Source organism: Bubalus bubalis, chromosome 18, assembly GCF_019923935.1.
Source record: "Bubalus bubalis isolate 160015118507 breed Murrah chromosome 18, NDDB_SH_1, whole genome shotgun sequence".
In the NCBI taxonomy this organism is placed as follows: Eukaryota; Metazoa; Chordata; class Mammalia; order Artiodactyla; family Bovidae; genus Bubalus; species Bubalus bubalis.
Genome location: NC_059174.1, coordinates 52,186,000 through 52,463,054, shown reverse-complemented (window position 1 = coordinate 52,463,054; position 277,055 = coordinate 52,186,000). Strand labels below are relative to the sequence as shown.

Sequence of the window (277,055 nt, the reverse complement as noted above, 5' to 3'; positions counted from 1 at the left end):
TGGACTCACAAGGGTAACCTATTTTGTGAGGCTGATGTGGGGATTAATGAGTAATCCCTGTAAAAGGCAACCAAGCCTACTCACCACAACTACTGAGCCCGTGTGAGACAACTAGAATCCTCGCACTGCGACGAAAAATCTTGCATGACACAACAAAAACCCGATGCAGCCCAATAAATACATAAAAATGAAAAAAAAAAGTGGTGTCAGAAGGATGCTCAGAGAGAACAAAAGATTACAGAGTGAAAAGTAGGTCTTTGTCTCTCCTTGATCCCCAGATACTCTTCCAAGAAGCAGACATGATTCAGTTCAGTTCAGTTCAGTCGCTCAGTCATGTCCGACTCTTCGAGACCCCATGGACCACAGCACGCCAGGCCTCCCTGTCCATCTCCAACTCCCGGAGTTTACCCAAACTCATCTCCATTGACTTGGTGATGCCATCCAACCATCTCATCCCCTGTCGTCCCCTTCTCCTCCTGCCCTCAATCTTTCCCAGCATCAGGGTCTTTTCCGATGAGTCAGCTCTTCGCATCAGGTGGCCAAAGTATTGGAGTTTCAGCTTCAACAGCAGTCCTTCCAATGAACACTCAGGACTGATCTCCTTTAGGGTGGACTGGTTGGATCTCCTTGTAGTCCAATGGACTCTCAAGAGTCTTCTCCAACACCACAGTTCAAAAGCATCAATTCTTCTGTGCTCAGCTTTCTTCACAGTCCAACACTCACATCCATACATGACTATTGGAAAAACCATAGCCTTGACTAGACGGACCTTTGTTGGCAAAGTAATGTCTCTGCTTTTTAATATGCTGTCTAGGTTGATCATAACTTTCCTTCCAAGGAGTAAGCGTCTTTTAATTTCATGGCTGCCATCACCATCTGCAGTGATTTTGGTAGCCATGATTACCAGTTTCTAATATCCTCCTGAGCTAGTCCACAGAAATGAATTGTGTGGGACTGAGCGTGAGTGACCATTTAAGAAAAACGCAAATGAGAAAAACCTGACCCCTGGAGGGTAATGATGGCTTTGACTTTGGGTGTGGTGACTTGCTTTGGCCGATCGCAGAGGGGCACAAGTGACAGTCCTCCCAGTTCTGAGCTTAGATCTCAGGGGCTTTGAAGATTTCCTCTTGTGTCCAGGTGGAGGCATGACGTAGCCCCTGTGTGTTCCCTCTTACCACAAAACATCTCTATATTGTTAAAAGAAAAACTGAGGCATATTAACATTTTATTGCATTTATCTAAAATCGATTCAAATCGAGCAGCACTCAATCTAGCAGACAGAAAGGAGCTTCGAGGAACTAAACAAAATGGAAGACTCTTATAGGAGGAAGGGAGCAGGAACAAGAAAGTTCCTGGAGCAACAAAGCAGGCAAAAAAGCAGACTGGTTATTGTGAGGTCACTTTCCTTTAGGGACGGCAGGCACCTATCTGGGCAGATTACCTAACTGGAGCTGATCTGAATGGCTGGTTTAAGAGTCAATCTCCGGGAGAGCCACAACTGTTATTAAGTCTTGATTTTATGACATGGGTCTTAGCATTTTGAGCCTGTTGTCTCATTTTTAACATAATGATATGGAACAAAGCTTCCCAGTTGCACCCAGCCCAAATCAACCAACTCTCAGCCAGCCCTACATCCGCTTTTAAGCTCCTGCATTTTGGGGTGATTGTTTCCCTGTATTTTTGTGGTAATAGGTTATAGAATTTCCCTCACTTAGGTGGCTTCCCTCGTGATTCAAGTGGTAAAGAATCTGTCTTCAATCCAGGAGACCCTGGCTTGATCTCTGGGTCAGGAAGATCCCCTGGAGAAGGGAATAGCTACCCACTCCAGTGTTCTTGCCTGGAGAATTCCATGGACAGAGGAGCCTGGCTGACTAAAGTCCATGGGGTTAAAGTCTATGGGGTTGCATAGAGTCAGACACAACTGAGCGACTAACACTTTCACTTTAGCAATATATCTTTGGTACTATGATCTAAGGGCTTCCCTGGTGGCTCAGTGGTAGAGAATCCGCTTGCTAATGCAGGAGACCTGGGCTTGATCCCTGGGTTGGGAAGATCCCTTGGAGAAGGAAATGGCAACCCACTTAAGCATTCTTGCCTAGAGAATCCCATGGACAGAGGAGCCTGGTGGGCTAAAGTCCATGGGGTCGCAAAAGAGTCCGATACAACTTCGTGACTAAACAACTACAAACAACTATGATTTTAATGTATTTTCTCATACGTTGAAATCCTAACCTTCAAAGGTGATGGTATTAATAGGTTGGGCCTTTGGTATTAGTATGATGTGATTAGATCATGAGGGTGGAGCTCTCATGAATGGGATTAGTGCCCTTATAAGAGAGAACCCATAAAGTGCCCTTGTACCTTCTGCCTCCTGAGAATACTGCAAGAAAATCTGTAATCCCTGGCCCGTTTGCAGCCTCAGCATCCACTCTCTGTAAAATGAGGCTTCAGCATAAAGAGGTGAAGTGAGGAAGGGAGTGACTACCTTGTTCAGTCTGCTTCTGCTACTTTCCAGCTGGGTGATTTTGGGCAAGTGACTCAGACTCTCTGGCTTCACTTTCCTGCTGTGTAAAATTTTCAGGACCTACCTCATAGTGCTGTTGGAAAACTAAAACTGGTTAATATACATACAGTGATTGAAACCTGAAGTCAGACTGCTAGGGTGATGAAGTGGGCAAGGGGATGTGGGCCTGAAGACCTAGAAAGGGACTCTGGGGCTGACAATATAGTCTCACCTTGCTGAGAAGCCTGGAAATTGTCTTCACCAAACCCTGAACCCACTTTCAGCAGCCCTGTGCCAGTTGGATTCCCAGCTCTGCTCTTTCCCAGCTGTGCGACCTTGGACAAGTCAGTTAACCTCTCTGAGCCTTATTGTTGGTAAGGCTCAGAATGGCAAATGAGTTGGTAAATGTCAAGCAGTTAGCCTAGTACTTGACATGTAGGAGTGCTCCATGAGAGTTAATTGTTGTTCAGTTGCTAAGTCGTGTTCAACTCTTCGTGACCCCCACGGACTGCAGCACGCCAGGCTTCCCTGTCCTTCACTATCTCCTAGAGTTTGCTCAAACTCATGTCCATCGAGTCAGTGATGCCACCCAACCATCTCATCCTCTATAGCCCCCTTCTCCTCCTACCCTCAATCTTTCCCAGAAAGCGGAGAGGCCATTTAACCTTCACGCTAACCTCCTTCTAGCATGTCCAGTTTCCCAGAGGAAGCATAGTTCTGAGAGCAAGAGGTGTTCCTTCAGCCCTTGTAACAATTTTGTAAGCATTTGGTAGGAAAGCCCTTTCTGCCTAAGCTGGATGGAGGGGTTTCCTACTGATTGATAAGGCTATCATTTACTTGGTCAACAAACACTCATTTCTCCTGCGAGCGCTGGGGAGCCATGGCAGGTTCTGAGCAGAAGAGGTCAGCAGGGAAGTTGATGGAGGGGCCAAGACTGGGTCAGGAGACCAGCGAGGAGGCTAGGGCAGGAAGGAATGTGGAGGTCCTGAGGTATGGGACGGGGGAGGAACAAGCCTTGGAGACTGAGGGGCTCAAGGGGTGGGAGGAAGCTATACGATAAGGGTCACAGCGCTCCCCAAGGCCAACCCCAAGGCCAACTGTTTCTGAGAGACTCAAGATAAAGGAGGTAGGGCTTATGACTGCGAGGTCCTGCTGGAGAGTTTGATTGGCTCAGCCAGGTCACACGACTGCAAAGTCCTGCTGGAGGGTTTGATTGGCTCAGCACATGTCACATGACCGACCCATTGCCGCAAAGGATTCTGGGAAACTGAGTTTCTAACATTTGGGCTTCTCCAAAAGAGGTGGTGAAAGGGTGGAGAACTCCCTCAATATAGAAAGGGCTTCGGATGCTGTGTGTCCAAGAGGAATGTCAGATGTCACACAAGGGGTTATTAGGGGCCCTGGGGGCTGGGCTGTGTGTGACGTGGCTGGATCCTGTCTCTCCTTTGCTCACAACCCTCAGGGACTCCCATCGGAGCCCTAGGACCCTACAGATCTGCTCCTGGCCCCCCTCCACCTCACATTCTTCCTCCCACTCTCCCCTCCATCTGCTCCAGCCTCCTCCCTGTCTCTCTGACATGCCAAGCCACGCCCACCTCAGGGCCTTTGCACCTGCTGTCCCCCTTCCAGATACCCACATGGCTGGCTCCCTCTGGTCTCTGCATGGATGTCACCTCCCCAGAGAGGTCTGACCTGATCTCCTCCGCTGTGTCCTGTCACTTGCATCTTTTACCCTCTGTCTCTTTCCTTCAAAGCCCCATTGTACCCAACATTAAAATGTATAACAACTTGCTCACCCTCACTAAAACATTAACTCCATGAGGACAGGGGTTTGGGTTATCTTCTGCTGGGTCCCAGTAAGTGCTTAATAAATAATTGTTGACATGATACATGCATAACGATTCTAGACCAGTTCCTTTTAGGTTCTCTGGGCCTCAGTTTCCTTAACTATGAAGGAGCGCTTTGACACACTGACCTTGCTGGGACAGGACAGTGAGGGGAGCAATCAGGGACTAGGCCCCAAGGAGAAAAGTTTTCTAAACAGCCCCCCTCCCACCAGGACATCGGGAGAGGCAGAAAGGGCCCCCCTTTCCCTAGATCAGTGCTCCCTGCCTAGGAAGAAGGGAGGGGGGAGACCCAGGAGGAGGGAGGAACTCCAGAGGGAAAGGAACATTCTCTTCTTTGTTTCAATGCTGGGTGCTCCCTGGTTTCCTGCTCCCTGGACTTGCCTGATCCTTGTATCCTGCACTCTTGGTGTCTTCTAGGCCGAGGACGCCGTTCCCTCTGTGACGTCCCATTTCTGCAGGATCTCCTCCTCAGCCCTTGTGGTCCCTGATCGAACCTGGATCTGAGCGTGTCCCTGACCTGAGCCGCCGCCCAGCCCCCTTCTGCCATGGCTGGGGGTGGCCTCCCTGAGCTCTCAGCTGCCCTTGTAAGGAGGCGAGGCCAAGGGACACCCGAGACACTGGGTTATAATTAACCCAGACACGTGGCGACCTCACCCCACCAACACCTGCCCCCGCGCCCCCCCAGCCCCAGCACCTCGGGTCTCCCAGAGGAGATCGCGAGCAGTGAGCTCTAAAAATAAACTCCCTTCCCAGCAGGCTGTCCCTCCCTGTCCCCTCCACAGCAGAAATCTCCCTGGGTCACTGGGCTGGTGGACTGGAGTGGAAAGGGTGACCATCACCTTCAACCTGGCCTTGAGTGAGAACCGCCCTAGCTCGGCCCAGCCTCAGTTTCCCTCCTTTGCACTCCCGAGGAGGAAAGTGCATCCTAGTACAGGCTTCTGGGGTCAGGCCGTCTCCTGTTCCCGCCTCGGCCTTGGTCACACACTGCCTGTAGCTGGGTGACAGCAGGCAAGTCACACAGCCTCTCTGGGCCCTTTCCTCTGCAGGAAAACCAAAGACCTGACCCCCAGGGGCCATTGCAAGGTTTCCCCAGGGACAGAGCTCAGGACCTGCTGTGTGCTGGGGTCAAGGCCACTGGGGGCTCAGGGGAGGCCAGTGGCCTAGCAGAGGGCCAGGGGAGGGTGACTTCTACGTGCCTGGGACGTTTCCTGACACTGTCCCGTGGCCCCGGCGGGGCTCCAGCTGTCCCCGCCAGCCCGACTCAGCACTTGGTCGGGGGACCAGCTTGGTGGCGGGGGGGATATGGGCCCAGACCCTGGCGCAGCCCATACAAGGCCATAGGCTGGGCGCGAGGCATGCCTGGGTTCGGGGTGGGCACGATGCCTGGGCAGTGAGGTGAAGAGCTCAGCTGCCCTCCAGCCCGCTCCCAAGGGGCAGCCCCTCCCAGCCAATCACACAGCCCAGGCCCCCCCTATATAAGGCCAGGGCTGCAGGCCCTTCCTTTGGGTCAGTGTCGCCTCCGGGATACAGACAGCCCCTTCCAGCACCGCCCAGCCAGGTATTGCGCGGGGTAGGGTCCAGAGTGGGGTGTCTTTCATAGGGGCCAGAGGTCGAGCTGTCTCTAGAAGGGACCTTGCATGTTGCCCCCCACATGACCCCGCGTGCAGGCAGGTCAGTGTGTGGCAAGGTGGTTCTTGTGTCAAAGAGTCCCCTCCACCTGGGAGCCCCTGACTCCCGGCCATGCCTTGTGATCGCTGGGGCAAGCGTCCTGGGGGGAGACCCCAGGATGGAAAGGAGCCTTGACAGCGGCCAGCTGTTGCCCCCCTGCAAGGGGCTGCGGGCCAGGCCTTGTTCATGATGGTCTGTCGCTAGAACTGGGCGCCGTGAGCCGTGGGAGGTGTCTGTGTATCACCTGTCAGGGGCTTTGCCTTGGTGACCTTGCCTTCTGCACAGCGTGACCTTGTGTCTGTCTGACTTTCCGTGGCTCCTGCATGAGTCCCTGTATGCCGGTGTCCCTGAGCTGGGAGGTGTGCACGTGTGGGCCCATTTACCTGTGCGACCTGGGGGTGCATGCGGGTGTGTGCATGAGGGGCTCTGGGTAATGTCTGTTGGTGTCTCTTGGGCTCCCCCACCTTGCTTCCCTGCCCTCTCCCGGCCTGCCCCCAGAAGTGATGGAGGTGGGGACATGCTCTGAAGGGGGCTTTCTCGGCTGAAAGCCCTTGAGCCCCAAAGCCTGAATGCATGTGCTCCCGGCCACCCTGGCCCACCTGTCTCTGGCCTGCTGACGTGGTGCAAGCCGAGCCCCTGGAATGTGGGGGTGGGGTAGCAGCTGGGGGTGGGGAGAGGAGTCTGCCAGATTCTAAAAATAAATCCCCACCCTGGACATCAACTCCAAAGGCTTTCGTGGGTTCCATCCCCCTTGGCCTGATGCCTCGGCCTTCAGCTCACCCTCGTGCCCATCTCCTTCCCACCGTCCTGCCCACTTCCCATTCCTGGAGCTGGGAATGAGCATCTCGTCCCTACCACCACCACCAAAGGGTCCTCCCTCCTCCTGGGTCTTGTGAATAAAAGTAATAACAGCACAGCAGCCAGCCCTCTAGGTGTGTGTGCAGTTGCTTCAGACTCTTTGTGGCGCTATGGACTGTTAGCCCACCAGGCTCTTCTGTCCAAGGGATTCTCCAGGCAAGAATACTGGAAGGGGTTGCCATTTTCTCCTCCAGGAGATCTTCCTGATCCAAGGATTGAGATCTCATCTCTTACATCTCCTGCATTGGCAGGCAGGTTCTTTATAAGGCCCCAGCTCCATGCCAGGGCCTGTGCTCAACTGGCTTTGTGCTGGAGCTCAAAGAATCCTCCTGGCAACCCCATGGGAACAGTTCAGTTCACAGAAGACAGAGGCTCAGAAAGACTGAGCAGTTGACCTAGGGTCACACAGCCCAGAGATGGCACGGATGAGATTTGAACCCAGCTCTGTCGACCTCAGAGGCTGAGCTGTTCTTAACTGTGCCTTGCAGGACAGGTGCCAGCACACAGAGGTGGGGGCGGGCACCCAGCCCTCCCTCCCACGCTGCCCCTCCTCCCTCGACTGAGCACCCAGGAATCTTCATAGAGAGAATGTCCCTTCTCTGCTCGCACACTCATTCCCAGCAACATCCTCCATCCTCACCAGCTCCTCGTTATTCCAAACAACAATAATAACAATAGCAGTGTTCTTGCCTGGAGAATCCCAGGGACGGGGGAGCCTGGTGGCTGCCGTCTATGGGGTCACAGAGTTGGACATGACTGAAGCAACTTAGCAGCAGCAGCAGCCTCAGCAAAATAGTGATGAGTGTGTGTCAGGCACGATTTTAAGTGCTTCACATAATGAACTCATCGCATCCTTCCAACACCTCCATGAGATGAATGCTCTTCTACCTGCATTTTACAGGTGATTACTTTGAGGCACAGAGAGGTTAAGTAACTTGCCCAAGGTCACACAGCAGAGCTGGGATTCAAAGCCAGGCTGCCTGATTCTAGAACCTACACTCTTATCTATCAGTTATCATGTCTTATCACAGGCTTGAGGGGTTCTCCCCTCCATTTTTCCAGCTGGAGAAACTGAGTCTCTAGCAATGTTATTAGCCTGGGGTCACCAGCAGGATCAGGCAGAGCTAAGATCCCAACACCAGACTGATGATACATCTTGTTGAGATGCAGGGGCTCAGAGAAGAGATCCCTCTAGCTCCAAGTCACACGGCCCAGGACTCAGGACTGGCCCTCAGGCCTGCCTGACCCCAGAGCCTGGCTCTGCTCTCTTGCTGGTCCCCATGGATGTGACCTAACTTCCCCCTCCACGCCTCCCCACCAGGCCCCCCACACCACCGCCACCATGCCGTTCGGTAACACCCACAACAAGCACAAGCTGAACTTCAAGGCTGAGGAGGAATACCCAGACCTCAGCAAGCACAACAACCACATGGCCAAGGCGCTGACCCTCGAGATTTACAAGAAGCTGCGGGACAAGGAGACGCCCTCTGGCTTCACTCTGGATGATGTCATCCAGACAGGTGTGGACAACCCTGGTAAGCCTCCTGGGGAGCGTCCCAGGGACTGTGGGGCCGGTGTGGAGGGGGGTGGCCTGGAGGCTGCCTGCCAGGCCTCAGCCCCACCTCCCTGAGCCTCAGTTTTCCCATCTGTAAAGTGGGGACCATACTCATGGGGCTGCTGAATGTGGGAGGGCCTGGGACAGGGTCTGGCAGGTGGCAAACCACTCACTAAATGTGTGTGAGTATCATGTGAGACTCCCCTGAGGGAAGCTATTGCATCTTCCAGGCCTCAGTTTCCTCACCTGAAAAATGGGCACCCAGGTTGGGAAAACATACGCACGTGGAGTGGCTCCTGGCACCGAGTGGGCGCTCTGACTCTGACAGGGGGTTCCTTCTCCAGGAACACCCCACCAGGGCAGGGGGAACTGGGCAGGAGACCAGCTTCCAGCCTCAGCCTCCAACTCATGACTGAGGGAAAAGGCCCTTTCTCTTCAGGCCTCTGTTTCCCCACTTGAGAAATAAGAAGGTGTTTTGTTTTGGTTTTTGGCTACAAGGCATGCAGGATCTTAGTTCTCCAACCAGGGGTTGAACCCTGGCCCTCCGCATTGGAAGTGTTGAGTCTTAACCACTGGACCACCAGGGAAGCCCAAGAGGGTCTTTCAAGCCTCTTCTTATAGGTGGGAGTTGAGAGTCTCTAAGGTTCTGAACTTTTTTAAGGGACGATCCCTTGATTTGGGGATTCTCACGTGGTAATATTTTTAGCAATTCGCCCCCCAGACTCTCCTTTCTCCTTTGCCCTGCACTCAACGTTCTTCTCACCACCCACCCCCAGATACCCCCTCGATCTCCCCCAGTCTTCTCTCCTGATTCCTACCCACCCTCAGCCTCCTCAGTTCTGACCCGCGGTGCTCAGTGAAATCCCTTGCTTGTACACACGCATGCACACACACACCCATGTGTGCACACACAGTCTACACTGGACCCAGGAGCCCAGGTCTTCCCCGTGGGTGACAAGCACCTCTGACCTCCCTCTGACCCCCCAGGTCACCCCTTCATCATGACCGTGGGCTGTGTGGCTGGTGATGAGGAGTCCTATACGGTTTTTAAGGACCTCTTTGACCCCATCATCCAGGACCGGCACGGGGGCTTCAAACCCACTGACAAGCACAAGACTGACCTCAACCATGAGAACCTCAAGGTCGGCTGCCCCAGGGGAAGGGTGGGGTGAGGGGAGGGGGAGGAGGCGTGAGGAGACACCCAGAGAGACAGGGAGACAGAGACGGAGAGAAACACAGAGGGAGATGGGAAAAGAGATGGACAGGCAGACACAGAAGACAGCCAAGGTGGGGAGAGAGAGAGAAAGAGAGACAGAGTCAGGGAGGGAAGGGGAGAGAGGCCAGTGGGGAGGGAAGAACCAAAGGAAGCAGCTGAGAGCCCAAGAGAGCTGGGAGGGCCTGCGGGGGAGATTTGATTTTGGTGGGGAGGGGGCAGGACACACAGGATAGTCCTCCAAGCCCTGACTCCCACCTGTTCCCTAGGGTGGAGACGATCTGGACCCCAACTACGTGCTCAGCAGCCGTGTCCGCACGGGCCGCAGCATCAAGGGCTATGCACTGCCCCCCCACTGCTCCCGCGGCGAGCGCCGGGCCGTGGAGAAACTCTCCGTGGAAGGTGAGAGCCCCCACCCCAGCTCTGGACCCCCTTGTGCCCCCATTTGCCAAAACACTGCAAGAACTTGATAATCACGGGTGCTTGGTGAGTGACAGCTGGCAGTATTACCCCTGGGGGAGGTCTAAGGGATGCTGTCAAGATTTGACACCCAACTGCACCAGGGTCCTGACCTTCATCCATCTATTCATCCATCCATCTATCCACCAAGCAAACATTTACGGTTGTTCTGGCCCTGTGTGGGGAGCCGGGGTTCCCATGATGAATAAGATGGACCAAGGTCACTGCTCTCACAGAGCTGTCAGCCTGGTGGGGAGATAAGAGGAATCACTGAAACCAACAGAAGAATAAGATCATCCCCAAATGCCCTGAAGCCAAGAAACAAGGGTTGTGGCACAGAATGACTGTGAGTAGCTATGTTGGAAAGGAGTTGAGACATGATTGACAAGAAGGAGCCAACCTGGGGAAGAAATCTAGGCAGGTGAACAGCAAGTGCGAAGGTCCTGGAGTGGGAAGGATGTTGGAGGAATAGCAAGGAGACCAGTGTTGCTGGAGCTGAGTGGGTGATGGGGAGAGGGGAAGAAGTGAGGTCAGAGGGGTGTTGGGGTGGCCAGGTTGTACAGAGCTTTGTGGGCTGCTGGGAGGACTCTGGCTTTGACCCTGTGGGAAGAGGACGCCGTGGGAGAGTGGTGAGTAGAGAAGGGACAGGTTCAGACTTACATGGATCCCCCTGGTGGGGAACAGTCGGTGGGCAGAGGTGGGAGAGGCTGAGAAGGGCAACTGCAGGGGTCCAGGCGGGGCCGGGGAGTGAGGGGAGCAGTGGGATGGGGAGAAAGAATGGGTGTGTTTGGAGGTAGAAGCATTAGGGCTGGCAGGCAGTGTCATTCTGCTAAATGATTAACAATGGCTCTAAAAAAAAAAAAAAGCAGCAGCAGCCTTGATTTGCTGCCAGCAACTGCCAATTGCTCTGGTGTAAATTCTCCTACAGAGGCCCATGTTGAGCCAACCACGTGACATCATACAGGGATAGGTAATGGGAAGAGATGTGCAGTAGCATGTCATTATGTAGAATTTCCACCATACAGATACAACAGGTGACTTCAAGAACATAGAAAATAGTAAGTGTAGTCAAGTAATTAGCAAGTGATAATTCTGAGTACTTACCACCTTCACTTTAAATACTGGGTTGGCCAAAAAGTTCATTCTGAAAGATGTTATAGGAAAACTCAAATTTTTTGGCCAACACAATATAGTTTATTTATTTGTTTTTGTAATTTATTTTTAACAATATAACATAGTATGTAGTATATGATATAGAACATATTATATAGTATATTATACAAATATGTATAACATATTCTACAAGATGTGTATTATAGAAATACATTATACACCTAATACATATTTGTCATGTCTTATGAAGATATGAATATATACAAATGCATATATGTATTATATATTTATTATATACATAATATATGGAGAAGGCAATGGCACCCCACTCCAGCACCCTTGCCTGGAAAATCCCATGGACACAGGAGTTTGGTGGGCCTCAGTCCATGGGGTCGCTAAGAGTCGGACACGACTGAGCGACTTCCTTTCACTTTTCACTTTCATGCATTGGAGAAGGAAATGGCAACCCACTCTAGTGTTCTTGCCTGGAGAATCCCAGGGATAGGGGAGCCTGGTGGGCTGCCGTCTCTGGGGTCGCACAGAGTCGGACACGACTGAAGCAACTTAGTAGTAGTATATACATAATATACATGTGTGTGTGTATGTTCAACTGCTCAGTCATGTCTGACTCTTTGCAAACCCATGGACTGTAGCCCGCCAGGCTCCTCTGTCCATGAGATTTTACCAGCAAGAATACTGGAGTGGGTTGCCATTTCCTTCTCCAACACATAATACATACTGTGTATTATGAATACTTATGAATATACACAAATACTATATATACTATACTATAATATTATTATTTACTGATGGCTCCCAGATTCCTGAGACTGACTCTGTCCTACCAGCCAGCAGGATGGGCACCAGCACACTACTGCCCGCAGGTAGACTGACTGGACGTGAGAATTGGTGGCAGGCAAGGGAGAATCCACGTTTTTGGTCTTGAGCACATAGTGTGGGTGTCCCCAGGCCTGGGCAGACAGCAGAGGAGCATGTTTTTTTGGGGGGTGGGGGGCTTAGACACCTTTAGAACCTCTGCAGGGTCAAGGCCTAGGCCCCTGAGGGACAGCAGTGTGGGGTCCCCAGGGCCTCTGCACCCCACTTGTAGGGCAGGCTGTTGACCCCTCCTTCCTGTGGCCCCTCACCAGCTCTCAACAGCCTGACGGGCGAGTTCAAGGGGAAATACTACCCTCTGAAGAGCATGACAGAGCAGGAGCAGCAGCAGCTCATCGATGACCACTTCCTGTTCGACAAGCCCGTGTCCCCGCTGCTGCTGGCTTCAGGCATGGCCCGAGACTGGCCCGATGCCCGTGGCATCTGGTGAGGCCCCTTGCCCAATGCCCCCCTTCTGCCCTGCCTTCTCTAGTCGTCCCATGACGCTCCACCAGAGTCAAGACCATAACAGCAATTCTCCAGGGTGATCTTGCCCTCCACTCCTGCCTTCCCTGTGGTCTGCATGTCATATTTTAAGAAGCTTGTAACTCAGATCTGAACCAGACTCCCTAGGTTCAAATCCCAGGGCTGCCATTTACTAGCTGTGTGATCTTGGGCATGTAATTTAATGTTTCTCTGCCCCAAATCTCCACCTATAAAATGGGATCATGATAATTCATAGCTCTTGGGGTTCTTATGAGGATTAATGAATTAATTTATGCAAAGTATTGGGAAAAGTGTCTGGTATATAGTAAGTATCCATACGGGCCATTGGCATGATATTTATTGCTAATTATTGTTGTTAGCTGGGCTTTCTATTAATTTTTTAATCCCCGATTCTGATGAAAGTGAAAGTTGCTCAGTCGTGTCAGACTCTTTGTGACCCTGTGGACTGGAATTCTCCATGCCAGAATACTAGAGTGGGTAGCTTTTCCCTGCTCCAAGGGATCTTCCTAACCCAGGGACAGAACCCCAGGTCTCCCACATTGTAGGCGGATTCTTTATCAGCTGAGCCACAAGGGAAGCCCAGGAATACTGGAGTGGGTAGCCTATACCTTCTCCAGTGGATCCTCCTGACCCAGGAATCTAACCAGGGTCTCCTGCATTACAGGTGTATTCTTTACCAACTGACCTATCAGGGAAACTGTCCCTGCCTCGATTCTGATAGTCAAAGGTTTTAAAAGGTTTTGAGAACCTCGGTTTCAAACAATTTGGAGAGTATAGGTTGTAAGACTTTAAGTGTTTTCAGGTTCCACTAATGTCAGATTTTGCGATTCAATGGTTTCAAACATTTCCGGATCCTAAAGTTTTCCAGTCTAAGACTCCTTCTGCGATGTCACAATGTCATGGAAGGTTTATCAATTCTGATTCTCGGTCTATAATATTGTGCAAAGAATTAAGACCCTAAAAGCCACTGATCCCACGATTCGAGATTTCACGAGTCCTGTGATATTTAATGGAGAAGGCGATGGCACCCCACTCCAGTACTCTTGCCTGGAAAACCCCATGGACGGAGGAGCCTGGTAGGCTGCAGTCCATGGGGTCGCTAAGAGTTGGACACGACTGAGCGACTTCACTTTCCCTTTTCACTTTCATACATTGGAGAAGGAAATGGCAGCCCACTCCAGTGTTCTTGCCTGGAGAATCCCAGGGACGGGGGAGCCTGGTGGGCTGCCGTCTATGGGGTCGCACAGAGTCGGACGTGACTGAAGCGACTTAGCAGCAGCAGTGACATTTAAAAGTGTAAGCTCCTGAGACTGTGAGACGCTCAGGCCTCGTGCCCTTTAGGCCCATTGCCCCCTAGCGGTGGACGTGTGTTTGCAAGAGGGAGGGGAACGGGGGTCCCGCGGAGCTGGTTCCCTGACCTTTTGCTGCGCCCGATGCTAGGCACAATGACAACAAGAGCTTCCTGGTGTGGGTGAACGAGGAAGACCACCTCCGAGTCATCTCCATGGAGAAAGGGGGCAACATGAAGGAGGTTTTCCGCCGCTTCTGCGTGGGGCTGCAGAAGGTGGGTGCCTGCCCTTGCGTGACTCCAAGTGACCGCCCCCCAGCCGCTTGCCGGGGTCCCGCCCCTCGGAACCCGGCTCCTCCCTAAACCTAAGCTACTCCCCTCACCGGTGCTCCCGTCTCGCTTTCCAAAGCCCCGCCCTTTGGAAGGCCGGCCCCACCCCTATCCTCAAGCCCCGCGGACAAGAACCGGCCTTCAAGGCGTCCTCAAGCCCCGCCCCCTCAGAATCCAGCCATCTCTTGTGCGGTCGGGCCCCTGCCCCAAGAATCGCGTGCCTCCAGGTTTTCCAGACCCGCCTTCTCGGAGTCCTACCCCCACCGACATTCTTACCCCCTGTCCCTCGGATCCCTGCCCGGGTTGTGGGCGCATTTGGGGGCACCCGCAGCGCTGATCGCGGGTCCTCTCCCCCTACCTCAGATTGAGGAGATATTCAAGAAAGCCGGCCACCCGTTCATGTGGAACGAGCACCTGGGCTACGTGCTCACCTGCCCATCTAACCTGGGCACCGGGCTGCGTGGAGGCGTGCATGTCAAGTTGGCGCACTTGAGCAAGCACCCCAAGTTCGAGGAGATCCTCACTCGCCTGCGCCTGCAGAAGCGAGGCACAGGTACGGCCCAAGTTCCCTCCTGCGGCTTCCAGGGCTGTCCCTTAGCGGCGGCTGAAGGGGAGCGGCGGCATCCCCACGGGTTCTGGGGGTCGGCAAGGGCTGCTCCTCTGTGAGTTTCAGTTCTTCCTCTGAAAATAGGCTTCAGCACGCCTTATCTCAGAGAAGTCCATATACCATCATGGTTATATGGTTAATATACACTGTGTATGTCCCTGGGCGCCTAGGGGCCTCACTTTTCCATCTGTAAAGGGGAGGATGGTCAGGATTCGACCCCAGGCAGCCCGGCTCCTGAGCTCAACTCCGTTACCCACAGTGTTGGATGGTTGAGGGGTGAGGTACCTAAAGCCAGCCCGAGAATAGACAGACGCTCAGGAAACTACATGAATTTAACACAGTAGGCATTCACCCAGTACGTCCGCCTGCGCGGTTGGCACTGCGGCCCGCGTTCCAGGCCCCGCTCCAGCATTTCTGCTGGCTCCTTAGCCCCTGCCTCCTACTCCCGCAGGTGGTGTGGACACGGCTGCCGTGGGCTCAGTGTTCGACGTGTCCAACGCCGACCGGCTGGGCTCGTCGGAGGTAGAACAGGTGCAGCTGGTGGTGGATGGTGTGAAGCTCATGGTGGAGATGGAGAAGAAGCTGGAGAAGGGCCAGTCCATCGACGACATGATCCCCGCCCAGAAGTAGGCGCACAGCCAGCCCGCCGCCGACTGCCGGAGCCCCAGCCCAAGGGAGGACCCAGCCCACCGGAGGCCCGCCCCTTCATCCTTTGCCCCGCCCCTTCCTCCTGGAGCCCAGCCTATAAACGTTTGGTCCTCCTGGGGCTCTAGCCATCCATCTAGTTCCAGTTCCAACCAGAGTTCCAACCAATGGGCTCCAGTCTCTGGGTTCTGGCCAATGAAAAACCTCCCTTACGGTCTCCTCTTCTTTTCCCCAAGCTCCGCCCACCATCGAGAGCTCTGGCTAATAGAGCTCACCTGGAGCTGTTGCTTTTTCTCTACTCAAAGCAACAAATAAAAGCCATGGTGGCCTTAGCGTTGTGTTTGATGGTTATTAGTACTGAAGGGGGAGAAGGAGGAAAAAGCTCCAGCAGTTGGCTACTGTGTGACCTCAAGGTGGCTTGTCGTGTCTCTAGGCATGTCTTAGGGCTACACGTTTTATCCCACCTCTAAAGTGAAAGCGTTAGTCGCTCAGCCGTATCTGACTCTTTGCGACCCCATGAACTGTATAGCCCGCCAGGCTCCTCTGTCCGTGGAATTCTCCAGGCAAGAATACTGGAGTGGGTAGCCATTCCCTTCTCATTTTTTCCCATCTCTAAAATGAGGCAAGTTCAGGGTACAGCATCTAATTAAAACATTACAAGGCTCTATGGGGAATCTGCGATCCAGAGAGGTGTGGTCTAGTGTCACACACTGAGCTTGGGCCCTTCCCAACCTCTGCTGCCAATCACTCATGCTCAGATCTCAAACACAGGATCCATTCTAGGGAGAAACGGAGGTCAAACGAAATATCTGAATTTGCCCTCGGGGCCTCTGGTTTGAAACCTTGCATGCATCTCATCACTATCTACTCCATGATGCTTTTTCCTGACCCTCTTTCTGTGCAATCTGACTTCAGATCTGAATGTATATATATATGCTGCTGCTGCTGCTGCTAAGTCGCGTCAGTCGTGTCCGACTCTGTGCGACCCCATAGACGGCAGCCCACCAGGCTCCCCCGTCCCTGGGATTCTCCAGGCAAGAACACTGGAGTGGGCTGCCATTTCCTTCTCCAAAGCATGAAAGTGAAAAGTGAAAGTGAAGTCGCTCAGTCGTGTCCAACTCTTAGCGACCCCATGGACTGCAGCCCACCAGGCTCCTCCGTCCATGGGATTCTCCAGGCAAGAGTACTGGAGTGGGGTGCCATTGCCTTCTCCGTATATATATATATATATACATTCATATGTGTGTGTGTGTGTGTGTGTGTGTGTGTGTGTATACACACATACATACACAGCCCTCTATAGCTGCTACCAGTCTTTTCAATTTCCCTTGCTTTGCTCAAGCACCTGCCATGGTCTCCCACATCTCCTACATGTGCTTGTTCAAGGTCAAACAAATGCACACCATCTGCCGAAGGCTCTTCTTCCCGGTTCTTTTCTCCTGATTCCTCTATACACTTTTCCATTCCTTACACTGTGCAATTCCCACCCTAATGTCTGCCCGGGCTGTTTCCTCCTCCAAGCTGGAGCTTGGGTCACAGCATCCCTGTGAAGTCTTTGAGGACGGGCCTTTTGGACAGCTTGGTTCCATGAACGAACAGGAAGTGGTCATGGGGTTGGGAATGGGAGAAGCAGGTAATGGAAGGTAAGAAACATGTGAACACATATTGGGCGTCAGCCACGTCAACCACTTCTACTTGACCCAATAGGATGAGGCTTTCATTATCAAGCGGGTAGCAAGTGGGCTCCCAAGGAGACAAAGGTTTTAGAAGAAAATGTGAGGCAAAGTTAGGAAGACAGAGCCCGCCAGGGACCTGGAGGAGACATTTTTTCCATCCTTAAGTCACACAGGTAAAGGGCCCTTAGAGATCAAGCAATCTCTCCATTTTCCAGAAGGGAAACTGAGGTCTAGGGATGGCCCCAAGAGTTCCCAGAGAGATTATGGGAACGGAAGAGACCCCAAAGGTCAGGGTATTCAAGGTCTGGTAGACATTGGGATATCCTTTAGAATACCGCCCCCAACTGAAGCTCCCATCACTAATCTGAGCTCCATCTGCAGTGCCACATAGAGCACAGACCATGGTCCCAGCCAGCCAAGTCTGCCATCCAGGCACCTGTCAGCTACCATGTCTGTCCCTCCCATTTTGCCTCCTAAGCCTGAAGTCCACCCCTTTCCTCCCCACCTTCTGTCACCCTGCCCTTCTGACCTGATTCCCTTCCTCCCTTCACAGTACAAACCTACCTGCCCAGCTCTCTCTTACTCAACAACCTTGCTGTGGCTCCCCAGTACCCTCAGTACAAAGCCCAGGTAACTCTCCATGACCTTCAAGGCCAACCAGCCCTCCAGCCTCATCCCTCACAGTGACTCCACACTCAGTCAAGTCATATGCCATTTGCTGAAGGACTTGTAGTTTTGCTTCTCTCTGCTTAGAACTCATGCCTGCCCCCAACCCAGGCCCCTCGATTCTGCCATGCCTGGTTAGCTGCTCACCATTCTCCCTGTCCCAGGGGAGCTGTGCCTCCTCCTCCAGGAAGTCCTCCCTGGCGAGGGCAGTTTCCCCTTCTGCACTCCCCCAACCCGCCTCACGGACTCCAGAATCATCACTGAGGACACGGCTGCCTCCTCCCCTGGACTGTGAACCCTAAGAGAGCAGAGGTGGGGTTGTCTTGGCCACCACTGTGTCCCCAGCCTAGGGCTGGGAACCAAGGAAGAACTCAGGAATTGAGGTTTTTGTGACAGGGTTGGTTCCCCTGCCTCACACCTTTTTTTCTACCCTCTCAACTACAAGCACCTTTCTGCAGAGTCATGTTACGACCTAACTCATGATAGGATTTTGATTCTGCCTCAGACCCTGAATTTTTCAACACTGACCACTTTTTTTTTCTTGAGCCAGCCACTCTTAATTTTTAGCCCCCTTCAGTTCTCATTTGACTTTCCTGTCAGATGAAGAATACAACAGTTGATCCTACCATGACAACAGCCTCACAGGCAAGTGAGACAGTTTAACTAAGCTTCTTTCCTGCAAGCAACCCTCCGTGGCTCCCAGTGCCCTCAGATGAAAGCCCAGACTGCGCGCTTAGGCCCACAAGGCTCTGGTGAAGTGCACTGCCCTCCTGCACGGGACAGCCCTTTTCTGCTTACGTCTATCATGCTTCTACTTCCCTTATCGTGACACCTTGACTTTTCTTTGAGGAATCCCTTTAAGTCCAGCTCTAGGTACAGGCCACTCCAGAGTCACAGTGACTGGTTCGGGGTGATCACATGACTTATCCAGGCCAATGAGAGCCTGTCTTGGGACTTTTGCTTGAAGTTGGCAATGAGGAACTCTGCTATAGCCACTAAACTGGAAGGATAAACGCTTGGACTGCTGGTGTCACCATTGACACCAGGCACCTATTGGAGAAACTACTAGAATGAAACTTCCACTGAAAAAAGCAGAGATGAGCCAGCCTGTGGCCTGAATCCAGCTGTACCTAGTCAGGCACCCCTGGCCTATGAAATAAGCAAATACCTTTTTGCTTAAATGTAGATGGATTATTAGTCCTAATACAGCATTCCTCTTGCTAATTTTCCACCCAGCCCCCAACACAGCAGCCATACTGAAATTACCCACAGTTCTCTGAGCTATACCATGCATTCCCACTTCCAGGCTTGTCCCAGGGGATGCTCAATACGTGGCCAACTCCTACTCATCCTTCAGAGCCCAACTCCAGCATCAGTTCTTCTGGAGTGCCTTCCCCAAACTCTCTCACTTTCTCTTCTGGCCCAACCCCCTCCAAAAGCAATGGTTTCTCTAGTGTCTATCAGAACCCATGTCCCCCATAGACAGGGGCTCCCTGCATCTCCGTGTCCAGCACTGGGCCTGGATGGAGTAGGCACCGGTCAATGACTGTTTATTGAATAAATGTACTACTGGAGTAAGAAGTGGCTTAGAGTCCAGTATACCATGTGGGTAGGTATGTGAGTGGATGAACAGGGGTCCGATATAGGAACTGGGGCCTCGTGGATGAGGCCGAGTCCCTTCCTGCCCTCTTCCACAATCACCCTTGACCCCACACCCCCACTGCTCCCATTCTACAGATGAGAAAACCGAGGCTCAGAAAGGAGAAACCACTGGCCCAAAGTCACACACCTCTTCATCTCACTTGCAGGTGAGGGCAGGGAAGGAAAACCCCAGGGTCAGCGTGGGGGAGGGGGGACTCTCCTAAGTTTATTGGGCATCAGGCTGCAGGTGAGGGGGCCGACAGGAGGAGGGTGGGGGGTGTAATAACTTAAAAACCAGAGGTGAGAGCGGCAGCTCCTCCAGAGATCTCTGCAGAAGGGAGGGTGTGGGGGTATTTACAAGGATTTGTACAAAGTGCCCCGCGCCAGCCTGGGGCAGGAAGGGGAGATTCGAGCAGGAGGGGTGGGGGAGGGGAAGGAATCTGCCTCTCTGACCCCCACTCCCGGCCCCCCCCAACACCCCCAATTCTTCAGTCTTTAGGCTCAGCAACTCTTCTTGTCCCTGCCCAAGGCCTAATTCTTGAGCTGTCGGGGAATGGAAGTTTCCTCAGTTTCCTTTTCTGCCCCGCCCTGCCCCCAAAGTCTCCTCAGGTGCCCCATGGCAGGGTGAGGGGGGACCGGGTGGGCTGGGGGCTCCAGGAAGGTGCCAGCTCCCCCCTGTGAAGCCCCTTCACTCTTCTCTCCTGCTCAGCGGGCCCCGGAGAACACAGAGGGGACCACCTCTGCCCCCAAATCCATTTCAGGGAAACTGAGGTGATGACAAAGGGAGAATCCCCTCCTTGACCCCCTTTCTCTGTCGAAGTGAAGAGGGCGAGGAAGAGGAGGGGACTCGGGGCCGTGGCGGCTCAGAGCTCGAGGTCGTTGGAGATGCGGGTGACGAGGGTGCGGAAGGCCAGGGCAGTGCCCGCCACGCGGCGAAAGAGAACTCCCCGCAGGCCCGGCCGGGGCAGCTGGCAGACCTCCACTTCGAAGTGGGACAGGGGCTCGGGCCCGCCCGCACCCCCGTGCAGGCAGGCCAGCAGGAACGGCTGTGGCTGGCGGCAGCGGCAGCGGGCGGCCGCGGTGGCCTGGCGCAGAGCTGCCATCAGGGCCTCGGGCGGGCGCGAGCTGGTCAGTTTCACACTCCAGGGGAATCGGAGCAACCGGGGGGCGGTTTCCGTTTGATCCCAAGGTAGATGGCAACTGAGGCGGGAAGATATGACGGGTTAGAGATGGGAGAGAAGAGGAAGGTAACCCGCAGTTCCCAAATTGGGACAGGCTTTCCTAGACGTCTTCTCAAAACCTCTTTTACTCCAGGGGACGGTCTTTCCGCTGTACAAACAGCTGTCCACCTGGAAACGATATTTCCCAGCCTCCCCTGCAGCCAGGTGTGGTCTTGTCTCCAAATGCCTGGACGTGCGTGGAAGTGACCGTATAACTCCGTATCACCTCTTTCAAAGCAAACTGTGTGCCCTGGACTCTCTTGCCCCACCTCCTGTGAGGCTGCAGCACGCGCTAGCGTGGACTGTGAAGATGACAGGGCTCTAGGGCTGAGGATGTAGGAGCCCTGGGTACCCGAAGGATCTCACATAACAGAGTGGCCCTGCCAGCCTGGCCTGGACACACGGTTTGTGTGAGACAGAAACTTATTCCTGTTTGTATTTTGGGGTCTCTTCCCTATAGCAGCTCAATTTGTTTCCTAGCATATCTTTCTTCTGGTAATAATTTTTCCCTTGGAGAACCAATTCTCACTCTAGGAATTTCTCACACCTAGGAGCAGTACTGTCTTCCAACGGATATTAGTAAATTTCTGAGGGCTTTTTGATTGTCAAAATGTCTTGGGAAGGGAGCGCTGCCTGCATTTATCAGGGTGGAGGGATGGTTCAAGAATGATACACATTCTGCAGTGTGTGAAAGGGCCCTGCCTAACAAAGAAATGTGTCTCCTAAAACTCCAAGAGTATTCTCCTTGAGAAGCACTGCAGATCTAGTCTTTCTGGTTTAGGTGGGGCAGACTCACCTCTTAGCTCCAAGAGTGAACACGTGAGTCACTTCCAGGCAAAGAGAGCAGTCCACATCTTTCTCCACACTCTGATTGGCTCAAAGATGAGCATGTGACTAAGTCTGACCAATCAGAGTACTCCACCCTTCTGGTCACAGGCATTGGTTTAGGGATGGACATGTAACCCAACTCCAGCCAATGAGATTAGGTCCTGGGACTGTTGGCCCTGCTGGGGAGGCTCCCTATTTTCACTGAGGTTTCTACACTGGCCCAGGGTTCTCGGCAAGCATTGTGCCTCACTGGATGAGAGAGGAAAGGTGGTGTGGTGTCAACAGGGGGAGGAGTGGGTTATAGATGGGAGAGGCTGAAGTTAAAGATGGTCAAGGGATGATGCTCAGGGATGGAGGTGGACATGAGAGGAAATCAATGCAGGGGTGCACAAGAGTAAGTGGCAGAGAAGATGGGGTCATAGAAGCATTTCAGGAAACTGGCCTTGGAGGATGAGGCTCGGGCCCCGACCAGGGGTCTGGCAGGGGTGGTAAGGAGAGGCACTTACACAAGAGGGGTCTGAGGCAAAAGCGGGGGCACAGACACTCACCTTGTGACCTCAGGTCCCCCGATTCTCTCAGGTTCGTCTGTGACCCTACAGGAAGAGTGGGGGGATGAGTGTCTAATTTGAACATAAAGGGGCCCTCCTCCCTCAATCCACTGCCTCCAGGACTCGGGTAGCCCTTGCCTCAGCCCTGGTTCCTCCCTGAGGGCTGGAGCTGAGCTGGAAGTCAGGATTTGATCTCCCTCTCCATACCCAGAAAGGGAGCCCATTCGGAAATGGTTAGTGCAGGTTGGAGGAAAGATACTGAAGAATTTGGAAGACAAAAGAGAGGCAGGGTGGGTAGAGACACACCTACATATAGGAGACAGACAGACACACAAACCCCTCCTTCAGCCTGTGCTCAAATGATGCCTCTGTAGCGAGGCCTGCTCCATTTAAACTGTACCCTTCCTTCCCATACCCTGACAGGCACATCACCACCGCCACCACCCACCCCCATTCCCGGCTCTGTTCTTCTCCTTAGTACTTGCCACCACCTGATAGTCTACACACTTTATTTATTGTTTACTGTCTGGGTCCCCTAGTAGAATGCCCTGGGCAGGGATTTTATCCCTCTCATTCACTTTACTCTGGGCTCACGATGGTGCCAAGCACACAGTAGACACTCAAAGAATAAAAATGATAGAAAACATAAAGTATTTTCTGGGGCAACATTCAAAGCCCAGTCCATGTATCACCTCACTTAGTCTGCACAACAACCCTATGAGGAAGATACTGTTATTACTATCCCCATTTTAGGGGAAAGGAAAGTGAGGCCAAGAGAGGTTGAATCATTTGCTTAAGGTCTCTCAGAAGAGCTCAGGGTCTGAACCCTGAGTCTGGCTCCAGAGGCCAGACTATTATTATCTGAGTAAGTGAACGACCAGAGCCCACATACAGACCCCCTACCCAACTCACAGCGCCCCCTCCCGCCAGGCCCACACACGGGTCAGACATGCAGACAGGGAGGCAGAACCAGTGAGAGCAGAGGTGGAGGGGACTTACTGATTTTGGATCCCTGGGGCAGAGAGGCGCCCGAAACGCAGCGGTTAGAGTTCTGCCGTTTAGAGGGATCGAGGGTAACCCTGTAGTGTGAGGAGGGAGGTGAAGAGTGATGGAGGAAGAGGAGGAAAAGGAGACGGAGATGTCGGGGTACAGGAGGCAGAGTAGAGCAGAAGACAGGTTAGGTCCCATCAGCCCCCCATCCCTCTCCCTGTCCCCCATGTCCTGTGGGGCTCACCTTCGGGTCAGTTTGGAGGTCAGCTTGGTGAAGAGGTTGGTGGTGGGGCGGGGCCGCCCAGTGGGCAGGGGCGTGGCTTCGTGGGCCAGTGTGGGGGAGGCGGGGGGCCCATTCTGCACGCCCCCACCTCCCCCGCCCCCTGCCCGCCTGTCTCGGACCTGGCCACCGTGGAAGGTGCTGCGGATGGTGGAGCCGCGTGCCAGGCGGCTCCGCTCCCCTGATGGGGGAGCCAGGCTGTGACTGGAGGGGGAGGCGGGGGGCACCCGTGGGGTACCCGAGCTGTGGGCAGAGAGGTACAAGTTAGGGTGGAGCTTTGAGGCAGGCCAGAGTCCTCAGTCCCTCTGATTGCTCACTGGTCTGTCCTGAGATCAGAAACCTTTGCCAAGCTGGAACTCAGAGACAGGGCTGTGGTGCAGAGCTGTGCGGGCTATGCCCTGTACACCCTTAGCCTTATTTGACTGACTCTTCGCACCTCCTAAATCAGTCTTCCTTCAAACCATCCTTTCTTCAAGCTCTGTCCCCTCCAAACCATCCCCTATCCCAACTCTCCTCTCTCCAAACTTGGCAATTGAATAGATTCAGATATACTTTTAAATGAATCCCCTGCTATTTGCCATCCAAACCTCAGGAACCACATCAATTGTGCAAACACTTTGCTATCTGAACTTTCATTATTCAAACGTGGGAGAGAAATAGACGTGGACATCAAGAAAACTTACATTCATTATGAAAATTTTCAACAGGTAATAATAAAGAGGAAGGAACCCTCTCTCTAATTCTCAAGATTCTGTGAAGACAGGGGTGGCTCTATTATCCTAGGACCTTCCTCAGGCCCTCTGACCCTCCCAGTCCTCACAGCAGAAGCCAGACCTCCAATTAATATCCTTCTAGGGACCTCAAGACCAGCCAGATCTCAAAGAGGGAGCCCTGATTGGCAGATACCATTACCTCTCACCCAGAATCCATACACAACATTTTACTCTTAGTAACCAAACCCCTTAAGAGTATAAACATTGCACATGGCCACCCAGCCAAAGACTACATGTCCCAGCTTCCTTTGCAGCTAGGTATGGTCATATGACCATGTTCTGGCCAATAGGATGTAAGCAGAAGTGCTTTGGCCCATTTCTGGGTCATGTCTTTGAACAGAAAAGCAGTTTGCACTCCACTGTCTTTCCACCCTTTTTGCTGGTTGGGAAATGGTGGCAACTGGTGCAGTGGCCTCAGATCTAGAGCTGCAGTCTCATGTTAAGAGTGGTCCTGAGTCCTTGGAGGACCCTGCCTCCTACTTCTGGATCACAGAGGCCTAAACCTCCACCTCATCTCCTGTGCCTTATGATCTCTTCACTCCTGAATCTATAACCTAACTATATGCTATCGCTTGGCCAGGACTTGGAGGCCATATATTATAGTGATTAAAAGTACAGATTCTGGAGTCAGTCTGGAATCTTTGCTCCTTGACTTACTAGCTGTGTGGCTTTGGACAAGTTACTTAACCTATCTGTGCCTCATTCCCTCAGCTGTAAAATGGAGACACCAGGATTGATCTCATAGAATTGTTAGGGGCATTCAACCAGCTAACATACACAGGCCCAGCCTACAGCTACTGCTTGATAAATGTTGGCTATTATTATTTTTATTTAATAACCCCCAAATAAGTTCTGACTCATCAAATGCCTACTATGACTCAGACCCTGTGTGAGGTACAGGACACACCTGATCTCCACCGGATCCCTCTAATGGGATTGGAGGCAGAGAACATCAGCTCCATCTCACACAGGAGGAAACGGAGGCTCAGACACCTGCCGATGGTCATCTTGCTCGTGGAGTGCAGAGGCGAGATTCGGAACTCAGAGCTGAATCACCGCTTCCAAACACTACCCCCTGCCCCCACCAAAGAGGGATACCTGCATCCCATTATTGGGTGTTTCCCAGAGTGCACCTGGGAGTCACGCCCTCTAGTCCTGATGGGTGGGAGTGTCATGATCCTGAAGCCCACCCCACTCTGGGACTTGAACTGTGATGTGAACCAATTCATTCCTTTTGTATGTTCCAGCCAGCCTGCACTAGTTTCCTCACTTGCCAGCTGAAGGAGCCTGAACCAACTCAGGCAAGTTAAGTTTGAAATCCCGCCAACTAGAGGATGTTGAAGCTGTGACATTCTAGGGCTTCTCTCCAACTCTAAAAATGGATCATTCAAAAAAAATGAACTTAGGTTCCCCAGGCTCGTGGGCAGAGAGTGGGGCAGACTGCTTTGCTGGTGCTGATGACTAATTAAGGGGGGAGGATTTTTCAGGGGGGTCTGGGACCGAGAGGACATGGGTAGATTCTGCCAAAGGAACGGCAGACATGCAGACTGCCCTGTCCCCACACCATCCCTCCCCACAACGTCTAACATCTTAGATCAGGGGGCGCTGCTCACTACACCCCATCACTCCTTCCCTGTTGCTGCCCTCCCTTCATACCTGTTTTCTTTGCCATTTGGCAACAAGGAGGGGCGCTCAGCCCCCGGGCGTTCTGTGCAAACGTAGGTGTTTCTGCGGGTCATCATGCTGGGAGGGAGGTTGTTCTGTAGGAGACAAAGCCAGGAGGAGAGTGAGGGGGCAAAGGGACCCTCCTTAATCCCTTTTACCCTCTCTGGCTTCCCTCATTAGGAACGAGGCAGGGGCCTGTATGTGAACCAAGAGTGAGTAGATGACGGTTTACTTTGGCTAAAGACATGAAAGGTCAAGGGGTCATGCCAGCAATGCAGGCTGAGAGTCATGGGGGGCCTTGGAGCTGGGAGGAGAGAAGGTCACGGAAAGTTCCCAGGGGGCAGCCTTGCCCACCTCCAGCCATGTCAAGCTTTTAAAAACATACTTATTCAGGCCACCTTGAGAGGCATATGACATCTCAGTTCCCGGACCAGGGATTGAACCCAGGCCCCCTGCGTGGGAAGGCGGAGTGATGACTGCTGGACTGCCAGGGAAGTCGCATCTCTCCTCCTAAAGGCCTTCACACAGGCCGTCTCTTCTGCTTGGGTCTTCCTCCTACCTTTCCCTCTGACTCACTCCTAGGGATCTCTCAGGTGTCAGGTCAACATATCCCCGCCCTGGGCCCTGGCTGAGTCAGCTACCTTCCTTGCGCTCCCAGCTACAGCCTTGTATTGTATTGGCCACATTGCTTTGTACTGACCACCTCTGTTCACACATACATCTCCACCCTGCACTGCACTGAGCTGAGGACAGGAATAGCATACCAGGATTTTGTTGCCTCATAAAATGTGCTGAAAAGTGATCCTTTTTTCCTCTGGAAGTCTGCCTAAGATAGGTATTATTTCTTCTTTCGATGTTTGGAAGACTTCCACCAGTTTAGAGCCATCTGGGTCTGGAGTTTTCTTTATGGGGAAGTGTTGAGACTGCTCCAGTTTTCTATTTCTTCTCGGGTCAGTTTTGGTGTGTTTCTAAAAGACATTTGTCCATTTTGTCTAAACTGTCAAATTTATTGGCATAAAGTAGTTCCTAATACCATCTTTCTTTTTATGTCACAATGAAGCTCTCCTTTTCACTTCTGATACTGGTGATTTGCGCTTGCTATCTTCTTTCTTTTTAAAAATTGAAGTACAGTTGATTTACAGTGTTGTGGTTTTTTCTTAATTAGTCTTGCTAGGGTCCACTGACTTTATTATTCCAAAGAATCAGCTTTTGGCTTGTTGACTTTCTCTCGTGTATATCTGTTTTCTCCTGTATTGATTTCTTCTCTTTATTATTTCCTTCCTTCTATTTTTTTGGGGGAGGGGGTAATTTGCTATCCTTTTTTAGTGTCTTAAAAGTGTGGATGTATTTCAGCCATAACAAGAGCTTTCATTCATTGAGTGCTTACTGAGCCAGGCACTGTGTGAGGATGGCACAAGATCCCCCCGACAACCCAAGCTCTTTGGTAAGCTCATTTCACAGGGTGGCACAGTGAAGCTCAGAGAGGGGAAGTCACCTGCTCGAGGTGACACAGCTCATCAATGTAATTCAAACACTGGTCTATGCGGCTTCTGCATCCGGACCACCTTCCTGTAACTTGCTTCCACCTCTGTCTCCTGATGTTGAGGATGTTTTGGTTCCCTCAGCTTGTATTATAGCATTCTAGGGAGCTGCAGAAGCCAGAAAGCCAAATGCTACATTCCCCAGAAACTCTTCGGCAGCCCAGGCTCTGGGTATGAATGGGATCTGGCAACCTCTGCTCTTGTGGAGATCTGGAAGGTGGAAATGGGGTGGCAGCCACCTTCCTGCCCCCTCTGACATCTGCTCACACAGGCAAGACTGGGATGAGGGTCTCTGGGGCACCAGTGCCGCTTCTCCAGACCTCTGGGCAGCAAGAGGCTCTCCTGGTGGAGGATGACGTTTCTGAGTCTTGCATCGTAGCCCTGACGTATGTTCTTGAACTGAGCAGAGCTCGAGGGGGCCTCAAAGGCGGGAGCTCCCTTGGTGGGTCAGTTCTGCCGTGGTAATATGCCTTTCTTGTAGGTCTGGTCCAGTGCCTGCTCCTCCAGCCCTTCCTATAATTGTGTAAGCACCACAGCTAATTCTCCATATTAAATCCTTCAAGTTGAAAGCACAGGGAATTTCTTCTTGACACTGAATCCTAACTTATACACTAGAATTGAGTACAAGCTCAGGCAGAGCGCGCGCTCATGTGTGTTGAATGAATGACTGAATGGATATAACAGAACCCTGTGTGGAACAGGAGGGATGGGAAGTGACGGCGTGCGGGAAATGTGACCCAGGTGGCACTGACAGGCGGGGGCAGCCCGGGTGCCATCCCCCCAGCACCCCCCAACTCACAGGGGTGCTCGTGCTGTCCTTCCGCCGCTCTGGGATCTCTGCCTTGTTGGGGTTGTGGGCGCTGCTGACCATGGGGCTGGAGGGGGGCAGCCCTCGGCTCCCGCTCCCCGCAGCACTGCAGCTTGCCTTGCGGCCGGGCAGGCGCTCCTCCTTCAGCTCCGCCTCCCCCGTGCTGGTTGGGCTGCGCTTGGGGTGCAGGGGTGCGGGGGATGGGCCACCTGGGAGAGGGAGGGGACAGTTTTGTGCTGGCGTCAGCAGAAAAAGCAAAAATCTGCTCTGGGTGATCCTGAGAACCTCAGAACTCCTCGCACAGGCTACTCTGACAACATCTAAGTGACACGTGTTCACGGACTCAGAGGCTCCACATAAATGACACAATGCTTGTGCAGGTTATTCACTGAATCCTACTCCTTGTTCTTTTTTTCAGGTCAAAAGATTGGGAACAGCCTCAACACCCCTTAATATGGGAATAACTGAATAAGTCAAGATATTGCCACCCAATGGAATACGGTGCAACTATAAACAATGTTCCCATACAGAAAGATCTTCAAGACAGACTGTGAGGTAGAAAGGGCAAGGCTAGGTATGAGGTCTACAGTGGGCTACCGTGTGTAAAAAATGAGGAGAAAGTACGCACTTATCTATATCTACTTATCTGTACTTGTTTATAATGAATGTTGCCCAAAGACTATCACTTCTGTTAAAAGGGAGAATATCTTTATGGTATATTAATATATTAATATTGCATTTATACATCTTTATGCATTTGCATATCTTTCTCCTTCTTTTCATGTCTCTCTCTTTACATATTTATATATGAATAAAACTTCTCCAAAAGAGTTCATATAAAACTGGTAACCGTGGCTGTTTCCAAATGGGACTGGGGGTTGGGAGAGACGTGTAGGACAAAGATGTTTTTACTGTCTACGCTTCCTGCACTATCGAGTTTTGAAGGATGTGACTATTAATTTCAAAAACAAAACAAATTTGGGTGCTCTCTTCGGCAGCACATATACTAAAATTGGAATGATACAGAGAAGATTAGCATGGCCCCTGTGCAAGGATGATACGCAAATTCATGAAGCGTTCCATATTTAAAAAAAAAACAAAAACAAATTTGGTCCCTTAGAACATCTTCGAAATTTACGGTTTTAGAACCCAGGGGTTAAGGGTGTTCTAGAACTTCAGAGAGTCGGAACTTCTGTGTGTTAAAATTCAGAAAACTTAACGCTCAAAAGCCCCAGAAGCATCACAGGCTCTACAGTGGCACACGGGCTCCCATCGACCATCTTTCATCCCGTGAAGCCCGGAACCCAGAAGGTCTCCATGTGGATTGTTTTTAAAGGTTAACATGTTCTAATCATAGACTGTTGGAATCACAAGCTTCTCAGGGTCTTTCTGGGCCAATCTCACTATTGTATAGGTGGGGAAAAGGAAACCCAGGGAAGGGGAATGGCTTGACCATCCAGGATACTTTCTGCTCAAGACTAAGCCTCCCTGACTTCCCTCTTCCTGTACTAGTGCCTGTCCCAGAGCAAGGAGCTCACCCCCAGGAGAAGGAAGGACGCAAAACAATAGCAAGTTGGAAATCACCTTGGCAGTTATTTAACTATTAAACACAGAGTTACCATATGACCCAGCGATTCCACCCTTAGGCACACACCCAAGAGAAACGAAAACAAAGACCCACACAGAGAATTACTCACAATAGCCAAAGGTGAACACCCAAATGACCCTCCACTGGTGATGCATAAACAAAATATGGTATATCCATATGATGGAATATTATTTGGCAATAAAAAAGTGGAGTATTGATACATGCTATGACGTGGATGAATCTTGAAAACATGCTTAGTGAAAGAAGGCAGTCACAAAAGGCCACAGATTGTATGATTCTAATTATAAGAAAGGTCCAGAATAGGGAAATCTAGAGAGACAGTAGATTAGTAGTTGTCAGGGGTGGGGGCTAGGGTGGATGGGAGATTCGAAGTAGATGGCTAAGGGTTGTAGAGTCTCCAGGGTACTGACCATGTTCTAAAGTTGACTGTGGTGAAAGATGCACAAATCTGTGAACGTACTAATGCCACTTAATTGTATATTTTAAATTGGTGAACTGCATAGTATGTGAATTATCTCTCAATAAAGCTGTTAAAAAATATAGTGCAGATGATTAAGATGAGGGTATAGGTAGAGACCTCTTGCTAAGTTCCCATGTCTCATTTATGGTGGCAGTGGTCGTGGGTCTATTTTCTGCAGGAAATGAGATATCTGTTAGTTGAAGAATGTAGGATGCAAGCAGGTGTCTCCCCAACCCCTTCCCAGTAGTAAGTTTGGAAGAGAGGCAAGAGGGCAGGCTTTCAGCAGCCTTTTTGTACAATGTGTCCTCCTTGTCCCAGTCAAGTGGATTAATCCTGACTGGACCCTGATTATCAAGTGGATCAAAGAGATTTCAGCTACTATTGAGCTGGCCTCTAAAACTGAGTTGTAAGAAGTTAAGAGACTGGGGAAAAGGTAAGGCAAGATATGAAAAAAAGAAAGGAAGAACCAAATGAACAAAGAAGAAGCAAGACAGAGTGCCTGTTCTAGGGCTGGCTGCTTTTCCAGTTTCTAATCCCTTCCCGAGCCTGGCTGCCTTCACATTCCATACAATGTCCCTGCACCTTTATAGGATGTTTCTCCCTTTGTTGCAGTTGGTTCAAGCCAGTTTCTGCTGCTTACCAGCCAGAGAACCCTGACATAATGCAGGTCTGGGGCCCTGGGGCCAGGGGTGGCATGTGCAAGTGCTGGGGCAATACTCACAGAAGTCGCTATGCCTGCGCTGGCGGTGGTAGGTGGAGGAGGAGCTCCGTTGCCCTTTGCTGTGGCTGGTGCCTTTGCTGGAGCTTGTTCCATTGGTGGTGTCGCTGGGCGCCCGCACCCGTGCCAGGGCCAGCCCCGGGGCACCCCGATCCCCACCCTCCTGCAGGAAGATGACAGATGAGGAACCTCAGCCCCTTCCCCTCTGTCCCAGAGGTCTCCCTCCACCCTGGGTATCGCGCATCCCGAATGTCCCTGACGCCTTCTGACCTCAGTCTTCCTGCCCAGCAGGAGGTAGGTGGCGGTCACTTCGTTGTACTTCTGGCTGGTCAAGGCCTCTTTGATTTCTTCCCGCGTGTAGCCCATACCCACCATCACCTCTGGGAGAGGGGGATGGAGAGGAGGTTCAGTCTCCCCAGATCCTTCCCTTCCACTCTTTTCTGCATCACACAGTAATGCCTGCACTTTGGCCTGTCCAGTAATCATTCCCCCTTCTGCCAGCAGCACCCTGATTTTCCTTGGAAGAATATTTCTTCCCTGCTCAGATGCCCCAGCTGACTCCTGCCTGCTCCAAAGCCCAGGGGCAGGCATATTACTCAGGTCTGACCAATCAGAGTGTTCCATCCCCAAGGCCACACTGACTGCTTCAGGGGTAGCCAATGGGTCCCACCCTACAGCTTCCATTGGAACATGAGGAAAGTGGATTCTCTTCCTACTGAGGTGTCCAGGCCACTAGGACATGCTGTGGTCACTTTGCTCCTGCAGGGAGAGCTGCCTGGGAAAGAAGTCACCACTGAGAAGATTCCTAACAAGTGTCTCTGAGCACCTGGATCCAGCTGTGCCTGAAAGCGGACATATCATGGCCTTTCCAGTTATGTGAATGAAATAACATCACTATTAGGTTAAACTACATGAAATTGCTCATGTTAATTTCTGAGCTATGAAAATGGTGATTTCATATGGATCAACCAATTATTATTTTCTGGTTGAAGCCAGGATGGCTTGGGTTTTCTGTTACCTGCAACTGTGAAGTCCTGATTAATACAGCCAGATCTGATGGTGGCTTCAATTTCATCAGCTGCAGAGTGAGGGTTTACTAGATGGTTCCTAAGGGGCTCTTCCAGGGCTAATGCTTTAGGGCCAAGTGTTCGAGGGCTCTGGGCTGAAGGGATTGGGACTGAAGGGGTGGTGAGTGAGGCATGTGCCAAGGTGGGAGTTTTTCTCAAGCATGCAGATTACTGATGGCTTTGTCCAAACTCTTTTGGAAGTCACCTGTGAGTTCTTGTGTGTTAATAGTCAAAGCTTAGACAACAGCACTTATCACATGTCTATTATGACACAAAAGCACTTGTTTCATGCCCAATGTAAATGCTTTATATAAACTCATTCATTTATAACAAACCTATAGGACAGGTTCTATGATTATCTCAGTTTATACACAAGGAAATAGAAGCACAGAGAGGGGAAGCCACTGGCCCAGGGTCACACACCTAGAAAGTAGCAGGGCAGAGACCAGAGCCCAAACTTCTCTGCTCTCCCCAGGTGCCTTGCAAACTTCTCTGATGCACTAACCAAAGAGGTAGGTGCTGGAAAGTTCCCACTCCCGGGTCTGCGGCCCACAGCCCTGCTTTCCCCGACTCTCACCGATTCGCTTGGTGTCCCCGAAGTCCTCCTCAGGCTCTGTGTATGGCTTCAACTCCTCACCCTCATAGCCAATGTTGATCCATTTGTCTTTCATGATTTGCTGCGGGAATTGGGAGCAGGACACAGAAGGGGAAAGAGAGAGATGTCAGAAGACACTGGGATAAAAACACAGCTCCCAAATGGGGCTGCTCTGCCTTGCCCCCCACCTCCAAGGCCCAACACCCCAGAATCGAGGCCATCCTGAGAGCTAGCACCTCCTCTCCCAACCCCCAGCCCCCATCTGGAGCCTGCCGAAGCCACCCTTCCTCCTCCGCATCATCTGGGCCCCCAGCACCCTGTAATCATCCTAGGAGCTCATTAGCTAATTACTGGCATGTCGGGGAGTAGGCGAGGCTGTTGAGGGGGGACGGTGGCGTCAGGATGAGTCTAGGATACTTTCCCTGGGCTGCCCATCTCCCCTCACCTTTCAGTGGTGGATTGGACAGGGAGAGGAACCGTGTCAGGCAAGAGGGCTTCAGTGGAAGTGGTGTGGGGCTGGGGACTGAGCTCACCTCGAGAGTACAGCGTTTAGCTGGGTTCAGCACCAAAAATCTCCGCAGGATGCTCTCACAGTCTGTTGACATGTAGAAAGGGACCCGGTACTTCCCTCTGAGGACTCGCTCCCGCAGCTCCTGGGGGGACGGGGGTTACTGGGGGAGGGGTCCACCCCACCTCCCCAACCATCTCTCTCTCTCTCTCACACACACACACACACACACACACACACTTTCTCTTCCTCTTTCTCAATCCCCCGACAGAAGTGACAGGGCCTCTAAGTTGTAACCCTGACGTGATGGGAAAAACCCCACCACTTTCTCTCGACCTCGGTTCCCATCTGTAAAATGGGAACACTGTTACAGATGCAGAAGTTTTCAAACAGGTGTTTGTTTTTTGTTTTTTTTTTAAAGCAATTTAACTTTTCACTTTGAGGAAGTCTTACAGAGTGTGTGAGTTCTATGAGCCAGATAAGAGGGGAGGTGGGCCAGTGAGTTGGCCTCGGGGGCCTTAGTTTTCATATCTCTAAACAGGGACCATAGCGCCTACTTTCCAGGGTAGGAATGAGTTTAGAGAAGTGAATGCCTAGTACAAGTCAGGCCCAGAGCAAGTGCTTTTTAAATACTAGGTTTAGGGAACTTCTCCCGTTAAGAAGCTGCTTTCCAATGCAAGAGATACAGGTTTAATCCCTGGTCTGGGAAACTAAGATCCCACGTGTCACAGGGCAACTAAGCCCACTTGTTGCGACTAGAAAGCCTGTGTGCTGGAACAACTGAGCCCGCACTGTCCAGAGTCTGCTCTGCAATGAGAGAAGCCTGTGTGCCACAAGGAAGACCCGGCACGGGCAAAACGGAAAACAAAAGGAAAGACCAGGTTTACAAAAGGGGACGAGAGAGGGGCATCCTGCCCGGGCCCCCCACCTGTCTTTCCAAAAAGCTATGAGGCCCTGGCAGTCTCCAAGAATGAACACTGATTTACATGCTGACTCTTTTTTTTTTTTTTAGGGCTTTTTAGGAGGGCCCTGCCAAGGCTACAAAAGAAAAAAATACATTCCATGCTCCATGGCATGGCAGACCAGTGGAAGCCCCTACCATCCTGAACAAAGAACTGAGAGAGAGAGAAAATGGAGTGGGAGGTGAAGGGAGGAAGGGGTGTCTCTGGGTGGAGCCCTGTGCCAGGGCCTGGGCTGGGAGTTCCCTCCGGGTGCCTTCTCCTAACAGGGCGGGATGAGGCCTGGGCCTGGGGAGCCTCCTACACTGCACATTGTCACAGCCCAGAGGGTTGTGAATATTTCATAGTGATAAGTGCTGCTTTCAGAGCCCTCATCATGAGCCAGCTGCGTTCTAAGCGCTTCACACATATGACATCTATGCTCACAAGAATGCTGTGGAGCAGGGTCATGATGCCCATTTTCCAGATGAGGAAACTGAGGCCCAGAGAGGTTAAGTCACTTGCTCTGGGTTTGTGCAGCCAGAAAGTGGCAGGGCCAGGGTTCAAAGCCAGGCAATCGGGCCCTGGAACCTGTGCTGTGCACACTGCCTCTGTTGTGTGATGCTGCGAAGTAATCCAAGAGACATTGACCCCTCCACCAGGGCAGCTCCCAGGGGTGACACTCTGGCCTGATGCCAAGTCCTGGTGAAGGGCCTCACACACCCAGCCTGGCTGTAAGTGTCCCCACAAGGAGAGGTTCAGAAAGACTTGTTCAAGGTTACTCAGCAAGGAAATGACAGAGCAGAGATGGCTCCCAGCCACACAGCCAGCAAGGCCTGGGGTGCCTGGTGGGGAAACCAGGACAGCAGCAAGTGACAAGAGCCTGGGGCAGGTGAGACCCTGGCCTGGCCCTTCGGGACGATCTCCTGATTTCATGCTTGGGGCTCAGGAAGATTGTTATCTGATCTCATCAAGTCCTCACATCGCTGCTATGAGGCTGGTACTTTAGGGTCTTCACTGAACAGAGGGGGAGACTGAGGCTCAAAGGGGCTGGCTGACTGGCTGACGCCATGGTGACAAGGGGCCCCTCCAACTTATCACTCAGGGCTCTGCTGTCCTGTCCTTGGCAATGACCTCCCCAATCCCCTGACTGCTCCTCTCGGCCACTTTGAGCAGGCCTGAGCATTCCTGCCGGAATTTTGGAATTCCCACCCGAAATGCACCACCTGGATCCAATCAGGAGGAAACACTGGGCAACCCAGGCCGAGGGAGGCTCTTTCTGCAAGATGACTGGCCTGAACTCATCACTGCTGGCCGCGGAAGACAAAGAACCGCCCAGGAGCTGTTCCAGATGAAAGGAGACTAAAGAGACAGGACAACTGAACGCAATGAGGGTGCCCGAGGGGACGCTGGGGCAGGAGAAGAAAATAGCTGCCAAGGATATTCTTGGGATGACTGATGAAACCCGAGCACCAGCCGTGGGTTAGAGCTGGGGACTGCATCAGCGCTGGATTTCCTGAGCGTGATCATGGACGGAAAATGCCCCACCTCAGGGGATCCCGGCTGTACGCAACCTTCAGAGGGGGAAGGGATGTGGTGTCTACAACTGACTCCCATGTGTTCCATCAGGAACCGCGATGGCAGTGAGAACACGGGCATATGCAGACACATACATGCAGCACACGTGGCCACGGGCTGGCAATCAGAGCATCTCCCGAAAAGGACTCTGTCCTCTGTTCTAGTCTGACAACTTCTCTGTTGATCAGCATGTTTCAGAATTAAAAATTCAAAGGGAGAAAAAAAAAGAAACAACCCAACACTACAACTCACCCCACACTTCCCACCCCCTTCTATAGAACTGGCCAGCATCTAATGTGCTATATATTTTGCTTATTATTTTATTTTCTGCCTGGCTCTGTTGCAAGAATGTCAGCATGAGACAAGGCTTTTTTTTAGTGCACCATTCAATGGTTTTTAGTATATTCACTGAGCTGGTGCAGTCATCACTCAAATCCATTTTAGAAGATTTTCATTACCCCCAGGAGAAACCCCGTCATCCAACTCCCCCCGCCTCCCTCGTCTTAGGCAACCACTGATCTGCTCTTGGTCTCTGTGATTTGCCTGTTCTGGACACTTCATAGGCATGCAATCTACCACGGGGGGCCTTTAGTGACTGGCTTCTCCCACTTAGCTTGTTTTCAGGGATCACCCGGGGAGCAGCATGTCTCCTATGTTCACCCCATGTCTGCAAAACTTAAAATAGAGCCCGACTCGTGGACAGTAAACAATAACTATATACGGAGTGGATGGGTGAGTGAGCGGGGTTTGAATCCAAGCTTGCTAGCTGTGAGCCCACGCCTGAACCCCCCACGCTGTCCTGCCTGACCCCCTGACCCATCTTGCCTTGAGAACTCAGCCCCGCCCCTCCGGGCCTCTGCAGGGGAGGGATCTGGGGGATGGGGACTGTGAAGGCCAGAGACACCCTCCCCAGGGGAATCAGAGCCCCCGTGCCAGCCTCGCCCAGCACCTTGAGGTTGTGCCCATCGAAGGGCAGGGAGCCGCTGACGAGCGTGTACAGGATGACGCCGAGGCTCCAAATGTCCACTTCCGGCCCGTCGTACTTCTTGCCCTGGAACAGCTCCGGGGCGGCGTACGGGGGGCTCCCACAGAAGGTGTCCAGCTTAGAGCCCAGCGTGAACTCATTGCTGAAGCCAAAGTCGGCAATCTTGATGTTGGCCTCGGCGTCCAGCAGGAGGTTCTCGGCCTGCCAGGCAAGGAGAGGGCAGAGGGTGGATGTGTGCGGTGCCAGAGCCAGCCAACCTGGGGTGGCCGCGGCCTCGTCCCTTCTTCCCGTGTGACCTCGGGCAGTGACTTTACTTCTCTGGGTCTAGTTTCCTCATCCACACAACAGCGATAATCAGGGTTCCCACCTCACAGGGATGTGTGAGAATTAAGTGAGTCAAACCGTGCAAAAGGCTTCAGACAATATTTCACGCCCAGTAAGTGCTATGTAATGTGCTTCCCTGGTGGGTCAGCAGTAAAGAACCCGCCTGCCAATGCAGGAGACGTGGGTTCCATCTCTGGTCCGGGAAGATCCCCTGGAGAAGAAAATGGCACCTTGCTACAGCATTCTTGGCTGGGAAATCCCCTGGACAGAGGAGTCTGGCGGGTTACAGTCCACGGGGTCGCAAAGAGTCAGATCCGACTGAGCGTCTAAATAACAAGCACTATATAATTAATGTTAGCTCTTATTCTTCCACGTGGCCTGCAGGGCTGAAGGTCCTCAGGCACTCCCCTGCCCATCTCTGAGTCTCAGTTCACCCAGCAGAAAAAAAATAAGGATGACTGCTCAACACTTATAAAAATGAAAATCATTTCATATAAAACTTACTATGCACCAGGCTTTTAGACTATCCTTTCTAAAAGTAGCTACATAATGCGGGGCTAAAGTACAGAGTCTGGAAGCACCCTAGCTTTGAATCCCAGCTCTACCACCCACTCGCTGTGTGAATTCAGGTGGATTACCAGCCCTCTCTGTCCCTCAGTTTCTGAAGTGTAAACCGAAGGTCATTATGGCACCGGCCTCACAGGCGGTTTTGGGGTTCACTGAAAAGTGCTCATCGCAGCACAAGGGACAGAGTCAGCACTCAATAAATACTCTACATGCTATGTATAGGCTTTTGTCTATTTTTGGTGCCAGGGGTTTGTGTATTTGCCATTTCATAGGCGAGGAAACAAGAGGCTCAGGGAGGCCACCTCATGCCTCCCTGAGAGCATGAAAGTAGCAGAGTTGGAACCCAGAAGAGGCCTGCCGTCTCCATAGCCCGAGTGTGGAAGAGGCCTCCTGCATCCCTCTTCCTCTTGTGTGTTGACTACACTTGACGCACAAAAAACCTACCCTTCAGAATGCTGCTGGCGCCCGACCCCTGCCAACCTCCGCCTTTCCCCAACCCAGCGTGCAGGGCTTCCTCCTGGTCTCCCTCCCTCCTGGTGGTACATTTCGGTACCACCCTTCCGCACCTCTGACCTGACAAAGGGACAGAACCCGTACAGATATACACCAAACCTCAATCTAGGGGCACCTCCATCTTGCTCAGGGGTGACACTCCCCGTTGTGGCATCGGAGGCTCCAGAGTTCAGCCCCACCCTCCCGTCTGGGTTGCTCCTCCTCGGAGGTCCCCTGGGTGCACTAACCGGATCCCCAAGTCCCCTTTTAGCCACTTCCAGGACCCTCCACCAGGGGGCGCGCCTCCCCCAGGCTGTTGGCGATGGCTCGCTCACACCCCTGCAGGGCAAACTCACGCCTCTGAGGAGCTTCCTCAGCGGGCTGTGTGGGGATTAGAGCAGCACAGAGGCAGTGTTTCGAACTTCTACAGCAGTTTGATAGAATTTTCTGTTTTGTTTTGTTTTTTTTACTCTAATAATAATCATCTTAAAATCAGGCTTGCATTTTATTTTTTCTTCTATTTTTTTGGTCTCACTGGGTGGCATGCAGAGATCTTAGTTCCCTGACCAAGGATCGAACCTGTGCCCCCTGGGGTGGAAGCGTGGAGTTCTAACCACTGGACCACCACAGACGTTCCTTGGGCTTGTACTTTATACATCTCTTTTTCCTTTTATTTTTATTACACTTTACCCAAGCCCCTGTCCACAACGGCTTGGGAGCTGAAACCACTCAAACAAACCCAATATTCTGTGCTGGAAACCTTGAGAAGCAGTTCCTTAAGTACTTAGCCCAGGGTCTGGGACACAGTGGGTGCTCAAGAAATCACCATCAGGACAACGGATGACCTGATTCGGACCAGACACATGTTTCCTGAGAAAGGAGGTTCTCTCGGGTGGTAGGTGTGCAGCAGGGGCCCTGGGACACAGAGCCCAGCCCAGTGGTGCGGCGGAGCAGGACAGGCCCTGCTGAGTCTCCCGTCTCCACCAGGCACTCGCCGTCCCTCTCAAGTTCAAAGATGCCTGTGACTCTGATACCCTGGAGGCTGTGGGACGCTGGGGCTCTAGGATCTCAATTCTCGAAGCTTCCTGAATGTTTTAAAGTCTCTGGAGACTGAGAGTGAGGTTCCGTACCGTGTGCGTTCCAGCGACCTTGCCTGGGACGCGTGTAACCGCCCGAGGCCGTTCAGGGACACTTTGTTTCTTTCCCCTTTGTTCACACCTCCTGCCCCCGCCCCCACCTGCTCCCTGCTTTGGCTGGCCTTGATTTTGCCACAGAAGCCTGGGGACAAGTCAAGGGGTTCTAGATGCAGAGGGAGAGCATGAGGAGGCAAGGAAGGGAGAGGCGGCGGAGGCTGCGGGGTGCCGGGGGCTGCGGCGGGCGTCTGCGGGCTGAGCGGGGGCTCACCTTCAGGTCCCTGTGGACGATGTTCTTCTGGTGGCAGTAGTGCACAGCCGATACAATCTGCAGGCGCGGAGAAGAGGGGCTGCTACTCGGGGCCCCCAAAGCTCTCAGCTCCTTCAGAGGCCCCATGAACCTACCCACGACTGAGCTCTGGACGCCAGGCCTCCCCAAGCACGGGCCGTGACGCTGGGTCCCCACCGAGCCCTGACTCTGCCCACTCCCCACCCAGTCACAGCAGGAAACGAAGACACACGCCTCCACCCAGAGGAGGAGCCGCCCTCCTGGCAGGGGCATCAGCCCAAGGCAACAGGACCGGCCCCTCCTGACGTTGAGAAACACGCACCAGAGCATCATACACCCAAACACAGACAGGCAGCCCCAGCACACTGGGGCTTACGCCCTGCGCACCCAGCATAGCTGTGTCCAGCAGCTGGACAGTGCCGGATCAACATTCTTGCTCAGGTCTCTTCACCCTCCAAACCCTCTTACATACCCGGGCATCCTCACTGCCACACACCTGTACATCCACACACCTCCTTATTCACCTGGACATCCTGGCGCCATACACCCTCTGGCCCATCAACCTATATGCCCACCCTTGGGCTCCCTCGCACCTGCTTATACACCCGAGCATCCTCACTGCCACAGAGCTGAAACCACACACCCTCTTACCCACATGCCTGGGCACCCATATATATTGTGCCCTCTTACCCACAAACTTAAACCCACACTTGGGGTTCCCTCACCCACACACGCCAGCTACCATTTCCACTTTTACCCAAAGAGCTACACATCTATATACCTGGACACCCACATTCCTTTACTTATGCATCTTAGCACCCTGGTACCTGCGTGCCCTCTTAGGCACACTCCTATATACTGGGCACACCTTCACACTCACACACCGGACACTGGCCTACCTGGGCACCTTCAGGCTTGGTCCTCTTACCCACCCAGCTAGGTAGCTGCACCCCTCCATCTGAATAGCCTCACACCTGGGCCTCTGCATGCCCATGGCCACCCAACTGTCCACCCTCACCCCCACCCCAACTTAAGCCACACCCCCAGGCCCTGCAACAGCCCAGACTCACAATCAGACTCTCATTTCTGCAGACTGGCCGCCCCTCCCAGCCCCGCCCCAGCCATGACCCTGACCTGTCGGAACTTGGCTCGAGCCTCCTTCTCCTTCATGCGGCCGTGCGACACGAGGTAGTCAAACACTTCTCCTGCAGGGCAGAGGCCAGTGGGTCAGGCGGGGCATGGTGGGGGTGGCGGCGCAGAGAGCAGGGCGGGGAGGGGAGGGGCCTCACCAGCACTTGCATGGGGGGGGGGGTGGTGGCACACAGAGCAGGGCAGGGAGGGGAGGGGCAGGGCATGGTGGGGGGGTGGCACGGAGAGCAGGGTGGGGAGGGGAGGGGCCTCACCAGCACTTGCATATTCCATCACCAGGTACAGTGTCTTCTCCGTCTCAATCACCTCGAAGAGCTTCACTGCAGTGGCCAGGGGGTGGTGGTAGAGGGGTTAGGCGAGAAGAGACCCCTCAGCCTCCACCTGCACTCGGTAACGGCACATGTGCTGACCACGACACCCCTTACTCAAGAACAGTCAATGGCTCCCTACTGATGGCAAGATTTGTCCAAACTCCCTGACCCCACTTGACCACCGTCTCCACTTCCTCACAAGAATGTCAGCTCTGTGAGGCTGGGGATGTGTGCCTGTTTTCTTCACTGCTGGGCCCCAGAGTCTGGCACATGAGCAGCCACTCAGGGAATACTTACTGAGTACATGAACAAACGGATAAATAAATGCTGCGGCCACATTCAAGCCAGGCCATATCCTGCTTCTCTGGTAAAGACCTCACTCTCTCGGCTCTGACTAATGATAATGACAATGACAATGGATGCTGCTGACAATAATCAGAGCGGCTCCCACAGCTTAGCTCCGAACTAAGTGTTCTGCACGCACGATCTTATCTGGTCCTCACAATGACCTTGAAGTAATAAGCCCTCTTATCACCCCTCACTCCAGAGGAGGACACTGAGGCTCAGAGAGGTTGAGTGACTCACCCAAGGTCACACAGCCAGGAAGCAGGGATATTGCTATAAGAAAACATTTCTTTCTAACTGCTATAATAGCCAGTTCTCTCTTCCCCTGATTCTCTTTTCCCAAGTGCCCTGGTTGGTATCCACCAAGCCCACTCCCTTCCCCTCCTCACCGATGTTGGGGTGGTTTAGGCCCTTCATGATACGGACTTCTCGGAACAGCTGGAAGAAAGGAAAAAAGAGAAAGATGAGGGTGGGGGGTTTCAAGAACCCTCTCCCCAACCTTTCCCCCGCCTTGCTCCCTCTCCTTGGGTCTCACCTTTTGCAGGCTGCTGGGGTTCAGCTGGGTTTTGTCGATGATCTTGATGGCGACCTGGAGATGGAAGAAAGGGAGAAAGGTCAAGGTACCACAGGCCCTCAAGCTGGGAAAGGGCCCCTCATCCAGACACCCTGGTATGTCCTTCCTTTGTCCCCTTTCAGAAACAGCGCTCTACCTGGGCCATTCTTAGTGGATGGGGATTGGAACTGCAGGGCCTTTGCACATGCTGTTCTCACCATGTCCAGTGCTACCCTTACTTCTGCAGGGAAATATCCCCTATGCCATCATGGGGTCTGGTTGGGGCTGCTCCAGGGGCCTGTCCAGAGTGAGGGTGACCGAGACCCTGAGGGGGCCCCTGTGTGAGGGCATCTCAGACCATTCACACTGTGGAACAAGAAATAACAGCTCACATTTACCAAGTAGTCACATGAGCCAAGCCATGGTCTATGTGCTTTATAAATGAGAACTTTTTTTTTTTGGCCACCTGGCATGTGGGATCTTAGTCCCTCAAGCAGGGATTCAACCTACACCCTTTGTACTGGAAGCACAGAGTCAACCACTGGACCACCAGGATAAGTCCCTAAATGAGAATCTTTGAATCCTCCCAACAACCCCAGGAGATTATCCTCATTTTCACAAATGGCACAGAGCTGTTCCAAAATGTGGCCAAGGTTATACGGCTGGGAAGTTTGTGGGCTGGGGGTTGAACTTATGCAACTTGACAGAGTCAACCTTTTACACACTTAAAATCTATAGCTAGTTCTGAAAGAGTTTTGGGATAGTCATCATTAGGGAAAAATCAAAATGTTATTGAAGCCTCTTCATACTTATCTTGCAGTTTAGCTAAGTTTTTATTTTGAATTACACATTAGGGTACAGCACTTCAAAAGTCTTAATCCAGCTTAGGTCTTTGGTTTTCTCAAAGAGTTTTGGGGTTACCCTCAGTCACCCCAGATCCACTGGATTATAGAACTCTTCCCCTGGGAGGCTCTGTTCCCTAAGAAACCCCTGGAGTCACGTTCAAAACCCATGTGAGAGGAATAATGCACTTTTTGTGGGGGAAGAGGGTCCCTAAGCTTCCTTTATATTTTCACAAATGGGTTTTTAATCTCAACAAGCACTTTGTATGCCAGTATTGAGATGATCATATGGTTTCTGTCCTTGAATCTGTGAATGTGGCAAAGTACATGAATAAATTGTCAATTTGAAAAGAACTGTGCATTCCTCAAATAAACCCAGCTTTGTCACCACGCAGCTTTCTTTAATTGACATGTCAGAGTCTATTTGCTAATATTTTGTCGAAGCTTTCTGTATCTATATTCACACGTAAGACTGGCCTCCAATTTTAAGTCTTACCTGGTTTCACTGTCACTGTTGAACAAGCACATAAAATCTGGCAGCAGAACCTCTTTCTCTAGTCTCTGGAAGTACTGGCATAAAACTGGAATGTTTGGTACAATTTGCCCATAAAACCACTGGGGCCTGGTATCTTTTGTGTGTATGGCATAGACAATGTGAGAGCAAGAGAAACTGCTCCTGTCGCTTCTCTAAAATTGAAAGAGGAGTAGAGGGGTCATAAACACACTCACTCTCTTTTTATCCCCCACAATGGCACCCCACTCCAGTACTTTTGCCTGGCAAATCCCATGGATGGAGAAGCCTGGTAGGCTGCAGTCCATGGGGTCACGAGGAGTTGGACACGACTGAGCGACTTCACTTTCACTTTTCACTTTCATGCATTGGAGAAGGAAATGGCAACCCACTCCAGTGTTTTTGCCTGGAGAATCCCAGGGATGGGGGAGCCTGGTGGACTGCTGACTAGGGGGTCGCAGAGAGTCGGACAGGACTGAAGCGACTTAGCAGCAGCAGCAAGTGTGAGTTACAGACTCCTCTCCATTTCTGCAACATTGTTGCCACACTCAGTGTATATACACCCACCTTAGAAGGCCAGGTGGGGAGGGTGCCTAAACATGAATAAACCTCTTGCATTCTCAATCAAGATCACTGGAAGACTCCATTGAACCAAAGTCCACCATTAAAACAGGGAGGTGGCCTAGATGTAGGGGCTTCCCAGGTGACACTAGGGGTAGAGAACCCGCCTGCCAATGTGGGAGATGTAAGAGACATGGGTTCAATCTCTGGGTGGGGAAGATCCCCTGGAGGAGGACATGGCAACCCACTCCAATATTCTTGACTGCAGAATCCCATGGACAGAGGAGCCAGGTGGGCTACAGTCCATGGGGTCGCAAGAGTCGGACGTGACTGAAGCGACTGAGCACGCGCACACGGCCTAGGTTTAGGCACAAAAGCCACGTGACTTCAAAGAAACCCTGCATATGGCTTGCCTGTGACCTGACTGAGACGCCCCACAATTCCAGGGATGCCTGAAACTAGCTCTCTTCTCCTACTTGGGTTGTTCTGGAACAAAAATCGGAGATGTTCTGAGAGTCAGAGATTTACCTGCGGTCACAAAGCCAAGTGAGGGCCAAGCCTGACCTCCTCCCACCAAGCACCAGGGCTGCAGGATTCTGCCCCCAGCCCCCCACCCCCCACCCCCCTGCACTCACCTCCCGGCCAGTAAGGATGTGGCGGGCCAGCTTGACTTTGGCAAAGTTGCCTTTCCCGATGGTCCTCAGCAGGCGGTAGTTGCCTACGTGGGGCTGCTCCTCAGGACAGGAGGCGATGGAGTTCCGGCAGCGGGCGCCCAGGGAGCGGCTGGACCAGGACGGGCCCTTGTCCGAGGAGCGGCCACTGCCCAGGGTGCCATGCTGAGTGGCGGAGACGGAGCGTGAGTGGCGGGCAGCGCCCGTCCAACCCACCAGTGTGCTTGGGCGGCTAACTCCAGCCATGGCCACTGCCCCCGTCAAGGCCCTTTGCAAACCCACGCGGGACAGAGACCTTTGGTTCCCCTACCCTTCTCTCCAAAAATACGTCTCCAAGAACAAAGATGCTGGGGGCCCCCCAACTCTTAGGCACCTGGGACCCCAGACATCAGCTGTCTTCTTCTTTCCCCTTCCCTTTGATCAGGCTACCCCTGCCTCAATGTCCTCTTCTAATTACTGGGACCTCCATCAGCTCCAAGATACTTGATTCTAATGCTGCAGCCCTCAACCCCCATGTCTGAACTCAACCCTCTACCCCAACTCTCACTGCTCCCAACTTTCCATATTATCTATCTCTGTCCCCACCCAACCCCTCAATTCCATGGCAAACCCATGTATCAACATTTCACTCCCAGTTTCCTGCTCCTACTGTTTTCTTCTGATCCTTACTGCCCCCAGTTCTACTCCAAACACTGTAACCATCTTTCATTCCACCCTGACACTGTAGGCCACACTGTTAACCTTCCTCTGGTAGGAGACTTTGTTGCCTTCTCTATCCCCCCCACCCCTACCACTGCCCTGTGAAACACCGCAGCTCCATCGGCGCCCTGACCTGCGGTCTCCCACGCCACACCACAATCTGTCCCTGACGTTCTGTTCCTGCCGTCCTGTCCCTTCCGGGCCTCTCCCCCAACAGGTCACCTGCCTGCGCCTGGCTGCCCTGCCCTCATTGTGAGCCCCAGGGACTGTGCCTCCCTTTCAGAGCTGGGGCCCAGGGTGCGGGAGACAGAGGCCCCAAGCCAAGACGGCTCAGCTCAGACCCTGTGCTGTCCCTGAGCCCTTCCCAGGGCTGGGGGATGGGACTCAGGAGGACAGGGAACTGAGGAAGAGAGAAGGCTAAATATGCAACAAAGAGAAGGGCCCAGGGCAGCTCCTTGCAGGGACTCTGCCAGGCCACTTAACAGTGATGAGGACCAACATCTAATGAGCACTGGTCATTAAAGCATCATCATCCCCATTTTACAGGTAGGGAGACTGAGGCTCAGGGCTTCCCGGGTGACTCAGATGGTAAAGAATCCGCCTGCAATGCAGAAGACCTGAGCTCAATCCCTTGGTTGGAAAGATCCCTTGGAGAAGGGAATGGCTACCCATTCCAGTATTCTTGTCTGGAGATTTCTGGGACAGAAGAGCCTGAAGGGCTACTTACAGTCCATGGGGTCACAAAGAGTCGGACACGACTGAGTGACTAACACTTTCACTTTCAACTGAGGTTCATAGCTGGGACCTGAACCCAGACGGTGTACCCCAGAGTTATGTCTTCCCCTTCGCCACACCATGCTGCCTCATGTTCCTGTCATTTTTATTAAGTAGCCTTTACTATGGGCCAAATCCTGGGCTTTAATGCACGTCATCTGCATTTAATCCCCAGAGCAGCCCATTGAGGGTGGCACCAGCACCCCTATATTCCAGAGGAGAAACTGAGGCTTGTGGTGAGATGCTGCCTTGTCAAGGTCACACGGTTCATTCATAAGAAACAGGGAGGTAATGTTCCCCATGAGGGGCAGAAAGACAGCCGCAGTGCTGGAGCCCTAGCCGCATGCCTGCGGCCCACTGCCATCACCCTGGCCTCCAAGGGGGGCCCGATTACGATCTGCACTCCCTACATGGGGACCCCAGGGCTGAGGCATGGTCAGTACCTTGCCCAAGGTCACAGCGCAGAAGGAGCAGAGTGCCTAGGATTTGAACCCGGCTCTGCAGACTCCTGAGCCCCCAGCTCTTTCCCACATCCCCCGCTGGGCTGCTCACAACCCCGGGCCTCCTCCCAGGGGAAGGTGGGAAAGGAGTTGGAGATCCTGGCAGATAACAGCTCTGATTCTCACCCAGATAAGGGCTTGGAGAAGAATCTCCATTAGGTGGCACCAGGGGAGCCAACTGGGGCTGGGCTGGCATCCCACTGAAGGCAGTGTGGCTGAGGGACCCCTGCAAGGGGCCGCTGGGGCAGTGGGTGATAAAGCCCCCAGGGGCTGGGGACGGGAGCTAAAATTGGCGAGCACCACCAGCTGGCCCAGCTCCCTCCTGACCGGCTGGCGCCCCAACACTGAGCCTGTTGCTAGGGAACCTCCAGAGGCTGGGTGGTAGGGGGCCTGGAACTTGGGCATGACCCCACATGGCTGTCGTCATGGTAGGTGGCGTCATGTCCAGGTGGCAAAGGAGGGGGGTATGATGACCTCAGATTCCAGAAGGAGAGAGGTGACCCTCTGCCAGGACTGACAAGCAGGTCTTACAGACGAGAGTTGGGAGGAGAGGGGAGAATTAACCATCCCCAAATTTCCCCACACATCTGAACATGAGGAGGAGGAAGTGCTTGTATGAGCCCTGTTTGCTGGATGAGGAAACTGAGGTTCAGAGAGGTGAGGTCACTTGCCTGAGGTCACACAGCTAGGGAGGGACAGAAACTCGATGTGAACTTATGCTTCTCCGGATAACCAAAATCATTAACAACAACAACAATAGCAGCTACAATAGGCCTGGCCCTATGCATCTTACTCACATAATCTCATTGGCTCCTTTAACAACATCCCTAACAGGGAGGTGCTACCATCCATCCCATTTAGAGGTGAAGAAACTGAGGCTCCAAGCAGGGAATGGGCCTGCAGGCCCACACAGCAATCAATGACAGCCGTGCACTGAGGATGTACTGCCGTCTGACTCGCACCCACGGTCACAAAAGCTGCGAACACGTGTGGAGCGTGTCCTGTGTGTCAGGCTTGCCCCTATCATCTCGACTAATCCTCTGAGGAATTCAAGTGATCACCCCCATTTTTCAGGGCAGGAAACTGAGGCTCAGAAGGAGAGAACCAGCTATCTGAGGTCACAGGGCAAAGCGGCTGGCAGAGCCAGGCCTGTGGGCTACCTGTCACAGCCTGGGGTGACTGGGGGAGTGGTGGTTCTCATTGGAAACTCCAAATCAGAGTCTGGCCCGGAGCATGATGGCCGGTGGCGGCAGGGGTGATGGTGATGAGGGACAGAGCTTTCTGAGGCAGGGTTCTGCGAGACGAAGGGACAGAGACAAAACTCTCCAGTGGGCATCTAGGGTGAGGGTGGCTGGGGATTGGCAGGGAGCTGGCAGAACGCCCTGGGGGGAAAGGGATGAAGAACCCAGCTGGGGAAAAGTCTGGCATTGTTTGGTGGGAGAGTCTTCAGAAGAGCTGAGAGTGAACAGAAATTAGGGAAATGAGGATTAGGGGGATCAATCTCCCTGGGGTTGTTCCGGGATGTGGTATAGGGGCAGGGGGACCTGGGAACAGTGGGAAGGGTCCAAGCCATGGGGCAGTGGAAGTCAGTGGCCAAGGATACCTGAGCCAGGGGCCTGGGTCTTGAGGAAACTCCTAGAAGTTAAAAAAGAGGGTTTCTAGGAGCAGTCCCTGGAACCAGAGAGAGGTCCAGGGGCCTGAAATCCTGGGGAAGGGGCTTCCCGGGCAAGCGGTGAATCCAAGGAACAAAGCCTAAGCCTGGTGGGAGGTCAGGGGCCTAGGAACCTGGGGAGAAAGCTCCCAGTGGACAGACACCAAGAGAAGAGGGCTTAGACCAGGGCAAAACCAGAAGCTTCAAGCCCAGGAGTCTTCTGGAAGAAAGATCTGGGGCCAGGCCTTGTGAGCTGGGGAAGGGTTCTGACACTGAGGAGGGGGCTTCCCTGGGAGGCCAGACCCCCTGGCAAGGAAGAGGGAGGCCCTGGGGGCAGCAGAAGGCATGGGGGCCTGGAGCTCTAAGGGGTGAGGTAGTATCCTGTCAGGAGAGGGTGTCACAGGGTTGGGGGCTTGAGGAGGGGGCTTGCCTGAAGCACAGGAGTTGATACAGGAAGGATGAGGCCTGGAGTCAGACTGGTTCAGGGCCTAGAAATCCGAGACTGAGCTGGGGGTGCCTGGAAGTTGGAAGCCAAGGCTTCCTGGGAGAGGAAAAGACCAGAGAAGGTCCGGGGTGGTGGGGGATCTGTGGGGATGGGAAGTGCTGAGGATCCAGAGACAGGGCTGCTTGGAAGATGGGGACCAGGCCTTGGAAGTGGAGAGACCTTGAACAAGCTAGAAAGGGCCCTCGGCCCAGGAAAGGTGGAACTGGCTTCCTGTGAGGGGGTGCCCACAGGAGCCAGCAGCATTCTGGAGGGCCGGAAAGCTGTGGATGAGAAGAGGGGATCATGGGGAACCCGGCACCCAGATCCAGTCGCGGAAGGCCAGGGGGCAGAGGAAGCACCGGGCCAGGCCTCCCTGGGTGGGGGAGCGGGGGCCCGGGGCTGGGCCTTGGTGTCAGGAGCCCGGCAAATCCGGGAGGGGGCCAGCTGTCGGAGGCAGGCGGCCTGGAGGGGAAGGGGCTTAAGAACACGCCGGAGAAGGGAGGGGCTCCTGCAAGGCAGGGGAGGGGGGCTTCCTGGAGAGAAGAGACCCAAGCGGAAGCGGTCTGCAGAGGGACAAGAGAGGGGTCCCGAGAGAGGGGCGCCCCCAGGGGTCGGGCTGGGCTGAGGAGTGAGTGGGGGAGGGTCGAGAGGCCTGGAAGTCCGGGCGGGGGGTCGGGGGGTGGCGGGCCGGGCCGGAAAACGAAGGTAGGGGCTTGTGTGGCCAGGGGCACAGCAGGGCGAGGGGTTCGGCGGCCAGACCCGGCCGGGGCTCCCCAAGGGGCCGGGCCCCACTCACCGTGTCCGAGTTCCGATCGTTGCCCGGGGCTAGCGCCGTCCGCGAAGACATCTTCTCCGAGTCCCGGGGGACTGGGCGGCCGGGTCGGGGGGGGCGGGGGTCCCGGAGTCCCCTGTCTTCCCCTCCCCCCCCCCGCCGGCCTGGGGACGCGAGCTCAAAAGCTGGGCGCTGCGGACACCCGGGTTCGCACCGTGGGAGAGGGGGCAGGGCGGGGGAGGGAAAGGGATGCCGAGGGTCCTAGTGGCCCCGAACGGCGGGGGCCCGGGGCGCCATGGGGGCGGCGGGCAGGCGGGAGGGCGGGGGCCGGGGAGGGGGCGCGGAGCCGGCCCGGGCGGCGGCGGAGGGAGGTGGCGGAGGGGCCGGGGAGGAAGGGACGTCAGGGGGCGGGGCGCGCGGGGGCGGGGCCGCAGAGACCCCGCCCCCCGCCGCCGGCACTTAAAGGCGCAGGCCGGGGCCAGCCGGGGGCGGAGGCAGGTCTGGGCGCGTCGGCTCGGAGCAGGTTCTCACCCGAGATCTGAGACTCACCGGAAGAGAAGGAGTGAGAAACGCCGAGGCACGGCGCCAGAGACGCAGAGAAAGATACTGAGAGGCTCAAAGACGGGGAGGCTCAGGAAGAGAGAGACAAAGAGACACAAAGAGATAGAGAGACAGGGGTAGGGAGAAACACAGAGACACAAAGAGATGAACAGGCAGCCAGACAACGGAGTGGCCAAAATACAGAAGGGCAGAACGAGGGAGAAACGCTGGGAGAGACACAGACAGACAGGCATGGGTGAGAGACGCAGAGACACAGAGAGCGTGAGACTGATCGATCCACGCACAGAGACGGAGGGACGGAGATGCACAAACCTGAGAAGAGAACGGAGACAAAGAGACAGGACTGACAGAGAAGCCCCCAAAGGCAACAACCAGGCCGACGGCGCTTCCCTGTTCTCCCTCCCAGCCCCGCCTCCTCCCCAGTCCAGGAAGCTCTGGGGACCGCGGGCTAAGGATGCTTGGGGGGACGGTGTCTGGGCGGAGCCACTGAGGAAGGGTAACCAACCTCTCTAGCAATGCTGCCTCCCACCTCCCAGAAAACTCCAGACCCCGAGGTTGTGGGTTGCAGTCTCCTTTCCTTTGCAACCCAGTTGGGGTCTCAAGACTCTCTGTGTCCAGCTCTGACACTCAGGACAGGCACTGGCTCTGGGCCTCAGTTTCACACTTGTATAAAGGGAGGGGGAGGATCTGCATGTTGCCTTCCTAGCGGGGCTGAAGTAGGTGCAAAAGAGCCTGGTGCAAGCGTTCTCCTGCTTGGCAAACTGAGACCAGAGAGGTCAAGGGCTTTGCTGAGATCACACAGTGGGGACGCCGTGGGGACCACGCGTCCCCTCTAGACCAGGGTGGAATGAAAGGAAGAGGGACACTGCCCTGGCCTTGGATTCAGCCCTTGCATGGGATTGATATCTGAATGTCTTCCTGAACCTCAGTTTCCCTTCCTAAAAAACTGGTTTGACAATAATAGCAGCCTGCTGGAGCCAACTCAGCAAGCTGATTGTTGAAGTCTCAGGGATTTTGGAGCTGGTTGTTAAAGTCATTATTAAAAATTAAATTATGCAAACATACAATTAAATAAATTGTATTTAAAGCAAAGATAATAGTCATCACGTCCTAATTATTTCACGTTTGGTTCTTATGTGTGATCCTGAGGTTATTTACATCTATTGTATTCTGTTACATTGAAACTGCTATGTAAGGGGTGACTGCACATCTCTTTCCCCCCAAACGCTTTCAATGACTTCTCCCTGGTAGCCTGGAATTAGCCATGGTGGAAATATTTACACCATGGAAATTGGCACATGCTACAAAGAAAGGCTTTCCGCCCTCATTCAGCTGGTTGTAACGTCTTGACCTGTATGTCACTGCTTGATACTATCAGCTACATCTACTCACAGAGGCTTCCTCTGTGCCAGACTCTGAGCGCTTCATCCTTTCTGCTACAGCATGAGATTGGACCATCATTGTCTCCCCCGCTTATAGAGGAAAAACCACATGTGGAAGTTCAAACAGCTGGTAAGCAGCAGGGCTGAGATTTGAACACAAGCGTCACCAAACTCCACAAGGTAGGCTCTTGTCCACTATGGCTTCCTGTCTCTGGACAGTAAAAGTAGCAGCCTAGCTCTGTGACAAATTAATGATACTATGTAAGGAAAGCAGTTCTTGCGGGAACAGATTAGAATTTCTTAAACGGGTGATATTATTACTATTCAACAAATGGAGCCTGAGGAGTCTCAGGGATGGTGGGAGGCAGAGAGGGAGGAGCTCAGAATGTTGTTCTGGGAGCTTTGGGATCCCAAGGGTTCTGCGGGATGAGGGGTGGGGTCTTGGAAATGGATAGAGGCTGAATCCGCCCAATCCCTTCCCAGCCCTAGCGCTGACAGCTGCAGTTCTCCAAAACACCACACGAGGGCAGAAGATCACCTCCCTACACAGGTTGCCCACCACTCCAGGGCTCACCCTGGCTCCGTAGTTCCCAGTATAGTCCCCACCTCATTTCCCAGATGGGGAAACTGAGGCTTAAAGAGCGGAGGGAGGCTGTGGCATGGATAACCTTAAAAAATTATGCTCATCAAAAGAAACATACAAAAGACCATTTACTGTATAATTCCATTTATAAGAAATAGGCTTTCCAGGTGGCTCAGTTGTGTAGGAATCTGTCTGCCGATGCAGGAGATGAGGGTTTGATCCCTGGGTCGAGAAGATTTCCTGGAGAAGGAAATGGCAACCCACTCTGGTATTCTTGCCTGGGAAATTCCATGGATAGAGGAGCCTGGAGGGCTACAGTCCATGGGGTTGTAAAGAGTTGGATACAACTTCACAACTAAACACAATAAATTTATTTGAAATATCCTGAACAGGTAAATCTTTAGTGACAGAAAGTAGATTCAGGGTTGCCAAAGGCTGGAGAGAGAGCGCAGTAAGGAACGATTGCTAACAGGTTTTAGGATTTAAGGATTTCTTTTTGGGGTGGTGAATTGGAATTAGATAGTGGGGATGGTTGCCACAACCTTGTGAATATACCAAAAACCATTGACATATGCTTTAAAAGGGTGAATTTTATGGCGTAAGAATTACAGCTCAATAAAAAATTAAGTTAAAATAGAGGGAGAAATCCAACAGTGTCCATGGCCCATAACAGATGCTTGGTTCCAGCTGGCCTGCCTTCTCATTATCATGGGTCCACACTGACTTGGGGAGGACAAAGCCTGTTTCTTCCCTTGCCCTCTTGGCCACCAAATCAGCCCCTTCCCCGGGGCCCTCTGCTGACAAATCCAATCCTTGAATGGAGGCCTTCAGACCTTGGAATCTTAACCCCTGATGCACTTATCCCAACCTAATGAACCCTCATTGGGGCTAGGGGAGAAGGAGTGACCCCTGAGCCCAGCTCCTGTCCCTAATGTCAACCCTACCTCATCCCAACCCCAATCAAGCTGAGGCAAGTGATCATTCTCTCAGGCCAAACACCTGAGATACTATGCCTGGGAACCCAAAGGGCCACCTAAGCCTAAAACCCAGCCTTGAAAGTAACCCTAATCCTGCATCTCACTCCATCCAACCCCCAGCCCATTTCTCACCCCAACCCATCTGCCGTCTTCATCCACAACTTCCCCTCCTTAGCACTGCTCTATCCCCACTGGCGCATTCCATTAACAGATCTTTACTGAGCACCTACTATGTGCCAGGCATGTATTTAGGGTTATCACAATGAACACAGTAAACAAAATCTGCATTGAATTTACGTTTGATTGGGACAGTCAGAAAATCCACCAGGGAGACAGAGGGATTTGATCATTTCAGATTGTAGAAAGTGCTCTAAAGTGAAGTCGCTCAGTCGTGCCCAACTCTTTGCGAGCCCATGGACAGTAGCCTGCGCCAAGCTTCTCCGTCCATGGGATTTTCAAGGCAAGAGTACTGGAGTGGGTTGCCATTTCCTTCTTCAGGGAACCTTCCCAACCCAGGGATCGAACCCAGGTCTCTCACATTGTAGACAGACAATTTACCATCTGAGCCACCAGGGAAGTCCAGAGCAATGTCTCTGAGGAGGGAGGAGAGTACAGGATGGGCAGAAGGGCTTTTGCTGGTCGGGAACCTCTCCTTGGAGGAAAGGACGCTGGAGCTGAGACCTGGGTAATAACGAGAAGGCAGGCATACGGAGACCTGGAGACACGGGCTTTTAGGCAGAGAGAACCACAAGAGCAAAGCCCTGCCCAGGGCCACCCCCTGAGGCCTCCAACCAGCCCCTGGTCCCAGCAGAACCTTCCTCCATGTCTTCACCCCAGAGCGGGGAAACCAGGAGAGAACTTCGGGGCCCACAGCCAGCATGGGGTGTCTCCGGGGGGTACCCAGGAGGGTGTTGTCACCTTGGGAGGTGTGAAGAGCAGACTGGGGGGGTTGCCAATTCCGGTTGGGGTGGATGAAGGTGGGGCCTGACCGCAGCCTTGTCCCTCTTCCCAGCCCAACACAGCCTGGCCTAAAAGGGCAGACAGATAACAAGTCCTTCCCGCCCCTGGCCCCAGGGAGGGAGGGGTTTCCTGACAGGAAATTGACCTCCTCTAACCCCCCCTCCTCAGATCCAAGCTCTTGGCAGTCCTGGCTGAAGGAGCCTCAACACAGGACAGCAGCCAGGACAGAGGGACGGTGACGAGGAGGTGAGTTTGCAGGAGAAGGGGAGTCACAAGCCCCGCGCCTCTGAACTGGGTGCTGGACCAGAATTGGGGAGAGCGTGTGCCCTGAAGCCAGGAGAGGCTGGGGGCAAAGAGAAACTCTAGGGCCTGACCTGGTGGGGGGGCGTCAGCCAGCCCGAGGCTGGGGGGAGGGAGGGGGCAGGAGGAGGAGGGTGCAGGGCACGCCGTGGGGACTCTGCCGATCCAGGCTGCCAGGGAGTCACGGAGAGCTTGGAAGCACCAAGGGAGCAGAGAGACACAGTGTCATTGGGTCGGAAGCGCTCTGAGTTCAGGTGGGAAGGCTGAGGCCAGAGAGGGATGGGCGGTCTGCTCCGCCCCCAAGAGATGGGGTCCCAGAGATGGGAGCGGTGACCAGGGTTGGGATGGAGATAGAGCAGGAGGCGGGATGAGGCTGGGATTGAAGATGTAGGTGAACCTGGAACAGGCCGGTCTAGTGACGGAGTTGTTTTCGGGCAGGGTCTGAATTGGGGTTGTGTAGGACACAGCTGGTCAGGGCAGTTCCCTGATCACAGGCATGGGACTGGAGGCAACAACTTCTGCAAACAGGCTGGCCGGCCTGCAAAATGTTCGGGGCATTGGGGAAAGGCTGGTAGCAAGGAAGAGGAGGAGGAGCCCAAAGAGGGAAGCTCTGGTGGCCAAGACATCCTGCGGGGGGCACAGAGGCTGGGGGGCTTGAGGGATCCCTCGGAAGTGAGTCAGGGGCCAGCACCCGGAGGCTGACGAGGGGGCTGGAGGGGGCAGGATGTTGGAGTCAGGTTGCAGAGGTAGGTGCTGGAGCCAGGAAAGGGAAAGACGTCGGGGTCAGTTTTGGGAAAATGTTGCAGACAGGTCTGAGGATGTTGGAAATGATTTGGGGGGGAGGGGTCCCAGTTTAGGGGTGGATGTGGGAGCTGGCGTAGGAATGTCAAATCTCGTTTGGGTGAAAAAAGATCTAGTTTGAGTGGTGTTGACTTCTGCTGGAGGGAAAGCAAAGACCCCTGTTTTGAGGGGGAGGTGGAGTTTTTTGCGGGGGAGGAATGATGGAGCCAGTTCTAGGAATGACAGAGCCATTTTGAAGATGAGGCCTGTGGAGCCCAGCTTGGAAGATGAAAGAGAATCAGTATGTGGGGTGTGTGCATGCGTGTGTGTTTGTGTGTGTGTGGAGGGGCTGGCACCAATTGCCCACAGCCACAGGGGTTCCAGGCAAGGGTTGCCATGGTGACTGCCTCCCAGGGGGATCGGGGACCATGGAGACTACAGAGAGGCTAGGATGGTGTTTTGAGGAACAGGAGGCTTGAGAGTCAATGGCTAAGGTCTAGAGGCTGAAGTCAGGGAGGAAAGAAGTGGGGTCACCACCAGCAAAGGAGAGGCTTGTGCCCACAGCCCAGCCAACTCAGGGCCCCTTCAGCATCGGCTTCCTCCCAGTGCCCCCATGCAGCCCCACACCCAGTGCCCCATCTTGACCCTGGCCCTAGCCTGCTCCGACCCTGTCCCGGTTGAAAGCAGCCCATGTGTCTGTGGGAACCTCCGATGCCTCACACATTTTGTCATAGTTGCGCAGTGGAATACAGTGTGTAGCGCGAATTAGAGCCACAGCGACAGGCATGGACAAATCTCACGTGCAAAATGTGAGGAAAGAAAAAAGCGAGTTGCAGGGGACACATGTAGTAAGATAGTGTTTATAGAGAGTTTGAAACCGCGCAAAACAATATGATATTTCTGGGTACTAGTCTGGGTAGGCAAAGGGATGGCTTTCCTTGGGAGAGGGATCAGGGAGGGGTGTGGGCGGCTTCAGTGTGTTTGCAACGCTTGAGTCTTAATTCCCCGACCTGTGTCTAAGCTGTGGCCTTGGCGGTGAACGCGGTGAACGCGCAGAGTCCTAACCACTGGTGCGTGCTAAAGCACTTGAGTCGTGTCCAGCCCTTTGCGACCCCATGGACTGTAGCCTGTTAGGCTCCTCTGTCCATGGGATTCTCCAGGCATAATACTGGAGTGGATTGCCATGCCCTCCTCAGGGGGATCTTCCCAACCCAGGGATCAAACCTGCGTTTGATCACTCACATCTCCTGCATTGTCAAGCGAGTTCTTTACCACTAGCGCCACCTGGGCAGCCCCCTAACTACTGGACCACCAGGGAATGCTCTGCAATGTTTATTTCTTTAGAAAACAAAAACGGAACCCAAGAGAGCATATATTTGCGTTAGATGCAGCTAGGATCATAAGCACAAGGGTGTTTAGTAAATTTGTTTTCTATACTTTTCTGAATGTTTGGACTATTTCATTGTTTTCAAAAGTGCCCTTCCGGAACTTCCCCAGCGGTTCAGCGGTTAAGACTCTGCCTTCCAAAGCAGGGGGTGTGGGTTCAATCCCTGGTTGGGGAACTGAGGTCCCACACGTGGCCAAAAGTTAAAACAAAGGAAAAAGAGCCCTTCACAGCTCCCCAGTGCCCTCGGGAGAAAGCTCAGGCCCTTCCTTCTGACTTCTGAGGCCCTGCCTAGCCTGCTTCTTGCTGACCTCTCCAGTTTGACTTATCATTCTTCCTCCCCCACGAGAAATGAAGTCCTTGCCCCCTTCCTTCGTTTCCTGTTTGGCCCTCATGCATTCCCAGAGTGCCTGCCCTGGGAGCTGAGGACACAGTGGTGACCCAGACAGTCCTGACTCAGCCCTCTCGGGGCTCACAGACCCATCCCCAGACAGCGATGACCCAGAGTGGGAATATCAGGGAGGGGAGCACCTGATTCATCCTGGATATCCTGGAGAGCTTCCTGGAGGTGGCACCATCTGAGCTGGGTCCCAAAGCCTGAATGGACCATGGAGAACAGAGTTCCATGTAGAAGCAGATGTTGAAGCCCAGAGGAGCCTGGAGGAAGAAGGAGGAAAATGTGGGATAGTGCTGATGAGGGATACAGCTGTCCAGCCCAAATTTTGTCCTGAGGGCACTGGGGAGCCATGGAGGGTTAAGAGAAGGGGAGGGGCGAATTTGAGCCCTAACAAGGTCCTCAAAGGTGCACTGGAGGACTAGGCTGGAGATCAGGGAGGAGGCTGAAGTAGAGAAGCAAGAGGGGGCTTGGACTAGGGTAGGAGCCATGAAGAGGGAGGAGACAGGGATGTAGGAGATGGAATGGGCCAGACTCTGGAAGCTTCCAGCCCCACAGGGGCAGAGACTGGGTCTGCCTTGGCCACTGCTGTGTCCTCAGTGCCTGTACAGGGCTGGACTGATACAAATACCTAATAAGTGTGTGTGTGTGTGTACATGTGTGCATGTACGTGTGTGTGTGGTAAAATCTATACAACATTAAATTTACCATATTAGCCATTTTAAAGTGTACAGTTCAGTGGCATCTCATGTATTCACAGGGGTGGTCAAACATCACCACAGATTCCAGAACATCTCCATCCCTCTAAGAGGAAACCCTGTACCCATTAAGTGGTCAGGCCCCAGTCCCTTTCTCCCAGTCACTGGCAACCACTAATCTTTCTGTCTCTATGGATTTGCTTGTTCTGCATCTTTCCCAGTAAAAGTTTGCTGGTGGAATGAGTAGGGTAGAGGTGACGGGAGTACTGACTGGATGGGGAGGAGACGAAGGTGCCCGAGAGTGTGAACAGGATGCCTGGGTAGATGGTGGGGTGCAGTCTGGGTCCCCATGTAGGAGGGGACCTTCCCCTCTCAGCCTGTTTGCTCCTGGAACAGGAGGGTCCCAGGGCAGGAGTGAGGCAGGGGAAGGGTCTGAACACCAGTGCTCCAGGGAAAGAGCCCAGGATCTAGAATCAGACAGGCCTGGGTCTGGATCCCAGCTTTGTCCCTGAATCGCTATGGGACGTTAGGCTCTTATGAGCCTCAGTTTCCTCATCTGCAAAATGGGCATAGTGACAGTGCTCACCGCAGGAGGTTGTGCAGGTTCTGGGGGTGTGTAAGTGCTCAGCCCAGTGCTTGGCACACATGCTTCAAAGTGCTGGGGACACAAAGGCTCTGTCATCAATGCCACCCGTCACCAACAATACCAACTGATGGCCCATTTCCCCGCCTCCCGCCCCCAGGTCCTCTCCTGCCAAAATGCCCATCCTCAAGAGTCTAGGGGTGGCAGACTCTAAGGTGCCCCGGGCAGGGACACTGCCTCTGAGGTCCTCTCGGAACCCCTTTGAGGAAGTCTCAGGACTGGAAGAAGAGGAGGCTGCGGAGCTGGGGTCTCTGCCCAATGGAACGTCATGTCGTCGTCGAGCCACCCTGGAGAAGCTGGCAGGCCTGTCCCCCTTCCGGCTGGGCAAAACCCCCGGCCGGCGGGCAGGCAGCCCCAGGGATGGGCAGCCTCGCTCTTTCCTGGGCCGGGTGCTGTCGCCAGGGATTCGCAGGAGCTCAGCAGACTTCGGCCTCCTGGCCAGGCTTCAGGGGAGCCGAGCCCAGGGGGACGAGGAGGCGGCTGGAGAGGCTGCACGGAGACTGGCCTTCCTGAGACTTGGGCGTGGGCCCAAGCCCCGGCGGGCATCACTGGCTGAGAGGGTGGTGCCTGCAGGTGAGGCGGCTCCCGAGCCCCCACCCAAGGTCCCAGAGCCCCCAAAGGTGAAAGAGCCCTTGTCAGGTGAGTTCGGAGCCCTGGCTCAGACCTGAGAGAATCACAGTGTCTCTACCTGTGACATCATTGCCATTCACATCTCCAATTTCCATCCGCCCACCTCCATGGACAGGGCCAGCCCGTCCCTTCTGCGGTCCTGATCTCCATCGTCAAGCTCCAGCTTCAGCCCCACCTCCACCCCCAGCCCCAGTCTGTCCCTTTCTCCACCTGCCACCTTCAACCTTGCCCCGTGGTCCAACGACAATCAAATCACCAACTCTGGTCTCATCTCCCATGCCCTCCCTGTCTCCAGTTTCAAACCTCTTTCCCTTACTCCCCTCAAATTCGGCCTCAATCCCATCTCCTTTCAAAATATCTACATTTGACCTTGACCTCCACAGTCCATCCCATTCCCATCCTTAGCCCTGATTCTGGCCCCAAACTCCAACCCCCACCTCAACCTCCTCCTTCATCATCAATCTCTTCTTCCATCCCACTCTGAACCCCAGCCCTAACTCCACCCCAGTCCTAAACCCCCAGCCCCAGCCTCCACCTTCAACTTCATCCCTACTTCCACTTATACCCAAGTTTCATCTTCAAGCTCACCCCCATGCCTGATGTCTCCCTCCATCTCCCAGCTACATCCCCCCAAACTCATCACCACCTGGGTTAGTTTCCTGTTAGTACACAAACTGGCTGGCTTAAGACCACAGACGTTTATTCTCTTGCAGTTGAAGAGGTCTGAAATCAAGGTGTTGGCAGGGCCACGCCCACTCTCAGGCCTGCCCGGCCTCTGCCACCTGCTGGCACTCTGGCACTCCTGGACGTTTCTGGCTTTGTAGCTGCATCCCTCCTGCCTTCCGTCCCCCTGTGGCCTTCTCTATCTTCACCTCATCTCCTCTGTGCCTGTCGGTCTTGGTGTCCGAATTTCCCTTCTTACAAAGACGACAGTCACACAGGATCAGGGCCCACCCTGTTATCCCATTTTAACTTGATGACCTCTGCAAATGACTTATTTCCAAATAAGATCCCATTCTGAGGTATTAAGGGTTAGGGCTTCACATATCTTTGTTTTTGTTTGTTTGTTTGTTTTTTGAGGTTGGTGGGGACAAACACAATTCAACTCACAACGCCACTCTAGCTGTATCCTCAACCCCAGCTGTACCCCAAACCCCAATGTCTTCCTTGGTGCCTTTCTGGTTTCCAGTCACACTTATTCCAACTCCATCATCTGTCTCCACCCTGAGACACATCCACATGCTTATTCTCAACCCATCCCTTTTTCCAAATGCCATCTTTAACCTGAGAGCTATGCCCAACACCATGACAACTGCCAAGCGGTCCAGTCCCATGCCATGGCCCGTCCCTTTCCTCTCATCCTACCCTCAATCCCGTCCCTGTGTGCAACTCTTTCCCCTCTTCCATCTCACTCCCACCCCCCAACCCCAGGTCTATCTCAGTGTCCCCCTTCAACCCCACTCCCTTCCCCGACTTCCTGGTTTGAGTGGCATTCCCAGCCCCTGTTTTCAAGCTTAACCCAAACTCATCCTCTCAATCCCAATCCTAACCACCCACTTCCAGCCTCCAACTTCACTCTCCGCATTCCTAACCCCAGCTCACCTCCAGGCTTCTTCAAACTCACCTCCTTCTTTCCATCCTTACCATCGCCTCAACTCATCCCCAGCCCCATCCTTACCCCAAGCCAGAGGCCATCCTCAACTCCTTCCCCACCTCCCTCTTCAGATTGCAGCACCACCCTGGCTCTCATCCTGAACTCCCGCATCCCAACCCCCACGTTCACCCCATCCTCATCTCCAGCCCCAACCCCGACACTCCATCCCAACCCCAACCCTGTCCCAATCCCCACCTTCATCCAACTCCACCCCCGGCCCTGTCTCTGTTCCCCGACCCCCACCCCTGGCCTCCCCCAACGGACAGCCCCTGCTGCCCCAGCACGGAGTCCCCTTTCTTCATCCTCTGATGCCTTCCACATCCTGCATCAGAGGCTATTTCAGCCTGGCGCCCTAGGGACTGGGAGGGCACTGCAGGGAGGTGCAAAGCGGGTGAGTGGAGCCCCCGCCTTCTGGAAACGGATGGGCAGAAATAGCACTAGCCAGGAAATAGTTTCTCTGCCAGGGAGGAAGGGGAGTGGGGGGAGGTGTTGGGGGTAACCCTGGGCCACTGGGACCCTGCTTCTGCCTTCACTCTGAGGCCTCAGAGGACTCCCCTCTCCTGGGGGAGTGTGAAATCACCAGAGAGCCAGATCACCCCCACAGTTGTCTGCACCCCAAAAGCCCCACCTCTGGTCCTCACATCCTCCTCCCACCTCCAGGCCCCCATCTCTCCCCTCACCTGGACCTGACTGCCCTCCCTCAGCCTCTGCACTTTCTCTGATGCCTTTTGTAAAATGTTGATGCACTTTTTCTATCCTATCCGCCCTCAGCTCCCCGACCCCTCCCCATATCCTAACCCACCCCCTGATACTCTCTTCCCAGCGCTGACCCCTTACCCCAAGCCCTAATCCTTTCCTTCTTCCTCAACCCCTACCCCCATCTTACTCTGACTCCCCCATCTTATCCTCTTCCTAGACACCCTCTAGTCTTTTGACCTCCTTCCCATATCCAGACTCCGTCTCCCATCACCAAACCCCCTCTTCCCTCCCCAACCCTCTTCTGTCTCCTCCTTTTCCTGACTCTCTCTCTCCCTCCTTCATTCCCTCTCCCCCATCCTCCCGTCCCCAAGTCCTGATCCCTCTCCTCATTTTCTCCATTCTCCTCACCTTCCTCCCTTGACCTCCTCCTCCATCTCTGCCCCCACCCCCTCACGACCCCGAACCTTCTCCCCCTCGCCTCCCACCCTTTCCCATTCTTCGCCTCCTTCCGCCCCGTTTTCCAGCCCCTGATCGCCCGCTTTGCGCCCACAGTGTTGGAGATCCTGAGCTTGATCCAGCAGCGTGAGCTCGCGCGGGCCGACGAGCACATCTTGGAGCTAGAGGCCGAAGAGCTGGCGTCGTCGGGGGGCGGCGCGCCCGGGCCGCCCAAGGCCGAGGGCGCGGGCGGCGGCCGCCGGGCGCGGGACGTGGCTCTGCTCTACGAGGCCCTGCAGCGCGAGATGTGGGCGCTGGTGCGCGAGACGCTGGCGGGCCCCGGGCTGGGCGCGGGCTCTGGTGCGGGCGCCGTGGCGCAGCTGGGCCAGGTGTTGGTGCAGGAGGAGGCGGCCGACGGGCGCCGGGGACCCGAGGCTGCCCGCAAGCTGCGCGCCCGCTGGGCCGAGGCGGTGGCTCGCGCGGCCCGGGAGCGCTTAGAGGCGGCGGCGCCCGGGGCGCCCGGGGGCCTGGCCGGGCAGCTGGAGGCGCTGCGGGGACGGCTGCTGGAGGACATGGGCGTCGTGCGGGGCCGCCTGGCGCCTTCCTACCCAGCCGGCCTGGGCGCCTTTGGCATCTACTTGCGCGGCTACCACGGCGCGCTGGCCGAGTGGATCGGGGCCGCCGCGCGCCGGAGGCTGCCGCTGGCCGACCGCTACGCGCTGCTGCACTGGCACAACCAGGTGTACCCCAGGTGAGCTGGGGAGCAGCGATCAGCTGCCCCGAAGTCGCGCAGAACGCCCCTCCCTCCACCCCGTCCAGTCCCGGCCTTTTCAGATCCTAAGGACCCTGGACTTTCACTCCTAGAACCTGAACATCTTTGACCCTTCCAGACTCGGCGCTGGTGACATTTACAGTCCGAGAATCTTACGGCTCAGCACGCTTTCCACGCTAGAGCTCAGCAACAGCAAGCCTCTGATCGTAGAACCTTAGCACCATACACGAACCTTAGAATCCTCAACACTTGCGCTCTTAGAATTTTAGCACTGCCCACCCTTCTAATCCGAGACTCTTAGCACCAGTGACCCTTGTCCTGCTGAAATCTTGGCACTGTTGACCCTTAGAATTCTAGAACCCATACAGCACTCTAGCCTTCAACCCTAGGGCACTACCACCGATGACTCTTCCAATCTTAGAACTTGAGAATTGATGACATTTTCAATTCTAGAACCTTGGTGCTGATGAGCCTTTTGAGTCCTATACCTTAGCTTTTTTTTTTTTTTTTTCTGGTCTGCCATGTAAGGCTTGTGGGATCTTAATTCCCTGACTAGGGACTGAACCCGCCCTCAGCAGTGAAAGCTGAGTCCTAACCATTAGACCACTAGGAAATTCACTATCCCCCTCTTTGGATCCTAGAACTTTGACACTGTTGATCCTTCACAGTTTTAGCCTCTTGAATTCTATAATCTTAGCACCTAGAACCTGAGTACCATTGACACCTCCAGTCCTAGAATTTTATAACCATCGAGGCTTTGGACCTTAAAACATTCCATCCTTGTGGCCAGAGGATGGAATACCATGATTAGCGATAACTGGGTCACTACGGACTCCAGGGAAAAGGGATCAGCCATGCGCAAACCACGCACTGGAAGGAGAGGGAGTGGGTGGTTCCTCATCAAAATCAGGGTGCTGACACCAGAAGAATAGTAAGGCAACAGTTACCCCCAACCCACATCCCATTTGGGAATATCTGTTCATGACACTCACATGCCGACTGTCAGAGGGGGAGGCAGAATAGGGAGCCTAGGATGTGAGATGTTAAGTCTGACTTTTAGGGAGATGGGGCTTCTGGCTGAGGGGATGCCATGAGCCAAAGACTGGTGTGTGTGGGGGTAGTGGGGAAGTGTGGTGAGAGTCATGGCATGGCACAGGCCGGGGCACGCAGAAGGGCAGAAGCCAGGGGTGAGGGCTGATGGGGGAGGCCTACCAGGCGAGGCGAGGCCGCAGGGACTAGGGGAGGAGGTGGAAGGGAGCTGTCCTGTGAACCTCTGGTGGGTGAGACCTTGCGTGCCAGATCATCACGTCTGGACTTGATCCCTCCAAGTCTTGCCCGGACACCATCCATCAGGGAGCTGACTCAGAGAGCTGGAGCCAAGGGAGCAACAATTCCAGAGACTTCCTTTGAGGGATGAGCAAAGCTGGCCCCAAGGGAGGAAGGGAGTGGCTCAGGTCACAAACACAGAGAGCGTGAAGGGGTGAGTGTGGGGAGGGGTTCAGTTGTCCAGCCCCAGCTCTCACAGACCCCCTGCCTCTTTCCCCCACCCCTAGAGAGGTCCTGGGTCTGGTGGACATGGTTGCTCTGGAGAACGGGGAGCTGGGGCCCCTTCTGTCGCCTGGCACCCTTCGTGGCTTGGAGGATGAATGTGTCACAGACGTGAAGGTACCCAGAACTTGGCATTGGTGATCAGGAAGCGGGAGGCACTCTGCAGAGGTGGGTGGGGGTTACACTGGGCTTGGGGGGCCTCTCCCCTCCCCATTTCCCTATTTCCATCTCCCTTTTCCCTTTATGGACTTCTGAGTTTTGTCCAAAAGAGAGAAATGTAAGCCCATACTGATCAATTCTGTCTCATGTTCAGTGTATCTCAAGCACCCAGCCGGGCATAGGGACACTCGGTAAAGGTTCAATATATTTGGACACTTCAAATCTTACAGCAAGACAGAGTCGGTCACAGGACCTCAGCTTACAGACCCAAGGACTCACAGAAAGAGGGCATCGAAACAACTTTGCAGGATTCATGCTGATGTATGGCAAAACCAATACAATATTGTAAAGTAATTAGCCTCCAATTAAAATAAATAAATTTATATTAAAAAAAACACCTTTGCATATAAGCAGGGCTGATAGTAAATAAACATGCTTAATGATTGGCCGGGCATAGTTATCACTAAGCAGAATGGCCCTGCTGGAAACACCCATCCCAGCCACAGCTGTGTTTCTGGTCTAAAAGCCAGTCCTGCCTCAGCCACAGAAATCAGAATCTTTGCAACTCTAATTCTAGTTGCAATTCTGATTCTAATCAGTTCGATTCTAAACTTGAAGCTTTGAAGTTTAGACTCGAATAAGTCTAGATTCTCAGACTCACTGAACTGAAGACAGGGCAGGACTAGAGAATCAGAGATGTGTAAACCTGAGAACCTCAGATTCTTGGAATTCTTGACTCTCAGAATTTGGAAACCCTGAGCGAACTGTTTTGCGGAACCTGAGAGCAGAGCCTTAGAATCATCAGATAATGAGAGAATAAACCCTCAAGCCCTCTGGCCATTAGATGGAGGTGCCTTAAAACCACAGACTCTTAATATCAGGCGCCAAATTGTAGGCTTAGGAATGGAAAGGGCTGGGGCAGTTTTCTGGGCCAGTCCCTCTCTCGGGTGTTGCCTTGATGAGCTCACAGGTAGACTCCGGACCTGCTGGGGCCTAAGGTATGGGAATTGAGGTGGGAGAGGCTCCCGGGGTTCTGACCCCTGCCTCTGCCCTCCTCCAGGCTCAGACGCGGGCAGCCCTGCTTCGAGTGCTGCAGGAGGACGGTGAGCACTGGGGGAGCACGGAGGACTGGTCCAGCAACCTAGCCCAGGACGTGTGTGAGGTACGGGGCGGGGAAGAGGAGGGAGAATCAGCTGGGGTGGGCAACTGGGACCTGGCTCCCTCCTCACCCCCTCCTCACCCCCCTGGACCATGCAGCTGCTGGAAGAACATACAGAGCGAGCGCCCCGCATCAGCCAGGAGTTCGGGGAGCGGATGGCCCACTGCTGCCTAGGAGGGCTGGCAGAGTTCCTGCAGAGGTATGGAGGACTGAGGATGGGGAGTGGGCATCTGGACCTGGGACCCAACAGAGAGAGGACAGATGAAAGTGAATCGAGTCAAGATGGGCAGGGGCGCCTCTGTAGGCATCACAGGTTTTGCAGGGCTGACTGCCCAGCCAGGGACCCTTATCCTGTGGTGCTTCCATCTGTCTGCCATTTCCCCTTTCTCCTCCCACCAGCTTCCAGCAGCGCGTGGAGCGATTCCATGAGAACCCAGGAGTCCGCGAGCTGCCACCCGACACCTACATCAGCAGGACCATCTCCCTGGTCAACTGTGGGCCCCCTCTGAGGTGAGAGCATCCACCGGGTATGGGGGAGATGCCAGTCCAGGGTGACAAGCTCAACTGGGGTGCCTGGATCCTGGGTGGGGACTGCACACCTGGCCCCGAGAGGCATACACAGGGGACCTGAGAATCCTAAAACCTGGGAGTCCTAGACAGAACCACAGCATCACTAGACTATAGAGTAATGAAAACCTGGGGGTGTTGGAATTACAGGAACCTAGAAGCCAGACTCTAGGAATTACATTTTTTTAAAAATGTTTTTATCTTACTTGTATAGTTGATTTACAATGTTGTGTTAATTTCTAACAGCAAAGTGATTCAGTTATATTACTTCCTTTTTTATTGACTTATTTTTAACTGAGTTTTTTAAATCGGGAATGCATTCAAGATACAATAGGGCATACAATGAGAAGCTTCCCTCCGTTACTCCTCTGGTCCAGTTATTACTAACGTCTCCCATATCTTTGCAGGGTTATTTGATACATTTTCCAGTAAATACGTGTAAATAAGTGTATATATGCAGAGGCACGCTTCATGCATATGCAGAGATGTGCATGCATATGCATATTTCATACATACACAAGTAAATATATGACTATGTACGTACATATTATTTCTTCCCTTAAAAAAAAAGAAATACAGGGACTTCCCTAGCAGTTAAGACTCTGCGCTTCCACTGCAGGGGGTGAAATGTCGATCCCTGGTGGGGAACTAAGATCCCACATGCACATGCCTTGCATCATAGCCAAAAAAAAAGGGGGATGACTCCCCCCAGAACACAGATAGTAGAATATTGAACACACTCTGTCCTTCTCCCTTTTACACCTTGGCGGTCTTTCTGTGAGCACCTGAGGAGTTCCCACATTCCTCTTTAGTATCTGAACTATTGTCCACTGTCTGGACCTGCCATCATTCATTTAATCTGTCCGCAGTGGGTGGACAGTGGCCTCCACTCTTTTGTAGAGAAAAACCTGGCACAAGTGTGGGGACTCAGGGATATGTTCTCAGAAGGGGGTCTGCTGGAATTTGGGCAGAAAGTGCCAAGTGCCCTCCAAACCAGGTTATTCTCCTTTCAGTGATGGAGATGGTCATCAGTTGTTACAATGACAGAAAATGAGAAAGGTAGAATTTTAGGATTATAGTTCTTTAGAATCACAGACTTTTAGGATGGAGGCATCCCCACTCTCACCCAGAAAGCACCAAGAGAAACAGACCCAGAGAGACCGCTTCTCTCCACTACATCCCCCTAGACTCCCAGACAGTCCACAGAGCTCCCCAAATCCCCAATCCTCCAGACATCCCCTGATATTTCTCACCCCAGGCCCTCCCCAGAGCCCCTGACTTCCGCCAGCTCCCCCCTCTGACCTGTCACCCCTGTGACCCACAAAATAGGGTCCGTCTAAGGGGAGACAGGTCCAGACAGTTGGGCCGAGATGTTTGGGTCCATGACTTTTGGTTCCATGGATCCCTGCAGAGCTCTGGCGGAGCGCCTGGCCCGAGTGGGGCCCCCTGAGAGTGAGCCAGCCCGGGAAGCGGCTGCCAGTGCTCTGGACCGTGTGATCCGACTCTGCCACCGCATCCTGACCGACCTGCTGTTCCAGGAGCTGCAGGTGAGAGGCAGTGGGCTGGGGTGGGGCCAGGGTAAGGGGGCGCCCCCACCTCATCCTGCAGCTCCTTCAGCCCATGACTCAGTGTTCGGGAAGCGGAGGGGTGGGGTGGGGTAACGGCTATATCTGGGTGGTTTAGGGGGGTAGGGGGTGCAGGAAGGAAGAGGCAGGAGGACATGGTCGGGGGAGGATAGCCATCAGCAGGAAGGGGCCTTGGGGACTGGGTGGAGCTCCTCCTCACTGAGGTCCCCCAAATCCCTGCCCAGCCTCTCCTAGTCCCAAGAGCCCCATTTACTCATCTCTGGGCTCCTGCACATGCGCAGAGGGGACAAGGTTCAGAAGGAGTGGGGGGCTGGTGGGAACACCGGGGAACAGAACTGAGTGTTGTGCATGTCCCTGGTTGCGATTTGTGCTCAGTCCACGTTGTGTATCAGGTTGTGTCCCACCTCTGCTTAGAACCCTCCATGGCTCCCAGCTCACTCTGGGCAAAAGCCATGGTCCTCACGGTGGCCCCCCAAGGGCCTGGATGGTCTGCCCTTTCCCTCTCTGACCTCATCTCCTCCCACTTCCCTCCTTGCTTATTCCACTCCAGACACATCCCGCGCCAGCTGCTCCTTAATGTGTCAGACACATTCCAACTTCAGTACCTTTGCACCTGCCAGTCCCTCTGCCTGGACTTCTCTTCCCTCAATAGCCCCAGAGCTCCCTCTCTCACCTCTTGCAAGTTTTGGCTCAAATGTCACCTTCTCAGAAGGACCTCCTCTGACTGTCCTATTTAAAATAGAAGCCCCCTGAGACTCCCCCTCCACCCCCAGGCTCTGTTTGTCTCCAAAGCACTTATCACTACCTGCCATGCTATATCCTTTGCTTTTTTTTTTTTTTTCCAATCTGTCTCCTCCCATTGGAATGTTAGCTTCTCAAGGGCAAGGATTTGTTGGAATGCTTCTAAAATAACTTTCTTGTAATGGAAAATTTCAAACATACACAAAAGTCAGCAGAATGACCTCCTGTGGACCAGCTCCAGCAAGTATCAGCTCCACCTCTCCCCCACCTCTCCTGCCCACTGGTTTCTTTTAAAGCTACATCCTTGACATCCTGTCATCATCCATCAGCACTTCAACCTGTATCTCCAAAAAGATAAGGAATCCGGCCTTTTTAAAAAAACATAATTCACTGCCACTCTCCTACCTAACAAATGGAACAATCAGTCCTTAATATCATCACATATCAGATCAGAATTCAGATTCCCCCCAAAGGCTTACGATGATCACGCGCTTGGAGTTTTGTTTATCTCATTTTGCGCTGTGTCCCCAAGAGTTCTCTGATGTGTTCCCAGTGATCCACGCGGGGCTGGGCCATGCAGGAAAGGTTCAGAGAATGTTTGTGGAATGACTAAATGGACAAGTATGGGAATGAAAGTAAGTGAGTGTGGTGGGGGAATTAGGTACAATCTTTATTCCAGGCCTGGCGGTACCACTTCCAGGTATGGGGTCTTGGGCAAATGGCTTTCCCTTTGGGGTCACTGTTTGCTCATCTGGAAAATGAGCACAGCCTTCTCAGATGGCTGTGAGGAAGCAATGGGCTTGTGGCCATAAAGTGTTTAGCTCTCAGGTACTGACCACTGTGATCTCCGTAGATGTACAGAGTTCATAGCAACAGCAATACTTCCTGAGTCGAGTGCTGTACTAAGAGAGACGGCTCGTTTGATTCACACCTGCTTTCTAACAAAAGCCCACATTTTTGGAGGATCAGAAAACTGGGCTACTGTGGGATGAGAAAGCAGGAAGGGGGTGCAGGGCCGAATGGGATCGGATCCTGCTTCGGGCCCCCATGGACACCAACCTCAAGGGTGTCTGGGGACCTCCTGCTCCCAGTGTCCACCCAACAGCAGCATCTCCCCTCGCTCCTCCCAGCCTGCATCTCAGGGACAGACCCACTCCCCATCCCACCTCCAGGATCCAGATGCCTCCCGCCCCTCCCCCGACAGGGGACCACCCACTACATCCTATGCAGCTACTACCTGTATTCTCCTTGCCTCCTCCTCATCCCTTCCCCCTCCTTCCAGACCCCCCATTTCTGCCTCAGTCTTGCCCCCTCCCAGCCATCTCAGTGAAGCACAGAGCTGATCTGCTCCCTCTCCTGCTCAGAACCTTCCATGGCTCCCCAGTACCCTCAGGAGAAATCTGGAAATCCTCACACAGCCCGGGAGGCTTGTGTGTTCTGCGGCCTTCACCTGACCAGCCCCATCTGTCCACTGGGCAGTCATACATGACCTTCCCCCTCCTTGCTAACCATAACTCCTTTCCCTGCTTAGATTGGCCCTTAGCTTGGTTTAACACTCTGCTGCCTCTTAAGTAATTGTTTTTGAACAAAGGTCTCCCATTTTCACTTTGCATTGGGCCTGTGAATTATCTAGATGGTTTTGCCAGCCACACTGACCTTTCTGGCCCTCTGACCTGCAGGCCCATCTGAAATCTGAATCTTCACACTGGCTTTCCCCTGGATTCAACCACCCCCTCTCCCACTCCTCACTTGGGTAACAGTGACCATCTTCTGGGCCTTAGCTCTGGGGACCCCTCCTCCAGAAAGCCCTCCTTGACTCTCTATGCTGACTCAGCCATTCCCCTCTGGATTTCCTAACCCCCTGGGAGTGGGTCCGTCAGTCTCCCCTTCTGGACTGTGAGCCCCCAGGGAGGCAGGGCTGGACTGTCTCCGGCACTGCTGTGTCCCCAGCACTGTGCCAGGAGCAGAGTTGGGGGAACAAATATTGAATTGCTAAGTGAAGAAAGAGGGTGGAAAGGAGGCGAGCCTCGAACCTCTGCCCACTCTGTCCCACCCAGCCGCACTTTAGCAAGCTGATGCGCAGGAAGTGGCTGAGCAGCTCGGAGGCCCTGGACGGCATCGTGGGCACGCTGGGCGCTAAGGCCCTGGCGCTGCGCAGAATGCAGGATGAGCCTTACCAAGTGCGTCTGCTTGGGCGGGGGGAGGGGTGCGGGGTGGAACCCGGGCAGCCATGAGGCGAGGGCGGAGAGGAGCCAGAGTGCTCGGCAGGGAGAGACCTCTTCTAGGTGGGGAGCAACTCTATCAGGGAGAGATAGGTGGCGCTCATTCTGGGGTCTGCGCGGTGGGTGCCCGCGGGTATCGGGGTGTAGCGGGGGAGAGGGTTGCCCGCAGGGTTGGGGCCTCTGGGAGGTGGAGCTCCGGAGAAAGCCGGAGAGGGCTGGGATGGGGCATCCTTTGGGGGCCGGTGGGCTCGCGGGCTGATTAGGGAGCAGGTCAGGGGTTCCCCATAAGGAGTCAGGAGGACTGCCTGGGGACTGGGGGCTGGGAGGGGTTCCCGTTGGATACCCTGAGTGGGCGCGGGCGGGTGGGAAGCGGGGAGAGAGGGTCATCGGCGGCTCACACCCCCTCGCGGCTTCCCCGGTCCCCAGGCGCTGGTGGCCGAGCTGCACCGGCGGGCGCTCGTCGAGTACGTGCGGCCCCTGTTCCGCGGGCGCCTGCGCTGTGGCTCCGCGCGGACCCGCAGCCGCGTGGCCGGAAGGCTCCGGGAGGACGCCGCGCAGCTGGAGAGGCTGTTCCGACGACTGGTCAGTGCGGTCAGAGGGCAGGGGGCTCCAAAACCAGGAAAACCGGGAATCTGGGGACTCGATAGCCGGGGGCGGGGGCTTAGAATGAGACCCTCACCCAACTTGTACCCAACTGTAACACTCTGATCTCTGCTCTCTAGAGGCGGGTAAAAAGTGGGCTTTCTCCCGGCTGCGAGAGCTCAGTCTGGGCTCAAATGAGAAAAAATGGTCCCTATGCGTTGTTGTGGCGATTAGATCAAAGGGGCTTAGGACCTGGAATCCTGAACACTAGCTATTATTACGAGCACAGAGAGTCGCTAAATGCAACAGAAACTCAGAACTTGAGTGCTTCCAAATCCAAGCATTTAAAATCAGCAAATCTTATTTGTACCCAGTTATAATCATCAAGACCGGAAGAGTCTCACTCAAGCTATCCCGGGAGTTTCTAACCTAGAGTCCTTGGAATTTTCTTGTTAATTTGCCGGGAGATAACTGTAGATTCACATGTGTTTATAAGAAAGAGCGCAGAGAGAGATCTCTGGCACGCTTTGTCCAGTTTCCCCCAGTGGTAACATTTTGTCCCTGAGCCCCAAATTATCTACAAACAGTAGATTATATTACGGATTTTCCTTCAAATTTCCAAAGGTTCCAGATAATCTCTGACTACAGCCCGCCCTCTGCCTGGTTTTACCTACGAGAAAACTGCGGGGCCTCGGGAGAGGGTGGTTTCGAGGGGGTAAGCGTTGACTGGGGGCGAGGGTGTGAGCCCGGGGTCCTCTCTTAACTGCAGGAGTCCCAGGCCTCGTGGCTGGACGCCGTGGTGCCCCGTTTGGCCGAAGTTCTCCGCCTGGAAGACACGCCGAGCATCCAGATGGAGGTGGGGGTGCTGGTGCGGGACTACCCGGACATCAGGTGAGATCCCCACCCCCCATGGCCGCCCCGTCCCTTTCTGCCGCCTGCAGGGCCGAGGTCTCCCGCGAGCCCTGGCATATCCGTCCGTGCGTTTCCTGCCTCTTGGGCGAGGGAGGGAGGCGGCGAGCGTGTCTGACGGCCGTTTCCTGCTGGAAACCAGGGCATTATTAATACGATTTCCCTCCTTCTGCCGCCGCCGTCGCTGCCGCCGCCGCCACCAGGGCTCACAAACAAACAAGCAGTCACAGGAAGCCCGGGGCAGGGGGGGCGCGGGGCCGCCCGGCCGGCAGGAAGGGCCGGCCCATCAGGGGAGCCGCGGGGGACTCGGGGACACGCAGGGGCGCACGGGCGCACACGCACTGGGATAGTGGCAGGGGCCGTTCAGGTCCTGATGGACTCTTTCCTTTGTGATCCTCTCTGAGCCTCAGTCTCCTCCTCTAATCCATGGGGACAATAGTTCTCTTTTCATGATTAGCGGGGGATGATTTACCATCATCCGTGGTAACAGCAGTAACAACACCAGTTCTTGCTTATTGAGTCCTCAGGTCAGACGTAAAACAGCGTCGCACACACCCACTCTATAAGTAAGTTATTTTAGAATGAAAGCTATTTTAGAAATTCTTTGCAGGTAAAAGGCAAGCACTGTTCTGAGAGCTTAGCACCATCCAAGGCAGGCAGAGATTAACTAGCTGACCCCAAATGTCACAGCTAGCCAGCAGCAAAGTCTGGACTTGAACCCAGGCGGTAGGCTCTAAAGCTGGTACTCCTGACCACCACACAACACCGCCACTTGCATAAGGTGGTGTTGAGTGTAGTCCTACAGCATTGGTCGGGCAGACAGACATTCTGTATTCAGAGAGACCCACCCCACAGGACCCTGGAGTGCCGCATCAGCTGGGTTTAGGGTCAGGACTTGGGGCTGAAGGTAAGGACTCTGGAACTGATTCAGGATGGATAGTTCTGGTTGTGAGGTGTGGGAAAGCACAACATCCCAGAGTTGCATGGCAGTAGGGGTCCCGGCACTCCTGCTGGGCTGGGGTTTCTGAACTTGAATCTGAACTTGGATATACAGCCCACCAGCTGCATATTAGACTAGAGTTTGGGAGCTATGGGGATTTCGAATTTGGAATGTGGACAGGTGAAGATGCTGAGCTGGATTGAAGGGAGTGGTAAAGACCCCAGAACCTTGTTTGAAATGAAAGTTCTGGAAATGAATGTTGGGTGCAGGATAGTGAATTGAAATATGGTGGCTCTGGAATTGAGTTTTGGATCCGGGATCTGGAGCTGAGATCGGGAGAAGGGAAGGTTCCGATGTGTTGCATTTAGGGGCGAGGGTTGTGGAATAGAGTTAGTTTTGAGCACAGAGTTTCTGGTGGGAGTAAGGGTCCCCAAGGTGAATTTGGGGTTCTGGGGGAGAATTTTGCTTGATAACAATGTCAGGAATGGGCTAGTGGTGAAGTGAGTGTTCTGAGGTTGAATTTGGACGACAGTCCAAACAGCAGTGGTGGAGAATATTCTAGACTAGGTGTTGGGGTGAGGTAAGGGTTAGGATAGGGATGGGGGTGAGCACTTCCAGGCTAGATCTGAGTGATGATGTGGAGCCGTGTGAGATCAAAGTGAAGATGAAGTTAAGGGTTGCTACAGAGTCCAGAGCTGAAACAGGCATGAGAGTAGCAGAATGATCATTCAGGAGTGGTCTGAGCTCCTGAAGGGGTGAAGATGGAAGGTTATTTTAATCAAGAGCTGAGATGGGATGAAGAGGAAGATTCTTGTGCTGGTTTTGGAGGTGAGGGTTCTGGAATCCACTGTGAGTAGGGGGATTTGGACTGGTTGGGAGGGAAGTTCTGGAGGGGGGCTGGTGGGATCTAGGGGGGCTGGTGGGAAGGGAGGATCTGGGGGGAACTGATATGGAGGAGGGATATGGAGAGAGCAAAGGGGCTCCAGAGCTGAGACAAGTTCTGGAAGAGACGGCTGGGGGGCGTGGGTGTCCCAGGTGGGCTGGGAGTGTATCTGGAGGCCCCCATGCACCTGTCCCCTCCTCCGCCCCCAGGCAGAAGCACGTGGCAACGCTCCTTGACATTCGTGGTCTGCGCCACACGGCCACCCGCCAGGAGATCCTGGCGGTGACCCGGGACCTGGAACTCTGCGAGGTGGCAGCCCTGTCCCCGCCTCGGGACCGTGCCTTCTTCGCAGACATCCCCGTGCCCCGGCCGCCTATCTGCCTCAGCCTCCCTCTGTTCCTGGGCCGCCTCACCCTCTCCCGGCTGGCCTGCCTGCCCTGGCCTCGGCCTCCGGCTCCGTCTGCATTACGGCGGCCCCAGGCCCGACGCTGAGACTCTCCCAACCCCACCTCAGTGCCCCCCATCTTTGCTGCTGACAGACCATCCCGCCTCACCCCGACTCGACTCCCAGCCTGGCACCACAGACCCTTGGGCTGGCAAGATCCTTAGCAGTCTTCTCCCCTACCCCCAAACTCCCTGTTCCAAGGAGAAACCGGCTAGAAGGAGCAAGGACTTTCCCAAGGCCATGAAGCCCGTTCCCAGCACCAGCTCCCCAGCCCAGCGTGGGGTGGGTGGCGTTTTGGAAGGCTGTACACAAATATCCTAGCCCCCCCCCCCCTTTCCCCTCACCTCAAGGTCTGGCCTCAATCCAATGTATTAAGGAACGTACGATACTTAGAATAAAGAGGTTTCTATTTAACACAAGGAAGGGCTGAGTCCCCAGTGTGTGGGGGGAGGAAGGACTGGGGCAGGGCCCAGGGCCAAGGGCTTCTCACACACCCAAGGCCGGGCTAGGGTCCAACTCCTGGGCAGAGCAGTGGAGGCCGCGGGAAGCCCTGCAGAATGGGAGCAGCCCTGCTGCCCCATTTACACGAGGTCCCTGAGGCTGCATGACTCTACGGCAGGCCCTCGGCCTCTCTGGGCCAGCGACCCTCATTTTGTCCATCCCCAAGTGCCTTCTCTCCTGGGCCCAGTGGTTCCACCTTGGCACACCCCCTTCCCCCATCCTCAGGCGGGAAGCGGTATCAAGAGAGGAAGGAGGTTGGGGGCAGGGCTGGCGGCATCCAGGGCGCCCTCCTGGGTTGACGCAGGAAAATCGCAGGGTGGGAAAAATTCCAGCCTCTCACCCCCAGCCCTGCGGATCCTAGTCCCCACAGAGACCTTGAGGTCACCTCCTTGCTGACCCCTGCCCCTCCGGCCCAGTTGGACAGGCTGTGATGGATGCTTCCTGGCATGGCTTTTTTTTTTTTTTCTTTCTGCAAAGTCGGAAGGAGGAGGCAGCCAGGGGTCAGAGTGGAGGCTGGGGTTGGAACCTCATGCACATTTGAACTCACGTTTGACGTCTGATGGTCTCTTGGAGCCCCAGGGCTGTGTGATGCCAGGCAGGAAGCTGACCCTCTCTGGGCTGCAGTTCCTGTCCCTCTCTGAGGAACTGCTTAACCTCTCTTTGCCTAGGACAAGGTGAGATGTCCAGAGGATACATGCCCCTCACTTCACATCCTCAAGTGATACTTTCAGTGTCACAGATATACAAGTGGGGAGTTGAGGAACGAACCGGCTGCAGTTTGTGGGCATTTAATGAAAGATGTATTCATCTCAGTTTGGCAGGATTCTTTTTCGAGATTTTGGTGCCCCACTGTAAAATGGCTGTATTGAAATAGAATTTACACAACAGAGAATTCATCCATTTAAAGTGCACAGTTCAGGGCAGTCACCTCTGCAGTCAATCTTGGAACCACTTCATCCCCCTTAAGAAACCCTGCACCCCTTTAACCATCAACCCAACCCCTCTATCCCTCTCAGGCTCTGGTCACCACTGGGCTCCTTTTTCTCTCTGGAGATCTGCCTGTTCTGGAACGCTTCTGTGTAAATGGGATCACAGAACATGGGGTCTTTGTGTGTGTGTATACGTGTGTATGGGTGTTAAGAACATGACGTGAGATCTACCCACTTCACACTTTTCTCAGTGCACAATACAATGCTGTCAACTATTGTCACACGCTGAACAGCAGGTCTTTGAACTCTAACTGTGTGCTCCTTAAACAACTCTCCCCCACCTCCTCCATCCCATCTGTTCTCTACTGCGAAGACTGAGCTATTTTAATTTTTATTATTTTCTATTGAAGAGTATAGTTGACGTACAGTGTTGTGTTAGTTTCTGCGGCACAGCAGTGATTCAGTTACACGTATCTGTATACATAGTCTTTTCATATTTCCCATTATGGTTTGTTATAGGATGTTAAATATAGTTTATGCTATATGGTAGGACCTTGTTGCTTCCCTGTTTTATTATGTAGTCATTTGTATCTGCTAACCCCAAACTCCCAGTCTGTCCCTCTCCCACCCCCCGAGTTTGAGTGTCCTGGATACCTCATGTAAGTGGAATCATGCAGAATTTGTCCTTTTTTGACTGGCTTATTTCACTTCACGTCATGACTGTCACAAATGGAAGGATTTCTTTGTTAAGGCTGAATAATATTCTACTGTATGGCTTCACAGCATTTTTTTTACCCACTCATCTGCTGCTGGACATTTGAGTTGTTTCCATATCTTGGCTACTGTGAATAAAGAAGTGATTTTTTGGGGGCCTGTCTTCTTTCACTTTGCAAAGTATTTTCAGGATCCGTCATGTTGTAGCACGTGTCAGTACATCATGTCTTTTCATTGTCAGATAATGTTTCACTGTATGGCTATACCACATCGTATTTATCCATGTATCAGCTGATGGACAGACTTCTCAGGTGGCGCTAGTGGTAAAGAACTCTCCTGCCAATGTAGGAGATATAAGAGATGCAGGTTCAATCCCTGGGTCAGGAAGATCCCCTGGAGGAGGGCATGGCAACCCACTCCAATATTCTTGCCTGGAGAATCCCATGGACAGAGGAGCCTGGCGGGCTACAGTCCATGGGGTTGCAAAGAGTCGGACACAGCTGAAGCGACTTAGCACACACACATGCCGCTGATGGACATTTAGGCTGTTTCTACTTTTTAGTTGGTAGTATTGTGCTCCACTTTTTTTTTTTTTTCTAGATTACAAACATTTTCTTGGTTCCCTGAGAAGTTCTGACCTTACCCTGAGCTTCATTCCACCGCGTTTTTTTGTTTTTGTTTTTTACTTTCTTGCATGCTTGGCAGGATCTTAGTTCCCTGACCAGGGACTGAACCCAGGCCACAGCAGTGAAAGCCCAGGAGCCCTAACCATGATGCCACCAGGGAATGCCCTCAGTTTCCACTTTTGTAAAACGGGAGGAGTCCTCACAGCAGTGTTAATGTGGCACCTACAGCCAGTGGCATGCTCCCGAGGATTCACTCAACAAACGTGCAGATTTGGAAACAGAGGCCCAGACGAAGACAGGAGTGCCACTAAAGTCACCATCCAGGGCCTTCCCTGGTGGTCCAGTGGTGAAGGCTCTGCGCTTCCAACACAGGGGGCATGAGTTCAAGTCCTGGTTGGGATACTAAGATCCCATGTGCTATGTGGTGTGGTCAAAAAAGTAATAAAACATGTCAAATCACCATCCAAAGAGTGCTGGGGGCAAGACCCCACCTCATCCCAGGCTCCCGAGGAGATTGTGTGTGAGGCATATGGCTCAGATCCTGACCCAGGGGAAGTGCTTGGAAAACCCTGAACTGATTGGGTTCACACAGAGCTGATTTCTGGACTGTGGGACTGGGGCTGGGTGGTAACTGTTTATTGGGTACCTACCTATTCTGTGTCAGGGGCTCCCTGAATGTATCTTACATGCAGAGCATCTCAGGACTTCCCTGGTGGTCCAGTGGGTAAGACTCCCTGCTCCCAGTACAGGCGGCCCAGGTTCAGTCCCTGTTCGGGGAACTAGATCCCACATGCCGCAACTAAGAGTTCCCATACCGCAACTAAGACCCAGTGCAGCCTAAATAAAGACAGAAATAAAAAAAATATTTAACAAATGCAGAGTGTCTCATGGCACCGTCCCCCTGGCCCTGGGAGAAGAGACTGGTCCTCTCAGGCAGGAAGCAGTCTCAGAGGTTAGGACAGTTAGAGGCGGTGGCTGGGATTTAAACCCCAATCAGATAGATTCCAAGAGCTCTCCGTCACTGTCTGCCGGCCCTGCTGTGCGCCAGGCCAAGCACGTGCCTAACGCACTGTACCCATGCCTCGCTGCCTGGCCGCGGGCCAGCCTCCCCGTCAACCCCTGGGAGATGGATGGTGTTGTTGTTCCTCGTGCACTGATGAGGTCCCCAAGGCTCTGATGGACACTCTGGTCACACAGCCAGGAAGTGGCTGAGCAGCGCCTTCCTGGGAAGGGGAGAAAGAAGACAACGCTGGCCGGGGAGGGGACTGTCCATATGGGCCATGGCCACGGTCCAGATGAGAGAAAGGGAGGCAGGTGGCCTCCAGGGGGACATGCCCTCCCCTCGGACTGGACTTGGTTCAGTTGGGACCAGGATCATTCGGCTTCATCAAAACGTGAAATTGCAGCCAGGACCATAAAGGCACCAGGGCAGGAAATTCTGGGAAAGGAGAGGGCCCGGGGTCAGTAGCCACCCCTACCCTGGGGCTTCCCGCACCCACCCCTCCAGCCCCACCCAGAGTGGGTGGGGACCCTCCTTTTCTGCCCAATGCCTTTCTGATGAGCTGCCCACTGAGGCCTGGTCATTTTTCACTGAGCCCTGTGTCTAAGGCAGCCCCATCAAAGCGCCCAGACAGTGTGAAAGAGGCCCCTGAGGTCTGGGGGAGAGACCTGTGGTGTCCAATGCTGACCTAGCAAAGCCCTTGAGCCCCTCTCAAGCCCTCCATAACCAAGCAGGTGGTCAAGCTGGAGGAGGCAAGCCTGGTTGTCGCTGTCTGCAAGAGGAGGAGGATGAAGGTGGGAACCTACCAAACTCCCACCCTGCCTAGGGGCCTCAGTTCCCAGGTCTTCTGTAACCTCCACCCCCGTCGGAGCACCCGTCATCCTTGCCAGCCTTAACTGCTCTCTCTAATCCCCAGTCACCACTGAGTCCCCATGCCTCTTCCTGAGATGCCACCCCTCTCTGACTGTCTCTCTCTTCGAGACCTTGTTTCCTTCTGGAAGCCCCCTTCCAATCCTCAAGTCTCCATCTCTCACTCTGAGCCTCCTTACCACCTCTCTGAGCCCCTGGAAGCTGAGTCCTGTCCCCATCTTGGGTCCCCTCTCTTTTTGTCACTATAAAATCACTCATTCTATCCATTCATCCACTGAGTTCATCTTGTACACCCAACCTTGTACAGGGTGATGCCGGGGACACTGTAGTGACCTCAACAGCCTTGGCCCTGCCCTGACGGAACTGACAGTCCGGGGGGAGACGTGTCTGTCATCCAAAGTGGTCAAGGCTAGAGTTGGGGAGCCGTCTAGGGGAAGTTCAAAATTTCCCTGACTTTGTCTGGGAATCAGGAAAGCTTCCTGGAGGAAGAGGCACCTGCTCTGAGATCCAACCCTCCACTGGACCACAGATAACATCGGGCAGTTCGTAATACCCCAGAGGGCCTGAGGAAGAAAATGGAATCAATAGATTCCCCCAAATTTTCTTGTAGTCTTGCCTAAAGAACTTTGTAATGTTCGGTTTTCAAAGGGAAATTTAAATGGAACGGTTTTCAAAGGGAAATGTAAAATGCTCATACCCTTGAACGTAGAAACCCCACTTCTAGGAATGTATCCCTTTGCAGTACTCACGGGTGCAAGACAGACACTGCTACGCTGTTCAAAGTGGCGACTATGGAAAACAGTCAATAAGTGACTGGTTAAATTGGGTCCAGTAGGTACAGTCCCCAGGGGAATACAACATAACAAATAAAAGATTGGAGGTTGACACTCTCATCTTATTCCCAAACTCAGAAGGGAAGCGTTTAGTCTTTCATTATTAAGTATCATGTTGTTCTTGTTGTTGTTTAGTCGATAAGTCATGTCTGACTCTGCGACCCCATGGACTGTAGCCTGCCAGGCTCCTCTGTCCACAGGATTTCCCAGGCAAGAATACTGGAGTGGGTTGCCATTTCCTTCTCCAGGAGACCCTCCCAACCCAGGGATGGAACCCGATTCTGCTGCATTGGCAGGTGGATTCTTTATTGCTGAGTAATCAGGGAAGCCCAAATATCATGTTAACTGTAGGCTTTTCATAGATGCTCCATATTAGAAGGAAGAAGATCCCTTCTATTCCCAGCATGATGAGAGTTTTTGTATGGAAAATAAAGTTTGCTTGATGCTCTTCCTGTATCTTTTAGGGTAATTAAACTATTTTCTTCTTTATTGTATTAATGGAAGATGGATTACTTAGATTGGTGGTTGATTGTTCAAACAATCTTGAATTTTTAAGGTTAAACCCACTTGATCATGATGTATTATTATTATGTATTGCTTGCTTTGCTTTCCTAATATTTTATTATTTTTGCATTCATGTTCATGGGGATATGAAAAAGAATTAGACATGAACTGACACATTTTATGACAAAAAGCAGTAAATAAACTAGGAATAGGAGGGAAATTCTTCAACATGATAAAGGCAATATATTAAAAAATAAGTAATATTACATGCAATGGGGAAAGATTTAAAACTTTCCATCTTTTTGAAACTCCCTAAGATCAGAGACAAACCGAGAATATTTGCTTTCACCATTTTTATTCAATCTAGTACTAGAGTTCCAGCTTCTAGAAAAAGGCAAGAAAAATAAATGACTGGAAATGAAGAAATAAAATCTGTTTGCAGTAGCATGATCTTATAAGTAGAAACTCCTAAAGAATAAAAAAAAATTAGAACTAAAAATGAATTCAGCAGTGTGTAGGATATAAAATCATCACACACAAACCAGTTGTATTTCTATACGCTAGCAATAAACAGTCTAAAAGAGAAATTAAGAGATAATTCCATTTACAAAAGCATACAAAGTAATAATTAGGAGTAAATTTCGCCTGGGAGTGAAATTAGGAGTAAGTTTTCACTGAAAACTAAAAAAGCACTGCTGTAATGGAGAAGGAAATGGCAACCCACTCCAGTATTCTTGCCTGGAGAACTCCATGGTCAGAGGAGCCCAGCAGGCTACAGTCCATGAACCCGCAAGAGTTGGACACAACTTAGCAACCAAACCACCACCACCACGCCCCACCAGGGCACCCCAGGGCACCCCAGGGCACCCCAGATTGCTGCTGCAACACAGCTGGCCCAACCCCTCACATCAGGGATCCAGAAGTGGGATATAAAAAGCAAAACAAAACACTGCTTTAAGAAATTATAATTTGAAAAGATACAGGTACTCCTATGTTCACAGCAGCACTATTTACAATAGTCAAAACATGGAAACAAGCTAAATACCCATCAACAGATGAATGGATAAAGAAGATGCAGTATATATACACAATGGACTGTTACTCAGCCACAAAAAAGAATGAACTAATGCCAACTGCAGCAACATGGATGGACCTAGAGATTATCACACTAAGCAAAGTAAGTCAGAACGACAGGACATCACTTACATGTGGAATCTAAAATATGACACAAATGAAGATATCTGTGAAACAGAAACAGGCTCACAGACATAGAGAACAGACACGTGGTTGCCGAAGGGGAGGAGGGGTGCAGGAGGGAAGGATCGGGAGTTCGGGATTAGCAGATACAAACTAGTACATACGTAGGGTGGTTAAACAACAATCTGTGACACCGGGAACTACTTTCAATACCCTGTGATAAACCATAATGGAGAAGAATATGAAGAATACGTATTTATAACACTGTATACCACCTATACTTCAATAATTGTTTTAAAGCTACAGTAATCAAGACAGTGTGGTACTGGAGCTTCTCTGGTGGCTCAGTGTCAAAGAATCTGTCTGCCAATACAGGGGACACGGCTTTGATGCCTGGTCCAGGAAGAGCCCCCATGCCGAGGGACAACGAATCCCCGCGCCACAACTACGCAGCCCATGCACGTGCCGAAACTAAGAAAGCCTTAGTGCCTAGAGCCTGCGCTCTGCAACAAGAGAAGCGACGGCAGTGTGGAGCCCTTACACCGCAACTAGAGTAGGACCTGCTCGCTGCAATTGGAGAAGGCCTGTGCACAGCACCAAAGGCCCAGTGCAGCTGCATATAAACGAGTAAACACTTTAAAAAAGACAGTGTGGTATTGGAATAAGGATACATACCATACAAACACAATAGTGCCAAATAGACCCAAAGTTGATTTTCTATAAACATGGAGTATAATGCAAGGGGAGGGAAGTCTTTTCAATAAATGATCCTGAAACAACTAGATATCTGCATGAATCAAACTGAACCCAGTTCACAGGGCACACAAAAATTACCTCAAATGAATCACAGACCTAACATATAATCATAGACCTAGCATATAAACTCTAAAACTATAAAATTTCAAAAAAAGAATTGGAGAAAATGTTCATAAACTTGGGGTAGGCGAGGTTTTTTAGACAAGACACTAAAAGCACTAACCATAAAAGGAAAAAAAAACAAAAGATCAGTGGGACTTAACAAAACTTAAAACTTCTGTCCTTCAAAAGATAAAATTAAGAAAAAGAAACTGTAAGCCACAACCTGGGAGAAAATATGTGTAATATGTTTTCCACCAAATTGGTTGAAATCAGAATATATAAAGTATCTTTACAAGTTAATAATGAAAAAAATTTTAATTTCCAACTTTAAAATGGGCAAAAGACATGAACACTTCCCAAAAGAAGATATATTAAAGGCCAACAAACATATCAAGACAGTCAGCATCTACAATCACCAGGGATTTTCAAATTAATGCCATGAAGAGATACGACTATACATCTAGAAAGGCTAAAATGTTAAAAGACTGATAATACCAAACGCTAGAAAAATACGCAGCAGCTAGAACTCTCACATAGTGTTGAAGGGAGTCCAAAATATTGGGTTGGCCAATAAATTTGCTTGGATTTTTCCTTAAGATGTAACGGAAAAACCCAAATGAATTTTTTGCCCAACCCAATAATACCCCCACTTTGAAAAACAGATCGGCATTTTCTTGTCAAGTTGAATATACATTTACTGTGTGATTCAGAATCCTCTTGGGTATTTATTCAAAAGAAATATATATATATATATATATATATATATATATTTATTTATTTATATATATATAAGGCTTCCCTGGTGGTCCAGTGGTTAAGAATCGCCTGCCAATCCAGGGACACGGGTCACATCCCTGGTCCAGGACGCTCCACATTCCTCGAGGCAACTAAGCCTGGGAGCTGCAAGTACTAAAGTCCTAGAGACCATGCTCCACAACAGGAGGAGCCACCGCGACTAGAGAGTAGCCCCCGCTCTCTGCAAGTAGAGAAAAGCCCAACAAGCAACAAAGACCCAACACGGCCAAAAATAAATAAAATTATTGTTTAAAAAATAGTGTATGTCAATTAGAAGCTTCCTGAATTCAATCACTGAACTGTTGTTATTAGAACGATGTCTTTGTTCTTGGGAGTTACCTGCTAGAGCATTTAGGGGTAAAGAATCCTAAGGTCTCAAATTATTTTCAAATGGCCCATTCATTAACAACACCACGACCATCATCATCACACATACACGGAGAGAAATAAAAGCAAGTTAAACAAACATTAATGAGCAGTGAATCTAGATGAAGCAGCGAACAAAGATACTAGTCTTGTAATTTAAATAGGCTTAAAATTTTTCAAAATAGAAAATTAAGAATGGCCCAGCCTGTGATACCTGTTTCTGTTCTTTGAAGGTTTTCAAGCTTGACCCCAAGGTGATGGCTTGCTCTTTCTGTGGATATGGGTCTGCAAGGTATATTCCTGAGAGTGGCATTGCTAGGTCTGAGAGTAAAGACATGTTGTTCAGCTAGTTAGCGATCATCAGATTTCTCCCCATAAAGTCTGTATCATTTTGCATGTCCACCAGCAAATTTTTGCCAGTTTTATAGGTGAAGACTGCCACTTCAGGGTACTTTTCATTGGAAGTGCTCTTATTATGAGTGAAGTTAAATATCTTTTCATGTAGTTAATGATGGCTCATATTTGTTTCTCTGTGATCTATTTCTTCTGCACATTTTAAAACATCGAGTTTTAGTCTTTTCCTTATAAAGAGGTAAACATTTTGTGTAACAAAAGTTGTAAATATTTTCTCTGAGATTGTCACAGTTTTACTTTGCTTATAGCATCATCTTCTTTTTCAATAATCTCAACACTCCAATGTTTTGTTAACTATTTTATGTGCATTGCTATCCAGTCTTGAAATCTGATAAAATATGTCCAGAGTTTCTTATAAAGACATGTGCAAATGTTCATTTACATTTTGCATATTAATAATGATAATTAAAATGACACAACAGTTATAGCTACATAAAAATATATACAAAGATTTGGAAATTCTGTGGTGGTCCAGCAGTTAGGACTCAGCAATTTCACTGCTGTGGACCTGGGTTTGATCCCTGGTCCGGGAATTAAGATCCCACAAGTCATTTGGTGTGCCATGCATGGAACAACAGACTGGTTCCAAATAGGAAAAGGAGTACGTGAAGGCTGAATATTGTCACCCTGCTTATTTAACTTCTATGCAGAGTACATCATGAGAAACGCTGGACTGGATGAAGTACAAGCTGGAATCAAGATTGCCAGGAGAAATATCAATAACTTCAGATACGCAGATGACACCACTCTTATGGCAGAAAGTGAAAAGGAACTAAAAAGCCTCTTGATGAAAGTGAAAGTGGAGAGTGAAAAAGTTGACTTAAAGCTCAACATTCAGAAAACGAAGATCATGGCATCTGGTCCCATCACTTCATGGGAAATAGATGGGGAAACAGTGGAAACAGTGTCAGACTTTATTTTTTGGGCTCCAAAATCACTGCAGATGGTGACTGCAGCCATGAAATTAAAAGACGCTTACTCCTTGGAAGGAAAGTTATGACCAACCTAGATAGCATATTTAAAAGCAGAGACATTACTTTGCCAACAAAGGTCCGTCTAGTCAAGGCTATGGTTTTTCCTGTGGTCAGGTATGGATGTGAGAGTTGGACTGTGAAGAAGGCTGAGCGCCGAAGAACTGATGCTTTTGAACTGTGGTGTTGGAGAAGACTCTTGAGAGTCCCTTGGACTGCAAGGAGGTCCAATCAGTCCATTCTGAAGGAGATCAGCCCTGGGATTTCTTTGGAAGGAATGGTGCTAACGCTGAAACTCCAGTACTTTGGCCACCTCATGCGAAGAGTTGACTCATTGGAAAAGACTCTGATGCTGGGAGGGATTGGGGGCAGGAGGAGAAGGGGATGACAGAGGATGAGATGGCTGGATGGCATCACTGACTCCATGGACATGAGTCTGAGTGAACTCCGGGAGTTGGTGATGGACAGAGAGGCCTGGAGTGCTGCGATTCATGGGGTCGCAAAGAGTTGGACATGACTGAGTGACTGAATTGAACTGATTATATATATATATATATGTGTGTGTGTGTATATATATATATATATATATATAGTAACTTTACCAACAAAGGTCTGTCTAGTCAAAGCTATGATTTTTCCAGTAGTCATGTATAAATGTGAGTGTTGGGCCATAAAGAAAGCTGAGTGCTGAAGATTTGATGCTTTTGAATTGTGGTGCTGGTGGAGAAGGCAATGGCACCCCACTCCAGTACTCTTGCCTGGAAAATCCCATGGATGAAGGAGCCTGGTAGGCTGCAGTCCATGGGGTCGCTAAGAGTTGGACACGACTGAGCGACTTCACTTTCACTTTTCACTTTCATGCATTGGAGAAGGAAATGGCAACCCACTCCAGTGTCCTTGCCTGGAGAATCCCAGGGACGGGGGAGCCTGGTGGGCTGCCGTCTATGGGGTTGCACAGAGTCGGACACGACTGAAGCGACTCAGCAGCAACGGTGGTGCTTGAGAAGATCCAATCTTGAGAGTCCCTTGGAAGGCAAGGAGATCAACCCAGTCAGTCCTAGAGGAAATCAACCCTGAATATTCATTGGAAGGACTGATGGTGAAACTCAAATACTTTGGCCACCTGATGAGAAAAACTGACTCATTCTTCAGGAAAGACCCTGAAGCTGGGGAAGATTGAAGGTAGGAGGAGAAGGGGATGACAGAGGATGAGATGATTGGATGGCATCACCGATTTGATGGACATGAGTTTGAGCAAGCTCTGGGAGTTGGTGATGGACAGGGAAGCCTGGTGTATGTTGCAGTCCATGGGGTCCCAAAGAGTCGGACACTACTGAGCAACTGAACTGAACTGATATAATAAAAGTATAACATATATTTATATGGATTCAAGATGACTTAATGTTATTTGACTTATAAAACAGGTAGATACTACACAAAAAATGAGGATGTAATTTCCAGAAAAGTAAAATGTCACTTTTCTTCTTAAAATTTAACAATAAATTTCCTGTCATAATTACTAATTCATAGACAAATCTTAGACTAATTCAAATTAGCCAGGGTTAAATACTCTGCATTAAAAAAACAAGGTTTGCAATTTAATAAACATACATAGGGTTTCCCTGGTGACTCAGATGGTAAATTTGATAACATTTTGTCAAAATTAAGAATTGCTTATCCATGTCATTCTAGATCCTGGAAACACACTAGAAAACGTGAATACTGAACCATTGATTCTTTGGAAAGCTGCACCCCTAGCCCTGGAAAACATCCTTAAGGGGTCCACGGATCACACCCTAATGGAGGACTTCCCTGGTGGTCCAGCGATTAAGAATCTGCCTGCTAATTCGGGAGACACAGGTTCAATCCCTCGTCCAGGAAGATTGCACACTGCTGCAGGGCAGCTAAGCCCATGCACCGCAACTGTTGAGCCTGTGCTCTAGAGCCCAGGAACTGCAACTACTAAAGCCCCCACACCTACAGCCTGTGCTCCACAACAAGAGAAGCCAACACAATGAGAAGCAGCACACTGCAGCTAGAGAAAGCCTCACACAGCCACCAGTGCAGCCAAAAAAAAAAAAAGGGGGGTTTGGGAAGGTCATATACTCTGCTATGTTCAAAATGCATACCCAACAAGGACTATTGAACATACACGCGACATGAAACTCTACTCCATGTAATATGCCAGTCTGGATGGGAGAGGGGCTTGGGGGGCATGTGTATATATGGCTGAGTTCCTTGCTGTTCACCTGAAATTATCACAACATTGTTAATCAGCTATGTGTGTATGTGTGTGTGTGTGTGTGTTAGTTGCTCAGCTGTGTCTGACTCTGCAACACCATGGACTGTAGCCCACCAGGCTCCTCTGTCCATGAAATTCTCCAGGCAAGAATACTGGAGTGGGGTGCCATTCCTTTTTCCACAGGATCTTCCTGACCCAGGGATTGAACCTGGGGCTCCTGCATTGCAGGCAGATTCTTTACTGTCTGAGCTGCCAGGGAAATCCATTAATCAGCTATACCCTAATACAAGATAAAAGTTTAAAGTTTGAAAAAAAAAAGAATTGCTTTATAAAAACCCTAATAGGAAACTTACAAAGTAGCAATGATTCTGAGAACAAAGAGAGGGGAGTAATATGCAGATGTTTCATTGATGTATATAGTATAATTAAAAGGTATGAGGTGATATTACTGTGGTTTTGGACAAGGTTTCAACTATTCTTAGGGGATCAATTAAGACACTGAGAATGAACAATCCTATTAAGACCTCAGAAAGAACATCTCCCCTATTTTCATGGTGTTATCTCACTAATAGGAAATTCAGTTTCTAACAACTCTTTTCTGTATTTGACTCTACTGGCTTGAGAAGCAGCTTCCTATTTTGAGAATTATATGACATAATATGCTGCTGCTGCTGCTAAGTCGCTTCAGTGGTGTCCGACTCTGTGTGACCCCATAGACGGCAGCCCACCAGGCTCCCCTGTCCCTGGGATTCTCCAGGCAAGAACACTGGAGTGGGTTGCCATTGCCTTCTCCATTGTGTGAAAGTGAAAAGTGAAAGTGAAGTCGCTCAGTCGCGTCGGACTTGTAGCGACCCCATGGACTGCAGCCTACCAGGCTCCTCCATCCATGAGATTTTCTAGGCAAGAGTACTGGAGTGGCTTGCCATTGCCTTCTCCGATATGACATAATATAATCATATATAATTAAGTTAATGGCTTAGAAAACAAAATGATAGTAATTTTAAAAAGGAGAAAGTATCTCTCTTGCTAGGTTGTGACACCAGGCTAAGAGGGCTTAGGGTTGGAAAGTAAGTCGTGGAGATTGTGAAGGGGTTCAGGTATAAATCTACCTCTATTCAAGGAGAGGAAGGGCATGAGAAGAGTCTGGACAGCCCAGAATGGTCCTGGCACCTGGATGTACAGTTACCACACTGGGTCAAAGACGGCTGGTGCATCTCCTCTGCCCTAGATGCTATGGGACCCGACTCCTGCCCAACATTAAACTGGGAACATAAGCCTCTCAAAGCATACTTGCCAAAAACGGATTATTCACCCTCATAGTATGAAGCCTAGAAGGAGAAGACATTTGATTATTTTAAAAAGTGGGCTATAAAATGATAAAGTTTCCCCTTACTTCATCTGAAAAACCCAAAGAACAAATATGTTAAAAACTTTGGGACTTCCCTGGTGGTCCAGGAGTTAAGACTTCCTGCTTCCACTGCAGGAGCCAAGAGTTTGATCCCTTATCAGGGAACTAAGATCTATCCCTTCAGGCCACATGGTGTGGCCAAAAAAAAAAAAAGAAAAACTATGACTATTAACATGTTTAGAAGGTACTTAAAACATTTGTTTGCAATCCAACTCAAATATATCTGCAACTACATTTTGGACAAATGTTTAAAAAAATCCCGCTTAATTTTGATGCAAGTTTTCTTGTAACTCAGTGATATTTACTACTTACAAGAGCTGAATGTTTTGCAAAACAGAGCCCCAACTTTCTGCAAAACATCCTGAAAGTGCTTTTATCATAGAAATGGGGAGGGGCTAATGATCTGCTCTTTCACTGACAACATCCTATAGTTATTTAAGTAACACATCATCATTCTACAACACCATCAATAGCTATTGCTTGCTTTTATATTTTTTGGCCAAGGCACGTAAGACCTTAGTTTTCCAACCAGGGATGGAAACTGTGTCCCCTGCATTGGAGACACAGAGTCCTAATTGCTGACCAACAGGGAAGTCCCTATTGCCCATTTCTTGGTTCTGTGCTCACCTTGCCTTATCACGTAGTTGATATCTTTCAAACTCTTAGAAGCGCTGCACTGAATTTAGACAGCAGAGCACTCCTTGGCATAAGGACTGACCCATCCATGGAAACTGATATCAGTGTGATCGATCCAGCATCATTTGCTGGATTGTATGCAATGGGACTGTAATTTTATGTCCTGTTGTCCCTATTCTATGTCTCTGGCCATTAACAGAAGACTCTGCCTGGGTGAAACTGACATATTTTCAGTGGTAATGCTTGAAGAAGGAACAAATTTCTATTTTGTTCCCTCTGTTATGATCCTGTCCTTATGCATTTCCTTTGTGGGGAGTCTTCCCCACAAAGTGTCTTAGCACTCCCAGCTGTAGAACTGTAGCGTTCATGGACAGAAACTGGAGACAACAGCTCCCTACCCTTTTGAAGACTTCCACTGTCAGTCCAAATTTCTTTGACCCTTGGATGACAAGGTCATCCATTTCTTTGACCCAGGAGACACTGGCATCATGGGAAAGATGTCCCTACCTCCTGTTTCAAAATTATTTGGGAATATAACTTCATCACAGGTAGGAACTTTGCAGAAGCATGAAGAGCCTCCCACAGTGCAGAATCATGACTCCATACTAAATTCTCTAAAATCTGTTCTTTGATGCTGTTCAGGTGTTTCACCATGTCCCTGGAGAGTCCCTCTTCTGAGCAGATCACTACCTCTATCACTTCAGTTCAGTCGCTCAGTCGAGTCCAACTCTTTGTGACCCCATGGACTGCAGCATGCCAGGCTTCCCTGTCCATCACCAACTCCCAGAGCTTGCTCAAACTCATGTCCCTCAAATCGGTGATACCATCCAATCATCTCAGTCTCTGTCATGCCCTTCTCCTCCTGCCTTCAATTTTTCCCCAAATCAGGGTCTTTTCCAATGAGTCAGTTCTCCTCATCAGGTGGCCAAAGTACTGGAGTTTCAGCTTCAGCATCAGTCTTCCCAGAGGACTGATTTCCTTTAGGACTGACTGGTCTGATCTCCTTGCAGTCCAAGGGACTCCCAAGAGTCTTCTCCAACACCACAGTTCAAAAGCATCAATTAGTAGGCACTCAGCTTTCTGTATAGTCCAACTCTCATATCCATACATGACTACTGGAAAAACCATAGCTTTGACTAGACGACCTTTGTCGGCAAAGTAATATCTCTGCTTTTTAATATGCTGTCTAGGTTTGTCATAGCTTTTCTTCCAAGGAGCAACCATCCTTTAATTTCATGGCTGCAGTCACCATCTGCAGTGATTTTGGAGCCCAAGAAAATAAAGTCTGTCACTGTTTCCACTGTCACTCCACCACCTCTATAACCTTATAAAAATAAAATGGCCACAGATTAAAAACTTTAGCAATCCAGAGAAAAGTATGAAGTGAGCTATAGGCAAAGAGGACAATTTCCAAACAACAGGCCATCAAGGAATGTTGAAAAATATATATCCTGCTCTAAAATAACTGACATGTCTATTCCATGAAGTCTTTTGTGTTGCCTGAACCATTGCGGTCTCTAATATTTTATAATACAAAATTTCTGCAAGTTCCTGTTTGTTTACAGCGAAGTATATGCAAGATTCTGGCTGTTCATCTGTTGATTGAGTATAGTGTTGGCAGAGTTTCATTATGTTTCATTATGTTTTCCCTAGGATTACACAAACAAGACTCAAAAGTATTTATAACTTGGTTACTTGGTGCATTTTTCAATCCAGCCACAATACTCTGTAATCAGCTCACACTTTGAGTGACTGAAGCAACAGGAGTTAATGATTCTACTTTTTTTCTTAAATACTTCTGTCCTGTCAGTAGGGTAGAAGGTATAAATAACGTTTGTTTGTCTCAAAGTATTGTTGACGGTTACAGGCCACAGTAGTCTGGGTTGTCAGTTTCCAAACAGGGCATCACCAGTGGACCTTCCAGGAGTTTATTTCCTCTTCTGCATATTCTCCCCAAAAGAGCTTCTCATCATAACCACCAACAGATAAAACATATTCTTCACACTCCGTGTTCACTGCTTCGCTATTGTCAGTAAACTGGAAAGGCCCCGGAGGCATTCTCTCCTTTAAAGTCTTCCTGTCAAATAGTTTTGAAACACACGGCTTAAAGTAGTGTTCTTTTATCCCTCTGGCTATAGTTCACACAGTATAGCAGTGATGCAGCGAGGCTACACAGAAGCTCTAAAATCAGCAATATGAAAACCAGGATGGTAAACCTTTAAAGATTAGTTCAAGGAGTCTCATCTATTTGGGCATATAATGTCACTGGCGAAAATCAGATCCAAGCAGCACAGAAGGAAATGATAAAAGTTTACTGAATCATCTCCAATCATATGAAAATTATCCTGAGTATAAACAAAGTGTCCAAAAAAAAAAAAAATTAAAAAGCTCCTTAACACTGCAAGGAATCCTCTGCTTCCTGCTTCGTGGTAACTTTGGTGGCTCCTCACATGGATTTTGAAACACATCTTTAAAAATTGGCTCAAATTTTTTGAAAATTACAGTAGACACATCAAAACTGCGTTTCGCTTAATTTCCTTCCAAGGTACGGTTTCCAACTGTGAGGATAATGCTTTTGAGGCAGGCGACAGATAACGAACAAGCCGACCAGTGTGTAACTTCCTCTAGGATGTCCTGGATGGCGGCGGAGTCAGCTTGTGTTCCCCTCGTCCAGGTTCAGGTCCGGACACAAGGCCTGCAGTGCCACCCAGATCGCACGACCACCTCCACCTGCTTCAGCTTGGTGCCCGCCCTTGTTTATCCTCCTTCCTCTGAGCGCTACCCACAACCACCCGCACCAAGGAGTGCTAAGAACGACGGCTCTTCGATGGTCTAGATGGTCTACATCCGCGCTTCGCCTCAAAGAAGTCCGTTTCTTCTCCAGGGTTCCGAGCCTGTCCTTCACCGGAAATGTGATAAAAAGCATATCATCTTAAGTGACTTCTAAATCTGCTTAAGTCGTTTTATTTAAAAATTTAATTTTATTGCTCCTGGATTTCTCCCAACATTTTATTATGGAAAATTTCAAGATGCAAGAAAGTTGAAAGAGGTGTACATGTGTCTACCACTTAGATTCTGTTACCAACACTTTGCCATACTTGTTTAACCGTATTTCTATTTATTCTATCCATCTAACTTTTCAGTGCATTTCAAAGTAAATTGCAGACATCAGTACACTTTTCCTAAATAATCAGCCTGTATGTCATTAACTACAGTTCAATTTTTTTTTTGCTGCTTTTAATTTTCAATATTAATAATAAAAGATTCTCCCCCTTTCAAGATGGAAAGAAATTCATTCATGGATTCTTCTAGTTGATGTGTTTCCACTTTCACACAGAGATTTAGGGATTTCTAATTTATTTGGAGTTTATGCAGGTACATGGTGTGAGAACTAAACCCAACTTTATACATATATATATATATATATACACACACATACATACATACACAGGGGCTCTCTGTTTTAAAAGTATTTTTATCGAGATTTAATTCACATACCATAAAATTCACCCTTTTTAATTGTGTACAATTTAGTGGGTTTTAGTATTTCACAAAGTTGTGCAGCCATCATGGCTACAAGCTATATTTGTACATATATATTATGTGTGTGTGTATATGTGTTTTTCTCCAAATATCTATCTAGTCTTAGCGGCACATATTAAGAGCTCCATTTTGCTGCCAGAGAGTTGAGCTGCTGCGGTTGTCACTAATGTCCGGGTATTTGGAAGACCAATTCCATTCCACTGGTCTGTTTGTCCGGTGGGAGGTCTCCCTAACAACGATTCTGGTTTAGGATTCTGGTAAGGGGTGGGGGACGACAGACATGCGGTCACGCCTTCAAGGCCTTTAGTCAAGTTCTTTGAGAAAGGAATCCTGCTACATTACGGCTCTCCAACAGTAAAAGTCCTCTAGGACTGATAAACCAACTGGGCAGGAGCATGGTCAGCAGGAAATCCTGGGAAGGAGAGGTACCAAGGATCAAGACACGCCCCATTCTTGAGTCTCCCCTCTCCTCTCCCGGCTCCCCAGCCCGGGCTAGGGGCCCTCCCCTTCTCTGTCCGTCTCCCCCTTTCTGAGGACTAGTGGACCCGCACCAGGGGCTGTTCCATCCAGCTCGCACCCTAGGACTGCCCCCAGGAAAGCACCTGTACAGCGTGGCTGAGGCACCCAGTGGTTTCGGAAGTGAGGCCAAGCGTGTCCAATGCTTGCCGAGCGAAGTCTTCGGAGCTCACTACGAGCAGTCCCTTTTTCAAGGGATAGGTCATATTTGTTTCAACCAAAAAGGGGCTCACTGTCTGCAGGTAGGAAAGGGGCCAAGATAAGAACTCCCTTCCCGCCCAAGCCTAAACTCCCGGGCCCTCTCCGAGAATCCCTGAATCCCACCCCTCTTGCGGACCACGCCCCCAGATATGTGCTGACCACGCCTCCAGGACCACGCCCCCTCGAGAACCCACCCCTTGCGACTTTCCTGCCACGGAAGCTTTTTCTTAAAAAAGGTTCTTCCTTCCTTCTTCCCTCTTTCTCTCTCTTTTCCTTCCTTCCTCCCTTCTTATCTCTCCCTCTTTTCTTTTTTTCCCTCCCTTCCCTTCCTTTCTTTCTTAAATTTTACTGAAGTATAGTTGATTTACATCCACCGAAGCTTTTTGAGACTGAGTCGTGGTCCTCTTTCAGACCTCACCCCCACCTCATTCCCAGCCCGCCCCTCCTCCTAGGAGCCTCCACTGAATCCAAGCTCCTCCTCCCTCAGAGCCCTCCCCTCAAGAGTTGCCACTCCTGCCCCTCTCGAGCTCCTTCCCTCCGGAGTCAGGCACCTGCACGATGACACCTTTGGAGTGGTACTCTGCCCCCAAGGCCACGGAGAAGCTTCGCACAAAGGCCTGCGGAGAAGGAAAGGAGGGTCCCAGGACCACGAGCTTTCCGCGTCGAGTCCTCCAGCCCGCCCCCTGTCCCGTCGTGCCATCCGTATCCTAGAACATTCCCCCGTTCCCGGAGGGGCCCCTCCCTCAGGGCTCAAGTTCTCACCTTAACACCCGAAAGTTTCTTTGCTCTAAGCCCTCCTTTTGTTCCCATACTCCTCACTCTCCATTCCAGCCGCGCCATTCTCTGTGTATTCCCTGACCTCCTCCCACCTAACCGGTTCTCGAAATCCTAGCTTTCTTTGCTCTTAAAAAAACACAAAATCTGACTTGCGCACTGGACTGTGCCCCAGATATCTGACCTATTAATAGCTTCAGACTCTGGTGAAACATCACACACACACACACACACACACACACACACACATTCGGGTCTTTTCCACCATAACCTCAGGGCCAGAATTAAGGGCTACTGTAGGAATAACAGCATGGCAGCCAGCCTGTGCCCGGTCTCTGGGTCTGGGTACCTTGGTGGCCGCATACACAGCTAAATTTGGACAGGGCCTCCTGTCAGCTACTGAAGATATGTTGATGATGATGCCTTTGCCCCTGGAGGAGGAAGCATTAGTTGGAAGGCAGTCACTACCAACGGGGAAGAGGGTCTCAGTGATTTACCCACCTCCCCACCCTTTAGTCGCTATGCTAATCAGAAAGATCAGAGAGATAGGGAAGAGTTGGAAATGTGAATGGGAGAGCTGGAGAATAGAAATAGCCAGAGGTTGGATGGGGAAAGATCCAGAGTGAAAAGCAAAGAGACTGCCTCTTACCTGCTGACCATTCGGGGCAGGAGGATTCTAGTCATCTGCAGGACGAATGAAGAGGATCCTGTCTTTCCTTCTTTCCACTGCCTTCACCTGCCCAGACTCCTGCCCCCTCCTCAAGTTCACTCCTGTCCCCCTACTTTCCATCAGGGACTATTCCGCTGGCACTGCCTCCATGCCAAGTCCAGTACTGGGGGATATTGAGGACCACCCAGAGTGGTCAGAGCTACGCTGACTCTGAACCCAGTCCCTCCTAGCCCTGACTCACCTGGGCCACAGACATCATGTTGCAGTTCATAATATCCTGGAGTTTCTAAGGGAAGAAAATGGAACCAATCAGTCCTTTCCTTCACCACAACTCTGCCACAACTCCCATATTTTCTAGCTTACTTTTCTTTTAATGTGGAACACAGTTTTTAAAAGTTGCATCTACTAGAATTTAAAATACACATAAACTTCAACGCATCGACTCCACTTCTGGAAATGTATTCCTTTCTAAGACACTCACATATGTGGGGAATGCATATGTCCAAAAATACATTATAACACAATTTGTAGTCAGATATACCAGGAAACATCCTGAATATCCTTCAATACTGGGATGAATAAATAAACACTGGGTAGCCCATGGATAGACCACTGAACAACAAGTAAAAAGAATAGATCAGCTAATTATTCTGATTAAAATGATCCCCAAGATACATGTCTACTTGTGAAAGGTAAAGTGCAGAACAATAGGCTGCCGCCATTTGGGTAAAAATTACACATACATCCTTCTGTAGGCATAAAGAGAAAAATCTATCACTATTTTAAACTGGGGGGCGCTTTGGGGGAAGATTAAAGGGAGAAGGGAGATTTTCACCTTCATTTCGTAAACTTCTCTCTTTGGATTTTCTGATCAGTAAACTATTTATAAATGCATACCATATACATACCAAAGTGCACAAATCTTAGAGTAAAAGCTGAACACAAATCTTAAGCTTCTACCCACATAAAGGAAGTATTGGGACTTCGCTGGTGGTCCAGTGGCTAAGACTCTACATTCTCAAAGGTCAGATTTCACCTCTCTTGGATTCTCTCTTCCCTCAAATCTTGATGTGACAATTCCTCATTGCCTTAGTAGGTTGATGCCTTCAAACAGTTATTTTAAAACTATTTTATCCAGCTCTCCTACTCATTCTCATTTGCAGGGTTAGTCTTCAGTCACAACTTCCTCTAATACCAGAGGCAGAATACACAGGCTGATTCTCCTTGCATTTTCTAAAATGAGCCTGTGCCTTCTTTTCCTTTTCTGACTTCTGTTATCACAGATTAATTTTTATTGGAGCATAATTGCTTTACAATGTTGTGTTAGTTTCTGCTGTACAACGAAGTGAATCAGCTCTGTGTATACATATATCCCCTCCCTCTTGGACCTCCCTCCCACTCCCTTATGCATTCCTCTTGAAATAATAATATTTAGAATTTATTCATTTATTTTTTTGTGTGTAGCAAAGTTTTATTAACGCGATAAAGGGACAGGGAAAGCTTCTGACACAGACATCAGAAGGGGGACGGAGAGTGCCCCCACTCTCTAGTCTTATCAAGGCCTTAGATACTTTTACCCGACCCACTCCCACAACATACGTCTTAAACTAACATGATTAGAACTAACAATAGAGAATTTAAAAGCCATCCTGATCTCCTGTTTTGTTTATGGAGCACACAACTTAGGTTTATGTGCCTTATGTTGTCTTATCAGCTGATATTATCTTATCAGCTCTACGAGGTCAGCAAAAAACACTGATGCCCATTTTATAGATATGAGACTGAAGCGCTGATTTTCCCACGTGGCTCATTCCCCGCCCCCTACTCTTTTTTTGGCCACACTGTTGGCCATGTGAGGTCTTATTTCCCTGACCAGGAACAGAACCCACCCCCCGCCACCCCAACCCTTCATTGGAAGCATGGAGTCTTAACCACTGGACCGCCAGGGAAGTCCGTCATTTCTCCAGAAAGTTAGCATCGGAGAATATAAAACGGGCAGAACCAGACTCAATTTAGACAGCGGTCCTGGTTGAGCACTGCAGAAGGGCGCCCCGTGGAAGGAGAACATAGATTCCCTAGCTCTCCACGTGATCAAGCTAGTGTACTGCGCGGGGTTTTCCAACAGAGGGAGCAGTGTAAGGCGGAGGTCCGGCGGACTAGTTCTCGGTGTTACTCACTTTGGCCACGTCCTCACAGTCGAGCAGTTTACTCATGTGGGGTGTATATTTTTGGCCCACGTTGTTTACTGAATGAGAGGGGACAAAGTGCTTGTGTCACTCCAACAGTCCCAGGGACACCGGGCGGGGGCAAAGGGGAGTGTTTGCCAGAGAGGGCGACCAGAAGAGTGTTCCGGGGTCAGGGTGAGCCCGGGGGTTGGGGGGGTGGGGGCGACTGAGAGCAGTGCTTCTCCCAACGGGCTCGGGGACATACCCAATACTCCGATCTCCAGGTCCTTCAGTCCTGCCTCAATGGTCTCGTAGATTTCCAAGCCCCCGGTGAAATCCACCTGAATCACTCGTGTGCTTTTGCCGTAAAGCCGCTCTGGGAAGTGTGTGAGAGGTTGAGGGGGCGAGGGGGAGAGGCGGAGTGGGAGCCAGGCTTTTGGCTGTAATTCATCTCTGCCTGCATCTCACTCCAGTCTCAGTTCAGCCCCAGGCCCTTACCCCATCCTTCGGAGGCCCCAGAGGCAGTGGGAGCGTGCTCCCTGCACCCACCTCGACCACGCCCCGACCACGCCTCCGACCACGCCCCTATCACCCCCAGTCCAACCTCAGCCCTTAAGCCAGGAGGGCCGCGTTTCCGAGCTCCCCTCCTTTCCTCTACTCACCTATCTCCTTTGCCTCGTGCTTCAACTTGCTCAGGTCTCGACTGATGAGGACGACGTTCAGACCTCTCCAGGCGAGCTGCAGGAGATGCATTCGTTTATTTATTCACGAAAGCCATAAATATTTACTGTGTGCTGACAGTGTGCTGCGCTGTTGCAGGTGCTGCCGATGCAGAGGTGAATAAAAGAGAAATAAGGGAAGTCGGCCCTCGCGGAGCATGCATTCTGGGGCCAGAGTATTCCAGGCAGAAGGAACAACAAGTGCAGAGGCCCTTGCACAAAGGCTGGCTAGCTTAAAGGACAGCACACAGTCCAGGGTGCACCGAATGAAGTATTCTTGCCTGGGAAATCCCATGGACAGAGGGCCCTGGAGGGCTACATTACATGGGGTCACAAGAGAGTCGGACATGACTTAGTGACTAAACAACGACTAGCCTCCCCTGCCTTCGTGCCCACTCAGGGACATGGCTGCAGCTTTCTCCCATCTTCCCCCTGCATCGCGCTCTTTTCTGGATGATTCCCGTTCAACATGCAGACCTGCCAGAAGGTCTGCTTTGTTCCCCCGTATTCCCCGTTTCTTATCACGCCACCCCACTTTACTCAACATTCTAAGAACTGCTTACCCTGGCTCTCTCCCGGGCCTGCTTGTACCCACTCCAGTTGGACTCCCGCCCCGACTGTGCCACCCAAACCACTCTGGTCAACAGTAACTTCCACAGTCGTAAACCCAGTGCTGTCCTCAGCACCTCCCAGCAGTAGCTGACACGATCACCCCCTCCTCCAGGCAACGTTCTTCCCCTGGCTTCCCAGACATCTCTTCCAACCTTGGTTTCCCTCCTGCTCTGGCTCAGATCATGTGCCTCATCTTCTGTGCTTCTTAACTTTGAGTGCTCCAGGGAGCACTTTGGGGTGATTCAGACTATGCTCCCCTTCTCCATCCACACCCACTACCATGGGCATCTCTTCTAGTATTGGGACTTTATTTTTTACAATATTATGTATTTATTTATTTTTGGCTGTGCTGGGTCTTCATTGTTGTGTGGGCTTTTCTCTAGTGGTGGCAGGCAGGGGCTACTCTCTAGTCACAGTGCTCAGGTTTCTCTTTGTAGTGGCTTGTCTTGTTGGAGAGCACAGGCTGTAGGCACATGGGCTTCAGTAGTTGCAGGATATGGGCTCAGTATCTGTGGCTCCCAGGCTCTAGGGCACAAGCTCAGTAGTTGTGAGGCATGGACTTAGTTGCTCCTCAGCATGTGAGATCTTCCCAGACCACGGATCAAACTCACGTCTCCTGCACTAGCAAATGGATTCTTTACCGCTGGATCACTAGGGAGGCCCCCTAGTCTTAGGACTTTAAATGGCATTGTTATGATGTTGATGCTTCAATTTCTATCTCCACCCATTCTGAACTCCAGAATGGCATTTCCAACTTCTGGAACTTCACAACTTGGATAGCTAACTGGTGTCTCAAATGTGTGTGTTAGTCGCTCAGTCATGTCCAACTCTTTGCAACCCCATGGATATATAGCCCACCAGGCTCCTCTGTCCATGGGATTTCCTAGGCAAGAATACTGTAGGTTGCCATTTCCTATTTCAGGGAAACTTCCCAACCCAGGGATCAAACCTGGGTCTCCCGCATTGCAGGCAGACTCTTTATAATCTGAGCCACCAAGGAAGATAGAATGTCCAAAATGTCAAATTTAGAATGTCCAAAACTAGAGTCCTTTCCACTTCCCCCAAACCTGGTCTTCTCCTCAGTTCAACTCCATTGCAGTAATGGCAGCTCCATTCTTTGAGGTATTCTGGTCACAAATCCTATAAGTAATTTATTTTATGAGGTCATCATTATCCCAAAAGCAAAAATCAAACAAAGATGACAAGAAAACTACAAACTAATACCTCTCATAAACTTAGACACAAAAATTCTCAATGAAATATGAGTAAATCAAGTCCAGCAATATAGAAAAAGGATAAGAGGTAATGCTCAAGCTGGGGCTTATTGCAGGAATGCAGGGTTAGTTCAAGTTTTGCAAAATCAATTGATGTAATTTACCATATAATCAGACTAAAGAAGGAAAACCATATGATCATCTCTGCCGGGAGCCAGCACGGGAGTCCCCACCCATGACAAGGTCATGTGGGAGAGTTCTGGTGGGCAAGGTGAGCCAGAACTTGAGGGGTGCCCCTCTGGGCCTGCCTGAGCATCTACCCCAAAACCAGAATCTGTCTGTTTTACTATTTCACGACTTTCACCAACTCTTCTGACATTAATGGGGGGCTATCCCCGACCACCTTTCTCTGTAAGAAAATCAACTTAAAACTCTAGTTAATAGGTCTCCTGGACATAATAGGAGTGTTTCAATTCAAACCCCTCTGATGACTTTCTAGCTTTCCTGACAGGTTTGTTCAGAATTCACAGCCTCCCAACCATGAGAGGCACGGGAAGCTTAAGATATTCTAGCAATGCAGAGCTTCTCAGAGAGTTAAAATTGTTAAAATAGAACTAGTAGAGGATTTCTTTGTTGAGCTAATGCTTGCTGCCAAGTTTCCATATCCCTTACCTACTGTGTCCCTGGGAGTGTATTGATTAATATAGTTGGTGTATAGAAATGTAAGTAGTAGCTTTAATGTTTGTAACCTTGGACCCTCGAGTTAATTCTTTTCTTGTTATAGCCCACCACACTTTTGCCCTATAGGAATGCAACTTTATCTAATGCTTTCGGAGGGTGGTGCCTGACTTTAGAATAATCACCTTTAGAGAAAAATAAGTTTTCTGAAGAAAGGGTCATAAAATGTTAACAGGACTCCTGGCCAGAAGATGATGTAAATCACCTAAAGCTTTTGCATATGATAAGTTTGCAGAAAGAAAGCCTGGCTTCGATAAGGATCAAGGACTGCTGACCTTGCATGACTCTACCCCTTCCCCCATTATCCTCTATGCACAACTTAAGGTATAAAAACTACTTTGGAAAATAAAGTGCGGGCCTTGCTCACTGAAGCTGGGTCTCCCCATGTCGTTCTTTCTCTTTCCTTTTCCTATTCAGACTGATTCCATGGAGCGCAGGGGCTCTCTGAATTCACTTTCTTGCCTGGGCTTCTAAGACCCACTCGAGAAGGTGCCTAAGGTGGGGCACCTTCTGTGATTCGAGAGGGCGCCTGCGGCCTACGTGAACAAAGCAAGTCCCGTGCTGGGGCTTTATTGGCTTTCTGGATAAACCAAGGAATATCAGCCTCTTTTCTCTCCTCTGTCTTCTTAACTGCAAAATTCTTTCCTTATTCCTTTCTCTATTTCTATCCTTTTTGCCGACGCCGTCCTCCCGAGAGAATCCCTGGATCCTACCAGGGCTGGACCCTGGTACACCTCAATAGACAAAAAAATTACTTGACAAAAGTCAACTATCCATGATAAAAAAAAAAACAAACTCTTAGCAACCTAGGTATAGAAAGGGCCTCTCTTGACTTTATAAAGATCATATAAATACATACATACACACATACATGAATTTTAAAAACCTAACATTATGCTGAATGGTTGAAAACTGAGTGCTTTCCCTCTAAGAACACTTCTCTAAATGTCCTATTTAATTTCCTGGGCAGTACAATAAGGCAGAGAAAAGAAATAAAATGTATGCCAATTGGAAAGAAGAAATAACATTGTGTCTGTACCTGGATGACATGTCTGTCTACATAGAAAATCTCAAGATATCTACAAAATGTTTACAAGAATTAAGAGGGTTTAGCAAATTTTCAGTTTATATAAGGTCAGAGGTTTGGAGTCATACTCTACCTCCAATCTTTAGAATAAATCTTGTCAGTGCAAGGCTCCCTTTTAGCTCAGTTGGTAAAAGAAATCCACCTATAATGCAGGAGACCCTGGTTTGATTCCTGGGTTGAGAAGATCTGCTGGAGAAGGGATAGGCTACCCACTCCGGTATTCTTGGGCTTCCCTTGTGGCTCAACTGGTAAAGAATTCACGAGTACTAATGTCAAAATCAATCCAAAATTTGGGACTTCTCTGGTGGCCCAGTGGCTAAGACTCTGTGCTCCCAATGCAGGGGGCCAAGGTTTGATTCCTGGTCAGGGAACTAGATCTCATATGCTACAATTAAAAGATGCAGCATGCTGCAATGAAGATCAAAGATTCCCTGTGCTAAGGGGATCTAATGCAGGTCAGCTAAGACCTGGCGCAGCCAAAATAAACGAGCTGACAATTCAATAAAACCAAAGTGCAAGTACTTCTCATGCCCCGATGCTATCACGCTTGGATGAGTCATCAAGATCTCTTGCTTGGATTTTGCAAGAGCCTGCATAAGCAGGATCCCCGTGCTTGCATCCTCACCCCCCCATAGTATCTATCATATCCCCCTTCAGAACCCATCTCACTCAGTAGATGTTAAAGTCTCCACAATAACCTACCAGATACCCCATGATCTGTCCTGAAATTGCATTTCTGCCCTCATGTCCTACTGCTTCTCTCTCCTTGTGACTCTGATACAATCACAGCAGGCCTTTTCCTGCTTCTCCAACAAGTGATGCTCCCTACCACAGGGCTTTGTGCCGGGGTCCAGCCCCAGCTGGATCCAGGGATTCCCTCGGGAGGACGGCATCGGTGATTAAAAGAATAGATAAAGAGATAAGGAAAGAATTTTGCATTTAAGAAAATAGAGGAGAGAAAAGAGGCTGATATTTCTTGGTTTACGCAGAAAGCCAATAAAGCCCCAGCACGGGACTTGCTCTGTTCACGTACGCCGCAGGCGACCTCTCGAATCGCGAAGGTGCCCCACCTTAGGCACCTTCTCGAGTGGGTCTTAGAAGCCCAGGCAAGAAAGTGAACGCAGAGAGCCCCTGTGCTCCAGGGGATCAGCCTGAAAAGGAAAGAGAGAAAGAACGACATGGGGAGACCAAGCTTCGGTGAGCAAGGCCTGCACTTTATTTTCCAAAGTACTTTTTATACCTTAAGTTGTGCACAGAGAATAATGGGGGAAGGGGTAGAGTCATGCAAGGTCAGCAGTCCTTGATCCTTATCGAAGCCAAGCTTTCTTTCTGCAAACTTATCATATGCAAAAGTTTAGGTGATTTACATCATCTTCTGGCCAGGAGTCCTGTTAACATTTTATGACCCTTTCTTCAGAAAACTTATTTTTCTCTAAAGGTGATTATTCTAAAGTCAGGCACCACCCTCCGAAAGCATTAGATAAAGTTGCATTCCTATAGGGCAAAAGTGTGGTGGGCTATAACAAGAAAAGAATTAACTCGAGGGTCCAAGGTTACAAACATTAAAGCTACTACTTACATTTCTATACACCAACTATATTAATCAATACACTCCCAGGGACACAGTAGGTAAGGGATATGGAAACTTGGCACCAAGCATTAGCTCAACAAAGAAATCCTCTACTAGTTCTATTTTAACAATTTTAACTCTCTGAGAAGCTCTGCATTGCTAGAATATCTTAAGCTTCCCGTGCCTCTCATGGTTGGGAGGCTGTGAATTCTGAACAAGCCTGTCAGGAAAGCTAGAAAGTCATCAGAGGGGTTTGAATTGAAACACTCCTATTATGTCCAGGAGACCTATTAACTAGAGTTTTAAGTTGATTTTCTTACAGAGAAAGGTGGTCGGGGATAGCCCCCTGTTAATGTCAGAAGATTTGGTGAAAGTCATAAAATAGTAAAACAGATTCTGGTTTTGGGGTAGATGCTCAGGCAGACCAGGGAGGGCGTCCTTGAGCCCTGACACGCCTTGTCCCACAGGGCTCTCCCGCATGACCTTGTCATGGGTGGGAACTTTCGTGCTGGCTCCCGGCAGCTTTGCACTGGTGATTTCTTCTCCCCGGAAATTCCTTCTCCCAGGTATTCACAAGATTCCATCCCTCATCTCCTTCTCATCTTTGCTCAATGCTGCCTTCTCAGTGACATATTTGATTACGCTATATAAAAATTGGAACCTGCACATCTCCAGGGCTCCCTCTTCTCCTTTCTTGCTTTATTTTTCTCTTTAACTCTTTTTAAAATTTTAAATCTATTTCTTTCTTTCTTTTTTTTGGCCACACCGTGTGGCATGTGGGATCTTAGTTCCCCAACAGGGACCAGAGATGGAATCCTTGCCCCCTGCAGTGGAAGCACAGTCTTAACCACTAGACCACCACAGAAGTCCCTCTCTTTAACTCTTATAACCATTTGGTGGGCTTCCCTGGTGGCTCAAGCAGTAGAGAAACCACCTGCAATGCAGAAGACCTGGGTTCAATCCCTGGGTCAGGAAGATCCCCTGGAGAAGAAGATAGCAACTATTCCAGTATTTGATACATTATACATTTCATTTGTTTATCTTACACATATCTCCCCTCACTACAACATAAGCTTCAAGAAGACAAGGTCTTCTGGTTTTTTTTTTTTAATCTATTTTGTTTACTGTTGTACCCCCTAGTATCTAGAAGATGCCTGATGCATGGAGGTGCTATATAAATATGTTTGGAATGAATAAATAAGAAGAAGCCCAGTGTAAACACCTGCCCCCACCCTGGGGAGCAGAGGAAAGGCTCCCTGGAGAGGATGTCTGTGGGAACCAGAGAGAGCACACCATTCTCAGTCTGATAGACTTAGCTGACAACAGGCAAACAGGAGAAGCCCTCCCATCACCCACCCAAGCCCTGGCTCACCTCATGTGCGTAAGCCTTGCCGATGCCGCTGGTGGCTCCTGTCACCACTAGAAAGGAGAGGAGGAAAGGGCAGGAGGGGATCCCCACCCTCTCCTACCCCCGTCATCCACTTCATGTCCCTCTTGTCCCTTTTTGCACCTTTTCTGGGAACCCCCCTCACTGAGACCCAACCCTCCTGGTTTTCATCCTCCTCTTTCATCGGCAAGGGGCTCTGACACCTCGGACAGGTTGGAGGACTTCATACATCTCCAGCCTTCACCCGTCATGCTTCCAGGGGTCCCTGGCCTCTGCCCTGACTAGGGGTCCTCACCAGTCATCTGTCCGTGTTCCTGCTGCCCCACCTCTACCTGCTTAGTGCAGAGACCTTCTTTCTTACCTGCCCAGGCCCCGTGCGCCCGGAGCCAGTGGTTGCTCTGGCGTGCTTGAGGCAGCAGGTAAACATAGACTATGGAGCCCACAGCCCAGGTCGCCCGCAGCAGCAGGAACAGGGCTGTAACCGCTCCCAGCACTCTCAGCGCATCCCACTCCGCCTCCATCACAACCCCAACCAACAGATCACCCGACCTAGGACCAAGGGGGTTTTTTCCGGGGCCAGCTATTAGAAGCCTGGGCGTTAGCCCCGCCCATTGCCAGTCAAGCATTCCACCCCTTCTCTCTCTCTCTAGCTACGCCCAATGAGAGTTTAGTCTAACCAACAGCCACGCCCATAGCCTTAGCACCGCCCCTTGATGGGTCCACCCCTGAGCTCAAAGTCCACTCCCAATGCCTGCAGAGCCAGCATACATCCAGCCTCCTCTCAATCTACAGAGCTGGGCAAAGGGTACCCACAGATAACCTCTATTTGGGTCACTGACCTCAATATCGCTGTTAGTGGGTGAAGGCCAGAACTGAAACGAGGAACCAATCACGTCGTTGTTCAGGCGCCAAGTTGTGTCCCACAGGCAGGGTTTGTCAATACAGTTTGTCAGAAGAACCTCACCTACAACTTATGTGCCGGGGCAGTATGAAAGCCAGAGGCCTTACAATGGCTCTATGTAACCTTTCTCCTCACTTCTCCTTTGCAAATTCTGGTTTTTTCACTTGTTCTTCGCATTTATTATTGAATAATTTGTTGTTGTTCAGTCCCGAAGTTGCGTCCAACTCTTTGCCACCCCATGGACAATAGCATGCTAGGCTCCTCTCTCCTCCACTATCTACTGGAGTTTGCTCAGATTCATGTCCACTGAGTTGGTGATACTACCCAACCATCTCATCCTCTGTTGCCTCCTTCTCCTCCTGCCTTCAATCTTTCCCAGCATCAGGGGCTTTTCCAGTGAGTCAGGTCTTCACATCAGGTGGCCAAAGTACTAGAATTTCAGCCTCAGAAACAGTCCTTCCAATGAATATTCAGGATCGATTTCCTTTAGAATTGACTGGCTTGATCTCCTTGCAGTCCAAGGGACTCTCAGAAGTCTTCTCCAGCGCCACAATTAGAAAGCGATTATTTGACAATAATAAATTGTAATTATCATCTAATAATTATGGATATTCTTTAATAACATAAATTATATTTATTACTTATAATAAATAGTATTATTATTTAATAATGGGCCTCCCTGGTAGGTCAGACAGTAAAGAATCTGCCTGCAATGTAGGAGACCCGGTTCAATCCCTATGTCGGGAAGATCCCCTGGAGAAAGGAATAGTTACCCACTCCAGTATTCTTGCCTGGAGAATCCCATGGACAGAGGAGCCGGGCAGGCCACAGTCCATGGGTTTTCAAGAGTTAGACACGATTGCTGTGGTAAAATAAATATACGTAACATAAATTTTACCATTTTAATCCTTTTAAAGTATAGACATAATTCAGTGACATTAGGTGCACTCACAAGATTGTGCAACTGTTACCACATCCTAGAGTTATCCCCTTAGGAGGATAGCCTTGACTCAAACAATGAATTTCTTTGCTGAAAAGATCCTTTTTTCAACTCCCTTTCTGCCTTTAACAACTTCCCTTTTCTACAGCTCAGTGGAGATCCTTTCTACGGCTAGATGGGATGTAGCCTGATGCATGAATCCTTGAATAAAGCCAATTTGATCTTTAAGTTTACTGAGTTGGGACTTTGTGCTATTTAACAGATTTGGTGGCAAGAGCAGGACAAAGAGGATTTCTGATGGCTTTGGAGGCAGCAGGAGACAGAGGTGTGATGCCCCGTGAACCCTTTGGGCTCACTGTCTTTCTGGCCATTTCCGAGGATCCTGGGTGAGTTCTTGGTTCTGAGTTCTGTTCTGTTTGTGTCAAGTTCCTTACCTAGTGGCCTTTCCAGTCTACCGGGGTCCAGCCCCGGTAGGATCCACGGATTCCCTCGGGAGGACAGCGTTGGCAAAAGGATAGATAAAAGGAGAAAGTGATAAGGAAAGAATTTTACAGTTAAGAAAATAGAGGAGAGAAAAGAGGCTAATATTCCTTGGTTTATCCAGAAAGCCAATAAAGCCCCAGCACGGGACTTGCTCTGTTCACGTAGGCTGCAGGCGCCCTCTCGAATCGCGGAAGGTGCCCCACCTTAGGCACCTTCTCGAGTGGGTCTTAGAAGCCCAGGAAGGAAAGTGAACGCAGAGAGCCCCTGCGCTCAATGGAATCAGCCTGAATAGGAAAAGGAAAGAGAAAGAACGACATGGGGAGATCAAGCTTCGGTGAGCAAAGCCCGCACTTTATTTTCCAAAGTAGTTTTTATACCATAAATTGTGCATAGAGGATAATGGGGGAAGGGGTAGAGTCATGCAAGGTCAGCAGTCCTTGATCCTTATCGAAGCCAAGCTTTCTTTCTGCAAACTTATCATGTACAAAAGTTTTAGGTGATTTACATCATCTTCTGGCCAGGAGTCCTGTTAACATTTTATGACCCTTTCTTCAGAAAACTTATTTTTCTCTAAAGGTGATTATTCTAAAGTCAGGCACCACCCTCCGAAAGCATTAGATAAAGTTGCATTCCTATAGGGCAAAACTGTGGTGGGCTATAACAAGAAAAGAATTAACTCGAGGGTCCAAGGTTACAAACATTAAAGCTACTACTTACATTTCTATACACCAACTATATTAATCAATACACTCCCAGGGACACAGTAGGTAAGGGATATGGAAACTTGGCACCAAGCATTAGCTCAACAAAGAAATCCTCTACTAGTTCTATTTTAACAATTTTAACTCTCTGAGAAGCTCTGCATTGCTAGAATATCTTAAGCTTCCCGTGCCTCTCGTGGTTGGGAGGCTGTGAATTCTGAACAAACCTGTCAGGAAAGCTAGAAAGTCATCAGAGGGGTTTGAATTGAAACACTCCTATTATGTCCAGGAGACCTATTAACTAGAGTTTTAAGTTGATTTTCTTACAGAGAGGTGGTCGGGGATAGCCCCCGTTAATGTCAGAAGAGTTGGTGAAAGTCATAAAATAGTAAAACAGATTCTGGTTTTGGGATAGACGCTCAGGCAGGCCCAGAGGGGCACCCCTCGAGTTCTGGCTCACCTTGCCCACCAGAACTCTCCCACATGACCTTGTCATGGGGTGGGGACTCCCGTGCTGGTTCCCGGCACCAGTCGGTTTTCCCATTTGTCTGGAATTACTAGTTCCATGTCGGGAACAGCCGGTGACCACTGCAGTTTCCCATTTGTCTGGAAGAAGCCTGCAACTCTCATTCTTTAGAGTCTGCTGGTTCAATCCTTTCCCCAGTGCCTAGTTCCATGTTGGGAATTGGTCATGGTGTACACAGCACCTTTTCTGGGCCAGGATGCAGTAACATCTCTTGGTTTTCACCGATATATTAAGGTACATGTGTTTTGCTTGTCTTGTTTTGAATCAATGAGGGCTGTTGCTAACTGGGACGTCAGAGGTCAAAAGCTGCAAAAATTGACGGGTCTGGATGGAGCAAGAACAGAGTTATGATGAGAAGGAATATAAATCCTAGCAGCACAAGACACTTACCGAATTTAAGCAATCCTTCCAATGTAGGCCTTATTCCTATGGGATCCATGAGAAAGTGTTTCCTATGAGACTGAATCCATGTTCTTGCAATGACAAGCAATCTTATTGTCTAGTACTACTCTGGCTAATGAAGTTAGGGCTTTTTGCTGGCAGGTTATGGCTTAAACCTGATCTTTTATGTCCTTTACAATCTGTCCTTGTTATAGAAGGGAAAGAATTACAACAAAAAATCTCTAGTTTAACAGAGGTGCCCCCCAAATATAGGTTATTTCTCTCTCTCTCTTTTTCTTTTTTTGCATTTTATGCTTTATTTATGAAACAGTGAGATGCTCTCTTTTATATTAGCATTTAATACTTACAAGAATTGGTCTGTCTACTGTAACTTGCCTTCATAACTAAACCATTTTTATTGTTTAGTCGCTAAGTTGTGTCCGAGTCTTGTGACACCATGGACTGTAGTCCGCCAGGCTCCTCTGTCCATAGGAATTTCCCAGGCAAGAATATTCAATCTATAGGCTATTTCTAATCCTGACTTTGGGAAAGCAAAAACTGCAGAGCCGGTAAAATTTCTGACATATGTGGTTAGACCTCTTTCTAAACTGCCTCAATATTCATTAAAGCCTGAATCCACACAAGACCTCATACCAACAATAGACAATCTAATCACCAAGGGTTAATCATTTCCTGTACAAGCCCCTATAACAGTGATCTGGCTGATTAGAAACCCTAATGAGGACTTCCCTGGTGGTCCAGTGGTTAAGAATCTGCCTGCCAGTGTGGGAGACATAGATATGATCCTGGTCCAGGAAGATCCCACGTGTCATGGTGCTGGGAGCCAGCATGGGAGTCCCCACCCCATGACAAGGTCATGTGGGAGAGATCACAAGGCAAGCCAGAACTCAAGGGGTGCCCCTCTGGGCCTGCCTGAGCATCTACCCCAAAACCAGAATCTGTTTTACTATTTTATGACTTTCACCAACTCTTCTGACATTAACAGGGGGCTATCCCCGACCACTTTTCTCTGTAAGAAAATCAACTTAAAACTCTAGTTAATAGGTCTCCTGGACATAATAGGAGTGTTTCAATTCAAACCCCTCTGATGACTTTCTAGCTTTCCTGACAGGTTTGTTCAGAATTCACAGCCTCCCAACCATGAGAGGCACGGGAAGCTTAAGATATTCTAGCAATGCAGAGCTTCTCAGAGAGTTAAAATTGTTAAAATAGAACTAGTAGAGGATTTCTTTGTTGAGCTAATGCTTGGTGCCAAGTTTCCATATCCCTTACCTACTGTGTCCCTGGGAGTGTATTGATTAATATAGTTGGTGTATAGAAATGTAAGTAGTAGCTTTAATGTTTGTAACCTTGGACCCTTGAGTTAATTCTTTTCTTGTTATAGCCCACCACAGTTTTGCCCTATAGGAATGCAACTTTATCTAATGCTTTCGGAGGGTGGTGCCTGACTTTAGAATAATCACCTTTAGAGAAAAATAAGTTTTCTGAAGAAAGGGTCATAAAATGTTAACAGGACTCCTGGCCAGAAGATGATGTAAATCACCTAAAGCTTTTGCATATGATAAGTTTGCAGAAAGAAAGCTTGGCTTCGATAAGGATCAAGGACTGCTGACCTTGCATGACTCTACCCCTTCCCCAATTATCCTCTATGCACAACTTAAGGTATAAAAACTACTTTGGAAAATAAAGTGCAGGCCTTGCTTACCGAAGCTTGGTCTCCCCATGTTGCTCTTTCTCTTTCCTTTTCCTATTCAGGCTGATTCCATGGAGTGCAAGGGGCTCTCTGCGTTCACGTTCCTTCCTGGGCTTCTAAGACCCACTCGAGAAGGTGCCCAGGGTGGGGCACCTTCTGCGATTGGAGAGGGCGCCCGCGGCCTATGTGAACAGAGCAAGTCCCGTTCTGGGGCTTTATTGGCTTTCTGGATAAACCAAGGAATATCAGCCTCTTTTCTCTACTCTATTTTCTTAAATGCAAAATTCTTTCCTTATCTCTTTATCTATTCTTTTAATCGCCGATGCCGTCCTCCCGAGGGAATCCCTGGATCCAACCAGGGCTGGAGCCCGGTATCATGCAGCAACTAAGCCCGTGGGCCACACCTGCTGAGCCCCCTTTCTCTAGAGCCTGTGAGCTGCAACAAGAGAAGCCACCACACCACAACGAGAGAGTGGCCCCCGCTCAGCCTTGCCAGAGCCTCTGCACAGCAGTGAGGACCCAGCACAGGGGGGGAAAAAAATCTAATGGTTGGGAAGCTGCTTACAAGATAGTTATTCCCTGCTTCCCAGTTGTTTCAAACACAAACATTCTTTTTGTCACTAATTCCACCAGGCTCACAATGGTTCACTGCTGTAGCTCTTTGCCTGGCGTCTTTTCTTGCAGCATCCCTGTGGACCCCAACAGCCAACATCTATTTGCCTTTACTTGGAACAATCAACAATATACTTGGACACTCATGTGGCAAGGGTCCACAGAGACCCCTTCTTATTTCTCCCAAGTGCTCCACCAGGGTCTGAGCACCCTCCACTTCCCCAGGAAGTAGATGTACTCTTGCTGTGCTCAGTGTCCCCCAAGAGGATTCTATTTATTTGCTGCAACAGTTAGTTGAAAAGAGACATGCAGTCTCTAATGCAAAATAACAACTATCTCTAGATGCTGTTTATTACCTAGGTCATAATCGGAGTGCTGAAGGAATCCCATTGTCTCCCAAACAGATTAAGTCAACCCAAGAATTTCCTTGACCCACAACTAGGCAACAGCTTGGTGGATTTCTAATCCTGGCTGGCTACTGCAGATCCTAATTTTCCTCTCTATAAACTTACTAAGGGCTTCCTAGGTGGCGCCAGTGGTAAAGAACCAGCCTGCCAATGTAGGAGATGCAAGAGATGTGGGGTTTGAACCATGGGTCGGCATGATTTCCCTGGAGGAGGAAATGGCAACCCACTCCAGTATTCTTGTCTGGAGAATTCTATGGATAGAGAAGCCTGGTGGGCTACAGTCAATGGTGTTGCGAAGAATCAGGCACAACTGAGCAACTAACACTTTTAGACTTTCCTTGCCTTTTATAGCACACAAGCGGACTCAGTGGCTACTGCCTACTCCAACTATAAGGCTATAACTAAAACTGTGCTCCACAGGGTTAACAGAAATTGGTGACTAACAAATTCTTGAGCTGGTCTTGCAGAACAGCAACTAAGGAAACACCTTGTTTAAAAAAATAAACAAATCTCCACTTGTAACTTGCCTTCACTGACCAAGCTTGCCTTTTTTTTTTTTTAATGCCTTAACCACCCCTATAGATAACACTACTGACCGACGGGTCACTATAGTAATGGGGACTTAAGCTGTTTTTCAGGAACTTGGAGTCAGCTCTTGTCCTGTCTGAGTCAGCTGAGACTGATTGGGACCACCGACCCTAAAACTGGTCCTGCACAAGTGTCCAACAGATGCCCTTTTGACATCAAAAGGGCAAAAACCCCAGTCTCAGAGTACGCTGTGTGTGTAGTCGTGTCCAACTCTTTGCTACTGTACCCCTTCAGGCTCCTCTCTCCATGGGATTCTCCTGGCAAGAATACTGGAGTGCGTTGCCATTTTCTCCTCCAGGGGATTTTCCCAACCCAGGGGTCAGACCCTCCTCTTCTGTGTCTCCTGTATTGCGGGCGGATTCTTTACTGCTGGGCCATTGGGGAAGCCCCTCAGATTGTGCTAAAGCACCTCCATTTTTTAACATGCATCTCATGAAGAATTATGTATTAATAATTAGCATCTCATGTGTTAATAATTCAGAGACATCTGTGCAGAATGCCACTTACTTCACCTTTTCCCCTACCTCCAATCTCCTTTCCCCACGCTTATGACCACCCTAACTTTTTCACCCACAGATATTCCAAGTTCCTCACCAATGAGGAGCAGGATTTGTGGATTTGAGATCTCGTTTGGCTGCTTTGTGAATAAACTTTTTCTGTTGCAAACCTTAGTGTCCTGGCCTTTGGCTTGCTTCACTGTGGGCAAATGAACCTGATTCAGTAACAAATTTGGTGAGCCATCCTGGAGATAAAGGTCCAGACGGACTTTTTGCCGGTTATTTGTTGGCCCCTTGCTGACACTGAGAGTCTGTGGACAAATCTGAGCAGCTGCCTGGTCCCTTTGTTTTAGGGACTGTCCCCTGGATATCCCTCACCACGTGCCACTGAACTTCAGAGTTCAGTTTTTTTTTTTTTTTGAAGTAGAGATGTCTTTTGGTAGCAAGCAACCTTGTTAAAATACACCTGTGCCAGGGACTTCCCTGGTGGTACAGGGGTAAAGAATCCACTTGCCAATGCAGGGTTCGCTGGTTCGATCCTTGGTCCAGGAAGATTCCACATGTCTCAGGGCAACTAAGCTGGTGTGCCACAAGTACCGAAGCCCGTGCACCCTAGAACCTGTGCTCCACAAGAAGAGAAGCCATCGCCATGAGAAGCTTGCACACTGCAACTAGAGGGTAGCCCCTGCTTGCTGCAATGAGGCTTCCCTGGTAGCGCTAGTGGTAAAGAATCGGCCTGCCAATGCAGGAGCCATAGGAGACCTGGGCTTGATCCCTGGGTGGGGAAGATCCCCTGGAAGAGGGTGTGGGAACCCACTCCAGTATTCTTGCTTGGAGAATCCCATGGACAGAGGAGCCTGGCGGGCTACAGTTCATGGGATCACAAAGAGTAGGACATGGCTGAAGGACTTAGCATATTGCATCTAAAGAATGTCTGTGTGCAGCAACAAAGACCCAGTTCAGCCAAAAATAAATTAAAAAAAAAGAAAAACTAAAAGCTTGTTATTATGTTTTAAAAAAATCTGCCTTCCAAAGCAGGGGACTTGGGTTCCATCCGTGGTCAGGGAACTAAGATCCCCCATGCCATGAGGCCACCAAGCCTCTGCACTGCAACTAGAGAAAACCCAAGAGCTGCCAAAAAAAAAAAGACCAGTTCATATTTTAGCTAAATGTGAAACCCTTTCTTCTCTTTACTCTGGCATTGGCCTAGCAAGATAATGCCCTCATCATATCTCCCAGGCCATTGCTAAGTGAAGCAACCTTTCAGACTGCTGAATTTGTCATCAAAAACTCACCTGTCCATGAGGCGAGAGATCCGCACTCATCCTTCCTGTGGCCCACTTCTCTTCTGTTCACAATGTCACTGCAAACCATGACTGACTGCCCTTAGAAATCTCAGCTGCTGTGGCCAGAATATCCAGTGCCTTGTCTTTCCCTTTCTCTTGTTATGCCCGTGCGTGCCCGATTACACAGGAATACCTATGTAACCTGGAGGAGGGCATTGCAAAACACTCCACTATTCTTGCCTGGAGCATCCCAAGGACAGAGTAGCCTGGTGGGCTACAGTCCACAGGGCCACCGAGTCGGATACGACTGACGTGACTTAACACACACACACACACCCCTATGTAAATCTTTGTACACTTGCACCCGCCACCTACTCATGATTATCTGGATCAGATCTGCTGCCACTCGCTAAACATTCTCACCAGCAGCTCCTATCTTTGCAAGGGATTTAAAACGACTCTGTTTCAGGCTAGGAGATTTTCTTCCCGTATGCACTAAAAACCTCTATTTATAGTACTCCCATAAGGGGAATGGTCTGTCCTGAAACAAGTTTTCTCTTTGTCTGTAATGGTTATCATTCTCGTAGGGTGTATGAATGCCTAGATGACTGTGTACAGCTGGATAATGCCTCTTAGATTATCTAACTGTGCCTCTAACTTTGTGGACAAAGGAGTGAAGACATTTCATTGATTGAGTCCCCTTGACCTACATTGTTTAGTTAGAAAGGAACTAACCAGGAGGCATTCATGATTCAAGGTTCACGTCCTTTGGCAGGGCCCTTCTTTTCCAGTTAGGATTAACTGATAAATGGGAATATGACCTCAAACATCTCTTTAACTCTTGAAGATACTGTAGTTTCCATTGCTAAGACCACAGCTGCCCAACAAAGATCCTTAGACCCTGGTCAAAGTTGTTCCTGATAACAGGATAGCCCTTGATTATCTTTTAGCTGAGTGAGGCAGTGTCTATGGCCAACACCACCTGTTGTACCTGGGTTAACACTTTTGGAGAAGCTGAAACTCAGGTACATACAATCATTGAGGAGGCCACCTGGGTTAAGAAGATGACTCTCTGGGCTTCCCAGGTGGCTCGGTGGTAAAGAATCTGCTGCTAATGCACGAGACACAGGTTCGATCCCTGGTCCGGGAAGATCCCACATGCTTCGGAGCAACTGAGTCCATGTGCCAAAACTATCGGCCCTACACTCTAGTGGTGGGGAATCCCAACTATTGAAGCCCATGCACCCTAGAGCCCATGCTTAGCAACAAGAGAAGCCACTGCAAAGAAAAGCCTGTGCATTGCAACTAGAGTGTAGCCCCTACTTGCCACAGGTAGAGAAAAGCCCAAGTAGCAACAAAGATCCAGTACAGCCGATAAATAAATAAATAAAATTATATAATATATTATAATATATAATATAATCATCTTTATATATACACATGCTAAGTCACTTCAGTCGTGTCCGACTCTGTGTGACCCCATAGACGGCAGCCCACCAGGCTCCGCCGTCCCGGGGATTCTCCAGGCAAGAACACTGGAGTGGGTTGCCATTTCCTTCTCCAATGCATGAAAGTGAAAAGTGAAAGTGAAGTCGCTCAGTCATGTCTGACTCTTAGCGACCCCATGGACTGCAGCCCACCAGGCTCCTCCATCCATGGGATTTTCCAGGCAAGAGTACTGGAGTGGGGTGCCATTGCCTTCTCCAATATATACATATAAAGATCATTCTTTTAGTGGAGTTTTTCTTTGACTTATTTGATTTGATTGGTTTGGGTCTTGAGGCTCATATCTCCAAAGTGCACTCAGAACACTAAGAAATATCCTGCTTATAAAAACCACAGTCATCTCCCTGGTACACTGTACCCTCTCATACTCTCTCAAAAGCTTTAATTGTGTGTTCATAGCCGATAATCACCAAACACGTGTTCTCCCTGAGATATTAGAAAAGAAACAAAGAAAATGTCCAGCTTAAAAATTGTGAATCTGAAGTTGTGGCTGCGAGTATCACAGATTAAGGGAAAACATCAGGACTTGGGGATACGGCACAGAGGATCAATAGGAGTTTGGAGAACTGCACAACAGTAGCTTCGAGTGGCGTTATGCCTTAAAGTTTAATCGTATCTCTCAGGCTGAGAATCTAATCAAAATTAGGGGATGGTTAAAAAGAAGACATGCATGCTCAATTGATTAGTCGAGTCCTACTCTTTTTGATGGAACTTTTTAGGCAAGAATACTGGAGTGGGTTGCCAATTCCCCTTCCAGGGAATCTTCCCAATCCAGGGATCGAACACGAGTCTTCTGCACTGAAGGCAGATTCTTTGCCATTGAGCCATTAGGGAAGCCCCCTTAAAAAGAAGATAGCAGGCTCAAAATGGAGTCACTTGTGCTCAACCCAATGCCAGGAAAACAACACAATATCTAACCCAACTGTAGTCTCAATCTCCAGGGATGTGACCTTTGACCAGTCAACCTGGAATTACCTGGTCAGTACCACTGAGCTCATAGCCCAATAGATCCTTCTATTCCCATTAGGAGGGTTACTATGTCTGAAAAAAATGTTTGTTTTTTTTTCTAATAACTTTTTTTCCCCAGCTCTTTCCACCTATAAAAGACTTTTCTTTTGGGATTCCCTGGTGGTCCAGTGGCTAAGACTCTATGCTCCCAATGTAGGGGGCCCAGGTTCGATCCCTGGTCAGACAACTAGAGCCCACACGCCACAACTAAGAGCTTGCGTGGCACAGCTAAAGATCCTGTGTGTTGCAGCCAAGACCCGGCTGAGCCGAACAAATGAATAAACATTAAACAAACAAAAAAAAAATCTTTCCTTTTTACAGCTCCATGGAGCACCTTTCTGCTGGTGGATGGAATGTAGTTTGATTCATGAACTGTTGAGTAAGCCAGATTAATTTTTAATTTACTTACCGGAATTTTATTTAACATCCCAAATAGAAACTCTGTGCCAATTAAACAATCATTCCCTAACCCACGTCTATGGTGATGGAATTCCAGTTGAGCTATTTCAAATCCTAAAAGAGGATGCTGTGAAAGTGCTGCACTCAATATGCCAGCAAATTTGGAAAACTCAGCAGTGGACACAGGACTGGAAAAGGTCAGTTTTCATTCCAATTCCAAAGAAAGGCAATGCCGAAGAATGCTCAAACTACCTCACAGTTGCACCCATCTCACAAGCTAGTAAAGTAATGCTCAAAATTCTCCAAGCCAGGCTTCAACAGTACATGAACTGTGAAATTCCAGATGTTCAAGCTGGCTTTAGAAAAGGCAGAGGAACCAGAGATCAAATTGCCAACATCCGTTGGATCATCGAAAAAGCAAGAGAGTTCCAGAAAAACATCTATTTCTGCTTTATTGACTACGCCAAAGCCTTTGACTCCGTGGATCAGAACAAACTGTGGAAAATTCTTCAAGAGATGGGAATACCAGACCACCTGACCTGCCTCTTGAGAAACCTGTATGCAGGTCAGGAAGCAACAGTTAGAACTGGACATGGAACAACAGACTGGTTCCAAATAGGAAAAGGAGTACGTCAAGGCTGTATATTGTCACCCTGCTTATTTAACTTATATGCAGAGTACATCATGAGAACTTCTGGACTGGATGAAGCACAAGCTGGAATCAAGATTGCTGGGAGAAATATCAATAACCTCAGAGATGCAGATGACACCATCCTTATGGCAGAAAGCAAAGAAGAACTGAAGAGTCTCTTGATGAAAGTGAAAGGAGAGAGTGAAAAAGTTGGCTTAAAACTCAACATTCGGAAAACTAAGATCATGGCATCTGGTCCCATCATTTTATGGCAAATAGATGGGGAAACAATGGAAACAGTGATAGACTTTATTTTTTTTTGGCTCTAAAATCACTGCAAATGGCGATTGCTGCTACTGCTGCTGTTAAGTCCCTTTAGTCATGTCCGACTCTGTGCAACCCCATGGACTGCAGCCTACCAGGCTCCTCCGTCCATGGGATTTTCCAGGCAAGAGTACTGGAGGGGGGTGCCATTGCCTTCTCCAGCAAATGGTAACAGCAGCCATCAAATTAAAAGACGCTTGCTTCTTGGAAGAAAAGTTATGACCAACCTAGACAGCATATTAAAAAGTAGAGACATTAGTTTGCCAACAAAAGTCTGTCTAGTCAAAGCTATGGTTTTTCCAGTAGTCATGTATGGATGTGAGATTTGAACTATAAAGAAAGCTCAGCACTGAAGAATTGTTGCTTCTGAACTGTGGTGTTGGAGAAGACTCTTGAGAGTCCCTTGGACAGCAAGGAGATCCAACCAGTCCATCCTAAAGGAAATCTGTCCTGAATATTCATTGGAAGGACTGACACTGAAGCTAAAACTCCAATACTTTGCCCACCTGATGCTAAGAACTGACTCATTTGAAAAGATCCTGATGCTGGGAAAGACTGAAGGCGAGAGGATGAGATGGTTGGATGGCATCACCGACTCAATGGAGATGAGTTTGAGTAAACTCTGGGAGTTGGTGATGGATAGGGAGGCCTGGAGTGCTGCAGTCCATGGGGTTGCAAAGAGTCGGACACGACTGAGCAACTGAACTGAACTGAATGTCTATGTAATCTTTATTCTACTTTCTGTCTTGATTAATTTGCATATTCCAGATGCATTATATAAGAGAAATTATACCTGTTTGTCCTTTGGTGTCTGTTTTATTTCAGTGAGTGTAATGTTTTCATGCTTGTGCATGCTGCAGGACGTATCAAAATTCCGATCCTTTTCCAGGCTGAATACTATTTCATTGTATGTACATACCACATTCTGTTTATTCATTCCTCTGTTGACGGACGTCTGGGTTGCTTCCACCTCCTTGGCTGTTGTGACTAATGCTACCATGGACATTCATGTGCAAGGATCTGTTTGAGTCCCCGCTTTCGATTCTTTTGGGTATATTCCTAGAAGTGGAGTTGCCAGATCATATAGTAATTATATATTTAACCATTTATTTATTTTTGGCCACACCACCTGGCATGTGGAATCTTAGTTCCCTGACTGGGGATCGAACCCTTACCTCCTGCATTGGAAGTGTGGAGAGACTGCATTGCCTAGAACCTTCTGCCACTCTGGAGGCTGCAACTGAGAGATCCTGGGACCTGACAAAGGCAGCAAAACGTTAGGCTTCTTTTCTGTTTCCTGGACCTCTGCATGTGGTCTGATCAAGCCCAGCAGTACAAGTCTCTACTGTGTTTCTCCCCTCTAACTTTACATTAGCTGGAGAAAACATTCGTGTGAACTAACTCTTGGAGTCTAGTGACTCTTGTGATTATTGTCTCTTTCTGGGTTTTGGGCTTCCCAGGTGGTACAGTGATAAAGAATCCGCCTGCCAATGCAGGGGACATGGGTTCCATCCCTGGGTCGGGAAGATCCCCTGGAGGAGGGCATGACAACCTAGTCCAGTATTAGAATCCCGTGGACAGAGGAGCCTGGTGGGCTACAGTCCATGGGGTTGCAAAGAGTCAGATACAACTGAGTGACTAAACAACACCTTTGAAAAGTCTACCCATCAATGGTGAGATAAGGGATTGTTTGATTTGGAAAAACATTTATGTTTTTAAAAGATTTTAAAGACTTCTCATCCTAAATAAATGTCCTGTTGGAACCAAGATCAAACTGATAGAAGGAAGCAAAAGAGCATCCTGGCTAGCCCTAGGGGTCCCTTCAACAAGACTGAAAAAAACAGAAGTCAGACTTAGAACAAAAACCTACAGCCCCCATAAATTCCACTCTCCCACATGCCTCTTTATACCCAACTCCCTGTCCCTGACCCTCCAGAAGGTCTTCTGCATCTCTGGGTCTCTGCTTCAAATCCATCTCCCCAAAATCTAGCCTCACCTCCCCAGCAAATACCTTTAATTTCTAAAATTACCCCAGCTTCCCCAGAAAATCCCTCAAACACACAGCTGCCAGGATTAACTTCCCCTTCCCTGAAAGAATCCAGAGAGCACTTGGGCCCGATATCTGGACTGGGGGATATAGGTTATTTACATAAATGCTGATATGGAGGAGGAAAACTTGGTAGAGGCTTCGGTACTGGTCTTGCCATCTCTGGTAATCAGGAGTACTTCCCAGGGCTCTGTAATCAAAATCCATCAGCTTCAGGCTTTCCCAGGCAAAGGGCTGGTCAGACGTTTCCTGGACTCAGACTTCCCCGGTGGTCCAGTGGTTAAGAATCCCCCTGCAAGTACAGGAGACACTGGTTCAATCCCTGGTCTGGGCAGATCCCACGTGCCACAGAGCAACTAAGACTGCGTGCCACAACTCCTGAGCCCGGGCCTAGAACCTGTGCTCCAGAACTAGAAAAGCCACTGTAGCGGGAAGCCCACGCACCACAGTGAAGAGTAGCTTCCGCTCCCTGTAACTAGAGAAAAGCCTTCAGGCAGCAAAGTGCCTCAGTGCAGCCATAAATAAGTAAACAGATAAAATGTAAGATTATGCTTGGGGTAAACCAGAGCTAATAAATAAATAAACGTATCCGGGATGGGGATGTCCCTGGTGGTCCGGTGGCCAAGACTCCATGCTCCCAACGCAGGGGTGAGGGTTCGATCCCTGGTCAGGGAACTAGATCTCACATGCTGAAACTAAGACCTGTCTCGGCCAAAAAAAAGAAAGAAGTATCCTGGATTCCACTGGAAAGCATCCATGTTCCCTGGATACCAGCAGATCTTTTAAACTTCCACTGCCAGAAGATCCTGCCAAATGCAGAGAGGAGCTAGAAACGTTAGTGGCCATATATATAACCCTGCTCATAGAGGCAGCTTGTAAGATGTGTTCTTTCCATTGGTGATGATACTATGGTGGTGGTTCAGTCGCTCAGTCATGTCTGACTCTTGCAATTTGGTGGACGATAGCCCGTCAGGCTCCTCTGTCCGTGGCAGTTTTCAGGCAAGAATACTGGAGTGGTTTGCCATTTCCTTCTCCAGGGGATCTTTCCAACTCAGGAAATGAACCTGTGTCTCCTGCACTGCAGGCAGATTCTTTACCCACTGAGCTTCCAGGGAAGGCCCTCTGATGATACTAAAGCCATATGCTAAGAGCTCCTGCAGGAAACTCCCCACACCGGGGAAACGGGTGGCCAGAACCCTTCCCAGGTGCTTCAGCAAATGGCCAGGAAATGACCCAAGTGGAGCCTGATGTTCCAGGTCTCATAGGAGTGATGCTAAAGGGCTTTCCTCCAAAGGTCAACTGGTCCCAGGTTGAACTGTGTGCTCAGAAAGAAGAGCGTCCCCAAATCTCCATGAAAGGTGTTACACAGACTTTTCAAAGACACACTGCATCAAACTCAGATGCCCCAGAACACGTCTGCTTCAGTTGGAAATCTCCCTAACGTGTGTGTGTTAGCACACATGTGTGTGTACTCAGTCTTGTCCGACTCTTTGCGACCCTCTGGACGGTAGCCCGCCAGGCTCATCTGTCCATGGAATTCTCCAGGCAAGAATACTGGAGTGGGTTGCCATGCCCTCCTCCTGGGGACCTTCCCTACCTAGGGATGGGCAGGTTCTTTACTGTCTGAGCAAATCCAAAATAGCGTAATTGGCCAGGATGGACAGGCTCTCAATGGTATTACAGAAATTGCTTCTCGGTTCTTTTACAATAGCCTTCAGGAAAGCAGGAGGAAAAGGCAGTTAAAATCAATGGTCCCTGCCTTTGTCCCAAGACAATTGTACATTCTGTAAAAGGCTGGGACATTGGAAAAACAGTGGTCCTGTACGTCAAATAAAGGAAAGCTTACAAAGCAATCATCCTAGAACCCTGAGCCCACAGAGGGTCAAGTTCTCCTCCTTCGGGGGCAATTCCCCTTCAAGGACAAGGTCAGTCCTATCCTGAGTCACACCCTGGCACCCACCATTGAACTTAAGATAGAGGATCAGGAATTGGATTTCTTAAATTCCATTTCTTTTTTTTTTTTGATATGAAGAAGTAGATTTATTCAGAGAGAAACACACTCCACAGGCAGAGTGGGGACCACCGCAGAGGGCAAGAGCCAACGCCTTAAATTCCATTTCTTAATTAAGAAAAAATTTTTTTTAATTTTGGCATTTGGGCTTCTCTTATTGCAGAGCTTGGGCTCTAGAGGGCACAGACTCAGTAGCTGCAGCGCCAGCTCCCTAGTTGTGGCGCATGGGCTTAGTTGCGTCGAGGCATGTGGATCAAATCCGGGTCCCCTGCATTGAAAGGTGGATTCTTAACTACTGGACCATTGGGGAAGTCTCCCTGGATTTATTTTTTAATTTACTTATTTGTTTATTATTATTATTTGGTTGCACTGCGTCTTCACTGCGGCTCTCAGGCTTTTCCCTAGTTGCAGAGAGTGGGGGCTGCTTTCTTGCTGCAGAGCGCGGATTCCAGGCCCACGGGCTTCAGTGGTCACACCACGTGGCTCAGCAGTTGTGGCACATGTGCTTAGTCGTTCCGCTGCATGGAGAATCTTCCTGGACCAGGGGCTGAACCCGTGTCTCTTGCACTGGGCAGGCGGATTCTTATCCACTGGACCACTGGGGAAGTCTTCCATGGATTTCTTAATCGACACAGGTATGACTGCCTACCCTTGGCTCCGAGGATTTATGTCTACCCACCACGTCTGCCTCCATTCAAGCTGTCGAGAGTCTCTGGATTCCCGGATTCTTCTATTCCCGGATTCCCTTCTGAATCAAACCTGGTGATATGTACAAAGGGGGAATAGCCATAAACACTTGTCACTGCTCCACCTCAGAGTCCCTAACCCTGACATTGACTCCTGCTGATGCAGCCTGGTTACAGTGATGGACCTTTGCTCAGCTTTCTTTCCCCCGTTGATTCCTGACTCACCATTTCTTTCTGCAATTATGTTTAGAGGGAGACAATCAACGTGGACTCACGTATCTCAGGGATTGTGCGAGATTATTTTCCCAAGTCTTTAAAGCTGACTTCACTTTGCAGCCTTTACCTCAGACTCCACCGTCGCTCAATACATGTGTGCTTTCTTACTCTGTAACCAGATAAGCAGGGTGATGAAACAGACCCTCTCATTCTTTTAGGCCCCTTCCTCCAGGGGCTCTTCCTGACCCAGGGATCAAGCCCACGTCTCTTGTATCTCCTGCATTGGCAGTCGGATTCTTTACCACTGCACCACCTGGGAAGTCCAGGGCACAAACGAGACAAGACCAGAACACTTCCATATCTAAGCTTCAGTGACTGCTAACCACTGCCACCTACTCAAAACAGGAGTTATTGCAGGGAACTCAAAAACTCACTCCCAAACGCCTTTAATCACTTCTGCCCATCCCTCTACTCAGAGCAAAAAAAGCAGATGTGCAAACCCGGGGGAGAAGCTGCCGCCGGCAGATGCCTTTATTTTTGCTGCCTTTCCTCAAGCTTTATTTGCCCTCCTCTCAGATGCTATTTGGAGCCCACGTCCTAGCTCCTGGAGGCATGAACCTCCTCTGAAACTGTTTTATTTAAATTGAAACATAGTTGATTTACAATGTTGTGTTAATTTCAAGTGTACAGCATCATGATTCAGTTATACATACATGTATATATCTAATCTTTTTCAGATTCGTTTCCCTTATAGGTTATTACAAAATCCCTGTGCTATACAATAGGTCTTTGTCAGCTATTTTATATACAGCAGTGTGCTAATATTAATTCCAAATTTCTAATTTATCCCTCCCTGCTTTGGTAATCATAAGTTTGTTTTCTATGTCTCTGGGTCTATTTCTGTTTTGTGTGTAAGTTCATTTGCATTCTTTTAAAATCTTATTTATTTTTTAAAATTTATTTTTAATTGGAGAATATTGCTTCCTAGTGTTCTGCTGCTATCTGTTACGTGACAAAGTAAATCAGCTATTAGTATACATATATCCCCTCCCTACCCACTCCAGTAATCTTGGGCTTCCCTTGTGGCTGGTAAATAATCCGCCTGCAATGAGGGAGACCTGGGTTCAATCCCTGGGTTTGAGAAGATCCCCTAGAGAAGGGAACGGCTACCCAACTCCAGTATTCTGGCCTGGAGAATTCCATGGACTGTAGAGTCCATGGGGTCGCAGAGAGTCAGACACGGCTGAGCGACTTTCACCTCCCCTCCCTACAGCCCCCCATTTTATGTTTTGAGATTTCACATATAAGTGATATCATTTGATATTTGTCTTTCCCTTTCTGACTTATTCCACTTAGTATGATCATCTCTAGGTCCATCCATGTTGCTGCAAATGACATTATTTCATTCTTTCCTTATGACTGAGTAGTGCATATATATACACCACATCTTCTTTATCCATTCATCTGTTAGTGGATATTTTAGGTAGCTTCCATGTCTTGACTGTTGTAAATAATGCTGCAATGAACATCAGTCCCCTGAAACTTTAAAATGAGCACTGTCCACACCCCCAGCTCTCAGCTGACCTCATTTTGACAAAGCTTTTCACCTCCGCTGCCACAAAGTTGTTTTATGACAACTTTTGACCTCTCAGATACACCCTGTAGTGTATTTCTCAGGTCAGTTAGACCCTGTGGCATCAGACACAAGTCCCCCTCTGAGTCACCACCCTCACCTGGGGCTCCCCAGTCCTCTCAGCTCCCCCTGCTGTGCCAAAGACATGGCCTCTCTCTGCAGGCACCCACGCTGCCATCATCTTGCATCACATAACATTTAAATCCATTTGCACTATGGTCGCTTCCTGGTGACAGAGAGCCCAACCCCGTCGCCCTGTGCTATGCTTAGTCGCTCAGTCATGTCCAACTCTTTGCAACCTCATGGACTGTAGCCTGTCAGGCTCCTCTGTCCGTGGAGATTCTCCAGGCAGGAATACCAGAGTGGGTTGCCATGCCCTCCTCCAGGGGATCTTCCCAACTCAGGGACTGAACCCAGGACTCCAGCGTTGCAGGTGGATTCTTTACCAGCTGAGTACCAGGGAGCCCACTCAATCACCCTACAACTAGAGAAATGGTCTCAAAGCCAAGAAAATACTTCTTAGGCACCCTCTCCACCTCAGATGACACAGACTTTTCTTCTGTTTTGAGATGGCTCTGGTAGACGAAATTCCTGGGGAAATCTGATCACGGGTCGTGCCCGAGTTTCCCCAGATCAAATGCTGGAGGCTTATGCTTTGCACACTACAAGTTCAGCCCCAGCGGCCCAGCTCATAGCTCTTCCTAGAGCTTGCGAACTAGCAGTACATACATATAGCACCTCCAGGCATGCTTTTGGTGTCTGCTGCGCTGCCGGTGCACATGGAAATCCTGTGGATTCCTGACCCCTGCTGGTGCTCCGGTTTGCCATCGGGGATATCACTGCTGCCCTGATAGGGGCTAATTGAGTGCGTGCTAAGTCACTTCAGTCGTGTCCTACTCTGTCCCTATGAAAACTGTAGCCACCAGCTTTCTCTGTCCATGGGATACTCCCGGCAAGAATACTGGAGTGGGTTGCCATGCCCTCCTCCAGGGGATCTGCCCAACCCAGGGATCCAACCCGAGTCTCTTATGTCTCCTGCATTGGCAGTCAAGTTCTTTACCACCAGAGCCACCTGGGAAGCCCAGGGGCTAACAGACCTCCCTGCTAAAATTGCTGCTGTTCATCGTGGAGACAGACTCCCCATCTCCAGGGAAGGACAGAGCCCACAAGGGGCCCACAGCCCCCTGCCCCCACCCCGATCCCTTCTACACCCAGTAGTCTAAATCTGCCTTTATCCCCTAACGGATATTATCAGCTAGTCAGGCAAATACACGGCAAACTGAAAAGGACAAATGGGATACAAAAGGGTACCAAACAGTGTGTTCCGAGGGTGTAACGTACGGCATGGTGACGGTAGCTCATAACACTGCATCGCATATTTGAAAATGGCTAAGAGTGGATCTTACAAGCGCTCATCACAAGAAAAAAAAATTGTAACTGAGGATGGTGACGGATGTTAACTAGACTTATATGATCATTTCACATATACCACACAAATGTTGCGTCATTACGATCTGCACTTGAAATTAAAATGTTATATGTCAATTACACCTCAAATTAAAAAAAAAAAAGGTACCAAGCAAACGATTCACTGGTGGACTATACATCAGGCCAAATGGTCTTCCGGTGGCCCCCACTCTTTTTTTGTTGTTGAGCTATAACTGACTAGCCCCCTTCACGTGACCTTCTGGCTGACCTTATCTCCCATCAGATGGGACCTGCGTGCAGATGGGCGGCAGCGAAGCCTCTAAAGGACAATGGGTTCTGCCCCAGCATCTATAAAACCTCTAACCAAAGTATTTCCTGATGTGCTGTTTGGGAATCTCAGCGGCTCCCCAGAGAACAGCTTATCTCAGGAAATCCTCCAAGGTCCACGCTGATCCTTGCACTGTCTCATGTGGGTTCCATACATTGCCCTCTGGCTTCAGGCTGTTCCTGCTGTTCACTTGTTTACTGGAGGGGTTGGAGGTTATCCAGCCAGACGTGCTGATGCTCTGACGGAGGAAAAGAAATGAATACTGGAGATTATCCCTCAGTTTGGCATTCCTCTGTGGAATCGGGCCAAGGAACAGCAGAAATGTTAATACATACATATATAGCTTGATTGAGCATATGTTTTAGTCCCTCAGTTGTGTCCAACTCTTTGTGACCCCATGGACAGAGGTCCATGGAATTCTCCAAGCAAGAATACTAGAGTGGGTTGCCATTCCCTTTTCTGGGGATTTTCCCAACTCAGGAATTAAACCAGAGTCTCCTACACTGCAGGCAGATGCTTTACCATCTGAGCCACCATAAATATCAGATACACAAAATTTACAGCAGAGGAACTTCCTTGTTGGTCCAATAGCTAAGAGTCCAAGCTTTCAATGCAGGGGGCCCAGGTTCTAGATCCGCGAACTAGATTCCACATGCTGCAACTAAAGATCTCGAATGCCTCAATGAAGACTGACAATCCCACTTGCAATATATATATATATATAATTTCTAAAGCAAATCAGTCCTGAATATTCATCGGAAGGATTGAGGCTGACGCTGAAGCTCCAATACTTTGGCTACCGGATGGGAAGAACCGACTCACTGGAAAAGGCCCTGATGCTGGGAAAGATTGAAGGTAAAAAGAGAAGGGAGTGACAGACGATTGGATGGCATCACTGACTCAGTGGACTTGACTTTGAGCAAACTCTGGATAGTGAAGGACAGGGAAGCCTAGTGTGCTGCCGTTTATGGGGTTGCAAAGAGTCGGACATGACTGATTGACTGAACAACAATAAGAAAATTTTTTAAAACACTGATGATCGTCTGAGGCTTCAGTGAATTGTCATCTTTCCGTTGCTGGAGGGGCCTGCCTCAGTGTTGATGGGCACCGACTGATCAGGGTGGTGGGTGCTGAAGGCTGGGGAGGCCGTGGTGATTTCTTAAAATAAGACAACAATGAAGTCTGATGCATCGATTGACTCTTCCTTTCACAGACGATTTCTCTGTAGCCTGCAGTGCTGTCTGACAGCATTTACCCACAGAACTTCTTTCAAAATTGGAGTCAATCCGTTCAAAGCCCGCTGCTGCTTTATCAACTACGTTTATGACATATTCTAAAGTCTTTGTCATCATTTCAACAGTCTTCACAGCATCCTCACCAGAAATAGAGGCCAGCTCAAAAAACCACGTTCTTTGCTCATCCACAAGAAACAGCTCCTCATTCATTAGAGTTTTTCCATGAGGTTGCAGTAATTCAGCCCCATCTTCAGGCTCCACGTCTAATTCTAGTTCTCTTGTTATTTCCCCCCATCTGTACTTAGTTCCTCCACTAAAGTCTTTTTTTTAAGATATTTTGAAGTGGACCATTTTTTAGTCTTTACTAAGTTTGTTACAATATTCCTTCTATTTTATGTTTTGGTTTTTTGGCCAAGAGGCACATTGGATCTTAGCTCACCAGGGATCAAACTGTACCTGCTGCGTTGGAAGGCGAATTCTAAACCACTGGGCTGCCAGGGAAGCCCCTTCTAGCTTTTGATTTTAAGTGAGAGATGTGTGACTCTTCCTTTCATTTGAACACTCAGAGACCTCAACAGGGTTTTAATTGGCCTAATTTCAATATTGCTGTGTCTTGGGGAACAGGGAGGCCGGAGGAGAGGGAGAGATATGGAGGACGAGCTGGTTGGCCTAGCAGTCGGAACACACGCCACGTTTATCAATTAAGCTCACTGTCTTATATACAGTGCTGCTTGGGCACCCCCAAAACAATGACAAGAGTCACGTCAAAGATCACTGAGGGGGACTTCCCTGATGGTCCAGTGGCCAAAACTCTGCACTCCCAGTGCATAGGGCCTGGGTTCAACCCCTGGTCAGGAACTAGGTCTTGGGTTGGAACTAAAGACCCTGCAAGCGGCAAGTAAAAAAAAAGCAGGAAGACCCCACTGGAGGCAACTAAGACCCAAATAAGTGCAGCCAAATAAGTGAACAAATATTAAAAACATAAATAAAAAATAAATCATTTGCTCAATCTGATATTTAAAAAAGATCAGTGAACACAGATCATGGCAAATATAGTATTTTTTAAATGTATTTATTTTATTTATTATCTATTTGGCTGTACTAGGTCTTGGAGCTTCTCTCTAGTTGCGGAGCACGGGCTTTAGAGCCTGCAGGCTTCAGTAGTTGCGGCTCACGGGCTCTCTAGTTGTGGCCCATGCAAATACAGTATTAATGACAAAGCTTGAAATATTGCAAGAATTACTGAAATGTGACCCATTTCGAAGCAAGCAAATGCTGTTGGAAAATGGAGCCAACAAACTTGCTCAACCTAGAGTTGCCACAGATCTTGCCACAAATTTGTAAAAGTGCAGCATCTGAGGAGTGCAGTAGAGCGAAGGGCAATAAAACAGGTCTGCCTGTGTCCTTGGAGAGTATGGTCAGCAGGCTGCCACTGGCCAATGAGCCTTATCATCCCTTCCAACCAGGAGATCCAGGGTATGTCAAAGGTTCAGAGGAAAATGTGTATTATCACCTGGCTGGAAAGGATCTCTCGAGCACTGCTGATCGCCTGCATTACCATCAGAATAAAAGCGATCCTGCTGAATTCACAGGAAACATGCCAAACCAGACCCAAGTCAGCACTCCCAGGATTCTCGGAAGCCTGTCCCTACAGATGATGACCGGCACCAGATGATTTCCAGAGCCAATAAACTGGTTCCTGAAGCAGACCGTGCCAAGAGGTGGACAGCACTTCCCAAGATCACAGATCTTCAAGACTTAAAAGACAGCCTGATGACAGGTGTTGCAGGCAAGATCTACTGATGGATGCTAATACTGGGCAGAAGTTTGAGAAGAAATAGGATATATGCATAATCTCAAAGTATCTCCCCCAAGATATCTGTCAATTACAGCAGGACAAACAGTAATCTCACACTGAAGAAACCCAACAGACACCACGTTAATCAAGTAATCAAGGTTAATATCACCTCTATCAATATCCTCAATATAAGCTGTGTGTGCTAAGTCTCTTCAGTCATGTCCGACTCTTTGCCACCCTTATGGACTGTAGCCCACCAGGCTCCTCTATCCATGGGATTCTTCAGGTAAGAATACTGGAGTGGGTTGCCATTTCCTACTCCAGTGGCTATTCCCGACCCAGGGATTGAACCCCAGTCCCTGCAGCTCCTGCATTGCAGGCAGATTCTTTACTGCTGAGCCACCGGGGGAGCCCCAATATAAGGCACCGAGGTGCAAAATATCACTTCTGGAGTATTCCTGACAAAAGTGCGTAGGGTCAATATAATCATGGGGGGAACCTCAGACAAGCCCAAACTGAGGGATGTTCTAGAAAATAACTGATCGATATTGTTTAAAAGGGCCAAGGTCATGTAAGATGGGGAGCTGTTACTGCTCGGGGGACACTCAGAAGGAAATGCAGTGCTCGATCCTGGATTGGCTTCTGGAACAAAGAGGACATTGACAGACAGGAAAACTGCTGAAATTCAAGCAAGCCCTGTCGCTGAGTTATTGGTATTAGTATCGTACTAACACTACTACTACTGCTGGGCTTCCCCGGTGGCTCAGCCGGTAAAGAATCCGCCTGCAGTGCGGGAGACCTGGGCTTGATCCCTGGGTTGGGCAGATCCCCTGGAGAAGGAAAAGGCTACCCACTCCAGTACTGTGGCCCGGAGAAGTCCACGGACTGTATAGTCCCTGGCGTCACAAAGAGTCGGACATGAAGTAGCAACTTTCACTCACTTTCACTGCTACTACTGGAAACCGACCTGCTTCCATGAGATGGCAGGAGCGCCCCCTGTAGTCAGACTTTCAATCAAAAGCCCTGAGCTAGAATGTGATACAATGTCAGGATCTTTATGGGTTTTGGCAACCACATTCCACAACTTCAATGAACCCTCCCCTCAGTTCAGTTCAGTTCAGTCGCTCAGTCCTGTCCGACTCTTTGACACCCCATGAATCGCAGCACGCCAGGCCTCCCTGTCCATCACCAACTCCCAGAGTTCACTCAGACTCACATCCATCGAGTCAGTGATGCCATCCAGCCATCTCATCCTCTATCGTCCCCTTCTCCTCCTGCCCCCAATCCCTCCCAGCATCAGAGTCTTTTCCAATGAGTCAACTCTTCGCATGAGGTGGCCAAAGTACTGGAGTTTCAGCTTTAGCATCATTCCTTCCAAAGAAATCCCAGGGCTGATCTCCTTTAGAATGCACTGGTTGGATCTCCTTGCAGTCCAAGGGACTCTCAAGAGTCTTCTCCAACACCACAGTTCAAAAGCATCAATTCTTCGGTGCTCAGCCTTCTTCACAGTCCAACTCTCACATCCATACATGACCACAGGAAATACCATAGCCTTGACTAGATGGACCTTTGTTGGCAAAGTAATGTCTCTGCTTTTGAGTATGCTATCTAGGTTGGTCATAACTTTCCTTCCAAGGAGTAACCGTCTTTTAATTTCATGGCTTCAGTCACCATCTGCAGTGATTTTGGAGTCCCAACAAACAAAGTCTGACACTGTTTCCCCATCTATTTCCCATGAAGTGAAGGAACCAAATGCCATGATCTTTGTTTTCTGAATGTTGAGTTTTAAGCCAACTTTTTCACTCTCCTCTTTCACTTTCATCAAGGGTTTACCAATTAGAATCTGACTCTGGCCTTGAGATTTGCTTTGACCAATAGTGTGAGATGGAAGTGCCTCATAACTGCCCGGGCTGGCCTTATAACATCTATAGCATCTGCTTCCCATGCACCTGGAAGGTTCTCTCTTGCAACCCAGGTGCCACCTGGGAGAGCCCCAAGGACATTTAGAGGACTGAACACAGTGGATGACAGCCTTATCTGTAGGCTCAGCACCCGACATATTTATAACAACCCTAGGAGATGGATAATGGTTTTATCCTAACTTAGTAGATATACTAGTTTGCTACGGCTGCCATAGCAAAATTCCACCAACTGGGCTGCTTAGATATGAGAAGTGTTTCTCACAATTCTGGAGAAATTCTCTTCCTGGCTTGCAAACCGCCCACTTCTCAAGTTGTTGTCACATAGTCTCTCCTCTGCACATGCCTGAGGTTTCTATTTGTCCAAATTTCCTCTCCTTTTTCTTTTTCTTTTTGGCCACACCTCACTGCATGCAGAACCTCCCTGACTAGGAATCGAACCCTCACCCCCTGCAGTGGAGTCTTAACCACTGGACCACTAGGGAAGTTCCAAATTTCCTATTCTTAGTGGACATCAGTTGGATTGGATTAGGACCCAGCCAATGGCCTCATTTAACCTACACGCCTCTTTAAAAGCTTTAAAAGCTCTATCTCCAAATACAGTCACATTCTGAGGTACCGGGGATTACGGTTTCAGTCCATGAATTTTGAGAATACACAAGTCAGTCCATAACAGCAATAAGGAAATGCACAGAGAAGTTGAGCAATTTTCCCAAAGTCACACAGCTGACAGGCAGCAAAGCTCAGACATGAACCCAGGCAGGCTGGCTCCAGGGGCCACGCTTTTACCCACTAACCTCCACCGACTTGTGAATCAGGAAGTAACCTGCGGGACTTCCCTGGAGGTCCAGTGATTAAGACTCCAGGCTTCCACTACAGGGGGGCACTGGTTCAATTCCTGGTCAGGTAACTAAAGACCCTGCATGCCATGTGGTGGGGCCAAAAACAAAAAGCAAGTGAATTGAACTCAGCCAGCACTCATTCTTCCTTTGGGCTAGAATGGGTCAAGGACTTAGCCACAGTTAAAGCAAGCAGACATCTGGGGCCAGCTCAAATCCCATGAGGCCTTCCAATAAGGACAAGGCACTCAACTCCCCTCACTAAGATCCCCCTCTACTGAGGCTTGTGCCCTTAACTGAGCTCCTCGATTGAAGGGGATATGGTAGGTCTTGATCCTTGGATTCTGTGAGAGTTGCCTTCCATGTCAAAAAGAATCTTTGAAACTGTGATTAAATGATCTTGAGGTGGGGGGTTTAGTCTGATTATCCAGACGGGCTCACAATGCAATCACATGTACCCTTATAAGAAGGAGGCAAAGGGAGATCTGACAGAGAGCGAGGGCAATGGAATGACCTCAGCAGAGAGTGCACGCACATGATCTGAGGATGTGTGGGCTTTTAAAAAAAAAATATATATATATATATATATATAAATATATTTATTTGACTATGCCAAGTGTTAGTGACCATGAAGAAGGAATGCCGTGGAAGTGTTAGTTGCTCAGTCCTATCTGACTCTTTGCCACCCTATGGACTGTAGCCCACCAGGCTCCTCTGTCCATGAAATTCTGCAGGCACGAATACTGGAGTGGGTAGCCATTCCCTTCTCCAGGGAATCTTCCTGACCCAGGGATCGAACCCAGGTCTCCCACATTGCAGGCAGATTCTTTACTGTCTGAGCCACCAGGGAAGCCCAAGGAATGCAGGCAGCCCCTTAAAGTTGGGAAAGGCAAGGAGATGGATTCTCCCCTAAAGCCTCCAGGAGGAATGCAGTCCTATTGATACCCCGGTTTCAGGACCTCTGACCCCCAGCTGTAAGATAATACATTTATGTTGTCTTAAGCCACTAAATTTGTGGTAATTTGATACAGCAACAATAGGAAACCATTATTGTCTATACCTCCATCCCTTCAGGAGCTCAAGTCAGGAAGTTCAGACTTGCCCTTGATCGACAACTCCTCTCCATCACCCAGAAGGGCTGTTGATCTCATTTCCTAGTCAGTTATTGACTCCATCTGCTTGTCTCCAGACCCCCTGTCCTTGCAAGTTCGGAAGGTGGTCCAAGCCACCATTTTACTTCACCTGGATCCTTACACCAACCTCCTGCTAATAAAGCTTTCAGAAACAAAATCCTGATTGAAATTAAAAAGGTGTTTATTGGGGGTTTGTTAGAACTTCAGCCCAGGAGACACAGATTGAAGAAGCACTTGCACTATTTTCCTATCTCGTAATAACTGATAATGGAAAATAATCTTAAAAATAATATATGTGTACATGTGTAACTGATCACCTTGCTGTACACCTGAAACTATACTTCAATAAAATGCATATATTTAGAAAAAAAAACAAACAAAAAAGTGCATGTTTGCATGTAGTCGCTTCAGTTGTGTCTGACTCTTTGCAACCCTATGGACTGTAGCCCACCAGGCTCCTCGGTCCATTGGATTCTCTAGACAAGAATCCTGGAGTGGGTTGCCATGCCCTCCTCCAGGGGATCTTCTCCACCCAGGGATCAAACCCAAATCTCTTGTGTCTCCTGCATTGGCAATTGGATTCTTTACCACTAAAGGCACTGGCGACCCACTCCAGTACTCTTGCCTGGAAAATCCCATGGATGGAGGAGCCTGGTGGGCTGCAGTCCATGGGGTCATTAAGAGTCAGACATGACTGAGTGACTTCCCTTTCACTTTTCACTTTCATGCATTGGAGAAGGAAATGGCAACCCACTCCAGTGTTCTTGCCTGGAGAATCCCAGGGACGGGGGAGCCTGGTGGGCTGCCGTCTGTGGGGTCGCAGAGTCAGACACGACTGATGCAACCTAGCAGCAGCAGCAGCAGTGCCACATGGGAAGCTCCATATTACCAAAGAGGGGAGGCTTGAAACGGCAAACACTGCAAAGTAACAGCCAGTTACTTGAGTTTTTTCTGAAGAATTATAATTGGAGTTGGTAAGAAGTAACAGTATTTGTTAAGAAGGATTGGTTGGCATCTGAAATGGTTGCACAGCTACAAGGGGAGACCTTGAGAGGATAAGTCTGCAGCTGGCAGGTATTCTTCTGACTACAGCTGGTGGTGTCCTTGGAGCTAGCACAGTTCAAAGCAAGTTCAAGTTCGAAGTGGTGCCGAGAGGTGTTTGAGACCAGATCCTCAATGGCCGATTGACTCCATTTTTGTACACCTGAACTTGGATCACTCCATTATTTTTTTTTTATTTATGAATTTTTCCACACCATGTGGCATGCCGGATCTTAGTTCCCTGACCAGGGATTGAACCCATGCCCCCTGCAGTGGAAGTACAGAGTCTGAACCACTGGACCACCATGGAAGTCTAGGATCACTCCATTATTATTTCCATTTGTCATCACTCCTGACTGGGCTTACCATCCCCACTTTTGCTTCCCTCTGCTTTTCATCTCTTAGCTGATACAACCATTTCAAAGTGCAAATCTGGTTGTGTAACCTACATGCTTAAATTCTTTCCATGATCCTCCATTGTTCTCAGGAGAAAGCAACACCATTCTCAAGGGGGTCCCCAGTCTGGTCTGGCCCCTGCTGACCGTTCCATCACATTTCACTCCCTGTGCCCCCAGCTCTCGGCTCTTAGCATCCCAGTCTCCAGCCTCAGGAGCTTTATCCCTGCCATTCTCTCTATCGGCATACCTACCTTTATTTCTTATTTCCCTTATGGAATATGTATGATGTGTAAATAACAAAAAGGAAAACAAACATGCCTGTCTTTAAAAAAAAAAATTATTATTGGCCGCATTGGGTCTTCACTGCTGTGCTCGGGCTCCCTCTAGTTGCGGAAAGCGGGGGCTACTCTTGGTTGCGGTGCACGGGCTTCTCATCTTGGCGGCTTCTCTGCGTTGCAGAGCACAGGCTCTGGGATGTGTGGACTTGAGTAGCTGCAGCACTCAGGCTCAGTGGTCGTGTGCACGGGCTTGGCTGCTCTGCGGCATGTGGGATCTTCCTGGGCCAGGGATCGAACTCATGTCCCCTGCACTGCAAGGGGGACTGTTAGCCACTGGACCACGAGGGAAGCCCTGAATAACCCTGTCTTGACCATCCAGTTCAAGGGCAAAATGTCACAACTTAGGTGAAACCTGCCAACTACTCCTCCCTGTGACAGACACCCTTCTCTTTGCCCACTGGAAGCAACTGGGGAATCTTTTATTGCTCCCACTTTCCTTTAAATTTATAGAGCATGTACTTACAAACCCAGGAATCCATACCAGTCATTTGCTTGTTATTTGACTTTAGATGAAGGATGATCTCCTGAATGCATTCTTTTGCAGTTTGCCCCGGTCTTCTGATGTTCTGTTGTGTGCTTAGTCGCTTGTTTGTGTCCAACTCTTTGAGACCCTATGGACTGTAGCCTGCCGGGCTCCTCTGGCCATGGGGATTCTCAGGCAAGAATATTGGAGTGGGTTCCCATGCCCTCTTCGAGGGGATCTTCCCAACCCAGGGATCAAACCCAGTTCTCCCGCATTGCGGTGGATTCTTTACCAACTGAGCCACTAGGGAAGCTGATGTTTTGTTGTAGGGGTCTTTAGTTAATTCATTTTCACTGCTGTATAGTATTCTTTATCAGTATACCAAAACATATATCTTTGTTCGCCTGTTAATGGGCATTTAGTTACCAGTGTTTCTATGAACACAGAACATGAGATGGGGTGTGGCGTGGGTACATCATCAGCTATTGACTGTCTCCCCAGGCAGTCATGTCAATGTCCATTTCTTACCCACAGCTTGTAAAACTTCCGTTGCTTCACTTCCACAACAATAATCGGTATTGTTACGATTTTTAAAATGCCGCCAACCTGATGGGCGTGAAATGCTGTCATGCTGTGGTTTTAATTTCATTTCCTGCCATTTAAAACTACACTGAGTGCCATTCTCCCCCTATCAGATTGGCAAAGATACAACCCAGTGCTGACGCTGTGCTTGCCACTGGAAGGAAATGGGCACTCCCGAGGGAATGGCGGGGAGGGGTGCGTGTGTGTAAATTGACCCAGTTCAAGGCAGGGTATCAGCCAACTCTAATAGGAAGCTTACATTTCTTTTTTCTCTTAAAAAAATTTTAACAGAAAATGAGAGAAAAACTGTACTGGCACCTTAATGGATTTATATGAATTCAAAGTTATACAGCAAGGACAGAGTGTCATGAGATGAGAGCGCTGACTGGATGCTGCAGGACCACCTCACAGGTGTTATTTGCTTTGGTGAGTTCACCACGACCCAGCCCGGGGCCTTCAATCTTAGAGGTCTACAGCCTGATGTTGGTCATGTCCCACAATCCATCCAAATTCAGGTGAAATTTCACTGATTACATCATAAGACTTTTTAAAAAACAAAACAAAACACCACTTCCTGGTGAAGGACATCAGAAGCAGGGTAGCGTCGTCAATAATCTTCACTGTCTTCGCTGAGTGAACTATTTTATGAATACACCAAGGAAACGGAGTCACACTGCAATCCCTCAAAGACTGGTGGTTTGGGGTCAGAGAAGTACATTGTATGGCTTCTCTGGAGGAGGTGGGGGTGACTTCAGCCTGGTGATGCTGGAGGAGGTGGAAGGAGAGGGATGCGATCTCCGTTAGGGGCTTTCTGGATAATCCCACTGTGGAGCTAGGAGGCAGCGCTGTTTTGAAGGCTGCATTTCCTGCTTGTTTCCAGGTTATCTCCCAGAAATACAAAGCTGGTTCTCCATAAGGATTAGAGGACCCAGGTGTCAGCTTCCTCCTGTGGGCCATAGTGAGGCTGAGAGACCTGAGATGGTGGCAGGTCCCCTCTAAAATGTTTTAAATTTTATCTCCTGGCTGTGTCGCAAGGCATGTGGGATCTTAGTTCCCAGACCAGGGATCAAACCCATCCATGCCCCCTGCATTGGCCAGAGCCTTAACCACTGGACCACCAGGGAAGTCCTGGAAGCTTACATTTCTGTATCTTCACTTTTATGCTTTAGGTGAGGTAGACAAACAGTATACATTCATTCTTTCAGTCCTGTTTTCAGAATGGACTGACCACACCCCATCTAGGACAAATATTCTCGTATTTTCCGACCACCTCCACTTCCAGGATGAACCCCCGGACTGTTTCCAGAACACAGGAGCTATGGCTGCCTCATTTGCATTTAGGAGAGGCTATCAGGGATCTGGCAGCTGCTTAGGCAGACTTTCAATCAACTTATTTTTGCCTTCCCAGTAGCTGTTTCAAACAATTCCTGCAGTTTGAAGGAATTCTGCTGCTTCAATTGCTTGGTTCTCAACTGTCAGTCTTTATAGATTGTTTTTCTCAGGACTGCTAAGATCTTTTCACTCATCTGTGTGCTTCTCATCTTTCCAAGTACACATGGCATTGTCCTCCATGCTTTCTAGGTCTGTAGGATTTTGCCCTTGAAAAGTCCTAACCCGTGATGCCCGAGTGGAACAGAAAGAAATACAAATGATGTGTGCCAACAATCGTGCTCCTTGGTATTTACCCAAAGGAGCTGAAATGTGTATCAACACAAAAACCCGCACACAAATGAGCAGCTTTAAATTCATAACGGCTAAAATTTGGAGGCAGCCAAGATGTCCTAGAGCAGATGCATGGATAAACAAACTGTGGTACCTCCAGATAATAGGATATTATTCAGCACTAAAAAGAAATGAACTAGGCTGTTGCTGCTTATGTTGAGTCCAGAAACACAGCCGGACATGGGGCTAGAGGATGAAGAAAGGATGCTGGGTCCGGAGAGCCCAGGGAAGAGGAAGAGGGGGAGGAATTAGTGGATCCCCTAACAACAGTGAGAGAGCAACGCAACCAGCTGGAGAAATGTGTAAAGGCTCAGGAGCGGCCAGAACGCTGTGATGAGCATGTATCCTCCAGGTCACAGAAACACCACTGCAGAGGAGCTCTTCGACTTCTGGCACACAAGGGACCACTGTGTGGCCCACAAACTGTTTGAATGGCTTAAAATAAGTGTGCAGATTCATTCACCCCAGCCTTCATCACCTGGGCATGGGGATATTTCCTATCAACATGCCATTTATCTGTGTAACTAAGTTCGTGAACCTCAAGGATTTTGGCTTAGTCAAGTAGCTTCTGTGTAATTATCAATGACTGCACCTTAATAAAGTCCAGTGATCAGCCAAAAAACAAAAAAAAGGAATGAGCTATCCAGCCACGAAAAGACATGGAGGAAACTTAAATATTACTAAGCAAAAGAAGCCCATCTGAAAAGGCTACATACTGTAAGATTCCAACTATATGATATTCCAGAAAAAGCAAAACTGTGGAGACATTAAAAAGATCAGTTATTGCCAAGGGGTTGGGGGACGGGAAGAAGGAAGAGACAGTGCACACAGGATTAATTTTAGGTCAGGGAAACTAAACTATTCCGTATAGACATTCTACTGGTAGATACCTATCACTTATACATTTGTCCAAACCTGTAGGACATGAAATTGGCAACCCATTCTGGTATTCTTGCCTGGAGAAGTCCATGGACAGAGGAACCTGGCGGGCTATGGTCCATAAGCTCACAGAGTCGAGACTCAATTAAGCATGCGCAATAGAATGTATTAACAAGTGTGAACTCTAAAATACAGACTTTGGGTGGTAATGATGTTGATGTAGGTTCATCAACTGTAACAAATGTACCACTCAAGTGTGGGATATTGATAGTGGGGGAGGCTGTGAGGGGCAGGGTTGGGGGCATATGGGAATTCTCTGTACTTTCTACTTAATTTTGTTGTGAACTGCTCTAAAAGTAAAACCAATTTTAAGATGTGTGTATGGCACAGGGGTTACGTAGTTTTGTTTGCTTGCCTTGTTTTTGTTTTAGGTTTGTGCATTGAGAGGGCCTGGGAGTAGCAACCCAGCACCCACATCTTGGCTTCTAAACACCATTTCCCACTAAAAGGAACCAGGGACCCATGCACAGATGGCTGATTCCAAGGTTGAGGCAGAGAAAAATACAAGGTGTGCCTAGATCATCTCGTGCTGGTCAGCAAGAAAGTATTCAAACAATGATGGAGAAATGCCCACAGGACACAGAAGCCAGCTCGAAACGAGATCCTACTGGCCAAACTGGACACAATTTGAGCATCAAAACAATGCGAGGAGTATCTTATAACCCATTAAATAAAATAGGACTCTGGAACACCCCTGATGTGACCTCACCCTCCCCAGAGGGTCTTCGTGGCTGCTCCTGTTGTCTCAATCATTTATCCAAGGCAACATCAAAGAGAGGGACCAAAACAGTCAGAGCCTCTTTCACAATCCGCTCCCCAATCTACCTGTAGTGATTTCAAAATAGATCCACAAATACGGACACTCATTCATCAAAGGTCCAGGTCTCCTTCCCCTCCACTCCTGCCTTTGAACCTTGGCTGGACTTAGCAACTAGCTAGTAACTGAGAAAACATTCCCGAGTGCTTCTCCTTTGTCCACTGAAATATATTTGAGGACTTCTCTGGCAGTCCATGGTTAAAACTCCATGCTTTCAATGCAGGGGGCATGGGTTTGATCCCTGGTTGGGAACCAAGATCCCACATGCTGCATGGTGTGGCCAAAAAAGTTTTAAGTAAAAAAACTGAAATACATTTGGAGCTGAGCTGCCATGTAAGGAATCTGATTACTTAGGGGCTGCCATGTTAGGAGGAAGCTTGAGCCATATGAGAAGACCGCTGATAGACACTTCAGTCAGCAAGCCTAATCTTTGAGTAAGCGTAGTCCAGGCACCTGAGTGAAATCACGTGGGATCCTCTGTGCCAACCCACTTGCCAGCTGAACACCTGAGTGACCTCAGTCATTACTCCAAGGATCCAAAGAATTTTCCAGTTGAGCCTTGCTGGAATTCCTGACCCACAGAATCTGGGGCATAATAAAACAGTTGTTTCCAGCCACTAAGTTTTTGGTCATTTATTACAAAGAAATAAGTACCAGTATACTATGCCAGAACCAGAACTCTCTTTGTCCCTGAAGACTTCTCAACATTTTTCTATTCCTCAGATCCTGATTTTGTTCTTTCTTCCAGTTTCTCCGAGGCTGAAGCTGGGGAAAGGAGCCAGCAGCCCGCACGAGTTCATCACTTTGCCATCAGCTGCGCCTGGCATGTTTCAGCTGTGAGCTTGCTTGGTCTGCGTTCATCTGCTGTAATTCCGCACGAGGCCAGCTGAGGGTGTCTCCCCTGGCTGCAGCCTACTTGCAGTTCATTTCTGGGTTCCTGGACTGCTCTACAAGGGTAAACCCAAACCCTAATCGGGCCTGAAGAAAGGCCTGTAGTTATGAATTCCCTGAGGAAACAGTCCCTTTACACACAGCCCAAGCCAAAATGGACAAGCTCCCTAAGTGTGCCTCAATGGTATCACTCAGGGTTTTTTTTTTTCCCCTCCACATTCTTTCATTGAAGACGTAGCTCTTCAAGGGACTAAGTTTTATGCAGGGGCCTCTGCTTGTCTCCAAACTGCCTGGCCCAAGGTCCAGCAGATGTTAAAATCCAAAGTTTTATATGATTCTGCAATCCCATTCCTGGGCAAATATCCAGACAAAACTATAATTCAAAAAGACATATGCACCCCAATATTCATAGTACTTACAGCAAACAAGACGTGAAGACAACCGAAATGCCCACTGACGGGGTGGGTGAAGAAGATGTGACATATGTCTACAATAGAAGATTACTCAGCCATAACAAAGAACGAAATGCCATCTGCAGAAAACTGGCTGGAACTAAAAATGATCATACTAAGTGAAGTAAGTCACACAGAAAAATAAATACTATATGATATCACTCACATGTGGAATCTCAAACAGGACACAAACAAACTTACAAAACAGAGTAGACTCAAAGACATGGAGAACAGACTTGTAGTTGCCAAGAGGGTGGGGAATGAAGGATTGGGAGTTTGGGGTCAGCAGATGCAAACTACTGTATATAGAATAAACAACAAGGTCCGGCTGTATAGCACAGGGAACTATATTCAATATCCTCTGATAAACCATAATGGAAACAAACATGAAAAAGAACGTACATACACTCAACAGACATGAGTTTGAAAACTCCGGGAAATAGCGAAAGGCAGGGAAGCCCGGCGTGCTGCATGCAGTCCATGGGGTCACATGACTGAGCGACTGAACAACAAAAATAACTGACTCACTTTGCTGTACAGCAGAAACGATCACAATGCTGTGAATCAACTATACTGCAATACATTATTTAAAAAAAAACAACCAAGGCTTTGAGTATCTGGTATTGGCAAATACTGTCAGGACAACTGCGGTTTGCAATTTGGGTACAGATTTCCCATGCTCTGAGCTCAGCTGTACATTTAAAAGGACGTTTAATTTCGAAACCAGTATTTCTGGGTATTTTTCAGAGGCAACCACACTGCAGAAGCACCAGCCTGAGGCTCCTTCACAAAACACATTTACCAGATGGCATCATTCTCTACTTGTTGGCTGTTCAATAAAGACCAAGGATTTGACTTCGTTTAGAAGTCCAGCTTTGTCTGGCCCCCGCTGGCACAGTCCTCACCACCCCCATCTCCCCTGGTCCCCCCATTCCAGGTACAGGCTAGAAGATATCACCCTCTTCTGTTGTTAAATACGACATGCCCTCTTCTGACTCAGGGCCTTTGCATATGCTCCTCCTGCTGCTCACAATTTTCCACCCCACATTTCATCTTTTTACACCTTCAGGGTTTTTTTTACACCTCAAACTCACTCATCACTTCCTCGCAGAAGCCATCTGACCATCCTTCAAACAAAGTCTGACAGGTTTCAGTTACACGCCCACAAAACTCCTGCATTTCTTTAGGGCACTAACCACAATGCCAGAAAAATTATAGTCAAAGTATAAATTACAATTAAGACTATCCACTTATACAATAATATTTTCATGTCTGTCTTCCCCACTGGACTGTCAGCTCTGAGAGGGCCCAGCCTGGGTGGGGCATCCCCAGTGCTTGGCTGAGGACAGGCACAGAACAGGCACAGAACAGGAGCTCAGTAAATGTGTGGTGAATGAACAAAACACAAGTGCAGAACCAGGGTGAAAAAACTTGGGGCCCCAATTTCCTAGCTACAGGTCCACTTTCAATTGGCCAGGTGGGAAGGATCTCTTTCTTGGGACTCACATTTGCAGCAGAATCGCCAACTGACCCGCCCCCCAGCTTAGATGGGGAGATAAGAGGAACTGATTATATCAGTGAATGCCTTGAGTTTTAATGAGTTTGCCATACAGTGCTCTTCCTCAGCACTTCATCCTGGGAGCTCAGATCTCAGCTCAGGTTGGGATAAGAGAGTGGGGGAAGGGAATGCATATGAATGGGACTGAGGGGCTGGGGCTGGGAGAAGAGGGAGCAGTGAGGAGGAGGAGAGAGAAGGAGCTAACCCAGAAATCCAAGCAGTTTAGCATCCAATAGCACCCATGGAACATAGTGAACAAACAAACTACATGTGGTCCTTATCTGCAAACTGCTGTCATATTGCACATAACGTTCGGGGTGAGTCTGTACCGGGCCCTCAGTGCCTGCTGGGGGCACTCTCAGCCTGGTGAGTCAGGCCGAGGCCTGGAGCTCATACCTGGAGCTTGGGCAGAAGGCATAATCTTGGCCTGGGGGGTGGGAAGGATACACCAATTTGGGCCTGGAGGAGATGCCACGTTGGGCCTGGACAGCTGGGAGGGGGACCTCCTTGGGTCAGGAGGGAGCCTCATCTTGGACCTGATGAAGAAAATCATAGGGGATCCCTAGAGCCCAGAAGTAAGCAGGTAGTTTAAACAGAATGGGAGAAGTAAAAAGCAGCAGGACCAAAACTAAGGGTAGAGCTGGACCCAGGAAACAAGATCAGGCCAAGAGGGTAGGGCTAAGCCCATGGAGAAGGAGCCAAGAGGTGGCAGAGCAAGGACCAGAAGGCGGAGACGGAATCAAGGCCAAGCCTGGGGAGCAGAAAAAGGGTCCAGATTAGAGGGACAAAAATCCCAGAGGTGGGGCAAGAGAAGAGACAGAGCCAAGGGAGTAAAGGGAGACATCAGGGAATTGACATTCAACCGGATTCTGGGGCTCCCGTGGGGAGAATGAAGCAGGCCCAGCTCCTGTGAACAGAAACCAAACTGAGGAAGGCAGAGAGAAAAGAAAGATGAGGCTCCATGAGCCCTTAAGAGGGAGACAGATCAAAGGGCAGCTAGGTACCCAGGAGCTGGAGTCAAGTTCAGACACAAGCTCTGAACCAGGAAGCAAAGGCCAAGCCCGGGGGAGGAACCAGAGCTAAGGTCCAGCAGGTACACACACACTCACACACACACGCATAACACACACACACATAACACAGCATTATCCAGGGGCGAGGTTATCCCTGAGGGTGACAGCAAGATGGGTGGGTGGCGAAACGGAGCAGAAAGCCAGGTCAAGAGGCCGCAAGGCCTACCCCCAGGGCACAGTCAGTGGAGACAGTGGGTCACGGCTAGGCTCTCGGTCCGGGGTCTTGTTCAGGCTCGGTCCCCGGCACACCGCGGATGTCGGGCAGCAGGCGGCAGCTGGCCACGATGTCCAGACGCTCCGCCAGCGCGCAAAGGTCCCCCCTCGCCAGACGCACACTGTGGGCTGCGGCTAATCCCGCTGCTTGGGCAGCCGCCAGCCTACCGGCTAGGGCGGCCACATCACGGCCCGCGCGGCGGTACACGCCGCTCACCGCGGCCGCTACGTCGTGGTCCAGCCGTGCCTGGCTCTCAGCTAGCCGGAGCTGCAGCAGCGAGCGCGCAGGGGCGGGCGCCGGGGCCTCTTCCTCCGCCCAGGCCTCCCCGGCCGTCTCCCGCTGCACCACGAGCGGAGGCAGGTCCCGCGGCGCAGCCTTCGGCTCCGGCTCGGGGTCTGAATCGGTCTCCGCGGCTTCCCCAGCCACTCGCAGTCCCGTGGGGCGGCCGCGCGTTGGGCCCGAGGGGCCCAGGTACAGCTCCTCCTCCTCCGACGAGGACGCAGAGAGATCCGAGTCCGACTCGGCCGCTTCCCCCTGCACCAAAGTCTCAGGCCTCCGCAGCGGCCTCCGCCGACGACTCTGAGACTCCATGGCGCGAGCTAGGGAGAAGACGCGGGAAAGGATGATATGAGAGGCGGGCGCCCTTCCGTGGTTAAAAGCCGCAGTTTCTGGATTCTCACCCATTCCACTAACTTAACAATCCGGGGTCACTGCCTGCCTGGGCTTCAGTTTCTGCAAACTGAGCCCATCATCCCTAATGATGGTAGGAACTACTGGACTGTGACTCTTCAGTGTGCTGATGGGAAAACTGAGGGCTACCAGCTCGATCAAGACTCTGAGACACGAGGTCCCGGAATCCTAAACTCAACTCTTCCTGATTTTGCTTCCTAGCAGAGACCACACCCTCCACACTGTCCTCTTAACCTGTGACGGATTAGGAAGCACACGGGTTTCTGAACCGCTCGGAAACCAGGGCCTCCATCACAGAAAGGGTAACAGTCCAACTGGACTTGGGGGAGGATGCACAAGGGGCGGGGGGGCGAGCGTTATCACCGAAGACCGTACCGGGTCACCAGAGCTCCGAGCCTGCGGGATCCTCTACCTATCCGAAGTGCGGCGTCTTTACCGAGGAGCGCGGCAGCCCCAACCAATAGGGGACAAAGTTGGGCGGGTGTTGGCGGCCTATCACCTGGGCCGCCCGGCTACCAACCGGGAAGTAAGCCCTCCGGACCAGATGTTGGGGCTTCTGTAAAGAGCCACGTGAATAAGGGCACGGCCAATAGGAAAGCGGCTGGGCTGGCGCTTCCGGGTTGTGCTGCGAGAAGAGAGGACAAATAGAGAGTCTAGAAGACGAGCTGTCACGTGTAACCAGCGACTCGACCAATGGAAACGCTCGCGGACCCGGAAACGGTGAAGAAACAGCGGGAAGGGCGGAGGTGCTTGTCACGTGCGGCCATTACAGACAAAGCAGGCCCTCCCCCTAGACTCCCGGGTTTACGCGCGCACCACGAGAGCCCAGGAAAGGAAGGCGGGGCTAGCCTGAAACACCAATGGAAGCAGGAGTGGGTGGGCCGCACTTAAGAAGGGGAGGCGGGGCTTGCCCAACTGAGCCAATGAGAACACGAGACGCTGAGCGGTTGTTAGGCGACTGAGACCCGCGCATGGCGGACCCGGCACTGTTCGAGTTTCTGCACACCGAGATGGTAGCGGAGCTGTGGGCTCAAGATCCAGACCCCGGCCCCGGGGTGAGCGCCGGGTCCTGGTAGGGAGGAGCCACGGGCCGCGGCTCGAAAGCCAGTCGAGGCCCCTGGGAGGCGCGGAGGGCGCGGCAGCGGCCCGGGCCGAATACCCGCCCAGCCCCTGATCGCGGGGAGACCTCTACTGCGGGCTTCCGCCTCTGCGAAGCCGAGTCCGGACAGGGCTGGCCTCGCGGGTTACTCCTAGAACTGTGCGAGACAGCACGGGGACAAGCTCCTAGCTCAAAACCTGACACAGAGTAAGAGGGTAGTAATTACGATTGCTTGGTATATATTGAGGACTTACTGCCCGGGTTGAGTCCCGCCTGCGCCACTCACCCTGGGTGTGAGAGCCAATGATTCGCTCTGCGTGCCTCAGTTTACTCCCTTGTAAAATGGGATCGTAACAGCACCTAAGACTCGGTGAGACATTTATTCAACAAATTTACTGAGCACTTACTGTTCCCCAGGCACTTGTTTCCTTGTCCTCACAAAGCTTAACCTTTTAGTAGGGAATTTACACCAACAGTGGGCTTCCCAGGTGACTCAGTGGTAAAGAATCCGCCTGCCACTGTAGGAGACGTGGGTTGGATCCCTGGATCGGGAAGATCCCCTGGAGGAAGAAATGGCAACCCACTCCAGTATTCTTGCAGGGAAAATACCATGGACAGAGGAGCTTATCAGACTGGGATCACAAAGGGTTGAACACAACTGAGCAGGGCACCCACGCAAACAAAAATAGCAACAAATGTGCCACCTGCTAGTGAGAAGTGCTATAAACAAAACTTAAGTAGAATCAGAGAAAGAAAAGGGATGGAGTGGTGGATGGTGGAGGAAGGCCTTTCTGAGGAAAAGAAGGGAAGAAGCAAGCCCTGGGGGTAAGTAGGGGGGAAGAACATTCCAGGCAAGAGGAGGCCTTAGAGCGTGCTTGGAATTTTGAAAGTTGGTCCTTAGGAAAAATGCTCAGACTTTAAAGCACTTAGTGCCATGTCTAACACATAATCAGCCCTCAAAACATGGAGCTCTGTTTTAAAATCTGGTACTAAGAAGAAAGGGTGAGGGAGAGAGCAGATGCTTAATAAGTGGGTGCTATGCCCACTTCTTTCATTATTATTCTGTCATCATCATCAATATGCAAGACATTTTTATTGATGTATGTTTCCTTCCCAATCCAGGAGCCCTAACAAGGCCGTTGCTTGTTATCATCCCAACATAGAGTCAACAAACTCTTAACTATTAAAACATGCAAGGTGCCAGGCCTTGCTGTAGGGGCTGGAGATTACTCAGCAAACTGTGCAAAACCCTTGCCTTCTGGAGCTTACGTTGTAGTGGGGGAAACAGACAAATCAGATAAATGCATCTATACTGTACCTTGGGGCAATGCTATGAGAACGATAACACTTGGGAGAGGGAATGTGCGCTGGCCTGTGTGCCAGGGAGAGGGTTGCAGTGTCCCAGCACCCCATCCATCCTGGCATTCAAACAAGGAACCCAAGGGTCTGCAGTAACCACCTTTACTCCCTCACCTCCAGCCATCGGCCAGGCCCAGCCTGTTCCACTGTCTAAATACAGTTCCCATCTGTCCCCTCCCTGTTGCAGTGTGGGTTCCCTCCTCTCCTCTCCATACCAGCCCCCTTCTTCATCTTCCAGCTTATTTTACCTGCCACGTCAATACTACATTGACACCTATTAATCCTTCAGTTCAAATGTCCCTTCCTCAGGGAAGCCCTCAGTGGAAGTGGGGGTATCTCTGTTCCGTTTGCACATTCCCCCTCCCCACACCACCGTACGAACCTGAATTATGATCCTTTAGTTACCGCCGTCTCCTCTGCCAGGCCTTGTGCTTTGCGCTGTGGGCAGGGACCAGCTCTGTGTTGATGACCATAGAGTAGGTCCTCAGAATGGATGTATATATTTTCAAATTTATATTTGGTTGGTTTTGGCTGTGCTGCGTCTTTGTTGGTGCACTTGGGCTTTCTCCAGTTGCGGTGAGCAGAGGCTACTTTAGTTGTGGTGCTTCTCACTGGTGTGGCTTCTCTTGTGGAGCGTGAGGTCTGGAGTGTGCAGGGCCCAGTGTTTGTGGCACATGGGCTCAGTAGAGGTGGTGCATGGGCTTAGCTGCCCCACAGTGTGTGAAACCTTCTAGGACCAGAGATCCAACCTGTGTCCCCTACACTGACAGGCGGATTCTTTACCACTGGACCACCAGGGAAATCCCAGTGTGGATCTGTTGAAGAAGTGAACGCAGCCCCTGTGCCGTGGAAGGTGAGGGTGGGAACTGGGTTCACTTAGTATTTTGGCCAGTAGGAACGCCCACCAGGTGCCCGCAGGGGCCTCACCTTCCTGATTTCATTTGATCCGCCTAACAACCCACGGAGGTCAGCATGATCCTCCCTGCTTTGTTGGCGAGGAACAGACGCTTTGATGGATGGAGTCTTTGCTGTCAAGTGGCAGAGTCAGGAATGTAACTGGGCCTCTCACTCCCAAAACCTGTGCTATGAACTCTCACCTGTTTCAGCATCTTCCCTGACACTCTTGGGAGGATTTTGATGTGGCCAAGCAAGTGTGGGGGACACGCGGTTACTCAGCTTTGCTCAGCACAGGATTTTCAGAGCGCGAGTGTGCCCACAACCTTTGGCAATGGCTCTCTGTCCGGCTGCCTCCGCAGCCCCAGTGCTGGGGTCCCTGCACCAGGGATTCCGGCAGAGCTGGGCCGGGAGGTGGCCCGGACATTGGACTGCAGAGCTCCTGGGTGGTTCCCGTGTGCAGCCAGAGTGAGGACCGCTATCTCCCCACATTCCTTCAAGCTGGCAAACCCTGTTCCTCAGTGGCACATCATGGGCAGCTGTCTGGCTTTCCCGCAGTCTTTTTCTCTTTTGCCCCTGGCCCCTCCCTTCTCTGCTTCTTCTTTTTGGTCCAGCAAGTGTCCTGTCTGCCTCTTGGGTACTTCTCGTGGCTCCAGCACAGTGCTTTCTCTGATTTAGTTCTCAAAACAGCCCTCCAGGGTTGACGTTATTATCCCATTTTACAGGAGAGGGACTGGGGCACCAGACAGGAAGGGCTTTTCCGGGATCAGAGGCAAAATCAGGACTTGGGCATCCGGGTCAGAGCTTGTCTGTGGCAGCAGCCCCACCAGCCCCGGAGCCCCTTGAGGAAAGCAGTGGTGGCTGGTTCATCTCTGTCCCCGGCGCCAGGCGCCCAGGAGCCGCAGTCATTGTTTAGGGCTTTTTGATCTCCACGTCCTGCCTGGTTATTTGTAGCTGTTGAATGGATTCTCCTGGAGGGTTACGGCTTGAGTGGAAGGCTGGCTGGAGGAACAGGAAGGTCTAAGGGCCTTTGTTATCTGAGCAGGAAAAGTTCCGGGAGGAAGAGGCAGGGGAGGAGGAGGAAGAGGAGGCGGCTGTGGTTTGTCCATCTCAGGAGCTTTGACGATAAGGGGAACCTGTGAGCAAAGGAGTGAAGCCTGCGTGGGAATGAGCTGTTGTCTGGAGGCCTGGGAGCAGCCGTGTGGGCCGGGCCCTTGTCCAACGAAGCCAACTGGGCGCTCAGCCAGCCCCTTCTCTCTGGAGGGCCTGGGCGGGGGGTGGGGGTGGAGCAGCCATCAGATACAGTCCTTGTCCTCAGGCCGGAGCCTGGGAAACCACCTGCTTCCTAGAAAAGTGCATGGCATCGGGGCGTGGTGCCTCTGAGGCCACAGAGCCAGCAGTGGGGCCTCTGTGAGCCAACTGGGGCTCTGTCCTGAGGGTGGCGGGGGCCGTAGAAGGTTTAAACTGAGGTTGCTGGGCTCAGATTTACTTCTTCGGAGGTCCTCCCTGGCCACTTGGGTGAGATGGGACAGAGACTGGGCGGGGAGGGAGCCCAGAGCACAGACAGACGGGGACTGGGCGAGCTCTCTCAGCGGAGAAGGTGGGATCTGCGGTTGTCCTGGAGACTGTCTGGTGGATGATGGGGGAGAAGACGAGTGACAGGTTGGGAGGTGTGCTCTTACCTGGTCACTCTCCACACTTCCTTTTCTTAAAGAAAAAAAAAATTTATTTCTTTGGCCACACTGAGTCTTAGTTGCAGCACGCCGAATCGTCCGTCTTTTAGCTGCTGCACACAGGATCCTTGGTTGTGGCATGCGGGATCTAGTTCCCTGATAGGGATCGAACCCAGATTCCCCCGAACTGGGAGCTCAGAGTCTTAGCCACCGGACCACCAGGGAAGTCCCCTCACCATACTTCTTTTGCGTCTTCTGGGGCCATTGACGCTGGGGAAGCCAGAAGTCATCCCTTCTCCCTGTGCTTGAGGCAGGACCTGTGCTGCCCCACCCTGGGCCAGCAGAGTGGCCCCACCCGTGGGGGTTGATCCTCACAAATAACTGAGGGGCCCGGCACACAGCCCCCCCACCCAGCAGTCCAGGATGGCACGGGGGAGGCAGTGTGGTTTCCTTGTTTCGCGTTCCTCCTGCTCGGAGCTCTGTGGCCCTTTTCAGTCTGGACGCCTGAATCTGCCTTTAGCCGAGCACAGCTGAGCACGTTTTCCTCTTTCATTGTTTCTTCTCCTGTTGTTGTTCCATCTGTGGCACTCAGAGGAATCGTAGACTTTCTGGGTCTCTTTCCACGTGTCAGCTTTCCTTTTCTTTTTTCTCCCTTAACAGTCTGTGAAGTTTTAGCGACTTTCCAGAGTTCTCTCTTTTTCGGCTCCCTTGCAAAGAGATTTGGTTTGGTCACCACGTTCATTTTTATGCATGTTCCCTTGTCGGCTCGTCCCTTCCTCCGAGCACCCGTGCTGCTCATGGGTGCCCTTGGTGCCCACACTAAATAAGCCTTCTCTGAGGGGGTCCCCCTGCCCCGCTTCTCCCATCATCTCAGTTCCTCTCCTTGGGCTCTCGTGTAAACCAGATGCGGGAGGCCCAGAAACGCACTGGCTCTGGACCGGGCTCCAGAGGCTCAGGACAGGATGGGAGAGGCCCCTCGCCCTCCCTCCGTAGCAGAGATGACACCCTAGTGTCAGGGGAGCTTTTGCAGGGCCTAGGGTGTGCCAGCCCTGCCGCCCTCCCCTCCCCCAAAGCCCACCCCTGTCACACTTCCTCCCTGCCCCCCCCATTGCCTCTCCTCTGTGCTGCTTGCTTTATGCCCCCTCTCCCTCCCACCCCCAGTCTCTGCAGTGTAGCAGATATCCACCTGGCCTCTCTCTAGGGCTGGGACCGTGGGGCCAACAGCAACAGCAGCTGTGTTGCGAGCTGCCGGTCACCCGCCCCTGGGAGATTGGCCCCCCCTTAACCCTGTCACCAGCTTGTCATCCCCACTAGGCACGGTGTGCGAGCTCCTGGAGGGGAGCTAGAAAGTGACCGCAGGATGAATGGGGGAGTCCTGGGAACACAGGTGCGCTTGGTGAAAGCGGAGCCCGTCCGGCCCCCTCCAGGAGTTCCCCCGAGCAGGGAGGTGGTGCGAGAGCAGCAGAGGCCTGTCGAGGGCTGGGCAGGGGACCAGGTGCTGAGATTCGTCCGCCCACAGAACAGAGCCCCTCCTTCGTGGGCTTTTCCTTCCCTCTCGCCATCCCCAGCTCATCAGCAGGCTGACAGATGCAGAGGCCGCAAATGACGACAGTACCACTTCCCGAGCCCGACTCGGGGTGCTTGGCTTGCACTTATCCACTCCTTTAATCCTCACGAGGGCCCTGGGAAGGTCCTCGTTTTACACGGGAGGAAACTGAGGCACAGGGCAGCTGGCCACTGCCCCAGGCCCACAGCTGGTAAGGATCCGGACCCTGGCCCCAGCCACCAGGCATGTGTTCCCCTCTCTGCCCCTCACACCCGAGCTCAGACCTCTACCACCTTAGTCATCGAGTCAGCCTGCCCCCCCGAGGCCAGCCCTGCCGTGCCGGAGGACACCAGAGAGCACACACCAGAGTGTCAAGGGCAGGAAGCTGTGTCCTTCCTCAGGCCCGGTTCCCACAGGAGGAAGGCGGAATGGTGGGCCATGGTCTGAGTGTCATGTGGCCCAGCAGAGGAGGGGGCCATCATGCGGGGCACCTCTGCTCCGGCTCCCCACCCACTCCTGGCACCTCCCCTCGGCCAACCTCAGCCCTTGCCACTTCCCTGGGGCATGGGCAGCTGCAAGTGCTGCCCTGATCACCTGCCTGTCAGCCACCAATATTTAGGAACCGGACCTGCTCAGGTCCGAAGGTGCCTCTGGGAGGTCTGACCTAACCCCTCTGTGCCCCGGTCTCCAGATGTGAAACACAACCTAAGGGGGTATGCAGCTGGCACAGCGTAGGCCCAGGTCCCGATTCCTCACTTTGCTCATTCATCATGTTCCTCACCCGCCCCCCGTGTGTGCCCGGCCCCCCTAACGCCATCTTGGCATTTCTGATGCCCCGAGTCGGGGCCGCTCAGCTCTCTCTGGGTCACACAGATCGGCAAAGTACACAGGTCGGCTCTCCTCCAGCCACGCGGTCTGAGCTCCAGGACACGTGGACAGACACCAAGTGCGGCCTCCCGCCGCTCGGTCCCCACGCCTCAGCACCCCCACCGTGGGACCCTGGCCTGGCCCCCCGGAAGGCCACTTGGCCACCCCTGCCTCCCCTGAGCCCCTGCGGGTCCCTCCCAGGAGTCTCGGCTCATATTTAAGGCCTCCTAATCACAGTTGACGTTTTACCCGCCTGCTGGCCCGTCCGGGGGCCCACCCCTGTGGCCCCTTCACTGAAGCCCCCTTGCTCGCCACATGAGCCCCAGGCAAGTCACCTGGAGTGTCTGGGGTGACGGGAGTGCTACCCCACCGGGCGTTTAAGGACGGACGCTGAAAGTGCGCACAGTAAGTGATGGGAGTTGCGAGGAAAGACAACGGGTGAGGCCGAGCCTGGGCAGGACCCCCGTGTTTCCTGGAGTGAGGCTGAGGGGCCTGAGGGCACTCAGGAAGCCCTCTATCCCGGGTCTTGTCTCCCCGCACCAGCAGGGACACACGAGCCCCCCTCTGCTGCCACACCGGCTGGCTCCCAGCTGGAGGTGGCCGAGGGCCCCTGAGCCTCCCTTCCCTGGCCTTCTAGGGACAGAAGACCAGCCTGTTGGTCCTGGAGGGCATGGGCTTCCGCGTGGGCCAGGCCCTGGGTGAGAGGTGAGAGGTGGGCAGGACCCACAGTGGGGTCCCTTCCTGGGCAAACGGGTGGCAAGGGTGCCTCGCTCCACACAGGATCCTGGGCCAGTCTCCTCCCTGTTCCTCACCTCGGGGCTCCCCCAGCCTGGCCCCCACGGTGTCTGCCGCCGCCCCCCCAGGCTGCCCCGGGAGACGCTAACCTTCAGGGAAGAGCTGGACATCCTCAAGTTCCTGTGCAAAGACCTGTGGGTGGCTGTGTTCCACAAGCAGATGGACAGCCTCCGTACCAACCACCAGGTGGGTGCCCCCCAGGCAGACAGCAGGCAGAGGCCAGAGCCCTGGGAACCCAGGGAGGGGACCCCAGCTCAGGGCAGTCACAGCAGGCCCAGCCCCCCTTGGGGGCTCCCCACAAGCACCCCCAGCCCCCCGCCCCAGGACAGGCCCCTCGCGGCTGGCGGCCGTGCCTCGGCCTGACGCGGCTTGTCTGCACCCGAACCTCGTTCCCATTAGGCGCCCACGCTGGGCTCAGCTGGTGGCCCGATGGCCTGGGCTGTATCTTCTCCCCACCAGGCACCTTGGAAGTCGTGCAGCAGGGACGTGGAGGGGAGGATCCCAGGCCCTGGTCGGAGGGCCCATGGGTCCTCGTACAGCCCCAAAGGACAGCCCAAGACTGACCGCAGCCGTTTTGAGGGAAGGGTCCTTCTGGACCTCAGGGTGGCAGCTCTGGGCCCTTGCCTCCCCTCACCCCCCCCACCACGAAGGTACAAGCGCCACCCCGGCTCCCTGGGACCCTCCTCTGTCCCCAGGGGACCTATGTCCTGCAGGACAACAGCTTCCCCCTCCTTGTCCGGATGGCCTCGGGTCTGCAGTACCTGGAGGAAGCGCCCAAGGTACCAGGCGGGACTCTGGCCTGGGGTAGAGGCCTCTTCCCAAGTCCAGGACCCTGGGAGAGGGAGGCGGACCCACTGCACCCTGCTGTGAACCCTCAAGCCCGCGTGGCCCTGGGGTGTTGGCTCCCCCTGCTCTGCCCACGGTGACCCGTGTCCCCCGCCCCCAGTTCCTGGCCTTCACCTGCGGCCTCCTGCGTGGCACCCTCAGCACTCTGGGCGTCAAGAGCCTGGTCACCGCCTCCGTGGCAGCCCTGCCCGCCTGTGAGTTGGGGTGGGGGGTTCCCATCCCTCGAGTGTGCCAGGGGCCCCCCCTGTTCCCAGGGGCCGTGAAGCCCCACTGCAGATGGGAATCTATGGCCCAGAGAGCTGAAGTCCCGGGCCCAGGCCACACAGCAGGTGCAGCCCATCCACGGCCGTGCCCCCGATGTCGTCCTAGACTGCCTCCCCGGGCGTGCCAGCCTGGAGGGGAGAGCCAACAACAAGGACCTGGGCTAGTGGTTTCCAACACTCTTCCCAGCGCGAGAACCCAGGTGGACACAATAGGAGTCACCTGGGTAGAGGCAGGGTGCTGGGCTGAGGGGCTCCAAAGGCAGCCAGTGTGAGGGGGTGTCCTCCTGATCCCGGGGCCCCACTGGTCCACAGTGCCCCCCATCGGACAAGCCGAGGCCACACCCTTCCCTGGGGGCCGCCTGTGACCAGCCCTCCATGCACCCTTCCCTCGGGCGTCTTCCCTTCTGCCGGTCCCCAGGGTCACGCATCACAGGGGACTGGGGCCTGAGCTGGCAGGATCTGAGCCACACGTGCCACTGAAACTGGGCCAGGCCCCTCCCCCACAACCTCCGTGCCTGACCTGCTGCCTGCCCATCATGCCCCCAGCCACCCACACAGCCCTGGGGCGCAGGCCAGGGGTGGGGCTGGGGCACCACCATCTCAGGCCAGCGAGGAAACGAGGTCCAGTCAGGGCCACCCAGGCTGAGGGTGCAGGGCCCGGGTGAACGGCTCAGAGCGGCTGGGGTGCCACCTCTCCCCTCCGGCCCCAGCCTCGAGCTCAGGCCAGCCCTTCTCTTCCAGGTAAGTTCCAGGTGGTGATCCAGAAACCTTGAGGAGCCCCAGGTCCCACTCCCAGATGAGCTTCACGGCACCCCGGCCCAGAGAACCCTGCTGCTGCCTGTGCTGGGGGCTGGTGCTGGGGAGACCGGGGTCCCCACGCTGCAGGGTGTCACAGATGCCCAACAGATGGGTGTCAGAGGGAGGTGGGGGTGTCCTGGGGGCCAGGTGGTCCCCGCGGCATTCGGGGCCAGTGTGGAGGGGGTCTGCATCACACATGTCCCTCCACAGGGCAGGCACTCAATAAAGGTTCTGAAGGTGGAACCAGACTCAGAGTGGAAGGTGGAGCAGGGGCACTCTATAGAGTGCTGGGGGCAGGGGCAAAGTGACTGTGTGTGTCACGGGCCCAGTGTGGAAGTACCCCGTGTGGCTTCCTCCCCGCCGAGTCCCCTCTGCCCCAGCCTCAGCCCTGGGGCTGGCCGCCTCCCGCCCCGCATACCCGGCAGGGGAGGGTGGCCCCCAGCACGGGTGGCCTTGCCAGCATGGACAAGTCTGGAGGTGCTCTCTCTGCTCAGCGGGGCCCAAAGAATGGAGCTCTCCCTGGGAGCGGGGCCAGCGGCCCCTGGAGTTGCTGCCAGGTATGGGCTGGCCTCGGGGGGCCACCAGGAGCAAGGATGGGTGAGTGGGTAGGCCAGACACCCTCAACTCCCCCCAACACACACACACACACAAACACTCTCAAATACACGCTTCACGTGCCTGGCGGATGCGAGTCATACCCAGAACAATGGCCTCGCTGACTAGTCTCTAGGCAGTTCAGCCTCTGAGCCCGCACCCCACCCCTGCCACCACCTCCCCTGTTTATATTCATAGCATCTGGGGGCATCACCCGTCTGGACTCTGCCGGGCTCTGCCACTCGCTGCCTGAGGTGGGTAAGTACCCCGGCCTCAGAGCTGTGACCTGAGGCTGGGATTGACCTGAATGGGAGGAGGAGGGGTCCCCTTGCCTAAGACCGCCCCAGGGGCTGGTGCTCTGCCTTCACAGTGTCTGGTGCAGACACTGCATGCAGCCCCTTCCCCAGCACACAGCCGAGCCCCGCAGTCCCTGGGTTGCCTCCAAGCCTTCGCATGGGCCTTTCCTGCTTGGCCCCCCCACCCCAAACTCCTACTCCTGCAGCCTCCGCAGCCCACCAAATCCCCTGCAGTGGCTGCTCACTTGCGCTTCCCTGTGGGTCCCTGGCTGGGGGCTGGCACTGTCTGGGATGAGTCCCAAATGAATCTCGGTCACTCAGCTAAACTCTGCAGGCAGGAGGGCGGGGGTGGGGGAGCGGGAGTGGGGGAATGGTCCAGGGTCAGCCCTGCCCTCAGGAAGCCCAGGGGCAGTCCAGAAGGAGCCCCCAGAGACCCACCCACCCCTGACTCCGACCCGCCAGCCTGGCCTCCTTGCGCAGGACGGGGTGGGGGGTGGGGTGGTAGAGTCCTAAGCTGGCGGGGGACGGGGAGGAAGAAGCTGCTGGGAAGCCTGGTGAAAAGGGAAGAAGGCATAGCTGGGCTGCAGCGTCTGGTCACTGGGCGCCTCGCAGGGCCCGTCGGTGTCCTCTCTCCTGGGCGCTGCTCGGGGGTTGCCTCCCCCACCTCCCGGGGGAAACCTCTGCTGGTGCCATCACCCCGGCAGCAGCCACAGGGAGACGGGACCCTGGAGAGCAGAGGGGCCCCCTCCAAGGTATCTAAGAAGCCCCCTCCCCACCCCCACCCCCAAGAATGTCTGCGAGGCGCCTTCATTACCCAGCATGAAACGCTGCCTGCAAAGCCCAGCTTGGCCTCCCTAAGACCTGGGGCCAGGGGACTCTGTCGGTCCTGTTTGCTCATCTGCAGGGCAGGCCTCACCCCCACCCTGCGGGGGCATGGTCAGGGGAAAGGGGGTTACTATAGAGAAGCGCATGGGGAGTTCCCTGGTGGTCCAGTGGTTAGGACCCTGTGCTCTCACGGCCGGGGCCAGGGTTCAGTTCCTGGCTGGGGACCTCGGATCCCACAAACTGTGTCGGGCCCCAAAAGGGAAAAGCATGTCCACCGAGCGTGGCTCCTGACGAGCCAGGCACTCGCGTGTCCTCACTATGTGAAACATCTGGGGCAGCCGGTAAGTGGGTCGGTTGGAGCCTATTGCCAAGTGTCAGGCGCTGGGCTCGGCGGACTCCCGACGGCCGCGAGAGGCCGGCCTGGACGCCAGTCCACTCAGCAGTGAGGAAGCCAGGCTCAGAGAGGGGAAGTCACCTGGCCCGGGAGGAGCTAGCACCCGAAGCTGGGATCGCTCCTTCCCTGGGCCTGGACTCCCGGCTTCCTTCCTGCCCGCCCCGGCGGAGGCGCCCAGACCTGCAGACCTGTGGCGGGGCCCTCCCTGGGCGGCACCGAGGCCTGCCTTCTCCGTGCCTTACCTGGGGCACCCCCAGTCCTGGAAAGTGGAGCGCAGCAGACGGGGACTGGGAGGGCTTGCTGGGGACGGGGCGGGGACGGGGCGGGCAAACCGGTCGGGCGGCTGGGCTCCCGGATCCCAGGCTCCGGCTCCGGGGCCTCCGCGTAGTCGGGCCCGCGCTGACGCTGCCGGACGGAGGGGCTGGCGTAGAGCCGGGCGGGGAGCTGGGGCTGCGAGGCTGCCTTCAGGTACGGGAGACCCCAGGCCGGGAGGGGCTGTGGGGTGGGGTGGGCGGGGGCCGCGCGCCTGGTCCCCAACCCTCACCACCGCGTTTCCTCCGCGCCTCGGTGGCCCCCCACCACCGGTCCCCGCCTCTAAACAGCATCCTTCCCATCCTTAAAATGGGCGCCTCACATTTTAAACCCGGCGCCCCCCACCGCCCCGCGTCATCCTGAGTTTGCTCTCTCGGCCTCTCCAAAATCGGACCACGCAGATTTCATTTTCTCCCCCAGAGTGCCCCTCCCTCCAACCCCTCATTAAGTCCCTAACGCCCCAGCCCTGAAACTCCAGTCGCTCGCTGGGTGGCCCACTGCTCCCACCTCTCATCACTGACTGCGCTGGTTTCAAAGGGCGGCAGCCCCCACATCCCACAGCACAAACCCCAATACCTAGTTTCCCCCTGGTTTTACTCAACCACCCACCAGCTCCCAGCCCACCTCAGCTCAGCACCCCCATTGTCCCGGCCTCTTGGAAACACCCAGTAGCTCCCAAACACCCCAGATCACCCCCCTTAACACCGTCCAACCTGGGGTCTCGCCGTCCACCCCTGATCCCGTCCAGACCTCCCAGTGTTTCTTGGAGGAGCACCTCCACCCCACCTGGGGACCCCAGCATCAGGGAGAGGGGCTCATCCACGGCAGGTCTCAGGGAGCTGCCCCGGGGGTGGGCTCTGGCTGCTGGCACCTAAGGGTGCTGGGCACTGAGCCGGGCCCCTCCCGCCCCTCCCTGAGCAGGCCCCTGGCCACCATGCACCAGCACCACACCGTCCACTTTGCCAAGGGTGCCCTGCCCCCCCGGATCGCCACCGAGCGCTACTTCTTGGACCCAGAGTTGGGGCACCAAAAAGGTAGGGGTTCAGTTTTGGGGGGGTCCTGGCAGCAAGGAGGGGTGGCTGAGGGGGATGGCCAAGCAGAAGAAGACCCTCAGGCCCCAAGAGAGAAAAGCCACCAGCACTCACCATAGAGGCGTCTTCACAGGGGGCCGTGGGGGACCCTGGGAGGCCCACCTGACCTGCCCCTCCTCCCCCAGCATGGGAAGAATTTCCTTCCCGAGTCACCAGGCCTGGGGGGACTGCCCCCCACCTGGGGGGAGCCATGTGGTGGGAGGGAGGGGTGAGAGGGCAAGCCCCCTCCGACAATGAGTGAATGAAGGAAGTGGGGCTCCAGCCTCTCATGGTGACCACAGGTGCTCGTGCTTGGGGTCGAGAGGGGGCGGTTATGGCCCACCAGGGCTGATTCAGCCTCCTTGGGGCCTCCCAGGGAAGTCCCCTTCCTGAGGGCCTCATCTGAGCTCAGGTGTGAGGCCCAGCCCCCCTTTCCTAGTCCCTACCCTGTCCCCTCTCCTCAGTCACCTCCTGTCACTCTGGCCTCTGGACCAACCGGGCCAGCTCCCAATGCAGTATTCTCAGTGCTTGCACTGGGGGACACCCCGAGGACTGGGGAATTTGGGGGAGTAGGAACTCCAGGACAGCATCCCCATTCTAGTCCCTGACCTGGCTGAAGCCCAGACCTCTGCACCTCCTCCCCTCCCTCCCACCCCAGCCCTGGGAGAGCACAGGGCGAGGCCGCCCCTCCGCCCTCACCCCCTACTCATCTTCTCTCCGATTTCTCCTGAGCCCCCCTCCACCTGAAGACCCGACCTGGTTCCTGCCAGCGCCCTCAGGGCTCGGGGACCCAGGCCCAGTCACCCCCACTTCCTTCCTTCCAGGACGCTGTCATCAGGGGTGCCACGACCCAGCGGCACCTGGCGCCCACAGGCCCTGTCGGCCGATTCCCCAGGCATGCCGGCAGCCGGCCTACCACGACCACCAGGGGGGGCGCGGTGGCTGTCGCTGGGGCCCCCAGCCCCCCACCCAGCAGCAGCAGCAGCAGAGGCGGCAGCCCCTGCAGCAGCGTCTCTGCTCTGTTCATGGGGCCCAGAAGCGGCCACCTGCAACCACCGCTGCCCCCACGCAGCCGGCCACCGCCCCCCAGCTGCCCCCCACCTCACTCACCGCAGCCAGCACCCTGGCCACTGGCGGCCCAGCCCTGCCCTACGCAGCCGGCACCCTCCTGGAGCCCAGCAGGCCCACGGACGCCCGGCCCCTGCCCGCCCCCGCAGCCTGCGGCTGCTTCACCTCCTACAGCTCTGGTGCTCGCCCAGCCTCCCCTTCCCAGGCTCTGTCCCTGCCACCTTGCTTCCCGCCCGGGCCTGGGGCCCGCCCTCCTCACCCCTCCGTCTGGGCTCTGTCTGGAGGGCGCTCGTCCCCGACCCTGGGCCTCGGGGCAGCCACCACTGCTTCACCTGTCAGGAGCCGAGGGTCCTGGGCCAGGCCAGGGCTCTGGCCCCAGCTCTCTCCCTCTGCTGACGCTCTTGCTCTGCTTCCTCTTCCCCAGCCCTCCTGACTTGGGGCAGTGGGTGATGAGCACCAGCTTGCTGGCCAGCTCGGGGGTGGGGGCGATGGGTCAAGTGTGCGGCTACAGCCAGAGGTGTGGAGCGGCCTGGGAGATTCAGAGAGCAGTGCAACCATGGGAGGGGACTGGCCCTCTGTCGGTGTCGTGATTGACATTGACAAGTGACACCCAGCCACTCACTCACTCATTCATTCATTCTGTGACTAGGTATGGACACCTACAGAGGTGCCAGGCTCTGTTCTGGGAGTGCCCCAGGGACCAGGGCGGACAGATTGCTGCCCTTATGGAGCTCACATTCTGTAGGCAGTTGGGGGAGGTGGGTTTACAGGAAACAATAGGAAAGTTCAAAACAGCATCACCAGGTGATAACCATGTTGGGGGAAGGATAAAGCAGGGAGAGGAGATGGGGTCTGCAAATTAAGCAGGGTCATCAGGCAAGACCCCATTAAGTCGACCTTTGAGCAACATGGGGCAGTTCTCGAGTCAATGGCAAATGTACTGACTCTGAGGTGGTTCAAGGGGCAACAAGGAGGTGCATGTGGCTGGGTCGGGGGAGGCGAGGAGGAAGGCCAGATAGGTCCAAGAGGGCTGAAGGCGGCCAGACTCTGCGGACCCCGTGGCTGCAGTGAGGGGTCGGCCTTCTCTTGGAGAGGCAGGAGCCATGAGGGCCCAGAGCTGACTCTGGGACATGACATGAGAGTTGACTCCTGGAGTCCAGGCGAGAGGGGCTGGTGACCTGACCAGGGAGGTGGCAGCAGAGGTGGGGACTCACACTGGTTTTGAGGGCTGTTTTGAAAATAGAGCGTGGCTGAGCTCATCTCCAGGTCGGGCACAACCTCATCAATAGAGAAAAAATAGAGTGCAGCCTTGTGGCCATGATGCCCATTTCACACACTGGCAAGTAGAGGCTCAGTGAGGTGAGGTCACCCAGTGACCAGACAGAGCAGGCTCAGGTCCTCCCTGGCTGCCGCCTTAGCTGACTCTGGCCCTAGTCTGCCCCCTGCCCTCCCAGCTGTGCCCCCAGGCCCTGGGCGAGGGATGGATAATGCAGCCCAGAGGTCTCTATGAAAGCGGGCGTGTCATCCCCACCGAGCACCACGAGACTGGCCAGTGGCCCCCCCCACTGCAACCCAGCTGTACCCTTCTGGCACCCCAACTCTGGGTCCAAGAACTGGCGTTCAGTGGGGGCCCATAGTGGGAGAGCAGGCCCGCTCTCCTGTAGCCCTGGCACATGGAGTCCCTGTGCCAGGTCTCAGACAGGACAGCTGCGCCCTGAAGGGCCACCCCAGACCACAACATTGACAGAGGGCCTGGCCTCCACCAGACCCTTTGGCGCCCTCCGACCCAGACGGGCACATCTGGTCCCAGAGGAGGGGGCTGCCTGCAGCCACAGAAACCTCTGCTGGGGGCTTTGGCCTGAGTCACAGCTGGGAGACAGGGAGGGATTGCCAGCGGTGCAGGGAGAGGGTGAGCACTGCAGAGGGCAGAGGGGAGCAGGGTGGTGCCTGGCCAGCCTTGCTGACTCAGGTTTCCCCTCCCCACCCCTGGCACCCCCAGACATCTTGACAGAGGATGACGTCTACTGCAGCTGCCTGGCCAAGACTCTCTGCCACGTGCCCGTCCCTGTGACCGTGGGTTTCTATGCCCCCTTTGGCTGCCGCCTGCACATGATGCTGGACAAGATCACAGGTGAGGATTTGCGGGTATTCGGGGGAGAGGGATTAAGGGAAATGGAGCCTTGGGTCCCTGCCCCGCCCCAGGCTTCCCCAAGACCTGCTTGCCCCTGAGGTCAGTCGACTTCAGGCCAGAGGCCCGTAAGTCAGCATTAACCAGGGCCCTCCCCATGCCTTTGCCCCCCTCCCCCACCAAATCCACTGCAAGAAACCTTTCTAAAATACACATCGATGAGAGACATCCCTGGTGGTCCAGTGGTTAAGACTGCATGCTGCCACTACAGGGGGTGCATGTTCGATCCCTGGTCAGGGAACTAAAACCTCACATGCCACGCACTGCAGTCAGAAAGTTAAGCAAATTACAAAAAATAAAATACACGTCTAGCCCTGTCCTTCCCCTGCTCAGAAGTCTCCCATGGCTCCCCAGCATCCTCAGGAGGAAGCCCAAGTTCCTCGCCGAGGCTGCAGGCTCTTGCCGAGTCCCTCCTGGGCTCTGTGCTCCTCAGGCCCATCTCTTTTCCTTAGCCCGGGCCCAGGACCGGGCACCCACAAGACTGAAAACATGAGCAGGTTCAAACCCAGCTGCAGCTCAGCCCCCATCCCCAATCACCGCCAGAGAAACCGGAGGTGACTCACCCCTGTGTACCCAGCCCTGGGGAGCTAAACAAGCCCACATCATGTTGTTGTCATAGAGCAAAAAAACAGGGTCCTGGGAGGAGAAAAGATCTGGCCAAAAGGCAAAAGCAAACAAAGCTTCTGGTTCACTCACTCACCCTCCCAGCAGGAAGGTCCTGCCCCCAACCTCTCACGATCCAGTCCTCCAGACATTCTCCCAGCACCCAAGGGACGCGGGGTGGCCAAAACAACCGGGGCTCTGCCCTTCCTGGGCTCACAGACCACTGTGAGAGACAGACCTGTCCCTAGACATGGAGGACCCAGCACAGGCAGGGCTGCAGTGGAGGAGCTCAGGGTCATCTGACCCAGCTTGGGTCTCAGGGAAAGCTTCCTGGAAGAGGTGACAGCTGGGCTGAGAGCTGGAGGAGGGGCAGTAAGCCAGGAAAATGGGAGCCAGGGGGTATCCTTGAGGCCCTGCATTTCCCTTCCTCAGCACTTGGCTGCCCCAACACATCCTCTCTCCTCTGGGGGCTCTATTTCTGACCCTGCCATCCCACCTCCCCACCTCGGACCCTCCCCTGTTCAAGCCTGGCTCCAAGCCTCTCCTTCCGCCCTTGTGCACCTGCCCAGTGCTTGGGGATGGCCCCGGGCTCCCTAACATCCAGGCCCCCCGTGCTGATCTGAGCCGGCTCACACCGTGCCCCACCCCCTCCCGGCGCCCTCGGTCTCCGCAGCGCTGATGCAGCAAGAAGCAGCCCAGCGCGAGGCCGAGGAGCTGGAGCGCGTGCAGTGGCGGCCGCGGCCCGTGCAGGGCTGGGCCTTCCCGAAGCTGCTGTGGTACCTGGTGTTCCTGCGGCCCATCATCACCGAGGTGCACCTGCGGCGCAAGAACGTCAAGTTCCTCTTCATCCGCTTCAGCGCCTGGCAGTACGCGGGCACCGACAAGCTATGGGCCGGTCTGGTGACCACACTGTGCGAGGGCATCCGCCACCAATACGGCGCGCTGCCCTTCAGCGTGTACTCAGTGCTGGGCACGAAGGCGGCCACGACGCTGGGCTTCCGCCAGCACGAGTGGCAGTGTCGGCACCGCGTGTGCCTGGCGCTGCTGGCGCTGCTGGCCGTGCTCAGCCTGGGCGTGGGGCTGCTCTATCTGTCGGTGGGCGCCCGCTCGCTGAGCCACCGCGCCACCAACAGCAGCCTGCTCCGGGTGTTCGGCGGTGCGGCCACCACGCTGTCGGGCTCCGGGCTGCTCATGGCCGTGTACTCGGTGGGCAAGCACCTGTTTGTGAGCCAGCGCAAGAAGATCGAGCGGCTGGTGTCGCGAGAGAAGTTCGGCAGCCAGCTGGGCTTCATGTGCGAGGTGAAGAAGGAGGTGGAACTGCTCACCGACTTCCTGTGCTTCCTGGAGATCTACCAGCGGCGCCGGCTGCGCGTCGTGCTCGAGGTCACCGGGTTGGACACGTGCTACCCGGAGCGCGTGGTGGGCGTGCTCAACGCCATCAACACGCTGCTGTCTGACAGCCACGCGCCCTTCATCTTCATCCTGGTGGTGGATCCCAGCATCCTGGCCGCGTGCCTCGAGAGCGCCGGCTCCATGAAGGGCACGGCCGACAACGGCTACCTCTTCCTCAACCGCACGGTCACGCTGCCCTTCTCAGTGCCCATCATGGGCCGCCGCACCAAGCTGCAGTTCCTCCAGGACGCCGTGCAGAGCCGCGACGACCTGCTCTATCGCGAGATTACGCGCAAGCTGCGGCCGCCGCCCGGGGCCAGGGGCGGCGAGGGCGCACAGCTCCTGGAGGTGCAGACGCAGGCGGGGGGCGAGCGCGAGCAGAGCCGCATCGACGCCGAGGCGGCGCGACGCATCCGCGAAGCGCTCTTCTGCCTGCACGACGAGCGCGACTGCCTCTACGAGTACGTGCCCGACAACGTGGTGTCCATGCGGCGCATCGTCAACACCGTGCCCATCACCGTGCGCCTGCTGCAGCAGCAGCAGGGGGACTTCGGGGGCCCCTCGCCGCGCCAGGCTGTGGCTTGGGTCGTGCTCGCCAACCAGTGGCCGTGCCGCCTCAGCTGGGCCCTGCAGTGCCTGGAAGACCGACAGCAGGCCGGGGGCGCGCCCGAGGCCCGCGCGCGCCTCTGGGACGTGTTCAGCGACCACAGCCGCGAGCTGCACACCATGACCAAGCCGCTGCAGAACGTGCTTGACCTGGACGGCGACCCTGAGCTTTTCGAGCGCTTCCTGGGCGCCGACTTCCCCTTCACTGTGGCCGAGGCGCAGAGCCTCCTGCGCTGCACCGTCAACCTGGACCACTCCATCCGCCGCCGCATGGGCCTCATCCGGGCCGTCAGCGCGCTCAAGCCGCCCAGCCCGCCCAAGTCCCCTGCCCGCGACACCCCCCACGCCGCCAACGGAGCCAACCACGCCCCCGGGCCGGCCCGGGCAGGCCACCCTGCAGGGCACTCCCCTGTGCATGCCAGCGAAGCCCACCATCCCCGGGACTGGGCGCAGGGAGGCAAGCCCAGACCCATGGCTTGAGTGCCGTTAACTCAGGGGCAATCCAGCCCAGGTGGGCCTTGAATGTAAGACTTCTGGGCACAACACTTGCATCTGCCCAGATGAGAGTGAAGGGGGCCTGGCTGGGCTCAAGATCCAGGGGCCAGTGTCCAGAATGGGGCCTGTGGTGCCCATATTTCCCAGATGAATCTGTTAGCCAGGGAGAGCCATAGGCCATGGCCACCAGGAATGGGACAGCTTGTGTGTCTGAGAGCTGGGCATAAGGACCCATGAGGAAATCGGGGTTCAAGTGCAATAAATGAAAATGTGAAAGCCCCCGAATGGTCTTCCTTAATGAGGGCAGGGAAGCTGAGAAGCAGAGATGGCCCTGGCCTCCCCAGCTCACTGAGGACTGGGCACCAGGCCTGCCTTGTCCTGCCAAGTCCACTGCATTCCCAGGGAGTTGGGCAGGCTCAGCTAGCAGCCTGCTCGCTGACATCCCGGAGGCGGGAGGGGCTGCAGGGGCAACAGGTGCGGCTGCGTAGGCAGGGGCTATGAGGGCCAGGCGGATGTGCTTCTTGACTCAGTGGAGCGCACCCATGCCTCAGGGGATCCGGGTCCCTGTCCCCACACCTGAGCTTGCCCCTCCGTGGGCAGGGCAGGAGTTGGTATTTCCGAGGGCGGTGTCCCCAGTGACCTCAGCAGGCTGCTCCACTCTCGGGGTGGCTCCTCCCCTGGCATAATGGGTTAATTAGGCTTTGCTGGCACCGCAGTCTGGAGGAGCTGGTGGCTCTGCCTCTCCCGGATAACTAACTGTCCAGGGGGGGTGCCTGCCTTACGGGTCACTCCAGGCCCACCAGATGAGCCTCTTGAGAACAGCAAGTTGAGGCGCAGAGATGGGGCACATGGAGCCAAAGTGGGGGGCCTCCTAGGGCCAGCCTCTGCCATCATGGCTCACCAGCTTCCTTTCCATCTCAGGGACAGAGACCTAGGCTAGGGGCACCACTCCTCTGGGCGGCTTCCCAGTTCTCATTGGTCAAAGAGCCACAAGCTGAGGCCTATGGTGTGCCTGGCCCAGTTCAGTGGCTGGGGGGGCAGGGGTGGATGTGACTTCTGAGCCGGGGCCCTGAGAGCCAAGAGGGCAATCCCAGAGGAAGCCAGGAGCTCTGTGAAGACATCCACCCCCAGGCCAGGCAGCCTAGTGCGGGTACTGCCCTCATGCTGTAGCTCCAAGGTTGGGCGCAGCACCCCAACATCCCTGGCCAATAACTGCTTCAAAGTGGACATGGGGCAGAGCGAACCAGCCTGTGACTTAAAAAGAGCTGCCAGGACTGAAGCACTGGCAGTCCTGGCAAGGCTGAACTGGTGGCATAAACCCCAGGCGTGCTAAGCTGTTTTCCAACAGCAGGGGGAGAGCCTGCTCAAGAGAAGCCACCGAGGAGAGAGACATGGTCCTCCTGACACTTTAGATGGGTGTCTCCGTAGATGTGCCGCTGAAGGCAGTATGCTTCCCTTCCTTTCTGCTTCCTCAGCCCACTTGACTTGGGCAGTTTAGGCTGCAAACAAACTGGCCCCAGGAGCGGGGTGCTGGGGAGGCAGAACCAACCTGTAGACCGAAGTCAGGGGTGGGGCTGAGGACTGCCTCCCCTGCCCCCAGGCCCCAAGAGGAAGCTGCTCCCCGTAACAGGGTATGCAGCAGTAGTCAAACTGTTGCCCAATTTTATCTTAGATTCTAGCCATGTACCTGGCAAAACTAGAGCTTTTGGAGACTAAAAAAACATCAAAAAACCACACCAAAAGAGGCTGTCAGAGGGGCTGGGTGTGTTTAAGATGGCTCCATCACCCAGCATTCACAGGTCCTCTGTAGTGTGGGGCTTTTACTGGGAACTGGTGCCTACAAAGGAGTGGAAGTGTGCATCTTTTTCCCATCATGGCAACGACTTAAGAGGCAGGCTTGCCTTTTCTCCGCTCTCCTCCCCGGCCTGCCTGCTGGACACAGGGTCTCCTGAGGACCCAGGGATGGCAGAGCCACCAGAGGACAGGGTCCTGGCTTCCAAGGGTCACTTCATGGGAACAGCTGTCTGCCACCCGGAATGCCCACGTGCACGAAAATAAACATCTCCCACGTTAGGGAATTGAGAACTTTTAAGATTTGGTACAACGTCAAGCTGTTGTGAAGGACTCGTGTGTTCACAACAAGCTTGGGTGATGCTTGGATGGCTGAAGACAAAGGAAAGAAATACTTGGCCAGGGACTTCCCTGGTGGTCCAGTGGTCAGGGCTCTGAGGCTCACTGCTGAGGGCCAAGGTTTGATCTCTGGTCAAGGAACTAAGATCCCTTAAGCTGAGACACACTCCTTAAAATGAAAAACAAAAAACAAAAAAGCCCTTGGCCAAAGGGATCTCTACCTCCAAGATCCAAGACTCCTAAAGTCAGAAAATCAGGAGCACTGCAGAACTGGTCTACTAGTCTCCTGGGGCTGCTGTAACTAAATCCTACAAACTGAGTAGCTCAGAACAGCAGAGATTTCCTTACAGTTCCAGAATCAGAAGTCCAAAATCAAGGAGTTGTCAGGCCATGCCCCCTCAGAAACCTGGAAAGGGAGCCCTTCCTCGCCTCTTCGAGCTTCTGGCGTCCTTGGTTTGTGGTTGCGTCACCAGCCCTCCATCCTCACAAGGCCTTCGGTGTCCTTACATCTTCCCTGTGAGCACGCCTGTCCGTGTCTCCAAATTCCCCCTTTTCGTACTGGATCAGGGCCCATCCTACCACCTCATTTTAACTTGAATACCTTGATAAAGACCCTGTTTCCAAAGTCCCATCCGAGGTCTGGGGGAGGGTCACAATTCAACCCTGAATGAATTTGGAAAGGCTTAATTCCTTACCACAAGCTGAAGAGAAGGGCAGGGACAAGGCTGGGCACCCCAGCCTTCCCAGGCACCCCACGAGGCAGAGGCTCCTACCCCACGTGCCCCCCTCGGCCCAGTCTGTTAACCACCTGGCCTGGAGGTGGAGGCAGACAGCAAAGGGATGGATAAGCACCCAACACTGATGTAAGGACCAAAAGCCCCCACCGGGGTTGACTCCTGGGCAATGGCTAAATTTCACCAAAAACCTACTGAGATTTTTAGGGGGCTGTACTGACAATACCCCAACTTGGCAAAGGACTGTGGTTTCTCAGCACTTTGAAAGAAACTTCGCACTCCTGGGTCTCCCCAGGAAGCGGGGGCTGGAGGCAGGGCAGCCTGGAGGGGCTCGTCCCCCACCTGGTCACAGCTGTACCAGAGGATGACGCTGCCCACAGCCCGGCACCTGGACACTGTCGGTGTCTCCCTGGCTGCCAGCGGGGCGGGTGCCACGGGCTGGCGACCAGTGTACATGGCTTCCCCCAGCCCTTTGCCCAAATGAGAGGGAGTCCCAGCTGTGGCCGCCCTAAGGACAGTTAGGACACCGTAGTGGTTGGTGACTCAAGGTGTTCATCCCAGTCGCTCAGGCAACTGGGGCAGAAGACCCCCCAGTTTGCATACGAATGGAAGGGGCTCCTGGTCATCAATGCTGTGACTCTCGTCTTCTCACCGCACCTCTTCCTGACCCGAGCCGGCCTCCCACGCAGCAAAGGAGCAGGTGGCGAAGGCCTTCCCCTGAAGTGGTTCTCACCTTTTCTGAAAGGTGAGACTCAGATTTCCCAGAAATAAGTGCCCGACAGCCCTCCAGCCGCACGTCGGTGCCTGTGGGCAGTGACCAGGCAACCGCCGGGCTCCGGGGGCGGGCATCCTCCTCCCGGGATGTCTGGGGCTGACAGGGCTGGGCTGTCCACTCTCCTTGGACCACTTCCTTGGCGGCTCAGGCAGTAAAGAACCTGCCTGCAATGCCAGAGACCCAGATTCAATCCCTGGGTCGGGAAGAATCCCTGGAGAAGGGAATGGCAACCCATTCGGGTATTCTTGCCTGATAAGTCCCATGGACAGAGGAGCCTGTGGGGGCTACAGTCCGTGGGGGTCACAGAGTCTGCCTGGGCAGAGCAATAACCTCTGAACCGGAGCTGGACCTGAAGCTGGGAGGTATTCGGAAGGTATTTCCTCGGAAGAGAGGGGAGTGGAAGCAGGGACGAACTGGCTGTGTCAGACACAGAGGAGCCTGGGATGGCCTCCACACATCCCCGCGGATGCTCCGCAGCCGGGACCTGTGGCGCCCCTGCCCTCCCCTCGCTCTGCCCAGAGCCCCCACAGTGGAGACCCAGGATCAGCGCAAGCAGAGAGCAGGCAAATGGGGAACCCAGCTCTGGTTTATTAGAAAAGGTGTGAACAGAGTTGCACCGACAGGAGCAGCCCCTCCCCCGCCCTCTGCCCACCCCCCTCCACCCCCGCGCCCCCCAACCCCGGGTTGTAGTGCCTCTCAGGGCGCAGCCTCACGTGGCCCGGACAGCAGGGTCTCCAAGCCCCGGATGCTCCCCACCCCAGCTCCCTGAAAGATTTATTGCACTTAAGATAAAGAAAGCTCTGATCCTCGGCTCCCATCTCCCCCCACCCACCCCAGCCCAGGCCCTCACCCTGCCTGGGGCTGCTCCACCAAGTCCAACCACCACCACCACCACCAGCGCTCACCGCCCCTCCCAAGCCGCGCCTCCAGCCTGGCCCCGCACCTGGGGCCTTGGGGGGCCATCCCGCCACCACCTAGGACTCCTGCCCTCGATGGGGCAAGCCTGGCCAAATGGGCCCCTGGGAAGAGGTGCTGGGGCCTCGTGAGCCCGATGACTTTGGAGACTGCATCCATTTCCTCCTCCCTTCCACCCCCAGCCCAGAGTCTTCGAGTGTCGACACATAAATAGAAGTGCTTCAGTCAGGGCGAGGAGGGCCACCCCTGTAGCTCCTGCACCCCGTGTAGTGTTGCTGTGTGGGCGGGTGGGCAGGGGTCCCAGGAAGGCCCCCACCCTCTGGTGTCCCGGGCCTCGGAAGGCTGGGGGTGAGGGTGAGCAGATTCTCATGGCTCTGGCCTCAGCTCTTCGAAGACCGACGGGTAACAGGGAGCTTCGGGAGGAGAGAAAGGGGAGAGCCTGTCAGAGCTGGGGCTCAGCCCCCGGCCCCGGCCCCGGCCCCGGCCCGCACCGCACCTAAAGCGTCACAGTGTCTCCTGCCCAGATTCCTGACTGGCTTCCAGAAGCAGCTCTTCGAGCTCCTTCTCATTCTTGGAGCAGCTCAGCTCTGTGGGGGATCAGGGGAGAAAGGTGGGCAGCCTCCAATCAGCTGGGAGGGCTGGGGGCAGGAGCCCTGCCTGAGCCAGACTCATAAGGGAGCACAGGTCCGGGGGCCACTGAGACCCTCAGACTCCAGTCAGCAGCCCCACCCCCAAGGGGCTCCCAGGGACTCAAGGGAGTAAGGCGGGGACCGAGAACCCAGTCCCACTCGTCCCTGTCAAGGTCCACTTTCTTCAAGGGGAAACTGAGGCACCCCACGGGTGGATGCTCGGCCACGGTCACATGCAGCACCCAGGGGCCCTGCCAGCCACCCAGCCCCAGGGCGCCTCTCACCATGTTCCAGGCCACAGCTTCCCACCTTGGCCTCAGGCCCCGGGGGCGGCTCTGGGGTCAGTGCCAGGGCGAACTCAGGCTTCAGGCCGTTGGGCAATGGTGGCCCCACCTGGGGCGGCTCCAGCGGTGGCTGGGGCTCAGGCGGCCCAGGGTCCGGAGTGCTGGCGGCCTCAGTGGGCGTCGGGAAAGGTGAGGCGGGGGGGGAGGCTGAGGCGGGTGGGGACATGGGACCAGGAGGGGCGGGGGGCACAGGAGGCTCTGCCCTCTCGGGTGGACTCTCCACCCGGGTCACCACAAACACTTTGTGGCCCCAGCCCGGGCTGGACACAGAGATGCGCTGCTCGGCGGGGGAGGAGGGGCAGCCTGGGGGGCTCCTGTCCCCAGGGCCCAGGGAGTCCGTGGGGGGCACCAGGGTGGGGCAGGGGGCCTCAGCCCTCTCCCCATCCGCCTCGTCCCTGTCCTCCCCCTCAGAGTCTGAGTCTGAGTCTGAGTCCGGCCCGGGGCTGGGGCCCGGCGCCCCGTTTTCCCGCGCCTCGGCGGCGGGCTCCTCCCGGGGCTCGCCGTCAGGCTGGGGCTCCGTGACAGTGATCTCGGGCATGGAGGCCGACAGCTGCAGCCGCTGCTCCTTCTCCTCCCGCTCCCGCACCAGCACGAAGTTGCGCTTGCAGCCGTTCTGGATCTCGGCGAGCAGCGCCTTCTGCGTCTCGATGAAGCTCTTCACCTGCGGGCAGAGGAGCGGGCCGGGCTCGGGCTCTGGGTGGCCTGCCCGAGGCGGGTCCCTGGCCTGCCCCCCACCTGCCGGCAGGGAAGAGCCCGCTCACCGCCTCCTTCTTGGGCTCACGGTCGAGGTCCAGGCGCAGCAGGGAGTGGTTCACCTTGAGGGCCAACGACAGCGCCATGAGCCCGCCTGTCTTGATCTCGTTCTCCCGAAGGTCCAGTCTCAGGAGGCGGGGGCTCTCGGCGATGAACTCCGCCACTGCCACCGCGCCTGGGAGGGGGACCGCAGGGGCTGGCCACGGGCCCACACTCGGCTGGCCGCCCCCCGCCCCGGGCCCACCATCCCCCGTGCCCTACCCTCGCACGTGAGCTTGGTGGAGGCCAGGCCGAGGCGCAGCACGCTGCGGTTGCTGATGAGGCCGTTCTTGAGGTTCCTCACGCCCTCGTTCCCGATGGGGTTGTGGCCCAAGTTCAGCGTCTCCAGGCTATGTGTGTGCGGCTGGAGGGGTTGGCGCACAAGAGCCAGGAAAGGCCCAGGAGGCCAGTCAGGAAAGAGGCAGGCTCTCCTTGGCAGTGCCCCCAGTCTGAGCACCAGCGCCTTCCTGCTTTGGGCCGAATCCCTCAGGTACACAGAAATCTCCCAAGTGCCAGCTTCCCCGTCCACTCCCCAGCCCTCCAAGTATCCAGCCACCCCACAGCCCCAGGCCCACTCTCTGACCTCGCCAGCCTCCTGAGGGCTCTGGGCACAGGCCTGGCTGTGGGTAATTCTTAACCTGGGTCTGAGTCCTTGTACCCTGTGGGCTTGCTTTGAATACCACGTGATGAAGAGATTCAAGACTTACTGAAGACTTCCAGGAATGCTAACTTTCTATGCAAAACGCTTTCCCCTGGCACAAGGCACTGTCTTGTACTAGGCTGTGGTGCTGGGTGTGGAGAGGCAATGAAGAAAGGGCTGCCCTCCTCAGAGAAAGAGGGAGCAGGAGCCGGAGCAGAAACCAAGCAGGGCTGGCGGGAGAGGCCAGGTTCCCCAACTGGCAGGATGAGCCAGGACCGCGGAAGAGGAGGAAGAAGGGGGACGGGGGAGGTGCTGGAGGAGCCATGCTGCCCCCTCCCTCTCCAGCCAACTCACCAGCGTCATGCCCAGGAAAGCCATGCCCGTGTGCGTGAGCTGGTTGTTCCACAGCACCAGGGTCGCCAGCCCCTTCCTCTGCTCCTTAAGGCCCTCGCAGATGTAGGCCAGACCTGGGGAGGCCCGTGGGCAAGTCTTGTCCATGGTTGGGGAGTCTCCCCGGGGGACGCTGGCCCAGGAGCCACCTTCGAGTGCTCAGAAAGCCCCACCCCGGCCTGCCCAGCCCCACAGGCTCTGGCCCCACTACCTGGGACCTGGCACACACAGCTTCCCAATCCCAGGGATCATTCGTCCTCTGGGTGAGTAGATGAAGGCCTCCCCCACCTGCCTCAGATCTTCACTCAAATCTCGCCCACTCACAGGACAGTCCTGGCCAGCCTACCCTCAGCAGACAGCTCTGTCCACCATCGTGGCTTTGTTTCTCTTCATGGCATGTCTCACCATCTAACAGACATTATTAATGTATCTTGGCTGTGTCTCTCCTGAGACAGAGACCTCTGCCTCACTCACAGGTGTGAACCAGGAGCCAACAGGCCCTGAATGTGGTACGTGCTCACTGACCATGGCGTCCAGGGCCAGATGCCCTGGAGGAAGGCGCTGGACTTGCTGCCCCATCCTGCACCTCCCTCTCCTGGAACCCTGTCGTCACTGAGGCCAAGGGACTCTGCTCGACAGTGAGCCAGGAGGAAATCCAATTCCTCCTGCTGACAAGGCCCTGTGACTAGTCCCTCTTCACTGCTCACTCAGCTTCGGGCTCACTGGGGCTCTTCCCCCCAGGTATCTAACATCTAAGCTCTTTCCCAGGCTTTCTTGGTGGTTTAAGCCATAAAACAATCTGCCTGCAATGCAGGAGATGGGGGTTTGATCCCTGGGTCAGGAAGATCCTCTGGAGAAGGACATGGCAACCCATTCTAGTATTCTTGCCTGAAGAATCCCATGGACAGAGGAGCCTAGCTAGCTATAGTCTATGGGGTCATAAAGAGTAGGACATGACTGAAGTGACTGAGCATGCACGCATAAGCTCCTTCCCACCTCAGGGTCTCTGCATTTGGTATTCTCTGCCTGGATTCTTCCCTAGGCTGTTTAAATGGCTGGCTCCAGCCCAGCCTCCTCATCACCACCCAGAGGTCCCTGCCTGCACACCTTGAACAGCTTCTGGTTGATCCTTTATCCCATTATCAACGATCTGGTCAATACTGCACCTCACCCTGAAGAAACAGTTGAACTGTTCCCTCCTCCCTCATCCCGAGTCAGGGCCAGACCCCGGGGCTCCCACAGCCTGGCCCCATCTGCACCATCACCATGAAGGGAGGGCTGGGACTGTCCTGGCCACCCCTGTGTCAGCAGCACGATGAGCAACTGGCTGGCCGCGCGGTGGGTGCTGGGAGACTGGAGCAGGGGTCAGGTAGGGACCACATACCCACCTGAGTCCAGCACGTGGTTGTTGCGGAGGTCCAGGATCTGCAGGGAGCAGTTGAACTTGAGCAGGTTGCCGAGCTGGGCTGAGTCCTGCAGGCCGTTGAGCTTGTTGTCGGCGAGGTACAGCTCCCGCAGAGTCATGTTCATCTTCAGGGCCGTGGCTGGGGGAGAGGGGGAGGGGGTTGTGACCGGCCAGGCCTGGGGGACCCGGCCAACAGCCCGAGCCCAGCAGCACGCCACCCTGGGGCCTCACCAAGCAGCATGAGGGGCCGCCCCGACAGGCTGGAGCTCTCCAGATGCAGCACCGCTAGGCTGCTGCGGATGCGCAGGGCGCGCGCCACAAAGGGCGCCGAGTGGTCCAGCAGGGGTGTGTTGCGGGCGTCCAGGTACTGCAGGCAGCTTGTCTGCGAGGCAGGTGCGTGAGGGGCGGGGTCAGGCTGGCCCCGCCCTCCCCGCCCTGGGGATGCCCCCCCCCCCCACATCCCAACAGCCTCATGGGCAGCAGGGCCACATGGTTGTACAGCGGGGGACACTGGCTGGTGAAAGGAGGGCTGTGGAACCAGGCCCTATGAAGAGAGGCCACGGGCCGGAGGTGCCCACCTTGCGCATCATGTGGGCGGCAGCCTGCCAGCCCCGGGTGCCAATGTGCTTGTTGAAGGAGATGTTGAGGTGTGTAGCCGACTCGTAGTACTCGATCATGTCGAAGAGGGCTGAGGCACCCTGGGCAGAGACAGCGGGGCTCGGCCTCAGGTCGCGGCCGCCCGGGGAAGCCAGGAGGCAGGGGCTGAGGCACTAGACTCCCGAAGGCCATATGCCTCTGCTCAGGCCTGCTTCCCCATGTCTCCCCCTTGTTTAGGAAGCCCCCATCCTTGGGGTGAGTCTGTGAGACCGTTTCTCTGGGCCCCATCCAGAGTCCAACCCCACCTGCCACCCGCCCTCTGGGCGCTCTGGCCGTCTCCCTGATCTTGCTCCTCAAGAAGCCCCGCCCAGCCTCTGTCCAAGGGGGTTCCTCTTTTCTGCTATGCCCTCCCCCCAGACATCTAAGGGGCAGAGAGCCCAGGGCGTGGAGATGGGCGGTGGCGGGCCGCTCACATCTTCGTCCAGGTTCGTCTGTTCCAGATCCACGACCTTGAACTGCAGCCTCTTGAAGACCTCTTCCAGGGCCTCGCAGGTCCTGTAGTCAAGCTTCTCACCTGGGACGAGATGGAGCGCTGTGTGTGCATGCGCATCTATGGGCGCATCTCTACGCATGTGCACTCAGGTGTGGGGCGGGGCGCTGGGTGGAAACACGGGCTTCTGGCCAACCCAGGGAGGAAAGACCCCTGCGCCTCCGCACGGCTCGAGGCACCTGTCTCACCTCCGGGGACGCCCACACCTCTCTCTGGCCCAGCTCTGCCTGCCCTCGGCCACCTCCAGGGAGGCCCCAGCTTTGGCCACCACCCAAGGGTCCCCGGCCCCTTCCAGACACACACCTTTCAGATCCAGACAGTCGATGCGGTGTCCGAGGTCCGTGAACTCCTGGGAAAGCAGAGCGGATGGTGGTCAAGGCAGGAAGCCCTTGACCAGGCTGTGAGGCTGTCTGTCCCTAACAGTGGGGCAGCCAGGGCTCTGAAACAAGCAGTCCTGGAACATTCTGGAATGACCCGTCCAGAGGGAAGGCGCTGAGGCAGTGCTTTACTAACACGACCAGGGTGGACGGGCGACAGGGAAGGCAGCTGCGAGTGACAACTAGGGGCGCGCAGGCCAGAGGCACAGCAAGGCCGTGTGTGTGTGTGTGTGTGTGTGAGTCACTCAGTCGTGTCCAACTCTTCGTGACCCCATAGACTGCAGCCTGCCAGGCTCCTCTGTCCATGGAGATTCTCCAGGAAAGAATACTCCAGTGGGTTGCCATTCCCTTCTCCAGGGGATCTTCCAGACCCAGGGATCGAACCTGAGTCTCCCACACTGCAGGTAGATTCCTTATGGGCTGAACCACCAGAGAAGCCCCACAGCAAGGCCTTGCTACTGCTAAGGTGCTTCAGTCGTGTCCGACTCTGTGCAGCCCCAGAGACGGCAGCCCACCAGGCTCCCCTGTCCCTGGGATTCTCCAGGCAAGAACACTGGAGTGGGCTGCCATTTCCTTCTCCAATGCATGAAAGTGAAAAGTGGAAGTGAAGTTGCCCAGTCGTGTCCGACTCCTAGCGACCCCATGGACTGGCCTTAGTCATACAAAAAACAGAACCTGCCCACGTGTCTACACACCTCTGGACAGTGACTCCTCCATTTATAAAAAGCACAGAAAGCCTAGAGGGCAAAAACCCCAAGCTGCCACCAGGGGGCACTCCTGGGAATGGGACTTGGGCAAGAATTGAGAAACGGCTTGCTTTTCGTATCTGCAGTATTTGAACTTTTTAAAAGAAAAAATATACATTATTTTTGTCATTCACACTTCTAACTTTCATATACATGGCTTTTCCCCTGAGGAAGAGAACTTATTTGGGGAGCGGATGATTCTTGACGAATAAGTTCCTACTTTATATAATTCTGTACTGTTTAAATATTCATGAAGAGCCTGACTGGTTTTACCACTTAAAAGAGGATTTTCAAAGACATATTTACACTAGTCCTTGGCTGGCCGGCTAGGCTGGGGAGGGGGAGTGTTTTGTGTGCCCTCTCTTGCTTGGGGCAGACACCACGGGCCCAGAGGTGCTGGAGGGCACAGGGAGGGCAGCTTCACCCCAGGGACCACCCCCACCCCCAGTCACCTGGCATACCTGGAGCTGCCTGAGGAGTTTGGGTATCTGTCTGCAGTTCAGCTTCTGGCAAGCCTGCTTGTAGGCGCCAATAATCTCGTCCACGGTCACATTCTGGGCTGCAGGCAAAGACCCAGGCAGGTGACTCTCCACACCCTGGGCCTCACTCACCCATTCCTACCACTGGCCTCTGCCACCCCTCCTCTCTCAACCTCCTTCCAACAACCCACTGAGTTCAGTCCTGCTGTTGAGGCCCCTTGCTGTGACTGCTACTCTGGGGACATGTCTCCCGGCACCCCCAAACCAAGTTACCCCATCCTCCCACACCTCCCCAGAGCTCCTCAAACACCTTCACATAAACGTCATACAACTAATACCACGCCATTTTGCTACCCGTCAGCTACTTCCTCCACTACACTGGGAGCCCCTTCAGGCAGGACTGGGGCTCTCTTGGTCACCCCCAGGGTCCCCAACACCACCCAGCACAGGGCCAGACCCAGAGCAGATGTCTGATTTGTGGTTTCCTTTGAATGAGAGAATGAGGCCACACTCCGACCTTATGAGGATGTTGAGCTCAGACAGGTGAAGCACTTTGCCCAGGGTCACACAGCTGGTGAGTGGTGGAGCCGGAACTCAGCCCTTAACGGCGATGCCACACGGCCTCTCAGATTCCTCACTCCTGAAACTCCCTCAGCACTGAACGGGGCTTCCTGTGCCCCAGGGACACGGCAGCAGTCGCAGTCCCTGATACGGCCCTGGCGCCCCAAAGAGGCGGGCAGTGGTTCCCCAAATGAACGAGGGGTGCAGCCCAAACCCAACCTGCACAGACTTGTCCTTGGGAAGGCCTGCCACCACGCGGAAGGTAGGGCTAGCCTTTCTGTCTGCACAGATTTGCCTTTTCTGGACATTTCATACAAATGGTGGTAAACAGTATGTGGCCTCTGGTGGCCCGCTTCTTTCTGAAATGGAACAGTTTTGAGTTTCGGCCCCTTTGTAGTACGGCGTAGTAACTGTCCAAGTATGCATTTTGTTTAGCCAGGTGAAAAGAGCAGTTTTTGGCTGTCAGGCCCTGGATTTTGCTCAGGGGCAGCAAGGAGTGCAGGAAGGAAGGGCTCTAAGCCAGGGAGGCACAGGGTCAGGCCTGGGTGCAGGGAGCCAGCAGTGTGGAGTGGACACAGGGGCTGCAGGGTGGGCGGGGGATGGGCCTGCGGGAGCCCCCGCGGAGCTTCTGGGCAGGCATTTCCAGGGGACGCTCCCTCCGGCCATCACTCTGGCCAGGAGCCCAACACCCTGACCCTATCAAACAGCACCATGACTTCTTGGGGACGAAACCAAGGTCCAGGGAAGGAAAGCGGCCTCCCCGGGGCCAGGCAGCTGGTCCAGGCAGAGCAGAATACCTACTCCAGAACTCTCTCTGTTTTGTTAGGTAGGGATGCTGGAGGAAAGAAGCCCACAGAGGCCCTGGGCTCCCCAGAGCTCAGGCTCCATCCTAGACCCCTCGCTTCTTTCTTGGGTGGAAGTGGGCAGCATGGAGCCTGAGAGAAGCTAGCTGTAGGTGACCAGCAGCCTCCCCCATGTCAGCTGCCCCCGCTGCCATGCCATCACGTGCCTGGTGGCTCCCAGCTCTGGGGGAGAGGGGACTGGCACTGGCCTGTCCTCAGGGAATCCGCCAAGCAGGGGGCCACTGACCCCCCCAGGGGGTCCATGAACTTGAGAAAAATTGCCTCTTTAGTTTCACTAGCTGAATTGTGACGTAATTTAGCATTTCCTTCTTAGTAATGTAAGAGGCAAAAAAGAGAGAAAAGAAACACTCTTTAGCAGACCCTAACACTCTGTCATCAATAGAAACGGCAGATGTTTTCACATCACATAACAGTTACTGCAGATCCTGAATGCTCATCACTGCTTTGGGAGTCGTCAGAGCTGCCGCTATATCCTGTTATCTCATGTGTCAATGAGGATGAGTATAAACACTATGTAATGATTTTAAAGGTATTTAATAAACTGTACTTTAACTAGTACCCTTTATAAATCCCGTTTTTTGCCTTTAAGAATCGCTGCTCCACGGGGCTTCCCAAGTGGCCCTAGTGGTAAAGAACCTGCCTACCAGTGCAGGAGATATCTAGAGTCGGGAGTTCGATCCTTTGGTCAGGAAGATCCCCTGGAGGAGGGCACGGCAACCCACTCCAGGATTAAAAAAAAAAAAAAAAAAAATCGTCACTCCAAGAAAGCATACACAGGCTTTACCAGATGGCCAAAAGGCAAAAACTGCTCCCTGGGATCTACTCCCTTCAATAATGGCCCCCAGGCCAAGGTGGGGTTGGTTTGGTCACCTCAGATGGAGATAAAGTAGGGACAGGGTACACAGGGGGTTGTTAACTAGCAGTTCTCAGTACCCTAGACAGTCTACAGGAAATATAAGCCCTTAGCAACCTCTCAAATTGCACTTGGTCCTTTAGGTGTCCAGCTCCAACACCACTTCCTCCAGGAAGCCCTCCCAGACTGCCTAGGACTTCTGGCTCCTGATGTCCCCTGAAAGCCTACCCACTGGGTTGGTCTTTGTTCTCAGAGGCCTCCTGGTGAGTCTGAGGGCCAGGATCTCTGACCTTGCCACCTCCACACCAGCCACAGGTACCATCCAGCCACTCCTCCAGTGAGGCGCCCGCGTGGTTTCAATGCCGGTACAGCCTCACACAAGGTCACTGCCAGGGCTGGGGGAGGCAGCACCTGCCCACTTGTGTGCAGCAGGGGAATCCGAGAGCAGGGGCAGGAGAGACAGACAGGCTCAGAGACCTGAGGCCCAAGGCCCAGAGCAGCTGCAGACAGGAATGACATCTGCGGGCTTCCCTGGTGGCTCGGTGGTGAACAATCTACCTGCCAACGCAGGAGACGTGGGTTCGATCTCTGATCCGGGAAGATTCCACATGCTATGGAGAAACTAAGACTGTGAGCCACAACTACTGAGCTTGTGCCCTAGAGCCCGGGCGCCCCGACTACTGAAGCCCATGCACCTACAGTCCCTGCTCCGTCATACAGGAAGACGCGGATGGCAACGAGAAGCCCACACGCCACAACCAGAGCACACCCCGCTCGCCGCAATCGGAGAAAAGCCTGTGCGCGTCAGCGAAGACCCAGCTCAGCCCAAAACGGGCAAATACAATAAAATTACTTTTCAAAAAGAATGATAATTGCATCTGGTCATTTTCCTCTGATGCTGAGACACACACTCCAGGTGGGGGCAGCAGTGGGCTGAAACACTGAGAGGAATGGAAGCGGGGTTTGGCCTGAAGGCCCCCCAGCCCCGCCTGGCTTTTCTCAGCAGCACCGCCAGCCATGTCCCCAGGCCTGGTTGGTCACCAGTGGGCACGTGTGAGTGTCAGGCGGATTGGGAAGGACCCTGAGGTCATCAGTATGTATGCGTATTTCATGCATTTATAAGAAAAAGGAACTATTAAATCAAAACCAGCATTTTGCATAGATTATCAGTGGAAATAAATGAGAAGAAACACATTCAAATTTTTTTAATGAACCAGTGAAAAAAAACAAACACGGTAAGGAAATGGCAGTACAGGTGGTTCGGAGAAATTACATAGAGCGTTTACGCAGCACTTCCGCTGTGCCAGGGGCCACCCAAGCACTTTACAGGCTGGGGGGCTGGCCCGGGCGCCGGCTCAGGACCAGCCCCCACACACTTGCTCATCTGTGATGCTGTGATGAAATCATCAAGGCCCCACCTTGGGTCATCCGCCCTCGACTTGTCCAGCCTTAACTGAACCACAAGGCCGCTGCGAGTCAAAGGGCCCGGGCCTCCAGCTGCAGTCAGGCACCCAGCCGAGCAAGCGGCCCCGGCGAGCTGGGGTGAGGAGGACAGCTCACACGGTGAGGTCACTGGCCACCACGGCTGGGCCAGGCTGGGAGGCCCGAGTCGGAGCCCTGCCCCCAGGTTCCGAGGGCATGGCTGCAAACTGGTGAGGGCCCAGCTCCAGCCTGAAGTTGGGGGGCCTGGGGCCTGGCTGCCCCCTGCCCCCGTGAGCTCAGGAAGGCCCTGCCTGGACGCGGTTCACTGGAGACGTGGGGTCTCGCAGCGTGGTTGAGCACGGGCTCCAGAGCCAGAGTGCCTGGGGCCAAGTCCTGGCTCCCAACTTAAACCCTGTGACTCTGAGCAAAACGACGTAATGTCTGCACCTCAACCACCCGACCCTGAAAACAGGGCCGAGCGGGACTCCTTCCAGGGTGAGTGTGGTGACTGAGTCAGCACAGTGCACCCCTCAGACCAGGGCCGAGCTCACGCTCCGGAGTGCTCCTCGAAGCCGGCTGGCCATCACTGCCGTGTTTTATCCCCACACTGGAAGGCGGGGACCCAGAAGAGAACAAAGCACCTGTTGAGTGACGGAATGGTTGGTGAGGCGTATGCGAGGGGGACATGCCTGTGAGTGTGTGTTTCCAGCTCCCAAAGCCACGGCTGCCAAGGTTTGATTTGAGCAGGGGCTGGTGTAAGCAGCCGGCACAGAGGAGGGGCCGTGCGGTGAGGGGCGCACCCCTGGGCGCCGGGGGTGGGATGCGAAGAGGTCACTGCTTCCGCTAAGAGGATCCATGTTCCGATCCTCGTCCTGTGAGGCTGTGATGAACACAATGACCTCTTTTCCTCTCTGAAAGGGACATCTGGAGGGTCTCAGGAGAGAGGGACATGAGAGCACCCGCCACAGAGCTGCCCAGCGCAGCGCCTGACTCAGCAGGAGACACAGCTGGAGAAAGGTGACGATGGTGGCCATGGGCACCACTTCCAGGCATCGGGCACTTACTCCGTCTAAGCCACCATGCTGAGCACTTTCTATGCTGTTTCGTTCTGCTAGCTGCGTGACCTTATGAGATTGGCAGTTACATTTCTACTTTGTAATCAGGGGAAGCAAGCTCAGAGAGGGCAAGCCATCTGTCCAAGGTCACGGAGCCAGGAGTGGCCGGGCTGGAATACACACTCCAACCTGTCCTGCTCTGTAACTGGAACACGGCTCCATTCTCACATGACTTGATGGGCCCAGGGGGAGACAAGGGCCGGGGCGAAGGTGTGAGCTGTGGGGAGCGAGGCCTGTGTGCAGCTGGCGCCAGTCTCCCAGGAAGAGGCTGTGGGGCAAACGAGACTGCTCCCCCACCCCTGCCGCACAAAGGGGCACAGAAACCCGATGCCAGGCATCAGGTGACGGCCGAGAGGGCTCTCTCCTCTGCACACAGGTGCAAAGGCACCCATGAGAGGCAAGGACGGGGTGGGCACCAGGGGGCGGCGGTGGCTCAGGCCACACCCCTGCTAGCCTGGGGCTGTGGTCACCCCAGTGGGCGTCAAAACCAGGAAGCAGCAGTGAGGGTGGGGGGGGGGGGGGACAGGGGGCTGAGGGCCAGTTCTCACTCCTAAGGCTTCAAAAGCAGGTTACAGACACAGACGAGAGATACAGAGAGCAGTGGGCAGTGGCCCTGGGGAGCGGAGAGGTGGGACAGGGTGGGAACAGGCTGGGCAGGATCCAGGGCACCAGGAGAGGCTGGGGCGGGGGGAGGGGGATGGGGACCCAGTGGGCCTCAGCAAGCACTCTGCTTTCTGCACGAGACAGGAGCCACCAGGCTGGTTCAGAGCAGTGTCAGGAACTATCCGTGGTCTGGGAAGGGCTGCGTCTGCAGAGACCAGGGCCGGGGAGCGGGGAGCCCCTGAGTCCCCTAACAGGGAGGCTGTCAGGACTGGCACCCAGAGCTGAGGAGGGAGGCTGAAGCTACTGGGCAGCCCGGAGCCAGGCCTGGGTTCTAACTGCACGTGGTCCTGACTCCCAGGGCCTGGCCAGCGCATCTGCGGAGCCCACCCTCAGAGGGCCCTGTCACGCCCTTCCTACCCAGACAGAAGGGCACCATCACCATCACCCTGCCCGACAGAGAGGAAACCAGAGCCTCGCAGCAGTAAGGTCACTGCAGTGACCAGTCCTGTAGGACACCCAGGCTCTGTGGTCCATGCCTCGACGTCTGGGGAACACCATCCTCGCCCACCCAGGCCACTTGGGCTCACACCTTCAGGGGGCACCAGGCCAGCAGCCCCCGGGCAGGCGGTGCGCCAGGTGCACAGCCCACCCACACGGTGAGGCTGCCTTGTCCGCGTACCCACCCTGCTGCCCCAGGCAGTCAGCACCCGGGCCCCACCGCCCTCACGATGCCATCCCTGGGCCCCAGGTGGGATGTCTGCGTTACCTCCACGTCCTGCTGTCCTCCCCAGAGGTGCCCTGTCCGCAGCCCCCTTTCAGTGACTGGCCGGGGACAGGGGGATGACCCCTGCAGGGCTGTCAGGAAACAAGAGCTCGTGTCCCCAGGGGTGGACGAGGTGGCCTCCCACTTCTGGAGCAGCCACTCCAGAATCCACCACGGGGAGAGAGCCTCCCGAGGATAAAGCCGACTTGGGAGAGGTGAGCCCAGAGGAAGAGAGAGACACAGGATCCAGCGAGGCCAGAAGTCAAGCTAGTCAAGGCTGCTCAGATCCAGAAGACAATAAAATCCCCCTTCAGCCTTCAGCCCCTTGGAGTGAGGCTTCTAACCCAGAATTCCCACTTAGACACCATCTTCGTATTCGTCAGCCCACAACTCCCAGGCCTGGGCCTTGCCACGCTGTGTGCTGGCACTGGGAGGACAGGGAGGGCTCGGACGGGGGTCCCTGCCCTCCAGGGGTTCTTATTATCTGGGGGGAGGAGTATGCAGTCCATCCAGGGAGGCCCTCTGGGGGCGCTGTGCATGCTCTGGACTGAGCTGGGATGAGATGGAGGGGGAAGCTAGGTCTCAGAAGCCCCCTTGAAGACTTGCTCATGGACCCCCCGCACCCCCGCCAGCAGCGTGCTCCAGCCACACTCAAAACTCCTTTCCTTTTCCAGAAAGGCCCAGGGCTTTACCTCACCTCGTTCTCTCCCTCCTCTTAGGCAGGACACTCTCATTTCAACCCTCAGCTCAGGGGACCTTTTCTCTGGGCAGCCCTCCACGACCCCCCGCTGGTCAGGCGCCCTCCCCTGGGCTCCACGCATGTCCCCTGCGCTGTCCCTAACAGGGCCAGGCGCAGAGAAGGCACCGTGATAGGGTGAGGGGGAGAGGCAGGCGGCGGAGCACACGCCGGGCCACCGTCCCAGGCCTGGAAGGCAGATAGCGCCTTCTGACATCGTGGGGCGGGGGGTTGGCTCCATGCGCAGAAGAACACAGAAGAGCCTGGAGGGAGGCAGGCAGGATGCCAGGGCCCAGACGGCCAGAAACACCACGTGACCCGCCGTGGGTAGGCATCGTCACCCTGCCTTCCAGGTGAGGCCGCAATTGGAAGTGACCTGCCCAGGGGCGCTTCTCCAGCAAGAGGCAGAGGCCACAGCTGGCCCCGTCTGCGTCGTCCACACCCTGTGTCTCCAGCTGCCATGCTGGCTCCTCGGCTGGGGAGGGGGCCTCGTCGAGTTCTCCCCGCCACCCCTCGACGACGGCCTCCGCCAGTCCAGTCCCCAAAGATGGAAACCGAGGTTCAGAATCCTTCCATACTCATTCTCAGAATAAAGAGAAATTCAAATTAAATGCAAGTACACTGACGTTGTTTTTCACACAGGCGACCCCCACAAGCTGGACAGCACCCGCTGGTGACGTGGGAGGCGGGCGCGCCCTGAGCAGCCGGTGTCCGCAACGACAGGCACAACCCCTCTCGACAGCAACGTGGCTACATCAACCCATCAAGAGGCCAAAAGACAAATGCGTGTGCCCTTTGCTCCAGGGCCTCCACTCCCGGAGATCCTTGAAAGGTGAGAACTTGCATACCTAACAGGTTACTACCCACGGCGCGGAGCAGAAGAGTGTGCAGGTAAACATCGCCTTTCATGGACAGTGCTCGTTGTTAGAAAGCAAGCTAACCCAGAGACGGAGCAAGGGACGCCGCCCAGGAATCAGAGCGTGAAGGCCTTCCTGGCAGCCTCCAGAGCCTCGCCCTGTGGCGGAGAGCCTCCTTTGGCAGGGAGCGCTCCTCTCCGAGCGTCACGTGCTGTGTACGGGGCCACAGGGACCGCGGTCTCGTCCTGCCCTGGGGGAGATGACCACTGACAGAAGGTGGCTGGCTGAGGCTGAGCGCCCCCACCAATTCAGAAGCAATTTAGAAGAACGTATGGGGGGATGGTGGGTTTTTAGGATTCGTTGCAAAATAATGGGGGCGAGGCAGCCTGAGGGTCAAGACTGGCCACATACGGGTCGTTACTGAAGCCAGAAAGCGGGTTCATCATACTCCTACAGTTGCTATGTCGGGAGACGTCCATAACAAAAAGTTAAATGGGGGGCGGAAAGCAGCTGCTCAGACCTGGTGGTCCACACAGGCCCCAGGGGCAGTATTTGGGATCGGAAGGAAGAAGCTTGAGGGAGGCCAAGGCCAGCCTTTCACGACAACCTTAATTACACAGTCAGGTCTGGCCCAGCAGGTGATCAACTAACATGGGCTGGAAGAAGGAAGGGAGGAATACAAAGCCGGGCCTCAGACCCAGACGGAGGGCTGTCACGGGGAATCTGAGGCACACGGTGGTGAAGCGGGGAGACCAAGGGCTCCAGGACAGGCCTGCTGATGGCAGCGTCCCTGAGTTCTGCACGGAGCCCGCCGATGGTGACAACCTTCACGTGCCTGAGCTGAAGCCTCACAGCACCCCTGGGAAGGGGAGGTGATCAGGCCCCCAACCTAAGACAAAGAAAATCAGGTGCCAAGAGGAGGCGATACCCGAGTGAGCACACAGGACGCACACTCAGGGGCTCCTCTCTCACAGCCGGGCCACTATGGCCTCCAGAGTCCACCGAAGTCAGCTCCATGGCTCTGCATACGCCAGGAGGAAGCGTCCTCGGGTGCCCGTGCCCATGGCGGTTACGACTCTCAGGCCTTGCCCCCCACCAAGCCAGGGGCTCCCCCAGGACCCAGCCACAGGGTGCTCTGGGGGCCAGGAGGTCCGGGGCCAGGATGGGGGAGTGACAGGGCCCAGACAGAGCGGAGGGGAGCAGCAGCCTTTGCTAGGACGACTTCCACCAGCAGGGGTTTCTAGCAGCGCAGTTGGCTCCAAAAAAAGCCTCTGCCTGTGACTACTCGGGAAAAACGAAGGGACACGGTCACGAGTTATTCTTCCCGATGACGAAGCACTGGGCTTCCTCCACCCCTGCCAGCCTTTCCGTAGCTCAGAGGGACCGAGGCAGCGGAGGTCACGCCCAGGCTGGAAGCCCTAACTTTCCCAGCAGAGGGTGCCCATGTCGCCACTGCTGATGCCAAGCTCCATCCTTCCTGGAGCCGCACCAGCCCCAGGGGCCGCTGCCTGTCACTCCAACCAGCCTGGTCTCCTGTGCCTTCGCTTGGACAGGCCCTGCCTGTCCCTGGCAGAGCTGAGGCGGGGCTGAGATCCCCAAGGGGTGTGTTTGGGTGTGCACCTTCAGAAACATGGTGAGCATGTGCGGGGAAACTCCAGCAGTCCCCCCCCCGGAAAGGAAAACCCTCCACCTCGCAGTCTCTGTCCTTCGGAGACAGGCAGACACATAACAAGGCATGGTGACCACGGTGAGGAACGGGCCGGACTCGGGCACTTTTAGTCTCCACAGCCTGTCCCTGCGCTGGGACTGAAGCTGCAACTCCTCAGCCCAGGACAAGGCCCCTAACTCGATCCTGCTGTGGTCTCCCCCATCCCTGCGCACATACCTCCCGGCCGACCTCGCTTGTTTCTGCCTCTAGGCCGGCAACTGCCGTTGCTGCGGCTCCGAGCGCTCCCCTCCCCACACCCCCTTCCTAACCCGTCGTCCAGGTCTCAGCTCAAATGTCACCACTTCTGAGGGGCCTCCTCTGGCCCCTTTCTAAATCAGCGCCCCCACGCCCGTATTCTCCAGCATGTCCCTCTGCGGCCTCATGGGACGCACCCCAACCGGTATCTGTTTCCTCGTTCGCTCTCTGTCCTACACCAAGGGCTCCCTGAGTCTAGAGACATCGCTGCGGCAAATGAATGACTCGCTCTGTGAATAGCACGGGGTCTCTCTTCCTTTCTCCCCAGAGAGCCATGTGACGGGGGTAGGAAGCCACACCGTGCCCTGGACAGGAGGCCCCTCAGGAGAGGCTGGGCCAGTCCTATCTTCTCAGACCCCGGGCCCCTCCCCAGGCCTGTGAAGGGGCCACGATGTCCACAGTTTCCTGGGTGATAAGCGTGGTCTTCCCTGTCCCTCCAGGGAGGGAGGCATCATGACTGGGGGGAGGGGAGGCAGGATCAGGGACGCCAGCTGCAGGGGGTGGGATGCGCTTTTGCAACCAGCCAGAAGTCCCAGGCCAGGAAGAGGGAGGGCCTGGCTACTCCACCCGTGGACCCGCATAACCTTCCAAACCGCTCGGCCCATCTGAAGATCCTGCTACAGAAGCACGTGCAGTCTGAAGGTGCCGGAAGCTTTCTAAGTCACAGACGACTCAGCTTGGCCCACCGCGGAGCCTCCCCCTCAGCAGGAGCTTGATGAAGCTCCAGGGCGCTCTAGGGGGAGGGAGGAGGTCACGGGGCGCGGTCACACGGGGCACACTAAGGACCCACGCGCCAACCGTGTGACAGGCCACTTCTAATTCTAAGGCACTGCTACTCACCGCAGCAAACACACTCGGACAGCACCTTGACTGCTTTCGGCAACCAGGTGAGGGCACATTTACTCCCCAGGTGAAAAATGAACCTGAAGCGCGGAAGTTAAGGAGCCGGCCTGAGGTCGCAGTGCCCATGGGAGGAGCTGGGGCTCAGGCCTAAGCAGTCCCACTCCTCAGTCCTGGCTCCTTGTTTCCTGTCATCACTTGCTTGGCTGCGGCGGGTCTTAGTCACAGCACACAGGATCTTCCTTGTGGCACGCAGGCCCACCTGCTCTGTGGCACGCGGGATCTTAGTTCCCCTGACCAGGGATTAAACCCGCGTCCCCTGCACTGCAAGGGGGATTCTGAACCCCTGGACCATCAGGAAGTCCCCACAACTGCTGCCCTTAACCACACCCGACGCTTTCTGTCCACAGCCACAGTCTGAGCTACAGTACACGCCGCCTCAAGCTTTCCAGAAGAGGAAAGCGAGGCCCAGGGAGGCAGGGTACTTTCCAAGGACATGGCCAGGAGAGAGAGGCAAACGTGGCAGGCTCAGGGTGGGGGTGGGACAGTCCGAGCTGTCTAAGGTTCCTACCTAAGTCTTGCGCTGACCCACCAGCGGCGCCCCCTCTTCTCTGCGCCAGCCCTGGGCTCCCATCGTCCTCCCGCCCTCAAAGTGGGTCTGTGGTGGCGAGGCTGACTTGTCTCTCGCCTCCCTGGCGGTGCTGTGTGCCCAGCACATGTGGGTGGGCACAGAGCTCAACGCCTGCTGATGCTGAACCACCAAGACGACACGTCCAGCCCTGTGGTGGGTGGAGCCGCAGCACGACCCAACACAAGTGCCCACGACAGGCCCTCTGACTGCGAGCTGTCTCCTGGGGAGGTGAGGTGTGTGTGTGTGTGACACGGAGAGCTGTCTCCTGGGGGGGTGGGGTGTGTGTGTGTGTGTGTGTGTGTGTGACACGGAGAGCTATCTCCTGGGGGGGTGGGGCGTGTGTGTGTATGTGATACTGCAAGCTGTCTCCTGGGGGTGTGGAGTGTGTGTGTGTGTGTGTGTGTGTGTGTGAGACACTGAGAGCTGTCTCCTGGGGCGTGTGTGTGTGTGTGTGTGTGTGTGTGTGTGAGACACTGCGAGCTGTCTCCTGGAGTGTATGTGCAGGCGCACGTGTGTACGTGTGACTGGTGGCTCTCTGCCTTGTGATGTGAATCCACCTTCTTGACCCAGAACCACGCAGGCCGGTGTGGAAGGCATGGCCTCTGGAGGCAGACGGTGCATCTGGCAGTGTCTGTTTTCAGCGTCTGAGGAGACCAGGTCCCCTTCTCTGAGCTGTCCCCAAGCCCCACGAGGCTGAGCCTGGCCCTCCCAGGCCCCACTTGACAGGAAGGATGTGGGATTTCTGCTCAGCCTGCATGACCACCAGGATGGCCAGTGACCGGAGACAGGAACGAGTCGGCAGCGCTGTGGCCCGGAGAGCCGGGGCGTGCTCTTCCCATAGGCTCCAACCCCCAGCCCCGCGGGAGCGCACAGAGGCCTCTGTGTCCTTCCCGTGAGCGCCTTCATTTACCTCACGCGACCCCAATGGTTTCCCACCAGACCCCAGGCGCCGCAGGACAAGGCCCTGGTCTCTTTCTGGTCGAGTTTCCTCTCCTGGAAAACACAGCCAATCACTCGCGCGCGCTCTCTCTCTCTCTCTCTCACACACACACACACACACACATACACCCCAGGAGACAGCTCGCAGACTTCTAGCAGCAGTAACTGAGATCACTTGGGGGACACATTTGGCGGGAGGCTGGTGCTGGTCGACCGGCCGGCCGGCCATCAGCGAGGCCCTGAGCTGACACCTGGAGAGCGAGCGGAGCCCTGGGCAAACAAAGGATCGGCGCTGCCCGGAGGCTCCTCGGCTCTGCCTGCAGGCCAGCTGCGTACACCTGTCCCCCGCCACCTGGCTCAGAAATACTGGTCGCACCACTCCTGCCTGCCAGAAGACAAATATTTACCCAGGGCTGGGCACCTGAGGGCACAGGAGTGAAGGCTTGGGGATGGAGGAGGACCCACAGGGTGGTGGGACGGGGAGCCCAGGTCGGCCACGCAGCTCTGCGCCAGTCCCCCGCCTGCAGGGGGGAGACGCTGCTCCACTCCCAGCGGGCCAGACGAGCCGGACTCCCCCCTCTGCATCTCACCGTCCCCCCACGTCTGTGAAATGGGGCAACAACGATCCACCTACCCCGAGGGACAGGTGTGGACAGGGCCGGCTGGAGCACGGATGGTGTCAGTGCTGCGCCCTGCACCGGGCGGGCGCTCTGCCAACACCAGCCACCGCCACCCTCGCGGTTACTGATCGGCGGCCCTGCACAGCCCCCACCACTCTTCCGGGATGCCTGGCGCCTGCCTCGTCCACATCTGTGAGGCTCGCCACAGCCTCCCAGTCCTGCCCTCTTCAAAGGAACACGCGTGCCAACTCTTAACTCCCACTCCGCAGCGAAGCACCCCTGCCCAGCCCACCCACTGGCCGAGGAGGCAAGAGCCAGGTGGCAGCTCCTCTCAGCTGCCCAGGGCAGAGGCCACAGTCCCTCCTTCTGCCAGGGGCCCGAGTTTAACTCCGAGTCCTGGATACTGGACTCCGTTTCTCCCTTTAATCCCACCTGCCTCAAAGGTCAGTGTCTCAGCAGCAATTCAATGGATCCTTCACTCAACACCTGCTCTGTGCTCCACCCCTGGAGGGTGATGCTGGGGACACAGCATTCAAAACACCTCTGATTCCTGCCTCCACAGGGGAGACAGCGCAGTTCCCAGACAGTGATGACCCTGAGGGGGCAGGACTAAGGCAGGAGGGCCCAGGAGTGCACCTAACCTGATCCGGGGATCAGGGAGGGCTTCCTGGAGGAGGGGCTACCTAACCACACTGGTCATGTGAGCACAGGGGCTGTGAGTCTCATTCACCATCTCATCCTGGAATTTAACATAACTGCGCCTGGTCCACGGCAGGTGCTCCATCACCTGAAGAAAAGAAAGCGGGGGTGGCGGTGAGGAGACCCAGGGCGGGTCTGAGTAGGAGTTCGCCAGGTAAGGGAGGGAAGAGCCACTTGAGAGGGCTGGGTGTGATCATGTACCACTGCACAGCTCCAACTGCAACCAGCAATTCCACTCCGAGGTCTGTACCCTGGAGAACTTCTTGCTCACACCCCAGGTGATGTGTACACAAAGCTCACGGCTACGCCAGTGTGTCAGACCGAAAGCCAGAAACAGCTCAAGTGTCCATCGAGGATAATCTAAGGCAGAGCCATGTGATGGAAGGCTCGGGAGCATCTCCATGGATGGAAGTGAGAAATGGTACGCTGAGGGGAAAGGAGAGCCCCAGGTCTCCACTCACGACACACCGTCATTCTCATAACACCCAGAAACAAGCAAAACCAAACTGTATTTTTTCATCATACACGCACAGGTGATAAAACTTTTTTTTTTTTTTTTTTAATAAAAGAGGCATGACAATCACATCCTGCAGGGTAGCAGTCATGGGTCTCTGGGCTCCATCCACCCTCCCACCCAGACAGAGCTGAGTTAATGGTAATGTTCTCAGCCCTAAATTGGGAGGTAGGCTCATGGGTCTTTATTATACTACACTTTAACTTACGTGTATGGTACATGCATAGTTTAAATGCCGTGAAGAGAACTTAATAACAATAATTTTAAAAGCAGAGGGAAGGAGGGAATCCCCTGGTGGTCCAGGGGTTAGAACGCCATGCTCCCACTGCAGGGGGCACAAGTTCAATCCCTGGGCTGGTCTGGTCGGGGAACTAAGATCCCATAAGCTATTCTCTGCAGCCAAAAAAAGTAGAGGGAGGGAGAAGTGTGTTGCAGCAAAGGGAACAGCACGTGGAAAGGCTCAGAGGACAGAGGACTGAGGAGCCTCTGGGGAACTGAAAGTCACTGTCAGGGTCAAGTGAGGTAAACAGGCAAGGGACCCAACACAGGGCTGCCGGCACTGCGGTGCCTGAGAAAGGTCTGCAAATCACTCAGTGGCTCCCTGCTTCCCATTGCTCCCATAGGCAACAGGCCCAGCTCAGGGAAGGGGACCTCTGAGAAAGCTGAGGGCCACCAGGGGACAACCAGGCCGGCTATTTCAGGCTGCCTGCCTCAGGCTTCTGGTTGGGGCACCAGATGGCCAGCTGGACTCAATAGGGACTTTAGTTTGGAATTTTAAAATCCAATAACTGTGAGCTGTTTACTGGTGCGATGAAGGCTCCAGGGATGGACACTGAGTGCCTGGAACTTCTTGCTGCCCGACCTGACTCTCCTCCCCTATGAAAGGTAAGCACCGCCAGGCCACGTGGCCTCACGAGGTGTGTCTGGGTGCTAAAGGACATGTTCATTCATTCTTTATCAAACAACCTGGGCTGGGCAGACAACAGAGCACAAAACAGATCCGGATCCCTGCCCTCGGGGAGTGACTGCTAGGAAGGCAGACAAACAATCACACAAATATAAGTGACAAATTATAAGCCAAGAAAGCACTCAGAGGAAAACACAGGTGATGATCACTTAGACTGGAGGGAGTAACCGGGAAAGGCCTGTAGAGGGAGGAACATTTAGGCTGAGACCTAAAAGACGAGTTACGAGGCAGAAATTCATTCATTCCCTCAAATGTTTCTTGAGTGCCTCTCAAGTTTCGGGGCCAGGTGCAGTTCGAAGTGAACGCAGCCTTGGACCATCCCCTCCCAAGTCCCTTCCGATGGAAAAGGCAGACACAAGACAGGGAGTGTGTGTCAGCAGACAAATGGTAACCCCATGGAAGCTGGGGAGAGCCTCTCAGGCAGAGGGAGAGCCAGCACAGAGGCCCAGCATGTAGGCACTGGAGGAGTGGGGGGGTCTAGATTCCTGGGGGTGAGGCAGACTGGATGTGCCAAGGGACGGGGCTTCAGTCACGTTCCACACAGGGCCGTGACCTCAGCAAGTGACGGATGGCGCCAGGTCACCAACTAGGGGCCCCACCAGCTTCGCCGGGTGGTTCGGCCTGGTGCTCAGCGAACAGTGGCTGTAGGTGTGTTTCCAGGAGAACCTCTTGGGAACCTGCTATCCCCTCTGCCCAGGCCTGGCCGCCACTAACACGACCCCCCTCCCCCCGCAGTGCCACCAGGGCCGGGGCCAGGGCCACCACCCCCCACCCACCCCGCCCTCTCTGCTGCAGAAAGCCAGCAAAAGAGCAAAGGCAACAGGGATTCTTTTTAAGGAGGCTCCCCCATCTCCAGCTTTCCAGCAAGGCCAATGATAAATGAGGAAAAATATATCTGCACACGATGTAATGCCCAAGAGTGGATATCTAAAATAGAGACACAGGGCTTACAAAATGTCCCAAAACAAAAACGGGCCCAGCGCACAAAGAAGCAACTAACGCGGTAACAAGAAACAAGTTAACTAGTAGTTCAAGAAGGCTCATTAAAACAAAACACCATCTGGGCACCAAGACACCCAAATGCAAGTATTATTCATTCATTCCTTAAAAAAAAAAAAAAAAAATCAAGAGATACAACCAAGTGCTGTCCCTCGAGGCTTCCAGACCTTTGTGAGCACAGACTGTATATGAGACTTCAAAGGTTCCTACCCTCTGACCTGGTAAAACCACCTTCTAAGAATTTCTTCTGAGAAAGCTCCCCGTGACAACAGAAAAATTTATGGACAAGGCTGAACGTCGCTGCATTATTCATGCAGCTGAACACTGGAAAGGGCCTAAATGCTCAGCAACGCGGAATGGCTGGAACAAATTACAACAGCCTGACAGTGGATTTTAATCATGCTTTGTTAAAAAAATAAAAAAGGAAAAATGAAGTGAAAATGCAGAACATTCAAGTGTATACCCAGGCTCCGCCCAGTTTTATTTTTACGTGTTTGTGGCACTGTAACTTAGCCATTGAAGGGAAGGGAAGGAAGTGCTCTGGCATTTCACGCTGACGACATTCCAGGTGGTGCGCGTCGTTTCTGATAAAGAGTCTTGCATCCAGAATATATACAGAACTCTTACAGCCCAACCAGAAGACAAATGATCCCATTTTAAAACGGGCCAAGGATCTGAATAGACATGCCTCCCAAGAAGACATACAAGTGCTGAGAGGCATATGAAAAGATGCTCAACACCATCAGCCGTCAGGGAAACGCAGATCAGATCAAAACCAGAATGTGATGCCCAGCGCCCGCTGGGGTGGCTGGGATCTAAGGGCCGGACAAGGAAGGGAGGATGTGGTGCGAGGGAGCAGAAGCCTCGCCCGGTGCAGGAGAGTGCTAAGTGGGGCAGCCGCCTGGGAAAATGGTCTGGCAGTTGCTCAGAGGGTTAGAGTCGCCAGATGAGCGAGCAATCTCGCAGAAATCTCATAGAAAAATGAAAGCCTGGGTCGGCACAAAAACCTGAATGTGAACATCCACAGCAGCACTATTCATCAAGGCCAAAACGTGGAAGTAACTCAAATGCACATCAATGGATGAAGAGACAAACCATCCACATGCTGGAATGTGACTCGGTGATAACAAGGAATGAAGCGCGGGCACAGTCACGACGTGGGTGAACCCTGTGTATACTGTGCTCGGCGAGAGGAGGCAGACACAGGAGGCCATGGGTGGCACGATTCCACTTCCAGGGGACGTTCAGAAGCCACCAAGACAGAAAGCGGATCAGCAGCGGCCCGAGGGGGTGCGGGAGGGGTGCTGGGATTCCCTGCTAAGGGGTTCAGGGTTTCTTGGGGCGGGGAGAGGAGGTCGGGCAATGAAACGTTCTAAAAATGGACTGTGATGACAAACGCACCATTCTGGGAAAAACTGAACTGTAGGCTTCACATGCGTGAAATGCACGTGAATTACATCTCAGTGGAGCTTTGTAAAAAAATTCCAGATGGTAAGCTTAAGAAGTGATTTTCATTTTTTTCTTTCGACTTTCCAAATCTTTTTTTTTTTTTTACAGTGAACATATCTTATTTGTAAAGTCAGAAAAGAATCAAAGTAAGGGGTCTCTACCTTAGTAACAACCATCCTGAGCTTCCCAGCTCCCCTCACCGACCCTCACTAAGGGGATGAGGAGAAAGCTGAGCCTCGGGCAGGTCTTGCTCAGCTGCCCCATGGGCTGCAGATGGCATCTCCAGTGCCCCAGAGCCCAAACCCTCTCTTTTCATAATAACATCAGGCGGGGAACCCAGGGGCACAACAAGGCAGGTCTCTCAGCTGCCCTCCTCGAGGACATGTCACTCTGCCCCTCAAAGCAACAGAGGTGGCTGAGCAGCAGCAGGAGCCATCCTGGGTGCCAGGCCACCCCACCTGGCCTGCTGCCTCACGTGTAAAACCAGGACGATAAGCCCCCACCCAGGATAATCCGGACGCGGGAAACAGGGGCGGAGCCTGCGCCAGCTGGGATCCTCACGGCTGCATGGTCAGTGAGCACAGGCATTTGGACCCAACAGCTGGCGGCCGCCCAGCAAGTCAGATGGCCCTGCCCTCCCCCGCCCCCCGAACTCACGGGCCTGGGGTGTCTGCTCAGGACCAGCCAGGGTCAGACTGCTGTCAGACATGCGGGCTCTGAGCAGGGCTCCACGGGGAGCTCTATCTCTGGGCTCTGCCCACACCAACCCCCCAACTCCATGCTAATGGAACAACACTCGCCAAGCGCAGGCTCTGTGCTGCTGGACACAGCAGTGACCAGGACAGCCCAGCCCCGCCCTCCTGGGGCTCGCAGTGCAGCGGGGAGACAGCGGTACAGCAGGGGAGCCCAGAGAAGCTCCACGCCACAGACCCCGAGGGCTGAGCCCAGGCCCGGGGGGCAGAGGACCCCCAACCCCCATTCCAGGGAACACAGCTCTTTCTAGTCACTGTGATTAAAGTCAGGACGCCAATACCCCAAGGAGAGAAGGGGGTCACTGGACAAGGGGTGAGCTGGAGGCCTGAGCTGGGAGGGGTGGGGGGCTGGACCCCTGACAGCTTCCACCCCATCCCGGGACACGCCTTGTCACTGGCAGGCAGGGAATCAGGCCACCTGCCACAAAGGCAGAGAGGCAGACCAGTCACCACAACCTGAGCTCTCCTGCCCCGCCCACCGGCCCAGGAGGTCCTGGCACTCCATTCCCTAAGTGGTGGGGGTGACCCGTGGACAGAGACAGGGAAACACACGCGGTGGGAAGGGACCTCAACACCCCCTTGCTGCATCAAAAGGCAGTGCCGTGGCCGAGGACCCACAGCAAGCCCACAGCCATGACGGGCCTGCCACTTGAGCCGCTCGGCCAACCCGCACTCCCGCGGCTCTGCGGATCTGGCGGGGGACACCCGCGGCAGACTCCGGGCCCTCCTCCAGTCCTGTCCTGGGCTGCGAGAGGGCGGGGCCCGCCTCGTCCCTGAGGCCTAGCACCACCTGCCCTTCCTTCTCTCAGTGCCACATGCTGGGAGCACCAGGGGATACAGGAGCACCAGGGGATACAGGAGCACCCAGCCAAAGCCACCCCCGCCCTCATGATGCTCATGGTCAAGGGTGCAAGAGTACCTTCCGGCCCACAGATAACCAGATTGCTGACCTTCTGGGGGAACCAAGAGAGAGGGCCAGGAAAGAAGGGTTTGCTGGTACCTGAGGACAAGCTAGAGCCGTGAGAGCAAGGCAGGCATTCCAGGACAGGATAAGGGGAGCGCCCAGCAGGCTGGAACTGAGAAGAAGCCACCGCACTTGAGCCCAGAGAGCACACAGGCAAGGGGGGGCCCAGCCATGGTCAGTGAAGGCAGCAGGGGCCGGCCTCGCAAGCTGTTTTAGGGCTCCTGCGTCGGGTGTGAAAGGCAGTGGGGGGAAGGGGCCATAAGCCTGATGTGAAGAAACAGGGCTCGCTTCCTCGGGAATGGAGAGAGGACGTGAGCAGGGAGAGCAGTCAGAACTCCGTCACCTGGTGCACAGTGGGGAGAGGCGGTGGCAAGGGATGAACGAACGGATAGACGGACGGATGGCAGCGTGGACAAACGATCCAAGTGACCCCTTGAACATCTTCCTTGGCCCCTGCTTCCTTTCAGGCCCTCAGCTATTCTGAGGCCCAGTCCTGGGTTAGGGGCCCGAGGCTCCCGACCTGGGGCGCTCGTCAGCAGGCCTACTGAGCTCCGAGTCCCCGTGGGGCCTGGGGGTGCTCACGTGGAGCCAGAGGGAACAGATGTGGTCTCTCGCGGTGTTCCTGGGTCCAGTGGGGGGAGATGGACCCAAACAAGTAACAGCAGCGTGAGGAGGTGCCACAGGAACCCAGGAGAGCAGAGCAGCGCTGTCTGGAGACGTAGTGTGTGCCAGTGCGGGGAGGTAGGGAGAGGGAACCGAGGTCTGTGGATTAGACTGGGGGGGCCGGGGGGTGGTGGGCAGATGGGGATGGACACCGGCTTGGGAAGGGCTCCCCACAGGCTCAGGGGCGCAGCCTCTGTCCTGTGGTGAGGAAGGAGCCATGCCTGGGAGGCTTCTGGGGAACAGAGCAGAGGGTGAGCCCTGTTCCCTCTGGTTCGAACACGGCTCCTCCCTTCACTGTCTGTGTGGCCTTGGCACACGTGAGCCTCAGCTTTCCCCTTCTGGCTGCTGTGAAGGTTGAATGAGTTAACGCACACGAAGAGCTTAGATCACCCCACCATGGTCGTCACCATCATGGCCATCCCAAAGCCTGACCCTCCGCAGGGTCCCTTTCTTCCCTGGCAGGGACCGGGGGCTTCCATCTCCCAGCAGGCCCGCCCTGCCTCCCCCCACCCGCCCCAGGGCTCTGAGGAACCCAGGGGGTTCAGCTGTGAAGGTGCTGGCTTCGCACAAAGGGGAGGGCCGCAAGAAATACCAGCAGCTCCCCCACCACACGGCTGATGGCAGCTGGCAGGAGGCTACGGCTATGGGGAGACGGAGGGGTGGGCGTGAAAGTGGCTCACGAGTCTGACCCCAGCGGGTTCCCACCCACCCAACCGGGTGGGATCCGACAGGGCCTCCGCAGCATCAGACCACAGGGCTCCCACCCCAGGCTTCTGCAGGAAAGGGAGAGGGCGTCAGGCAAGTCACATGAGCCGAGCGGCTGTCAGCAGACACTTTCAAACCACCACCCCCACCTTGAGGCAAAGGCTCTAGAGCTGCTGCAGAGAATAAGGAAGAGGGTGAGAATAACTTTATATAGAGTGCCCACTGGGCACCTGCACCCACCACGACCCGCCAAGGGGAGGGCTGCCGAGCAGCTCTGGGGACACTCAGGAAAGCTAGACCAAGCCGGGCTCTGCCCTCGTGGAGAGAACATAAGCAAAGCACGATGGACATCGGTCCTTCCTGGGGGCACCTGGCCTTGGAACTGCCTTCCGGGAAAGAGGACCCCTTCTGCCTGTCCCACCCTAACTGAAGCACCAGACCCCCACCCCCTGTTGCAGCTCCAGCCCAGCCAGAAAGCACCCCCAAGAGGGAGCTGCCCTAACACGAGCACGGCCCAGCTCAGGGCGGGAGTGATGAGGGTGGCCCGGGAGCAGTGAGGTCAAAGACCCGGCATTCTCACCAGGTCTGTGGGGGCTACGGGGTGCTGCTGGCTCAGAAGGCTGGGCCTGGGTCCCCACCAAGAGTCAGGAGGCTTCGAAACAGACTCCTCTTCTGCCAGAACGGCTCCACGGACGAGCACACTGTGACACAGAGAGGTTTCGGGACGTGCCTGCGTTCACGCGGTGGAACTCACAATCGGCCCAGGGTCTCGGGCTGGTCACTCTGCTCCCAGAGGGAGCCGGGGCAGGCTCACCAGGACACGGCCCCGTTCAGCTCTAACAAGCCCTGACTGCTTGCAACAGCTAGTTACCAGTCCAGTCGCCTCCCAAGTTTCTCAATCCCCACACAAGAGGGGGTACTGAGGCAGAAAAGCCAGGCGACCGCCTCTGGACAGAGGGCAGAGGTGGACTGGCACCAGAGTGCCCCGAAGCCTGGGGCCTGGGCTGCCTTGTGTTACTACAGCTTCATAGAAACAGGAAAGGGGCCCACTGGGGGCTCCATGGTCTCCTTCTGGAACCTGCTGGGCCAATATTCTAGAGTTCAGAATTTCCTGATCTTAGAAAATCACCACAGGATGCCTCCTCTATTATGTTAGACCTCAGTTTTTACAGCTCTCTGGATCTCGGAAGTGTGGGACCTGGGGGACTTTACAGGTAAAGCCAGTTGCTGAGGTGGTACGGGGGAGGCCGTGAAAGCACCCAAGTGCACGACGCCCCCACCCACCACCCCATCCCAGGGCAGGGGGCACGAACTACGGTTGGGGGGCGGTGGAGCTCAGAGACCCACGGGGAGAACACCACAGTGCAAAACCTTCTGGGGAGGGAGAGGTTCAGATAAATCTGGTGATAAAATCAAACAAATGCAAGCGCCTAGCCACCACAGGGCTTCACGAGGCCGAGAGTCTCAGGCCTGCTGCCCCAGCCTTGGTCTCAGCCTCTGCAGGCCACACTTCCAGAAGGTTCTGCTGAAAACAGGGGGCAGGCCCCTTCTTAAAGCCTTCTGCTGGCTCCCTGCCACCCTCAGGCTAACAGAGCCCACAAGGCCCCACCTGGGTGGGTGGTCCCTCCCTGCCTTCTCCAGTCTGGCCTCTGACCCTCTTGCCTCCACCTCCAGACTTCTGACTCCAGGAAGACTGGCTTTTTTCTCCTCCTCGGATGGGCCTCACTGGCTCCACCTCCAACCCTCTGCACTTCTTCCAACTGCTCCACACCTGGCTCACTCCAGTGATTTCTTTAGGCCTGAGACGGCCCCTTCCTCTAAGAAGCCACCTGTGCCTTGCCCATCAGCTCTTCCCAGTCAGGGTCCTGGGCACCCTGATTTGATTAGAACTATTTACCATGCAGCTCCCTTAATCAACCGTGACCTCCACGGAGGCAGGGCCTGCCTTCGCCCCCGACCCTTAACATCGGCATTCACTAAATGAGAGGCTGCTCTCGCCTTCAGCTGGAAGGGACTGAGCATGCACCACATCCGGACGCTGGGGAGCACAGGAGGAATTCTGGCCAAGGCTGAGGACAGAGGAGCAGCGAGGACCTCCCAGGACGCTTGAGCTGCCCAAGAACCACAGAGATCCCCTCTTGAGTGCCACCCAGCCGATTCCTTCACTCAGGCTGCTTCTCATCCCTGAGCTGCCTGGGGAGGCTGGAACGGTCATCTCCATCTTACAAAGGGTTATGGGTTCAAGATGAAGAAACCACGCAGCAGGCAGAAGCGGATGCAGCCGTGAGCCAAAGCTCACACAGCCAGGACCCAGGGGCAGAGAGCGCAGGCCCCCCGCCACGCTGCCTGGCTTTGTGACGGCCTCCGGTGAGTGACCTTGCCTCTCTATGCTCCCAGTACCTCATCTACAAACCAGGAAGAACGGCACCTGCCTCCCGGGTGGCTGGGAGACATAACTGAGACACCCACTCGGCCCAGCGGTGGGAGTAATGAGCGGTGACCAGGGTCGCCCGGAGAGCAAGGGCCTCGGCCTGGGCCCCTCCACGCTCCACTGCAGAAGGCCGCCCACCCAAATCCCGTTTCTGCAGTTACTGCAAGTCAGATGCTTCAGTGTGCTCTAAAACAAGTCTGCGAGGCCAGCCCCAGCCACCCTTGAACTGAGGTCTGGAATTGAGCCTTGGGACTGAGTGCTGGGCAGCTGCGCTGAATCAGGGGCCCTGAGCAGGACAGCCAAACCTGGCCGCCTGGGGAGCTTTCTAGAAACACAGATTCCTGGCCTCCATTCCCAGAAGCCGCCCCCGTCACGGCCAGTCCAGTCCAGGGCGCCTGGCTCCACAGTTCTTAATACTTTTGGAGCCAAACGCCTGTGAGAGACAGGAGACGCCTGGTTCCCAGAAACACGTGCACACACTTTCGACAGCCCCCTTGGAGGACCGAGTGCCAAGCACCCGAGGCATGGGGCCTGGCACAGGCCCATCAACTCCTCCGAGAGGCTTTCTCCCCAGTGCCTTGGTGGCGTGAGATCTGATGGAAAGCCTCACTCCCCTGCCGCTCGCCCACCCTCCTGGGCGCCAGACGCAGGTCACAGGGGTGACCCACAGTCTTCACCCTTCAAGAGGGAAACAAGAAGCGAACACAAATAAAGCCCTGGAGGTGGAAAGGAGGGCCAGCTGCTCCCCACACAGGCCCGACCATGGAGTCAGCTGCCCATGGGGCTTAGGGCTGGGGCGCCAGGCCAGTCTACAGAGGGGACGGGGCCCCGGGGGCAGCTGGAACTTGTCCACAGTCATGGCCGGTGTCTGAGAGGCTGCGGTTAACACTTCAGCGCTTCACATCTAGACCCTCGCGGCCTCTCAGCTGTAGGCTGAGACAGGCTGATTGAGTTTCAGCTCAGAGAGGCTGGGCAGCCTGCCCAGAGTCACCCAGCTCGTCACAGACAGGACTGTCCCTGTCAGGGATGTCGGGGAACTCTCCTGATGGATAGACCGCAGGGTTTTGATGAGGGAAACGCTGCGGGAGAGGCGAGTGCAAACGCAGAGCAGAGACAGCGCGGCATGGAGGGTAGGGGCTGTAGGCGGCGGCAGAAGACTGGCGACGACAAGAACAGGGCCCCCCAGCACTCCCCGGGGACACTGTTCTCTCACTTAATCCTCATCGCCCTATGAGGAGGTACGACTGTCAGCTGTATTTCATAGACAGAAATATCATTACGGACAGACAGAACGACCGCCCAAAGTCACACGGCAGAGTCTATGTGCCAATGCCGGCAGGAGGAGGTGAGGGTGGCCCTGCCGGAAACCTGGGGGAAGCACCAGAGCCACCCCCCTCAAGGGCACTGGCTCCTCACCAGCCAGGCCGCTCACCACTCAGGTAAAATGAGCCATTAACTAGCAAGAGAGCCTCTGTCCACTACGGACAGGTTCCTTTCCACCTGTCAAAACAGTTTCAAGGACTCAATCTGCAGCCCGGGTTTCAGTGAGAACAAACAGGAAGGTGTTTCCACCCTCCTGATCCTCACTGAGGAACATGACGGCCGCTGTCCCCACCAACCCCTCGCCCCCACCGAGCCCTGAAGCTCGGGTGGCCGGAGCTGGGCATGTCTGGGCTCCCTTCACCCTGCAGACGCCTCCACTCCATGTGACGAGTTTCCTGCGGGAGGCAAAGCTCCCATGCCCCCACTCCAGGACAGACTGCACAGGGTGGAGGTCAGGGAGCAGGGAATGAGTCATGGGCAGGGCTGGAGGGAGGGGGCAGACAGCCGCCCAGACTGTGGCCAGTGTCACATGCTCTCCGACGCCTGCCTCGCCAAACCCGTGTCTCCTCCCCACATGGTGGTCAGCTGGGACTAGGGAGACAGCTGGGCCTCAGGTCACTCCCGCAGTTTGGTCTGAAGAGTCCCTGGTACAAGACCCTCAGAGGAGCTGGGACAGCAAGGCCTGCTGTTATGGATGGGGGTTGCGGCAGGCTAGCCCCTCCTCTATGGGGGCCCACTTCCACCCCCCAGGGAGTGTGGGGCACACACGGGCCCCAGCCCGGCAGTACGGAGGCGGCCTCCTCTCCAGCTTCACAGCCCATCCACCAGCAACCGGCTTGCTGCAGAGAACCCCCTGCCCCACCAGGTCCATCCCGTCCACTCAGACATCCTGGAGGTCAGGTCAGCAGGACAGGGCTCACAATTTCACAGATGAGGAAACAAACCAGCTCAGCGAGAATCGGGGCTGTGCCGGAGCCACAGCACGCTGCAGCCGGGGCCAGGCAGGGAGCACACCGCAGCGAGAGGGACCCCAGGTATGGCCTGGCCTCAGCCCTTCTGCATGGCTGCACGTGTCCCTGGCGCTCATTTGGCCACGATCCCCATGTGTCTTTCGAGGGGCTGAGTGGGAATGAGGATGGACTGTCTGCTCTCCCATTCTAGAGGGGGAGAGAGACCACCAGCACGAAACAAATGTGCATCTTAACAGCAGGCGGCCTTTAGTGCAATGAGGCAGACAAGCAGGCCCCCAAGTTGGGGGCAGGCGGGGACGTCATGTGACATGGGAGCCAGGAAAGGCCCTTCTGAGCTCTGCGCTGGGTTGATCCTCAGTAGGCATGAGACTCTCCGGCACCTCTTTCAGATGTCTGGCCTCCAGGAATCCCTCAACACGTGAACTCTGACGGGGCCTGACAGGGCTCCTGTCTCAGGCAGACACCCCCAGAGGCTCCCACCCAGCTGGGCCCCCACCTAGCCCCAGACCCAGCCTCATCCACCGCAGCCGGAAGCTGTCAGGCCTGGCCAAGCTCTCTTCCCAGGGCAAGGCTCTGCTGACTGGGCACCCGGTGCTAGGGCCCAATTTCTCCAGTGGCTGCTTGCTCCCAGCCCGGGGGTGCTCCTGCACCTCGGGCCGGGGCGACTTCTCCATCTCTGCGATGGAAGACCAGCTTCTGAATGACCTCTTCCAATTCCGATGCGCCAATTCCTCCCTCACCCTTGGCCTCGGGGTCATGTAACCAGGGCAGGCCCCAGCGTGACCCCTCCCTCACCCTTCCCACGAGGGCTGCGGCTCAAATGACACCCTCTCTGCTTTCCTGTGGCTCACAGACCACCTCCAACAAATCTCCTGCCCCTCCTCCAAGACCTGCCAACCCCTCCCTGAAGCCCCCAGCTGAGACCCTCCATCTCTCAACTGGGCAAGCCCCTTGGCCCAACTTCCCACAGCCTGGTGAGCCTCTGTCTCCCTCAGTCCCAGACCAGCCAACAACTCCACTGTCCTCCCCAGACACAGGGCGACTCACCGGCCAGGACCACCAGGCCCGCCAAATCCCATCTCCCGAACTCACCAACTTCACAAATGAGCCTTCCCCTGCCTGGGAACTCCTTCCCCTGCCACCCAACTCCTTCCCTCACAGGTCGACCTCAGCCCCTCTCCCTGGCCCAGACAGACCAACTCTCCCCGCCCTCCCATAAAGTCAAACCATTTCTCCAGGTCATCACCTCTCCACCTCAGACCCACTGATGTTTCTGGAGAGTGAGTGCAGACCAGTCCCGCCGTCCCTCCCAGCCACCATCCTCTCAACCCCTCCCAGCCAGGCACCAACTGACCCTCCTGCTCAACATTCTGGCCCCCCAACCCCCGCCTTCACTGCCTCTTCACGACTGCCCATGAGACATAAAAAAACCCAACCAACCAAAAAAAAAAAAAAAAAAAAATCCAGACTGAATCTGCCTGGATAACAGCAGCTGCTATTTATGTGGCAGGAACTTACAAGGACTATCTTATTTAATCCTCACAACTTCCCCACAGTAGAAATTAGCACCTCCATTTGCAGAGAAAGAAACAGGAGGCTCAGAGAGGAAAAATGGCTTCCCCAAAGCCCAACAGCTGCTTAACACACAGCTGTTGCTCTTCTGGGAACCTGTGGGCCAGAAACTTTCCCCTACTCCCACCCCACCCCCGGCCTGGACTCTCCAACTGCCGCGGCCACCACCACGTTCCAGCCCACAAACGGAACATCTTCCTTTCCCCCGGGCCCGAGCCCACCAACCGACTGGAAGCTTGTGAAGCATGCCCCCTCAACTCCATGAACCAACTCGTCCAGGCTAGCCCCTAAAATGACCAGTAGCACCTAACGTCACCCCTAAAATGACCAACCATAACTGCAGCTTCATGAAAGCCCAATCTGGCCGACCACTTTCCACATACAACCTTATTCAGTCTCTCTGAAACCCCGTGGCGTGGCTATTCTCACCCACTTACAGGTGGGAAATCGAGGCTCTGAGGAGTTAGGAACCCAGCCTGAGGTCGTGCTTTGGGTAAATGGGACTCAGGATTGAGGTGGAGTGCAGGCTAGCCATCATCCTGCTCTGCCTCTCCAGTTCTTTCCCTCCTGCTCTGAGCTCCCTGGACCGGATGCTATATCTGGGGCCTGTTCCCTCTTCCCTTCCTCAGCCCTAGTCCCCCAAGCCCTCCAACCTAACCTATCTTGAGGGCCGAGAGCCCAGGGACTTGGCTGGCTCCCAACACCAAGAATTTGAAATTAACCACTGCCTCTTTAACAATAACTGGCTGGGGAATTTCCTGGAGGTCCAGAGATTAGGACTGTGCTTCCACAGCACCAGGCCCAGGGTTTGATCTGTGGTCGGGGAACTAAGATCCCCCATTCCGCACTGTGCAGCCAAAAGACAAAACAAACGAAACACTAACTGGCCAAGACGGCATTTACGGCTGCTCCTCGTGGGTTCAGCTTTCAGTTCCCACGTTTCCCACCCTCACATCAAAGCCATCCATGTCTCCACTGCCCACAGACTAGCAACATTTCTACCTCTCTCCCCAGGGCCAACAGACCAACTTCTATAGACCCAGGTCCAGGCTGATCCCTCTCATCTTCGGCTCCATCCCAGCACGAGTCCCAGACCTGTCCAGGACTCAACCCTGCCATCCATCTCTGGAGCCACTTTCCACCTTGCCAGCCCTACAGATAAAACACACTCCTCCAACTGCTCTTTCAGTTCCAACACAGAGCCGACCTTCTCCAGAGAACTTACAACCTATGCAGTCACTCTCTCCCTACCACATCTCGAACCATCAAACTTCTCCAGCGCTCTCACCTTCCACCGCCAGCAACTCCAATGCTTTCTAGGGGGAAGGCGGGACGGGGTTAGGGGGAACAAAAGAAGGACAGCCCTCCCAGAGCCAGGCTCCAAAGTTCCTCTGCTCCTGAATGACTGACAATGTTCTGCTTCCCTTTTTTTTGGGGGGGGGAGGTGGGGGTGGAGTAGGGGAGGAGAGGACTATCTCAACCAGCCCCAAACTGACCACCAACTAGCTTCTTTTTCTGGCAAGTTTGTTTACCTTGCCTCCCTTTCCCAGTCCCGGGATTGACTTGACTCCTCTACCGCCAGACTCCAAGTTTACTCCTTGTCCTCCTTTCAGCCAAGGAAGTTGAGTCACATGACCATCCCCAGCCCCGAGGCTTGCAGACAGACAACTGTAACCTCTTTCTGTCCCCATGGGCCCATCAAACTCCTCCAACTGCCCTTTCAGCGACAATGTTGACCCACTCTTCCTCCCCTGACTGTTCTATCCTTCTCTGAGGGAACTATGAACTCAAAGGCTGCTGCCCTCCTAATCAATTTCCCAAGCCACTATACTTTCTTTGATTGCTCACCATCTGAATTCCTCAAACGATCACCATCAGCGTCCTTTGGGGAGAGGAGAGAGGGAGCATAAACCAGCTAATGTTCACCTTCCCAACCCAACAGCCACTCCCTAACACCCTCCAAGCTCTAAACTGACGACTGTCTCCTTAAATCATTACTAGGGGCAACTTATTGAGCTCCACCTCTGTACTGGTCGTCGCACCGACTTCCCAAGTCCCCAACCAGCCCGCCCCCGCGCTCCAGCGGTGGCTATACCGTGTCTCCAGGGGTCTTTGGGTTCCACAGCTCCGGACACGATATCTTCGTCGGAAGGGAACGTAACGCGCTTGGCCGCAGCCTTGAGGCGCCCGTCGGCCGGGGGCGATGCAGGGCCGGGAGACGGGGCCTCGGCGGGGGCCTCCTCGGCTTCGCCGTCCGCGCCCGGCCCGGGCGGCGCCTCCTGCGGCGGGATCTCCATCGCCGCCGCCGCCGCCGCCTCCTCACGGGGGCCCTGGGGACATGCCCCGGGCCCCGGACTTGTCTCTCCGGGCCCTCCCGCCGTCCCGGGGCATGGGCTCAGCCACTGCTTCAGGCGCCGACTCCGTCCTCTCTCCTGGTCGTCGTAGTCGTCGCCGCCGGGATCTCGAGCGCGCCTCCCCCGAGCTCCGTGCGCGTCTGCTCCTTCGCAGCCGCACTTTCGTTAAGGGCCAGTGATCCCGCCGCGTACGCGGAAAAGCAGAAAATCAATTTAAGTTATTTTCAGGTAGAGTTGTCTGGTGCGTTGTTAAAGCGGGTACCAAAAAGCAGAAAGAGCCACGGGAAAAAGAAACCTGAGTAGTGAATCTGCAGAGCCTGAACTGCAGAATACGAGGGGCGGGGCGAGACGGACGCCGTCTCCCGGAGCAGCGCGCAAGCGCGAACCTAAGCCGCTCCCCCGCCCCACGCCTCCCGGCTTCAAAGTAGATAACTAACATTCAGGCCCTCACACATTCGTCACGAGCTCAGGCAACGGAGAAAGGAGTGGAGGTGATAGGAGTAAAAACATATACTTGGTGAGGCTAGGCCAACTGATATGGAGAGAAGCAAAGAGATGGAGAACTTGAAAGGCTATAGGAGTTGTGTTGACTATATGAGTACAGGTGATGGATGCTGACAGAGGGAATCTCTGCCTGGAGACAAAGCCTGTCTCCACTTGGTTAGGCTCCAGCTTTCCATTTGCAGGCTGCAATTTCATCAATGACCCTCTTTGGATTTTGTGGTTATAACAGACGGTAAGTCGTGTCGGGCTCTTTTCTATAAATTGTATTTTATATAAACTTAAAAACGGAAATGAGTCCATAAGGCGTATTCTAGCCTTAATTTAGCTTTTTGTTTTTTTATTTTTTTAAGAAAAGAAAAAGCTAGACGAGGGAAGAAATTCCGAAAGCAAGGGACGAATCTTCCAACTGAAATACCCGGCGATGGAGCAGGTAGATCACGGAGCCAGTAGCGAACTAGCACGAACTCAAGCCACGCCCCCACAAGGGCTGACTCAGTCGTTTACTATTCGCCTCCGCACTTTCTCCGCTCTATCCCAACCCAACCACAACCCTGGGTGGGCGGAGCTAAAACCAAAAAAGGTGACTTGGGGAGGAGCAAGTGACGTCGTTGCTAAGGCAACTCGAAATCTGGGCCCAGGAGTCACCAGAGGTAGCGTTGAGAATGAACAAACGGGAGCTGAGGCCCTGCACAAGCTTCATTCAACTTCAGGGGTTGCTGCACTTTGACCACTGAAGATGACCAAAGGAAATCACATCTATATTGAACGGAATCTTCACTTACATTCTTAAACTGATGGGACTACAGAGGGGGCAGAAATTACTTTTTGAAACAATCTACTGAGGGAATTCCCTGGAGGTCCAATGGTGAGGACTCTGTGCTTCCCCTACAGGGGGCATGGGTTCAACCCCTGGTGTGAGAAGATCCCAGTGTCATGGCCAAACAAATAAAAGTAAAGTGTGTGAAATGGACAGCCAGGCTACAAAGCCGGGGTTAAATGGAGAAGGGGCAAAGTTTCACTCTAACCCTTAAACCCCCTTTTCCCCAATGGTGCTGCACGGTTTGACCCACCTAAAGGCTACCCACCCAGAGGCCAGGCAATGGGAGGGACCTCTTGTGTGTGACCATGTGATCCAATTCAAGTCACTCCCCTCACTGTATACAAGCCAGCCCACCAGAAAAGTCCAGGTCTCCCAAGTCTGGCATCCAGGTCACACCAGCTGTTCTAGACTAGCCATGGTCCAATCCTCACATCTTTATCCCAGCTCCTCCCACTCCTTTGACATGTCTTCCCTTTCCTGACCCAGCTCCACAGGATTCAGCCTTTCAATAGCCACCCTTTCACTCCCTGAATCTGGCTCAATCCCTATAGGCTACATTAAAAAGAGAAATAAAACAAGAAGCAAAGTTTCCTGAGATAACTGATTCCTTGGCAGGAGGGAAGCATTGGGGAATATTTCCAGGGTGGCTGAACTTTGCACCCTCTTCAATAGACAATTTCCCATTAGGTAATCTGCCGTCCTTTATTCCCTCCCTCTGTCCCAAATCCTCAGGAACTGGCATGGGGCCCATATATCTGTAGAGTTGAGAGTTCTGTGAGGTAGAGCATTCCTTTCAACAGGATGTAGAACCCATGGGGTTGCAGAAGTTTACTGACTACACCCTGGATGTCCAGAGATGTGAGAGTTGCTTGGAGCTTGGTGCGAATTTCCAAGGGGGTTCTGAACTCTCTGGGGCCCAGAGGTCCAAGCTCAGGAACATATGGAGGCCTGGGAGACTGTAGCTACGCTCAAGGCAGAAAGATGAACACGATGACGTCTTTATGGCTTGAAGGTGTATGAGATAATGTCACTACACCGGAGCAGTGCTTCAGCCTGCACGCCTATTGGAGTCTGAAGCTGCGACACGTAGAAATTGGCCACGTCCAGGTCGGTGGCTCCGAAGTGGGCGATCACCTGCACACCCTCGTGCAAAGTGAAGCACACTGGGCGCCCCACCATGGCCAGCAGGCTGCGGAGGTAGCGCTCCCGGAGGGAGGCTCGAGCCTGCTGTTCCCGGGATTCCCGAGACTCTGGAGGCTCCGGGACTTCAGGGACTTCCGGTTTCGGGGGAGCTCTGCGTCCATCGGGAGCAAAGCCTTGGTTCGAGCCATCAGGACCCCGGGGGAGCCGGAGCACAGGCACAGGAGTGGCCAGCGGAGTCTGCATTATCCTGGCTGTTGGGTGAAGAAGTAGACCAGGGAGTCGTTATGGGGAGTGTGGAGCTACAGGAAGAGGGGGCTTGGGGCAGAGGCCTATCTACCCCATTTCCACTTAACCTGTCCAAAACCCCACTCCTAAGTCCCCCTTCTAAAATCTGTGCCATCCCTTGGCCAGTCACCCCTCTTCCCAGGACCTATCACCCCCATTTACAAGGTCCATGAAAGCAGAGCCTTTGCACTGCTTTTTAAATTTTATTTTTTAAGTTTTTGGCTGTGCCACCCAGAGGATCTTGGTTCCTGGACCAGAGATCAAACCCATGGCCCACTATAGTAGAAGTGTGGAGTCCTAATCACTGGACCGCCAAGAGATTCCCTGTACTGCTTTTATCCCCAGTCCCTGGCAATAAATATTTGCTAAAAGAACAAGCCCTGACCTCTCTCACAAACAGCCCATCCAATCCATTATTTGTGGAGGAGGGTGTGGCAACCCACTCCAGTATTCTTGCCTGGACAATCCCCATGGACAGAGGAGCCTGGGGGGCTACAGCCCATGAGGTCACAAAGAGTCAGACACGACTGAGGGACTAAGCACAGCACATCTTCCAAGTAAGTTCCCATTCACACAGGAGTCAGCTCAAAAGGGGGATTTTTTTTTTAAGGGTGAAATTTTTTGAGTCATACTTATTTTAAATAAATAAATGAAATACAGGGAGGAGAGGGGAAAGTCCTTACCATATGTTTGAGAAGGCCCAGGATATCTGCAAAGTGTTAAAAGTACCTCCTCAGAAGATATTCCTTGTAAAGACTTCAGAGTAACTCTGCAGTGGAGGAAGTGGTAGACACCAGTCTAACGTTGGCATTAAATCAACATGTACAGTAATGGGGCAAACAAACCCCAAGGGCATCCTGATATGACACTAGGGACAGGGCACCCCGTCTATGGTGGCCCTGCCAAAAACGGATGACCTCAATCTATTGAGGCAACTCAAACTGAGGAACAGTCTACCAAAAAAACAAAAACATTAGCCTGGTTCTTCAAAAATATTCAGATCATAAAAGACAAATGTCGGGGCGGTGCCGCAGGCAGTTCCCTAGTTAGGATTAACCAGTGGTTAGGATTTGGTGCTTTCATAAGAGTGTGTGTGTTAGTTGCTCAGTTGTGTCCGACTCTTTACAACTCCATGAACTGTAACCTGCCAGGCTCCTCTGTCCATGGGATTCTCCAGGCTAGAATACTGGAGTGGGTTGCCATTTCCTTCTTCAGGGGGATCTTCCTGACCCAAGGATTGAACCCACATCTCTTAGGTCTCCTGTGTTGGCAGGCGGAGTCCTTACCATCTGAGCCACCAAGGAAGTGGCCTGGGTTATTCCGGCTTAGGGAACTCTAACCGGGTTATCCCTGGTTAGAAGTGGCAAACAAAAACAAGAAATGCTCAGGGAGAAAAATATATATTTTAAATTAAAAAAATATATATATATACACATATATATATATGTGTGTATATATATATATACACATATATATATATGTGTATATATATATATTCTTGAGAGTCCTTTGGACAGCAAGGAGATCCAACCAATCCATCCTAAAGGAAATCAGCCCTGAATATTCATCGGAAGGACTGATGCTGAAGCTGAAACTCTAGTACTTTGGCCACCTGATGCAAAGAACTGATTCATTTGAAAAAACCCTGACGCTGGGAAAGATTGAAGGCAGGAGGAGAAAGGGACGACAGAGGATGAGATGGTTGGATGGTATCACCGACTCAGTGGACGTGAGTTTGAGTCAACTCTGGGAGTTAGTGATGGACAGGGAAGCCTGGCGTGCTGCAGTCCATAGGGTCACAAAGAGTCGGACATGACTGAGCGACTGAACTGAACTGACTGATTCACAAACTAATAGTTTGCACTCTGTCCAACAGCTCGGTCTAGCCACTGTCATTTCCTGCCTGGACTACTGAAGTCAGCTCCTCACTGGACTCCCGATTCCACCTTTACCCGCTGCCAGTCTGTCCTCACACACAGCCAGAGGGACCCCATTAACACCTAGGTCAGATCACATCCCTCTTCAGTTCAGAGCCCTCCCCTGGCTGCCGTCTTGCTTAGAGTCAAAGTCAAAGTCCTCACCACAGCCCTCAAGGCCCTGCATGCTACGGATCCCGCCCGTGCCCTGGCCTCACGCCCCCGCCTACTCTCTCCACCTGGCCGCACTGGTCTCCCTGCTGGTCTCAGGCACGCCTGGTGTGGTCTCTTCGTGGGCCCTGATACTGGGGTTCCCTCTGCCTGTACTGCCTTCTCCCCATTCCCAGAGCAGCCTGTCTTCAAGATCTCCCCTTCAGCCCCCTTCATCTGAGTCGGCTTCCTCATTCTTCAGAGCATGCCCCTCTCTTACACGTGATGTTGTCTATTTACTGGTCTGCTTATGGTCTTTTTCCCTGCGAGACGGCTGCCTCCCCACAGGTAGCGACCTTGCTTTTTCCCCTCTGCGTAGCCCCAGCTCCTGGAACATGGGGCGGCATACAGACCAGACTCCTTAAATACTGTGTCTGCTGGAATGAATGGAACGGAAATTGAGCTCTCAGGCCTGCTTAGGTGGGTGACCTCAAGCGAGAGACAAGAGCAAGAGACCCAAGCAAAAGACGTTTCCTCTTCCACTGTGTGGAGAAACGGCACCAACGGCCACCTCCACTTGTTATCAGGATTCAACAGGCCTCTGCACCATAGGTTCATGACCTACACACTAGGTTCTCCCTAGTGTCACTGAAGTTACACTTGAATAACAACTGTGTGAGTGCTGGTACTGCTGTGTGACCTAGGGGGAGCTGCCTTAGTTTCCCCATCTATAAAATAGACTGACAAGAGGACCAACCTGACAGGGTTGCCACGGGGACTAAATGACCCAACAAATGTGAAAGTTTAGCACTCGCCTGTAACATGTTACATGCTGCTACACTGAGGTCGGGTTTTTTTTTTTTCAAGTATAGTTGTGCTAGTTTCAGGGATATAGCAAAGCAATTCAGTTATATGTATATATATATAAATATATATATAATTCAGTTATATATTAAAATATATATATATATATTTTGCTCTTTAGTTGCTAAGTCACGTCCAACTCTTTGTAGCCCCATAGACTGTAGCCCTCCAGGTTTCTCTGTCCATGGGATTTCCCAGACAAGAATACTGGAGTGGGTTGCCATTTCCTCTACAGGTATCTTCCCCACCCAGGGATCAAACTCATGTCTCCTACATTGGCAGACAGATTATTTACCACTCAGCCACCAGGGAAAACTATATATATGAAAACTATATATATATATGCGTATACATATATATATATACACTTCTTTAGGTTCTTTTCTCTTATATGTTATTACAGAATATTTAGTATAGTTCCCGACTGAGCTATACAGTAGGTCCTTGTTGCTTATCTATTTTATATATAGTACTGTGCGTACATTAATCTCACACTCCTAATTTACCCTGCACCCTGCCCACTGCACTGATGCTGACTGCATGTAAGGAGATGCTGGCATTGTGGGCAGGAGAGAGGACCTAAGTTTCAGGCAGTACACCCCTCCCCCTGCTTCAGTCCCCTCCTCTCTAAAGTGATTCACTGAAGTGACTGACACGAATCAGGTACCCAGGTCCCATCCCAGGGCCACTCACCATACAGAGGTGATTGGGATTGTCTTTTTTTCTTGTGAGGCTCTTCCTGTCTCGGCAGCTCAACTGTCAGCTCCTTGCAAGAAAGGATCCTGCAGAGAAATGAATCAACGTTTCTCAATTGCAGCTCTAAGTCTGATCTCACACCTCCTCTGCTCAGAGCCCTCCCATGGCTCCCACTCCATCTGGCCAAAAGCAAAAGTCCTCAACCCAAGCCCTATCACCTCTGTGATCTCATTTCCTTCCCTTCTACCCTGTGGTCACTGTTGTCAGTCCCTGAAAATGCCAAGCACATTCCTGCCCCGGGGGCCTTTGCACATGCTATTCTTACTGCTTGGAACCTTCTTCCATACATGAGACATATATATTTGCAGATACATGGCTTGCCTTCCTCCCTTACTTCACTCAGGTCACTGCTCAAACATTCCTCCTTACAGGGAGGAAAATAATAGCCCTTTCACCTTGTAGTATCTTTTTTTTTCCACATCACTATCACCTCCTGACAATATGCATTTACTTGTCTGCCCATGTGCCATCTGTTCTGCCACAGCACGTAAGACTTTGGGAGAAGGGACATGTCTGATTACATCACAAGGGCTGGCAACCAGGGGTCACTCAATAAATATCTGTGGAAGGATTCACTCCCCCTATTATCCAACTGCCTTCTCTGCACCTGACCCACGCTGGGTGGTGCTGGAGACCCAGCTGGGAACCAAAGAGCCCGGCCCTACCGTCCAGTGGATGACACACTAGGGCTCCAGACAGTGACACCAAGAGTAGGCAGGGCTAGAATGAAGGAACCCGGGGGCCTCATGAGCCCAGAGGGGACACCTGGCCCTGCCTGGGGGGGTAAGAGGTGGTTTCCAGGAAGGGGCTCCGGAAAGAAGGCTCTGATAAGCTTACATTGGAGCAAAGACCAGAATGGAATGAGGAATTGAGCCATGAGGCGATATGGAGGGGAAAGCATTCCAGTTCGAGGGGACAGCAAACTCAAAGCCCATAGAAGGGTGACTGGGTGATAGTAGGGAAGCCAGTGTGCAGGAGGTGGGGGCAGGGGCCTTGAGGACTGGGGTATCTCTGAGTAGAGGAGGAGCAGGGTCTGACTCATAGGATCCCTCTGCCTGCTGCACAAAGAATGGACTGTGAGGGGCAAGGGGAGAAGCAGGGAGCCCAGTGAGGAAGCCACCTCATGGGGAAGATGGAAGATGACAGAAATGATTGGATTAGGCTATCTGTTGAGGATTGAGAGCCCTCACTATTTGCTAAGGGACTGGGCAGAGCCAAGGAAGACTCCCAGGTTTTCACCTGATGGGCAAGACCACAGTGAACAATGAATTAATGGGACTGCTACATGACAGATGGCTGTGAAGGAGATTAAGGGATATGTACATTTTCTAATGTATCTGACCACTGCATTCCCAGTTTAGTCCAGGGTCACCAGCCCCCAGGGCTCTCTCCCAGCACTTGTAGGTTAACACTTTGAGTGTTCTAGGAGAAACACTCCTCTCTAGGGCTGATGGGAAATACGCAAGTTGCCAGAAAGTTCTGTTAAATTCCTTAGTAAAACAAAATTAAATTAAACATGGGCCAACATAGGCCATGTTTTTGCTACTAGAGAGGAAAAAAAAAAAAAAAATTGGTCATACCTGCACAATCCCCTTTTCCCAAAGAGGAAAATGAAGTTGGGTGATGTCAAAGCATTTACTGGGTGCAAGCTGGTGACTGACAGGAAAAGGGAGAAACCAAGGTTGGTCTGGTAACAGTCAGGGCCATCACACCTGTCCTATATGCAAAAGGGCAGTTTTTTCAGTCAGCAAAGGAGAGCCATTGAGGTCTGGGAGTGACTTGATAAGAAACTGGTTTGAGAAAGGTCACGTAGGGTGTGCCCAAGACAGCAAAGGCAGATATTCTTCCTGGTGACCAAGCCGAGAGTCCTTAATCCTATCAGTTTCCAAGCCAAGGATTTCCTGCCCAGGTTTCAGGGGAAAAAAAAAAATTGGATCCCATTCCCCACTAGAAAAACTAAAGTGCCCATCACTTGGATCAATGGCAGGGGCAAGAGACTCACAAACTTCCATTCTTGGGGGCCTCAAAGTTCACTTTCTAGAAAATAGGAATGATCGGCTCCGTGGACAAACACTTAGCTAAACCTTCAGTGGCCAGGGTTGGGAACCAACTGAGCTACCAGATTAACAGCGAAGACTCTAAACCGAATTCACCGAGATACTGACCAGCCTACAACCACCACCCCAAGGGCTGACCCGGTCTGGATACAAATTAGTTAAATGGGGCGTCCGGTGAGCATCTGGACATCGAGCGCTGAATCCCCCCGCCCCCAACCAGGGCCGGTCAGTTTCCTTTCGTTTCCGCCCCGGCCACCCGTCGCTCTCCTTTTTTCATACTAAGTAGGTCCTCCCGGCCCGCAGGCGTCCACTCCCCACTCCGCCCTGGGCTGGACTTTTTTCCAACCTCCCGACACAGATTAAGCGGACGATTCTGCTCCAGGAAAGGCCGGAGTCTGAGGACTTCAGCCATTATTACTGTTATTATCGTCGTCGTTATTATTTTCCCGAGGGGTTGCATTCCGACCTCCGACACCTGCCCCCTCCCCCGCAACTCACCCCGGGCGCGGGGATGTCTCCGCTGCTGCGTTAGGAGTGCAGTCCCTCCCCGATGCAGGTGTTCGGGGACTAGAACTTCCCAGTAGCCGGCGCTGTAAGCGCGGACCCGCCTCCTCCCGCCGCTCGGGGTCTTGCACACGGGTGGGCGTCCCGTGCTGGGACCGAGGAGCGGGATCGTGCTCGCGACCCACCACTCTGAGATTCACGGCGCCTGGCGCCCCTACTTCCGCCGGCGCGCCAGCTGCAGAGGCCCGGGCGGGCCGCTAGCCTCCGAGCCTGGGTTCCGCCCGCGCCGCTGCCGCCGCCCCACGTGGTCGCGGGCGCGCGCTCGCGGGCTCGGAAATCAGCACAGACCCCGGGCGCCACCCCACCAGCGGCTTGACCCTGCGCTGAGCTCTTGATCTACCAGTCTGCGTGGTGTGGACGTCCAGGATGTCCATTTTACAGAAGACGAAATTGAGGCTTCTGTCGTCTGCTTCAAGGCACATGGGACTTGGCACCCCCACCCCGTACACGTGCACACTCCTACCCCTCACCTCCATTCTGAACCCCACCTTCCCTATTGAAACCTTGAGATCATGCTTTCAGTAGCCACGCACCAGGAAAAAGCCTTGCAGAGCAGCACCTGGGGGAGACCAAAGGCGGTCATTTTGCCTTGCAGGACTCCCCACAGCCCCTTCTTACAATGGGAAACTGAGGCCTTGAAAGGCAGAATGTCTGTTCTGAGTTGGAAACACACTGCTCTGGGCTCAGAATTCATTCTTCCCCACGGTTTCACTAAGGGAGGGGTCTTGTGGACCTCAGCTTACCACTGGATCCCCAAGACCCAGTACCTGGTACAGAGACCCTCTGCAGATATATTTTGAAAAAAATGCATATAGAAGGAGCTCAATACGCAATCTGTTAACTGAACTATGAACCATTAGGAGCTCTGTTCGTGAACAAGATGGATTTGGCTCCATTCATCTCAGAGCCTGCATTCTAGGGAGATTGAGAGAGATCCAATAGGTTATTACGTGAACAAATACACCGACAAGGTCCTTCAAGGCTTGACAAGGATGCAAAAGGAATAAAACAAGGAAAATAAGATAGGGGGGTAGCAGGTTGGGGGAGCGTCTTTAATTGGGCCGTCATGGGAGGTGGCATTGAAGAAGAAGCCACCTCAGGTCATAGATGGGAAACCTGAAGCCCAGGAGGGAACTGGGGACAGATGGAGGTCAAGGAGTGTAAATTGTAAGGCCTTCGGCAGGGTGGGGCTGTCTTAGATCCTGTGGTCAGGGAGGTCCTCTGGTCTTTGGAGGACGGTTGAGCTGAGACCTGAATAACAATATGAAGGAGCCCTCAGGCTTGCAGCGGCACTCCAGGAGATTAAGCATGTGAAATTCCCTCAGTGTTGGGCTGAGGACACAGCCGGCAGGCCAGAGCCAACTGACCCTGGCCCTGACCTCTGGGGGTTGGGGGGGCTTGTGTTAGGGAGAGGGGAGATAGGAGAGTAAACAAACAGTTCTAGATGGTGATGTGGTCGGTGCCAGGAAGAAAAGAAAACTTGCAAGGTTGGAGGGTGGGGCAGGGTGTTGATGCCACTTCAAATAGCAATCAGAGAGTAGCTTTGACAAGGGAAGTTGGAGGAGGCCCCAGCGGAAGGAGGCTATTGGTGGGCTATTTGGTTTTAATGGCGAGTCCAGGTCTAGGAGCAGAGTCAGTGTCTGTGATCATGACCCTCCAGGGCTCCAAACCCTCCCAAGGCTTCCGTCTCAAAAAACCCGAAGACTTTAAAGTGGTCAAAAGATGTCCCTGGAGCTGACCTTGTTTTCTCACAGAACTCTGTCGATACAGAACTTAATTTACAGAACTCCTCGAATACACAGGCCTGGCATGGGGAGAAAACTGAGGTCCCAACCCCACCCCAGTAATCCTGTCCCTTTATAACCCTTCCTAGCTCTGCCCTCCCCCCCACCCTGGCACTTGTGGTGGACAGCACTTCATATTTTAGTTTATCTTGTTGAGACTCTGTCTTTCTGAACGAATAACCTGCAGGAGGCCAGGGTTATTGTCTGTTTTTCCACCCTGCTGCATCTTAGTGCTTAGTCCAGCACCTGGCACACAGTAGGCGCTTAACCCTTGTTAGCCCAAGGAATTTTTATTGTAATGTATTCAGTGGAATAGGTCAGATTACTATCAGGCGCCTAGCTAGAAACTTGGCCCCTACCATTTTCTCGCTTGGGGGTGTGAGTGGGCACCTTGTGCCTCAGTTTCCACCAGCCCGGAAACGGGGTCAGGAATAGCTGTTTCCGTGCCTGGTCGTGTGAACTCGTTATCTTTATATTCAATCGTTCAGCCAAACGCAGGGGTCACGGTCCTGATTGAGTTTGGCTGAGGGTGGGGCAGTCCTCCCCCGGCAGGCCCCGCCTCGGTGGGCGGAGCCACGGGCCGGGCCAGCACGTGTAAGAGTTCGCTGCGGGTCGCCGCAGTCACTCACCTGGGCGCCTCGGTCTGAGCGCGCACGCCTCGCGTGTCCTCCGCCCGCCAGTCCGCCTGCCCGCGACCCATGTCCCGCCGCAAGGCCGGCTGCATGCCTCGCCGAATAGAACCCGCGCCCGCCGCCAGCTCAGACGACGAGATGGAGATGCGAGACCTCGTCATCGACGTGAAGCCCGAGCCGGACCCGCGGCCCCTGCAGGCCCCGGGGTTAGGGCCCTTCACCCCGAAGGAAGTGCCCGCGCCGGAGCGGTTCGAGAGCGAACCCCGCCACTGCGCCGGCCCCGTACCCATCGGCGGCCTCATCCACGCCCTCGGCCTGCGCAACCAGTGGACGCCGCTGTCCCTGAGCCCTCACGGTGAGCGCCCCCTACCCCAGCCCCGGGCCAACCTCCCTCCCTTCTCTCTCGGGTGGGACCTCCTCGGGGCACGGACCCCCGCCCCTCTCCCCCCCCCGACTCCCGGCCCCTGCCTTAATTTCCTGGCCAGGTCCTGGCCTCCAACCTGCCTTTTGACCTTCGGGTTTCCCCTCTCCCTCGGAACCCCCAGGCCCCATCCTGGCCCCACCCCACGCTCACCACCCGCTTCCTCCCTGCAGACCGCCAGCCGTGGACCGACAAACACCCAGATCTGTTGACCTGCGGCCGCTGCCTGCAGACCTTCCCATTGGAGGCCATCACTGCCTTCGTGGACCACAAGAAGCTGGGCTGTCAGCTCTTCAGAGGCCCCAGCCCCTGCCAGGGCTCAGGTGAGTAGAGCCGGGATGCAGTCACCGGTCTCAAGTTCAAGGGCCCGGCTTCCTGTGGGAGAGGGGCTGAGCTGGACAGGCGGGGCAGTGAGCACTACTTCCCCTTTCTGGCTCCCCACCGGGTGCAGCCTAGGCGTGGCCAGGGCCTGCCCTGTCCTAGGGCCGAGACTAGTGGTGGTGAGGGGGGAGGTGGGGGCGGGGCTGGGCAGGGGAGGAGGGCCACCCACAGGGTGTGGCCAGCCCCAGAAGACTGGTCTGGGGATTTGCCATACACACACCCCCAATCTGGTTTCACTTCTCCTTCCCCTTGGCCAGAAATAACTGGCCAGGTGGCTGGACCAGTGTGGCAGTAGGGGGGACCTCTGGGGAGGGCAGCGGCCTGGGGGAGGGGAGCCGAGGCCAGCTGGACTGGGGGTGTTGTCACCCCCCTCCATTTATTTATCACTTCTCATCGAGGTGCTGGGCATTTGCTTGGAGTTGGGGAAGGGGCTTCTGGCCTCCCTCCCTGATGGACTCTCCCAGCCTTGCATGCTAGGAAGCCCCTGTTTTCAGCCAGGTCCTGGGTGTCTGGATACCTGGGCTCCCGGCCGTGGGTAGGAATTAAAACCCTTAACTTGGTACTAGACGTCTGGTGAGCTGAGCTTTTGGTCAGCATCGATTATGAAGCTCATACACAGCTCTGGATTTCTAGCCCCTGTGCCATGTGCCCCTGGGATTTGTGAGAAATGGAATTATATTCAGGGCTGGGCCAGGGAGAGGGTCCTGAAGTGAGAGGGGGAGGGGGGATTTTGATTGCAGCAGGGAGGCTGACCCTGTGGGCAAGGGTGGGGCTGTGATGGGATCATGGGAACAAAACACTCAGTAGGTGCTTGGGCTTGGGAGAATTGTGGACACCGATGGGCTTCCCAGGTGGCTCAGTGATAAAGAATCCGCCCGCCAAGCAGGAGATGTGGTTAGATTGATCCCTAGGTCCAGAAGATCCCTTGGAGAGGGGAATGGCTACTCACTCCAGTATTCTTGCCTGGGAAATCCCAGGGACAGAGGAGCCTAGTGGGTTATAGTCCATGTGGTCGCAAAGACTTAGTGACTAAACAACAGTTAATGCTTATAGAGGGCTCGATGGACCAGAACTCTCAGCTATTCTCCATCTGAGGTCACAGCAAGTCTAAAAGGGAGAGGACCCCTAGGATCCCCATATTCTAGCAAATGAGGAAACTGAGGCTCAGAGATGTGTATTTCTTGCCCAAGGTCACACAGCTAGGGGGCAGGGGAACCAACTGGAAGTCAGGACAGGCCCCACCTGTGCTCTTGATCTGTGCATCGGGAAAGCCGCCCCCATCCCAAACATAAAGGCAAAAGGATATGGAAATACATTACTAATAGTACCTGAGGGTTAAAAGAAAACATTGGTGACTGCTAAGCCTTCTCCCCATTTAAACCTTGGCACTCTTGTCTCTAAGGCAGGAAAAGGGGATCATGGATGGGACCCAAGTATTTGGGGCCTGGCAGAGACATCCAGTTATCAAGAGCTGTTTTTACAAGTAAACCAATCATTTTTCCTAAAAACATTTTCCTCTCTCCCACTCCCCGGGATTTCTGGATTGAAACCCCAGCTCTACCCCTTCCTAACTGTGTGACCTTGGGGAAAGGTCTCTTTGCCTCAGTTTTCCCATCTGGAAAATGAGTCTTTCCTAAGGAAAATTTTAACAGGGAGCTGCGGGTGGCAGGTGCCCAGCAGGCCTAATTGGGTCAGCCCTTCATGACCCCAGTATAAGCTAGCACTCCTCTATCCATCCCTCTCTTTTAACTTTTTCTTGAAGACTTTTCAAACACAGAGGGAATCCCCAGGGATTCATGTACTGCATGGATTTTCCTTGCTCCGTATCTCTCCACCCTGCTCTCTGCACAGCTTCACCTGGGGGGCGGGGAGCCTGGCCTCCTCTGCTACCTCTCAGCCCCTGGACCAGAGCCTCTCTCACACCTCGTGTCTAGCTGGCAGCTGTGAACTGCAACTGCTCCGACTTGCCAGTCACACTGCTTCCTGGCCCTTCTCCCCTCTGCAGAACACGAGGACCTGAAGGCCTTGAACTGCCTCCGCTGTGGCCGACAGTTCACAGGAGCCTGGAAACTGCTGCGCCACGCCCAGTGGGACCACGGACTGTCCATCTACCAGACGGAACCTGAGTCCCCGGAGGCCCCGCTGCTGGGCCTGGCTGAGGTGGCCGTGGCCGTGTCGGCCGTGTCGTCAGTGGTGGGGCCCGAAGCCGAGGTCAAGGGCTCCCGGGTGGGGCCCATGGGGCCCACCCGGCGGAGCCCCACCTGCCCCGTGTGTAAGAAGACCCTCAGCTCCTTCAGCAACCTCAAGGTGCACATGCGCTCGCACACGGGCGAGCGGCCCTACGCCTGCGACCAGTGTCCCTACGCCTGCGCCCAGAGCAGCAAGCTCAACCGCCACAAGAAGACCCACCGGCAGCTGCAGCCCCAGAGCCCCTGCCTGGCCGACACCGGCCAGGAGCAGGCCTCCACTGCCCCTCCCGAGCCCGCCGCCCATGCCGCAGCCCCTGCCAGTGTCCTTCCGTGCAGAGGAGGAGAGGGGGCCGGGGCGGCCGCCACGGCAGGGGTCCAGGAACCCGGGGCTCCTGGCGGCGGGGCTCAGGTGGGCCCTGGTGGGGACGGCTGGGGCGCTGACACTAAGGAGCAGAGAAAGGACCAGGAGAAGAACCAGAAGACATCACCCAAGAAGACGCTGAAGCCGGCGGGCAAGAACCGGGGGCCGGGGCCTGGGGGCAGCTGCGAGTTCTGCGGGAAGCACTTCACCAACAGCAGCAACCTGACGGTGCACCGGCGCTCGCACACGGGCGAGCGGCCCTACACCTGCGAGCTCTGCTCCTACGCTTGTGCCCAGAGCAGCAAGCTCAACCGCCACCGCCGCATGCACGGCCTGGGGCCTGGCGGGCCCCGCTTCGCGTGCCCCCACTGCTGCGTGCCCTTCGGCCTGCGGGCCACCCTGGACAAGCACCTGCGGCAGAAGCACCCTGAGATGGCTGGGGAGGCCTGAGCAGAAGGAATGCCCCCCTGCCATCCAGGGCACCATGGTTACCCACTTTTGTGACCTCCTATCCTTCCCCGCAATCCCTGAGTAAAGCCTGCACGTAGCTACACGTGTTTGGACTCTGGTTTTCTTGGGGTGTCTGAGCTGGGGCGGGAGGCTTCCCTCCTTGGGGTGGACAGCTGGACAGACCGGTTTGGCACGACAGGGTGAGGGGAGAGGCTGGCCCCCAGTGCCCGGGGCACCGCAGGACTGGCACAGAAAGCTGTGCTCCCGGTTCCTGGTGTGGGCGAGGCCAGGGCAGGGGCCGAGGCGAGGGTGGGGAGAGGCCTGGACCTGTCACTGGAGGCCCCTGGGCAAAGTCCTGGCCCATTCTCCACAGGCGGGGTGCTCAGCCCTTTTCCCACCACATGGCACCCAGGCCCTGAGTGTGGCAGGAGCAGCAGTTCTGATTACCAAGGAGCCATGCTCCAGTCCCCAGATGTGGGCGGGACTCCCCACCAGGTCACACTGGCGCCTGTTCCCTGAAGCCACCAAGCACCTTCCCCAGCCAGCCTCGGTTGGTGGGCACTGGGGTTTGGGGGCCCTGCACTGACCACACAGATGAAACAGACCAGGGGAAGGGAATTAAATAACGTGTGACTTTATTAGAGATAAAACCAGCAGCATCACAGCTTGAGCCCTTGTCCCCCCACCTCATCTCTGCCCGCCCACACTTCTGCCTAATGTCGGTAGTGGGGGCTTCGGGATCTGGACCTTGACCGTCTGGAGAGAGAGCGGGGAGAGAGGCCCTGTGAGGGTTTGGGCAGGAAGCAGGGAGCCCAGCCGTGTGGGCAGGTGCACACACACCCACCCACATGGGACCACTGGGGCTTCAGCGACCCAGAAGTTGGCTGCGTGCAGCATGAGGCCAGGCCCTGGGCAGCTCCTATGACTGGAGGAGGGCCAGGGCGAGGATGGGGGAACCAGGGCTGGGGCCTCCCATGAGAGGACAACAGTGACTGCCCGGGGAACAGGGCCTGCCTGCTTACCTTCGAGAAGAGCTGTATTCTCGACCTGGAAAGAAGGGGGACAGGAGTGCAGGTGAGAAGAGCAGGATACTGCCTGCCCCTCGGCCCACACCCAGGTGCTACGAAGCTCTTCCATTCCTGTGGTTCCCTTGGGACTGAAGCGCTGTGTGTCGTGTGTACAGCTTAAACGTTTTAGTTCATTGAAGGCTAATGTGGAAGGTGTACCGTGGTTTTCAGTAACCCAGTTTTGACATCTCTTCTCTTTTTAATGTCCCAGAGCCTCCAGCCCAGCTCTCCTGACCCAGCGACCAGAGAGGCACTCGCTGTAGATGGGGGAGGGTGACCAGGGGCACACTCACTGTAGAGGGGGGAGGCCGACCAGGGGCACACTCACTGTAGAGGGGGGAGGCCGACCAGGGGCACACTCACTGTAGAGGGGGAGGGTGACCAGGGGCACACTCACTGTAGAGGGGGAGGGTGACCAGGGACACACTCACTGTAGGGGGGGGAGGGTGACCAGGGGCACACTCACTGTAGAGGGGGGAGGCCAACCAGGGGCACACTCACTGTAGAGGGGGGAGGCCGACCAGGGGCACACTCACTGTAGGGGGGGGGGGAGGGTGACCAGGGGCACACTCACTGTAGAGGGGGAGGGTGACCAGGGGCACACTCACTGTAGAGGGGGAGGGTGACCAGGGACACACTCACTGTAGGGGGGGGAGGGTGACCAGGGGCACACTCACTGTAGAGGGGGAGGGTGACCAGGGGCACACTCACTGTAGAGGGGGGAGGCCGACCAGGGGCACACTCACTGTAGAGGGGGAGGGTGACCAGGGCACACTCACTGTAGGGGGAGAGGGCCACTGGGGCACACTCAGTGTAGGGGGGGAGGGCCACCGGGGCACACTCACTGTAGAGGGGGAGGGCCACCGGGGCACACTCAGTGTAGGGGGGGAGGGCCTCCAGGGCACACTCACTGGGGGGGGAGGGCCTCCGGGGCACACTCACTGTAGAGGGGGAGGGCCACCGGGGCACACTCACTGTAGGGGGGGAGGGTGACCAGGGGCACACTCACTGTAGCGGGGGGAGGGCGAGCGGCTCTGCCGGCTGTACTGGCGTTCCCATTCCTCTCTCTCCTTCTCTCGGCGCTCCCGTTCCCTGCAGGGAGAGGCAAAGCAGGGGAAGAGGTGAGAATACTGAACTCAAGGGCCAGCTGGGTTGCCTGCCAGGTCGAGTGGAAAAGTGAGCCAAGGGGCAGGTCCTGCTCCTCTCCCCATCTGGAAACGAGAGCACTGAGCTCAGAGAGGGACACCGGCCGGCAGCTGAATCCCAGTCTACCACCCGACGAAAGGTTTGCTGAGGCCTGGATAGTTTGATCATTTCCTGTCATGCTCCAGGCGCAGTCTCTGAACAAAGGGACTTACATGCTAAGTGCTTATCTGGCCTTTGTCAGAATGACCGGGATTTGCTTTGCTATTCCAAGGGCTGCATTTATTGAGCACCACCCCAAGGGCTGCATTTACTGAGTGCTGTAGTGCCTGGCCCTGATCACACTAAATCCTGCCCACAAGCCTATGAGATGGGATAATTAGTTCATCCCCATTTAACAGATGGGCACACTGAGGCTCAGACAGGAAAAAGGCCCACAGCTAGGGGGTAGCAGAGGTGAGGTAGGATCAGAAGCTGGGCCTGACTGACTAGAACGCCGAGTCCCTACGCACTGTGCTCCCCACTTCCTGATGCGCCCGTGTGATGGGTGTGTAATAAACCACCAACCAGTAACAGTAGCTCCAGCCATCAAGCCTCCCCACGTGCCAGGCACCACACATCAGGAGCCTTACAGCGGGATTCCACAGAGACGGCTGCCTTATTACATCTACCTCACATGACAATTCCTGGCTCACAGAGGTTAAGGTACTTCTCCAAGGACCCACAGCAAATACAGGGTAGAAAGAAAAATAAGTAACAGGTGACACAGCTCTCAATTGACTGACTCCCTTCCTTGCCAAGACCAAGCACTACAGCCTCCAGTTCTGCTCACCAGCCCCACACAGGCTGACGCTCTAAGGGCACTAATTCCTGTTACCCTGTGCAGCTGGCACCAAGGACTGTTCACAGTCTGGACAAGCACCCACCCCAGGGCCACAGAGTCAGAGAGAAGCAGAGCTTGGATTGAACCCTAAGTCTGTTTGAACCAGGCTCTGGGCCACTCAGCTCTGCAGAAGAGTCAGGCGAGGAGAGGAGAAGAAAGGAGGGGAGCAAAGCCCTGGCTCCCAGCGCGGGGCTGGCCTGTGTCCAGCCCTCAGCATTTATGAGCACCAGGCTTCTGGGGGCAGAGCACACAGCAGGAGCCTGGCAGCCAGACCCGACTTCTCAGTGAGGATGCCAGCAAGAGAGAGTAAAGGACACAGACAGGACGCTAGGGTGCCGCGGGAGACGAGTGCTATGAAGGAGGCGTGCTAGAGGACGGTGCTTTTGGGGGTGCTGCTCCACACAGGACAGTAAGGAAGGACCCAAGAGCAGCCTTGGGAACACTGGGTGGGTATCTGGGAGAGAGAAGGAAAGGCGACCCCAGCTGGAGACTGGCTGAGCTGCGAGGCAGGAAGGACACGAAGGTTCGGAGAAGTGGGCCTGGTCAGAGCTCTGGGTCGGGCTGGTGGTGGGGAACACAGGACCACCCGGAGGCAGGCTGGGGGCAGTCTTACTTCATGCGGATCTTGCGGGCCATGGCACGCAGCTCGTCTTCCCGCTCCTGCGGCAGAGGCGGCGGTGAGGGTGGGGCCAGGCTGCGCCCCTCGTGGGCCCTGCACCCTCCCGACCCCATACCTGGCGCTCATGCTCCTGCTGGATCATCTTCTCCTGCGCTGCCTTCTTATCTGCTTTGACTGTGGGGAGAGGGCACAGGGGCTGAGGAGGTGGAGGCTGAGCTCAGAGAGGCCCTGGACCTGGCGGCCACAGGGCGGGTGCACACCTGCTCCTCCCCAAGGGCCTCCTGTTTGGAGAGAGCAGGGCCTTCCCCAGCTGGACGGGGAGGAGGAGGAGCAGGGAAGCCCTGGAGGGGCGGGGCCAGGACGTACATTGCCTGTTGAGTGCCTTCTGCATCCTCAGCTTAAGCTTCTCCTGCGGCGTCAGCTTGGGCTGGGGAAGGGGGAGAAGAGGCAGGAGAGCGGGTGGGTATCCCGGAGCTCCCACAACCCACCTCATCCAAAGCCTGGGACTGGCGGGGGCAGGAGCAGAGAACGGGCAGGCTGCGGAGACCAGCCACGAGGGTCTGGGAGCCCCAGTGGACAGCGGAAGGGGGGAGCGGGGCACCGATCTCAATCCCTGGGGCTGGATCTCCCGGCCCACCCGGGCCCCCCTGCAGGCCCACCGGGCCCAGCTCTCGGGCACTGCTGCTGGCGGGAATTAGACGGGCGAGTTCCAAATTCTTACTGACTTTGGCAGCTCCTGTCTCTTTACCAGCGGCAGGTTCGGTCCTGGGAGGAAGAAAAAGCAGCTGCCACCTCCAATCACACGTGGCCTCAGCACTGCCCTTGGACCAGACAGCAAAGGCTGTGTACCCCAAACACCCCCAGGCGGAAACCACATGCCTCCTGGATCCTGCAGGGCAGGGTCGTGTCCCCCCCGACCCCTCACCCAAGGCAAGGCTGGGACTCCTCAGCACCCCCACCCCTGCCAAGGGCAGACCCCCCCAGGGCAGGACCAAGTTCCTTCTGAAACAGAACAGTGGGGCGCACCCCCACCTCCATCTGCCAGCCCTAGCCCCGCTCACTTTTTCAGCTTCTCGCCCACAGCGGGGGACGCTGCCGGCCTGCTCAGCTTCTCCCTCGGCGGTGACGGCGAGTGACTCTGGCTGCGGCTGCGGCTACGGCTGCGGCTCAGGCTGCGGCTGCGGCTCAGGCTGGGGCTGCGGCTGCGAGTCAGGCTGCGGCTTCGGGATGGGCTGAGGGACCAGCTGCTGCGGCTGCTGCTATGGTGCCGGGGGCCCCGGCCGCCCCGCCGGTACCGGTCCCCGGAGCGGGAGCGGCTCCTGGGGGTGCCGCAGAGCAGGAGGGAGGCTGTGAGACTCTGGGGACCTCCTTGCATGCTGCCCCCACCCGGGCACTGAACCTACGCGCCTCCGCGTGGCCCTGCAATCTTTCTGTTTCTAAGTCCCTCCTGCTGCTTTCCTCAGACATCCTCCCTGGCCTCCCCGGTCTCTAAACAGAGACTGTCCTCTAGATACACTGGCCTAGAACAGCTCTTCACGTCTCACTAGACACCTGTGTGCCCACTTCCCTGCGAGACGATCTCTGGGAGGGCAGGACTTGCCTGGTGACCCCCCGTGGATGCTCACCACCTCACCTTGCCAGGCCTAGGGTCTCGCCACCAGTGGGGACGACCCCTCATCCCTCCCCACTTGCCTGTGGCACAGACCCACAGAATCCAGTCTGGGAATATGTGAGCCCCCTCCTCTCTCTGCTCAAGACTTGGGGGCTCCTCAGCAAGGGCCCCCTCCTCAGGGTGACCAGGTTCCCCTCTGACCCCGAACCTGTCTCCTGCCATTGCCCTGGGTACAGGCTCCAGGCAATGATCTGGACGCCAAACCAACACCACACACTGACTCTGGTGGGACTGTCCCGGGTTTTGTCAGCAATATCGAGAAAACAAGAGCTGTCCTTTAAACATCCAACTCAATTTCTCTGGAAAAATCAGAAAACTGGGCAAGCCACACCCGCCACTGAGTGGCCTACAAGCCCAGCAGAGGGGAAGTGTGCCCCAGGTCACCAGGCCCACGGGGCGCCTCGATTTTACCTGCCAGACCTCGTGGGCAGCTGACACTGAGATCCCCACAACAATAACACAGGTAATAACGCTGACGACAAGAGCTCTCATCAAGTGCCAGGCTCTGGACCAAGCACCGAAGTAGACTTTGTCACAACTTTGCACTCATTGAAGGAGACGTTATGATTCTATTTCTTCTACAGATGAAGAGGCCCCAACAGCTCAGCAGCAGGGCCAGACTCCTCACTCGACCAGCTGCTCTGCAAGTCCCACTCTCACCCAGTAGGTCGTGCTGTCCCTCCACGGGCAGCCCTGACCTCCCCCAGAAAGGGCAGGAGGGATGCTCCTGTCTCCCAGGACGGTATTCCTGCCCCACCTGCAGCGCTTACATCACACCCCACCCTCCCCTCGGGGCACCCTGGTCCTACGAGGCACCTGCAACAAGCACAGTCCAGTCTCCCACCCACTGGCTCCCCACATCTGGGATGACCACCATCCCCCAACCCCACGGCTCCCTCGCAGAGCCTGGTCTCACCCACATGGGCCCCCCGCCCCACGCACCTGCTTCTGCGCCGGGGTCCATAACCGCCACGCCGGGCTGGCGAGCGGGAGTAGCGGTGTCCGTCTCGTGAGCCCCCACCTGAGTGCCGCCGGCCACGGCTGCGTGAGCGAGAATAGCGCCGGGAGCGGGACCGGGAACGCGACCAGGAGCGGGACCGGGAGCGGGCGTGGCGGCCGGAGCGGTAGTAGCCCCCGCCTCGGCGGGAGCGGGAGCTGGAGCTGGAGCGGGAGCGGGAGCTGGAAGTCCTCGAGGCGGAGGAGGAGGAGGAGGAGGTGGAGGAGCGGCGGCTGCAGGCGGGCACGGGGGGCGGTCAGCGCCAGCCCGGGCCACGGCCCCCCGCTGCCCCGAGTCCCCCCCACGGTGCCTGGGTGTAGGGCGGGCAGCGTGAGCGTTACAGACCGGGCACTGGCATTACGTCCCGGTGCGGGGCCGCCAGGCTGGGGAGGCGCTGGGGGCTTCCCTGTGGCAGCCCCTGATGCAGCTGCTGCAGCTGCGGCTGCAGCCGCCTCCTCATCGCTGCCCCCGAAACTGGTGATGAACGTGATCTTCTCCTCCCGGCCGGGGGTCGGGGAGCGGGAACGGGAGCGGGATTCGGAGCTGGACTCCGAGGGCGACCTGAAGAGCAGGGAGAAGAGGCTCACACCGGGCCCCTCGAGCCTGTCCACCAGCCACAGAGCTAGAGGTCGAACAAAGAGGTCCACCCTCCACAGAGCAAGAGGTCACAGAAGAGCAGGGTCCCGAGCAACAACAGACACCAGGTACAACAGAGCCAGCAGGCAGAAAGACAGCAGGCCTGCAAGCATCTGATTCATGACCACGAGGCCTTCTCAATACAACCAGGAAAAGCAGTGACAGAAAACTATTATTAAGAACAGATGCACAGATCTGTACTGTAACAGCAACAGGTTTCCTCCACACAGATGTCAGCTCAGTTCAGTCGCTCAGTCGTGTCCAACTCTTTGCGACCCCATGGACTGCAGCACGCCAGCCCTCCCTGTCCATCACCAACTCAGTTTACTCAAACTCATGTCCACTGAGTCAGTGATGCCATCCAACCATCTCATCCTCTGCCATCCCCTTCTCCTCCTGCCCTCAATCTTTCCCAGCATCAGGGTCTTTTTAAATGAGTCAGCTCTTCACATCAGGTGGCCACAGTACTGGAGTTTCAGCTTCAGCATCAGTTCTTCCAATGAATATTCAGGACTGATTTCCTTTAGGATGGACTGACTGGATCTCTGTGCTGTCCAAGGGACTCTCAAGAGTTTTCTACACCACCACAGTTTCAAAGCCATCAATTCTTCGGTGCTCAGCTTTCTTTATAGTCTGACTCTCACATCCATACATGACTACTGGAAAACCATAACTTTGACTAGATAGACCTTTGTTAGCAAAGTAATGTCTCTACTTTTTAATATACTGTCTAGGTTGGTCATAAGTTTTCTTCCAAAGAGCAAGCATCTTTTAATTTCATGGATGCACTCACCTTCTGCAATGATTTTGGAGCCCCCCAAAATAAAGTCTCTGTTTCCCCATCTATTTCCCATGAAGTGATGGGACCAGGTGTCATGATCTTAGTTTTCCGAATGTTGAGTTTTAAGCCAACTTTCTCACTCTCCTCTTTCGCCTTCATCAGGAGGCTCTTTAGTTCTTCTTCACTTTCTGCCGTAAATGTGATGTCATCTGCATATCTGCAGTTATTGATATTTCTCCCAGAAATCTTGATTCCAGTTTGTACTTCATCCAGCCCAGCTTTTTTCATGATGTACTCTGTATATAAGTTAAATAAGCAGGGTGACAATATACAGCCTTGACGTACTCCTTTCCCTATTTGGAACCAGTCTGTTGTTCCATGTCCAGTTCTAACCACTGCTTTCTGACCTGCATACAGATTTCTCAAGAGGCAGGTCAGGTGGTCTGGTATTTCCATCTCTTTAAGAATTTTTCACAGTTTTTTGTGATCCACACAGTCAAAGGCTTTGGCACAGTCAATAAACCAGAAATAGATATTTTTCTGAAACTCTCTTGCTTTTTCAATGATCCAGTGGGTGTTGGGAATTTGATCTCTGGTTCCTCTGCCTTTTCTAAATCCTGAATATCTGGAAGTTCACAGTTCATGTACTGTTGAAGCCTGGCTTGGAGAATTTTGAGCATTACTTTACTAGCATGTGAGATGAGTGCAATTGTGTGGTAGCTTGAGCATTCTTTGGCATTGCCTTTCTTTGGGATTGGAATGAAAACTGACCTTTTCCAGTCCTGTGGCCACTGCTGAGTTTTCCAAATTTGCTGGCATATTGAGTGCAGCACTTTCACAGCATCATCTTTCAGGATTTGAAATAGCTCAACTGGAATTCCATCACCTCCACTAGCTGTGTTCACAGTGATGCTTCCTAAGGCCCACTTGATTTTGCACTCCAGGATGTCTGGCTCTAGGTGAGTGATCACACCATCGTGATTATCCAGGTCGTGAAGATCTTTTTTGTACAGTTTGTTTATGTATTCCTGCCACCTTTTCTGAATATCTTCTGCTTCTGTTAGATCCATTTCTGTCCTTTATCAAGCCCATCTTTGCATGACATGATCCCTTGGTAGCTCTAATTTTCTTGAAGAGATCTCTAGTCTTTCCCATTCTATTGTTTTCCTCTATTTCTTTGTATTGATCACTGAGGAAGGCTTTCTTATCTCTCCTTGCTATTCTTTGGAACTCTGCATTCAAATGGGAATATCTTTCCTTTTCTCCTTTGCCTTTTGCTTCTCTTCTTTTCACAGCTATTTGTAAGGCCTCCTCAGACAACCATTTTGCCTTTTTGCATTTCTTTTTTTGGGGGATGATCTTGATCCCTGCCTCCTGTATAATGTCATGAACCTTCGTTCGTAGTTCTTCAGGCACTCTATCTATCAGATCTAATCCCTTGAATCTATTTCTCACTTTCACTATATAATCATTAGGTCATACCTGAATGGTCTAGTGGTTTTCCCTACTTTCTTCAATTTAAGTCTGAATTTGGCAATAAGGAGTTCATGATCCGAGCCACAGTCAGCTCCCGGTCTTGTTTTTGCTGACTGTATAGAGCTTTTCCATCTCTGGCTGCAAAGAATATAATCAATCTGATTCTGATATTGACCATCTGGTGATGTCCACGTGTAGAGTCTTCTCTTGTGTTGCTGGAAGAGGGTGTTTGCTATGAGCAGTGCATTCTCTTGGCAAAAGATGTCAAGTCAGGTGTAAAGCAACTTTGAAAGCATTAAGTGTGAAATAATCTCAATTTTGTTAAAGTAAGTATGTAATCTCCCTCACGGCACCCACAGTTGAGCACCAACCTGAGCCAGACCTTTTCTCAAAAGGTGTACCTGCCTTATCTCATCTGTCCTCCTAGGAGCCCCAAGGGTCCCTCTCACCCCATCCAACAAAGGGAATGGGTCAGACTGAGACCTGTCCACCCTCAAGGCCTCTGACCAACCACTCCCACAACAGGAGACACATGTGTGCGACCAGGCATTTCTGTACCTGTTATTTCTCACTGGTTATTTCTGGCAGTTCAGATTAAAGACACCTGACATCTAAGTCCCACCTTTCTGCCATGTTTGGTCACTTTTAACACAAAACTCCGTTATGTTTAAATCAGAAAAAAGCAGAACACATTCCCCAGTCTGTGATCTCAGGAGGGCAGCCTACAGCACACAGGCCCCACCCCACCCTGCCCTCCATCAGGAGGGTGCTGGGCCCTGGGAACTCACCGCTTATAGGGGTCATAGGTGGGGCTGTCTCGGCGGGCATAGCTGTAGAGAGAACCAGATGGGATGGGGGTGGGAGGGGTGGGGTCAGTACGCATGGAATTAAGGCCAACCCCTGACCTGGGTGCCCCAGGCCACGCCCTGGACAGTGACAAGGAGGCTGCCGGCCAGGTTACGGGCCCTGCCTTCATCCCTCCTGTCCCCTCACACCTGCCCAGAGCCTGAACCGCAGCCCTGCACTTCTTCAGTACGATGGCAAGAATCACCACAGCTCGTGACTGAACATTTTCCAGACCACGCATCCAACCCTGAGCCCACTGCAGGTCCCTTAAGCCTCACAGCAACCCTGTGACTCCCCTTGAACAGAGGAGATGTGGCAGAAACATGGGTTTGCCCGAGCCCCAGACTGGGCTCTCTGCACACCAGCTGCCTCATCCAAACCTGCCCGAGACCTCACTGTGGGCACTGGTGTAGCCCCTGTCCTGGAAGGTGATGGTGCCCCTTTCCCAAAGAGAAAACTGCAGCTCAAGAAGAGAAAGTCACCTACCCAAACTCTAACAGGGAGGAGGCGGCCCACAACAGAAGCAATGGGGCCCCCTTGACTCTGCTCACAGCCAGGCAATGTGACATGGGTTCCAAATCCAGCAGGGAGAGGGGGGATGGCTGGCAGGACGGGTGTCCACACGTCCCTCGTGGCCACACCTATCCCAGACCTTCCCTGTTCGCTTTATTAGGACAACTCTGCCCACAGTCCACAAGCTTGCCCCCCAGACTTTCCTGAGCCTTGGCTCCTCCCCCAGAGTCTTGAAAGACTGATGCTGGCAGGGCAGGGGCACAGGGCAGAACCCCACCTACCTGGGGGGGCTGATCTTGCGGCCCCTCAGCCGCTTCTCCCGGAACTCCCTCCTCTGGCGCCGGGAGCGACGGCCCTGGAGCAGGGTGGGGATGAGGCTGGTGAGGCTGTGCCTTCCACGAAGCACACACCTGCCCTGCCACTCGGGCCCAGCCCTCACCGAGTACATGGCCTTCTCCTCCTCAAGGGCCTTGGCATGTTTGATGGCCTCCGCCTCCTCCTTGTCTTTCCGGAGCATCCTGCGGAGGGGGAAGAGGGCCACCAGGAGGAATGAGGTCAGATTATAGGCAGTCACTGCAGGAGGCGAAGGACCCCAAGCCATCCTGGTGGGTCTCACATCCATTCAGTACTATTACTGAGCACCAATTGCACGCCAGGTGCTATCTCAGGCATCAGGGATTACTGAAAACAAAACTCCCCACTCCCATGGACTAACGTTCTGGAGAGAAGACAGACAATGACCAAAGTCACGTAACACATGACTTGTTAAATGGTGAAAAACCTGATATGAAAGGAAATCACAGAAGCGGGAGAGAAGTCCAGGGGCCTGGTAGAGGCTGCAGTTTTTAACAGGGGGGCTGGGGAAGCCCCTCAGAGAGCGACAGCTGATGAGACCCCTGGGGAGTGAGCTGTGCAGGTGCAGGCAGAGCCCACAGCACCTGAGTGGCCCCGGGTCAAGTGGGGCCTCGGGCAGGGGTGGAGTGTGTGGGGAAAGGACCAGAGAGGTGAGACTCTGGCCGTGGTGAGGACGCTGGGTGCTCCTGAGTGAGGATGCTCAGACGCTCAGGCTGTGTTCAGACGTGGGAGTACTCAGGACTCAGTACCCTGTTACCTGGGACCAGTCTCTGTGACCCACCCAGGTGAGGCACAGGGCGGAGGTCCAACCAGCAACTGCCAGTGAATGCAGGGAGAGGAGCCACTCCACTAGAGGGCGCTGTCCAACAGGCCCAGAAACCCCCGAAGCGCCCAGGGCTCAGAAGGCCTCAGGTCACACAGCCGGGGGCGGCCTCTGTCTCAACACCGCTGAAGCTGACCCCAAGGACCATCCCGTACAACCCCCACCCCTCCTCCACGAGCTCAGGAGCCTGTGCATGTAATGTCCCTGGTGCAGAGTCAGGGACACCAGTGCTCAGAAGAGGGGTAACAGCAGAGATGCCAGGTCCACAGGGTGGGGAGTGGTGTCTGCCCACAGGCCTCACCTGACGAAGTCTCCATCGGCCATGCCATAGGTCGTGGCCTGTTTGTTGAGATCTGCCACCTGTTCCTGGTTCAGTTCGTCCACATCTACCTCCACGTCTGCACCAAGAGAAAGGCTGTCAGGGGCCAAAGCCGAGCAAGAGGAAGGGAAGGGGCAGCGCCCCAGGACATGGGGGCGGGGGTGCCCACCAGACCTCAGGCCTCTGTGGGTGGGTGGGGGTGTGGACACGAGTCAGCACGTCCTGGTATCCCCAGGCTGGCACAGGGCTCGGCCAGGAGCAAGCACCATCAACAGCGGGTGAGGGTGGGGGGAGATGTGATGGGGAGGGAGTGATGTACACGGGGACGTGAACGAGAACAGCTGAAGATCTAGGTGGGTGGAGGCAGGGGTGCAGGTCTCAGGTATTCGGGAGTGGGATGCTTGATGGCTGAGTGGCAAGTGGGCTTTACACACTTCTGAACAAACAGTGGACGGGCTGAGAGTGAGCTGGATGAGGCGAGGGGAGAAATGGGTGGCTGGTCTGATCAATGGGCATTCAGCTGGCAGTGGGCAGTGGGGTGGGGGCTGAGGCCAGCTCTGTAACTGGAGAAACACGTGTTTTCCAGAAGAGAGAAAGAGAAGGGCAGGGAGAGACCAAGAGGCTGAAGTCAGAAGAGGAGAACAGAGCCAGAACCCAAGTGGGGACAGTGTCAGAGGAGCAGAGTCCTAGAAACAAGGAAGGAGAGAGAAACAGCGAGGGAGGCTGGACCAGCAGGACACAAGTGAGACGGAAGGACAGCGGGAGGTGGGGGGCAGGAGAGGCAGGCTCGTAAGCACGGGGCGCCCCGCACAGGGGGAGGGGCGAGACATGAAAACGCTGCCCAGGGACTGTGGATGGGGAGGGCAGAGAGGGGACCCCACCGATGTCGGGGATGACCTCATCTTCATCCGAGTTGCTCTCCTCCTCAGCCGGGGACTCCTCCTCCTCCGGCTTCTCTGTCACCTTCTCCACCTCGGCCACTGTGCTGTCCTCGTAGGTGTAGCCGATGGATGCCTTCTTCTCTGCCAGCCTGGCACGGGGGAGCCGAGAGTCAGGGCCGCGCTGGGAGGAGAGGCGGGCCCCAGGCCAGATGCAACCCAGCCAAGCCTCCAGGGCCCACACACCGCTGCCCGCACGCTGCCCTCCTGAGAGCCAAGGCAGCCTGGTGCCCTCGAACAGTCCCTCGGCCCAGAACGCTCTGTGCCCACCTGCCACCAGCCCTTCCCTCTTCCTACAGCTCCAGCGCACCACCCTTCAGAAGTCCTCGCCTGGGGGTGGCGGCCGTCCTCAGCTCCCGGCCCCACTCACACTGGGTCTCTCCACTGCCACCCCCGACTACGTGTCCTGCAACGGCCGGCCCGAGTTCTCTTGGGTAACAACGCAGCCCACCTTGGTCCAGGATGGAGCAGGGGCCTAGGGCATGTGTGCTGCTGAACTCAGCTGACACGCCCTGACGCCATCCCTATGCCAGCCTTGTCCAAAACAGGTGGCTGTGAATAAGGGTGAGTCACTGAGACGCTCAGTCACCTCCGTGAGGACCACGGTGGGGACGGCTTGGGAGCAGGGGGTAAGGAGGCGGCTCCGGGACTGCAAAGCACTGGAGGGGCCAGCCAGGCTGGCAGAGGGATGAGCCATTCCTCAGGGCACACACCCCAGAGAAGCCCTCTGCAGAGTGACATCAGCTGCTGTGGGCCACACGCTTACTGCCTGGCAGGGGACAAGCACTTCCCCAGCTCCATCTCCTGCAGTCCTGGGGCATCCAAGCAGGGGGCGCTGAGGCTCAGAGGGCAGGACTCAAACCCAGGCCCTGGCCCAGTCCAGCTCCTGCCCTCCTAACTGCACCTCCTCCCAACCCAAGGGTGGAAAACGCCATGGAGAGCTTTGTCAGCAAACCCGTCCCCTCCGGCGCTGCCTGCTCCTTGCAACACTGATGAAGCGAGTACCTACTGGGCGCCAGCCACCAGGCCCGGCTCTAGGGAACACCAGGTGGACGGAGCCCTGTAGGGCACACAGTCCTCCTGCCTCCCACAGCCCCCGCTGCCCCGGACCCCGACTCACTTCTTCTTCTCATCCTCACTGGGTCTCTGGAGGCCTCCGTACAGCTCGTCGATGTAGATCTGGTACAGGCACTGCTCCTCGGAGACTGGGGTGGGGCAAGAGGCACGTGGATCAGAGGGGGCTGGGGACACTGGGAATTCAGGGGAGACTCAAGAATGCAGTGGGGCTTGGGCAGGTGTGAACCCAGCACGGCTGGCGGCAGGCTCATGGATTCCCCGATAATCACAGCATGCACGGTGATGACACAGCAGCTGCAGGAGGGCCCTGGCTGCCCCGCTGACTCGCCGTGCAGCCCTGGGCGAGGACTCAGCCGCTCTGTGCCTTGGTTTCCTCCCCTGTAGCATGGGACGAGCACCGGCCGAGGGAGCGCCCGGGCACTGCTACTGCTGGCGCCGTCACAGAGGCCTCTGACTGGACCCGCAGAATGACAGCCTATCCCGGGAGCTGGGTCAGCCACCTGGGCCCCACGGGGCCACCACTCTGGGCCTCTGGGCCCCAGTTTAAATTAAGCTAATCTGGGCTCTCTCTCAGCTGTAACACCCAACTTGAGGAGCTCAGCAATGTACCGGAGCCCCCTGGTCCGTGCGCAGTAAGACATATGCCCAGCTCCAGTGGGACCCTGGACACATCCCCTGCCCTCAGAGGGCCTCAGCTTTTCTATCTATAAAGCGAAGTTGGGGGTCTGGGCGAGCCCCAAGGTGACACAGCACGGCCATCGGCTTTAGGCTTAGGCAGTCCCATGAGCTGTCTCACGTGAGCTCCAGCCAGACTGGCCTTCCCTGTCCCCCAGGCCACCCTCCTCCCGTCCCCTCACAGCTGTCCTTATGGCCCGGACAGAGTCGGGAGCCCCCCTCCCCTCACTGGGGAGCTCCTGCCCCACCCCACGCCACCCTCCACTGATCCAGCCTCAGTCAAGCACCTCCGAGAACAGTATACCATCTGTCGAAACAGTGCCTCAGCTTGTAATGAGCACCCACTTTCGTGATTACGTGGCTCCCACACTAGACTCCTCCTCCCAGAAGAATGCCTGACACACTACAGGTGCTCAGGAATTGTATGAATGAATGGATGGATGAAGAGATGGAATCAGGCAGAACTAAAGGAAACCCTGGCTCCATCATCAAGCATCTATGTGGCCTTGGGTGAAGGCAAAAACCACCACCGCGTCCGTGACGCTACACTCCCCTGATGTGAAGGCTTCATTGATAGCCAGAATTTGAAAATCTCTGCTTTTAAAGATGCTAAACATCTATTTCAGAAACAAAGAAATATGGGGACAGTGAACCCACAGCGAGGGTGGACTATGCCAGGCTCCATGCAGGGGCCCTAAGCATCCCTCACGCGAACCCTCACATCACCCTGAGAGACAGAAACCTCCACCATCACCCTTCTCCAGGAAACGAGACCAGCCAGGCTGAGGGACGAGTGTGTGGCCCTTAATCTCACAGGGAGATCTGGGAGAGAGGCTCTGAGTCCTTCTCAGAAGGTGAGCTACAGTTCAGAGCTGTCTGCAGGGCAGGGTGAGAACCCCAACTCCTTGGAGTGTCCCTCCCAACCCCTGAGCCTCAATGTCCTTATCTGTAAAATGGGGCATCACCCCTACCCTGCTGGGTGATCACACAGATGTACTGCAGTAACAGAGACGAAAAACTCTGTCAGGGTTGGAACCTCCCCAAGTCCAGAGCAGGGAATAGCCTCTACACTTGTTTTCCCTTTTGTGAGGTGACAATTTGGGAAAAGAACCTTGAATGTGTATGAACACTTGGCAAGCTATCAAACTGCCTAAACAGTCATTTAAAACAAGCATAAATTTCCTCTTCTGAGCTAACATTCTGACCCATGCAGGTGGGGAAAATACACGGAGCAAAAAAAATATGTTCTTCCTATTTCTCCCAGTTTTTTAGGAAAAAGATCACAGAATTAGAGAGCATGGGCTGTGGAAGTGGCCACCTGGTAGGACCATCTAGGTCAGCAGACATCTGCTGTACCAATTCCAGAGACAGAGGCCCCAGGAGAGAAAAGGGATGCGAACGGAGCAGGTCCATGACAGAGCTGGGACCACCCAAGGCCCTGTAATAGAGAGTACTGGGATAACTTTTCTTCCCAGTCTTGTTGCCGTCTTCCAGCCTACAGGGACCCCGCCCTCAACCCACTCCCCACACCCCAGGTCACTTACTGCCAGCAAAGTCGTTCTGCACCAGGCCTCGGTAGCGCTCGTAGTTACATTTCCGCTCGTCCGACTCCTGTTCTGGGGAGCTGTGGGGGAGGACCAGGTCTTGAGATCACAGGGAGCTCCCAACCCAAGCCGGCAGGAAGGGGAAGGAGGGGGCGGCCTCCAGCGGGCGGGGGCTCCCCCACATGCACACCTCCTTCCCTCCCAGGAGGGACTGGCCGGCAACCCCAGGGGAAGCGGCTTACATGGTGGTGAGCAGCGGGGGCGTGTAGTCGGGGATGTGGTCCAGGTGAGCGCGGACGTCAAAGCGGTCAATCATGTTGTTAGTGTCCCCCTGCCAGGGCATCCTGAAGTGGGAACAGGGGAGCAAGGCACCTAGGGTCCCAGTGCCCTGGACACAGAGCACCTGCCCCCTGCCACCTTGTGCTTGGAAGCCTGGCCCTCAGCCCCTCTGATGCCCATGCCAGTCCCACTCTCAGCCCCCACCTCCTGTTCCTTATGTCACAACGCACCCTGAATCTACATTCAGGGCCCTGAGGAAATCGGGGCCCTAGTTTGCAGAACCAAGCATGAGTGGGACCTTGAACAAGGTCCCATGGGCCACTTGCTAACACCCCAAAACACGCCCTCTAGCAACCAACTCTCTGCTTCACCTGGGCCTCTGGCCGTGGCCCTGCTCGTCCCCTCTAGGTGCTCCAACCACTACACCACAGGGTCTTCATCCCAAACCCTGCCGTCTTGCCTTAACTAGTGACCACCTCCCACTCAGGTCAAGCCTTTCCTGTCTGAGGCACCACAGGTCTGTCCATACACCAGGTCCCTTTGGACCCCTAACCCCCAGCCACAGATGTCACCCTCAAGCCCGGTCTTACATGTTAACGGGGCTCTCCGCGGCCAGGGCAACTGCAGAATCCAGGTGCACCTTGCAAGCTCGACCATGCACCTGCAGGAACTGGGCCGGGTCCTTCTTCTGCGGGGATGGACAAGATGAAGGCCACCACCCAACTGAGCCCTGAGCCCTGCCACTGCCCACACAACCAAGCTTAGGAGCAGCTTCACCTCTACACCAAGCAGGCCGTACTTCTGAGGTAGAAGAACCTGCCGGGGCGTGCGGGCGGCACTAACAGGGCCACCTAACCTCTGGGGATAAGTTTCCTCTCAAGGTAGCCCCAGGAGGCTCTGAGCTCTGGCTCAGTCTTCTACAGAGCCAGTACCGAGACTGACCTCCCTAAAATATCAGTGCCCAACTCTTCACCCCACACCCACCCCAGGGCCACTCACTCAAAGCCAGGTGCAAGCACGTTGGCCAGGAGTAGCCTCGAAGACATCACAACTGCATAAACTCATGAAAAGACGATCAATGTCACTATTCGTCAGAGAAACAGCAATCAGAACCACAAGACGCCACCTCACACTGCCTAGGATGGCTAAAACTGAAAGGACAGGCAACAGCAAGAAACTGACAGGAGTACGGAGAAATCAGGCTCTTCAGAAAGTCAGACAAAGAACTGCCACATGACCCAGCAACTCCACTCCACACCCGAAACAGCTAAGAACAGACACTGAAATACCTGTACACCAACAGTGGCACTGGGCACAACAGCCGAAGAGTGGAAACAAGTCAAATGTCCATCAGTGCACGACAGAGAAACAAAACATGCACAGCCGGACAGTGTAATATTACTCAGCAGTAAAAAGCAATGGAATGCCGACCCATGCTAAAACCTGATGGGCCCTGCAAACGTGACACTAAGTGAAGGAGTCAGTCACAAAGGGCCACGTAGCCTACGGTTCCATTCATGTGAAAGGTCCAGAGCAGGTGAATCCATAGAGACAGAAAGTAGACAGCAGTTACCCAGGGTGTGGGGAGGGGGGAACTAACTGCTAAGGGGCATGGGGCTTCTTTTGGAGGTCACAAAGAGTTTCTAAAATTAGACTGTGAAGATGGTTGCACAATCCTGTGAATATCCTGAGGGCTTCCCTGGTAGCTCAGCTGGTAAAGAATCCGCCTGCAATACAGGAAACCCCGGTTCGATTCCTGGGTCAGGAAGATCCTCTGGAGAAGGGACAGGCTACCGACTCCAGTATTCTTGGGCTTCCCTGGTGGCTCAACTGGTAAAGAATCTGCCTGCAATGTGGGAGATCTGGGTTCAATACCTGGGTTGGGAAGATACTGAAAACCACTGAACTGTACAGTATGTGGATTTAAAAAATGTTCTTCCCCTTTTCTTCTTTTTTTGGCCATGCCTCAAGGCACAAAGGATCTTAGTTCCCTGAGCAGGGATAGAACCAGTGGGAGCGTGGAGTCTTAACCACTGGACCAAGAAAGGCCTGAGTATGTGAATTATATCTCAATAAAGCTATATTTTTTTAAAAGGGCACCAAGATGGAGGAGACTGGCCCCCGAGTCACTGTTTTTTCCAGAGCCCCTCCCACCGCCTCACCAGCTGCTGCTACCTTCCATTCACTTCTCACCTCTGGCCTGAGCTCTCCTGTGGGGGTTACAACCCCAAGTGACCGTAACTGCAGCAGGAAAGCCTAAAATCTGGCGGCGGCAGCAACAGCACCCGCCACCAGTGCCGGGCCCTGGCTGAGCTCCAGCCCCTGCCGCATCAGAGCCACGAGCCAGGGCACTAGTGCTCCCCACTAACCCTGACCAAGCTCCCCTCCCCAGACTCCAACCACCCCCCATCCCGAGCCCCCTGCCCCGCCACCGTCCCTGACCACTCAGCAGCCTCCTCTCCCCAGCTCGGCTCCTCGCTACCACCCTTGCCCCCTGCAGCTCCTTTTCCACAGAGCAGCCTGAGGCAGCATTAAAACGTATTAGGCCCTGGCCCCCTGCGCAGAGCCTGGCCCGCTCCTGCCTGGCCCTCTCTGATGCTCGCCATGGGCTGCCCAGCCCCGCCCTGCCCCGCCCCACACCGCCAGCCTCCACGCCACAGAACAGCCCTGCTCTTGCAAGTCTGTCTCCTCACTTATTTCCGATCCCCTTCCAGCCGCCTTCCTCGTCAAGTCTATCTAAACAGCCACCCCAGCCCCTGACTTGACCCTAGCTCCTTACCCTACCCTACTCTCTTCAGAGCACCGCCCATCACCTATCACCTGTCACCACCCACCAACTAGAATGGAACTCCCAGCCGGGCAGGACCCGTCTTGTATTCCGAGCGCCCAGGGCAGGGCCTGGGAACACTGACCAAAGCAAACAGAATGCGGCCTCACTCACAGATGAGGAGCCTGAGCCCAAGACTGAGAAAACCATCAGCCTCAAGCTCTCGAGAGCCTGCACTTCCTCTTTCGGCCTTGAGCTCCCACCCCAGCCCCATCAGCAGGAGTTGAGAAGGACACTCACCAATGACCACAGCTACCACCAGGCTGCTCCCTGTCCTGTGCGCGCTCGGCGAGCTGAGGGTGGGCTCCACCCACGTCCACAGGGTGGCGCTGCTGCGACCCAGCGCCTCTTCCCGCACCTCACCTGCCTCCCTCAGGCCCTCATCTCAGGCCTCGTGACCGCCCCGGGGCAGGTCTAAGACCTGGGGTTCAGAGACCGCTCCAGGCCAAATGCTCGGCTCCCACACCCAAGACACACGTGGGACTGTTTGCAGGATGGACTTTGGCCTGTACCAAGAATTCACTGTACCAGCACCAGGGAAACAAAAAAGCACTGGGCGGGGAGTTAAGACTTTGGGTCCGTGGCCTGGCTCTGTTGTTAGCTTCAGGAAAAGTCCCTGAACCACACATGCTAAAAGCCAGGTGCGTTACGTACACTTCAAACTTCTCAACCGTGGGAGGAAGGTGCTACTCCTACCCCATGTCCCAGATGAGGAAACTGGAGCTCAGAGTGGGGAGGCTCACTCGCTCCAGATCACACCAGTCACAAACAGAACCAGGATCTGAGCTCAAATAGGCCTGACTCCAAAATCCACTTTTTTTCTAAAATAATTATTTGGTTCATGGTAACAGGCATACAACGTAAAATCCACTAACCTGACCATTTTTAAATGCACAGTACAGCAGCATTAACGATCTGCACCTCGCTGTGCACCGGTCTCTAGACCTTCGTCTACAAAACCGGAACTCCACACCTGCTGAACTGCTCCTCCCCTTCCCCTCCCCCAACTCCTGACTACCATCATTTTCTGTTTCGAAGGGCCTGACTGCTTCAAATACCTCATACACACGTAATCTCACAGGGTTTGTCTGTTTGTGACTGGCTTATTTCACTGGACAGAGTCCTCCAGGTGCCTCTTTGCTGTAGCCTGTGACAGAATCCCCTTTCTTTCTGCGACTCAGTAACATCCCACTGCATGCACAGACCACTTTTCTTTGCCCATTCATCAGCTGCTGGACATTTAAGTTGTTTCCACACCTTGGCTATGGTGAAACAAACTCCAAACAAACATGTACAAATCCGTCTTCAAGAGCCAAAATCTATTTTTAACCACTGGACCATTATATCTCCAGGATCGAAGAGGGTCAGACAAGTTCATGGTCTTTCTCTCACTCATTCAACTGTGAAGCAGGCACCCACTCTGAGCGAGGTCTTGTGCTAGGGCCACAGCTGTGACTGAGACAGTCAGCCTTGTCCCCACGGCTCACAGTTCACTGTGGGTGACAGACCCGGGCCCCACAGTGACAACCTAGAGTGAGCAGTGCTGGGATGGGGAAGCCAGGGGTTGTATCGCTCAGCCTGCTGGGATCAGCCTGGGGCCTCCTGGAGGAGATGCCAGAGCTGAGATCTGTTTTATTTTCCACTTTCACATCAACATGGAATTCTGTTTCTTTACCCAAATCACTGATTAGAAGAAAGTCAACAGGGACAAAACAATGACGGAACCAGGGACAGGAAGGGAGCTAGAGCAGGCACCAAGGACACATCAGAAGAGAAATCAGCTGTATGGACTGGACACACCGGCCTAGTCTGCCACAGCTGACCTCTGCTTCTTCAACACTGGCCTCAGCTGCCTCTCTCGGGCGGAGAATAAGATGAGAGACCCACATGACAGCCCCATCCTCTCCTCAAAGCCGTCACCGTCCACAGTTCGGTGGCTCTGATCTGAATGCTGATCACGTTCATGTTCGGGGACAGTAGCTGCTTGTACAGGCCTGCACCACAACACACGCCACAGACACTGTTCTATTCTTGAAGCTCTTCCCTGTCACCCAGTGAGAGGGGCTGGTCGTCACCACTGTCCCAAGGGGGAAAACACGGCTCAGCGAGCTCTCCAGCTCACACGGCGAGAGCCTGAACTCCCAAGCCTTTTGAGTGACCCCGCTCCGACCTTCTTTCCTCCACTCCATCCATCCACCTGGATGCGATTCCAACTGTACTTGGTAATAATAACCTCAGCACCAAGAAGAGCTGGCATTTACTGAGCAAGTTAGCCTGGGCAGGTCGGCCCTCTGGAGTCTCTGTGCCCAATCTCACCCAACACTCTGATACCTTGGGAGGGAGGTGCCCTATCCCCATCATTTGTGACAGCCCATTAGTTGGCAACCAACATCCACTGCCCCTTCCTCCACAGTAATGAGACTTCTAACATAACTGGCACAAGGCCCCCCAGCATACAGCGCATGCCTCTCAGCCTTCCTGGCAGCTGTATGTGACCAGGGGCTACTTTCTGGACACGGGGATACAAGTGGCTGTATTACGTGCAAACATTTAGAAACTTTCTTAACAACTGACATGAGCCCATTGGCCTCTTCTCCCTCCCTGCTGAATGGAATATAAAGACATGATGGCTAGAGCTTGAGCAGCCCTCTTAGACCTTAAGAAAACACTGGCAAGAGAAGCCACTCATGGCTGAGTAACAGTTCCCTGAGCAGGACTGGCCACCTCTGGGCTTTTATGTAAAAAGGAAATAAACATCTGTCTTCAGTGAAGATATGATGAAACAGAGACGCGTGTCAAGCGCTCAGCACAGTACTTAACACACAAACGCTCAACAGCATTAACTACTGTTATCAGCAAAGCTTTAACACAGGGGTCAACACTCATCTCCCAGGCCTGCTGAAAGGACCAGAAACAATGCACCGAGTAGTAGGCGCGGGGTCTGGCGCGCCCGAACCCTTAATAAGCGGCAGTTACTCAGCCCTGACCGCTGACAGCATTCCCCGTCCACTGCTAGGGCCTCAACTATAACCAACATAGGCCCAGGCCCTGCCCTTGTGGTCCCGTCATAGTTATTCCAACACCACTGGAGACGGGCTCTCCGAGATGCCTCTCCTAGGATAATAGCAGCCTCTGTTTCATGGGTGATTGTGGAGACTCAAAGCAATCATACATATAATGTTCTCCTCACAGAGCCTGGAGCCTGAGAAGGATCAATTAAAATGGCAACTGCTATTATTATTGTTTTATTCATCTAGTCTTTTAAACCACGTTGGGCTCAAGCGTGGAAAGGAGTACCATGACCCAAATAAACCTAGTCCCCAGTCTCACAGAGCTGAAAATGTGTGTTAAATTCCACAAAGGGGAAAAACAAGAAGCTATGACAGCATTTATAGGGGACACTGATTGAGTACAAAGGATGAGGGAAGACTTCCTGAGGACTGAGATCCGAGAGATGAGCAGGAGCTAACCCAGTAGAGGAAAAGCTCACACAAAGCCCCTATGGCTAAAGAGAACTATACAATTTGGGGAGGTAAACTGGTAGCTCTTTATACACCTATTTTTGCTAGAAAAAGTAGCCCCAGATAGTAGGGAGGCCAGATGACATGAGCAAAGGAATAAGGCAGAAAGCAGAGTAACATGAGTCTGGAGGAGGTGGTAAAAGCCAGGCCATGGATGCTCTTAAAGGCTGTCATGAGGAGCCTGGCACTAAGGAGTCACAGAGAAGTTGAGTAAGAGAGGGACAGAGTCAGCTTTGTGCTTTAGAAAGACCTCTCTGGGGACTTCCTTAGTGGTCCAGCAATTAAAACTCCACACTCCCAATGCAGGGAGCCCAGGTTCAATCTCTGGTCAGGGAACTAGATCTCTCATGCCGCAACTAAGACCCAGTGCACCCAAATAAATATTTTTTAAAAAATAACAATAATTCCATCCCTTATTTAAAAAAAAAAAAAGACGTCTCTGGCCTCTCTGAGGAGGGTGGATTAGAGGCGGCAGGACTGGAAGCCAGAACACCAGGGAGGAGCCTGCGGCAGTGATGCAGTAACAAATGAAAACATCTATATAAATACCATCTCACAGAAGATCAGAACCTAGTGTGCCAAAGCCATTTCAAGCTGGGGTCTCAAGAACAAGTGACAGTTAAATAACTGAGAGGAGGCATTACAGGCTCAATACCCAGCGGCGGCAGAGATGCAAAAAAAGGCCAATGGAGCTATCTCAGGATGAAGCCCAGAGGCCAGATCACAAGGGCCTTTTAGGTCACAAGATGGAGTGTGCTGTTCTCTCCAAAAGCAACTGAAGCATCTAACAGGGGAGAAATGGCCAGAATTCACTAGGTGAATACTGACGGTACTCCTTCCGGGTGTCAAGTCAAACCTTAAGAAGGGCTGAGCTCCTCTGGGCGCTGTGAACACTGAGGAATAATAACCAAGACCGACAGCATTCCGGAGGTGGCCAATCTTATGTCTGGAGTGCTACAAAGCCTTCCCTCCTTCCTGCCAACACCAGTTCTGTACTCTGAGTCCACACCAGACAGCACAGGGGGAGACAGTAAACAAAGTATCTCGGTTTCGCCCCCGCCCCCAGTGATTATGTTCTGGAGGAGAGGAGGCGACCCACTCCAGTATTCTTCCCTGGAGAATCCCCATGGACAGAGGAGCCTGGGGGGCTACAGTCCACAAAGGTGGAAACGAGTCAGATGGGGCTGAGAGACTCAGCTCAGCACAGCATAGCACATGATTACGCTCAAAAAAATGGACATTCTCTTGAGAAAACGGGTATCCCCTCTTAGCCTATTTCCAAGCCTGGTGGTACCAGGATAACCAGGGCTCCGCCCTCTCACAGAGCTCCCAGCCCAGATTAAAGGTCACTTACGATCTTTTCATAGTACTCCCTGCGCCGTTCTGCCCTCTTTTTGTAGTCGACCATCATGCCTCGAAGTTTCCGCTCATGTTTCCGAGCCTCGTGCCACATTGTGGTGAGGCCAAGGCTGGGGCCTCAACCTGAGGGATGAGGGAAGGGGTGTCAGATGGGCTTAAAAAAAAAAAAATACGGGCAGAATCACCGACACCTAGTAAGTTGACAGAGTTAATCCTGAGCATCAGCTTCAGGGAGGGTAAGTGAGGCTGCAGAGCTGTGCAGCAGGATACACTCGGGTGGACCCCGGGCAAGTCTGATCCAGTACCCTGGGCATTCTGAATCCCCCACCCGCACTCCCGTTGATTCTGGAGTGAGCAGCCCAGAGAAAGTGGTACCCTGTGCTGAAGGAGGAGGAATCAAGGATGAAAGGTTCAAGGATGGAAGGAGTGTTTGAAGTAAAGTCTGGAGGAAGAACATGAGCAGCTGGGGTTGGGAGCTCAAGGGAGAGGAAGGGCTGAAACGGCGCCCAACAGGTGGGCCGGGGGGGGGGGGGGGTCTGGGTACCAGAGGTCTGGGGATGAAGGCAGGTGGACGAAGATAAAGTTTTTATGGAAAAAGGGTAGTGGTGTGGAGGTAGGGGTCGAGGGCAGGTGAAGGGCGTGGATGGTGGTGGATGTCCTCCCGACACTTGCGGGAGGAGGGGGCAGGAGGCAGCGCCGGAAGAAAAGAAGCGCTGCAGAGGTCTAAAGCAGGAATCTAAATTGGGGGCGGGGGGAGGGTACAGAGGCTGAGGGAGGCGGAGCGAGCTGACAGGAGGGGGTGGGCTGCGTTTGGGGGCAAGCCTGCAGGACCGGGCTCGAGCACCTGGTCTGGGCCTGAGGGATCCCTCTAAGTTTTTCTGACAAGGGGGCGGGACCTGTGGCAAGCGGCAGGGTCCGACGCGGCGAGTTCTGGCCGACGGCGGAGGTAGGGCGCGGCCTGAGCCACGGCAGGCCGAAGGGGTGCGGGGCGGGCGGCCCTCGGGGCCCGGGCCGACCGGAGTCTCACAGTAGACCGCGGAGAAGCCGAGGCAAGGGCGAAGCTGGGCTGACGTCCGCCCGAGGGCACCAGGTCACCCGCTGCCCGCACTCACCGGCTCGCCGCCGCCTCCCACCGCTGCGCTCGCGCGCGACCCGCTCCGGAAGCGGAAGTGGGAGGCTGAGGGACGGGGCGGGGAGCGGCAGAGGCACTTCCGCCTACTCGAGAGGCGGGAACTAGGTTGGACTAGAGAGTGAGCGGAAGGGCGGGGCATGAGGAAACCCGAGGGGCATAGGCGGAGTCTGGAGACTTTGTACTTAAGGGCGGGGGTTGTTTCTCTAGCGAAGAGACGAGACCCCCAGGGATCAAAAGCTCATCTTTATTAGCAAGACTCTAAACAAACAACCTACCCGCCCCCCCCACCTTCAAGCCTGGGGTAGGAGGATGGGGGATCTGCACCCTCCTCCCATTTATACACAACAGAATCCCCCTGGAGAAGGTGTCCCTGCTTGTGGGGGCTGAGACAGCAGCTTTAACAAGCTAGTGCTTGAGAGCCAAGCCCCCTTTCCTCTCCAGACTCAGTTTTCTCATTTGTAAAGGAGCTCAGGAGAAACCGGTGTTACGGAGTTTCTCCCCAGCGCTGAAGATGTCCGATTCAGAAGGACGAGGACGTCGGAAGACTGACCAAGGGCCGCCCCAGGGGATGGGGGTGCTGGGTATCCTGATTGGAAGGCCACCTCCCTCCCGACCCAGCGCCTCTCCTCCAGCGCCGCGGGGCTACGTGGCCTCAGGGCCCGGGGACAGGAGGCCACCCCCAAAGCCGGCCTCACGGTACTGGTTGGGGAACATGTTGCTGCCCACGAGGCTGGCAGTGCCTCCGTCCCCGGGGCCTGGGGCCTGGTACGAGTCCAGCGTGAGCGGCTCGGGGCCGGGGGGCTCCCCGACCGCAGCCCCTGCACCGCCGTTGCCCGCGACAGCGCTGGTGAGTGGTGGCGCTGGGGGCAACATGTCCAGCATGGTCAAGAGCGTGGGGGCAGCGGGGTCGTAGGGAAAGCTGTCGTCCAGGAGGTCCGGCCCGCCGGGGGGTTCCAGGCTGGGGAGGGATACGGTGCCCGGGTAGAAGTCTGTGTCGGGTAGCAGCACTGACGGCGGGAGGTACGGTCCTGCAGGGATGAGAAGAAAGAAGGAAGCATGGTGGGCTTTTAGGGTCGACCTCCCGCCAGCTCAAATGCCGGGTCTGTGGCTAAATACTTTATCATGTGGCCTCCTATAACGCCAGGGAGAACTCTGAGTAGGGACTATCACCATTCTCTTTTTTTTATTTACAATAATTTTTTTTGAGATATAGTTGATCAGGTGTACAACATAGTGATTCACAATTTTTTAAGGTTATACTCCACTTATGTGTGTGTGCTTAATCCTTCAGTCGTGTCTGACTCTTGGCGACCCCATGGACTGTAGCCCGCCAGGTTCCTCTGTCCATGGGATTCTCCAGGCAAGAATACTGGAGTGAGTTGCCATTCCCTTCTCCAGGGGATCTTCCCAACCCAGGGATTGAACCCAGGTCTCTTGCATTGCAGGTAGATTCTTTACCATCCAGGCCACCAAGGAAGCCCATACTCTGCTTATAGTTGTTATAAAATATTAGCTATATTCCCTGTGCTGTATTCCCTGTCCTTGTTGCTGATTTGTTTATACATGGTAATTTGTACCTTTTAATCCCCATCCCTATATTTCCCCTCCCCCTCCCTTTCCCACTGATAACCGCTAGTTTGTTCTCTATATCTGTCAGTATTTCTTTTTTGTTATATTCACTTTTTTTTTATGACTCCACGTATACATTATCATACAGCATTTGTCTTTCTCTGTCACTAAGCATAATGCTCTCCAAGTCCATCCATGTTGTTGCAAATTACAGGGTTTTTTATGACTGAGTAGTAATATTTTGTGAGGAGGGCATGGCAACCTACTCCAGTAATCTTGCCTAGAGAATCCCATGGACAGAGGAGCCTGGCAGGCTGCAATCCATAGGGTTGTATACAGATAGACACGACTGAAGCGACTAAGCAGCAGCAGTAATCCATTGTGTATATATACACCACATCTTCTTTATCCATTCATTTATTGAAGGACACTTAGGTTACTTCCATTTCTTGGCTATTGTAAACAATGGCGCTATGAACATTGGGGTACATGTCTCTTTTCAAATTAGTGTTTTCGTTTTATTTGTTTGTTTTGGATATACACTCAGGAGTGGAATTGCTGGGTCATATGGTATTTGCAAATGATATGACCAATACAGGGTTAATGTCCAAAATAAAAACAGCTCATACGATATTAAATAAACAAATACCCCAACTAAAAAAATGAGCAGAACTGAATAGACATTTTTCTAAGGAAGACATGCAGTTGGCCAACAATCACGTGAAAAGATGCTCAATATGGTTAATCATCAGAGAAATGCAAATAAAAACCACAGTGAAGTTTCACCTCACACCTGTCAGAATGTCTGTCATCAAAAAGACATAAATAACAAATGCTGGTGAGGATGCAGAGAAAAGAGAACCCTCATACATTGTTGGTGGGAGGGTAAATTGGTGGGGAAAACAGTTTGGAAGTTCCTCAATAAACTAAGAATCATTCTTACTTAATAAGCAAACAGGCAAAATAACTTGCAGTCCACAGGTGAGTTGTGGAACCAGGGTTGAAACCATGCTCCTATAATGCTAGTGAGTTTTCCTCAAGAATGAGGAAGAAAAGGATGCTCCAAAGCCCCCCAGCATATAAAGACAACACAAAAGGTGAAATCACACCATGGGAGACCCAAGGAGAAATATCAAGTCCCAAAATTGTAAGGTAAAATGGTAAGTGTCATTGTGGAAGTCTTTTTGAGACAAGACAAACCTCACCAGCAAAGATTGACTACACTTATTTTAGAAGGAGTCACAGTGCTGCTGGAACTCTATTTCCCAGTTTCCCTGGTAGCTTGATGTGGACATGTGACCAAGTGCTGCTGGCTGAAATGTGGGCATGATGGATGGAGCTGCAACAGCCATTCTGCACCATGAGGTGGAAACTATGAGCTGAAAATAGCAGGAGCTCAGGTCTCTGATGATCATGCAGCCACCAAAGCATCTGTGGACCACCCACCCCTGGACTGTGTTTGTGTGAGAGGAGAAATAATGTCCTATCCTACTGAAGTTCCTGTTATTTGGGATTTTGCTGTGAATGCAGTTAAACATGATCATAACAAATGCAGGTGGCATTCCTGGTTTCCCACAAGTTCCTAACATCTCCTGGGCACCAAATCCTATACTAAATAACTGTGCATTGTGACCTCACTAAATTCCAGAAGGAACCCCAAGAAGGAAGATCTCCATCTGCAAGTTAAGTAAACTGAGGCCCAAAGAGGTTGCACAGGGACTTCCCAGTGCAGTAGTTAAGAATCCACCTTCCAGTTCAGGGGACACAGGTTTGATCCCTGGTTCAGGAACTAAGATCTCACATGCCTCAGGGCAACTAAGCCCATGCACCACAAATATGTTTCTAGACCCCCCCACACCACAGCTAGAGAGAAGACCTTGTACTTCAACAAACAGCCCACATGACCCACAGAAAGATCCCACATGCTGCAACTAAGACCTGATGCAGCCCTAAATAAATTTTTTTTTTTTAAAGATCACACAGTGGCTTAATTGTGGCCTTGAATTCAAACCCAGTCTGATTGCAGAGGCTAGGCTCCTAACCATTCCACTCTAGTGCCAGGGCAGCTTTGCCAAAGGAATAAGAGAGGAGAACTTTGGATACTGGGAAATTGGGGTGATGGAGCAGGTGAAAGAATTACTAAGTGGCTAATGATGAGAGACTTCAGGGATTCAGGGTCAAAGGTTGATGAAATGGACTAGGACCGGGGATTTCTAGGGGCAGAGGTGTTGGTAGACAACAGATGACACTTGAAACCTTCGGGTGAGATTGGCTGAGATTGACAACTCCAGCAGACTCTGGCTGGGAGCTGGGCTCCTGGGGTGCTGGGGACAGCGTTCTTAGAGCTAGCGGTCAGCGAGTGGGGAGGCTTTGGATAGCAGCCAGACAGGGTTACAGTTCATGGGATCTAGAGGCTGGTGTGTGAGTTGAGATGAAGGCCATGGTAGAAGAGGTCAGAGGGTGAATGAATTCAAGGCTGGCTAGCTCTGGGGGTCGCTAAGGGTTGGACACGACTGAGCAACTTCCCTTTCACTTTTCACTTTCATGCATTGGAGAAGGGAGTGGCAACTCCCTCCAGTGTTCTTGCCTGGAGAATCCCAGGGACGGGGGAGCCTGGTGGGCTGCCGTCTATGGGGTCACACAGAGTCAGACATGACTGAAGTGACTTAGCAGCAGCAGCAGCAGCTCTGACACCACCTCCATTTATCCATCCTCTACTCCCTACTACTGGAGTCACATGTATCATCATTAGTCTAAACCTGTGCCCACGGGTGGTGGTCCAGTGGCTAAGACTCCATGCTCCCAATGCAGAGGCCCTGGGTTTGATCCCTGATCAGGGAAATAGATCCCATATGCCGCAACTGCGAGTTCGCATGCCGCAACTAAAGACCCCACGTGCCACAGAGAAGATCGAAGATTCCACATGCTGCAACTAAGACCTATTGCAGCCTAATTAAATGATTACAATTTTAAATACATTAACAAGTAAATTAACTTTTGCCCAGGTGTAACTCCCCGCTCCACCACGGACTGGCTGTGTGACCTTGGGCAAGAGATGTCACCTCTCTGGGCCTCAAGTTTTTCACCAGTAAAATGGGACTGGGGCATGGGAGGAGATGACAGCACCCACCCCCCACCCCCCAGAGGGACTGCACAGATTAAGTGAACACACACAAAGCAGTTATGCTCAGAATGTCTGTAAAAATAAATACAGTATCATTTAAAAGGCCAATGAGGTATGTATGTGGTGATACTTTTCAGAGGCGCCCTGAAGCTCTGAGAGGTAGAGCAACTTGATAAAGGTCACACAGCATGTAAATGGCCAAGTGGAGATCAGAGCCTCTGGACTGTGTCCAGAACCACTGTTCTTTCCACTTTATGTTGCTGGTTAAGTGGTGAGGCACTGGCCATGTAGGAGCTCTTGGGGGGCCTGAAGAGGCTAGAAAAGCGTGGCTGCAACACCCCCCCCCAACTCAGCCCACCTCGAGGGCAGGGGCTTGCACTGAACCAACACCCACCTGAGCCATGGCTGGGCAGGAATTGATCCAGGAAGACTGGTTTTTTCCTCCGTCGTTTGCTCTCAATGCCATGGGGATCTGAAGGAAGGCAAAGATGAGGACCCCTGGATCCCACCAGCCCCTCCTCCCCAACCTGGGGGGGGTGGGCAGGGTGATGGGGTCAGTCAACCCCTCCCAGGGACCTGGAGAGGGACATCAAAAGGGGCAGAGGGGACACACCAGAGCTATTCAGCTCCCCAAGGACGTCAGGCAGCCCCCGTTTCCGCTTCTTGTCCACGCCATAGCTGTCTGTTCAGGAGATACCAGAGGCATACAAAATAACACATGAAAAATAAGAATTAACTATAGAAACCATTTGGGAAGTTGTTGAGCTGTTCTGGCTTTCTCCCAACCAATGTATATAGATGTCCATATCTTAGAATAAAACCCAAATTACTTCTAACCCCACTGGAACATCCCAGGCATAATTCTGCCCCAGGGCCTTTGCACTTGCTGTTCCAGCTACTTAAAACACTCTTCCTCAACTCTTATCTCTTCCCTGGAAAACTGCTTAGTCACCTTTCTGTCCTCAGGTCAGCTGCCCCCTCTTCCAGGAAACCCTCCCTGAACTCTAAGGCTGGGTCAGTTGCCCTACTCTGCAAGACGAATTCTATAAGCAATTCCATCCCAGCCCTGCCCACTCTGGCTGTCACTGTATGGGAATAGATCTGTTCCCCGCCCCATCCACCCACCCCTATAGAACGATGGGCCTCATAGCACAGGGCTGGGGCTGTCTCTGGTACCACTACGTTCCCAGCAGAGGGCCAGGCATAAGCAGCTGTGCTGAGAGGAGAAATTATTAAATAATCCCAAAATGTCACGAGATGGGTACTGTCACTATTTCCATTTTGCACAGGAGGAGTCTGAGACTAGGAAAAGCCAAGGTCACACAAACCAGTAAGCAGACGGGGATTTGAACCCCAGTCTGTGCAACTCGGAGCCTGCATTCTACTTCTGCCTCTTCCCCTTTCCCCTTTGGGGCACCCCAAGCAAGGCCAAAGACCTGGTCTCTGGGGCAGTGGGTCACCCTGGGTTGTTGTGGTTACCATGGTCCCGAGGCAGGTAGGTGAAGGGCAGAGGCTCACTGCAGACCCCATCAGTAAGCCGCTGCAGAAAGACGTTCACCGTCACAGGTTCAACGATCTCCAGGTCCTCGTAAGGTGGCGTCTTGAACACAATAGCGATCTGGCGGTGCACATCGGCCTGGGAGAAGTCAGCCCGGCCTTCCCAGGAGGCTCTGCTGAACACCACTGATATATCCTCTGGCAGGAAAGTGGGGGCATCAGCTGAGCCAAGACACTTGGTCCACCAGAGACCCAACTCACTCAGCCTCCCTCAAAATCAACACAAGTATTTCCAAGAATAAAACTAATTATGTGTGCACGCATGCTAAGTCACTTCAGTTGTGTCTGACTCCTATCGATGGTAGCACACCAGGCTCCTCTGTCCATGGGATTCTCCAGGCAAGAATACTGGAGTGGGTTGCCATTGCCTCCTCCAGGGGATCTTTCCAACCCAGGGATCGAGCCCGCATCTCCTGTGTCTCCTGTATTAGCAGATGGGTTCTTTAGCACTAGCGCTACCTGGGAAGCCCATATATGAGTATATATATTGAGGCTTTATATGTGTTGGACACACACAGATTACCTCTAAGACATACAACAGTTCTAGGGAGCCCATGATACTGAGGAGAAAGCAAAGGCACCAGGAGGTTAAGCCACTTGTCCAAGGTCACATGGTCAACAAGTGGTGCAGCCAAGATGGGAATCCAGGCAAGCAAGAGCTCTTCAGCACTAGCTCCTAGGACTCGAGGAAGTTACTGGTATTTCTGGGCCCAGTGTCATCACCCTAAAGAGGGAAAGTCATAGCACTCACCTCATAGGAGTTGTTAGAAGGATTAAATGAGTCATTCCAATAAAAGGGCTTAGAAGAGGACTTAACATAATAGGTGATCAAGCCTTATTAAGTATGATGGCTTTTATAAGCATTATGTAAAATATTAGCTCCAGGAACTCAGAAAATCCTCAGTAAATGCTACTTCTTTGTGATGTACCTCTTAGGTACTTGGGATCCCATCTCATCCTAATACCAGCTCATTTTAGGGGCTGAGGAAACCGGCTCAGGGTATTGAAATCACCAGGCCAAAATCAGCCAGTGAGTCAGTGATGGAATAGAACTCAAATCTACCTTGAATCATTCACCCGAGGCATTATCAGTTTTTCTGCCCTAACCCCAATTCCCAGGCCCTAAGAATCTCCTTGGCCTTCCTCAGATCTCAGTTCAAATACCACCTCCTCCAGGAAGCCTTCCCAGATGCCTGGACCATGTCTGGTCTTCCTGTTGTTCAGTCTCAGTACTGTGTCTTCTTCCCTATCAGCATTATGCACATTTATAATTTATATTTCTTTCCCTACCTATCATTGAACTGAGAGCCCTGTGAGGGCAGAGTCTGGACGTGTCTCGGTCACTGCTATGTCCCACCACTGCCTAGCACAGAGGCCAGCATAGAGAGCCACCCAATAACCATTTGCTCGTTCAACAAAAACAAAAACCCAGACTTCCCTGCAGGCACAATGGATAAGAATCCACCTGCCAATGCAGGGGGACATGAGTTCGATCCCTGGTCTGGGAAGACCCCCACATGCTGCGGAGCAACCAAGTCCGTGCGCCACAACTGCTGAGCCCGTGCCCTAGAGCCTGCATGGCGCAACTACTGAGCCCACGCTCCAACTGCTGAAGCATGTGCGCACCTCCGCAACGAGAGAAGCCGCCGCAGTGAGAAGCCTGCGCATCACAAGGAAGAGTAGCGCCTGCGCACCTCCGCAACGAGAGAAGCCGCCGCTGTGAGAAGCCTGCGCATCACAAGGGAGAGTAGCCCCTGCTCGCCACAACTAGAGAAAGCCCACGCAACGCGACAAGGACCCAGCGCAGCCAAAAATGAATACATAATAAATTTTTTTAAAACCCAGTTTGAGAAAGGGGTTTTGCATTTGAATGGATGTGACTCAAGTGGAAACCTCCTCCATTTTCTCCGTCTGGCCCTGACCCAACTGTCATAAAGCATTTATTTATACAACTCCATGATTTTAATACCAGAGTAGTTCCCCAAAGTTCCTGATGCCAAGGTCTGCCCAGCACTCAATGCTGGCTAGTATAAACAGGCCTCCTTCTCTATTCATGAATGAGTGAACAGAGTGTGTGGGTGGGTGACTCAGTGAGTGAGTGAATCAATGGGCAAATCTGAAACCAGAGCACTGGACCCTTCTACTAGGCTCCCCTGGTTAACCAGCTACTCCTCACCGTCTCAGTCTCTACAAGCTGGCAGACCCCACTCTGCCCGCTCACTGCCCCAGGCCCCTCACCTTTCTGCACCTTGTCGCACAGTAGGTAGAGCTCCTCGCCACCCGTGCACGGCCCACTCTCCTTGTTGATTCGGCAAATCCGTAGCTCCGACGTGTTTGTAGACTCTGGGAAAGAGGAGAGGAAGACACACAAAGGAAGGAAAAAAAAAAAAAAAGAATTTAGTCAACAAATCCTTACCAGGAACCCCATGGGTGCCCACTCAGGATGTGGAGAGGTGGGAAATGGACAAGCCAGGGTGTCTGATATTTTTGGAACCTGTGCTGCAGGTGGAAAAAAGAAGATGCCCAGGGTGGAGGGGTTAATGGACATCCATGAGGCCTCCGCACTGAGGTCTAGTGAGCTCCCATCTCTGTCATGGGGATTGGATAGGTGAAAGCCCCCTGGTAGCTAAGTGGGGACCATGTGCCCTAGACCTGGCCAATCAAAGCATCACCTCCTCCTGGCCACAGCTGATTGGTCAGAGAGCAGAATGTGAGTAAAACTAGGCCAATGAGAGACAGCCCTGGGACTTTGAGCAAAAATATTGGGTAAGAGGACTTCCCTGGTGGTACAGGGGATAAGAATCTGCCGGCTGATGCAGCGGACACAGGTTCGGTTCCTAGTATGGGAAGATTCCACATGCCACGGAGCAACTAAGCCTGAGCTCTAGAGCCTTTGAGCCGCTATTACTAAGCTCACTTGCCACACCTACTGAAGCCCAAGTGCCTAGAGCCCACGCACCTCAATAAAGAGTAGCCCCACTCACCGCAATTAGAGAACGCCTGCATGCAGAAAAAAAAAAAAAAAAAAAGAAATTGGGTAAAAGAATGTCTCTTTAGGAGCAGGAGAAAAGTTCCAGGCTGGTAGGACATAAGACTAGAGCTTTGTATAGTTATTTTGCCCCTGCCTGGGAGGGCCCTGCTAAGAGTGACTCTATCATGAAGGAAGCATGGAGAGATGGAAAGAAAGAAATCCCTAATGATATCTCTGAGAGCCTGGATACACCCAAACCTGAAGCATTGTATTATCTCTGGATATTTTTAGTTAATGGAACAAACATTCTTTTTTTTTTTTTTTTCCTTATGTGAGTTGGGATTCTATCTTTTGCATCCATAAAAGCCTGGATTGAATTAATATTCCCTGCCCATTGTGATGCTTGTGGCAGTCACTGTAAGTGGGCTAAAATCTAACAGCCATTCCTAATCTTCTCTTCTATGCCTGTACTCCTCGATAGAGGATGAAAAATCTAAATACATGCTTTCTCAGACTGCTTTGCAACTAAAGGTGGCCATGGAGCCAAGTTCTGGCCAATGAGACATAAGCAGATGCCTATCAGGGTGATTCTGAGAAATGTATTATTTTCTGTAAAAGAGAGAGATTATTACTTATGCTGCCTCTTCCCAAGGACTGTGTCGTATAGTTGTACTGATTGTGCTTTCTACAACATCAGAAGGCCCCATTTCCATAGACTACTTAGTAAACGCTGACCTCTACAGGGTGACACCACATACCATCTTGAACATAGACATGATGTCTGGAGCTGTGGCAGCCAGCTTATGACCATGAGGGAAAGGCCACGAGAATCACAGAGCTACTGAACCAGTACCCTGATGTAGCTGAGCAGCTTAATCAACAGGAACAGACTTAATAACTGAGCAAAAAAAAAAAAAAAAATTCCCTGTTTGTTCACCCATTGTGTGTGGGGCTTTCCAGTACTTGCGACCAAAGACAATCCTAACAGAACATCACCCTCGACTCACTCTTGTCGTAGACGGGCTCAGAGAGCACAGGGTCCATCCGGCGCATCTGTCCTTGCTGATCCCTGTATGAGGCCTGGAAGCAAATCCTCACAACATTCATGTCCACCTCCTGATGGTTCTTCAGGGACCCAGCTGTGGGGGAGATATGGGAAGGCTGACTGTGGGTGGTGGAGACCCTAGTAAGGGGATGGGGGACAAGGAAGGGATGGGGCTGGGGCAATGGTGGATACTGGAAAAGGCGAGGGGACGGGGTGGCAGAGGGGTGAGGAGTTTGGGAGGATGGGATGCTGAGCTAGGCACAGGGACTCACCGTTGTAGGGGTCAATGCCCAGCTGAATCTTCCGCTCAATGGCAGCCTCGATCTCCTTCTTCCTCACACACTGGATGCCCAGGTTGTTAAAGCTGAGTGGGGGAAGGGGTGACGGGAGGCACTCCTGAGAGGGCAGGTGTCACTCTGACCCACAAGACAGCTCTGGCAGATGCTGCTGCGGGGCTCACACCCTCAGAGGCCGAAGCTGCCTCAAGCCCAGGGTTCCCAGCACTGGGAGGGGACTGGGGCTCAAACCCTTAGCAGTATGGAGGATTCCTGAGAGAACTTGGGAGCACACCTTATCTTTATCACATGAAAGTATCAGTTAACCTCATTTATAAGAAGAAAACTGCCAATTAAACTCAAATGTGATATCAATTTTTAAAAAAACTCTCCAAAACAGCAGAGATCAAAACGCTGGATAATACCCCCTGTAGGTGATGTTGTAGAGCATCAGGCACTCTCACTCATTGCTGGAGGGACTGTAAATCACCCAAGTGATCACGTACTGGAAAACAACGTGGCAGTTTTCATTCATTCCACCAAGATTTCCTGAGCACCTACTGTGTGCCAGGGACTGTGCTAGGCACAGGGAACAGAGGGATACATCAGGGAACAAAAGAGAGAAAATCTCTGCTCTCACAGAACTTACATTTTCATTAAGTTTATAAATTGCTAAAAGTATAAATGCACAGATGTGGGGCCAACAATTTCATTTCTAGGAATCTATCCTAGAGAAGGGTATACATGAAACCGCTCATGAATAATAGCAACAGAGCAACAAGAGATTGGAATGAGTGCTCATTAATAAGAACACATTTGATTAATTGTTAACATCCATGCATTGGAATACTATGCAGCCAATAAAAAGGATAGGACAGTTCTAAATAGGAATTATCTCTCCGATGTATTAAAACATAAAAACAAGGTGCAACTGTCTCTACCATTCATAAGGGAATGACAAATATATATACATATATACAGGCATAGCACGTCTCTAGCTGCCTCCAAGAAGGGGCACTGGTGACCAGGGGGCCAAAGATGGAAGGAAATTCACTTTTCACTGCACACCCTTTCTGAACCTTTTACTTTTTAAAATTGAAAACATATAAATTATAAAGTGAAAGAAAGAATGGGCCTTGCAGTTAAGTCAGGTCTGGAGTCAAATCCCAGCTCTGCCACTGGCTATCTGGGCCCCTTTACTTCTCTGAGCCTTGGTTTTCTCCTCTACAAAGTGAGGATAAATAGAATGCATGTGAATGTGCATGCAGCAGGGTTCCAGGCCTAAATGAGACCCTCCACTGTTCCCAGACCTTGGTTTCCCCATCTAGGCAATGCAGTGGGGAGAGTCTGGATAAGCTGCCCCAGCCCTAAGGTTTTCTGGGGTGATCCTCAGCTCCTCAAAATCTCCATGACCAAGCATAAGGGGTCAGGGGTCAGGTACCTGTGCCGAGGGCTGACATGAGGCCGGAGCCGCACCCTGCAGACGCCATCTGTGCAGTCTTTCCCCACGAGGCTGTGGGGATGAACTCGGTGAGGCCAGTCCTTCCACACCAGGCAGGCGGTCACCTCCACCTCCCGCAGCCCTCCACAGTCCCGGAGCTGCAGGAAGACGGGTGCTCTTGGGGTCCCATCGCAGACACCTGCACCCATCCAAGCCTCCTCTGGTACCTTCTCTCCCCCTCAATGATGGAAGTGTGTCGGTTGAAGACCTCTTTTAGATCCTAAACCCAAAGCTTCCAACCTGGGGACCTCATAACATGAGAGCTGACCCACAGATGCACTGTCTTTGGCCACTTGACTTAAAAAAAACGGATGCACGCAAGGTCTCCAAGTGTGGTTCACAGATAGCAAACTAATAGTGGGCAGACCTGGTAGACACCACCTTAACCAGGCGATCAAGGTCAGCATCACCAATAAGGGGCCAACAGAGCACAGGCATCCTCTGTTGGGATGAATCACAAGCTGGAATCAAGATCGCCGGGAGAAATATCAACAACCTCAGACACACAGATGGTACCACTCTCATGTCAGAAAGTGAAGAGGAACTAAAGAGCCTCTTAATGAGGGTGAAAGAGGAGAGTGAAAAAGCTGGTTTAAAACTCAACATTCCAAAAACGAAGATTATGGCACCCAGTTCTATCACTTCATGGCAAATAGAAGGGGAATAAGTTGGAAACAGTGACAGATTTTTATTGTCTTAGACTCCAAAATCACTGTGGATGGTGACTGTAGCCTCGAAATTAAAAGATGCTTGCTCTTTGGGAGGAAAGCTATGACGAACCTAGACAGTGTATTAAGAAGCAAAGACATGACTTTGCTGACAAAGGTCTGTCTAGTCAAAGCTATGTTTCCAGTAGTCATGTATGGATGTGAGAGTTGGACCATAAAGAAGGCTCTCTTCTATGACAGCCCCTCCAGAAGTGCAACCCCAGAATCTAATCATGAGGAAATGTCATACAAGCCCTAACTGCAGGTCATCCATTCAGACATATCTGTGTCATGAAAGACAATAAAAAGATGAGTGAGGACTTCCCTGGTGGTCCAGTGACTAAGACTCTGTGCTCCTAATACAGGGGCTTGGGTTTGATCCCTTGTTGGGGAACTAAATCCCACACACCACAACTAAAACCCAGAGCAGCAAAAAAGAAAAAAAAAAAAAGAAATACAGGTGTCATATTTGAACAAAAAGAACAAAAATGTATTTTGATCTGCTGGTAGTTAAATAACGTATACATATGTCAAAATTCTTAGAGCTACACACTTAATATTTGATCAAACACAACTCAATTTCCAAAAAAATAGAGGCGAGAGACTCCAGAGACACAACCAAATGCAACATAGGACCCTAGACTGAGGAGGGAGAAATCATTATAAAACACATTTTGAGGGACTTCCCTGTGGTTAAGAATCCACCCGCCAATGCAGGGGACATGGGTTCTATCCCTGGTCCAGGAAGATCCTACATGCCTGGAGCAACTAAGCCCGGAGCAGCTAAGCACCGCAACTACTGAACCAGTGCTCTAGAGCTAGTGAGCTGCAGCTACTGAGCTGGTGCACCACAGCTGCCGAAGCCCTCAAGCCTAGAACCAGTGCTCCACCAGAAAAGAAGCTGCCAAATGGACAAGCCTGAGCACCACAACGAAGAGAAGCCCCCACTCACCGCAAATAGAGAAAGCCCGTGCAGAACAAAGACCCAGCATGGCCAAAACTCAATCAAGCCATATATCTTAAAAAAAAAAAAATGGGGGGGAACAATTTGGAAATTCCAGCATGGACTATATATTAGATGATATTATGCTATATTATTGATTTTTTCTAGGGATAGTAATGCGTGTCGCAGCCATGCAGGACTTTATTTTTAGAAGATGCCCCCTTAAGTATCTACAGGTGAAATAACATGATGTTTACAACTCATCTGCAAATGGGTCTGCAAAAAAAGCGACGTGCATATCTGTGTGTGAGCACTACGCATGTGTACGTATGTTTGTGTGCGTGGAAAGAGGGTCAGATATAGCAAACTGAGGTAAAATTGAGGTCTGCTGGTGAATACAGGTGAAGGGTACACAGGTGCTTGTTGTACTATTTTTTAAATTTTTCTGGAGATTGCGATTGTTTTCATTCTAAATTCATCAAAATGTGTACATTAAGTGTGTAGTTTTTTGTATATCAGTTATACCTCAAAGAAAGAAACAAACAAGAAACCTAGAAAAAAAATTTAAAAGATTTTTTTTTTTTCAAAATAAAAAGTTGGGGCGGGGTAGGGGAGGGAAGGACTGAGAGTTTGGGATTAGTAGATGCCAACTATCATATGTAGGATGGATAAACAATAGAGTCCTACTGGATAGCCCAGGGAACTATATTCAATATCCTGCGATAAACCATAATGAAAAGAATATATGTATAAATATATACATATGTGCTGCTGCTGCTGCTAAGTCGCTTCAGTCGTGTCTGACTCTGTGCAACCCCTGAGACGGCAGCCCACCAGGCTCCCCCGTCCCTGGGATTCTCCAGGCAAGAACACTGAAGTGGGTTGCCATTTCCTTCTCCAATGCATGAAAGTGAAAAGTGAAAGTGAAGTCGCGCAGTCGTGTCCAACTCTTTGCGACCCCATGGACTGCAGCCTACCAGGCTCCTCCATCCATGGGATTTTCCAGGCAAGTACTGGAGTGGGGTGCCATTGCCTTCTCCGATATACATATGTATATATAACTAAATCACTGATATACAGCAGAAATTAACACGATATTGTAAATCAACTATAATTCAATAAAATAAAATTTTTTTTTAAAGTTGGGGAAGGGACTTCCCTGATATTCAGTGGTTAAGACTGCGCTTTCACTGCAGAGGGCACAGGTTTGATCCCTGGTCAGGGAACTAAGGTCCCGACCACTGTGTAGCATGGCCAAAAAAAAGAAGTTGGGGAAAACTTGGAGCCTACATTTAAAACGTATGAGACATCATGTTATTCCAGATTTCCAGGTTCTCCTTTTTAAAAAGGAAGTTATGACAACTGGGGCTGGAATTCTACTCAGCAGCTACATGGAGCAGCAGACAGATACCAGCCCCGTGAGGCGGGGCCCAGACCCACTTGGTTTTCCTGGGTCACTCGCAGGGCTCTGCTGGTATCACAGAACCTCTAAAAAGTGTGATCTGAACATGTAAAGTGAAAAGTGAACGTTGAAAGTTGCTCAGTCGTGTCCAGCTCTTTGTGACGCCATGGACTATACAGTCCATGGAATTCTCCAGGCCAGAATACTGGAGTGGGTAGCCTTTCTCTTCTCCAGGGGATCTTCCTCAACCCAGGGATCGAACGCAGCTCTCCTGCATTGCAGGCGGATTCTTTACCAGCTGAGCCACCAGGGAAAGTGAACAGGTAAGCTGGTGCCTATAAACTACAATGAACAGGTGTGTCTCCGTGGACGAGTACTGCCCTCTAGAGGGTGTTTGTGGTACTGGTGACAATTTTGGTGATTGAGACACAGCAGGCAGTACACAGGGCCAGATATGCTACCCAGCCTGTGATAACCAGGACAGACCCACACAAATCCCATAAGACTTCTGAATATCCTGCCAGCATTCACATTGATGACAAGCCTGTTTGAAAAAGTCAGAAGCCAGAACCTCCTTCCGTTTTACATATATAGTATTTTTTTTCCCAGGTGCCACAATGCAGGAGATCCCTGGGTCGGGTAAACTCCTGGAATAGGAAATGCAACCCGCTCCAGTATTCTTGCCTGGAAAATTCCGTGGACAGAGGAGACTGGTGGGCGGCAGTCCATGGGGTCGCAAAGAGTTGGACATGACTGAGCGACTGAGCGCACACGCACACATTTTTTCCCATAACTTCCAAATACACTGAAGTGTCAAAAACTGCAATGGCTATGTTAATTGAGAGAGGACTGGATTTCATTTAGACTGAGAATTATTCATGACTTTGGTGGCTTTTTCTTCCCTCAATATGCAGCTTGTGGGCTCTTAGTTCTTTGACCAGCGATTGAACTGGTGCCCCTGCAGTGGAAGCATGCAGTCTTAACCACTGGACCATCAAGGAAGTGAGTCACTACCAGTCATGGGCTAAACTGCACACTTCCAAAATTCATATGTTGAAGCCCTAGCCCCAGAGAGACAGACCCTGTAAGTGCTGTGCTTAGTCGTGTCTGACTGTTTTGTGACCCCATGGACTGTAGCACGCCAGGCTCCTCCGTTCATGGGATTTCCCCCAGGCAAGAATAGTGGAGTGGGTTGCCACTTTCTCCTCCAGGGGATCTTCCTGACCCAGGGATTGAACCCAAGTCTCTTGCATCTCCTGCACTGGCAGGTGGATTCTTTACCACTAGCACCGCCTGGGAAGCCTTGTAGCCTTTGCTACTGCTAAGTCACTTCAGTTGTGTCCAACTCTGTGCGACCTCATAGACGGTAGCCCACCAGGCTCCCCCGTCTCTGGGATTCTCCAGGCAAGAACACTGGAGTGGGTTGCCATTTCCTTCTCCAATGCATGAAAGTGAAAAGTGAAAGTGAAAGTGAAGTCGTGTCCGACTCTTAGCGACCCCATGGACTGCAGCCTACCAGGCTCCTCTGCCCATGGGATTTTCCAGGCAAGCCTTTAGAGAGGTGAGTAAATTAATCAGCCTTTAGGATGGGGACTACCCTGATTTCTCAGACGATAAAGAATCTGCCTGCAATTCAGGAGACCTAAGTTGGATCCCTGGGTTGGGAAGATCCCCTAGAGGATGGAATGGCTAGCCCACTCCAGTATTCTTGCCTGGAAAATCCCACAGACAGAGAAGCCTGACGGGCTACAGTCCACAGGGTCGCAAAGACACGACTGAGTGACTGACACTTTCACTTTCACTTAGGGTGAGGACTAATCCAACCTGCCTCTTGGCCTTCTGTTCTGAAGTGAAAGTTGCTCAGTTGTCTCTGACTCTTTGCAACCCTGTGGACTGTAGCCCGCCTCTGTAGGGCTCCTCTGTTCATGGAATTCTCTAGGCAAGAATACTGGAGTGGGTTGCCATTCTCTAAGAAGAGGTAATCAACCGTGAATATTCATTGGAAGGACTGATGCTGAAGCTGAAACACCAATACTTTGGCCACCTGATGCAAAGAACTGACTCATTGGAAAAGACGCTGATACTGGGAAAGATTGAAGGCAGGAGGAGAAGGGGACGACAGAGGATGAGATGGTTGGATGACACCACTGACTCAATGGACATGAATTTGAGCAAACCCCAGAAGATGGTGAAGGACAAGGAAGCCTGGCATGCTGCAGTCCATGGGGTCGCAAACAGTCAGACACAACCGAGTGACTGAACGAGAGGAGGTAATTTGGATGCACAAAGAGACACCAGTGTGGACAAAAAGGAGAGACCAAGTGAGGAAAGAGAGAAGGCGGCCATCTACAAGCCTAGGAGAGAGGCCTCAGAGGAAACCAACCCTACCAATAGCTCAGTTTTGGCCTTCCAGCCTCCAGAATCATGAGAAAATAAATTCCTGTGGTTCAAGGCACCCAGTCTGTGGGATTTTGTGAGGGCAGCCAGAGCTGAGTAATAAACCACCTTAACCACGGGATCCGATTCAGCGTCAGATATTAGGACAAACTGCCGCCCCACGTGCCAGGATGTCAGACTCTGAGAGGACCACGGCCTCACCGCTGGGGTATTCCCGCCAAAATTAATGACCTGATTTAACCTGGAAACAGCCAATACATCCAGAATGTGGGACATACTACAAAACACCTTCCCTGGTGGTCCAGTGGCTAAGATTCCGCACTTCCCAATGCAGGGGGCCCAGGTTCGACCCCTGGTCAGGGAACTAGATCCCACATGCTGCAACTAAAAATCCACGTGCCATAACTAAAAAAATCCCTCATGAGGCAACTAAAGAGCCTGCACACCGCAGTGAAGATCGAAGATTCCTCGGGCCACAACTAAGCTGTGCATAGCCAAATAAACAACAACAACAAAAAATGACACCTTTATGTCCTCCATAAACGTCCCTGTTCCGAAACGCAAAGGCAGCCTGAGAAACAAACCCAGTCACACTGAAGATGCCTGTCTTTGTTTCTTGAGGATTCTGGAGGCTGGAAGTCCAAGATCAAGGTGCCAGCACAGCTGGGTTCTGGTGAGGGCCTCTTTTGGGCGCAGGCTCTGTCGCCATGTCCTCAGATGGGGGAAGGCTGAGGGCATTCTCTGCCTCATCTGTAAGGGCACTGATTCAAAGGCCTCGCCTCCTACTACCATCACCTGCAGAGTTGCGTGTGCTCAGTCATGTCCGACTCTTTGGGACCCCACGGACTGCAGCCCACCAGGCTCCTCTGTCCATGGCATTTTCCCCGGCAACAATACTGGAGTGGGTTGCCATTTCCTACTCCAACTTTTGGAGTTAGGGTTTGAATGTATGAATTGAGAGGGTACACAAACATTTAGACCTGACGACTAAAGGCAGGACTGGACTAGACTGGATATTAAACAAGTGGACCAAAGGGAAAAACTATAAAGGATATCTGGGGTCAGTGGGATCAATAGACTATGGACTTAACCTTAGAAGATATTGTTGCACGAATATTACATTTCTAGTATGTGATAAGAGTGTTGTCATTATACAGGTCCTACCTTGCAAAGAACAAGTCATGGCTTTTGAGAGATACAGGCAGAAACATTTTGAGTGAAGTACCATACCTCCAACTCACTTTCAAATTGCCCTCTATAAATGTCTATATAAAGAGAGAGGCAAGGGTGGGGTGAGAGGGAGGCTCAAGAGGGAGGGGATATATATATATGGTTATGACTGATTCACACTGTTGTACAGCAAAAACCAACATAACATTATAAAGCAATTATCCTCCAATTAAATAAAGAGAGAGGCATTGAGGGAGAAGAGACAGAAACATCTCACACGAGGAAGCTGGCACCAGCACGGGGATCAGAACAGGCATTCCTGAGGTGGGCTGAGGCCATACAGGTAAATGGGGGTGACTGACTCTGCCAAAGCCTTTGACTGTGTGAGTCACAACAAACCGTGGGAAATTCTTAAAGGGATGGGAATACCAGACCACCTGACCTGCCTCCTGAGAAATCTGTATGCAGGTCAAGAAGCAACAGTTAGAACTGGACATGGAACAACAGACTGGTTCCAAATCGGGAAAGGAGTATGTCAAGGCTGTATATTGTCACCCTGCTTATTTAATTTATATGCAGAGTACAGCATGAGAACTGCTGGACTAGATGAAACACAAGCTGGAATTAAGATTGCCGGGAGAAATATCAATAACCTGAGATATGCAGATGACACCACCCTTATGGCAGAAAGTGAAGAACTAAAGAGCCTCTTGATCAAAGTGAAAGATGAGAGTGGAAAAGTTGCCTTAAAACTCAACATTCAGAAAACTAAGATCATGGTACCTGGTCCCATCACTTCATGGCAAATAGATGGGGAAACAGTGGAAACAGTGAGAGACTCTTTTTTTGGGCTCCTAAATCACTGCAGATGGGGACTATAGCCATGAAATTAAAAGACACCTGCTCCTTGGAAGGAAAGTTATGACCAACCTAGACAGCATATTAAAAAGCGGAGACGTTACTTTGCCAACAAAGGTCCGTCTAGTCAAAGCTATGGTTTTTCTAGCAGTCATGTATGGATGTGAGAATTGGACTCTAAAGAATGCTTTTGAACTGTGGTGTTGGAGAAGACTCTTGAGAGTCCCTTGGACAGCAAGGAGATCCAACCAGTCCACCCTAAAGGAAATCAATCCTGAATATTCATTGGAACGACTGATGCTGAAGCTGAAACTCCAATACTTTGGCCACCTAATGTGAAGAACTGACTCATTGGAAAAGACCCTGATGCTTGGAAAGATTGAAGGTTGGAGGAGAAGGGGACGACAGAAGATGAGATGGTTGGATGGCATCACCAACTCAATGGACATGAGTTTGAGTAAACTCCATGAGTTAGTGATGGACAGGGAGGCCTGGCATGCTGCAGTCCATGGGGTCGCAAGGAGTCGGACACGACTGAGCGACTGAACTGAACTGAACTGAACTTAAGGCTGCAGGTGGAAAGCACTTCAGGCAGGAGGAACAGCAGTAGCGAAGGCCTGATGGCCGGATGGTGGGGAGTGAGGGGGCTGGATGCGAGTGGGCAGCAGAAGCTGGACCAGGAAAGGTCTTAGAGGGACTTCCCTGGTGGTCCAGTGACTAAGATTCCACGCTCCCAATGCAGGAGGCCTGGGTTCCATCCCTGGTCAAGGAACTAGATCCGACATGCCACAACTAAGATGGAAGATCCCATGTGCTGCAACTAATACCCGGCACAGTTAAATAAATAAATAAATCTTTTTTTTTAAAACAAGAAATAAGCAAAGGTCTTAAAGGATCTTGGGCCTCCTCCTGAGGGCACTCTGGAGACAAAGGAGGATTCTAAGCAGGGGAGAGGAGCAGATGTGTAATTTACCAGCACCTCTCTGGCTGCCTCAGTGAAACCGGGAGGGAAATCTGGAGGGGACTGAGAGCTGGTCACTAGGGAGGAAGCTGGAGGTCAGGGAGCAGCTGGGCCTGGATCCAGCCCTAGTGGGATGGTGAGGACACAATTCAGGGTCCACAGACACTTGGGCAAAGATCCAGAAATACAAGAAGGCTCCATATTGGAGAGGCATGAGGCATCATGCCTCTCAGACATCACTGGAAGAGACAGTCATGGGTGCAACCCCCGAGGAGGGCAACTTGGCAACGGCTGTCAAGTTGCCTTTGATAGGCCATCCCACTTCCAGAAGTTTGGGGATTTTATTTTACTTTTTTTTTTTGCCATGCCACACAGTTTGCAGAATCCTAGTTCCCCAACGAGGGATTGAGCCTTGGGCCCTCAGGTAGGAAAACACAGAGCCCTAACCCCTGGACCACCAGAGAAGTCCCTGTTATCACGTTTTGTAGAGAAGGCACAGAGGGACTGAGCAACCTGCCCAAGGCAGCACAGCTGGCAGATGGTGCAAGCAGGATTCGAACTCAAGCACTCTGATTCTTACCGTGAACCAAGAGGCTACACTGCCTTTACAGCAATGATTTTGATCAATACTGTCATATTGCCAGGAAGAAGGTCTTTCTTTGAAAACTCTTTAAATTGAATGCCAAGTAACAGTGGTATCTGGAGAAGGAAATGGCAACCCACTCCAGTATGCCTGGAGAATTCCATGGACAGAGGAGCCTGGCGGGCTACAGTCCATGGCATTGCAGAGTTGGACATGACTGAGCATGACTAACACACACACACACACACATACACATACACACATGCGCACACACACACAACAGTGGTATCATCTACCCCAGCAGTAGCAACAACAATAACCACCATAGGTACTTCTTCCTTGGCGCAGTGGATAAGAATCTGCCTGTCAGAGCAGGGGACAGGAGTTCAATCTCTGGTCCGGAAAGATCCCACATGCTGTGGAGCAACTGAATCTGAGGGCCTAGAACCCCTGCTCCACAACAAGAGAGGCCACCGCAATGAAAAGCCCACACCCCAACTAGAGAGTAGCCCCACGCTCGGCAACTAGGGAAAGCCCACAGCAAGGAAGACACAGTGCAGCCAAAAATAAATAAATAGATGAAATTTAAAAAACAACCATCATCATCATAAAAATGCACAAATAAAGAAATTCGCGCATGTGACTCCTGGGGGCAAGAGAATCGCAGTCCCCACCCCACCCCCCCCCCCCCCCCCACTCCCGGTGCCCATCCCCCTCTGCCTACCTCGATGGCGGGCAGCGTCTTGCTGGCTTCCGTGCTGCTCTCTCCGAGGATGCTGCCGGCCGAGCGGCCCTCGCACTCATAGCGGAAGCGCATGCCGCGCTGCTTGGGCTGCTCGGTGATGACCAGGTGCGGCCGCGGCCCGGTGCCCGCGGCCGGGGGCACCAGCCGGCCCAGGGTGCAGCCCCAGGGCGGCGGCGTGGCAGGGGGCGGGGGCGCCGCTGGGCCCAGGGTGACGGTGCTCAGGGAGGCCGCCCCGCGAGATACCAGGCGTGGCAGCCCCTCGGGGCCGGGCTGCGCCCCCTCCAAGCCGAAGCCATTCTCCTTGATGTACTCGTCGATGATCTCTGCGGGAGAAGCCAAAACTGGGGGTGACGCTGATTGTTAAAAGAAAAGGCTTGTTTAATCCCCTGACTTTTGCCACCCTCTCCATTTCCCGTCCATTCGTTTCTTCAAGACAGATTTCTTGTGGGTTTCACACACACAGAGTAGGGGCTTCAGCTCTGAACACACAAAAAAGCCCCTGCCTTCCTTCTTGCAAATAGACCCCCAGCATGCCCAGTTCTTAAGGCCCTGGGGGTCCGCCTGGTTTCTCCTTCTCCTGCACCCTCGTGTCCACTAGCCTCCGAAACGGTTCCTGCACCCATGCCTCCATCACCTCTCACCTGGATCAAGGTAAGACCAAGTCACAGGCACCCCTGCCTCCATCTTGCCCCATTTAATAACAACAATAACAGCCACTCTGCTGAAGCTTCATCTCAGAAAGGAGCATCACCATCCAGCGATCAAGCTGGAAGGATGCCATGTTTGTCAGTGGCTCAGGATCCCATATCCACTAGGTCCAATCCATGATCTTTTCCTGCACGCGTGTGTGTGTATGCTAAGTCTTCAGTCACGTCTGACTCTTTGCGACCCTATGGACTGTAGCCCACCAGGCTCCTCTGTCCATGGGATTTCCTAGGCAAGAATATTGGCGTGGGTTGCCACTTTCTCCTCCAGGGGATCTTCCTGACCCAGGGATCAAACCCGCATCTCTTGCATCTCCTGCATTGGCAGGAGGATTCTTTACCACTTAGCACTACCTGGAACTCTCTCTCCTGCCTCTCCCTTGAATATACATGTATAATCCCACCACTTCTCCCACCCCCACTGCCTCCTCCCTGGGCCGCCCTCCATCCTTTTCCATCTGATCACGGCTCCTGGTCCCCACCTCCCCTCTTCCAGTGTATCCACCACACACAGCCAGAGGGATCTGATATCAGACCCTGTCCTCATATGCACAGAAACCTCTAGTGGCTCCCATCTCCCTACGAGTCAATCAACAGCTTCCCCATATAAAACTCCCCCCAGACTCCATTCATCTCAGGAAAACAAGACAAAACCCACACCCCTGGCCTTGGCCACAGAATCCTGGCTGTCCTGGGCCTCTTGCCTCCCACGGCTCCCTCTCACCACATTCTGGTCTCTCTTGTGTTGCACCTACCAAGCCCGGCCCTCTTCGGGGTGTTGAACTGGTTCCTCCATCTGCCCGGTCCCCCTATTTGAACCATGCTGGCTCCTTCTCGTCCTTCCAATCTCAGTTCACCTCTTCAGAAAGGCCTGATCTAACATATTTTCCCCAGGCCCCTTCCTGTTTATTTCCTTCAGAAGCCTTAGCCCGATCTAACATCATTTTGTTCTTTATTCCTTTTCCTTTGGTCTCTGCCACTAGAGTATCAGCTCCAAGAGGGCAAAGGCTTCGGTTCGGGGCCGAATCCACAGCACGTGCTCCATATAATGCACTCAAGGAATGAACAAAAGTTGTAGTAATAGTAACTAATATTAAAGGCAGCTGGCATATGCAGAATTTTCACAAGTGCTGCTAAGTACCCTGGGAGCACATGACTGTTAAAATCCCCCAGCAGTCCCGGAAGTCACACCGTGACCTCCCTGCCAACAAGGAAAGCCAAGATCCCCCTCTGTGAGCACTTGGGACTCTTAAGCCTCCCCCCGCAGACCACCCTGTGATACTTACCCAGTTCATCTGTGGAAGGAAGAGAAAGAGAAAGGTAAGAAAGGTGAGGTCCAGAAAGTGGTCAAGACTTTCATGTTTTAAGACAGACCCCCCCAACCCCCTCCCCTCCTGGAACCCTTCCCTCTTCCTCCATCCTGAGAAATCCTGGGATATTAAGCCCCAACCCCCACCTCTCACTCCTGGCCTACTTTCCCTTCAGCTCCCAATGTTGGGGTCCTAGGGTTAGGCTACCCTCAAATGCCTCCCCTCAAAACATTTAGACCAGGGATTAGGAAACATTGTTGAAAATCTGATGAAAAGCCAAGGGTTTTATCACCAGGGGAAAAAAAAAAAGGGACACCTAAGATTCTAAACAAGGGAAATCCCTAGAGGTTTGGTCATTAGAACTCTGTGCTTTCACTACCAAGGGTCCAGGTTCGATCCCTGGTTGGGGAATTAAGATCTCACAAGTTCTACAGCTCAGCAAAAAAAAAAAAAAAATTCTAAACAAAACGTGAGGGTGTACCCCTCCCTAAAGCCCACCCTAGACCCCAAGATATCACTTGCTGGTGTCTGAAGCTCCAGGGAGGCTGATCCTCCACCCCCAAGCAACCACCTGCTCTGCATCCCATGCTGGTCCCCCAGCGGTGCCCACCTGGGATCCAGGATTCACCCCTACTTCCTAAGGAGGGAATAACAGCAATGCTGAGGAAGCCCCTTATCACCTCCTCAGGAAAGCTCAGCCCTGGAAGGGACCATGGCGGATCGAAACCAACCTCCCACCATTCCACAGACGTAGAACAACGGGAGCCCTGAGGGAGCAAGCAAGCCTGGAGGGTCACACAGCCAGGGAGGGTGGGCAGGGTCCAGGTGCCCCATCCACGGTGGCCTGCGCTGGCGACTGGCGGCTGGATTATCGCCAAGCTGCTCAGCTGCCAGATCTGTCCTCCTCCTCCACTCTCTGGGAGTGGCTCCTGGCAGCCAGACCTTTGCTCCTTGGAAAGCAAGCAGTCTTCCTACACTTCTTATCTCATGTGATCTGTGAAGTCAGCAAGGTGAGGAAGACACCCCCACTTGGTAGATCGGGACACTGAGTCTGGGAGAGAGGAGCGGACATGCTGTCGCTCAGTGGCAGGGCCAACGTCAAGTCACTTCAACTTGGAAACACCTTCTCAGGCGTCCGTGCTGGATAACCTGGGGCTCCAAAGATGACTTAGCCTGTGTCTGAGCCCTCAAGGAGCTCCCAGGCCGCGAGGGGAAACTGAGGCCCGGGCAAATTTGACTGAAGCTCTGGAGTGCTTCAGTTCAAATCCTGGCTCTATTCCTTGCTATGTGCTAATGTGGCCTTGAGCCCATTACTTAACTTTTTGTTGTTGTTGTTTAGAATTTGGGATGTTTTAGTTGAGGCATGTGAACTCTTAGTTGTGGCATGTAGGATCTAGTTCCCTGACCAGGGGTGGAACCCGGACCCCCTGCATTGGGAGTGCAGAGTCTTAGCCACTGACCACCAGCGAAGTGAAAGTCACTCAGTCGTGTCCAACTCTTTATGACCCCATGGACTGTCCATGGAATTCTCTAGGCCAGAATACTGGAGTGGGTAGCCTTTTCCTTCTCCAGGGGAAGTCCCTTAACCTCTCCTTGTGCCTTGGTTTCTTCATCTATAAAATGGGACATAATAATAATGCTCCTCTTGTGGGGCTGTTGTGAAAATTAAATGAGCTGATACGCAGCAAATACCGAGAACTGCCATGATAGTAGGTGATACAGAAATGCTGGCTAGTGTTGGGTAAGGCGTCAGAGACATTATTTTATGAATTTGGGGAAATTGCTTCTGCTCTCTAGGCCTCAGTTTGTCTGTCTATAAAATGGGGAGGTTGGAAGACATCATATCAGAATATCAGATGTGGAGTCACACAAATGTCAGTTTGAATCCCAGCTGTCACTTGCTGGCTGTGTTGCCTTGGGCAAGTCGCCTAACTTCTCTTGAGCCTCCTTCTCTATAAAATGAGCTCTGATGTATCTCAGGCATTAGCATGAGGATTTAGAAGCACACTGGGAAATTGCTTAGTATAGAATCTGAACACTTCAGGCCCTTCATAAAGCTTAGTTATTAGGTTTTTTTAAATTATTATTATCTAAAATCCTCTTTCAGTCAGGAAATGTTAGGGATTTCTCCTTATTCAGGGTCTGCTCAAATACACCAACCTACCCCAGCCAACCTCCTACACAAACTTGCCACCATTCAGGGGCAGCCACTGAAGCACACTTGAGCAGCTGTCTTTCTCACCACTTGCCTCAGGGCCTTTGCACAGGCTAGTCTCTGCCAGAATGCCCTTCCTTCAGTTCTTTGTATGCCTCCTTCTCCACTTTCAGGTCCCCATTCAAATGTCACCTCCTAGATAGGTCTTCCCTGACTCCTTTATCCAAAGTAACCCCCAGAACCTCCAGTCCAGTCACCCATAGTTAGGTGCCTTGGTTTTATCATTTTCATGACACTCGTTAGGATTTGACATGACCTTATATTACAGTGATTCGTATCAGCTGTAGACTGTGAGCACCAGAGAGGAGGAAACACGTCTGCCCCTCCCCACTATACCCAGGGCTCAGTATGTGTCTGGTCCATCAAAATGAGGGAAAATTTCCCTCCATCTCAGTTCTCCCATCCCCACCTTGCTATTTAGGTGTCACTGATCCCAAGATTTGTTTATAGCCTTTATCACATTTTACAATCCTACAGTTAATTCATTGTGCACCTAGCTGCCTCCACGGAGCACTATGAGGGCACAGCCAGGGTTGTCTCAGTTACTGCTGAGTCCTCAGCACTGCCTCGCACAGGGCCAGGTAAGGAATAGGCACTCAATATTTATTGAATGGATTATGGCAAAAATTACTCTTAATTGAAACCAAAGATCTAGGTCTTGGGTCAGAAAAATCTCAGCCTTGTTCCTGCCCAGAAGCAGTGCTTGGGAGGACCTGTTTCCAGTGCAGCTCCCACCTTTCAGAATCTCCCACTCAGAGATCTGTTAGAGAACCCACAGGCCCTCCTCCACAGCCATGCCAGCACTTCTGGGGTCCATCCCAAGATTCTACCTCCAGAGAGAGGTTCAGACCCAGCCCTCAGGGGCCACGGATTCAATTCCTGACCTGCAAATTCCAGCACACTTATGAGAAAGGATGTCATCCTTTGGCCATGGTTCTGTATTTCCTTGGTCAGCGCTGTATATTGGGTGCTTTTTTTTTTTTTTTTGCTGCATGACACGTGGGATCTTAGTTGCTCAACCAAGGATCGAACCATGCCCCCTGCAGTGGAAGTGTGGAGTCTCAACCACTGTACCGCCAGGGAAGTCCCATGAATTTTGGATGGCACCGAATGGAGGGGCAGTATAGACTAGTGGTTCTGAGTATCTCTTGAGAACTTGCTAGAAATGCACATTTCCAGAGCTCATCCTGGACCCACTGAATCAGAAATTCTGGAGGTGGAGCCCAAAGATTTGTTTTTAACAGCTCTCTGCTACTGCTGCTGCCAAGTCACTTCAACTCTCTGGGTGATCCTTAAATGTGTGCCAGATATTGCTTTAATACTGTCATTGTTTTAATACTAGTACTGTTTAGCTGTTATCAGCTCATTGACTCATCTTGGTCCCTCTAAAAGGGAGGCATTGATATCATGCCCATTTTACAGATGAGAAAAACTGAGGCCCAGAGAGGGGAAATGACTTGCAGACAGACATTCACACAGTGAAGGAGTGGTGGCACCAGTATATAATTATTACCCCCTGCACTATGATAGTGAATCTCTAAAGAGGACTCTTAGAAAGCGAGTAAGTGGTTAGTTATACTTGCCCAGCTCCTTATCACCTGGGAGGTAGGGGCATCTGGGGACCCCCATCTCAACGGGCAGGGAGGGACACAGGCTGAGGAAAGCTGAGGTGGACCTCTGCAAAACCCCCCAGACAGAGGCGTGCACAATGCCACCTCCATAGGATTCCCTCTGCCCCGTCCTGAGAGTGCAGACGGGCAGCAACTGTGGAGGGCTGCTCACCCGTGGTCCTGGAAACGGCGAGAGAGAGCGAGGAGAGATCAGCGGACCCTGCAGGGAAGGAAGCATGTTTCAGGAGGTGATGAAGATGCGGCGGGAAAACCAGAGAATCTTCCAAGCTCCACCCCGTTCCTCTTCTGGCACCGCCTCTTTGGGTCAGGCCCCTCACTCTTGGCTTGCCTGGTCTGGCCTTACTTCCTTAACTCGTGGACAGGTTCTCTACTTTCTCTCAGTCACCCTACCCTTCGTCACACTCAGACCCTGCTCCTTCTCTCCGTTAAAAAGGCTGAGAAGGGCCTGAAGGAGCCCTTATCAACCTCAGTTAGAAAAGCCCCAACCCCCTCCCTTATTTCAGGGTCAGACCCTACCCTTCACTTTTCCAGTGTCAAGCCAGTCTTCTCCCTCTCAGACCCTGCCACTTCTCTCCTGAGGCAAGCCCCACCTCCTCTTTCTTCTCTGAATCAGACCCCGCCCTCTTTTTTTCAGAACAGGCCCTCCCCCTTCGCTCTCTGCCCGAGTCAGGCCCCGCCCCTTCTCTCTATCCGAGTCTGTCCCCGCCCCCTATCACCGTAAGCCCCGCCTCTTACTCTGAGTAGGCGAGAGCTTGCTTCCTTCTTTGCGTTAGGCCCCGCCCCCCTCATCGCACTAATCTAAGACCCCGCCCCCTTCTGGGAGCCAGGCCCCTCCTTTTTCTCCCTCTCTGCGTCTGGCCACGCCCAATCCCTCAGGAACGGCTTCCGCTCCTCCTTCTCGGCGTCAGGCCCCGCCCCTCCCTTCTGTCGTCGGGTCCCGCCCCCTTCTTTGCCTCAGGGTCAGGCCCCGCCCCCTTCTCACTCTATAGTGGGACGCCTCTCTCTTACCTTGGAATGGACCTGGTCACCATCCTCTGCCTCCTTCCTTCCCTTTGATATAGTGTCCCCAAACCCTCACACTCTCCCCGCAAAACCCCTGGACTCCTGTAGGAACTCCCAGACTACTCCGGGACCCCCAGAACTCCCGCGTCTCCAGTCCCACCCCAGACTCCTCTCCTGATCCCTGGCCCCGCTTACCCAAGGGCCCGAGCTCCGGCGCAGCGGACGATCTGGCGACGCGGCGACTCGGCATGGCCCAACCAGTGGGGACTGACGGCCCGGAGGCCAGCCCAGACCAAAACACACACACGCGGGCGGGCAGAGCGGCCAGGTGGCACGGTCTGGCGGACGATCGCGGGTCGGGAGAGCGGCGCAGGGGCTGGGGCCTCAGGCCGGGCTGGACGCGCGGCGCCCGGGGCTGCGGGGGGCGCCGGGCCGGGCCGGGCGGGCGGCGGGCGGGGGCGGGGCGGCGGAATTCCCCGGCGCCGCCGGCCTGCGCGTTCATTGGCCCGCACCCCGTCGTTACGTCACGCCAGGGGAACGGGAAAACCCCCACGCGTCACGTGTCTTCGGGGGTGGGGCCGGCCGGGAAGAGGAGGCTGGGCTCACCCGAGGGGCCCGACCAGCGACGATGCCCATTACCCAGGCCGAGACCACTGAGTCCGCTTGGAGCCACTACCTAACCTACCCATGTAGCAAATTAGGAAACTGTGACCAGCCTCCCCAAGTCTGCCAACCGGCCTTGACCTGTTTCTCTGGCTGGAAGGGAAGCTTCGGGATGAGGAGGTTACCAGGGCTCCATAGCTGCCCTGATGATAAACTTTTCGAAACTTCCCATGGTCTCTCTACACCTCAGTTCCTTCAACTGAGTCAGTCGTTGAAGATACTTAAACATTTAAAGCTACGGTGTCAACTCTAGGATTTGTCTGTTTTGTTCCTTGCTGTATCCCCAGCACCTAGAACAGCACCTGAAAAACAGTAGGTGCCCAATAATGTTTACTGAATGAATGGATGGATGTTTCATTCCTCCCCATAGCTGCCTTAGGTTTTCTAACAGCCCACAACACTTTCAGCTCCAAGGCTCAATAACTGTCTGGGAAAGATAACAGCATAGACCCCAGGGTACATGAGTTGAGTGCCTGACCCAGCCTGGGCTTACCTGGGGGCCTCACCAATGCCTCACACCTTGCACCAGTATCAGAGAAAGGTGAGATAATTGGAACTAATGGAGAGAAGAGGAGATTGAGGCTCAAAGAGGGGCAGCCAGTTGGTTAGATCATGTCAAGCCTATTCATTAGGTCACAGCTTGGACACCAAGCGCCCTCAGGTCACAGAGCCCAGGTTTGACATAATATGTCTGCTTGTGAAAATTTTGAGTGTTCCACCTCTTCTCTTCATGGCCCACATGGACTCACTGATTCAGTTGACATACACTTACTGAGCACCTGCTGTGTGCCAGAGCCTGCACTGGGTACCAGGGCACCCAAGCCAGCCCTGGAACTGCTCATGGGAGGCAGGAGAGTCCACTGTAGTTCTCAAGGTGTGGCCTTAAGCCTTCTGGTGATATGAAGTCAGCTTAAGTTGGAGTACTGCTATAAAGCCAAATAGGGAGCAGACATTTTCTGCAATGGCTGGATAGCAAATTTGTTCTGCTTTAGGCTTTGAGGATCAGACGTCTCAAAACTCCACTCTGCCATAGCACTGCTGCTGCTAAGTTGCTGCTAAGTCGCTTCAGTCATGTCCGACTCTGTGTGACCCCAGAGATGGTGCCCACCAGGTACCCCCGTCCCTGGGGTTCTCCAGGCAAGAACACTGGAGTGGGTTGCCATTTCCTTCTCTGCCATAGCACAAAAGGCGCCAAAGACCATACAGAAACAATGAGCATGACTGTGCTCCAATAAAATATTATAAGCCACTGCAATTTGAATTTTAACTTTCATGTGAAACAACATATTGAGATTTTTCTCCAACTACTTAAAACATGTCAAAATTACAGAAAAATTCAAAATGCTGTTTTGGGCCTGCAGGCTGTAGTCTGCGTATGACAAGGGCATTGCTAGAAGGCTATGATTTGAAGGTTCAGAATCAGGCTGCCAAGTTACAATCCTAGGTCTCCCACTTACTAGATCTTAGGAAACTGACTTCATCTCTCTGAGCCTGTTTCCCCTTCTGTAAAATGGGTCTAATAATATGATGGTTGTGAGGATTAAATACTAACAATAGTTGACACTTGTATAGAGCTCTTCCATGTGCTAGGCACTGTTCTAGCACTTTATGTCACATTACTTTGTCTGACTTTGGACAAATTAATTTCTCTGGTTTTTCAGTTTTCTCATCTGCTCTTGTGAACTATGACTAACAAGAGTTATTGCACACAGGGTAATAATACCAGGCACTCTTCCAAAAGCTGGGGACACAGCAAGCAACACAATAGTAAAAAGCCCCTGCCATCATGGCACTGAAATCCAAGCCGGGGGAGAGACAGCTGGAAAAGAGATAAGCAAATACGTGTCTCATGGTGACGATAGTATTACAGAAGATTAAAGCAGGATACAAGGATTGAGTATGAGGGTAGCATTTGGGTTTGGAAGTTCAGGGAGGGTCTGAGGTGACATCTGAGCAGATACCTGAAATGGTGAAGGATCCATGTGGATGTCTAGGTTAAGAGTGTTCAAGGCACAAGGAATGGCAAGTGCAAGGGCTCTGAGGTGGGAACACGCACGGCATGTTCAGAGAACAGCAAGGTCGTGAGGGACTGCTGGGGAAGCAGTGGAGATGAGGCAAGAGCCATGGTCCGCAAGGTGACGGGGCCATTGGGTACCGAAATTTAATGAAGAGAACCACGTACAGCTAGACTAGAACTTGCGTCATGGTAAAGAGTGTTGGATAGTGGCTCCTATGCGTAGGGCCGGTTAGTCCACCTGCTTCCCTTCTGCCCCATGAGATGTCAGGGTTCACAACGCTTTTGTTGGGTGAATGACTGAAAGGACGTGTCAGAAACCCTCAGCTTGGGGCTCTGAGCCCCACGAGGGCAGGCCTGGGCTTGTTCTGACCCCTATTGTGTGCACAGAACTCCCCCCTGCTCAGAGCAGTGTCCAGGGGAAGGGCTCAGGGAACATTTGTTGACCGACTGTATGTTAGTCTCTCCACTGGTGTCTTAAAACAGGTCCCATCTAGGTCTATACTTCTGGATGTGTGCCTGTGAGAGTCCGAATTGTGCAAACTTATGCACTCAGCAAACATTCAGTGACTGCTCTGTGCCACGGACACAGCAATAGCCAAGGCAGCTCTGAGACTCACAGGGCTCAGTCCAGGTGGTGGACACTACCTGTCCCCAGGTAGTGATGAACTTTAGCAGGCAGGGCTGGGATGTGCGACCAGGAAGCTGGTGGCGGGGTGCGGGGTGGGGGGGGGGGGGGGTCTGTCCCAGAGGAGGTGGTCAGGAAGGGCTTCCTGGAGGAGCTATGGAGCTACAACCTGGAGGATGCATAGGGTAAGATGAAGGCTTGTGTGCCTGGAGGCATGTCTCAGGTAAGGGAACAGTGCCAGAGGGTAAGAGGTCACAGCTAGTTACAGCAAGGAAGATGAGGCTATAAGGGTTAAGAAGCCCCCTCCCGACAAGTGTTCAGCACTGTTAGCAGCCTGGGCTCTTCTCCCAAGCGTACTGGGGAGTCATGGTAGATTCTGAACAAGTGAGCAGGGTCAGGTTTGTGCTTCACAAAGCTCTGGCTGCTCAGGACTTTCCTGGTGGTCCAGTGGTTAAGACTCCATGCTCCCACTGCGGGGAGCATGGGTTTGATCCCACATGCCACGCAGGGT

General features: G+C 53.0%; 11 protein-coding genes, 1 long non-coding RNA gene, 1 other non-coding gene and 3 pseudogenes across 40 annotated transcripts; 7 read left to right on the top strand and 9 right to left on the bottom strand.

Annotated features, from left to right (window-relative positions):
- The first annotated feature begins 5,755 nt into the window (after nucleotides 1–5,755).
- On the top strand, nucleotides 5,756–15,798 carry CKM (creatine kinase, M-type). The gene is made up of 8 exons (XM_006067518.4): nucleotides 5,756–5,908; nucleotides 8,198–8,411; nucleotides 9,419–9,573; nucleotides 9,914–10,046; nucleotides 12,365–12,536; nucleotides 14,037–14,160; nucleotides 14,578–14,767; nucleotides 15,273–15,798. The coding sequence occupies exons 2-8, from the start codon at nucleotides 8,219–8,221 to the stop codon at nucleotides 15,449–15,451; spliced, it is 1,146 nt and encodes a 381-aa protein (XP_006067580.1). The 5' UTR covers nucleotides 5,756–5,908; nucleotides 8,198–8,218; the 3' UTR covers nucleotides 15,452–15,798.
- A 3,543-nt stretch (nucleotides 15,799–19,341) lies between these two features.
- Nucleotides 19,342–49,530, bottom strand: MARK4 (microtubule affinity regulating kinase 4). Of its 4 annotated transcripts, none has more exons than XM_044930743.2 (18): nucleotides 49,213–49,528; nucleotides 47,442–47,575; nucleotides 44,273–44,473; nucleotides 41,706–41,759; nucleotides 41,560–41,608; nucleotides 40,769–40,834; nucleotides 40,500–40,570; nucleotides 39,348–39,404; nucleotides 36,525–36,761; nucleotides 33,085–33,204; nucleotides 32,534–32,633; nucleotides 31,160–31,269; nucleotides 30,893–31,052; nucleotides 28,094–28,311; nucleotides 25,745–25,848; nucleotides 23,280–23,558; nucleotides 22,046–22,090; nucleotides 19,342–20,649 (listed from the first exon to the last, which is right to left on the bottom strand). In XM_044930743.2, exons 5-18 carry the CDS (start codon nucleotides 41,585–41,587, stop codon nucleotides 20,313–20,315), a joined length of 1,932 nt encoding a protein of 643 aa, XP_044786678.2. In that variant the 5' UTR covers nucleotides 41,588–41,608; nucleotides 41,706–41,759; nucleotides 44,273–44,473; nucleotides 47,442–47,575; nucleotides 49,213–49,528; the 3' UTR covers nucleotides 19,342–20,312. The 4 variants fall into 4 exon arrangements, with proteins under 4 accessions (XP_044786678.2, XP_025125101.3, XP_025125102.3 ...); XM_025269318.3 differs by lacking the exon at nucleotides 47,442–47,575 and adding an exon at nucleotides 23,045–23,124 and having other exon boundaries at nucleotides 20,432–20,649; nucleotides 49,213–49,530; XM_025269316.3 differs by lacking the exon at nucleotides 47,442–47,575 and having other exon boundaries at nucleotides 49,213–49,529.
- Nucleotides 29,085–29,191, top strand: LOC112580510. The gene has a single exon (XR_003104905.1). It is a non-coding gene; the product is annotated as a U6 spliceosomal RNA (small nuclear RNA).
- Nucleotides 49,531–53,743: 4,213 nt separating the features above from the next.
- Nucleotides 53,744–86,222, top strand: EXOC3L2 (exocyst complex component 3 like 2). Of its 3 annotated transcripts, none has more exons than XM_025269315.3 (12): nucleotides 53,744–53,897; nucleotides 57,951–58,489; nucleotides 61,386–62,019; nucleotides 63,594–63,705; nucleotides 64,808–64,909; nucleotides 65,005–65,105; nucleotides 65,306–65,416; nucleotides 66,885–67,020; nucleotides 69,858–69,980; nucleotides 70,449–70,604; nucleotides 71,374–71,495; nucleotides 86,052–86,222. In XM_025269315.3, the coding sequence occupies exons 2-12, from the start codon at nucleotides 57,967–57,969 to the stop codon at nucleotides 86,083–86,085; spliced, it is 2,154 nt and encodes a 717-aa protein (XP_025125100.1). In that variant the 5' UTR covers nucleotides 53,744–53,897; nucleotides 57,951–57,966; the 3' UTR covers nucleotides 86,086–86,222. The 3 variants fall into 3 exon arrangements, 2 of the variants coding, with proteins under 2 accessions (XP_025125100.1, XP_025125099.1); XM_025269314.3 differs by lacking the exon at nucleotides 86,052–86,222 and adding an exon at nucleotides 73,546–76,081; XR_003104699.3 differs by lacking the exon at nucleotides 86,052–86,222 and adding an exon at nucleotides 73,546–73,687 and having other exon boundaries at nucleotides 71,374–73,281.
- Nucleotides 86,223–87,541: 1,319 nt separating this feature from the next.
- Nucleotides 87,542–89,341, bottom strand: LOC112577641 (annotated as a pseudogene).
- A 581-nt stretch (nucleotides 89,342–89,922) lies between these two features.
- LOC102391920 lies at nucleotides 89,923–91,312 on the bottom strand (annotated as a pseudogene).
- Nucleotides 91,313–91,985: 673 nt separating this feature from the next.
- LOC102394606 (very-long-chain 3-oxoacyl-CoA reductase-B) lies at nucleotides 91,986–104,413 on the bottom strand. Its single transcript, XM_006067520.4, has 11 exons — nucleotides 104,203–104,413; nucleotides 103,827–103,873; nucleotides 97,177–97,252; nucleotides 96,780–96,890; nucleotides 96,527–96,594; nucleotides 94,591–94,635; nucleotides 94,329–94,363; nucleotides 94,029–94,110; nucleotides 93,457–93,522; nucleotides 92,791–92,940; nucleotides 91,986–92,600 (listed from the first exon to the last, which is right to left on the bottom strand). The coding sequence occupies exons 1-11, from the start codon at nucleotides 104,360–104,362 to the stop codon at nucleotides 92,496–92,498; spliced, it is 945 nt and encodes a 314-aa protein (XP_006067582.4). The 5' UTR covers nucleotides 104,363–104,413; the 3' UTR covers nucleotides 91,986–92,495.
- A 32,329-nt stretch (nucleotides 104,414–136,742) lies between these two features.
- Nucleotides 136,743–139,158, top strand: LOC112580124 (annotated as a pseudogene).
- A 1,183-nt stretch (nucleotides 139,159–140,341) lies between these two features.
- BLOC1S3 (biogenesis of lysosomal organelles complex 1 subunit 3) lies at nucleotides 140,342–149,256 on the bottom strand. Its single transcript, XM_006067525.4, has 2 exons — nucleotides 143,572–149,256; nucleotides 140,342–143,105 (listed from the first exon to the last, which is right to left on the bottom strand). Exon 2 carries the CDS (start codon nucleotides 143,095–143,097, stop codon nucleotides 142,495–142,497), a length of 603 nt encoding a protein of 200 aa, XP_006067587.1. The 5' UTR covers nucleotides 143,098–143,105; nucleotides 143,572–149,256; the 3' UTR covers nucleotides 140,342–142,494.
- A 2,057-nt stretch (nucleotides 149,257–151,313) lies between these two features.
- On the top strand, nucleotides 151,314–163,458 carry NKPD1 (NTPase KAP family P-loop domain containing 1). 9 transcript variants are annotated; one of them, XM_044930735.2, is made up of 9 exons: nucleotides 151,314–151,339; nucleotides 151,498–151,615; nucleotides 152,125–152,208; nucleotides 152,376–152,469; nucleotides 154,129–154,184; nucleotides 156,679–156,791; nucleotides 157,652–158,074; nucleotides 159,895–160,026; nucleotides 161,360–163,458. In XM_044930735.2, exons 3-9 carry the CDS (start codon nucleotides 152,132–152,134, stop codon nucleotides 163,162–163,164), a joined length of 2,700 nt encoding a protein of 899 aa, XP_044786670.2. In that variant the 5' UTR covers nucleotides 151,314–151,339; nucleotides 151,498–151,615; nucleotides 152,125–152,131; the 3' UTR covers nucleotides 163,165–163,458. The 9 variants fall into 9 exon arrangements, with proteins under 9 accessions (XP_044786670.2, XP_044786671.2, XP_044786669.2 ...); XM_044930736.2 differs by lacking the exon at nucleotides 151,314–151,339 and having other exon boundaries at nucleotides 152,080–152,208; XM_044930734.2 differs by lacking the exons at nucleotides 151,314–151,339; nucleotides 151,498–151,615; nucleotides 152,125–152,208; nucleotides 152,376–152,469 and adding an exon at nucleotides 152,500–152,738.
- A 3,780-nt stretch (nucleotides 163,459–167,238) lies between these two features.
- PPP1R37 (protein phosphatase 1 regulatory subunit 37) lies at nucleotides 167,239–204,151 on the bottom strand. 2 transcript variants are annotated; one of them, XM_025269287.3, is made up of 13 exons: nucleotides 203,553–204,148; nucleotides 174,665–174,762; nucleotides 173,384–173,429; nucleotides 173,004–173,104; nucleotides 172,512–172,631; nucleotides 172,165–172,315; nucleotides 171,917–172,072; nucleotides 170,493–170,605; nucleotides 169,721–169,862; nucleotides 169,468–169,634; nucleotides 168,647–169,367; nucleotides 168,230–168,320; nucleotides 167,239–168,146 (listed from the first exon to the last, which is right to left on the bottom strand). In XM_025269287.3, exons 1-12 carry the CDS (start codon nucleotides 203,752–203,754, stop codon nucleotides 168,238–168,240), a joined length of 2,100 nt encoding a protein of 699 aa, XP_025125072.3. In that variant the 5' UTR covers nucleotides 203,755–204,148; the 3' UTR covers nucleotides 167,239–168,146; nucleotides 168,230–168,237. The 2 variants fall into 2 exon arrangements, with proteins under 2 accessions (XP_025125072.3, XP_025125073.3); XM_025269288.3 differs by lacking the exon at nucleotides 168,230–168,320 and having other exon boundaries at nucleotides 203,553–204,151.
- A 98-nt stretch (nucleotides 204,152–204,249) lies between these two features.
- LOC123330150 lies at nucleotides 204,250–205,919 on the top strand. Its single transcript, XR_006545842.1, has 2 exons — nucleotides 204,250–204,547; nucleotides 204,666–205,919. It is a non-coding gene; the product is annotated as an uncharacterized LOC123330150 (long non-coding RNA).
- Nucleotides 205,723–216,070, bottom strand: GEMIN7 (gem nuclear organelle associated protein 7). 7 transcript variants are annotated; one of them, XM_025269301.2, is made up of 5 exons: nucleotides 212,805–213,313; nucleotides 211,830–211,966; nucleotides 210,187–210,275; nucleotides 207,247–207,332; nucleotides 205,723–206,529 (listed from the first exon to the last, which is right to left on the bottom strand). In XM_025269301.2, exon 5 carries the CDS (start codon nucleotides 206,519–206,521, stop codon nucleotides 206,135–206,137), a length of 387 nt encoding a protein of 128 aa, XP_025125086.1. In that variant the 5' UTR covers nucleotides 206,522–206,529; nucleotides 207,247–207,332; nucleotides 210,187–210,275; nucleotides 211,830–211,966; nucleotides 212,805–213,313; the 3' UTR covers nucleotides 205,723–206,134. The 7 variants fall into 7 exon arrangements, with proteins under 7 accessions (XP_025125086.1, XP_025125082.1, XP_006067592.1 ...); XM_025269297.2 differs by lacking the exons at nucleotides 207,247–207,332; nucleotides 212,805–213,313 and adding an exon at nucleotides 215,921–216,059; XM_006067530.3 differs by lacking the exon at nucleotides 211,830–211,966.
- Nucleotides 215,346–219,191, top strand: ZNF296 (zinc finger protein 296). The gene is made up of 3 exons (XM_006067526.4): nucleotides 215,346–215,641; nucleotides 215,881–216,030; nucleotides 218,094–219,191. The coding sequence occupies exons 1-3, from the start codon at nucleotides 215,353–215,355 to the stop codon at nucleotides 219,086–219,088; spliced, it is 1,434 nt and encodes a 477-aa protein (XP_006067588.2). The 5' UTR covers nucleotides 215,346–215,352; the 3' UTR covers nucleotides 219,089–219,191.
- A 515-nt stretch (nucleotides 219,192–219,706) lies between these two features.
- LOC102398092 (CLK4 associating serine/arginine rich protein) lies at nucleotides 219,707–244,668 on the bottom strand. Of its 6 annotated transcripts, none has more exons than XM_025269292.3 (21): nucleotides 244,550–244,668; nucleotides 243,433–243,560; nucleotides 236,321–236,418; nucleotides 235,694–235,795; nucleotides 235,452–235,531; nucleotides 233,276–233,360; nucleotides 232,099–232,247; nucleotides 231,200–231,296; nucleotides 230,161–230,239; nucleotides 230,003–230,076; nucleotides 229,151–229,192; nucleotides 225,815–226,030; nucleotides 225,415–225,702; nucleotides 223,862–224,119; nucleotides 223,522–223,621; nucleotides 223,167–223,227; nucleotides 222,916–222,974; nucleotides 222,795–222,841; nucleotides 221,165–221,247; nucleotides 220,111–220,135; nucleotides 219,707–219,844 (listed from the first exon to the last, which is right to left on the bottom strand). In XM_025269292.3, exons 2-21 carry the CDS (start codon nucleotides 243,529–243,531, stop codon nucleotides 219,802–219,804), a joined length of 2,085 nt encoding a protein of 694 aa, XP_025125077.1. In that variant the 5' UTR covers nucleotides 243,532–243,560; nucleotides 244,550–244,668; the 3' UTR covers nucleotides 219,707–219,801. The 6 variants fall into 6 exon arrangements, 5 of the variants coding, with proteins under 5 accessions (XP_025125077.1, XP_025125078.1, XP_025125076.1 ...); XM_025269293.3 differs by having other exon boundaries at nucleotides 244,282–244,626; XM_025269291.3 differs by having other exon boundaries at nucleotides 244,334–244,626.
- Nucleotides 244,669–244,799: 131 nt separating this feature from the next.
- On the bottom strand, nucleotides 244,800–273,694 carry RELB (RELB proto-oncogene, NF-kB subunit). Of its 3 annotated transcripts, XM_025269294.3 has the most exons (12): nucleotides 273,435–273,694; nucleotides 272,389–272,436; nucleotides 268,368–268,376; nucleotides 266,357–266,700; nucleotides 256,552–256,709; nucleotides 255,108–255,199; nucleotides 254,798–254,929; nucleotides 253,058–253,162; nucleotides 250,742–250,957; nucleotides 249,876–249,944; nucleotides 249,657–249,734; nucleotides 244,800–245,597 (listed from the first exon to the last, which is right to left on the bottom strand). In XM_025269294.3, exons 1-12 carry the CDS (start codon nucleotides 273,487–273,489, stop codon nucleotides 245,212–245,214), a joined length of 1,692 nt encoding a protein of 563 aa, XP_025125079.2. In that variant the 5' UTR covers nucleotides 273,490–273,694; the 3' UTR covers nucleotides 244,800–245,211. The 3 variants fall into 3 exon arrangements, with proteins under 3 accessions (XP_025125079.2, XP_025125080.2, XP_025125081.2); XM_025269295.3 differs by lacking the exon at nucleotides 268,368–268,376 and having other exon boundaries at nucleotides 273,435–273,634; XM_025269296.3 differs by lacking the exons at nucleotides 268,368–268,376; nucleotides 272,389–272,436; nucleotides 273,435–273,694 and adding an exon at nucleotides 267,837–268,356.
- Between the last annotated feature and the right edge of the window lie 3,361 nt (nucleotides 273,695–277,055).

Excerpts from the sequence above, each read along its gene's own strand:
- LOC102394606 (XM_006067520.4), bottom strand. The coding sequence starts at position 104,362 with ATGGAGGCGGAGTGGGATGCGCTGAGAGTGCTGGGAGCGGTTACAGCC. Across the intron at positions 103,874-104,202 it reads GGCGCACGGGGCCTGGGCAG|TGGTGACAGGAGCCACCAGC; the intron begins GTAAGAAAGAAG and ends TCTCCTTTCTAG. Across the intron at positions 94,111-94,328 it reads CTGCCCCGAATGGTCAGCAG|GGGCAAAGGCATCATCATCA; the intron begins GTAAGAGGCAGT and ends TTCCTCCTCCAG.
- RELB (XM_025269294.3), bottom strand. The coding sequence starts at position 273,489 with ATGCCGAGTCGCCGCGTCGCCAGATCGTCCGCTGCGCCGGAGCTCGGG. Across the intron at positions 249,945-250,741 it reads CTACCTGCCTCGGGACCATG|ACAGCTATGGCGTGGACAAG; the intron begins GTAACCACAACA and ends TCTCCTGAACAG. Across the intron at positions 245,598-249,656 it reads CCTGCCCAGCCATGGCTCAG|GACCGTACCTCCCGCCGTCA; the intron begins GTGGGTGTTGGT and ends TCATCCCTGCAG.
- ZNF296 (XM_006067526.4), top strand. The coding sequence starts at position 215,353 with ATGTCCCGCCGCAAGGCCGGCTGCATGCCTCGCCGAATAGAACCCGCG. Across the intron at positions 215,642-215,880 it reads GCTGTCCCTGAGCCCTCACG|ACCGCCAGCCGTGGACCGAC; the intron begins GTGAGCGCCCCC and ends TCCTCCCTGCAG. Across the intron at positions 216,031-218,093 it reads CAGCCCCTGCCAGGGCTCAG|AACACGAGGACCTGAAGGCC; the intron begins GTGAGTAGAGCC and ends TCCCCTCTGCAG.
- BLOC1S3 (XM_006067525.4), bottom strand. The coding sequence starts at position 143,097 with ATGGAGTCTCAGAGTCGTCGGCGGAGGCCGCTGCGGAGGCCTGAGACT.
- MARK4 (XM_025269316.3), bottom strand. The coding sequence starts at position 49,263 with ATGTCTTCGCGGACGGCGCTAGCCCCGGGCAACGATCGGAACTCGGAC. Across the intron at positions 32,634-33,084 it reads CTAAACGCTGTACTCTCGAG|CAAATCATGAAAGACAAATG; the intron begins GTGAGCTCAGTC and ends CAATTCCCGCAG. Across the intron at positions 22,091-23,279 it reads ACCTCCAAACTGACCCGAAG|GGTCACAGACGAACCTGAGA; the intron begins GTGAGCCCCACA and ends CTCTTCCTGTAG.
- GEMIN7 (XM_025269297.2), bottom strand. The coding sequence starts at position 215,959 with ATGGCCTCCAATGGGAAGGTCTGCAGGCAGCGGCCGCAG. Across the intron at positions 210,276-211,829 it reads GGGAAAAGGGGATTGTGCAG|GATCCTTTCTTGCAAGGAGC; the intron begins GTATGACCAATT and ends ATTTCTCTGCAG. Across the intron at positions 206,530-210,186 it reads ATCCCAATCACCTCTGTATG|CCAGGATAATGCAGACTCCG; the intron begins GTGAGTGGCCCT and ends TTCACCCAACAG.
- LOC102398092 (XM_025269292.3), bottom strand. The coding sequence starts at position 243,531 with ATGTGGCACGAGGCTCGGAAACATGAGCGGAAACTTCGAGGCATGATG. Across the intron at positions 233,361-235,451 it reads GCAGAACGACTTTGCTGGCA|TCTCCGAGGAGCAGTGCCTG; the intron begins GTAAGTGACCTG and ends GCCCCACCCCAG. Across the intron at positions 231,297-232,098 it reads TGAGGTCATCCCCGACATCG|ACGTGGAGGTAGATGTGGAC; the intron begins GTGGGGTCCCCT and ends CTCTTGGTGCAG.
- CKM (XM_006067518.4), top strand. The coding sequence starts at position 8,219 with ATGCCGTTCGGTAACACCCACAACAAGCACAAGCTGAACTTCAAGGCT. Across the intron at positions 8,412-9,418 it reads GACAGGTGTGGACAACCCTG|GTCACCCCTTCATCATGACC; the intron begins GTAAGCCTCCTG and ends CTGACCCCCCAG. Across the intron at positions 12,537-14,036 it reads CCCGATGCCCGTGGCATCTG|GCACAATGACAACAAGAGCT; the intron begins GTGAGGCCCCTT and ends GCCCGATGCTAG.
- PPP1R37 (XM_025269287.3), bottom strand. The coding sequence starts at position 203,754 with ATGGAGATCCCGCCGCAGGAGGCGCCGCCCGGGCCGGGCGCGGACGGC. Across the intron at positions 173,430-174,664 it reads AACTCCTCAGGCAGCTCCAG|GAGTTCACGGACCTCGGACA; the intron begins GTATGCCAGGTG and ends CTGCTTTCCCAG. Across the intron at positions 168,321-168,646 it reads AAGCTGTGGCCTGGAACATG|AGCTGAGCTGCTCCAAGAAT; the intron begins GTGAGAGGCGCC and ends GATCCCCCACAG.
- EXOC3L2 (XM_025269314.3), top strand. The coding sequence starts at position 57,967 with ATGCCCATCCTCAAGAGTCTAGGGGTGGCAGACTCTAAGGTGCCCCGG. Across the intron at positions 69,981-70,448 it reads TGCAGGATGAGCCTTACCAA|GCGCTGGTGGCCGAGCTGCA; the intron begins GTGCGTCTGCTT and ends CCCGGTCCCCAG. Across the intron at positions 70,605-71,373 it reads AGAGGCTGTTCCGACGACTG|GAGTCCCAGGCCTCGTGGCT; the intron begins GTCAGTGCGGTC and ends TCTTAACTGCAG.
- NKPD1 (XM_044930734.2), top strand. The coding sequence starts at position 152,562 with ATGGCCCAGAGAGCTGAAGTCCCGGGCCCAGGCCACACAGCAGGTGCA. Across the intron at positions 154,185-156,678 it reads TCTGCCACTCGCTGCCTGAG|GCCCCTGGCCACCATGCACC; the intron begins GTGGGTAAGTAC and ends CTCCCTGAGCAG. Across the intron at positions 160,027-161,359 it reads GATGCTGGACAAGATCACAG|CGCTGATGCAGCAAGAAGCA; the intron begins GTGAGGATTTGC and ends CGGTCTCCGCAG.